The sequence below is a fragment of the Colias croceus genome, chromosome 20, assembly GCF_905220415.1.
Source record: "Colias croceus chromosome 20, ilColCroc2.1".
Taxonomy (NCBI): domain Eukaryota; kingdom Metazoa; phylum Arthropoda; class Insecta; order Lepidoptera; family Pieridae; genus Colias; species Colias croceus.
Genome location: NC_059556.1, coordinates 3,814,821 through 4,103,178, shown reverse-complemented (window position 1 = coordinate 4,103,178; position 288,358 = coordinate 3,814,821). Strand labels below are relative to the sequence as shown.

Below are 288,358 nucleotides of genomic sequence, written 5' to 3'. Positions count from 1 at the left end.
ACATAACATTATATTAACAGGATAGGTTTTATCCCGGAAATCTCGAAACGGGAACTATGCGGGTTTTTCTTTGAAATCGCAGGCGAAACCGCGGACGGAAAAATAACGCAACACACAAAAAGAAAACCCTTAATACACAAACAATTCCTCACACACCGAAATGATGAACGATTAACAAAATGGTGGATCCAGAGCTATTTAACCGAACGAAACAGTTAATTACAAGGTAGGTGTTATTCTATTCTCTATGGATAGTTCATTTGATGATCGGTTTGGTTTTGGTATCAATCGGCCATTCCCGCGGGCAAACAATAATATAAATTTGATTATGGAGCTCTTAGCGGGAGATAATTATACTGATAAAAAAGGCTAATGACGATCTTTCCTTTTTTGCGCTCATAATAGAGCTATGTAGGAAAGACAATGCAGGAATTTAGGTAAATAAGTATTGTATAAGAAGTACATACAGTACATACATACAGTATTATCAGTTGGTATGAAGATTGTTGTTTGTATTAAAATTAATTGATTGAATGCTGTTTAAAAAATATTTCATGATCTTGTTACAGAGCTTACTTATTCAAAATAATAAATCTAGAAAAAATGGTTTCAGGCAGATAAATATGTGTAATTTTCTAGTAAAACTATTATTTGATATTGAATACAATACAATGATGATGAAAAACAAATATTATGAGATAGGTACCTATAACAAGAATATTGTTTTTAATGGAACTGATAATAATCTTCATCTTCCCATATACTAGACTTCACAGTCGAAATTTCTAGAATTGTATTGGAAACTCAGACTTTCTTTTCGGTATTTTATTTTCCAGATCATTCGATCGAACACCAAACACTAATGCAGTTTCTAAACTCCTTCATTAAAAGTTGCTTACTTTAACTTTGCGATTCTGAAAACTGATCTTAAAGAAACAAAAAGTAGTAATTCGATGCTGCTCTAGTTTAAAATGTACGTAATTGATGGTTATTTATGGGCTTCCGGTTATTAGTAAATATTATTAATATACTATGGAGAAGGTCCGTATAAGGTCTATGAATTATACATATTATGTAAGTTATTTGTTCTTTGTTGTGTTGTAAACTTGTAAAAATAAATGATTTTGATTTTTTTTTTACTTAAGATAATAATCAACATTATCAATATCAATCTGCTTTATTTCGCAAAACTTTTACACCACTAGGTAGTAGGTATAAAGAAAATATGTTCGATGTAGTGTTACAAAAGATAATAGGATATAAACAAAACATACCTATAGAAATCGATCAAAAGAATAAAAAGGACAATATAGATATACAAGCAATAAAAATAAATTGCGGCAAATATATATTATCGCCGAAATCGCGTTACGTAGAACAGGGGGAAAATCGAGTAACAATTTGAACTCATAGAGATGCCTTTGTTAGTGTGAATCATATGAATTTTGTATGAAGTAGACGGAAAAAGCTTATATTTATAGATGATAGTAAATCAAACGTGATATAATGTAAAGAGAAGATATAGTAAAGCTATCGGCGGCGAATTTACGGCGTATGTGTGATGTTTTGCGAACTTCAGTGATTTCACTTCTTTCAACTTTGTAAGCGACTTTTCTTAAATATAAAACCCGAAATAAAAGTCAATTTTACGCTTTTCTATTTAGTATACGGGTACGTTTTTATTTGAATGGTTTTTGTGTTAGACAAGACGATAAATAATACTGTTATGACATTTTATCATGTCTTAAATTATGTACTTATTATTTTTAAAACGACTATCGATCAAAAAGTTATAAGATAGATAAAATTGTTATAATTCTTTAACAGATTGAATAAAACCAAACTAATTAATACTTTTAGGGCTGATTTTTCAATCCTTGGTTAAATGTTATTCATACTACCATTTCAAAAATGTATTCTAATTACCTGTATTTGACAGTTTATAGATGACATTTTAATATTATCGTGTAATACTTTATTGGAAGGATTTTTTATGTATTAAAATCAGCCCTTAAAGGCGCTTCAATTCTACCAGATAAATATAGTAACAACGAAAACAAACGAAAGATAATGTTTAAACACTTAATAATAAATTGGGCAGTAAAAGCGAAAGGAGTGAGCGAACAAAAGGATAATAATGTACATATTTAAAGGAATCTCAAATGAATGACCTTCATCAAGTAGAAGAGGGATGATTGTTTTTTCCTGAATTAATTTACTCTAAATTCATTAAAGCTAGTTTAGTTTGATATTGTTTTATTGTCCTGGAATAGTATTGTCTATTATTATAAATGGTAAAGGTTAAAGCTCTTTAACTAATTAATGTCTAATAAATGTCTATATCTCTGCGTGACTTTTAATTTTTTGTTCATTCGTATAAATAATTTAATAAATAGAACTTTACATTCAGTGATTTTACTTTTTTCAGTATCCCACGCAAGACTATGTAGCACTTTGAAATATTCAAAATGTAGCTATTTAAGCTATCATCCCGAAAATATTATCATCAAGTTTGATATATAATATACAAGGGGTCCGCCCCGGCTTCGCCTGTGGTACATATTTCGCAAAAGGTAGCCTATGTTCTTTCTCAGGGTCTAAAGATTGCCTGTGCAAAATTTCATCAAAATCGGTTGAGAGTAACTTTCGCATTTATAATATTAGGTAGGAATTTATTTTTTTAGATTTGGTCTTGAATATTACACGTATTGATAATTTTGCTTTATACCCACTCTTAAGCTTTTAGTATTTGATTTACCCACACATTAACATTGTAATTTCCCACAATACCAAAACATTTCTAGTGTTTCACATAAATCTCTTGTGTTTGGAGAAAACGTTACTGTCAGTCCTGCGCGTGATCTCTGGTAGGATTTCCGTTACATTGGTCTGGGAGACTATACAATAACGTACTTGTGTAGTTTTTCATATGTAGTGGACATTTTAAAAGTGATTGCTGTAAATAAGATGTGCAGATATTGATAACATAACGAAATTTATGTGTTAAGCTAATGTAGTTTTCTTTCAGTTTCAACTCATCACAGTCAGCGTGATCACGGGCAGATTGAAGACATGTTTGAAAGTTTGGCATTAAGTAATAGTATAGTTTTTACAAATTACTGGCTAGGATCATGGCAGAACAAAAGAATGACACATACAAAGGAATACTCTTAGATTACAAAATAAAAGACAGATGGAGCGTTGCCGAACTAAACCGAATAATTTATCGTCATTTTCAATAAAGCTATGTGTGCTGTCATTTCGCCGCTGCACTGTACGTACACGGTGCTTTTGTGTGCGTGTAATGTTGCCAGATATTGAAAAATTTCCCAAATTTTTCCCCGACTACGCAAAAAAGAGGGTTATGTTTTTCGAGTTTATGGATGTATGTATAATATTTCTTTGACACGCCCTGCAGTATAAACCGTTGGACCGATTTTGAGTTGTGAGGTTTCATTGCAATGATCTGAATTATTATGTTAGTGGCGGTAGTGACGTAGGCTATATACATAAATGAGAAGTCAAGTTTTAATTTTTATTTAAATTCTTTTATTACATAAAGTACCTGCCTACTAAAGTTATATATGGACAAAAAAATTGTATTCAATTTTTTATTAAATAAATTACATAAAAAAAGTTTCAATATTAACTATAATAATTATATTATTTTTTATTTTTCATAATGTATGAATACGAATAGCGGTAGTTTTTAGTCGAGAATACGGGACATTTTATTTTCATCATATCCATCATGGAGTTCACATAAATTAAATCGCTAGCGAAAACGACTATGACGTTTTTAAGCTTTATAAAAGTAACAAAATAATGTATTATGCTTATTAAAATAATCTAATAATTATCATGAACCTTTAGTGCACTATACCAATAAAAATGGCAAATTCATTTTCAAAATACTGGCAACATACGTTGAAGTTTTGTATTCCTTCATATCTGTAAAATTATTATTCGTATTAAAGAAATAAATCAGCCAAATAATCTACAGAAAACCTGTGAAACGATGTTTTATCTTTTTTTTTGTTTTCGGGAACAAATTTTACAGCGTTTTAGTATCACAAGACGGCATTTTTTTCACTAAAATTGCAAACCCTTTTTGACGTATTGCATGACACTATATGCGCTCTTGGCTATAGCACTGGTGCAGCGACGTATTTGTTTTTGATTTCGTATTTTCTTTGACAAGGGCGACGGGCGGTTGTCATGCTCCATCTGTACTTTATTTTGTAATCTAAGGGAATACTCTATCTTTCACGGCCCATTGAGATTAGCAACTATTATTAAAGAGTTAAGTCAATAACAAACAGACTCGTAAACATCAAATATATATGACATGAAGCGAAAATGCTGTAATACATTGTGAGTTGTGACCTGCCATTATATTCATATTATTTCACATCCACAACGCAAAACGTAACAATTAATCAAATTTAACCAATTTAACACTCCATTTAGCCATTAAACGAAAACGTTATCTCGTTTTTAGCGCCATAAGCCACATACAATTAATATTATTATATTCATACGGGTATTAAGCGGTCGGATGTGTACCGCGAGTGCTCTGTCTTTGTTGGCTAATTTTCTGTGTAATGTACTAACAAAAGCTTCACGTGGACGTGCCTTAATTTTGTGTAGGAAGGAAGTGGGCAAGGGTTATAATAAAAAAATACTTCATTTGTTTTTCATGAAATATATTTTGCTTGGTATGAGAGTACATGTTTTTTGAACTAATGGTCAATTAGAATAGCGAGAAAAAAAATATTGAAGTAGTACATAAAAGAACTTGCTGTTTCAGCTAAAGGTATAAAAAATATATTTAAACTACTCATACAAGTACTAAATATAGGTACTTATTATTATAATCAACCAATCTTTTAAATTACTTACCTTAAAGTACGATTACAGGTGCCTAATCTTGACTTAAAACTTAATGTTAGATTACAGGTAACTAACGCAGACTTAAAAATATCACTCTTCCCTACTTTTCATCAATTTTAATCTCTTTTTATTCACATAGCAGTGGACGAATTCAATAAATCACTTCAAGCAGTGGAAGCGGATTACCGTTTACATAAGACTGCTATAAAAATGCCAACCTCCATGAGATCGTCTGAATTTTCATAGCACGTGAAACCTGGCGCAGTCACGTCGGCGGCATGCCACTAGTATTACTGCGAATGGTCGACGGTTGTGAATAATTTTAAATACTACGTGGCATGATAGCTGAGATGGTTGGGTTTCTAAAGTGTTTGATTTGTAGGTAATCGCTTTGGTAATATAGAATGACTGTTTTCATTTCTTACAAGGTGAAAACTGTACTGTACGAAAAAATATAAACATCTAGGTGAACTATCAGTGTCATAATCTTAGCCAAGCGGGAGCGCGATAACGCAGACAGTCAAATTATTGATCAAATTTTCGTTTTAAATCCATAAAAATTGTGAATACCTAATGTGTTGCACTCCCATAAAACCGAACAAGAGAAAACAGGGCATTTAATATCTATTTCAATGAACCATTTATAGTATGATCAACCGTCTTTTCCAAACAGAAATTTTTATGACCCCCATAAAACTCAGGTGTTTCTAACCAAGTCAATGTTAAATATCCTATAAGGAGATAATATTTGGTAATAATTTATAGTGTCTAAAGCTCTTGGCTGAGATTGAGTTTCGCTCAATAACGAGGTTATACGACCTCTGCCTCCTAACTAACTTACTGCCTACTTAATTATTACATGACGTAATATGAGACTCGATTCTGCATACATAAGTACCTAATGTATGTAGAAACATTAACACAAAACATAGACTACAAATTCAACCATATAAAGGTAAAAATGCAAATTAATCAACGCGTCTAAGTAATTTAGCATGTTTTAAATATGAAATATTGAAAGACATTTAAAAAATATACTATGATAGCAAAGATAAAAAAGCTATAAGTTAATTTTATACATTACATATAAGAATAGAATGAGCGTGAATAAATATAGACACACTTAATTTTTAAAACAAAGCTTACTCCTTGTTGTATAAATGTAAATTTATTTATTTCTTTTATTTAAACAATATTTATGTAATAGCATAATATTGATTATATATATATATTAAAAGCTTTAAAATAAAGTACATAATATTACATATTATTTAAGATAGTATGAAAGAATATCAAACATTTTTACTTCCGACTCTAAGGGCCGATTTTATATATATCGGATAAAACTTACCCGTCCAATAAAGTATTACACGATAATATTAAAATGTCTCCTGTAAACTGTCAAATACTGGCAATTAGAATACATTTCATAAATGGTAGTTTAATACGTTATTCTAACAATAAGTTTTAACGAAGGATTGAAAAATAAGCCCTTAGAAGAATAAACATTGTTGTTCGTTGAACCTTTAATAATATTATGTAACCTAGTCTCGATATATGTATACAATAGTTAGCTTTATTAGTTTTTATCGGACGGGAAATTTTATTGAATGTCAAGTGAAGTGAATAAACAAGAATGTTCCGACCGTAAGCACATAGGAATGGACACCCGCTGTATTGTTATATTCAATGGTTTTTCCGGATTCAACTGGATTATATTTAATACTTATATTCCAGATCGTTTCCTTTGTGAGTGCGTATCGTAAATTATGTCTTTTCCAATTTCTAACCAATTCGCGATGGAGAATAATGATTGGGATAAAATCGTGGGAATTTATGAGGTTCGTTTTTTAATTTAGTACGTTTCTATCTGATTCTGGTGTATTCTTAATTAAATTATATTTTATTTGAATTGTAGAAATTACATTTGTTTATTTTATGTATAACGTGGTATAACTGTATCATGACATAAAACTATCGAAGTTCGTAATCATTATAAAACTTACATAATTTGGAATTTAGGGATTCATTTACTATAAAATCTTATATTATATTTGCAATAGTTGCAAGTATATTAAAGCATTTTAAATTGCAAATATATATTATATTTGCAACTTAAAATGCTTTAGTATCAGTAGTTTTTACGTATTACTTTAGCGCATCATAGACAAAATTAAGTCACTAAGTACTGATAGGAAGTAAGTTCATCAACATAGTACTGTTTGGAACAGTCAAACAATAATGGATCAATAGAGAAAATGAAAACTCCGCAGCTTTTAAAGTTATATAGCAATATGGATGGACCTAAAAGAAAATAGATTTGACTGCGAATGTGGGATAGTACATGAGTTATTAGCTCTTGTTGGTTCTGCAACGGACGGCCACTTGTCCCGTGATATATGGCCACCTGTGAACAAGAATAATTACGTTTTTGCCGCGATTCCCTAGTCCACTACTAAAGATGTCATTTTGCGTATATGGAGTGGATAAAGTTGTATATAAATCTCACTCATTTATAGTAGCTTTCTTATGTGAATATGATATAAATAATACAACAAAAAAATTACAATGGCTATTTAAAATGTACTAGAAAAATTAACTAATAAAAATATCCTCCTGAGAGAGGTCCACGCTGTTTAATATGTATAAAGTTATAAACTACATCCATGATCCAACTACGCAAAAGATTTCTAGATATATCCAAACGATTATAATACAGATAAAAACGATTGCAGCAAAACACTAAAATAATTTGTAATCAGTTTGATAATATACTGTTACATGTATCGTATTAAGATGGAAACTTAAACGCGACCTTTCTAAAAACTGGCTATCAATATCCAGTCTATCTTAGCCTAGTAGAAAAAAACTGATTCCAAAGTATAAAGGTGATTGTTTAACGCTTATACCATCTTATACTGGGTATAACAAACGGACGTTCTCACACAAATAGTAATCTTATACAGAATTCCATTAAATCTTCACCCTCTCGCGATACCTTAATAGAATTACATGCGAAATTTTACAAAGCATTTCGCATCAGTACCCTGCCTGTATCCTATAGAATACAGAAACAATGTAGGTCGGGCATAATCACATGTAAAGTGTAGTGCTACCTGAATAAAATATAACATAAATCTCTTTAATTAGCTTTAAGACGATATATCTTGGTACGGAATAATAATGTATGATGCACGTGGTTCCTCGGAAATTATACCACTTTCTATTTATAGAGGTGATTATGATAATGGTATGGAGATTTTTGTTTAATTAATGTTCCTTTTTATTACATGGCAATGATTAATAGAACTTATTATCTTTTAGAATATATGTGATGGAATATAAAGGAGCTTCTAGGTTTCACAATATCCGAGCAAATTTAACTGCACAAAGTATAATAAAGGCATACGTATCATATTATAAGAAATTTGAAAATATGTAATGAAAAGCTAACACATGATTAACTTGCGGTAATTAACGGACTTCGAACGGGTTCTCTTTTTTATTTTAGGGATAGACGCTTGTAATTACACGGTACCAGACTCGAAATCACGCGACTTCATCTTCCCTTCCAGCTTATAAGCTGTGGCTTTAAGAAATGGTATTGAAAATCAAAAAGATGGATGGATATTTTGTTTATCCATTAAATTTTATTTAATTTAACACCCACTCAACTGTTTTTTCATTTAATTATTAAAAAGCAGCATAAAATAAATATACAGCTTAAAAGTGCGTGACTAAAAATATGTAGCATGCATTTGCGAAAGCCTAGAGTCGTAGCATCGCTGGTTGCGGACTTATCATCATATTATTATAATGTTGCGGCGTTTGCTACGACGCTCTACGGTATCTCGTAGCTGCTACATCACGGCTACGATAATGTAGATGTGTGTAGGCTGTTAAACTTATAAATAACGTGGGGATTAGAGCTGTTATTTATTAAAATAGATAAAGCTTGGTTGTGATAAAGCAATCTGCGTCACGGAGCAACATTAGATGAATATTTAAAAGGACTACTACATAACTATAAATTAAGGTATTATATTAAATGTAAGAAGGAATCAAATTCAATATGCGCCTAACCGATAGATGAATTACGCTTTTTACGTGTGAGAGAAAGAAAGAGAGCAAAGTATGACTTAAAAAAAACGAAAAATAGACACAAATTCATTATACCATAATTATACTGATGTCAGAGTCAATTGAATCAGACGAATTCTGATATAATATTCAGTCTAGTTAATTTAATGAAGATCTATTTACGATAACTATATTAGCGCTATCCATATTTTAGTGCACTAACACATGAATAATAACGTTCGTTTAATCAACGTTTAATGATACACGGGTTTGATTGACGCACTTGTCAAACGCGTTATGAATTCCTAATTACACTTACAATGGAATGATGTGATAATTAAAATTAATTAATCCGAAAACGTATTAATGGAATTCTAGATCAGCTAATTAAATGAAAATCCTAAAAATAGGTTCGTGGAATGGAATATTAAAATCTGAATTAAGGACATTGACAGATATTATTATAAAGTTTGTGATATTTTTTTTCTTAACGCCAGAGGACTGATGAAAAGTTTTGACTGAAGTGAATTATTTTTTTGTGTGAAGTGAATTGTTCATTATATAAGTCCACTATGGATTTTTTAGGAATGATAAGTACTTTTTTAAGGCATTTGTTTGTGTTATAATATTTTACGATTGCATTAAAAATAAAAATTACTATAGGTAGTTGAATCTGATTTGAGATTAGTAATTTGTCTCCAAATAAAGTTTTATATTTAAAAATGTAGGTCGTGTAGGTATTCGGGCCTAAAGAAACTTACAAAGCGGTTTAAGATTAGCATCTATAAACGCTTTTTGTGTGTTGAAAAGCTTAGCAGCTTTGATAAGATAAAAAAAGCCTTGTATTTATGTAAAATAAAGTTACGAAATTCTCCGAAACATATTTCTATAAAAAATCTGATAAATATAGATAAAGTTATATGTAAATATTTTTTTGTGAACATTCTTTGTAATAAACAAATGTCATTCGAAAAAAATACATTGTATAATTATGACATCTACTAAACATTGGTGGGTGAACATTATAATATAAGTCTGAGGATTTAATAAACAAAAAAAAATAGGTAATATTCAAGTTTAAATTGCTTTCTCTTTATACATAGGTATTAATAATTTAAATGTGACATTTTATATATTCGTTCAATTTTAAAAAAGGGATGTGGAGTGACGAGCATCATATCTTAATTTAAGACACACCCACACTAAATATTGCATATATTCAAAACGATTTTCACCATTTCAGAATTACAACTCCATTAATAAACATTCTCTTACATGAAAATACGAAAGAAATATTCACACTCTGCAATAAAGTACTTTTATATACATATAGCTCTCTCGGCCGCAAGTTAAGCGAAAAATTCTCTTCAGCAAAATTAGGCAATCAGCGTCCTACAGAGCTTATTATTTCGGAAGTAAAGAGCAGAGTGCCACTCTCTGTGAAAGCGTTTGAGTGGTAATCGTGTTTAATAAAATTATTTATTATTTTTTCCTATTATTTTGGAAAGCATCATATATAGGATTTAAACGATGGGTTCTAGATTTTACCAGCGTGCTACTTTTTCTTTTTAATTTACACATCAAGGTAATCAAATTAGTAATTTATTAGAGAGTAAGCTGAAAGACAATTTTATTAATCATATTTATTTATTTCTTCTACTAATTTTATTTATTTATTTATTCATAACACTTTACTATGCCAGTTAATAATACAAATTATTTAAAACTAAAACTTATAGCTAAACTAACACAGAGGGCGGCCTTATCACTAAAGAGTGATCTCTTCCAGGCAGCAGCAGGCTAATAATTGATTGATTATCGAATATGTTTCTTACGATTACAGTAACAGTATGATTCTGTAATCTCCCATAATTATAAAATTTAACAATAAAATTTAACAACACTAGTAGAAACAATGATATTCATTGTATGTAAATCGTATGTAATAATAAGTCGGCAAATATATAAAATTTTTGAAGGTCAGATTACACAATAAAAATAAAATACCAATAGTGTAACTAAAAATCTATATTTAACGTGTGAATATTTGACTGGCCCGTCTACATAGTGGACGGTTTACGTTCTGAGCAAACTAGGTTTTATGGTCAGAGTGCTGGATGCCAAATTACCCTTTCTATGTGTACAAATTTACCGCACCAAATGTATGGCTGTTAGCTGATACGCGTATTTTATTGACTCACTAATAATAATCATTTGAAAAAGTCTGTTTTTGGGGCTTGTTTTTCATTTTTAAATGAAATTATGTAGAATGTATTGTTTGTTTTTATATGTTTTATACGTTATTACAATTCATGTACAAATGAAGTAATGTGGTAAAGATATAAGATACCTACAAGTACCTAAATACGTTTCTAATTATATCTATTTACTTATCCTACTAATTATATATGCGAAAGTTTGTGAGGATGGATGTATGGATGTTTGTTACTCTTTCAGTAGAAGATCCGAACATAAGCCGACCTTCACCGGCGTGATAATAGAATGAGACCAATTTTATAATAAATTTAGTCTATTAAAAAATGTATTAAAAATGGGTTTACTGGGAAAATCCTGGACAGGATATTTTTTTAATTAATATTAGAAAAAATGTACTTTAAATTAAATTATCAAACAATTGTTGTTAGCTATTGAGAGTTAACTCGGAATGGTTAGATTTTAATAAGATAATTTCTAGAAACAATATTAATTCATAACTCAAATAGATCTTTATAAATTAAGAGATTAATTCTAATATATTATTTTGTGTGAATAAAATAATTTGTAGAGTGTACTTTTTAAATACCCAAATAGCTAACCAATCTAACATTCAGGATTTTTTATATAACTTTTGGATGTTTGATATAACTAAATGTATTTAGAATTCAGTGTAAAAATTGTACCTCGAAAATATGTTGAATAAACAGAGCTAGTGAGTGATATATTAAATAAACAGCACTTGTCTGTGGTTTAGTGGTCAGGACACTAAAATTAAATTAAAAATACCGATGGTGTATTTCAAACCGATTCAACGTCATTAAATTAAATGCAACGTTATCACAAAGCGATAAACTTTAAAATCGCAATGCATAACCAAATCCATGTGTCACGGCGGGCTTTGTGACGTGTCACGCGACACGTCGTTATGTCGTGACGCGACACGCGGTGTGACTGACGTGACGTGCGATTACGTATCACGCAGTTAATGGGGTAATCATGCCCACTGTTATTCCTTATGCTTGAGAGACGTAATTTAAAATTAAAATACGTTTGCGTGATTGTTATAGGGTGTTATGTCCGCATTAGTGGATCCGTTTCGTAATGTGGTAAGCATGACTTGGTAGTTATGGTAAGTGACTTTAAAAATGTCAATTTAATAGTTGGATAAGTATTTTAAGTTTAATATTTTTTAACAAAAAATTAAACCGCCTTCTGTTTGTCAGAACTACACGAAATTTAAATGGGACCACATAGGAAGCGTTTGCTTTCTAATAAAGAAATAATAATTAAAATCGGTTCATTCCCTTATAAAATAAAAAATACAATTGAACCTCCTCATTTTTTAAGTCGGTTTAAAACAGTATTTTAATCGTCTATAAAATATTGGAACGATAGTGTGGTAGGTACCTCGTAACAACACAGTACACATGCCTCTTTAAACGATTTTCGATGAGGGTGTAAGTTGTAACAGCTTCCTTCATGTAATCTAATTTAGTGCTCTCATGTTAACGTACTAACGTTAATATATTCTATGTATTGACATAATTATGACATAACTATCATTTCATCACCAATCACCATACGCAAGCTTCGTTCATCAGTTGTTTACTGTTAACTCATGTCTTTTTTTGTAGAAATAGTTGTGAAATAAATGTGTTTTTATTGACTTTTATGCTGACCACAATGGTTCTATATTATAGGTCAATAAAAACTGGGTTATATTTTATCGTACAAAATTTATGATTATGTCGTTAGTTCAATTGAACTGTGGGGCGAATTTTCAAAGATCGTTACGTCACAAAACTACAATATTTCATAACGTATGACTGGACCACTATTGCTTTGCCAATTTCGGTTCCTAGTTCCGAGTCTCTTTCGATTTATAATGTCTTCTGAGAACTTTACTGTTGGATAAGCTAGTTGAAATAATTAATAATGAGGATTGTTTATGATAGGAACAGGATTAAATTATAGGTTGCATTATATTTTTTATGGTTTTTAAGGAACCATGTACTCATTGTTTTAAACGACAAATAAATGTTATTTAACCCTATCCGGATTGTAAATTTAAATACAAATATGTAGCACAGTTGGATTATAAATTCACTTCAAAGTTAATAAATCGGAAACCATTTATTTAATCCTATGTGTCCTGTGTAAGTATCTCTTTATTGTCTTTGTCTTTGAAATTATATAATTGCGTTCCAATGAAACAAAGCTTGCACATAATATAAATAAGAAGTAAATATTAAACTCGCGAAGTTTCCGTTTCAATTTCTCAGTCAAAAGGATTACTAATTCTTGATTCTTTGTGGATACAAAGGAAATAATTCATCAACCACGCGTAGTTTTCATAAGTTCTCTTTGATTAAACCGGTTCAAGTTAAACCAAACATTTACTTGTGAAAGAATTTCTAAGAGCTTATTAATCGGGAAGGTAGGAATCCTTTTCTTCACTTAATGAATTCGCGATTTGAAATTAAAATTCTTTGTTGGGAACCTTCACGGGTGAGCGACAATTGGGCGTGCTTTATTACAAGCAGTTGTCTATTTTTGTCTGCGCTATTAATATTTTCGATAGATAGAGCCTGTTCTTATTTCCTCGAAGGTTGAAAGGAGTTGGATGTAATTTGAGATTGTCCCAATTTTAGACACAATATTCTACTTCCATAGGTATATATGGCACAATTTCAGTTGAATTGAACTTCGGGAATTAGGTCAAATTCAACTTCTATAATATGATTACCGACAGAACTACTTTGCGATAAGTGAAACTAAATAAAATGTACTAGTCGATGAAATATGTATTGTTGGAAATAAATGGGAAAACAGGTAATGAAAAGGTTCGGAGATACGGGTTCAGGTCTATAAGTGCCTAGTTTAGGAACCAGTTTTATCTTTAGATTTGGGGTAGACAGATATACTGTACTGACACAATAAATATTATATTTATTATAATATTCGTAAAATTAAAATAAATATAATATTTATAACTACTGTAAGTAAGATTATGTATTGTTCATTTATTAGAAAGATAATGCAAAGATAAGAGATGATGTATTTGTAAAACGAAATATTTAATCCACAGTCTATTATTATTTAGCTATCATATTAATATTTGTACGAGGTCAACGTGAGCAATTAAAGATAACCCAAATAAATAATCTAGATAGAAAATCTAAAGAAACCCCCTCCAACCTTTTCACTTTACACTACGATTCCTCCACATTAAATAATGATTTACAAAAAGCAACCCAACCCCCACACAAACAGAACACTAAATCATTTGTCACGGATGTCTGTAATCCTGCAGCAAGATGAAATAACGGCCTTTCTATAAAAACGTTTGACAATATTAGCTGTGTACAGGACGGGGGCTTTGTGATTTGGACAGGCCGACATAAAGCGGAGCCTCCATTGTACTATACTTCATGAAACCCCGAAAAAACTCGATAAGATCCGCCGTACAAAAGAAATACAACCAGTATTGCCTTTTTTCGGTGTGTTACATGCTCGCTTTTGTTTTTATGTTTATTAAATAAATTTTTGTGTGCATTTATGAATGGCTATAAATAGTTGACAATGAATGGTTAATTAAGGTTTTCGTTGATAAAAATATTTTGGTCAAGATATAAATTGTTATGTATATTTTCATCCGAGTAGTTAGTAGGTACAAGTCGGAAGATATCACAAATCACAATGTAACTCATGAGAATATATCGTCGAAAAATTTGTGTAATTTTTTTATTAGACAAAAGTATTATAATAATCGTTGTGATTATTTTAACATGACATTAAAAATAAATAAAAAAAATTCCCGTACCGGGAATCGAACCCGAGCCTCCTGGGTGAAAGCCAGGTATCCTAGCCACTAGACCATACGGGAGATGACAGATAAAGCGAAATAGCATTTTGCACTTAAAAATGTTTCGATATGACAAGGACAGAGAAAGGAGATCGAAATTTAAAACTAATTAAACATCAGTGACGTCATTTACTTATTTATGGCCACAAGTTAGTAAATAAAAAAACGAATCACTTAAAGTCGTATGTGTCCAACACCATTTCTCTATAGAAACTCTTATCTACGTATTGTATTGTATTGTATTGTATTAGCCTGTTGTGTCCCAATGCTGAGCAAAGGCCTCCCCAAAGCGCTTCCATGAATCACGATCTTGTGCTATTGTAGACCAGTCTTTATTAAATTGGTCCAGTTCATCCCGCCATCTTTTCTTCGGCCTGCCGCGACGCCTTCTAGCTGTGTTTGGTCTCCACAAAGTCGTTATCTTGGCCCACAGTTCGTCCGGCATGCGACTAATATGCCCTGCCCAGCTCCATTTAAGCGAAGCAGCTTTTTGCGCTACATCGGCAATTTTAGTTTTGGAGCGTAGCTCGGTGTTTCGAACACGATCTGTTAATTTAACACCTAGTATGCTTCGCTCCATTGCCCTTTGACAGACCTTCAGTTTGTACTTTTGTTCATTTGTCAAGGACCAAGTTTGTGCACCATAAGTTAAAATTGGAAGAATACACATGTCCATAAGCTTCCTTTTGATGTTTAAAGGGAGATTACCTTTGAAGAAGTCTTTCATGGACCAAAAACTTCTCCAAGCATTTTCTGTTCGCCTTGAAATTTCGCGATCTTGTCTTGCCTGGAAGGAGATTACTTGTCCGAGATAAATGTATTCTTTGACATATTGAATATCTTCGCTATCGACTGTCATTTTGATGTTGGTAGAATTGGTCATAATTTTTGTCTTGGTCATATTCATTTTAAGTCCAACCTCAAGGCTAGCATTGCTTAGTTCTTGTAGCATTTCTTGTAGTTCGCGGGCCGAAGAAGCGAATAGGACGACGTCATCAGCAAAACGCAAGTTTGTTAATTTTGCTCCACCGATAACAATGCCCCGTTCAACCCAACCAGTCGTAAGTTTCCTAAATATATGTTCCAGAGTGCTATTGAATAATTTAGGAGATAATGGGTCACCCTGTTTAACTCCCTGTTTGATTTGAAATTTTGGACCAGTTTTCTGTAATTTTATTGACGCTGTACTTTTGTTATAAACATTTTTAAGTAGATTAATATATGTCGAATGTATTTTTTGACTTTCTAGTGCTTCAAATATTGATTTGTGTGAAATACTGTCGAACGCCTTGGAGTAATCTACAAAGGCCATGTATAGTGAGATATTGTTTTCCTGATATTTTTCTAAAATTTGATTGATTGTATGGAGGTGATCGGTGGTGGAGAGTCCTCCGCGAAATCCAGCTTGTTCGGGTGGTTGCTCGTCGTCGAGTTGCTTTGCAATACGGTTATGAATAATCTTAATGAACGCTTTATATAAATGAGACACTAGGCTTATTGGTCTATAGTTATTGATATCAGATTTATCGCCTTTTTTATGTAATAGAATAATGTTTGAATGGCAGAACTGTTCAGGGATATTACCGGTTTTTAAAATTGAATTAAATAAATTACAAATATGTGGCATTAAATTATGTTTGGCTATTTTTAAGACTTCTGTACTTATTCCATCTTCTCCTGGCACTCTATTATTTTTCATTGTTTGTAATACAGTATTAACTTCAAAGGCAGTGATTACTGGTATATCGTCGGAACAATTATAATTTATTGGTGATGAGATTTCTTCAAATGGGTTGCTGTTTTGGGAATATAAGGATTTGTAAAAATCCGTACATATGTCCATAATTGTATCTCTATTGCGTTGTTTAACTCCATTGTGGTCTTTTAAACATGTTATCCAATTTTTTGATTGTGATATTCCAAACTTAGCGGTTTTTAAAGATTGGGTGTTTTCAATAGCTGACATTATTAGACTGTTATTGTATCGTCTTATATCATTCCTAATACTTCGTTTCACTTTCTTATCTATTGTTTTAAATTCTGTACTATTCCTATTGTTACTTAATAAGATTCTGTCATTTAATAAATTTTTTGTGTCGTTTGATAATTTTCTTTTATTTAGAGGGACTTGTTTTATTGCTTTACATGTATTTTTTATACTATTTTCTATATTACTGTATTGTTCCTGAACATCTTCACTGGACATGTTTAGTGCATTGAAACTGTTTTCTAATTGTATGCAAAAGTCATTCTTGTTATTAATTAGAGTTTCCTTGTCTATTCTTTTGATTCTGTTGTTAAATGTTTTTTGTCGCTGAATTTTTGTATTAAATTTTAAAGATGCTCTAATGGGTCTGTGATCTGAGTTAAATTTTATTCTGTTTAAAGCTTGTATATTATTGACAATATTTTGTTCTGAAATCAATATATGGTCTATTTCGTTTTTAGTTTGTTCGTTAGGTGAGATCCAAGTCCATCTACGTGAAGCTTTTTTATAAAAGAAGCTATTGCTAATATAGAGATTTTGCGACCATGCAAACTGAATGAGGCGTGTCCCTCTTTCATTTCTGAACCCTAATCCGTGGGGTCCTAAGATGTGTGTATTATCAGTGGGTAGTCGTGTACCTAACTTAGCGTTAAAATCTCCTAGAACCACGTTCCATGTTGCCTTGTTATTATGCAGTGCTTGATTTAATAAGTCATAGAAGTCTTCTACATCATCGTCTGTATGACTGGATGTAGGAGCGTATACTTGTACTACAGTTAAGGAGTATTTATCCGTTACTTTAAATTTGAGGAGAGCAATTCTGTCTGAATATGATATGAATTCCAGTATATTGTTTTTCCACTTTTTGTTAACTAAAAATCCTACTCCATATGAGCTTGTGGATGTGCCATAATGATACAATACACTATTTTCCCTTTCATACGTGCCTTCTCCCTCTCTTCTTACCTCACATAATCCTACTATGTCCCATGTTATTTCCGATAAAGCATTTTCCAGTTCCAGAAGTCGTTCCTCTGTTCTTAATGTTCTTACATTATACGTTAAAATATTAAGGTTTGTATCGGTGTCCTTTATCCTAGCCTTAGTTGTATGACGATGTATCGATCCCGCCCGGAGATTCACCTGACCCCGAGCTCTGGAGCTTGTCTGCCTACCGTCATCGGCAGGGCTACCAGAGCCGCCGGGCACTAGGGGTATATTGTAATTGTTGCGATTCATGTTGCTTTTTGGGGGTTTGGACGTGTAACCCACCGTGCTCGTCCAATGCATGTTGGTGGGTGAACGGTGGACCGACTAACTTAGTCCAGGACTACCACCCTTAACATTACAAGAATGTTCTCGGCCACTAGTCTAAGTTGACATCCCGTTCTAATATCAACTGTTCCAATAAAGCCTGGTCTCAATATAAAACATATAGCACACCAGCCTCCTATTGGCTATTTCATACTCTTAAGAGTATGCGACAGTTTAGAGTCTTATCGAGGACTAGCTCGCTCGCTCTCTACAATCGCTAGACTCGCTACAATCTACGTAACATTTTGAATTTATTTAAGCGCTTTTTGACTAGCTCTACGCTGTGGCTTTACCACAAACAAGTAATAGAATTATTATATAGATAGACTAGCAGTGTCCCTTCCTCAATAAACGGGCTATCTAGCACCGAAATAATTTTTCAAATCGGACCAGTAGTTCCTGAGTTTAGCGCGTTCAAACAAACTCTTTAGCCTTACACTACTAAGTGTGGAAGTTTAGATAAAAATGCAATTCTACACTGCAAAAATAAATAGAAACTGCTTTAAAACGAGTTATATAAGCTTCCATTAGCAGTCTCGTCATTAAGAGGTTTGACAATAAGTTCGTAATTAAGTGAGAAGACTCCCCAAAGACCTATAGTCGAGTTTGTATCGCGCTACAATTTACAGGCTTCGATGTTGTAAATAGACCCACGTTTTACTATAACAGAATAATAAATTTTAAATACTTCTACTGTGTATAAAAGTGTATATTAGCTAATATTGTAATGAAGCGATTATATTGACTTCAACACAATCGCTTATATATATTATATAATATATAATGTGCTAAAGATATAGGTAATATGTTGTATAAGTATTTAATAGTGTATTGTTGTAAAATAGACTAGATGTCTTTTCCAGTACTTTTTGTTAAAAATCTTGTAATGGTAAACTAAAAGATGTATTTACACCATAAATATACCTACTTAACTTATTGCATAAATAATATATTGAAAAATTACTTCCAACGAACTTATAAATTACCTATACATATGATTGTAAGAAAAATATGTACAAAATTAAAAATATTGTCACGTTCAAATATCCCAGTATAAATTTGATATTTACGCAAAAGTCCACTTGTAGAATCGAACCTGTTCCCTTTTGTTATTATTAAAAGCCAACCACTGCGCCAATCCAGAAGTCATTTACCTCGTTGTCTTCTAATTTTTTTAATGTTTTGAGGGGGATTCAAGTTCCTTACTCTGTAAATGTAATAACTAAAAGCGTTAAATTCGTGCTCTTTGCTCGTTACTAATTATAGATTTCCTCCAATTCGTGTGATTAATTTACTCTTTAAACAATGATGTTTGTAATAAATAACAAACTTATGTGGGTATAAAAGTTGTGCATATAATTTCCACGACTGTTGTATTTTGAACGTTACATACATGGTATATTGTCTATCGTGTATATTTAGAGCAAGAAAATATGTAGGAAAACGAGCGTGTGAGCGTGAAACTTCTTTGGCAAGATTCAAAAATACCAAAATTGTCGCCTTACTCCATAACGTGACGATTTGCCATGACGCGACCTTGATTTAATCTCAACGCGCCTAAAGTCGTTTCACTTCAATAATATTAGATATTAATTTATTGCCCTACATTTACTTAAATTTACGAAGCAAAGAGATATAGTTCAGTAGACCAAACATATAAACCAAAGTGCTGTAAGTTGTAAGTTACGAATTTGAAGTTGATATCTAAGTACATTTCACAGTTAAACACTGCCTTTTTTAAAGCTAGCTCATCGTTAAATAAATTATATACAAGACGTTTAAAGAAATTTAGATTAAACGTAGCACTTGAGTAAATTGTAACTAGTTAATTGAGTTACGTTTTTATTTCCGATGAGCATTGCGGTCCGGGCCTTGTCCCTTGAACAATTTAATATAAAAACTGACGCTGACGATTTAATCTAACTGCGCTATGTTTTTACGACTCTTGAGAGTTTTATTTTCAAGAAGTTCTCGTTTAGCATGGATTGAATTAGCGCATTTTACTTGTTAGATCTTATCCTAGTTGCTTTCTTCGCTTTTAATCTACAAAGTGGATATGTACACAATTCTGGATAATATTATCGTTCCACTTTATATTACCACTTAAAATAGAGTTCACGATATGAGGTATTACAGATGACAAAGTTCTTTTAAAACAAACTTTTATATAATCATAATATTCTGCAAACTGAAGTCAAACTTATGTTCATTAAGGCTAGACAAAAGTGCAGGAAGGAAATAAAGACAATAGCATTTATTTCATGCGAAAAAAAGTATAAATAATAGGTGATAATCCTTTATTTAACGCGTCCGTTATTTCCGAAAATATCGGTTCGGGAATAAATACGAAGTCCGGTCGGTTTTTATATAAAAAGTAGGTAAGTATAACATGTAACTCGGTTAAAATTTGTAAAAGTACGTCATAAGCTACGCAAAAATTGTTGTGAAATAACTGCAAAACAGTTACATTCTTTTATTTCACTTTTCAAAGAGTTCTTAAAGGAGTTTTATAAACGTCTTATGTTTTAAAGTCCTCATTATTTATACAACAAAAAATAAAGAAAGAATAGGCTAAATAAAGAAATTTAAGCTTTGTTTAAATTTATGCTGAATGTGGAATGGAACGTGACATAATGATTTTGAAGAATTGAGGCTTAATACCTATGTTATTATACTTGCATAAATGGAAAAGGCTAAGGATAGAAAGAGTCTATTCGGATCGCTTTAAATATTTAATTTATCATATTTCTTCTTCTTCGTTTATGGCCCAACCAAAAGAGACTTCGCCAATGTCTATTTCAAAGTTCTAGTGTAAAAAATAAACTGTCCAAATCGTGCTGTCCTCACACTGCCAGGCAGTTCAGTCTGGATTCTAATTCCGCCTTTTAATTTAATTTTAACTTTCCCGAGCAGAATTGAAATTAGAAATTAAACCGCTTCTCCACATTAACAGAATTAAAATCTAAATTAGAAACCTCTGGCACGTCCACCTACAGTGACCAGAAGCTAACTTCGCAAATCTAAATTCTTCGGGTTCCTCGTATATGTATTACATTTGAAATATTAGTACAGGGCTTGGAAATTTGTAACTTACAAAGCGGTTAATATTTACCTGGCTTTCCTTTTTGGCCTGGCTGAGGATTATCTATATTTAGTTTTATCTAATATTCCATTTGTCTCTTGCGCTTGCTTTGAAGGATATTCAACTTTCAATACCTTTTAGAACTAGTCCTAGTTTTAACTGAATTTCACTTGACGAAAAGAGGAGATTATGTAAAAGTGTAAAATATTCACCCTTGATAATATAACATCAAACATTCCATTAAAAAATTATATTAAAAATAAAGTTAACAAAACCTATCATTCTAATAAATAGCCTTAATCTAATTGACTCATTACAACAACGACTTAGCAAGCTACCATTTATGTGGCTCTAGAAAAAAAGGTCAAAATACTGAATATATTGGTGTTTAGCTTGGAAATTAACATAATATGTGCAATTTGCATTTGCATCACTCTAAGTACTGGTTATATCATAAATAACAGCTAACAGTCTGGAAACAGTGGATTTGCGATAATAGAATTATGTTCTGGATCTGATATAGAATTCTTATTGACCATTTATAAAAACGGGGTGAGTTGAGTTTATTTCGAATTATAACTGCTGTTTGTAACTTTTATTGAAATGTATCGATTTTGTTGAGGGAAATAATTTTAATTTTAAAATTATGTACCTAACTTGGGTTAAAATTAGTTATGTATGTAATTATGTAACTTGTTGTGTCTGATTATTATTATGTGAATTGGGTAAGTGTGACTGTTTTGAGATCATATTATTTATTAAAGTGAAACTTTTATTACATCGTCTCAAACTTTTTGGTCTGTGTAGCGCATGTCGCGTGACGCACGATACGTACGATAATTATTATCGTACAAATACGATAATTTTTAGTTAAATATCTATAGTGTGAAAAAAAGTTTCACTTTTACCGTGGTTTCATAAAACCACACAACATTTTTTTTTCTATCTTATTTTTTATCTCCAAAATATTTACTAGGTATACATATTAGCATGAACTTCCGTCTACAAAACAACGAAAGAATCTCCTAAAGCAAGGCTATTAATTTAAATTGTATAAAGAAGTATAGAAAGAGCATTTGTACATAAATCGTTTCATTTAACTACGTCCGCCCATTTCCTTGCTACAGTTGAAGAATAAACAAGAATGTAGCGTTTTCATTAGAACAATAAAATATCAGTACATTCTCTGCTTTAAAACGAGAAGTTATATTAATTTACTATCTCGCTTGGGTTTTTATTAAAAATATATTAATAATTGTGCTTCTGAAATTCTAAATTGCTTCATGTAATGCGACGCTTAATATTAGAATTATGAAGAATGTTCTAGATAGGTATATTATTGTTGAAAGATAAAGTAGGTATGTATAATATATATCTATTTCTATGTTCCCAATTTAAAATTTTGATACAAAATAAGGTGTTGCACATTAATAGGTATAACTTTTTGCACACACTGCAGTGTTTCTTGAAGTTGATAGATTTTACTGGAAGATGTCAAGCACAATACAGCAAACATTTGGCGAGCTCCCACCGGCGAAGGTACCACACGCGCACAGAAGATCAGCTTCAAATTGTAGTATCCGAATGCTTACTGTGATTGTTGCTATGAGTTCCTTCCTGAGTTACCTTTCGCAGTCCTTTTCCCTGAAACGAAGGCAACGGATTTTCAAAGGCGCTACCTCTGCAAATGTTCATGGGCGGCAGTGATCGCTTACCATCGTCCATCAGGTGAACCATCAGCTCGGCTGCCCGCTCTTATATAAAAAGATAGTAAAAACCATTTGAAATTGCTATATAAGATGTATTCAATCTGTGTTATTATTAAATTAATTAGTTTAATTTAAGTTGTTATGAATATTAGAAGCTTGAAGTCTTTGATACATTCCTTTATTTATATTGTACTTTTATATTAATATGATGAATGTATTGAGCAAACATTCTCAGAAATAATATATTAAATGTAAAATCATTTGAAATATTCATACGAATGAGCTCTTATATAGGTAGGTATGATGTTCCTAGTTCCTAGAAATTTCGATTCATCACAGAGCCAAGTTTTCAAAAGCGAAATCGGTTCGATTTTATGCTCTGCTGATGGACGATATTTCCTCATAGGGTTGTGAAAAAGTGTAAATTTCTGAACTATCATTGCTGTTCTTCGTGTATTAAGCAAGTTGATTAAATATATATCTTACATTCTTTTATTACTTAATATTTTCAACATATAAAAGCGACTATGTCGCTCTACATTATATAGGCCTTATAGCTAAAAGTGATTTCTGCCCGCGTATTTGGCATTGAATTATAAGAAAATATTATAAAACTAGCTGCTGCGCGCGGTTTCACCCCCGTGGCTCCACCCCTGTTGGTCGTAGCGTGATGACACATAGCTTATAACCTTCCTCGATAAATAGGCTATATAACAGCGAAAGAATTTTTCAAATCGGACCAGTAGTTCCCGAGATTAGCGCGTTCAAACAAACAAACAAACATACAAACAAACTCTTCAGCTTTATAATATTAGTATAGATAAGATTGCTATTTAGACTTCTAATACTTAAAACATCCAAAAAGTAAGGAGTTTATCATTATTAATAGTAGGATAATTATAATCAGTACAACTGACATTATCATAATGAAGTAAAGGTATGTACTCGTACGCTAAAAAATAGATGTACTCTTTAATCAAATTTCGTTTCCACGAATCATTTTCAAAGTTATATTTGAAACTTAATTCTTACAAAAGGTGACATTTTTTGTTCAAGAATATCGAATTGGAACAGCCCAAAGGCATTTTAGAAGCGTTTTTAGTGTAGAAAATTCGTTTGATTGTTAAAGGGTAGAAAGCTCTTTGAGGATATGTTTCGGAGTAAACGTATGGCTAGAATCGATTCTACTGTACTCACATTGATGGTATAGAAATCTAGTTAGTCTGTGTATGACGGAATAATTAACATTTACATGTTAGTTGAATTATTTATTCTAATTTAATTAGATACAGCTTGGAAATGTGACTGAATGGTTTATTGAAGTATTTCCAGAAGTCGTTGAGAGACAGGTTAAAGAGTTTAACGAATCAATATTTGAAGAATGATTTAGAGAGCAGTTAAATAATTGTAATGTTATGTATTGGAGTTTATGGCATTAAGATAAATGAAGAAGTATAGTATAGACGGTTTGAAAACTAAATCACCTGACATTCAAATTTACCTTACCTTAAACATTACCTTACCCTACCGTCACCTGACAGTACATTGGGTAGGTACATATAACTCAAAGGATAGTTGATTGTCTAGCGATTTGATTACAGTAAAAACTGATTATCTATTTTAACGTGTACTGATATTCCGTTAACGTTAACAGTTTATCTGCCGCTTAGGTTGAAAAGCATAATATTTGCCATCAGTATGATACAGCTCAGACCGCTTAGGACCGGGGAAGGTGGAGAGTTCTCGTCTCAGAGGAAAAGACCCACTTCGGGGTTTCAGCGCCAGAGGAGTAAATAGTAAGTAAGAATAATAAACCTACATAAACAAAAGCTACTATAAAGAGAATATATTACATAATAAAATGTACAACTAGAACGCACACAATTACTTTTAAACACAATTTCCTTAGACTTGTCTTGTCCGTCCGTATTAACTTTGACTTCAGAGTTTAACAAAAACACGGCTTTTCTATCTAGATTAAGTTTGCTAATATTAAACACACCTAGTTATGGTGTGACCGCATTTTGCCTCTACAAATATTTTTCTTAGAAAGTTTTAAAATTTAGGTGTATCTATTCTTAAAACTTTACACAGCTTAACCTAAAGTTTATAGACTTTTAGCAAAATGTAACTTTCATTGCTAATTTAAGTTTTATATGTTTACTAATATTACCGTGTTTTGTACGTGTGATCGTTGGTATTATCTACTTATGTACTTATATCACCATTTGTCATATAAGTACATAAGTAGATAATACCAACGATCACACGTACAAAAACTATAAAAATAATAAATAAAATTCATACAAAACATCCCTCCCAATGTAGCGCTACCACTCGAATAGTTTCAATAGGGAGTAACATTCATCCCGGAACCTCGGAGTAAATTGAGTATAGTCTTGCATATTTATTGTGTACACGATTTATGCATAACAATTTTATTTATTTTCTCAATTCTCGCACTTTTCTCTTAAAAGCTGGCAGTATACTTATCTTGTGCTTTATTTGCTTGCTGGAAATCAGATGAAATCTTTTAGCGTATGGATTAGCTTCTTTCTATTTTTATACATAATCATGATGTCTTGTTGTATGTGTCTGTCTTGTTAAAATAAATGGTAAAATACAAATTTATGAGGATAATACAAGTAAACATACGAACTATTTTAAAACGTATATTTCAACTGCAGTCACTTATTAAACTTCTTAAAATGTCATAAATACTTCTTCATATATTGAATCTCTTGTATCATCCGATCCATCAACCAATGTTAACATTACCTTTGTCCAACTTCTACGTATTTTATTTATTAACATACTTAAACTCCTTATAGACTTATAATAATTTATATAACGATAATTACCAACAATACCCTTACGTATTCATTACGAAACCCAAAACTTTCTAACCACTTCAAAAACAGTTAAGTGTTGAACTGAAATAGTGTAGTAATTACATTTTACTCGTACCTATAACAAAAATTAAACCGGTTTGATAGTTCAGTCGCTGATTTTTGAGATAAAGGTCATCGAATAAATAGGGAAGATTTGGTTTGGTCCTTGAAATGATTTATTTGTTGTTGTTGAATTTATGTGTTAAGGAATAGAGTTAGAAGTTAGAATGAAGCGTATATGAAGTATATATATGTGAAATGTAGTGCTTACATTGTGATAATAGATACTCCAATAAAATTAATAAGGGCAAAGTCGTATCTGTAAGGCACGGTAGGTACTTCACTTTTATGTTTACATATCGGCCATAAACATTCATTTTCTTTGTTTACACGTAGCACGCTATGTACTCGGCTTCGGTGTTAACATATCAGCCATAAACTTGTATTCAGTTTGTTTAATTGTATACTAAAATAAATGGGATCAATATTGAGTAACCACATAATAATCAAGAACCAAGGACGCTCTATAATTAGGTATAAGAAATACTTCCACATCTGCAAACGTTATAAGGTCTAGTACGTTAAAATCCCAAGGGCTTGATATAATTTGAAACCTTTCCGCACTGGGAGCCAAAGACGTCTTCACAAATTAATTAGCTAAGTCTAATTTGGAAATCTTTCACGCTTGCAAAATGTCTATTGCGTGTTTCGCAACTTTACGACTGTTAATAATATTTTATTTTTAATTAAAGCATGGAACGGGACTTTATTGTTAGCGTTGACCTCTTAGTTGATTATAATTTTTAATGATCGTAAAACCCCTTTTTGTGTGGCGGAATAATGCATTTTATGACACAAGAAGTGAAGAATTATCCAAAAAATGCGGAAACGACGCCTATAAGTTTTATAAGCTACTAGCTGTACTCCGCGGTTTCACCCGTGTAGCCTATAGGCTATATGTAACCTTCCTCGATAAATGGGATTCAACACCGAAAGAATTTTTCAAATCAGACCTGTACTTCTTGAGATTAGTGCGTTAAAATAAACAAACAAACAAACTCTTCAGCTTTGTAATATTAGTATAGATTAAAACCGGTCATTAGTCTATTATTGAATAATACCACGATTATTTGCTGATAAAAAAATAATTTATGACTACATCGTTGCTGCACACAAATTTGTATTAAATTTAAGTATACTTATTTCTTGAATTTAACTGCAACATAGTAATAGAATATTAAACTATTATTATCCATACATTTCGTGTGAAAGTTTACCAATTTCATTGCGAGAGGATATTGTAGCAAACCAAGTGTAAAAATGGTAAAAGTTAGATAGTACTTTCAGTATTCACGAACATTTGAGTAAAAGTTATGTTGGATCGTCGTTGGACAGAAAGTCATGTTGAAGTAAATTAAAATTAATGAAGTCGTAGTTTAAAGTAATGTTCATAATACTGATTACTTTGAGAACATTCACAGAATATGTCTATGCTGTGTTCGGGAAGTGAAAGCAACAAAAGAAGAAATTGTTGTTCATTGTCTTAACTCTTAATAATGAAAGCAGCTAATGAATTTGCTGATTGCGATAAAAACACAATAACAAGAAAGAAGTTTCCTCTAATTCTACAGAGTATTTACGTTAATATTTTGAAGGAATTCCAAATACATTTGTTCAAAGTAAACATGAGACGCTAAAACGGGATAAGGCGCGGATAATTGGGGATCGAAAAATGTAAGCACTCAAAGCCTGTGTATGAAGACGATGAAAACGACTGATCTCGTAAGCGAGCCAAAATGTAAATGAAATCCCTTTTTACATCTTATGTTAGATATGTTTTAACAAGCAACGAAATGAATGTATGCCTTAATAAGATAAACATCATTATTTTTGTGGTTATCTACACTATTTTAACGCAAGCCTTTCTTATTGCGTATTCTTTATAGAGGTTTCTAAAGACGATTTTATCAAGTTGTGCTTCCAGATTTAGTTTTTTAACTATTAACATCAATAAAAAGGCAAATACATCTTCAACAGGAAAGTCTTAAAATAAAGAACACTATTTTAAGACGGACAAAAACAAAGAGACTGCATTCAACAACATTATTTCGACAAATATATTAAATTATCCAATGCAGCAATGGCCGAGAGAACAAACATGGCTCCAAACCAAACAATAATTCTCGAACCAAAAGTATCATTCAAAGTGAGATTGAATTGAATGACCATCTCAATCCCGGAGTGTAAGTTAGTCCGACAAAAGGTTTATCTTTTAAACTAGCCCAGCCAAACGTTATGGTAAACTATTCGGACCCAGAACAAACTTCCACAAACCTTGTTTAACCAGAAACATGAACGTTAAATAAAATTAGTTTATGAAAATACAAACAACTTTGTATTCATGGCCAGAAATATATTCGAGGCGTTTATGGTTGCGTATAAAATTCGCACAGTATCGTCTTAGTTCACACGATATTTTATATTTCCGTAAAATTTGAGTGGCCGAAATAAAGGCAGTATACATCTGGAGCGACACCTAAAAGCATAGGAAAATTGTATTTCACCTCTGATGGAACTGTCGGCTGTATTTTGTACCGATGCAACAATTTATGATTGTTGAAACGTAGATCTCGTTTCTGATGAAAGTGCTTGTTCCATTTTTCATTTGTACAGTAACTAGAATTTGATGCTTTGACGCGAAATATTTGCATGAGAGCTGAAAGCGATGTGCTAATAATAGATTTGCGAATAAATTAATTAATGCAGTGCATTGATATCGGTTGTGTCATAAGCCGTTTCAGTCGTCAATATGAATCTGGGAATTAATTATTTCACAAAATAGTAGTTATTTAGAAAATACATTGTATACATTGTAAAATGTATTTGATTCAATACCAAGAAATTTGTGGACATTTTTCAGGTTAAATCATTTTGTATTCGTATTATAAAGATTAGCTCACATTCCCAAATTTCCCGTAAATATTAATTACTATTTATATTTTTTCAGCCCAGTAATTCAAAATATTGCAACATGATTGGCCGCGTTTCCCGCCAAACTTCGCAATGTCCATATAACGCGACCGCGTAATTCGATTTGGCATCCATTCGGCCGCCGCATATTATAGTAAAAACACACCACATTTAGCCGACCTATGTTAGGCAAATTTCGGTAAAGCTGTTAAAGACCAACTAGGGCATTACGCGCCGTGTGTACGCGGCATTACAATTACTTGAACATTATGCAAATAATACGTTAACATGCGACATGTTATTTATGCGGAAATGGATTTTAGTGGAGCGTATTTGCTTTAATGGACTTTTTGGATACGTATTCAATTTGTTTTAAGCCGAGTGTACATGCTCAAGCATTAAACAGCGATGGTGAAAATCCCAATTTATTCACAGGAATATGAACGCTAACTACAAGTTTACACAAATAACACAATAATTAGGTATTACAAAATGTTATTTTATTTAATTATCCCGATAGGTACCACTTTTTCGTACTCTTTGCGTGTGATATTTTTCATTAACACAAAAAGTTAAAGGTCCCAAAATTTCGACTACAGAAACTTTTCGACTGTTCGACTTTTCCAGAAAATGCCTATTTGCGAGTGCTTTTATCTGCTTTGTTACAAAACATCTGGCAAATCTACATACGGTATTAAAACACGTAACTCTATTGCTATTTTAAGGTTATGACGGTCGCAATTTTCCGCTCGCTGTGTGACTTTATAATGAAACAAACAAAACTTCTTAATTCGCAAACAGCGATCATGTCCTCGCTTAGAATCCCTCAGACCGAACTTTGCCAATATCAACATAAATTTTGATTGGAGTTGTGAATTTGGGGAATTTTATGCGCGCCGTTCGTAAAATTAAAAAAGCGAGCTTTGGTAAATACGTATAAAACGGAATCGATGGGCTTTTTTTGAATTTTATGGCTTATTGGAATAAGTTTTTTACATAAACTACCGAATTTAGGTTTTCGCTGAAAAGCCTATCGATAGCCTAATTTTAATATTTATTAGTATTTAAACCAGGATTACCTCAAGTTCGATGACCCTTTAGAACCCTAAGGAGAATTTTCAACATCCGTCAACATCATACAAATATACTTACGTCGCATTTTTATTTTTTTTCTCTATAGATTTCGTATAAATATTTGTGAACAACAACTAAGCAGTTATAGCGCAATATTCGCAGAAAATCGATGGGGTTACGTTATTATCATGAAAAACGATATCAATTCAGGGAAATCATAACGGAGATGTCGATAATTCTCATAAATATTTACTGTTTATTCAGACTACAAGGACTACGCACGCCGACATTGACATAGACTATAATATTATATACGTGATACACACACACACACACACATATAATAGTCGATAGCTCTATAGTCTTAAGAAAGTATGAAAAACATAATCATGAGTAACATTGGCCCTTGTTATGCCCTTCTTATTCTTATTAGACTAATGATTAATTTCTAATATTTAAAGCATATTTTTACTTTTGTTTTTTACTTTTGTTACTACTTCTATTTATTATAGCCGTTGATTAGAGCTTTTGAAAGGTTTCTTATTTTAATTAAAATAGAAAAAAATTGTCTAGATTAATTAATTTTCTAGCTAACTACATAATTATCTTAATTGGAAAATTCGATAACGTAGCCCCAAGCGTAGCCCAAAAATATATGACGAGCCATAGAAAAAAAAAAAAAAAACAAACGTCAAACAAATATATTAATATTAGGTACCCATACGAAAGCCTTTATAGTATTCAATACAATAAAGTAACAATTTAAAAAAAATCTGAATTCCGCACGTAAATCACCAAGCTATTTTTCTCATTTCAAATTTAAACCAAACAAAAATGAACACAATAATTGACAAAGAAATGTATATTCTAATACACATGTGCCTTCAATTTCCTTGACGACTTCATATGGCCGACCTCGAGTGCTTCCCAAATAAGAGGGAGTGCATATAGCTGAGATTTTCAATAAACCAACGGCAATATTTCTGAAGGGGCCGACTAGTGCTCTAAGTCAAGTTTTATGAGCTATCGGACAAATACATCTTCGAATTTTATACGGACTCACAGACATGTTCGATTAATTTTATTAACGATTTGATTTGTTAAGGTGTGTAACGTGTGATTGATTTTAAATTTAGAGGTTATACAAAAAAGACATACCCTTTTCTGTAGGAAAATTTATGAGATGTCGAATTGAGATTGATTTTATTTCGGAGTAACATTTTATGTGTGCTTTTAACGTATGACGCTTATGATAATATTCACAGAACTACAGAAATCAGCACCAAGTGCTTTACACAACTTTTTTATTAACCTAAACGTAGTTTTGGTTAATAATTTATATGTATAATGCCATTAATAATTTATATGAACAATGCCAAAATTGTTACACTATGTTGGCACATAGTGTAACAATTTATTTGAGGAATACCTAAAAGCATGAATGTTTTCGAAGTCAATTCCACTGCTTCTAATTTCTATTAATTAAATATTTTCAAAACAATATATTTAAGAGAAAACAAAACAATTGACTATTCAAGCTAAAAATCAGAACATGTTATATTATATCTTCGAAATATTAAGATCTTAGGATGACATAAACAAGCTAAGTTTTGGGTTAGACGATATCGTATAGCCTCGAGGTGTACCTACACTATAATATTAAATACTATAATATAATATTACATAAGTAAGAGATAACGTATTATTTGATAAAATAAATATAAAAAATGCTCTATTATAAAAATAGAGCCAACATAAAGCAACGCTAAGCCTAATATTTACTTTTAAAACTTTAAATTGACGCAAACACAAAAGGTAGCTAGTTTAGGTTTGTAGTAGGTTTTCAAATAATTAATTAGAAAGAATGAAATAATTACATACTTTGCATGCCCCCATACATTTCTAATGAGACCAACGCGTTTGTAAAATCAGTCGTATTTAGCTACAGCCTGATAGCAGATCAGCAGATCAGCATTCGGTACCAAATAGGAACAATTTGGATAATAATTTTAATATTTTAGAATGTACATAATGTTTGCCTATTCAACGCGTTTTCCAACCCGACATAGAAAGCACCAAAGATGTAAATTCATTTTAATAACATGCCATTTCAAATATGCAGGACATTCAGGCGATATGAAAATATGAAAGAAGCAAGTCGTAAAATTCGAGTTGCTCAAGAAATCGCCTTGTAAAATAGAACATTCCGCTCCCTAACCAACAATACGTATTTGCATTGTAAATACCATGAGACGGTAAAAAGTTGATACTTCTGCGAATAAGTAACAAATACACAACGTAAAATTGTAACTAGTTTTATTCACATACTTACGTATTAGAAACACATAGAAATTAAACTTCTAAAATGTGGTTGCTCGTTAATAACTTTTATAATTGTAAAGCCGATGAAGAGTGGATAAATTTTCTACTACTAAAAATAGGTCGGAATTATGATTTATCTAGATTAGGTTTTGTCGTTAACTTCACTTGCGTGTCGTTATACAAAGCCTGCGATATAACTTACCGTCTGTTTATTCAGATGTTTTGTTTTTGTGATAAAATGTAGAGTAGTCCTTGTTAAATATTTCATCTAAGTAAATCTATATTAGTGTAGCGATTAACGATTTATACATGACAATATTGCACACAGATAGACTATAAAAATAGATTCAATTATTAATTTTGCTCTTGCTTAGCAGTATTACTTTTAATCTAAACAGATATTAGTTTAATAAAAATAGTCTAAGTCTAGAAACAAGATAGAAATGCCCTTGATTTACATAATTAAATAAGCCACGTGCCGTCAGAACGTATTAAAACATCCTAAAATATTACATTACCATGTTTAAGCCACTTTAACAATTTTCAAGTATTCTCCAAAGTTGCTAAAACTTTTATTACCGGCTTATTCTTTACGTTTTTCGCTCACCTAAACTAGACATAAAAATTGTAAAGGCATTTTCTGAATTGAATTTTTGGAAGTGAATTTTTAGGTAGTTTATGCCCCACGACTCGCTTGGGAGAATATTAAATGACGTGCCTATTGTAACACCGATCGTGTATTTTTGCCTTTAAAACGTGATTGGCTTAAATATTGCGGGATTTCAATGATGGAGCCTGAGCTTTGTGCCGTCGAGTGTTGCCTTAATTTGAATATACGTACTGTTTTTGTGCTCGTCTTTGTTACTTCTTCATCGATATTTGCATACTTTTTTACAATTCGAATCTGTAATGTTCATGAAAAATTATTTGGTTTTTGTCATGAATTTTTGATATGTTATCGTATGTTTTGATGTGTTAAATTTTAAATATAAATACGAGTAAACTAGTCGGATGGAGGGTTGCCAGTTCAAGTGCTGTGCTTGAAACTTAAAGTTACTCAAAGTTTAAATGCTTGGAGACCAAAGGTTTTTCATGCGTTCCATTTAACGGTGAAGAAATATGAGTTTTTTATATTAGTCATGTTTTAGTTCAGAAAATAGTGGAACATTTAGAACTTATTTAATTTCTATCCCATATTTAAGTTATTTATGAGAATTAAATTAAGTATTAATATCAATTTCATCGTCAATTTAATTTGAAAATAAAATTAACGTTGAAATTCATAATCATTCGTAGTCAAGCCCTACAACATATACAATATACATACATACAACAAGCTACATTGTACTAAAAATATGTCAATACAATATTCCCCTATACTAAGAGAATTTACTCATGTTAACATAAGCTGTATCTTCCTAGTTCCTGCACAATAACCTAATGCAGACCTAAGCCCTTTGTTTGTATTGTTACAGACCCTACGAGCTCGCTCTAGGTCCCTATGAATTCAGTTCATGTAAGTGTAGGAAATATAATTACTTTAAACAACATTTTCTCATATATATTAAAGGTTGAATTATTATACTAAATATAATATATTATATACTATTGCTTATAAACAAAATTATTATTTTAAGCAATAGTAATTATCATTTTAAATATTTGTAGATTACATTTATAATTGATTTAGTTATACCCACAAAACCCAAGTAGTTAGATTTCTGGCATTTGCATAAAAAAATGAATAAGGCATGATTAATTTAATCTGCTCTCTTCTGATTAGGTATCAGTGATACCTAATCAGAAGAGAACAGATTAATATCACAGATAATTTAATGCTATTAAGTAGTTACTAGTTATACATACGTACATTACAATTTACATGTCAATTACAACAATTCAAAGTTTCTTATAAATGAATTGGATTTATAGGTATAAACAATTCTTCATAACTTTTTTTACCTTTTACCTTTATTTATCTTACACATAATATAAGGGACTGTAACTTCGAGGTATGATAATTGCCCTTGATAATATCTGATCACGTGCTATCGGTCATAATATGACGACATAGGGGCACATACACGCCTCATTGAATAAAGGTTTAAGTTAATCATCAGTTTATCTTACCCTTTAGGGCCATTTGATACGAAATACGTGATGGAAATTAAATAGTCCAGACGCTGAGTTTTAATGAGCTATAAATGGTATTTTAATCACTGCTTCTCCTTGGATAAATGCGAAGTACATTTTATAAATTTCAAGTATACCTACTTACTTTATATTCTAAATGCGAAAGTAACTCCGTCTGTCTGTCTGTTCTACGCGCCTCAACCACTGAACCGATTTGTTTGAAATTTCGTACAGAAATAGGCTGAGGCGTGGATTTATATTTATCTATCCATCGATAACGGAAACTATGCGGGATTTTTTTTGACCATGCGGGCGAGGCTGAGGGTGGACAGTTAGCAATTATCAACAAAAACCTATAGGTACCAAAATATCACGGAAAAAGTAGTCACACTAATTGAAAAGCCTGCTTTTTTAAATATTACGGTTATCATATTAATTTGTTATCCAAAAAACCAAAGGTATGCATTTTCCAACCAAAACCGCAACACCAGCTAGTCTTATAAAATCTTAATCTCCTAAGTGACTTTCCACAGCTTTATTTCGCGTTTCCCTGTTACAGTAAAACAAATAGTCGAATTCCGTTAGTAAAGTTAATTTTTTAGCTGTAGGAAGTCTGCAACTGATCCATCATTCGTGTCACGGCTTATTTTGATGAATATTCAACATTCATTCGATCATTAATCCCAATTATTTGAACGACGAAAAACATTATGTGCTTTAGTTAGTAAGTAATTAGTTGAATTTTCTTATTTATTTATCAAATCTATAATATAAAAATGAATCGCAGTGTTGGTAAGCGTATAACTCAAGAACGGCTGAACCGATTTCGTTATTTATTTTTTTATAATATTCCTTGAAGTACAAGGATGGTTATTCAGAAGAGAATACGAATACGAAACGTTATATACCACGGGCGAAACCGGGGCTGACTGCTAGTTTTATATAACATCGTAATATTCTTCTTAAAATCATAATTGTTTAAAAAAAAATGTTTAGATAAGTAGACTTGTTGCTGAGATTAAATTGCTTCATTTGTGCTTTTTAGATTGAAGACTAGTTGGTACTCATTGTGTAATAATTGTCTGTAATTATTGAAATTATTAATTGTATGGCTTTAGAGGCTACCGACTCGTGAAATAGCTTTTCGTAATTATAAACAAACAAATTCTTCAGCTTTATAATATTAGTATAGATTCCAAATATAAAAGAACAGATAGCGTCATTAACAACAGAAGGTATTGGTGTCGCGTAAATATTAAAATGAATAAGCCATAAATAATTTTAATACCATAAAGATGAAACGGGTTCATAATTAATTCAATACTTCTTTGCATCTAAGGAAGTTTAAAAGAAAGGTTAACAAAGAGCCTACAGCTTATGTTTTAAATTAAGCAGTTAATGAATTATGCCCCCGGCTAGAGTATCGTTATTTTTAATTTATCCCTTTGGTGTTAAATTCTTATACTACGATTATCTAGCGGTTGTAAACAAGATTGTAGGTTGGGGACAGTAGGCTTTATTCCAGAAATATCGTCTAAATGTGGACTAGTAGCAAAAGGTAAGCTTTCTGTTGTTGTAATTGTAAACATAAACATAAAATACTATACATAGGAAACTTTGTGTGATTTCAGAAAAAAGTATTAAGTATGTCTTGATAGGTGTAGGTGACCTATTTAAAACATTTTATGTCATATAATATTTATATTTAACTTTCTAAATTTATATTTCTTATGTTTATAAAAATGCCTCATCATTTTTTTTAGCTTGGACCATAATTTAATGTTCGCTACATATTTGTTTATGATACTTCATTGTAAATCAGGAATTTAAAAGAAATGAACACATAAACTTGGAAAGTGTACATAGGTAATACATAGTGAATATAATCACTCTGAATACTGAACTATTCTAGTCGTAGAACTATAAGAGAACTTGACTTCAAGTAAGCTCGTTTAATAGGATAATTACCTTTTTTATGATACTTACGAATGAATCATTGACCTTTCATTGACATTGAGAAAAAAACAACTGCAAAGGTATGAAACTTCACAAGAAAACAAAACTAGGAAGTAAATATCAATTTGACAATGGTTAATTATATTTGATGGACACATCCGAAAATGAATTTCCTTTGTTCATAACGAAATTAATTTCATTCACAAAGACAGAAAATGGCCTTGTCAATTAAAAATTGTCTTTCATCCGGTTTAGTGATAGAAAAACGGTGAATTTATTATAACCGCGACATCGTGTATTAGATTCATAATTTATACCACCAGATTGAAACAGTAGGTATTTATTTGTAGGTATATATGCTTAAATGTCTAAAAAGTTATTAAGGTAATTTTAAAATTGTTACTGAGTATTGCAATAATCTATATTGGAAATTAAATAGTAATTAGTGTCTTCCTTTTTAACCGACTTCAAAAAAAGGAGGAGGTTATCAATTCGGCCGGCATGTTTTTTTTTATGTATGTACCTACACCGATTACTCCGAGGTTTCTGAACCGATTTACGTGATTCTTTTTTTTGTTCGATGCGGGATGGTCCGAATTGGTCGTGTCGAATTGGTCCCATCAAAATTTTATTCGGATAGGCCCAGTAGTTTTTATTTTATGAGCATTTTTGTCTGTATTTGTAAATGTTGCAAGTGCAAGTTGCAAGTTTGAAGTCCGTTATTTTTAACGTAGTTATCACTTGTTATTTGAATGTATTATTTACAAACTTAGTTGCAAGAGGCGTAATAATGGCGTATTTAACAAATAAACAATATATAATTATTATATTTTATATTATTGCCTCACTTGTAGTAACTGGCTTTATAGATGAATTTTAACTATTAAATAAAATAAGTATTCCGTTTAAACAATGTAGGAAACTTTAGTATTGATATTGAATAATCCTAAAATCCACTCGATTATTAAAAAATTTTCACGTATAATTTTTTTTCAGGTCAAGCCGGACGAAGCAATACTGGGCGGTTTATCTGTAAAAACGCAAGAGTCAAGCGATGAAATTAAAATTTACTAACTCGTACGACCATGTGTTAGCAAGCTTAAACTTCAAAATGAATTTTTAAAAGTTCACAATTTGCCCAAACAACGACAGCGTTGTAACATGTAACATGAACAATGAACATATTCACCACAAAACTAATTAATTATACGTAAATGAGGGGAATTTTGCACAATTTATCATATCAATGTTTTATATCGATGTTAGCGATTTAACTCCCGTGTATAAATATATTTGGGGATTTAATTTGTGGCCGTGATCAATATTTCATTATTCGCTCGGTTAGCTATTTATTTTGCTCCAACGATGCGTGTCATTTCGTTGAGTACTAACAAACATTGTGATTCCGATAATGTTTTCACAATGTCTCATTACATTTTTAATTTTTTATCTCATGGTTATTTCTTGCTGTCCATATTTGAATAGTTTGATAATTTTAATGATTAATTGTTAATGATATAATATTATTGTATCAAATAGATAGCGTAGGATGCAATAAGAGATGCTGCTAAATTCTCTATGACAATTTTGCGCTATTCAAATGTGTTTATATATATATATAAATCTCGTGTCACAATGTTTGTCCTCAATGGACTCCTAAACCACTTAACCGTTTATAATAAAATTCGCACACCATGTGCAGTCCGATCCAACTTGAGAGATAGGATAGTTTTTATGAAAAAAAAAACGTAAACATGTAGGTACCACGGGCGAAGTCGGGGCGAACCGCTAGTGATAATGTATAAATTCATTTTTATCTCACCACGACGAAGATGAATTAAATGTTATGATTTAAGCCTGTCTTTATTATTTACTATCGACCTCTCCAGTATCGTATAGAAATACAATGTTGGTTATTTAGTTTTTATTTAAAGGCTCACAGGTCGCTTAGGTATGCTACACTGCAAAGGAGTATTCCCTTAGGAAAAGATCTTAAATTCTTACAGGATAAACGGAACAATTGATCTATTTTTCGTCTTTATGTAGAGAATCCTCTATGTGGAGTAGAGACTGTAGAGATAGTTTCTATATTTTTTATTCTGTAGACAAAAATGTAGAAAATCAATACATATTTGAAATATTTAAAGGAATACTAAAATTACCTATGAATAAATATATATTATTTCTATATTCTATATTTCTATAGTAGCGCATAACCAAAAATGTTGTGTGGTTTTATGAAACCACGGTAAAAGTGAAACTTTTTTTCACACTATAGACATTTAACTAAAAATTATCGTATTTCTACGATAATTATCGTATGTATCGTGCGTCACGCGACATGCGCTACACAGACCAAAAAGTTTGAGACGATGTAATAAAAGTTTCACTTTAATAAAGAACTTACTTATTAAATCTTTCTATTCGATATTAAAAGATCAAATTACGATCTGTAATAGATATTATTTTAAGAGCATTTAATTACAAATATTGTTTCGGTTTTCACCCAAATGACTTATTAATTATAATAATTATAAATGATAACCAACATCAAAACACACAAGATAGTACACGCAGTTAATCACGGTTTATGTCACCCGTAGTTAGATTGATCGCTAGAACTGTTGATAACGCCAATCAGTCGGTTAAACAGCACTGGAAGCGGCTAATGTTGTGGTATCGGGTATGAATAGTTGGTATTCTGATTATTGTTTATACTGTGGAATATGTGTGGTTATGGCGGTTAGTTTAAGGATGGATTATTGCAATGGTAGAGATCGTTAGGCTTTGCTTTTTAATTTATTGCATGCCTTTTTCAAAAGTCTGAATGCTATGGCACGCGAAAGACGCGAAAAAAGAAAAAGCGGGATAAAGAATTTATTCTTAAACTAGATTCTAAAGAAATCAGATAGATATCATCACTACAGTCTACATAGTATAAAATAAAGTCGCTTTCTCTGTCCCTATGTCCCTTTGTATGCTTAAACCTTTAAAACTACGCAACGGATTTTGATGAGGTTTTTTTTTAATAGTTAGAGTGATTCAAGAGGAAGGTTTTAGACAAAGCGGGCGAATCCGCGGGCGGTAAGCTAGTATACTTATAACCTAAAACTTCTTAGTTTCACATGTTTAATCTATTTATGATTACTTTCAAATTTTTATCTATTATACAATATTTTATTACACCGTTAAAAGCTCTATCCACTATACATACAGCGGCTCAAATATCTCGCCTGCGGATTCTCCGCCCTTTGTGACAGTCAAAGCTAATTTGCTGCTCTCTTGTTCCCGATAATTAGACGGCCGGAGGAACACCCAGTACATTGTTTCATTAACAACGTAAACTTCTACGCTTTCGTGGCTTTGCAGTTTTACAATTAGGTCCCGTTTGAGATTTAAGATCGTTGTTAAGTCAATAAGAGCTTGGCCTTGGCCATATTATATTGCATATTAATATCGGGTTTATCATGTAATAAAATACAATCAACAAATATGATAGCAAAGCAAATAATCGCCAGAATTTCCAATAGGCGCGCCGAAAAATAAGTGCATAGATACGTCAAATTCGTCTGACGAGCCTTGGGCGAGCTACGTCCACTCCTACGAGCTGCTTTGCGCAGCAATTGCTTCGCAATGCTATTTATTCGCTTTTGGGGACCTGCCTATTGAGGAGTGTTAAAGCTTGATTAAAAATAAACTGATTATGCCTTTTAGAAATTAAAGATTTTTTAACGGATTCTAAACGCGGATTTTACACAACATCCATTTCTTGAAAAAACTTTCAAAATAAGTACTTAAGTCGAAATTGCCTTAAGCGAACCCCACGAAGCAATTCACTAAATTAAACCCGTTATACAAAGATTACCTCTCGTCAGGGCAATTTTTAGCGAGTTTATTTTATACAGTTTTTAAGGCTATTACGAGAAACACGGTTGGTGCTAATTACATAATAATTACAAGACGAAACACTGGCCGTAATCAGAGTGGAGACCGGGACACTAATTATTGTAAATTAAACCTTATTCTCCACTAACTCTTTGAAAAGAATTACAGTACACAACTGTACAAATCGGGTCGAATCAGTTGCGCTTTGACAATCGGGACGATCTGACGCACACTGACGTTTCTGCATCTGGTGGCTAGTCATGGAGGGTAGCGGGATCCGAGGCACGGTGCACCGCTGGCCGACCGCTGGTCAGTAGGGGGCCCAAGTAGCCTGCTAGCCACTCGCGAAAGGCTGCCCCGCCAACCAGCGAAAAATCCCAAGTTGCGCCATAGTGCCGGTCGGCGACCGGATGAGAGGGCCCTATGGACAACTTGGGGGGGGCTCGGGCGTCCCCGCAGTCTCCAGACTAGTCCCCAATAATGCGGCTGCTAAGTGTGTGTCTCTGGTCCTGATGTTACGCGCCTCGATTCACTGCCGTCTTCACACCTACTTCACTCTCCTCTAACAAAATCATGAAAGCAAGATACAGAAATAAGGTTGCACAGCGGCAGCACTCCCTCTCGCTAAAAGTGGACCTCACTAACATCAGAGGTCTCCACTCAAATCTCGCTGCAGTCCACTTCCACCTGGAGACTCATAAACCCTGTATCTTGTTCCTCACGGAGACTCAGATAATATGTCCGTCTGATCTGGCGTACCTTTCTTATCCCGGCTACACCCTGGAGCACAATTTTAAAGCTCGGTCAGGTGTGTGCGCGTACGTCCGAGACGACATCTGTTGTCGGCGTCTCCGGTATCTTGAAGACCCCCATTTTTCCGTACTATGGATGCTGGTGGACACAGGCCCTGAGAAGCTTCTCTATGCATGTGTCTACCGGGCGCACAGCGGAGACCAGGAGACGATCAGGCTCACAGAGTACCTAAGTGAGGCGGCGGACGCTGCTCAACACAAATACCCTTCCGCTCAGCTTGTGTTACTGGGGGATTTTAATGCCCACCACCAGGAGTGGCTATACCCATACCAGTGCACTGACCTCGCTGGGAGAGAGATGCGTAAACTCGCTATAGCATTGAATCTCACCCAGCTGGTTCAAGGAGCGACGCGGGTTCCTGATGTTGAGAGCCATACAGCCAATTGCTTGGACCTTCTGCTGACAACAGATCCAGACCGTTACTCGGTAGCGATTTCCTCGCCGCTTGGCAGCTCCGATCACTGTCTGGTGAAATCTGTATCTGTCTACTCGCCGCCCGATCCCAGTCCTAAGGGCTCTCGGCGCGTGTGGCAATACAAGTCAGCAGATTGGGATGAGATGCGTTCTTTTTTTGCGTCATATCCTTGGCGGCCTGTCTGCTTTTCTTCTGAAGACCCTTCGACCTGCGCGGATGCTGTGACTGATGTGTTGCGACAGGGAATGGAGTACTTTATTCCATTCTCGGACGTAGCCATGTCCGGCAAAGCTCAGCCCTGGTTCAGAGCCGATTGCAGACGCGCTGAAGCGCTAAAGCATGAGGCATACCTAGCTTGGGTTGACGCTCGACACCGCAAAGCGAAGGACGTATCAGAAAAGAAGAAAGCCTTTAACCGGGCCGCCAAGTCCTGCAAGAAGGCTCTACGGAAAGCTCGATTCGACCACGTTAGCCGTATAGGGAGCAAACTGGCTTCTTACCCCTCCGGTAGTAAAGCGTTTTGGTCCCTGGCAAAGTCGGTTGAATCGAATTTCTGCCGCCCCTCACTTCCTCCACTGCTGAAACCAGACGGGACACTGGCTCACACCGCCGTAGAGAAAGCGAACCTATTTGCTACTCTCTTTGCGGAAAATTCTCGTCTAGATTCCGCCAGCGCAAAACCTCCCAGTCTACCTGGATGCGAGGCGAATATGCCGGAAATTCGCATCCGTCAGACGGAGGTTCTCAAAACGCTGCGGAATCTTGATGTGAATAAAGCCAGTGGCCCTGATGGAATTCCAGCCATAGTTCTAAAAACCTGTGCGCCTGAACTTGCTCCTGTTTTGACACGCCTCTTTCGCCTTTCGATGACGACTGGAAAAGTACCGAAATCATGGAAACTTGCCAACGTGCAGCCTGTGCCCAAAAAAGGCAGTCGCGCCGACCCTTCCAACTACAGGCCAATTTCAGTCACGTCCATACTCTGTAAGACTATGGAACGTGTACTGAACAGCCGGCTCCTGGCACACCTAGAAGCGAACGACCTCCTCAGTGACCGACAGTATGGGTTCCGCCGAAACCGGTCTACTGGGGATCTTCTAGCGTACGCCACCTACATCTGGAGCGAGGCCATCGAGAATCATGGTGAAGCACTTGCTGTCTCCCTTGATATCTCGAAGGCCTTTGATAGGGTCTGGCATGATAGTCTTATTGGCAAGCTTTCATCCTACGGTCTGCCTGCTGGTCTCTGTGCCTGGATCTCAGATTTCCTGAGAGACCGGTCGCTTCGGGTAGTCGTCGACGGCTGCTCGTCCGACCAAATGGCTATTAATGCCGGGGTCCCTCAGGGATCAGTTCTCTCCGCAACACTCTTCCTGCTACATATCAACGATCTGCTGAAACCCGGTATCTATGGGTACGCAGACGATAGCACTGTTGTGGAGAGATATGTATCCAATGCGCGAACCAGTATGGCACAAATTCAGTCTCTACGAGAGGCGATGGTCGATCGCATGAACTTGTCCTTACAGGCGGTCTCCGATTGGGGCGATGCCAATCTGGTCAAGTTCAATGCGTCTAAGACCCAGGCGTGTCTATTCTCCGCTAAACGGAGTCCATTCCATCTGACTCCGACTTTCCAAGGTGTGTCCGTGCCGATAACTAACCACCTCGAGCTTCTTGGTATCACCTTAACGCCTACTCTGAACTTTGGTTCCTTCATAGAATCAAAAGCCCAAGTTGCCTCAAAAAAGCTTGGAATTCTGGCGAAGGTGAGACAGTATTTCAGCCCGGGACAGTTGCTCAATCTTTATCAGGCACAAGTCCGATCGTGTATGGAATACTGCTCTCACCTCTGGGATGGTTCCGCCAAGTACCAGCTGGAGGCGCTTGAGGCGATAGAGAGGCGTGCCAAGAGGCTCATTAACGACGATGATCTTGTAGGCAGAAAACTCCAGAGCCTCGGTCACCGCCGTAGAGTGGCTAGCTTATCGGTCTTCTATCGGATACACTTTGGTGAGTGCGCTGCGGAACTGCACGATCTTGTTCCGCCATCCCCGTTCTTCCATCGATCGTCGAGGCGCACAGATTCTAGGCATCGCCATATGGTGGACGTTCCATGTACCCGGACTAAGCGGTTCGATTCCACATTCTTTATCCGAACCGCAAGGGACTGGAACATGCTTCCTGAATCTGTGTTCCCCGACGAGTACAATATGGGGGTCTTCAAGCGTAGAGTGAACAGGTACCTTCTAGGGAAGCGCGTACCATCTTAGACCACATCTCAGCTTAACATCAGGCGAGATTGTGGTCAAGCTCTTCCCTATCGTCAATAAAAAAAAAAAAAAAAAAAAAAAAAAAAAATAAGTCTTGCTCGGTCGCTTTTCTAACGCGCAATTTGCGTTAGTACAAACATATAGCGAAAGGTGTATGTAATTACTTAGTGTTTAATCAAATAGTTGTGGTTCTATTTATTACTAGAACATATATTTGTATGTATTATTTATAGAATTAAACTCAATTTATAGTCAGGGCGGAATATTGACCCGGCTTAGACCGATTACCCTCAATCCCACTTCTAGTATGCAGTTTATAACTATTAATATGATAGGGAGCTAAGTTAAAAAAAGAAATCAGTAGGTACGGCTCTGTAAGATCTGAAGGTTGTATCTACAGGTATTGTAGCAGAATCATTGGTACTGCTTAAAGGTTGAAGTTGAATAATGTTATGAAATGTATAAATTATTTCTTATATTATAGTCTGTAACCTATTATAATATAGATTAATACAAACGCAAAAAATACAGCTACTAAAGTAGAAACAACCTTCAGAGCAATTAGTTGAGCCATAAATAATAATATTTTATAGGCTTATTCTTTAATTACTGCTAATAATAATTTATAGCAGTTTATGCTCTTGGATAATGAATTCATTATAACTTAGACTAATTAACAAATAAGATAATCGTCTTGCTAGAAATGTAACTCACATATATTATAAGGAGGTAAAGTTTGTGATTTTGTCACGTTTGGATAATCACAGATTCTACTGAATAGATTTTAAAAATCAATTTTATTAGCTAGCTACTCTATTATTCTGTGGTTTTATTCAAAAGTCACGTTATTTGTGAGTGCATATGCTGTATTTTGCCTGCATGCACTCTTTATAACATATTCATTTATTTAAAAGTCAGAAAAATAGAGAGCCTTTGCGCTAATCCATACACTATATTGTGACAAATTTCATACAGATCCGATCCACTTTTTTGCGCGAGACAGTGATAAACATTCATAAATACATTTTCTCTGTTTATAATTTATCAAGTATTAATAAACGATAGAATCTAAATATTGTTCCATATTAAACCTAGCAGCCAACTTGAAGATGTAATGAAGCCATTGTAATCCTTCGTGTAGTGGCACAATAATGTGGACGTGTGTGATTTATTGTTAATACGTTGTACAATGACGATCACAAACACATGCACACTTGACGTATGGCTGGAACCGGGGACGGTTAGTAGTCTGTGGTTATGATGTGGTTTGGGTAAAATAGAATGCTATATTCGATACTAGCTTACCTCCTGCGGCTTCGACCGCTTTGTCTAAAACCTAATAAATTATATACTAAAACGTTCCACTTAAAACACTCTATCTATGTAAGTAGTAGAGTCGGACAGGAAAGAGATTTCAATGCGGGTTTCTAATTGAAATTTTTGTGGTCAGGGTGATAAGCCTTAAATGTTGGATATATAGCTTCTGTGTTCATAGAAGCCTCATCGGGTCTGGTTGTCATCATATCTGTAAAAATAAAAATAAAAGTAACAATAATTTATAAATGAATATGAAAATACTTAGTTATTTATTAAATATTTTTTGGTTAAAAAACATTTTCATTAGTTACTAGTAAAGTTCCGTTTTATTTTAACAATTTTTTCGTTTTATAATACCCTGAATACGTACAAAAAAAATGTATCATTTTAATATAATATTTTCTCTAACTAGGCCTTGACCTTTAAATAAACTAATATTTTACTTCCAAACTTCTCAATTCTGCCATTATCTACACGTCCTTTACGGTCAGACATACAAACAACTAACTTCAAGATGTTTATTCCTTGTCAGCTTATATAAGTGTAGAACTAGAAGGAGTTAATTACGAACCCAAATGACCCTCGGTTTTGTAATGATGACATAATGGGTCTTAAACTTGCTTGGACTCGTCTTAATTACAATTAGGGACAAAAGCAAATTCATAATAAATCGTTTTTATTATATAGGTTTGATTTCTGTTGGTCTGCGATGATAGCTTTCCTCGATAAATGGGCTATCCAACGCCGTAATAATTTTTCAAATCGGACCAGTAGTTCCCGAGATTAGCGCGTTCAAACTCTTCACCTTTATAATAGGTATTAGTATAGATTTGCAATGTCTTGTATTTTGTTAGCTTATAGCTTTCTTTAGTTTACCGGGAAAACAACATGAATAGGAACTCTTTGAAACGTGTTTCTAATATTATTTTGCACACGTGTACCCTTTTGATAGAAAACATATTATATACTTTAACAATTTAAGAGCAAAATTGCTCAAAATAGGGAGAAATGGATTGAGGGAAGAGAGGCCTTTGCTCAGCAGTGGGACAGCCATGGCTCATAATAAATAAATAAATAAAACAATTTAAGAAATTGTATTTAATTAAAAATATTCATTTTAAACTTGCGACACAAGAAAATTTTTTGCTTGCTAAATTGTACACAAATGTTTTATTCGTGAACAAAATGTAACTAAAATAGACTGAATATAATGAATACCATTGGAATAAGGTATTACATAAACCTTTTATTTATAAGAGGTTTAAGCAATTAAAATTAATTTAGATCAGCAATAAAATTCCAATATTTCTTCAGAAATCCGGCCTATTCAAGCAAATGTAATCTATTGACTTGAGATCATACACTTATACAATAATCCTGGTTCGAGATGATGACTTACTACAGATTAGATAGTAATACTATCAAAGGCTAAGTTCTCATAGCCTAGCTCATTCATGGAGATTCAATAATCCTGACAGAATATTGCTACATAGCCTAATATTCTGTATCAGTATGATAGAACATTAATGAAGAATTCCTATTCCTATATATTCCTATATTTTTCGCATTGTGATTTCAATTTTACATAGAGCTTTCAACGTTTATTATTAGACATTAATTAATGTAATCAATCTCGGCATGACCATCAAAAGTTTTTTATTATCAAATATATATTATAAAGGCGAAAGTTTGTAAGTATGGATGTATGGATGTATGGATGTTTGTTACTCTTTCACGTAAAAACTACTGAACCGATTACAATGAAATTTAGCACACATATAGAGGGTAACTTGGATTAACACATAGGATAGTTTTTATCCCGGAAATCCCACGGGAACGGGAACTATGCGGGTTTTCCTTTGCAAACGCGGGCGAAGCCGCGGGCGGAAATCTAGTTTTTAATATGATAATTGAATTGTGAATTTAAAAATAGCTTCAATTAAGTCTGTCCCGTAAAAATTTAGCAAAATCAAGTCCGTAGGAGACGGTTATACTTATACACAAACGTACAAATAAAGCTCATAAATGGGTGTTAATAAACGTTTTCTACAACAGACATAATTATAGTTTAAGAAGAGCCAGATCGGGATTTATTTACAGAGACGAAATTTATGCACCACAAAATCGTAATTTTAGATCATAATTTCGTCGTCTACATGAGTGAAATGCTCCACTAAGCCTTTATAAAATGTTTGTTCGTGACCTTTAAAACGCAAAGTATGCAAATGAACCCTCGGCCGTGATGTGACCTACATTATATGAAGAACATATGGCAATCGTCCATTTTGTGCCATTGTTTCAATCTTGCAAACTTCAATGTTTTCGCGGGAAGAGGAAAAAATTTGCTGTAAGAAAAATGGCAACAACAGTTAGTAGTAATGGATTTAGGAAACGATTGAGGTGTTACAGATAATAAAGGTCGTTTAGTTTATCATATAGAGCTTCATCAAATGTACGTAGATATATCTTTGGGGTTTAATTATTGTATGATGGAATCTGGAAACCTCAGCAACTCATCAACCTCAATACCTTGAAAATTGTGTTGTGTTCTTATCATAATGTAAGTCTAAATATCCCCATTAACGATTAGTTCCTCATAACAGCACAAAAACAGCACAAAATTCACAGTTCTGCTGCGACTGCGGCGTAAATGATATCGTTCTATATAAAGAAAAAGCCATTAAAAGACTTTGTGTCCCGTAAATCTTCGTATGCACTTATAAATCCAAAGCAGTGTCACTATTGCTGTCCTGCGAACTGTTTCAATCTGAGACGTGACTTGGTGAACGGAAACTCTTTTCGCGTGTATGGTTTATAGTTTGTGCGATTTATTTTAATAATATTCTGTGTGATTTGTTTATGAACTAGCTTTTTGACCGCGGTACCGCGCGAAAAAAAGGAAATTCGACGTCATAAAATTGCTCCGTTGGGCCGTCAAAGAGAGACATACAAACAAAAATATTAGTAAGGATAGAAAATATTTAACTATATGCTTAAATAATAGTTTTAGGGATCAAAATCCCATTTGTCTCCTGTATATCTTGACACGAGGAAAACAGAAGCTAATTCTATATTATATATTTTGTATTTATCTTAAAATAGAAAATAATTGAATTTCTAAACTTAGTACGTAGCTAATGGAAGTCTAATATTCTTCGTAAGGCCTAAACAAAAAGTTTCTAACTCCTCTGTAGGTACATATCGATTGGAAAATCCCTTTTTGCGTTGCTAGGTATATTTTCTGCGTGTCTTTTACGTCCTAAACTCTAAAGTACCTAATGTTTTGTAAATAGCTCGGTTCTCAAACACTGTCTCAAAAATGCTTAACGTCCGCGTCTCTATAAATAACGTCGATACAAATACGTAGTACTTCTTCAGGCTAAAGAATAGCGTGTTCCAACCAGACCTTTAGTTAAAGAACTATTAAGAAAAAGCCAATAAGTCTTCCTATATGAAAAACTAAGCAATTCAGCAGCTCAAGGAAACTAAGCATTTTATCGTAAGGAACGAGCACGAAGCATTCGATTTACGAGGCCATGAATTCTGGCTCGTTTATCTTTTATCTTGCACCATCATTATTTATATTTATTCTCTGATGAACTTTTATGAATGATCCCGTTATGGCCGTTTTATTGATGCAATCAATGGAAGACAATAATTGATTAGTGTAACTTGGTAAGTGGAGTTGATTCTTATTATATATGGACATTATCAGTGCTGAGTTTATTGTTAATTATTATTTCCACGTAACATTAGCAGTGTTTTGTTTGATACTAGTTGTCCTGGCAAACGTTGTTCTGCCTTACTCATTAACTTAGGGGTATGAAAAATAGAAGATAGGCGATTCTCAAATTATCCCAATAGGCACACAAAATTTAATGTTCAATTTCATTGTGATTTGTGACACGAGAATTTGATATATTTAGAGAAAAGATACATAAGATTCTTCTTTCTTCTCTATTTAATTATGGAGTAAAATATAGTAATTTAAAAAGAGTAGGTATATACTCTTAAGTGTTAAAGAGGTAGAGTTGTATTTTACTGCATTTTAAATTTATTAAATATGCATAATGCATGTGTAATCTGACCCGCCTTACATTGGTTCGTTAATTAAATACAAAATTCCTGAGGACATAATTGTTCCGTTTGTTAATAGTCAAGTAATTAGCTTGTTAGAAAAGCTGCATTTTTTAAATATATTATAGTTAGCATTCTAGAATAAACGATAATATAATATAATTAAACTAAGTATATTATACGTTATTGCAAAATATTGTTTTAAAATATAACAGGAAAATGGTTATCTTATTATTTAATTCTAGTGTAGTTCTTCAAAATTAATATTATACTAAGAAAATTTTGGAAGCATTTTTGTCTCTCACTAATGTACATATACATATATGTAATATCACGTAACCGTAAAAATTATCAACAAGCAAATGAACTGGAATTAGATAAGGAAGAACATTTATATGTTTCAAATTGCAAACCTAATACTTCTTCAAAATTAATAAAAACCCGGCGTATATTGTTAAAGTACCACCATTATACATTTTCATAGCATACTAAAAAGTATCTAGAAGCTCATATCATAGAATTTTATTTTACATCACTATTAAATATTAAATATGATACATTTGCAAGTAAATGACCTAATGTTGATGCTCAGTAGCTAATAACCGTCCGTAAAGTTTATGTCCTAAACTCCAAGATAAGGATATTTACGACAATATTAAATGAATGTTGCTATGTGGGATGTACGCATAAATGTACGGTCAGCGTTATTTTTTAGTATTATTTACAGTGTACAAGAATGTATCTGTGTTAGATAATTGTGAATAAAAATATTATTATTAAATAAATAAATCTTATTTTTATGATACATATGTCCTGTTTGAATGCAAAGCTTATTTAATATAGCTTGTATAGGTACAATTAAGCGTAACTTCATCAGGCGATATATTTCGAGCAAATTAAAATAACTATTTTAATACCTAACTTTGAGGACGCCTGCCTGTCAATGTCAAATTAATTTGATTGTTTAGCTTTTTCAATGAATTTATTTGCTCTACCTAGCGTCATCCGGCACGAGGACTATACGGCAATACGAAGAAACAAGACCGACACTTTCTTTTTCAGCGTTGTAAATAAAATTCATTTAAAACCGCACAATAAGCCAAGTCAAGGAGGTCATATTGACGTAGATATGTCTGTATCACCGAAAAATAAACACATCTTGCCACAGTCCCCTGTCAATGTGTTTACAAAATAAAATCGAGTTAAATTGAAACGAGCAGACAATTGCGGGTTAGCCACAACGTAGGGGATGGGGTGTATTTGCATCACATGGATATTTAAAGGATATTAATTGTTAGGGCTCGTTAAATGTGTAATAACTTCGATTATAGATGTCGCATTAGGAAATCATATTGTGTGGAGCAAGACCGCAATATAATTCATTATTATGTAGGTACTCAATTAAATAGGTTTCTTGCTCGCCCAGGATGAATCAACATAAAAACTAGTAGGTATGTATTGTTTTTGAAGTGAAAACTTCTTTAGCGTTGAGCACTTTTTCTGTAATGGGTATAAAATCTTAAACTCGCGTCAGGACACGTGACCTGATCGAAAAAGCGTAAGACGAATACCATTCCAAAATATCAAACATGCTCAACGTTAATAATCAAGTTTTCACTTCTGCCGGCACTCCCGGAGTGCAACCCGTCTTTTTTTTTAACCTCTACTCTATGTTTATTATTAGTTATAATTTTATACAAGTAATGATTTCATTTATCTGTATACTTGGTCGCATTTAATACCACACCAATTATTCATTCAATAAATATAACATGTAATAGCCAATTCGGTATTTTGAAAAAATTACAAAAAAGTCAGTCAATGCGAGAGTTCCCCAAAACACACTCGCGTTAGATATCTGAAATACATAAAAGCTTCATACTTTCGTATTTTTATTTCAGTGGGGAGGTGAGTGGAAATTAAGTGCAAACTCCTCTAAGTGTTCAATTACGAAGCGAATTCATGACGGGCTATTTATTCTGCACTTAAGTTCAAGTTTATATCTAGTAATTTGTAGATATCAAGAACTCACAAACGCCAGTGGTATTGAAAATGAATTATAGAAATAATTTATGAGTAGGTATAAGGATTGAAAATGCCAGTTTTTAACATACTTGAACCTACCGACTCAAATTTTGTTAAATTGTTTAATTATCGTAATATGTATATGCCAATGTGAAATGTGTGCCGATGATAAAAATATAAAAAATATGTTAAAAAGTAAGGAAATATTTTTATAAAAAAGAGATGTTTATTGTGTCCTATTTTCAGGTTATGTTGAATAAAAACATGCGGCACTGAGACTAATGCATGCAACCTTTTAGCTCGAACATGGTGACTGCGAAATTTTATAAAATATAAGCGAATTCTTTCTCGCGGAATTAAATTATGATATGGGCTTAATGACGGTAGTAATGTTATTAAAGATAAAAAGACAGGGTAAAATAATAATGAGGGAAGGGAAAAAATTACTTTGTATTATTATGATAGAGGGAAAATAGATTTTTATAAAAAATATCTTGGATAATCCAGGAAATTATTTAGCTCATAACGAACCCACGTTTTTGAATAACACAAATTACCTAAGTTTTATCACAGCTACGATTATTTTATATATTTTTTATTTACTGATACCTTTATAAGGCTATACTTACTAATCTTCTGTTTGGGCTCTACTTACGCGTGACCAATAAATACATTTTAAAGGGTCAATATACTATGGATTAATAAATGCTTCAAAACAGATGTGAAATGCATCTGCCCCTTGCCCCATACTGCATAGGTACACGAGCCTTCACTTTACGTAATGTGTGCAAATTTGTTCAAATAAGAATTTATAGTGACCATGTGCGGAAATAGAGGGGATTCAAATTGTTTATAAGATAGGTACCTACGCTTCATAATTAGATATATTATGCCTTAGTTGTATTTTGAAATTATATTGTTGTTATTATTCTGTGTATAAAAGCAGCAGATATTGAAATAACCAACTACAGACTCACAGCATTGTCTTTGTACAGTCTTTGGTTTTTGAGTTGATTCGCAACAAATTAATCAACTTTTCTCCTTTCTTCGACCTTTTTTTTTTTTTTTATATAGTGGGGAAATCTTCCAAAGATACCCACTGCCCCCGGGGAAGGAGCCGTGGGTTATGTCGGATTCCTACCGACTAAAACCCCACTGTGTTCCGTCGAGCCGCTTTAATGATGGGGCCGCGGGTATTGGTTGGAATTCTTCCGCGACCCCCTCGGCGGCAGCCCATCTCTAGGCCAGGCGCGAGCCAAGAACAGGAAAGATGGTTTGCCTGCTCTTCCCTCCCGTTGGCGGCATGAGCGGAACACATCTCAAGCCGCCTCACCGAACCGGACGATGGATTACATTCCCCGTTCCACCGCCCGGCTCCTTTCTTCGACCTGCTACTATGTCATTGATATTCTAACGAAAGCTTTTTGTGAATTTTGACCTTAGAATTGTGACATATTCTTGAACTTAGTGAATTTTCTTAATACATTATCTATTAGATGGAAATGTGCCACGAGCAAAGTCGCATGCCATAACTAATATACCATATTCACACTAATGCTCATACCTATTTAAAATTTAAAACAGTTGCAACATTTGTAGCGTGTCTAAAATATGACAGTACGTACTTTGAGCCTAATGTAAAATATTAACATAGCTTTATAATTTTAATTCGCTATCCATTAAAATATTATGTACAAGTATAAATCTGGCTTTTAGAATTACAAACTTTCTACATATTGACAAAAAGTAAGCTGCAAAATTGTTCAATAATTAGGTAACTGCCTAAAGTTTTTATTTCGAATAATATTCGATTTTTGCACGTAACTAATATTTATAACATGAAAATTCTGCAGATATAAAAATTAAGCATTTTTATGTTGCTTTAAAACAATAACTAAGCATTATTAGTGAGGAGTTTACCTGAAAGTAAAGATATCGTAAAAATCTAGTCAAACGAAACTGTTAACGTTTACTTAGAACTATCTACATATTTTTTGTACCTATCTATACCTAGGTACAAGCTTTTTAAAATTTGTTAATTATTTTAAATTAAGAATGTACTGCGCATTATATCAGTAAGTAAATAAATAATTTTTGTCACAAACTAGAAAACGATTTTTCAATAAAGCCTCTAGCCTCATCTAGCATAATCGATATAAAAAAATCGATTTCTTAACCTGCCATCTATCGGCAAACCTCAGTACTAGATTGTCGTCTTATATACCTACTTGCATACAATTCCCTTACAGGAAGAGTACCTACCTACGTAAAAGGTTGACTTCGATGCACACTCTCGCGCATAATGGCGCCACTAGAAATTATTTGTGATTTGGATGCATTTGATTTTTAATTATATTAAATTTAAATAACCAATATTTGGAATATTAACCTCAGTAAAAGGCGTCAATAAGGTATATTTATAACGAATATCATTTAAAAAAATAACATTCTGCTTCTATGAATGCGATGCCAACAGCAGTACAGTAGAATAAAATATACCTATTTTCAAATAGGTAGGTACCTAAGCACCTAAATTTATACTTCTATGTAGATACCTACATTAAGTACCTACCTACCTATAAACAATAAAAATAAAATTTAAAGATTTATCAATGCAATTTTTTTAAGTTTTTCATTCATACTCATAATAATTTATTTACCTAGGTACCTATTTCACTTAGCATAATTAAAGTTTTTTACACATACTAGAGTCTAGAAATAATATGCTACGTAAGTATGTTTATCTATTCTAATTATTAAGTAATTAACTAATTATTAAGTACCACAATGGACGAATATTTAATCTAGGTACCTACCAAGGTACCAACCTAGGTACCTACCAATATTATTTTCTTCTAAGGTAGAATAACGACCGGCTTTATGATAAAGCAGGATAAAATATATACCTACTAAGCTACGGGAATAGCAATCCTGCTCCTGAGAGATCATGATTCCTTGTTTTTGCGCGAAAATAGCCGGTTTTTAAAAGTTTCACCGGTCACTAACACAGTCACTAACGCTCGACGTAGTAGCTTTAGTCAACGTTGCTGTCTAGTCGAGTGTGAATATAGACGCAAAAGGCGCATGCTCCGGAACCAATGCAACGCGAACGGCCCGCCTCGCGCCTCGCGCGGTTTCAACTTGTTGATTGTCCGCTCACTTCACGCCAGTCTAGTCTGCCGCGAACGATGCGCCGGGTGGTCGTGTCGCACGTCGCGCCCGTTACCGCTCTTAACTTCGAAATTGTTTTACGAAAGTATGTAAAGTTTTCAAATAAAAACTCGTGCAGGACTATTTCGACGATCGTGCCGTCTAGTGTATAAGTAACTTAGAACGACCTAAATAAGTAGTTTTAAGTTATTGAAACTTAATAGGCTTACTCGTTTTACCTGCATGCTTCGTCCCACGACTCGTGCGAAGCGGTTACCTTTATTGGATAAACGAACATTTTTCAAATGGATGTGCGTTTGAATTCTGTGATAGTGTGCGTGTTATGTGTAAATAAAGGACTTCGTGAGTGCGTGCTTAAAGTCTGTGGCCAGTTTTTTACTCTAGTGACGTGCTTAAAATTGTAATAAAGTTAGGAAAATGCCTGTACGCGGGGGAGAGAGGGGCTTGCTCGTCGCGCTCTTGGTGTCGGTTGCGGTGGCGTCGGCGCAGTATACGAAAGGTAAAAACGGCTTTCTTAGTTCTTACCTGTGTGTACGCAGCTAGGTTGCTCCGACCCTGCCATGCCTGTCGCCCCTTTGTTCTATAGCCTATTGTTCTTTTCTCTGAATATAAAATTTGAGCTACCTGTCACAGGTGGTGACGTCATTTTACGTCGAAATATTTTTACCATTCATTCGTTTTATATCGATTCATATCAGCGCGAGTAGTGAACCGTATTTCCTTCTCTTTCTTGATTACAACTTATTCTTAGCATATCGAGTATGTACTTATATTATGTACTTGATAAGAATAAAATTATATGGAATAAAATCACGTTGACTCATAATAACCACACCTATTGTAGACTCAACACGAATAGGTACCTATTACTGCATTGAGTACATATTCTATAATCTATTGTACCTTATTTGCTTATAATATGTTTATCAATAGTCAATACTTACATACCGTCGCCTTGTTAGTTGTTACATACCTACCTATGTCTTTACAATAGAGTCGGTAGTCATGATTATATTTATGAACTTTTATCATATTTTATTATAATATAGGTAGGTAGGTAGGTACCGTGCCTAAGGTGGCCTAAGTCATAGACAGTTCTAGGATAGGTTATTGATCGATTTAGGTATGAATTTTAAGTCACGGCAATAACATCAAATTATTTCTCTTTTATAGGTAATTAAATTTTATAATTAAATCTCTTGGTGTTCTGGAAATCGGTTTTAAACCACACTAACAATCGACAGACTTAACTTAGAAAAGCGTGGAATCCCTCATCTCGATAAAACGATTCGAAACGAGCAGGTACGTGAAATAATAACAGCACTAAATGAAGGAACGTGAGAATGCACGTATCATCGATGCATTATATTCTATTAGACAAAACAATAGAATACAATAGCCGTGGTGACAATAGCTAGTGAACAGATCCTAAGCATTGGTAGGTAGGTACCTCTGTTACAAAACAATGTAGGTACTAGGTAGGTAGGTATACCGCCCGAGTTGACATTACTAACAGAGAGAAAATACGCTTATAAACGTGTTGATTGTAGAATAACGCAAAGGTAGCATGTGTTTTTTCTATTTTTTTTTAGTTTTTATGTAGGTACGTAAAAGGTACCTAGGGTCATTGCGCCAGTTCGCGTCCACTTAGTGCAGTTGGAAAGTTTGACGGAGAAAATAAAAATGTTCCAGAACAAATTTCAACGCAAAATTTATGTAAGGTGTTCATTACATAGTCTATTTTAAGATTTACTTTCAATTGTATTGGAAATATCATGTGGTTTTTATTTATCTAGACAAATAGCAGAATTAGGCGTTTTACCTAGTTCGCGTCCAAAAATTCCAGTTTGCGTCCACCTGTGGACCAGTTCGCGTCCACCAGCTTAGAAAAGGAATTAAGAGTGTATTAGGTGATTTTTTATCAGATAAATGCAAATAAAAATTAGATTTTAATAAATTATTTATTTACGAATATAGTTATTTAATAAAAATCGGTCAAATGTGAGTGAGACTCGCACACCGAGGGTTCCGTATTAACCTGTTTTTTTCATATGTTTTAACTGCAAATGATTATTTTTTCAATGTTTCCCTTATTTGTGCTATAAGGCGTTGCTTCGTACCAAACTTCGAGTGTCTGTGTTCACGTAAAGTACCCTGTAGGTTTTGATTCCCTTGCGAATGTCGAAATTTGCGAAAATTTGCAGCATAAACGGCTGTATCTTTTGATTACTTTGGCTTATAAGTTTGATTTTTTCACTGCTTCAAGGGATCGTAGACTTGAGTATTCAATATAAATTTCAACTTTATACCTCCACGCGTTACTGAAAAAAAGGGTCTTGACAGAAAGACAGACCGGCAGACGGACATACAGACGGACGGATATCAAAGTGATCCTACAAGGATTCCGGTTTTTCCTTTTGAGGTTCGGAACCCTAAAATCAACATTCACTGTAAGGAAACTGAAAAAACTTATTTATATTTATCTTCTCATTATTATTAGAACTAAAAATTAACAAAAAACAAAGTAACGTTATGTAAATAAACGATCTTTCTTTCTTAAATAAATAATAATCAGTTCTATTAAGATTATCTACCTACCCTATTTTTTAGTTTCTATTAAATTTATTTTTTGTTTATACTATTATTTTCTTAACCACAGACTTATTGACTCTCATTCTCAAAGATACTAGTCTCATTCTTAGAATACCCATTTTAAAATGAAAAAATAGCATAAAAATTTGCTAATTTGAATGAAAATTTAAATTATCAACTTGTAATCTTAGTCAAAAATTTACAATCTATTTTAAATACATATTTTAACAAACAATTCATTGCTACGTAATGAAAAACAACGTGGACGCAATATGTTCTATTGTTATGCACTATAGGTACAGTTTGCGCCCACCGTGGACGCAAAATGGAAGTTGTACAAATTCGGTGTAGTAATTCGCGTCCACCTTATTTTAGCTATTAATTGTAAAAGATATAAGCTGATTTATAATCCATACTATTCCATGTTTTGTTAGCAAAGTAAAGAAACAGTTACATATTCAAAAATTCACATTTAACAATAAGATACTTACCGTCGAACGCGACGCTGCGCACTATTTTTTTTCTCAAAATCCCGCGCGTTTTAGCTCTTTCGTTTAATAGCCAAAATTAAATATTTTTTTTAAATAGGATAGGCGGTGCGCAGGCTTTTTTTGAATATGTGTGCATGTCTCATATACATTGAGGTATTATCGGAAATTTTTCTTAGTACAATTTTACTTTAAGTTTACTTATTTTCGTGAATTTTCTAAAAGATATCCGCAAAATGGACGCGAATAGGCAGGTGGACGCGAACAGGCGCAATGACCCTATGAATATTTTTTTTTCAAATTTGTTTACATAACATTAATACATTCATGTTTAGATACCTACAGGTATTTCGATTAATTGAGCAATCATCATTACTACCTAGAAAGATTATAAAAATTGCATTTTTTACGAAAAAATAATTGAATGTTTATCGGCTTTATCCTCACTTATTAGATATCTAAGTGCCTACGTACCTACCTACCTAGACTAACAAAAAATATATTTTCATGAGATTATATAATGTAAAAACTAAAAACATTATTCATCACTTTTCTTCATACCTACCTAGGTATTTCGCGCGCTATTTAACTCGGTTGCATAATGCATTAGACAATAATTCGTAAATTATAATATGAACTCGGTGTACCTATACGGTATACCTAATGTACACTTGTTTTAAACTTTGTCTGCCTTATTCACCTGGGTGCCAAACGAGTTTTCACTTGCCATTGAGACTGTAACACTTCAGCGTAAATTTCCAATGATCATTAGAAACTTATTTTTTTTTCATAAATCAAATCATTAAGAATCGTATAACAGGTCTAAAAAGGAACATCTAGCATCGAAGTTTATATCTTTGTAAAGTGTCTGAAAATAAAACCACAAACAATTATTCTAAAGTCTAATATACCTACCTAACATTATACTAATCGAAAGTAATGTTATAACTTATAAACCTACATCAAGATAATCACATGCTATTTTTTCCTTCTACGAACCGTGGCAAAAGGCCGTCAATGCTAATGTATGAAATTTAAGACTGGACGCGTAATGAATAGTAGGTATAACATCATTTTTTATTCATCAATCTATATCTATATATATACAAAACTCAAAGGTGACTGATATAGAGATCTATCAACGCACAGCCCAAACCACTGGACGTATCGGGCTGAAATTTGGCATGCAGGTAGATGTCATAACGTAGGCGTCCCCTAAGAAAGGATTTCCCGAAATTCTTGCGGGAACGGGGAAAAACGGGGATGCACGTACAAAGTCGTGGGCGGAAGATAGTATCATATAAATGTTTGAATTTCCTTTCAAATGTGTTTGGTCAGTAAACTACGACGGTTAAATACGCGGTTTTCGACAAGTTTTCGATATCTGAATAATTGTTTGAAAATTCTGTCATGAATAGGGAAGAGTTTTAGTCTAATTTAAAAACATGGTGAAAAGTTTCCAATGCAATGAGTTTTAACGCTCTTGTGCAAAGCTTGTGCAGAAAAATTCATTCTTTTAACAGGATGTGAACTGGGAGGTTATAAGTAACACCTTTGTAATTGTATATTTTTATTGAAAACTGCACAATTAGAAAAGATCGAAACGTTTTTCATGTTATCTTTAATTTGTAAAATTTTCAAAGTAACTACTGAAATGCTGTCACTTGTAATTCAAAAGTTCACTTTTTAAAGTCAAAGTTACGGCTAAGTGCTTGAGTGAAAACTATTAAATCGTTATTCTGTTCAGTCATTTTATATTAGAAACTAGGTAGGTAGGTATATTTATTATATTTACCCCCTATCTAAGTCGCAATAAGTAGCAAGCTTTCACTTAATATAATTCAAAGTTTTAACCATATTACAAAGACTTCGGATAAAGTCGTTTACCTCGGCGAAAGGTGATCGTGACCACGACACCCATTGTTACTTGCAATTGTTTAAACTTAACCGGTATTTATAAGCAAAAAAGGAACACAGAACAATGGTCCTTATTTACATCGGGATTGGAATTAGATTTGTTTCCAATGTGTCTGTCGCAAGTTTCGCTCTAGTCGACCGATTATGAAATAAACCATTCACATTAAAATTATTTCTGTGAAATTATCAAGTCATTCATTGACACAATATGATATAAATAAATGGCAATACCTGTGACGTCGTTTGTGCAACTCTGAATTTACTTTATAGTAAAATTTTCAACCAATTTTAACTAGATTATCTAATTCAGGTGTTTGGGCATAGATTAGACAAAGGCATGAATTAACAATAACACAACGTTATAATATTTTTATTCGCAAATACATTCACATTCATATATTATTAGTTAAATCTATTGTTAACGTATTAATTTATTATGTACCTAATATAACATTTCTATGTGTTATTGCTCTGCATGACAATGCCTTTTAAACTAGAAAAATATTTAAACAAATGACGAATCACTTAGCAATTATATTAGAAATAGTTTTATTTTTGTTAAAATGTACGTTTATGCACGTATAGTGGTGCATTAGATTGCAATATTATTCATAGGTCAAGGAAAAACGTGCAGTCTAGGCTTAGTGCACGTTCTAGTCGTTACCTACTTGATATAATTACTAGGCAATCTATAGATCTTGATTTTAATTGAAAATCTTTTATGCATCCATTCTATTGAATACACGTTCTCAACGGCTTTTTTATTAATTTTGTATGGAAAAAGAAAGACCTTCAAAACGTTTAATTGCGTAAAACACGAGTAAACCCAGACTGACAGACGCTAGTTGGTAGAATTAGATCACACATGCATTATAAAATGCAACTCCCACACAGTTGATTCATCCGATTCCTTGTAACTGAAGCATAGAAACTGCTTCATTAAGTATTAACATATATCAATATACCTATAGATAAATTTCAAAGCTATAATGCTGTTTTCAAAGTATATTTTCACTCCCATGGGACAATAAACCCTGTTACGTAGGCAATACGGAGAATGCAAAACAGATTAAATGTTTTGATCCCTATAGAAATAGACAACCTTTTAGTTTTTATTATAAAACTGCAAAGGATTTCTCGGAGTTTAAAAATAATTCTATAACAAACTTTGTTTGCTTTCATTTGTTCTGATTTCAAATGTTATGAGTTCTCTAATAAATTGAATGTTGTTTTAAATGCACAAATTCCTTTTGCAAATAAATCAAAACCAAAGAAAGAGAGAAAATTCATAGAATATCGTAAAATGTTTGCTTTTTAACAACCAAAGTTTATGGTCCTCATATTGTATTTCGACAGACTAATACATACCTAGGTAACATTTCTATACGTTATAACAGCTATTAAGTCTGTAAAAATATTGTACTGCAGTTCAATTCTATACGGTACAACAATAAAAATAAACAAAATACCAAGTAAATGTCAGCTAGTATTGGAAACTAAAGTTGCGATATAGGAATACATTATACAATAACAAACCCATTCGCCTTATTTATATGTTAATGTTCAATAATAAATTATATTAATGTCTATGCACATCGTACTCGCTTTTATTGTATTTTATATTGTCCGTTATGAATCTATTGTTCTAAATTTCCGTTTGGAAATTGGTTTAGGTAAATGAATGCAGCTTGATTTATTTATGTCAGAAGCTGTTTGCCGCAGCATATATTTTACTGTTATTTTGCTTCCTATAAAGGAGCCAATATTTTTCTAGAATAAATTATTAGACTGGACGTCTGGTGGATATATTATATATAGCTATGGTTAGTGGTTTAATAACCACAAACAACATAAGATGACAAAGTCTGAATAAATTCCCGCTCTTTTTATTTCGTGCACAAGAATGTCAACCAAAGCAAACACAATTCACAGCCAGTGAAAATAAATCCCCAATAAGTAGAACATCTGTTGGACAAAGAAAAGCGAAAACTAAATCTATTTGGAAGCCAGTAACGATCTATTAATTTTCTAGACTTCTGGCGTGAAGCGCGAAGCCAAATTCTTGGTGCACTGCGGCTTGGCGTGTCAATGCACTTGTGTTGAATTGAAAAGAATTGAATTGAAACTCATTTGGGTCAAAACTGATATTGCTGTTTATCTTGCGACACTTAACCTCGTGATTCGCGAAGAAATGTCTGATTAGAACGGTAGGTATGCGATCTTTGATCGGGCTATCTGTAAATACGTTAATGCGAACATTCCTCATACCAATCTGTAGGTATGTATCTGTGTTGTTTTAGCACAGTAGAGGATATTGAATGGGTGGGGTTATTAGTAAGTTATAGATGACCTACACGAATGAAAGCACTAGCCTATTATAATAAGAATAATATTTGGTCAAATAGAGTAAACCTGCTACTCTGATTCATATTTCAGCCAGATACAAAACCAGGCGTGCATCAAGGGTTTCATTAATTCAATGTAATGTATTTTTTAAGCTCAATAATTTTACTTCCTGAATTGAACTATTATCAAGGACGATTACACCCTTACACGAAGTATATAGCATTTCCTGTCCAAAAAATATTCAAATATGTTGTAAAAGTGGATGCTAAATTTAAACTAGGTTGGTTTTTGCCGACGAAACCGCTCGTCCGAGACCCTTATCATGTAACATGTAGGCGGGGTGTCATGGAACTTTTTGCCATGCAAACACAGCAAGTTGAGATTTTACGGAATATCTATTTATAGGACGGTATTATACCTAGATGGTTCTAGAATTTTCTTCAGATTGATAAAGTGGTTTTAGCTAAATAAACAATATTTAAAGCTTGCGAAATCCTGTTGTAAATGATTATTGACACATATACATACATATAAAATACGATACATTGTAAAACAAGAAAAGGTCGATTGAAAATGGACCAAAAAAATGTTCAAAAAGACCTCAGGAAGTAAATAATATAATAAAAGTCGTCTGATAAAATTATTCGTGTTGATACGTTTCGAACTAAAGTCCATTTAAAGCCTTTTAAAGATAAAGCTCATAAAACCTGATATTTCAATGTAACGGTTTGAAGTCGCAAAGTCTTGAAATGTTTAAAATATTGAAATTTTTTATCTGTTCAAGGATTTACAATTTGAGGATACATTCATATTACATTTCATCCAATATGAATCAGAAAATAATCAAGTGACACACAAACTTTAATTTAACCTTTTGAAGTGGGTATTAAGTATTAATAGCGTCTTTAAAAGGTGATTACACTGAAATTTTCAGGTTAACAACTTGTACGCGATGATATTTCTTTAATAACTAATATGTTAAATAAATAAATAAATCTTTATTTGCTCAAATGTGGTTCACAAGTTATTACTTTATGGAAAGTACAGCACATTCGCCAGTTATACTGGCATGCAAACATAATTTCACAGCTCCACATAATCAGAAAAAAATACAATTTTATTAAATAAACATTATTATAGTTAAGTTCAAATACTTATTTATTATTATACATGTCAATATTTATAATCCAAAAGGTCCCTTACATTATATAAATTTTTGCTTAATAACCACATATAAAGTTTTGTCTTAAACTATGCAATTAATAGTTAGTACATGTAAAAAGATAATCTAATGTAGGTTATAACAGGTAATGTAGATAATTCTGCGTAGGCGTACTTACATAGAAAACTAGTACAGTATAAATTATACTTAATTTAAACATAATAATAGGTATCAGTCATAATTGTCCATAATACTGCATATCATTTGCACAATTATCTACGCGAATAGCTTCTACTGGGAGTTCTCGGTAAACATTCTTGTCCATCACATATTCAATGTTTTTGTGTGTTTGTTTCTAATTCACGCTGGAATGGTTTGACCGATTTGGATGAAATTGCTTTTAAAATAGATTATCATTCATCAGGCGAAAACTGAAGGTGCATTTTATTCCGTTGTATTGAGCGTTTTATAATTTTAAATTTCTGTTGATAGAATATTTTCTAGCGTAATATTTTAAAGAGGACAGGTTTTGTATAGAAATGTATCTATAGAATTGAAAAAAATTTATCTGAAAGCTTATTCTTAGGTACCTACTGAGTTATTATTCCCCATTTAAGTTCGCGCGAGATTTTAAAATTCATGATAGTTATAAAATTATTTATAAGAAATATGCTATTAATATAGGTTTATAAATTAAATCTAGATAACTTGTTCGCCTGTTATCCAATGACTGAAGTTCCGCGTTCGAAGTTAGATCTTTTAATCGCTTCGGTCTTTAGAGACAGGCTTATATTTAAGTACTTTAGCTAATAACTAGCTGTTAATTATCCTTCTACTAGATGGATGAAATATGCACTGCTTTAAAATGGACGTTTCATGAAAATTAGTGTTCTTTCGTAAATATATTTGATTGTAGAATGCATATTAACCTAATCATACCAAAAATAACTAACATTTATGGTAAAAGAACAACTCGTTATTTAGTTCCTCAATTATTAAGTAATCTTGATTTGAACTTTAAAAAAACCATAAATAATAATAATGTTAAATCTAAATTAAAATTGCATTTTGTAAACAACCTGTATAATGTGGCATAATTATTGTATCTAACTTGTCGCGAGCACACGAGCACGCTGTGCATTGAATTTTGTCGTGGATGGATTGCTTTGCATGTCGGACAAATCTTCGTGGTTTTTGGCATGTTCAATTATAATGTATTTTTTGTTAATTGATAAATAAATTAAAAAAAAAAAAAAAAAAACTAAATTATTTTGTCATGAAAATTAAAAAAAAAGCATGATATTAAACATTTCGCTTTTTGTTTTATTATGATTGTGACATTTTTCTTTAAATATTAACCGCATATTTACTTAAGTTTAGTGTTTACTAAGAATTTCCTGGATTCTATTAAACGTTGATAAACTAGGTAATTCATAATTTATATTTTTTGGTTTTTATGGCATTCAAATGCTTTTTATAAATATAAATTTATAAAGAATAGAAAAAATTCGATCACGAGGCGGGACTCGAACCCGCATCCTTCGTGCCATTCCGGGGCGGATGCCTAACCAACTCAGCCACTCGTGACCCACCTGAGCAATCGAATTTATTCTATCCTTTCAGTTTTATGTGTCTTAATTCATAATTTTAAAACTCAATATTATGGTAAAGTCATCAATAAAGAAATGACATATTATTTCTTGATTAGGTAGGCGTAATTATTTATCACTAGGTATAAACAACTCACCCATATTAAAGACAATATTAATCAGAAAAATGTAAACATCCAACGTGTTATTATTAACAAGGTACACAATATAAGCCAATGTGCATATCGTAATACCAACACAAATGTACTGAGTGACTCATTTAATATGCATGTTAATGAGTGTCTAGTTTTATCAAGTAATTGTAGGAAATAGTTATAAAAATCTTGATACGTAGAAAAAGTAAAGTTAATTATTTTCAGTGTCCTTTTTAAAATTTGTTAACTATTTTGTTTGGGGTATAATAATTTGAATTGAAACGTGTAAGTAATTTAACGTTAAGTATAAAAATGAATCGATACACTATTTTACATTTTCGGCACAAATTTCACAACGTTCTGCACGTACAATTACTTTAGTCAAAATATACAAATGTTCAAATTTTTATATAAATTCAACAATCTCGCTTGCAATACTTGCAAATAAAGACGTTTGCACAACATCACGTAAAATATTGACCTAGGAATACAATGAAAAATATAAAAGCAGAATGTTCTTTCCAATATCCATTGTTGTTCGTTTCATTCAAATACTATCATGTTCAAACGTAAAACGAGCAACACCAATAATAGTTTCCTGTCTCACAACAAGTCATTCATTACCCTTAATTTATTCTTACACCTTACCACATTGTTAAATGTTTTTTTGCTCTTGTTCATTGTGCATTGCTGGGTTAGTTAATGAGGTTAAATGGCCGTGAATTGAGGCAGCGATGTAATTCGACGCCGGAGTTCGTTCGCCTGCGCTGCGCCAACGCATGGCTTCTGACCCGGGTGCCATTGTGGTGACGTCATAGTTACCGGACCGGTGACGTTGGCCTTAGAAAGCGAGTGCCTTGAGAGCCACAGTCGCTTTACCTGTCTTTTGATTTTGTGTTAGTCACTCGTGTGATTCACTACAGTTTTGATTGCCTTTGGATTGGTAATTGGAGGCGTTTGACGCCAAAGTCACGTTCCTCGGTTCGAAACATTATAACTTTGCTTTGTGAACATTTCGTACCACAATACCACCACCTACATACCTAGTACATTGTATCGTCTATCGTAACGTTTGAACAGATTAAAAGACTACGCATGCTGCTAATTTTACAATACTTAATATATATGCTTTTTAGTTTTTATGTAACACAACTGTATGGGGAATTGAATAAAGTTAGATTGTTATTTATAGCCCGAATTCACATAAATGACATCGAAGCCGGGGCGAATGTTTTCATACTTGAAAACTCTTTCATTTCAAAAACAATATTGCGCGGATTTCTACACAATTTCCTTTGTACTCCTTAATTACTCTATCATCACAATAATCTATTAACCGACGGAAATACAGTATAATGTAAACAACGTTAATATTAACACCATCATGCAATTGAAACTACACACGATAGGTGTAATGTCAATGCCACATGCATTGCGACAGTGCATTCCTTTCTCAGAACAAGCCTCTTGTTTCTGCAATCATTGAGAATAATTTTGCTATAAAACCCTTTGAAGGTGAACTGTGTGTTTTAATACGAGAAGTATAAACTGATAGAATGTGTGGGAAATAGTTTTAGACTATAACTACTTTATTGTTATTAATGACTTGTGACTAATGTTTTAATTGATACAGGTCTGTATTAAACTATTAAGATTCGTTTTACGTTCTTCGTTCTATATAGATCGATTTAATCGTTCGATGATATAGAAGTTCAACGTAATAGCAAATATAGCCTGAATATAATCTGTACTTTGGATTGTGGGTGTAACACGGTTTATGCAAACGAGCTATACCTCGACCCTCCAGCGGACAAATTGAGAAATATTTAATATTAAATTAAGGCATTGGAATTCAAAAACATGTTTCTTATTTTGTCATCTTAACAGACTCATTAGTGCTTTGTCATTTTTAATGAATATTGTTGACATTCTTTTAACAAAAATATTTTCAGAATTGTTTCTGGTCATTGGTTAATATAGTTGAAAATTTATAAAATACGATACAAGATCTAATTCTAAATACATAATGTTTATAATATTATGTGCATTTTGCACTCAACCTGGCAAAAGCCAATAAAATGTTGGAATATCAGTTTCAGGTATATAGGAATAGTAGCAAATAGCAATACGATGCCATTTTTATTGTTACGATTATGATCTCTGTATAATCCGGTGTGAAGATAGTTGATTGTCGGTTATCGCTGCTAACTTCAAGTCTTATATGACCCAAATGTTCTTGTTAGAGACGCGAATGACTATGTGGTTTAAATTCCTTCCATATGATTCAAATTATATATAGATAGGTGGGTGTTGTGAATTTATCTATAAATTTGCTTTGGCATTGTGATTGGTTTATGAACATGCTTGACAATAAAAATAGTCTAATTGCCATTTGTGCTTGCATAACTTGACTTGTTTACGTTTATTTAATTCAAAACATGTTTACACTAGTAATAACTTCTCATTAAACTAGTGATGTAGTTCAAGAACCCGAATAGAATTTGCAGGTCGATAACTACGTTGATACGGCTGGCGGCTATCGATAATGATAAGTTGATAACAGAACTAGCTCACGGGTTTTATATGCAGCTTAGGGCGTTTGCAAACCGCTACGTGTTCTATCTATACGGTGTAGGGATTTTTTTGTATGGTTAATGTGAGACGGTAATTTTGCTTGAATTTTGCATACTCCATTTTGCTTAAAGAGTAGGAGAACTTAATGCAGGCTGTACTGTTAATTGCCTTTTATCGTTTACCTAAGCAAAGAAGTTGAGTTGTGATTCAAATGAAAATCTTAAGTGCTTTAGAGTTTTTATTATTATTAGTTAATAAGTCAAACATTACGTTCGCAATCGTACCCATAACAACCAGTCATTATTATACGAATAAGAACCAATGACAATTGACACTACACCTACACAGTACACATAAATAGGCAAAGTTAACCCATTTCATTCCTAATACACGTCACCCTAACCGCTTTGCCGTGCCGTGTGAAGAGCCCTTAACGTGTTACACGATTACCGATCATTACAGACACGCAACTTACTGATTGCGAATTTGAATTCGGCCTGCTTTTAATTTTGCGGTCATTAATTACCAATGCTGTAATCAGCGAGCATGTACCCCAATAGAGGCGAAATGTCGGTCCATCCGCCTCCGAAACTGTTAAGTGATTTGTCACTTATAAATATTAGCGCTCGCTATCACTCAAACAGTACAAAACCAGTATTAGATCTGTGCGTACATCTCATTATATTAAGAAATAAAATTGCATTAAATAGTTTCATAATGGCGTGCTGTTCCATTCGGTGGTGTGGTAAAAATAGCAGAACATCAAATTATAAAACAGACGGAATAACCTTTCATCGGTAAGTTTTCAGTTTAAATGTACTATTTTATAAAATTTTCTTACGGCTCAAGTAAAACTGGACATGTGAAGTGACACCGGCGAACTATCGTCTATGCGTCTTGCTTGCACATTACACAATCCGTATTATGCCATCTCTTTCCTAGTCTTCGCTCTTATCACTAGTGTTGCATACAAAGAATCAAATGTATCGATATTGACGTGAGAGTAAGAATATTTAGAAATTTCTTTTTGACTTTTTAACAGATTTTAAAGAATATTAATGAAGGTACGGTGGACTAAAAAATTTTACCTCCTTAAGATGGAATGTCGCTTGCAGATTTATAAAGATTAGTTTCGTTTGTATTTTATGTAGCGTTGAATTTTTTTTTTCAAACTATGTTTTATAAGCTTGCCTTAACATTTCAGTTATTTGATGAAACAAAATAAAACTTGAAATTTAGTTTTACTTTAAATTGTGTTAATGCATGTAAACACTCATTTACAGTTTCGTATTGTTTTAGTTTTCCTAAGGAACCAGACCTAAAAGAAAAATGGATTGTTTCTACAAGAAGAGAAAACTGGTTTCCAACAGAATTTAGCGTCATTTGTTCCAGGCATTTCACAGAAGACTGTTTTCAAACTATGAAAAATCGCCGTCGTTTATTTAAAACTGCTATCCCTACACGAAACTTGCCTCTAGTGGTAAGACTATATCTGATCTATAGAGTTTTATCTCATTAATCTCTCTCATTATTTTTATTAACTGACATAATTTTCGCTCATCAGGGTAACGCAGCAGAATCTACTGAACGCGATCCAGAATATATAACGCCGTCATCAACATCATCTACATATCAATTAGAGCCGATGTCAGCTACACCAGTGACAAATAAACGAAAAGCTACCGATTCTGAAACCCCTCCACAGTGTCATTCACCGACCCGAAAACGTATTTGCCAAAGAATATTGGACACAACAACAATAAATTCTGAATGCGCTACAGTAAATTCAAGTCCGATATTGTCATCATTATTACAATGTGAACCGATATTAAATACACCAAGGGTTAATAAACAAAAAGTTCCTGACCCTGAAACTCCTTCACAGTTTCGTTCACCAACTAAAAAACGTCTTTGCCGACGTATTTTAGATTTAAAAAATCAAGTAACGCACAAAAATGCAACGATAAAGGTGTTACGGGACAAAGTGCGTTACTTTAAAAAGAGAGTAGAAACTTTGAAAGCCATAATAAATGAATTAGAGAAGAAATCTCTTATTAACGCAGAAGACGCGGATGTTTTAAAAAGAATTGGTGTGCTTAATAAAGAAATCGTAAAACGTCAGATTTTAAGAAGTAAAACGGGTAAAGTTGTAAGGAAGAAATATTCGCCTGAATTGCGAAGTTTCGCTCTCACGTTAAATTTTTATTCAACGAAGGCATATAAATATGTCAGAAATACATTCAGCACATGTTTACCGTCCTTACGAACTTTGACAAAATGGTATCAGACGGTAGATGGCAGGCCGGGATTTACGGAAGAAGCCTTTAACGCATTAAAAAGCAGAGCTGAAGTGTCTAAAGAAGAATTAATCTACACCCTCGTATTTGACGAAATGAAGATAAAGAGCAAGATAGAATACGAACCATCTACTCAACGTACATTCGGATACGTGGATTTCGGCACTCAACTGGAAACTGACTGCAATAATGAATGCACCGACGCTTTAGTGCTTCTTGTTGTTCCAATTAATGGCAGTTTCAAAGTTCCCATTGGTTATTTCTTAGTTGATAAAACCAGTGGAGACCAAAAAGCCAATATTGTAAACATAGCACTTGAACTATGCTATGAAAACAAAACAACAATAAAAGCATTGACATTCGATGGTTGTCCAGCAAACCTGGCAATGGCCAAGCATCTAGGGTGCAAGTTGCAAAAGGATCAATTGAAGACCCATTTTAAGCATCCTGTGACAGGGGCTAATGTTTACATCTTTTTAGACCCTGTCCATATGCTTAAGTTGCTCCGAAATACTTTTGAACAGTATCGAGAGTTCAAAGATGAAAACGGCAACTCCATACGCTGGGATTATGTTCAATTGTTGCAAGAGCTCCAAGATAAAGAGAATTTTCATCTTGCGAATAAGTTACGCGCTGATCACATATATTTAAAAAAAAATATTATGAAGGTGAAATTAGCAAGCCAGTTGTTTAGCCGCAGCGTAGCTACAGCACTAAATTTCTGCGAGGAGCAGTTAAAATTAGTCGACTTTAAAAATGTCGGTGCGACATCCAGAATGATCCAACTCATAAATGATCTATTCGACATTTTGGATTCCAGAGTTCACGGATACGGATTCAAGCGAGCTTTGAACTTGGATAACCACAAAAAAGCCTTTGAAAAATTAGAGGAGTGTAAAAAGTTTCTGATGAACGTCACCGCAAATATAAAACAAAGAAACCAGATTAAACGACTTAAATTAATAGATTCACCGCGGTTTACTGGATTTCTTGGTTTCTGTGTGGCAATTGAAAGCACTAAAGGTATGTTTGAAGAATTAATTTGTGATGCAACATCTCCTTTAAAATACTTACCAATGCATAAAATTTCCCAAGATCATATCGAGCTATTTTTTGCTACCATAAGATCACACGGCGGTTCAAATGATAACCCTACTCCTCGGTTATTCGAAACTATTTACAAGAAATGCTTGGTTCACACTGAATTGGTACAAACGTCCACTGGTAACTGCATACCGTTAGAAAAAATCCCAATTCTTAATTGCTCCTCGGCAATCGCAAGAATAAACTTGACAACTCCCGGATTAACCGAAGAGACCATTAATGATAATGATCAAGAAACTCAAGCAGACATTGAAATTGGAATGGAATCGGTCGAGCTTTCACAATTTTCCGAAAATGTTGTGGAATACATTGCAGGATATGTGTCGAGCTCACTGATAAAACGCATAAAATGTTGCACTTGCATAAAAGCGTTGGTGTCCTTATCAGAAAATAAAAGCAGTCTTATTTTTTACAGGGATAAAGGTGGTTTAATATACCCTTCGGCTAGTGTGCAAAAGATTTGTCGTCGTTCCGAGCAATTCATAAAAAAATATTTTATTATGAGTGAAAATAAACGAAAATGTTCAAGCAATTTTTTAGTACACAAGGCACTCAGTAGTTTCGTAGAAGAACAATTATTTCCGGAATATCAGCACCATCATTATTACGCAGACGAAACAAATCATATATCTGATTTGACTGAAAGTGTTTCGAAAAAATATATAGATACAAGGCTGGCTTTCCTTAGCAAAAGAAAATCATATGATGAGAAGCAAGCAGTCAGAAGAATTTATACGAAACTAATTCATTTCAAAAATCAGTAAATCAATGTGTAATAATTTTATTAAGTCATCATAATAACTTTGTGATACCTACTTACTACATACCTAAATGTAATTAGATAATAAGCGATTTTTTATTCCAATACAAGAAATAGTTTACCCAAATTTTTGTTTTTTTTTGTATCTCATATTTTTTGTATTTTTATAATTATTATAGATCATAGACATGCGCATCTAACTTCTTACTATGTAATATGTATTATAAATAAGAAAGTATTGATGTTTGTTTCTTTGCTTGTTTCACTTTCAAGCACGCTATTGAAGTTGCAGACAAATACTATTTTATAGGTAGAAAGGACACTGAAGTAACACAATGATTACTTTATAGTTTCCTATTAGAAAGCGCGATAAATGACTTAATTATAAACGGATGAAGTTACGGGTAACAGCTAGTATTTAATGTTAATAATTATAATTAAAATATACTTATTAAATATACTTATTTTCATAAGAAAACACGTAATTAATATTCACTATAACAACTATACTAATGCATTGGTTATCGATATCATGTTTGCGCACTACCCCATCTCTAGAGTGCTGTTTGACCTTGAGTCAGCCAATCAGCGCATAATGAACGTAGATGTCTGTTGGCCAGCTGTTGGCGAAATCATTTTCAAACAAAAGAAGTAACATTTCGCCTCTATTGGGGTACATGCTCGCTGGCTGTAATCGACTCCCATCTCGCCCTAGTCAATCTATTTTGCACCTTGTCATTTAGGCACATGATTCATTATCGAATATTCGGGTCTCATTTGAAACTGTGTTCAAAGCTTAACGTTCCCATATGCTTTTTCTATCGTATTTTTCTAAGTGAACTGAGTATCGGTGGAGGGTAATTCAATCATGCCAATATAGCAGTAGCGGCTGTCAAGTTAAGTAGGAGTCTAATGGAAATCTTGTGTAGGATGTATAGAACACTATTATAACGTTTCTGTGCTGTCGAGTGAAGCATTGTGATACGTATAGACGTAATGATCGCTTTGAATAAACGTTCAGAAGTATATTTCCTCTATAAAGTAGGAAGGTATGTGTTTTTCACAAACACCCAATTTAATTCAAAACAATAATAACATGGTCGATACAATAATAAGTAGGTATAGAATGTAAATGCATGTTATGAAAATGGATTATGTTATCAAAGTTGTGCCTACACTCAAACCAATTTTTTGACATGTCAAATAAAATTACAAGTTTGGCAAAGAAATAAATATAGCAAGGACATTTAATCAAGATTATTAACTAACAATGTTCACTATATTAATGTCAAATTAACTTGTCGTCATTTTGATGAATTCCAAATCGTGACTCGAAGTTAATTAACTATACAAGATCGTAAGCACGATATGGCAAAAACTGCTGAAAAATCGTATAAAATTGTAACCTTTGAATTGAGCGTTAAATTTTATCGTAAAAGAACCGTCTGGGATGGGACAAGGGATACGATTCTATCGATAAGTGCTCCTACCTGTAGAGTGCTGGTCGATTATCTTGGGTTGTTATAGGGCGTATCTGTAATATAATATATTATATGGTGCTTGTTATTGGGAACGGATTCCAATAGCTTCGTCCTACTTAGATTATTGCATGGCAATTATCCTGAAGCCAATAGGTCAAAGAAACGGTTCCCTTTCTCTGTACCTATAGAGTTAGTTTGTGAAGATTTTTTAAGATTGCAAATAAAACTCATAAAAGAAGAAAAGGATTTAAGTTTGTCTGTGCTTTGCATTTTCAAAATATAAATCACGTCTTGGACGCAAAGATTCCATTTATTAGGTTCTAGAAGAATAAAGCTTACAATAAACTAGTTTTTTGTTGAATTTATTTGCATCTGTGACATTATCTCCATGAACAGACTGCAGACCCTACATCATACACTTTAAAAAATTCGGACTTATTTCTAACTAAAGGGTTGCATATTGTTACAGTTTTCAGGTCGTTGACTTTAATATTAGTCTGGGATTTTCTCAAATACCTCAAAGGAGATTTCAAATATAAATTCTTTTAAACGCTCGCTTTGAGTTTTCTTAAGAAATTTCTTATGATAGGCACTGAGTAATTATTTTAAAGTGGAAGGTTTATAGTTTGTGGCCAACATAGCTTGAATAATAAACCAAACGACATGAAAATTCTACCGTTGACGAAGATGCTTCAACAGGAGCAATTTTCTTAAAACAAAAAAAATCGTTCATATTAAAATGCAATTTCAATTAAAATGTTCTGAATAAAATTCCATATAATATTGCTCTCCATAATTGTCTATGTTCTGATTCAACCGATATCGAACATGAAACAATTAATGCGATCCCAGAGAGTTTATTTTAAAACGGAGAACAATTCGCTTCGCGTAACTACGCCCCGGGGACACACACGACGATATCCCTTAATAGGAATCTATTGTGCTATCTGTGCCGTTTAATTACTAATATTGACCGGGAGTTTATTGCAATGAAGACTATGGAGATGGTCGGCCCAAAGGTTTTGAGAAGTTTTGTCTTTTGGATGAATAGTTCGTGGTTCGTGAGTTATCGATTGGATACTGGAAACTTTTATTAAAACAAGTAAATTCATTCATGTTAGCTTCTATTTTCGCTTAATAGTAATAAAGCTGGTAAAATCCATTATATTTGGATGCCTTTTTATTATGTATTATTTTGTCGAAGTATATTTTTACTCGGCTTCAGAGGAAGAAGATCGTCCTTGTACCTTTTTTGCCTCTATACATGGAAAAGTTTAGCAGATTTTTCTTAATTTACGACCCATTTTATCCCGCTGTGACAATGCCCCATGGTCCTTGAACTTCTAAACTTTAGACAACCGCGACATTATAACAAATTAAATTAAATGACTACGGGCTTTGAATTGCATTAGCCATTTTATACAATTTAGTGAGGGTACGAAAAACTGGATTAAGCCGTCGGTATCCGTTAATAGGAATCTATTGTACTCTGTGACATTTAATTACTTATATTACCCCAGAGTTACTTGCGTCTCTGCTAGTGACGGTTAAAATGATTGACCTTGATTTCGAGGATTGATTCAATTATTTACGAATGTAAGCCCGGATTTTGGAAATTTCGTACGCTTTATATTGGAACAGAGTAGACATATGACACTCGCGAACTTTCTTCCATATTGAATTGACCTAGATTGACAACGATTGGTTAAATGGGTTAAGGATTTCAGATTCTTAAAAAATGCTGGATTTTAGGACTTTGGTTGGATCGTATAATTTCGTGACCGTAATGTTGCTGTAAGTTACGTAGTTAGTTCGATATTTCTGAAAATACATTTTTTGTGCTGATCCTTTTCGGGTGTAGGTAATTAAATAATGTTTTAGTGTTTTTATTATTTTACTACTTTAAATGGAAAAACTTGATTTGATTGATTATAAAAACGGATTCAGTGGAAATTTTGAAGATATTTGTAAAAAGATTTAAATAAAAGAATGATATAGCATCCTTTTTCACTTGATTGACTCAAATCCCTATCTGTTAGAATCGTGGTTTTATTGCTTTTATAAATTGTGTATTTCAAATGCATTTAATACTTTTATTTTAATTATTATAAATTAAATGTAATTATATGACACATAAGAAGAACATATGAGTTTTCGCTTCCTAGAAGCAAATAAACGAGGTTGTAACTCACACAATAATAATATGATGAAGTTTCTATTTATTTTACTAGAAATTTATTGTTCCCAAGTGTACTTAAATATGTCAACATACGAACACAGTTTCTCTTCTTGCGACTAACTTTCGAGATTTTTCTTGTAAGATTAATCTTTTTCAGGCGATGCGAACTGGATGAAGTTGTGATACCTTTATTGTTGGTGTCTTAGGAGTTATTATATTCTTACTGTCCACACAAAAAAAAATCCACACAAATCGCCATACTCCATAGCAATAGGTACGTCTAAACCTTCGCGTAACATTAATCTTTGTACCTATTGTGAGATAATTTGTTGATTATTATGTAATTATCTGGCATTTTGTAGAAGCTTATTTATTGAAAAAATGTTATGTGTGAAAAGAGTGAAAAAATGATCCGTCTTTAATAATAACTAAAGTCTTTATAAAAACATCGATCGTCATTGTGTGTACCTACCATTCTTAATTACTGTACTTAATCGAATATGCCAGAACAAAACCAGAATGTCGTTGAACCTTCTCAAACGTGATCAATATTCAATGTCATGTTCTCTAAATAACATCGTCATAATTTATAGCACTTTAAGGGCTTGAACCCAAATAAATATTTACCTAATGGGACTGCTCTTAGCCTGTTTAATTTCTGTTTGTAGGGTCTGTCAATTTCAAGGCCCCTTACCTCTTAAATGGTACTCCAGGAACGGGAGTGGGAAATAAGGGAAAATTCATTCAGGAACTAAAGTTTTTTTCTTAATTACACTTTCTGTTAAATGTTGCCTTTCATGTTATAATTACGGATATCATTTATTGAGGATTCAGTCCAATTAGTTATCTGTCTTCAAAGTTCAAATTTTAATAAGTCGACATAAGTCGATGTTTAGTTTAATTATTTTTGTTATTGAACAGGTTTTCAGTGCAAATTCTATTTATATATTATAAGGGACGTTCTTGGCTTCAAGTTCAAAAGGTCATGACTCAGCTTATGTGTCAAACTCAAAGCTTATCATGTTAGGTCTTACAATTTATAGACATTAAATAGTTAGCTAAATAAATTCTGGCTAGTTATTTCGCTGTATAAAAACAGTCTTGAAAAGACATCAATTACATAGATTAGGTTATGTTTCGTTAAAGTCATAAATCATTATGAAGGCATTTAGAAGAGGCGTATTGCGTAGAAGTTACTACGTGTACTTTCTTATTTATTGTAAAACAATTAGTTATTATGTTGATTATTTAAAGATGAGTTGAAATATTTATTTACTGGCAAACATTACCTACCTATATAATATATACCTAATGCTTATGATTAAGATTTCGTCTCCTGTCCTATTTCTCATACCAATAAAATTACGAAGAAATAAATCATCTCAGAATTTCTCAAGAAAGCAGATCACAGATCCAACGCCTATAAGGTCGTCGTAAAATGAAGTGCATTTGTGTCAGCTGTCACTATTAGCAGTAACCAATGATTGCTTATTGTTGCCACCACAATAGCCAATCAGGGCTCATTCGGACGTTATTGGGAATGGATTACGTTAAATAGAACGGTTTATTGTCTGTGGAAAAGATGTAACTGTTCGTAACTGTGTAGTGTCGATGATGTTGAGCTATATAGTTGTTTCGGAATAGTGTTAACTTTGATATTCTATGATTTATCTTGGTTTTGAAAGGCATCTATGAAATAGGTAAATGTCACTTTATGATCTTCCATTTTTATTTATAGGCTTCTAAACTAAAATGTCAAAACACGTATTTTGGAAAGTAAATCTGGCAAAATTTTGCTCTAAAATGAATGTGGTTTTTCGTATGTAGAAACTTCTGATTTGATACATCGAACGAAACTGAACCAAGGGTACAATTTCACAGTTCACAGAACAGCCCTGAAAATCATTATCTTACATTCTAATGGTACATTAAACTTACAATTAGCTTTAATGATAATCTCTAAGTACAGTGACTTTCCAAATTTTAACCCATGCATTCCAACTTCCGAATGTCTTATTAAAATTTAATCAACTAGTTTGTAAGAGATGGAAGTTTAAATATCAAATTCTGCCTGCCTTGACCCAATTCCGCCTAAGTGGTGTCTTTAAAGCCAACTTCCCCATTTAATATACTTTGCACGACTGCACAAATTGATATTAAAATACTTAGGCGATTTCTGCTGAGCCCACGCGATGTAAATGTTGGACTTTTCTACTGATAAAGATATTGTTTTGGCGCCGTGTGTTACGCTTATCTATTGTTTTAGTTAGATAAAATATATTTGCTTAGTGATTATAAAATGTGTGAAGATATTTTTGATGCCGCAGATTAAGATTCTATAAATTAACATTATGCTTAATTGTATTTTTTTTTTGTTTCAGGTAAATATCAGGCTTAATCGTGCGTCAGATAGAGCAAAATTGCAGTTAAAATAATAACTGTGTGATAAGGGACCAATACCAATAGCTAAGTACCTAATTATCTTATAAAAATATTTTTTTCGGTATTTAATATTAACTGACGGTGAAAATATTCCATAACTGAACAATAATTACGAAGAAATCAACTGTGATTCTTACAAATATACCAAAACAAAAACAACGTCAACCGACAGTTTTACAATATCCATTCATATATGTACATAGACTTCAAACATCCATTTATTTCTTTATTGATAGTTGATACAGAATCATTCTTTGTACTAACAGTAAATACCAAAGCGTACATAGAATTTAGTAACAATATTATGTTGAATTTATATTTTTTGGTTTTATGGCATTCAAATGCTTTATAAATATAAATTTATAAAGAATATTTAGAAAAAATTCGATCTCGAGGCGGGACTCGAACCCGCATCCTTTCGCGCCATTCCGGGGCGGATGCCTGACCAACTCAGCCACTCGTGACCCGCCAGAGCAACCGAATTTATTCTATTCTTTCGGTTTTTTTATGTGTCTTAAGGGAAAATTCTTTATAAATTTATAACAATATTATGTTAACAATAATACAAACAAAACGGAGTTACATACTATGTGCATCCAAGTACCTGATACAGAGGTCTAGGACAGTATTTGTACTGCTAGCAAAAATGTCATCCATTGACCAGAGCTGAACAAATATTACGAGTAATTTAGAGCATCACTCATCTTTATTAGCCGTTCCTCAATTAGGAGGCAGATGGCAGGACTCATTTGGTTTTACTTTTTGTGACACGTGTTTTGACATGTGTCCTTAACGTGTGCTATGGATCATGGAATTGTGATTAATGACTGCACTAAATGTTATCTAATGAGATTTCAATACTTAAAAGAAAAAAGATCTGTTACTTGGGAATCATTTTCAAAATAGTTCAAAAGTCTCCTGCATTATCATCATATTTTAATTTATCAAATCTCTTTATTATTTGCAGTCCTCACTTATTCACTAATAACATTTAAATTATCCAGTATAAGCTAAATACGCTTACGAAGCACGATTAGAACGTAAGATGCAGTGAGTGTGTGCGAAGTAATTATTCTAATTTTCCATTAGAAGCCGGCTCATTGCTTTTATGTTTTAATACAAATTAATGATCTTCACTTTTTACTTGAGCTAAAAGCTTATTTTTATTAGAACTAAAAAAAAGCTCCGACCGCGTTGTGCCGGGATAAAAACTTTAAAACAATACAGCCTACGTCTCACATACCTAGAAGAAATTATATTAATTTTTCACTTTCTTTCTAATTAAATAATTTACAAACGAGGCTAAAAAGCTTTCGAGTCTATCTGTTCTAATCCTATAAAAACAAATATGGTTTTCTCTCTTTTTAATATTAGTAAGAATCCTTTCGTTCACTCACGACAGAGATTCAGTTGTCAATCCTGCGCCTGATGTCCCTTTTAGTGTCTTATTTCCGTTCCAGCAGACAATGAAATGGTGAATGAAGGCCACCTGATTATATATCTGTGCACGATAATATCTGCACAGTTGGTAATACCTTGGGGAAAGCTATTAATAATAAGCTCAAATTACTACCAAGTTGTCACATTATTGTTGAAATATGTATAAATAGGAGCAGTACCTACGATAATTAATCTAATAGGTATGCGCAATGGCTCATACATTTCATCGATTGCCACTTCCAGAACATTTATTGTAATACAAGTTAGCTTTATTATCTCAACATTTAACCGTATACAGTGTCTTTTTATCCACCTATATGTAGATATATATTTTGAGCTAAGACGTCAAAGCCTTAAATATATACCACACAACATTTTCCCATTAATAATATTAACCAGATTTATAGAACATTTTATGACATGAAGATGCAAATATAGTATGAAAATGTTAGCATAGTAGGTCCCGCAAGGTTAGAACCCCGCTGTGAGGCTGCGTCTGACAACAATTCAGGAACACTCTTCACGTTTCGCTATTCGTGTGTCGTTTATTATTTTTCTAAACGGCTGCCGTGGGAATAAATAATTCTATAATAGTTAGTTTAGCATTCCTGTAGTAAAAATTGAATTGTGATTTTTTTATTTATTTTGGTGTTTAAAGTAGGTTCTTACTGATTGAATTTTTGGCTAAAAATGTGGAGTGTGCATAGAATTATTTAATTGGAATGTTTTAGACAGCATTATTGATTTTACAATTTTTTTAGCGTAGTTAGTTAATGTGTAGTTACGTTCACCGTATTTGCTCAAACACAAACAACATTACAATACCGGTACAATTAGGACGGTATTCAAGAAATCCCAATCCATACTATTGGTAGCAGAAACTAAAGTCACTAAAAGTTTTGCATTCTGAGCGGATAAGTCAAAAGTTCCTGGAAGCTATTATTTAAATTGAAGAGTAAAGTTTCGCAATTTTCACTCCTTATTTGAGCGGAATTAGGGACGAGCGGGTGACTGCATAGAAACTGCAGATTATGTCCAGCGACGACATATATTAGTGAGCGAACCGCTTTGGGCTGAATACTAAAGACGTCCGACCATTTACGCGCGTATTTAAATGGACTGATGAAGCGTTTAAGCTATTGTTTGTGAGTGTTCAGTAGATATCCGTGCTGTATGTCATTTTGATTGTGAATCGAAAGTCAAGTGTTAGTGGATATTACTTTATTAATTTATTATAAACTACGAGTCATGTCTTTTTTACGTAATTTGATAACAAATTAACAAGCGTATCGTATCGTATCGTTATAAAATATTAACAGGTGCATTAAAATTAAATAATGTTAACTGAGTAAAAATATTCTACACTTTGAAGTAATCCATTATTAATTAAATAGTCCAACCAACCTAACCACTCGAGTGTGTAGAAATTCTCTCAAAACCTCTCCAAAGTTATTTGGTATCTTAACAAGTTTGAACGTCTGTAAACCAAAGATATTTTTAACCTTTAACATTCTTCCCTTTTGCTCTATTAAGGATTTGGCTGTTAATGTAACAAAGGAACTGAACTAACACTACTAATTGGATACTATGAAAAATGCTTACGACGCCTGCTTTGAACGGAGTTCCGAAAATATCGAAAAGTTTGGATTAATCAAGGTCTATTCTTCGATAAACGTTACTAACTGCAGTTTAGTTAGTATTCTTGAAATTTCTAGAACATTCTAGGTACACTGCGTTTGATGTCTACATTAGATGCTTTATTATAAGTTGGCGCTAGAAGTTATACTTTCATTGTTCTTATGGAAGACTACAAGTTGTACCTACGTTAGTTCTCCCAAGTGTTTACGCTTCAACGGTTTATTGTAACATGTGCTTTATATAGGAAAAACTAAAGAGATCAGTTTATAAGAACATGTTTTAATAGTATATTTTTTTAAGTAAAGTTTCGTGAACCGTATAATTTTATGGAATAGGTTCTAAATTATTAAAATTGTTCTATATGACATAGTTCACATATTCATAGTATGTTTGCCGTAATTCAATATTACTAATAACTGTATTTTGAAGGTTGGAAAAATAATACCTACACCCCTTATCCCCTCCGATTTTGCAAATTTCAATGACCTAATATCGAAAAATTCAAGTAAAAACCAACACTTTAAACAGATTGAAATCTTTTGTGCGTGAGATGTTAGTCTGACTAAAAAGTAATTTTAGCCGGGGGTTGTTATAGTCCGACCAATTACAAAAGAGGTCGGAACATCTGTCGATCGGTACAAAAAACCTGATCCGTAAAATTGGTGAGGTTTGCCCGCCGACCCATTTCGTTCCATCTCAGTTCCTGCGTAGGTATAAATTATTATTGAAAATAGTTTTAAAACTTTCGTTTCAAGCCATGTTGATCGTCGAAGAAGTATTCTTAATATTTTTTTTCTATGTAGTATGAGCTATAAATGATGTAGGCATTGTTACATAAATTACTAGCTGCTCCACGCGGTTTCACCCCCGTGGCTCCACTCCTGTTTGTCGTAGCGTGATGATATTATAGCCTATAGCCTTCCTCGATAAATTAGCTATCTAACACCGAAAGAATTTTTCAAATCGGACCAGTAGTTCCCGAGATTAGCGCGTTCAAACAAACAAACTCTTCAGCTTTATAATATTAGTATAGATATGTTTGTGAATGGTTCGTTACAGTAAAGTTATTCTTTATTATGGTGATAAAATAATAACTATTATTGTAACAAAATAAATGTATAACTAAGTATTAGTACTTATATGATTAGTGTACATCACTATTACACATAAGTGTGTCCAAAAGCCTCGATATGAACCGTGTCCGTGGGTAAATATTTGAGTAGCTGTTGCATAACATCGACCACACAATGTAGCATAATGATTATAATTTAGTAGACAATTTCTCTAATAACAAGAAAGTTGTCACGCAAATGTCACATCACGAATCTTAGATATAGATATATAATAGAGATACGGTTTCAATGTATGTTTGTAATGTATCTTTCCGCCTGGGTTGTCTAAAACTTAACATAATTTATACTTTGTATTTTTACCTCTTATCACTTATGGAACTGCATTTTATGATTTAGAATTTAGATTTTGAAATAAAGCACACAATTAATTAGACACACATTTATTTACAATTAAATTAAACATTTAAAACTTCTTCTTAAATCTAATGAACTTAACAAATTAAAACTACCTACTAACCCTTCATTTTGACACACTCTTAAAAACCGGCATCAAAATCCGTTGCGTTGTTTTAAAGATCTAAGCATAGGTACATAGAGACAGACACACATACAGACAGCGGCAAGGGACTTTGTTTTATACTACGTATACCTATGTATTAATTCCCAAGACTAAATGTTAAAAGCTCCGGAAATTTGTGATCCCATTAGAGGCAATATCAGCTTAAAATGCTGTTATGAATAATTTGAATTGCATAAATAACATTTGAATGTTGAATCGCGCTAATGTATTGTGACAGGATGTTTGCTTTTTGAGCAAGCACAAACGGATGTATAGATTTGGAGATGGTTTGTAAGTGTGATTAACGGTATTTTCTTAAATTGAGGAAATCGAGGTTTATTTTAATGTCTATATGCCTATTTAGTATATCAAAAGGAATAAATTAAATTTGCGTTGTTTTTAGTTTTAAAAATTAGTTATTTGTGAATTAGACCACTTAAGTAAAGGTGGGCTAAGGCTATAGTGTAAGATTCAAAATAGCCGTATATATAGAAACCGGTGGTAAATTATATTTTATTTACTACGAATATTTAAGTGGAATTAGTATAATTATCTTTATTGGTTTTAAAAAATACAATTCCATTAAAATTATACCTTTTTTTTATAGTGGGGAAATCTTCCAAAGATACCCACGGCCCCCGGGGAAGGAGCCGTGGGTTATGTCGGATTCTTACCGACTAAAACCCCACTGTGTTCCGTCGAGCCGCTTTAATGAGGGGGCCGCGGGTATTTGTTAGAATTCTTCCGCAACCCCCTCGGCATTAAAATTATACCTACCCACCTGATATAAGCTCGTATTATTTATTAATTTGTGTATGAAACTAGCAAAGTAACTCTATTACTTAAACACTTATTTTTCAACACAATAAAGAAAAATACTAAATAGGTTAAACAAAAAAAAAAAATACCTCTTCTTATTTCTCCTTTCACTCAAAGTGGACGTCATCTACTATTGGGACTTGGGAGTAACCCAAACTATAGTTTAAAGTGGTCTTATTACTAAAGTACTTTGTAAAACAATAATCCTTTGAATACAGTGAAAGCTTAATGGACACTATTGTTTTTACAATTTCTCAGCGCACCTCGAGAACTCCTTTATCGATACACAATAAGTACAAGTTTCGGAACACAAAGCTATAACAATAAGTTTTTATAAAGACTAAGAGGATATACTTGTTCTGTACGGGATTGTAGGTATTAGGGTTGCCACTTCACCAAATAATGTATGACATTTAGAGAATCATTTTTGCAGTGTGACCTATATTTTTATGTAAGGAGGATTCAGCTAAAATATCCAAACTATTATTATTAATCTTTTGTTTGTATTACACGGAAATCGAACCAAAAACGTCGCATTTGCAACGCTCACGCCCTGAAAAAACGTAACTAGGTAAAACACTGCGAACTCATAAAACCCGTGACAATAATGAGATAGACATGGTCTGAATAATTTGAAACAAGAAACAACCGTTTCTCATACGGACAGAAAAATATCAATGACAATGAGTCACATAACGGTATCTAAATAACAGTAGGTACCGAGTAAAGCACTCTGACACCATTAGGTAAATAATATTGATATGGGTATGTTTATTTCATATACGGATCGAATAGGGTTGTCACTTTTAATTTGTATCGATCATTATTAAATAATGGCCATTAGGCCATAATAAATTGAAAATGGAAAACGAACATTATACGACATTTAAGCTGTAGGTATGCGTGTAACATTGAAATTTTTGTTTTACTTTTAACGATTCGCATTTAAGTTTTTATAAACTAGTAGTTTCTGAAAGTACCAGTAAATCGTGAGAATATCACTCATAACTGAGCGAGTTATTTCCAAAACCGGTTATGAGGAAGTGGCGTGGTGCCCTCGTTAAAAACTAGCCGCTAGCAGCCGGACTCGCTTGCATTTCATGATACATAGGTACATGTGTCATCATGCTGTAATAAAATAGCCTTAACATTTCATTTAACTGTATTCAATGGTTGGTACTATAATAATTTACACTTCAGTACTAATAATATCATAGTATTTTTATTCTTCTTTATTTTTTCGTAGATAAAAGATAGCTTGTTGCATGCTTTAATTAATACATTTAACAAGACCCAACGGACCCGTGACAACAAACTAATTTACTATACAAAACTCAATTATTATAGTTGCATTATAAAATAGCTTTATCCACACAAGCTGAAGGCTCGTTGAAAATTTTCTACTGCACATCATTCTGTCGATTGTCCTCCACAAAGGAATTGAAGTAGTCAGCTAACAAAGGCTTGTTATCGATTGTCTCGATTATTCGTAAGGATATTTTTTTGTAAATATTGCCAAAGTAACGTTGCGTTGCTTACTTGTGATTACTTACTGTTGCTTGTACATTCTATTTTATTAATACATAGTTGCTTATGAGCATTTAATTCTATAGATAAGTGGTTTAAATTGATCGCTACGGCAGGATGATTTTATTGTGTAGGTACCTGAAGTTAATTGTATCTTTCTTTTGCATAAGTATAGTTAGAAAATAATAATTGTTTTAAAAATATTCAGAAGTTAGATTAAAGCTTTTTAATCTATAACTGTTAACTACATTATTTATCAGTATTTTTGTTGCAAGTTGTATCTTAAAAATGTAAGTGAACCAACATAATTATCTTGTATAATAAAATGATTAAACAAGATCTATATTTGCAACCACGCTAAATAAAAATAGTCGAGGTAATACGTTGAAGGTTTTGAAGTCATATAACTATTAAATACTTACCCTATTTCTAATGAAAAACTCTTTTCAATTGAAAATTATTGTGTGAACATAAATTATTTACTACCATTTGTTATGTTATTGTACATGTACGTATTATGATAGTACATACTAACTTTTACACCTGTAACTGCCTGTTTTATACTTTTATGTGGCTAAATATTTATGTATATAGGTAGGTAAAATATGTGCAAATTATCTCTGTTAAGTTCCAATTATAAACTGAAGATGTAGGAATATCAAAATGTCACTTACTTACTTACTAGAGTGGCGCAGGGACCCAAAGTGAGTCTTGGCCTCCGACAATAAGGGCTTTCATTTGACTCTATCCTGTGCCATCTCTTGCCAGTTAAATAAAATGTGCGGAGGGTTAACACCCCTCCTGCGTAAAAACCTATCACGTTACGAAACCGACAAGAAGAGAGAAACGATCTGATCAAAATTTAAAGTAGATAATTTACTACTACAACGTCTAGTACGTAAGTTGAAAACTAGTGTTGCCCAAATGCAAGAACAAGACGAGACTTAGCCAGTCTTGGTCTTGGTCTTGCGCCAATACACCTGGTCTTGGTCTTGGTCTTGGTCTTGCGCCAATACACCTGGTCTTGGTCTTGGTCTTGGTCTTGCGCTCCCAGTCTTGGTCTTGGTCTTGGTCTTGCAGCAAGAGTCTTGCAAGTCTTGCAAAAAGTTTACTTTAAATCTTAGAAAAACGTATTTCAATTGGAACATTGTGAGCTTGAATTAACATAGCCATGGTAAAGATCAAGCAGATTAATAAATAACTGAAGATTTGATAAGAAATTCGAAAATCAAAGTCCTAGCTGCAAGACGCAAGAGTCTTGCAGGCTAAGTCTTGTTCTTGCTCAAGTCTTGCACGGTCAGTCTTGGTCTTGGTCTTGCTAAAAATACGCGGTCTTGTTCTTGGTCTTGGTCTTGCAAAAACGCAAGACCAAGACCAAGACTGCAAGACCAAGACTGAATTTGGGCAACACTATTGAAAACTAACTTTCAATGTAAAACAAACAGCCAATGATCCCTGAAAACTAATAATTAATGGCCGTTAATTTGCGTCAGACACTTAGGTATTTAATGCACGTTTTAAATAAATCGACTTTATCTTAATTGGTGCCTAAGGCGGTAACTTTAAACTTAGGGTCAAAAACATTCGATACTAAATTAACTTTAATTGGAGAAAATGTTTTCAGCCGTCAAATTTATTAAAACAATGCAGACGTTGCGTTGTTATATATATTCGCGCCTAGTTTAATTTTTACTTCAATCATTTAAAATTTTTAATTGTTAACTAAAACAAAACTTAGTTTGATTTTAATCACAAAATATGTAATCTTGTATGAGTTAGTAAGAAAAAGGCTATTTTCCTTTAAAACAAAATTTTCATTATAATATTTAGTTTAAATATCTCACAATTTTTTAAGTTCATACGAACGCACATACCATAAAACTGCACTGAAATCTAAAAAGAAAGTTTGATTTAATTGCAACAATACCTACAAAATAAACATTGTGAAAACTGTTTGGCCAAGTTTTATAGAAGTTCTTTACATAGGTAATACATAGCTATACACAGTCTTCTAGGCATAGAATTAGGCCTTGGCTACCGTGACAGTGAGGTCTCACCGTCACATAATTTACGGTTATTGATTGTGTTTACGGCTAGTAAACAACTTTAGTGCGGCAAGCTTAGTGTATGATTGTTTTTGTCCATGTTACCACGGGATAGAAATTACTTCTACATGGTATATTCTGATGAAGAGCCACATTCCAGATGTTGAGTTTAATCGAACGACTGGCTATAATATATAACATTCGAACTTTCTGGACAGTCGGCGATGTATCAACATACGTTTCACACGTCATTATGTTCCCCAACCAAAACAATTTGGGGGTTTTCTTAGATGACTTATTATCTGAGGTACTCCATCGACCTATAGCAATCCGCAAGAAAAGGAGCCTCTATGTATTTTCTCAAAATGCCATAAAGAGAATCAATGTCAAATGCCATCCTTTCGTATGAGTCATCGTTTTATAGATAGAGTAGTGAATTGATTAATGAATCACATATTTATTGTTTTCTCATAGTCGATGACTAAGATAAAATTTTAAATCATGGTGCAATATATTTAAAATCACTATTCGATACAAAAAAGAAATTATTGCTATTAGCATATTAGGTACTGTCATACATTCACTTTTATCAATGTCGATTTATCGTACCGGGTGTGGCAAAGTAAACAGGCAAGTCGATAAAAGTGAAGCAAGCTTATCTTCAGTTTTTATGTTGTTCTCGACCACGTCAGCGAAGGGCTATGAATTACACTTACCGCTGTACTAGCTGGATTACCCGGTTTTGCTCGGGATTTTTGAATAATTTATTATGACGTAGTTTTATTTGAAGAGTTTTTGTATTTACTGTGATATACGTCGTTACTCCTAGTGCGAATAGTTCAATTGATAATTCATAAGCAATTTGGCTGTATGATAATCTTGTAGGCATATTTGTAGTAGGTAGATAAATAACTTTTTAGTTTTTATCTATTGTATCTATCCGATACTTTGATTATAATATAATTAAAGATAAGAATAGGAACTGCTGAAGTTTAGTTAAAATAAATATTAATGAAACTATATACAATGAATATTAATAGGATTTATGCAACAAGTGATAAAATAGAATTTGATTTAATACATGCACCTTTTTCCCTATCTATTTATCGCTTATCGAATATGGGAGTAGATAACGATATCAGATATTATACAAGTGAATGCACTAGTAGGTATTATTATTAGCTACACGTTCGTATCCGGTTTCGAAAAAGTCAGAAATTTCCAAAACAAAAAAAGAACAATAAAAGTATGGGAATACCTAAAATCATGTCAAACTTAAACTCAAACATTTATTTATTCAATAAGACGTCTTTTAGAAGCACTTTCGAATATTACATATTTTTAACATTTTCACCGATTCGGAAAGCAGTAGGTATGTATGGAGAAGAACGGGCAAAAACTCCATAGTTGCACTTTCATCATGTCAATATTACAATTTAATTTTACATAATATGTAACTTATACACACTACATAATATGCCAAAGAACTGTCGTGTATCAGTAGGTACATAAACATTTAAAACGTGCAATTAACTTGTAGTTTTCCGATTGCATCTTTTTATTATGTAAATTGCCAACATAAAATACTAAACAAATCGTAAAACCACAGCTCGCCTACAGCTTTTAAGCTTACTACCCTTAATTTACCATATTTACCCTTATTTGTCATACATTAGGTAGTATTGCAAACAAAAGTGTTGACAGCAATCCTAATCCAGCAAGATCCATCCCACACACGAATTGGCTACGATGCAGCCTTTTAGCCTCACAAGGAATGCACTATTGTTCGTTTTATCATGTTACTAGGGCTGTCACTTGTTAGTTATTGTGCAACTTGTGAACGAACGTTTTTAATATCAGTGAGTGATTTAAAGATCTCGTTGTTCTGTTCTTTATCTATAAGTATAATTGAGCGGTTTATGAAACGTTTTAGGGTTGTCACTTGTCAACAAACGTTTTTAATGCTCACATTTGGAATAGTCTGTTTGGGATAAATGACTTGGAAGCCCTAGACCATCAACTTTTTTAATGGGTTAGATGTCCTTCAAATGTAACCCTAGGTTAGATAATCGATTTGGATACAATGTTTTCAACTTTTCAATATTGAACATGTACTCATATTTTTGTATACCTACAAGGGGGCTAATTCTAATTTAACATCAAAGGAACCAACATAGTATTATGTAGATGATACATAAAACTTAAATAAGTTCTGACTAACAAATAATATGGCTACATAAATCCGTTGATGAACATCGATTTAAAACGATATCGTCTTGTCACAGTCCATTGACTTGGGTACCTATTTCACATTATCGACAGGGGTGTACTTTACTAGTATTTCTCATTACTTATGCTATAAAGGGGACAGTCTTTATTGTCCTTTCCACCGTAACTATTTAAGTATTTTAAAAATTATTTCCCGATTTAGCTACATTTTTGCCACGCAATAAAGGCTATATTTTTAACCCAAGCGAAGCCGGGGGCTGGGGCTAGTTCTACATAAAATGAAGATCATACCGTGATTTATACGCACTTGCGGTGGGAGCTGGCACGTAATTAAAGCGAGACAATTTATTCCCGTCACGTTCAACCCTAATGAGATAATAGTTTTAGAACGTCAAAGTGTAATTAAGCTTAGTTAAAACTAAATATATATTAAATGTACCCAATTTATAGCTTCTAAGAACATTCAACCCGTTGTTGAATTTCGTGACATCCATATTAATATAGTACATTATAATATCCATAGACTATTCATTAATATTTATGGTAAATAATAAAAAAGTCAATCAGAAATTTCCTCTGACGGCGGTGGCTATTTTATAAAACAAAAAGGAAAGATCCTCTAAATTATAGATCTAAAACAGAGCCTAGCGAAGTCTAGTTTCATATTCATTTTCACCGAGAGCACATAAACAACATCCTCTCCATTTATGTATTTGGTTTGTCTGAAGCTTACGCATTTAAAATGAAAAAATAAAATTTCAAGAGCGGAGGTCAGGAATTTATTTTATTTTCTTAGTTCCGTAGAATGATCCCTTTCTTCGGAGAACAATGGAGTTCTTTGCAAGTTTCATGTTTACAGCATTTAAAGCATTTTACGATTTCTTTATATTTCAAGGGCTTTTTGTCCATCTTGTGTTCTTTCAAATATGTCATTTTAGAAAATGTGGTAGTGTATTGAAATACTTCTTTATTTCACAAAGAATTGTGAAAGATGTGTTTAACATAAGGTAATTTAATGCAACGTCGCTGTAACGTGTACAAAGGCATTTTAATTTAAAACTTATACTTCATCAACATTCGTCATTTTGTTATGTTCATGTTGGAAATATTATTTGGTACGTAAACCTTTTCAATAAAATATGTTATTGAATCGAAAAGTATATTACAAAGGCTTCAATAAAGAACTCAATATAAATAATAGTACATATATTTCATCCAACTTGGTAACAACATACAATTTTTTATATAATATGAAACATACTCATCCTACTAATATTATAAATGCGAAAGTTTGTATGGATGTATGGATGTTTGTTACTCTTTCACGTAAAAACTACTGAACCGATTACAATGAAATTTTGCACACATATAGAGGGTAACTTGGATTAACACATAGGATAGATTTTTATCCCGGAAATCCCACGGGAACGGGAACTATGCGGGTTTTCCTTTGCAAACGCGGGCGAAACCGCGGGCGGAAATCTAGTACCTTATAAGTCGTAACTATTTCTGAAAAAGCCTGAGATTCCACAATTCCAAAGTTCTGAAGCGTTTGCCCTCTATAACCTACATAAATATATATAATCAGCGTGCCACTTACGCATAATACGTCCATAAAAATTGTGGAAAAGCTGAATACCAGAAATACGATAGCAAACCTTCAGTTACTTTTAGTTTCGGCCTCGATATAAAGAGCGCGAAAATATTTAGGCGCGACCCCATTAGGGGAAAGCTATACCATAATTTGTACTCTGTGGTTAAACAAGTGAAATTCGACTAGGGTATATTTAAACTAGCTTAGTGTGGTTTTTCTCGCGTTCGCTTTATGTGTTTGACACACTTTTTTAATTATGTAATTGCCTACCTGCGTACCTATTTCCCATTTGCTCCTGAAAAATTATATATTATTATATAGGTACCTTTGCGAGTAAAAGTACCTATCAGTTACCATCGATATTTCAGCTTACTTTTAATTTAATTTATCTTAGTTATAGTTTTGGCAGTGGCTGCTTGTCCCGGCTTCATCCGGGTTGATCTGAAATAAAAAAAGAAAGCTTATTTGACCCACAAAGTAACGATAAAATTTATCCTCTTTATAATGTTAATAGGTATATAGACTTACATTTAGGTTCTCGTATAACCACTTGACATTCAATCTGATCCTAAGATGTTTGATCTGAAGTAGGAGCACTGACCCTCATACAATATTCATCGTTCAATTAATTACCATAGTTCATAATAAATGTAGGAACTATATTAACACACACACACACATTTGATTACATATTTGTCTTCACATTTTATTATGTAGGTATATAATAATGCATGTAATGATATAGACTTCATATTGTGAAAGATTCATTAAAAAGGTAGCAAAAAACAAGGCCTTTGTGTTATGATAATTGATTTCTTTTTGCATAATTAACTTGCGCTAGTGTATGATGAAAACAGAACACTTCATTTTATGTATGTACCTACATGAATTTAATTCTAAATAACTTATTGAAAATATTTCGTTGCAAATCCGTTAAACAGATATTTAAATATTAAAAGTAGAAATACGTTTTATTCAGTTTAATCCATATTTACATATCATATTCTGTGTATAATAATTATTGCCAAACTAAAATATTAGATACAAAAGCAAATAATGAGCGTCGCGTGTTCCGCTAAACGAAACCAATTAGCCCCAAAGTACGAGAACACGCCATTAATATCCCGATACGGGTTTGTTTTGATGCTTTAATGCCAAACTTTTTATTCCTTATCAGCGATCTTCCCACCCTTTTACGGAATCATAATTCATAACCTTGAAATAGAAACCTTCTAGGTTTTGCTTACACAACTCCACAGACCACAGTCTTGAAGGTTATTACGTTATTATTTACCTACTAGCTTTCCGCGGCTTCGACCGCGTTGTCAAAGAAAAACCCGTATAGTTCCCGTTCCCGTGGGATTTCCGGGATAAAACCTATCCTATGTGTTAGTGCAAATAATCCTCTATATATGTGCCAAATTTCATTGTAATCGGTTCACTAGTGTTTGCGTGAAAGAGCAAACATACATACATATACCTATACTTACATCCATCGTCACAAACTTTCGCATTTACAATATTAGTAGGATTATCAGAAATATTGAATGAAGGGTTAGAAGAGAATAGTACTAATCCTGTCTTCTCAGTATTTACTTTTTCCTGTTTAGATGTATTATGGGTATAACTCCTATTTTCGACTGTGAATTGTTTCTATTTCATGCTCCAGTAATAGTTCAGGATACATCTCCCATTTTTGCAAGTGACTACTATCAAGCTGATTTTCCGTTTGTAGCTTTATTTTGATGAGACACCGAATAATTTCGTGTACGAAAATCTCCATTGTGGTAGCTAACAGAGATAACAAGGATAAAATTTTTTGATTTGTTAGCTAGTATCTAATCTGGGGTTCAGGCAATAATCACTTCATACAAAAAGTATTAATAATGATCAGCTTCTTTGATTAAACCCGATTAAGCACGGACGGGGCACGGCCCAGTCGCGACACGGTGTAGCGTAAATCAGCTTCTCAAACACCGATTTCCGAATGTTTTGTTTCCATTGCGTGCCCTATAAACGATTTGTTATCCAGCCGCAAGCATCGAGAAAACACGCCGTAAATATCGCGCTACGACTTAATTAGCTGTGTTACCAATACCATTAGCGGTCGATGACAGCTCTCAAATTGATGTTATATTCCGCTGGGCGAGGCTGGCATTAGTGTAATAGAAGAAAATGTTTATTAAGCACTTCCACCAAGGTTTGACGGTAATGTTTGTAAGACAATGCTATAATGAGGTATTTGCTTTGTCATAGATGCTATTACAAGTTCAGAGTTCTCTAGTCCAAAACTGTTTATTTTTGTTATCTCGTAATTTTGGTAATATTAAAGCGATTTCAGTTAGTAGGAGGAATAGGGCAAAAACAACTTATATAAAAATCTTAAAAGTAGAATTTCTTGCGACAAACTATTCTAGTATTCATGGCAATACGCATAAGAGACTGTCCATCTTCACAAGATCGGAAAGAGTAGTGCTAACAGCGAAAGTGTTAAAGAGATATTCATACCAATAACTGAAGACCCCGCTTTGTTTATTCACAAATGATACGTCAGTAACAGCCTGTGTTCGTCCACTGCTGGACGAAGGCCTCTTCCAATGCACGCCAAGCCTCCAAATGATACGTGTTTCTTGAAATTCTTTAACTTCATATTTATTCATATATTTATTCATACATTCTTCCAAGAGTGCTCAAACCTTATTGGTTTACAAGCCTTTGCCGGTTCAAAAGCTAGTTTATAACAAACGGAAATTGAAGCGTTTCAATATTCTAGCATACTTACTGTTTAAGACATTTTTACTTTACTCGAGACACCGGAACAATCCGATTTCCTTTATGACTTCAAATAAAACTTCGTATATTTCAGAAAATCGTTTAAAATATGCTTTGATCTTGTTTATATTGCGTGTTTGGTATTAATCTGCTTAGCAATTTCATTTTGAAATATTTATGGATGTTTTTTTTATAAAGCTGTGATTTGTAATGTGTTACTTCTAAGGGGCCATCCATAAAGTACGTCACACAAATTTCATGAGTTTTTGAGCACCCCCCCGTCCTTGTCACAGGTGGTCACATTTTTAAGACCCCCCACCCTCCCTAGTGTGACGTCACATGTTTTGCAATTTAACATCGAAAAATTATTAAATTAAAACAGCAGTTTCAAAATAGTTTTATTTCCATTTAAATTAAGTACTTTTTTATGAAATCAACACAATATCAAATATTTGAAACAATAACAAAAAAATAAACTAATGAATAAATATAAATTGTCAACAAAACAATTTAAACCGTATTGCCCTAAAGATAGAGTTGGACATATTTTTTAGTTTAATTTATATTTCAAATTACGCGATTAGTACCTCTAAATTTTGAAATGTGATGTCACGAAACTTAGGACCCCTCCCACCCCTTGTCACACCATGTCACACTTTGTCGACCTCCTCCCCCCCTCTTTACGTGTGACGTACTTTATGGATGGCCCCTAATGTTATGTGGATTTTTGGAAGCGTTGTGTTATCAATAATATTTATTTTAACTAATTCATAAAAGTACCTACTAAGAGTTTAAATCGAGAAACATCTAAATTTATAACTGCCAATAAACTCTGTGAAACTAAAATCAAAATTTATTTGAATCCAGATTAGTGAAAGTAGTAGGTAACATCAAAAGATATCTCTACAAAAGTAACCCTATTCCAACATTTCACTATGCTTATTAAACAAAAATCAGCCACCCAAAAGTAGAGCTGAACAGAAAAATTCGCAAAATAAATACAGAAGGAATATACCGTTTTTCCTTAAGGACGCTGTCACAAATCTGCGTTACTCAAATTTAGGTATCTAACGTCGCCACGTGGTTCGCGGGAACATCGCGCTCACGTAAACATAGCGCATTCCATTTTATAGACCATCTTCATACTTGATATTATTTTTTTTTATATTTTTATTGAAATTGATTCCAGAAGATTACTGGGAACTTTAAAAATTCATTTTGTTACTAATATTATTAGTACGTACGATCCTTATAAGTATTTTAGTGTATTCAACCAACTTAAAAAAGTGTGACTATTTTACAACAATTTGAATATGAATTGTATTATTGTATACAATATCGAAGCTTTTTAAGAAATGTATAAAATACTTTTTTAAGAATTATTATCATACATAATATTATATGTTACCGGCAATATATTAAACCCGGCATTGTAAGCAATTCTTAGTAAATGTATGTTATTCCGAGAAACAGTCGGAATGAAATAAATTAAATTCGTTACCACACATTCACATTACCTATATCTTTAAATATGAACTTTTCCTAAGTAGCAAACACATTTGCAAATGTGGGTGGTTTTTGGGGTAGCTATTAACCAATATGAGGTCAAAACTAAAATCCAAGATGGCACCGACGAAAATTTGAAATCTTTTCGTCATGGGTGTCATTTTCAAGGAGTTGGAGTAGCTATTAAATAAGTATTAATCAATATGAGGTCAAATCTAAAATCCAAAATGGCGCCGACGACAATTTGACATCATTTCGTCACGGGTGTCATTTTCATGGTTTTTGGGGTAGCTATTAACGAATATGAGGTTAAAACTAAAATCCAAGATGGCGCCGACAAAAATTTTATATATTTTCTTCATGGGTGTCATTTTCATGGTTATTGGGCTAGCTATTAACGAATATGAGGTCAAAACTAAAATCCAAGATGGCGCCGACGAAAATTTTACATCTTTTCGACATGGGTGTCATTTTCATGGTTTTTGAAGAAGAAGAAGAAGAAGAAGAAGAAAAGTTTATTCAACACCACACACATAATAAAAGGAAAAAAAAAACACAAAACAAAAGCAACAAATTAAAAAAGAAAAAAAAAATAGAACTTATTCCTAATCAGTGTGGTGCTAAAAAGGGTCGCTACTCAGCATGTGCTGCACTTGTTGTGAAGCGCTGATTTTCAGTAGCCCCTTGTTGGAGTGCCAGTCAATAGACTTGAATTATAAAATATACGTATTATTATTTCTCATGTATACTTAAATATAGTTAATATACAAATATATAATAATTAGTAGAATACACAACACAAGTACATATTAATAATAATAGTAATATAATATAAGCAAGACATAATAACATAATTTTACATATAGGTAATATAGATATGAAATACAATATAACACAATAAACAATAAACACAATCGTACCCTGTAATATCCTATGCGACTAAGGCTGGTTACGAAACTCGGTAACAAGCTGCTTTTTAAAGCCATGTTTAAAACTTGATAAGGTCCTCGAGTTTCGTAATGGAGGCGGTAAATTATTCCAGCACTTAGTCGCACTATATTTAAAACTACGTTTTTGGGGTAGCTATTAACCAATATGAGGTCAAAACTAAAATCGAAGATGGCGCCGACGAAAATTTTACATCATTTCGTCACGGGTGTCATTTTCATGGTTATTGGGGTAGCTATTAACGAATATGAGGTCAAAACTAAAATCCAAGATGGCGCCGACGAAAATTTTACATATTTTCGTCATGGGTGTCATTTTCATGGTTTTTGGGGTATCTATTAACCAATATGAGGTCAAAACTAAAATCCAAGATGGTGTCGACGAAACTTTACATCTTTTCGGCATGGGTGTCATTTTCAAGGTTTTTGAGACAGCTATTACCAAATCCCCAATGTAACCGTCGATAATTAGGTATATTTTTCTTACTCCTTTAAAGTAAACTTAAATAAAATAACAAAAACGTTAACAACCACAGTTTTGTAGAAAGTCTTAAAAAAAACAATTTTAAAGAACATTGAAATGCATATTTAGAAATTTAATATAAAACGCAACTCTGTGGCAATCATGTTAATATTCTGACAGATATTAGTAACTTTAAATATATTCTTTAAATATATTCGCTAAACTTTATTTAAAATAAAGTTTATCTAAAACATTTAAACGAAGAGAATAAAATAAAAAAGAACGTGTGTGCCGAGAAAACGTGTCAGGAGTGAAACTTCTTTGGCGAGATTCATAGATACCAAAATCGCCACCTTGCTCCATAACGCGACAGTATTACCATGACGCGATCTTGAAATTCAACGACCATCTTGGATTTTAGTTTTGACCTCATATTCGTTAATAGCTACCCCAAAAACCATGAAAATGACACCCATCACGAAAAATGTCAAATTTTCGTCAGCGCCATCTTGGATTATAGTTTTGACCTTATATTCGTTAATAGCTATCCCAAAAACCATGAAAATGACACCCATGATGAAAAGATGTCAAATTTTTCGTCGGCGCCATCTTGGATTATAGTTTTGACCTCATATTCGATAATAGCTACCCCAAAAACCATGAAAATGACACCCATGACGAAAAGATGTAAAATTTTCGTCGGCGCCATCTTGGATTTCAGTTTTGACCTCATATTGGTTAATAGCTACCCCAAAAACCATGAAAATGACACCCATGACGAAAAGATGTAAAATTTTTGTCGGCGCCATCTTGGATTATAGTTTTGACCTCATATTCGTTAATAGCTACCCCAAAAACCATGAAAATGACACCCATGACGAAAAGATGTAAAATTTTCGTCGGCGCCATCTTGGATTTCAGTTTTGACCTCATATTGGTTAATAGCTACCCCAAAAACCATGAAAATGACACCCATGACGAAAAGTTGTAAAATTTTTGTCGGCGCCATCTTGGATTATAGTTTTGACCTCATATTCGTTAATAGCTACCCCAAAAACCATGAAAATGACACCCATGACGAAAAGATGTAAAATTTTCGTCGGCGCCATCTTGGATTTCAGTTTTGACCTCATATTCGGTAATAGCTACCCCAAAAACTATGAAAATGACACCCATCACGAAAAAAAGCCAAATTTTCATCGACGCCATCTTGAATTGTTTTACCCCACCAATCTATTCAACAACCCATAAAAAAGAGGATCTCAGGCAAGGTAATTTTAAAAACATAATTTTAAATTACAAATAATTGGAATATGAAACTTATACAGTTTACTCATAAAAAGTATCAAATATTTCAAATCACGAAAAAGACAGTGCACGCACAATAATCTTTTTTATTTCGTTTTTATTTTTGGCACGAGGAGCGATACACCCGTCCTTCCAAGAGCGCTTCTGAGCGCGGTCTGACGAACCGCGAGAACAAAATGTATGAAGAAATCGACAAGTATTTTTAATTTAGCTCATTACTGAAATAAAATTTTGATTTAGATTCATAAAAATTACACCATATATAAAGGACTATATATCCCTCAATAAGATATAGTTAAGAAGATAGATTAGGCTCTTAATTTTCCTAAAATGGTACCGGTTTAGACCCCATTTTTTTGCATTTTATGCGTTTATTGTGATGGAAAAAACGTATTTCAGCGACAATTTTGTATGACGTCGTACAATTTTTATAAGATGAACGTAGAGCTGAATATATTATCTTTAAATTAAGATATTACTATGTTCTCACGTGTAATTGCTTTAAGTTAAAATGGTACCGAAAAACAGCGTGTTTTTGTAAAAATACGTTATAGCGTCCTTAACCGCTAAGCGCATAAGAATTGAATATTTTCCGCTTGATTTAAGGAACATTCAGAGTATGTAACTGATGGCATTGCTTGAATTTCTGTTATATTTGAGACTTTCTTGTGGAAAATTGTCCTAATCCTTTTAATACAAAGTTGATATAATTTGTGTGAAATTGACAAATTAGACGTTATCTCCCAATTAGATAGATGGCTTGCTGCCGTATAATTTTGTTATTATTAGCAAATATCACAGGGACATCAGTTATCTCATAATGTTATGTCAGCATATAGCGTGTCCCAGACAGACGCGGCCTGCGGTGGCGGTGGCGGTGGCGGTCAGTTGGATGACTTGAAAGTTCTAGGAACGACATAGACAGACGCGGCCTGGACGCGGTCACAGCGCGGCTTACCGCGGCCGCAAGCCCCGCCCTCTCCGCCACCGCTTCTGTGTGAATGAGCGCGCGGCCATGAGGCGGTCATTACGCGATCAGTTGTAAATTTTTGCAACAGGCCACGTGTACCGCGTGAAATTATGCCTATAAACACTGAGTTGTTTATTCAAACAGTGCAAAATTACCCAGTTTTGTATGATACATCACATAAAGACTTACTACTCTTACGTACTCTTAAGAAATAGCTCTGTATAATTGGCGCATGCTGTGTTAACCTCTAATTATTTGTTACTTTATCGCAAGAACTATATGTTATACAATAATTATATTAGAATCATTGTAAACAAATGTTGGTTGACCAAATAAATAAATACTAAAAAAACAACAGAATTAAAAACAAAATATTGGCAATAAAAGCAATAAAACTTCGTACGATTGGCCATTACTAATGTCCACTTGCAGGTGAGACTCGAGAGCTAATGTGCCACTGTAGGTTAGAATGACCGCCACCGCGGCCGCGGCAGTATATTGTTATCACGGTCAAGCAAGAAGGCAACAGCAGATCGCCACCGCAGGCCGCGTCTGTCTGGGACAGGCTTATATCAGTCAGAAGTAAAACCATCCTACCAATGAAATCGAAGATAAAACATGAAAAATATTCCCATGCACAACCCTAAAACGTAACGAGTAATTTATTCAGAGGCGCAACCCTAGCTATCAAAGAGTAAATCACCCACCGTAGACGGTCACCGCTGTAAATAAGCCAAAGTAAAACTTGAGTATGTGCGAGAAGTTTTAATGCGTTTCGAAATAAATCGACCTATTTGTCTTTACAAACTACGGAATGACCTGACCGTGTGGAAACACCAAACTTATAGCAATTCGATAGTAAATCTGTGATTTAAGTTTGCAACAATTTCTGTACCGGATTACTGCGCAGCTATAATTCTAAACCTAACTCGGGATAGAAGTTTGCTTTTTATGATTTAAAGTGGGTATAACTCAGCTGTTTTGCTTCGGTATTGGAAAGTTTTGAACATATTATCCTCAGTTTATGTTACTAGTGTTCTTTGACAATATAGTGTAGGCTAGAAAACTTGATGGTTGATACTGCCGTATTTTATTTACCTATCGCTTAGATGCATATATTAAAGATGAACACCTACATTTATTGATCACGAACATATCTATTAGAACCTAAGAAATTACCTGGCTTATGAATTTATTTCTGCTAAGACGCTTAGAGTCGAATTGTTAATATAGAATTGCATGTATGTAGAACTAACGCAGGATTGTCTGCTGATGAATCATTAATATATCTGAAAGTATTTATATTTTTACGTACTTAGGTACCTTTGCAGAACAATCATACCTAGTGAAATATCTTTGTTAAGAAAAGTGAATTTTCTGTTAATGCACAATAAAGTTTATATTTGCTTAAAACTCCCAGCAAAGGAAACAGAAACAAAATTTACCATCGTAAAGGTATCCACGTAAAATTGCACGATCCAAACAAACTCATACATCCCACTTTCAATATCAGAGCAAGAGAGCAAATGTCGTTTCTCCTTATTTAATCTATGATAAATAGTTTCACTTGCGCCGAAAAGTGCCAGTAATTTTTTTCCAAGGCACAGTTATTATCTTTACGAGGGGTTGAAAGCTTAGCGTTGCCTTTTTTATTGTCCTGTGTTAACGATTTCGACAAATAATTTCGAACTATTTCAGTTATGACGGTTCTACGTCATTTATTATTCAAGTGTGCGTTACTAATTTTAGGTTTTTTGTTAACAGTTTTAATGAATGTTCCTTTGAACTTTTTGTGTCGTGTATTAGAGTTATGGGTATTTTTACGTACGATAACAGTTTATTGCGGTTTTTATACGCGATTTAATCGTTATTATTTATTAGTTAAACTGCTACAACACACTAGGTTGGTATAAGGGAATTTAATTATTTAAATAATAGCTTTTTAATCTTTTAATTTTTAGATTTACAAGTTCAAGTGCCATAAACATTATGAAAACATTTCACTATAGAATTTCAACATCACGTACACTGAAAACGATTTTATTTACGTTTCACGAATATTACTAAACTATGTAAACTAGTCTCCAAGCTGAACTTATGAGAACGTGATGAACTGCCTCCAAAATAGCTCACAAGTCTAAAGGCAAAACCGTATCATAACAGAAATAACTCCGCACTCAAAAAATAAAAATAAACCCATAAACAAAGCTATGTTTATGGGTTTATTTTTATTTTTGGCTGTAAAATGATAATTTTTCATTTATCGAGAAGGCTTTGAATATAAAGTGATCAAAGTCAACATTGGAAATGGAATTTTGATAAATTATTATCAAGGGTATTGAACGATATCGGAGTGTAGGGATTCGTAAATATGAGTTGAAATTGACAGGTTAAGTTAAGGCGGGTCCTATAGGTTCAGAAGGTGACGCTAACCCATCTGGGTGGATGAAAGAAGTGAAACACGTGAAACCCAGTAAAGAAAAGCCTATTCTTCTGCTCTTGGACAACCACGACTCACATTTATCAATCGAGGTGCTGGATTATTTCAAAAACAATGGGATTACAGTTTTGTCATTCCCCCCTCATTGTAGCCACAAACTACAACCACTTGACAGAAGCGTTTACGGACCTCTCAAGAAATATTACAATAAAGCCAGCGACAACTGGCTAGCTACTCACCCTGGAAAAACCATCACAATTTACGATATTCCGGTATATTAAATAAAAAGTTTCTATCATTTAGTACATTTTAATGTTTTATTTTATACTAATCCTCTTTATTTACACTAATTACTGCCTAGGTCAACCTACCCCATGCCTATAGTCAACTTACCCCGGACATGGGGTAGGTTGACCAAGCGTCAGGGGTTTAGAAAATCGACTAAATAAATATTATAATGATAGATATATAGGTTATAGATTAGTATTTTAGGTACCTGAATAGTTCTTCTATCTGTATCAACTGCTATTTTTGTTATATACAGTTAAACATCAGAGATATACGAGCTTAAGTCAAAAGTTAGTCAACCATCCCCGGTCTCCCCTACAGGTAGCTTTGCGCTAGCTCTCTAGCTATTAGCTTTCCTCAAAAAATGGGCTATCTATCTAAATAATTTTTCTAATCGGACCAGGAGTTCCTGAAAATAGCGCATTTGAACAAACAATCAAACATTCAAACTCTTCAGCTTTATAATATTAGTATCTATAGATAGGAAATAAATAGGAAATAACAAAATATAAACAAGACTAACGTAATACAGTATAGGTAACTGAACTGTGAAAGCTTAGAGACAAAGCATACTATGCATACTACGTAAATCGTAATAAAACGTGCTCTAGTTAGAAGTCTTATAACTTTGTTTATTCGTAATAATGTAGAACATACGATATAAAAGCAAGTTTAGGGCTGAGCGAATTGTATATGTAAACTAATTTATATGAAAATTACATTTTATTTTGTTTGAGCAAGATTCGCATGTCAAATTAAACTGAAATTAATCACAACACAGAATGGCGATCGAAAACATTTCTCGCTATAATTATTTAGTAAAGCGGAAATGTATTATCAATATTTCGATAAAATATTCATATTGTAATATTCAATAGCTGCTAGGCAGGTATTGTTATAATAATGTCGCGGAAGAATTCCAACCAATACCCGCGGCCCCATCATTAAAGCGGCTCGACGGAACACAGTGGGGTTTTAGTCGGTAGGAATCCGACATAACCCACGGCTCCTTCCCCGGGGGCAGTGGGTATCTTTGGAAGATTTCTCCACTATTTAAAAAAAAAAAAAGGTATTGTTATAATGATAGTAGAGTTTTAGTTGAAGCATCTCAATCCTTTTAAGTATTCGTAATACGCGAATTAAACGTCGGTACATAATAATAGTTTCTGCTTGAAATGCAGTAGCTATAAGTACCTAGGACCGAGGGCGGTTCAAGGGGGTATTGAGCCGCCTATAACATCTTCCCGGTCCTGTGACTGTCCTGCCCACTCTGGGTAGTCAATAATGAGGCAGGGAAGCCACATAGTCTGGCATATACCTGCGGGAGCTCTGATGCGTTCTACAAGAGATCCCGGAGTCCCCGCTACCATGATATCAATACATCGATAAATGAAAAATTATCATTTTACAGCCAAAAATAAAAATAAACCCATAAACATAGCATCGAGAAGGCTTTGAATATAAAGTGATCAAAGTCAACATTGGAAATGGAATTTTGATAAATTATTATCAAGGGTATTGAACGATATCGGAGTGTAGGGATTCGTAAATATGAGGTGAAATTGACAGGTTAAGTGAGTTTTTAAGCTTATCGATTGATACACTTTATAAAGTTGTTAGATATGTAATAAAATATGCAAGTTAAATCTTTAAAAAAATACGTAAAAATTAAAGTAATATAGGTAAGTACTTATAGTTTTTTTTGGTAACGGGGAGGAAATCTTCAAAATATACTTTCTTAAGGGGGAAAAAGAGAGCATGTGGGATTCTTACACACTAAAACCTCCTCGACAAAGCATGGTAGCGGGGACTCCGGGATCTCTTGTAGAACGCATCAGAGCTCCCGCAGGTATATGCCAGACTATGTGGCTTCCCTGCCTCATTGACTACCCAGAGTGGGCAGGACAGTCACAGGACCGGGAAGATGTTATAGGCGGCTCAATACCCCCTTGAACCGCCCTCGGTCCTAGGTACTTATAGCTACTGCATTTCAAGCAGAAACTATTATTATGTAACGACGTTTAATTCGCGTATTACGAATACTTAAAAGGATTGAGATGCTTCAACTAAAACTCTACTATAATTATAACAATACCTGCCTAGCAGCTATTGAATATTACAATATGAATATTTTATCGAAATATTGAAAATACATTTCCGCTTTACTAAATAATTATAGCGAGAAATGTTTTCGATCGCCATTCTGTGTTGTGGTTAATTTCAGTTTAATTTGACATGCGAATCTTGCTCAAACAAAATAAAATGTAATTTTCATATAAATTAGTTTATATACAATTCGCTCAGACTTAAACTTGCTTTTATATCGTATGTTCTACATTATTACGAATAAAAGTTATAAGACTTCTAACTAGAGCACGTTTTATTAGGATAGGTATGCTTTGTCTCTAAGCTTACACAGTTCAGTTACCTATATGTATTACGTTAGTCTTGTTTATATTTTGTTATTTCCTATTTATTTACTATCTATACTAATATTATAAAGCTGAAGAGTTTGAATGTTTAATTGTTTGTTCAAACGCGCTAATCTCAGGAATTCCTGGTCCGATTTGAAAAATTCTTTCGGTGTTAGAAAGCCCATTTTTTGAGGAAAGCTAAAGGCAATTATACATCATTACGCTAAGATCAACAGGAGAAGAGCACTGCGGGTAAAACCACGGGGCACAGCCAGTAAAAGATAGTTCTGTAAGTTTTGTAAAATTGCTAGATCTTGAGTTACCACTTATTGGTATAAATTGTTAAACCAAACATCAAAAGTAAATTCTAATTGAATCAAAAAATAAACACTTTCATTAATTAATACATTAAATATATTTTCCTAAATACCTTTTCTTAGACGAATTTAATTACTCGAGTACGTGTTTCAATATAAATATCCTTTGACTGTTAATTACCTACGTGGGTGTTGGCTGTTAAGTTTTTTGACCCGAGACAGTCAAAAATAATTGTCTTAAGTCAATATAATTTGATGGCGATAAAACACGAGAACATGCGTTTGTAAGGGAGGAATTCCCTTTCAACTTATTTATAAAAAAATTAATGGCATTACACATTTTGATCTATAGTTTTTGTTAAAAGTGAACACTGTGAGGTATTTAGTTACCTTCTAAATTAATGTTTTAGTTATTAATTTTTTTTCGGTTTCTACTCAGATTATATCGTTGAAATTTTAAAATTCATTCAGTCACTATCGACTTAATTAATTTTAATTAAAAAATACCTACTGGTCACAATTTACAAAGTTACAAAAATATTTTTCAACCGAAAATTTCGTTCTTTCTTAACCTAAACACACAAATGCACAGCCTTACCCACACATACGTAACAATTTTTTATACCCAGCTTAACACGATCACTTCTAGATAATCGAGATGGACCCTTGTTTCGTAATATATAATCTTATTACATACATCGTTTACGCATTTTACGTGTGTGTATTATATTAGAATGTGATATTGTTTGCCTTGATCCTTTTTGAGTGATATAAATTTTGTCAAAAACATACATGGGTGTTTCTCTGCTATTTGGAAACTCATTAGTACAAGACTGTCCTAACCAAAATTTATCAAATGTTGAGAATGTTTGTTTGACAAAGCAAGGTAATAGTATATCAAAAATATATATTAAAGAAACACACACATTTTTTTCTTTGTTTTTGAGTTATGAGCGGTTTTGTGCAAAATCGTGACAGGGTAATGTTGTGACTAACCAGGGGAATGTTTTTATGAAAAAAAACTAATATTTTTGTATGTTTAAATAATCAAATCTTTATTTTTATTAGCACTTACAATGTGTAATTATTACTTAAATAATCAACGAGATCAAAACTTAATTCACTTACAAAATAGAGACATTTTTATAACATTTGTTATAAACTGAACAAAATCAACTTCTTACTTTAACAGTCTTTCTAAAATACTGATTGTTTGACATAAGTCAGCTCTTAGAATGTTATACCTGGCGCGGCCTAAGATGATCCCTATGACAGTTCGTCTTAGTGATTGCTCGTATGATGGATCGTGTCGATACTTTACTATTTTATAGGCAAAGGCGTGGTTTGCATTCAGCCACCTCGGTAAACATGTTTTTACAAATATTATAAAATGAATTTTTAACGTCTATTATGTAAACGAAACGGTAAGTACTTAAAACGAAAGTTTTCCAAAACATAAAAATACACCTTATCATTTTCTCGTAATTTTTAACCCATTTAACACAGTGTATAATATTATTTTATCATGAAAATGGAATCCCCCATTTAATTTTTCTAAAAAACTTATATTATCATAGGTAAGTAAATTAAAGCGAACGGTAATTATTAATTAAGTATGCTGCGATCTTCTGTTCCATTCAATAGTGAATGAACTATAGCTTAAGTATGGAAAAAATGTGAACTCGTTTCCATTATCGAAATTTGTTTATCGATACTTTCCGCACTAGTCGATAAATGCCAACGATGTAAGTTTTGAAGGACGTAAACGTAAAGTCAGATTGATATAATTTCTCGTAAATGATAAGAATTGTTATAATTCCAACGGAATATCATTGTAATAGGATAAAGCTACGTAAAAATTAATAAATGCCATTTTTAGACGCCTCCAATACGTTTCTAATTTAATGGTGACGCCATTACAAGTTTGTCTCTTGAGAATAACTGTCAGTGTCATAGGGATCATCTTAGGCCGCGCCGGGTATAATTAAAATAAAACAAAAATATTACCTCTGTTATCGAATTATCACAATAAACTTTTTTTGGCTTACAACTAAGAAACATTTATACTTTTCAGGTAACTTGAAATAATTATTATTGCTGGCACAGTATATCATTAAAAATTAATTTTATCTTTCAGGGAAGCATCTCTTATTTCTCAAAGACATGTACCGATTTTGGAAAACTATAAAATAATCTACTTCCTTTAACAGTCACGTTCGGATCAGGCAACTTTTCCAATATTTGGTCAAAACCGACATCAGACATATCATTCTCATCTATTCTAAACTTGTAGCCCTTGTTATCACAAATTTTCAGAAAAGTCACTGTTAGTTCGCCGTCCTCATCATCTACTTTATTAACAACCGCAGCATAACGATATTTCCTGTTCCCGACAATAAACTTAACTAAAACGTAGTCACCACTGTTATAATAAGTTTGCTGAAGGCCGCTTGTACTAGGCTCCGCAATATTATCAAGATCAGTCTTAGTATTTTCAATCGGTCTTAAAAGGACAGTCTCTGTAATGCAGTCATTATTCCGTGAGAATTGAGATAGCGGGATTTCGTCTTCGGAATCGGAGTTTGTGTAGAAATCCTCGACGTGAAGTTTTGCCACTTCGTAGTTCATAACACCTAGGTTAAAATGCTGGCATTCTTCTTCACAAGGGCAGCGTAAGCTCTTCATTATAAGTTTGGCAGTGCCTTGTGGCAATCCCAAATATCTTCCCCTTAATCTGATGTATTTTAAGGGTGCCATAAAAGCTTTTCAATTTTTTGGGGTCTTTCAGAATATCCATAGTCATTTTTTAACTGCATCATCGTTAACTGTAAATAGAGTGATTGAAGGACACCTTTGACGCACAGAGTCTATAAAAGATTCCAAACTATCGATATCTCCTCCTGCAGCAACGACAGCATCAGCAGATCTTTCCTCATATCCTTAACCAATTTTATGCTCCATTTTTCCTTCTTCTTTTGGTATTTCAGCCTTTCTTTTTCTTTCATTTCTTCTAGTTTTTGAGGGTCATTTTTAAGTCGTTGATATTTCAATCGTTCAGCTATTCATTTTTGTTCTAATATTTCTTCTCTTGTTTTGGGTGGCTTCTTTTTAGGTGGCATTTTGAGCTATAACCTACGAAAAAGAACGATAAATATATTATTTATTTATTTATTTGATACATATTATTAACACTGAGGAAGATTGATGCGCTATCCAGCAATGAAGTCTTTACAAAACTTAAAAAACATTCCCCTGAGGTAAGGAACACTCCCCTGTGCATATAAATGACAGGGGGATGTTGACCAGGGGAATGTTTTTTTAACTTGAAAACCAAATAACACAAAATCATTAAAACATATCACATTTATTACACAGATGTGCAGACATGATTGCCAGTAAAGTAATTTAAACAAATTATCTTAATTAAAACTCTTAAAATATGAAAACAAATGCTCACCAGTGGAGTGTTCGTACTAACGGCCACGACGCGTGGTTTACATCCAAACACAGTGGTGCTACTGACAAAATGGCCGCTGTCTATTTACATTGACAACCGAACGAACTTTACACCGTTTGCGTTCCATTTCACGGTTGAAATGTTTTGGACTAATAACCTAAGTGATTTTCGCGCCGTTTTCAAATGTTACCAGGGTAGTGTTTTAAAAATTTGAGGACAAACTTTGTAAAATTTTTTTTCAATATTTTTTTATTATAGACATGTAATTTGTAATTTAAAATATGCCACAGTCTTCTGCAATTACATATTATAATTATTTAGTAACGAATTCACAAGTATTAAATATATATAGGTATCAATACTTCTTATTCTGGAAAAGGGACATACCAGGGGAGTGGTTTTTGAGATGTATAACATTTTTTTTCTCGAAAATTATTATATTAAATTACAAAATGAGCAATTGTGAACCAAGAATACCACATTTATGTTCATATTAATCCTAAATAAATAGAAATGATAGAACTTATTCTAATAAAATTTGCTTGGGACAGTGATTTTCCATTTAGCAGAGAAATGCCCACATAACTAATTCAATTTTTTCCTCGTATTGTAATGCACGACGTTCAAGTTATGTTTATTTAAAGTACTGGATACCTACTATAATATATATTATAGGTATTAGCTACCCATAGATTAAATGTATCTGTTATCACTTATCAAGTGTAAGTCTTACCTTAAAAGTATTAAAGGAGTGTTCACAAAATTATTCAAATCTTACTCAGTTATATTCATTTAAGCATTTCGCGTGAAACCAATACAATGTAGTACGTATATGATTCATATTCTTTTAAAACTCTACCGAAAACTATTAATGCAATACTTCCAATACAAATTAAAAATATTCACGTACTCCATTAGTAACTAGCTCAATTTAGAATTGAGAACGATTAATCTCAACCGACCTACTTGAATGCAACATAAGTTCCTCTCTGTTCCTCTTATGGCAATTAGGTGAGTGGGAAAGAGATGGAGTGCCTGAGTCAGTGTGGTCAATGAATCACGTGACATCTTGCTCATAGTCTTGGCTCTTGGGCATTTGAGATAATCTTAATGATAGTTTAAAGGCTCAAGTTTATGGCAGAATGTTTGGGTTGGTTTTATCACTTGCTGGCGCTAGTAATAAAATATAAAACAAATTATTAACTATTTATTTACTTGTAAGTTGTAATCTTATTGTATGTATTGTAGAAATGTCTAATATAATTTGTAATTTTACTGCATTGAAGTGAAGCCTAGCTGTATTTTAATATCAAAATATTGTTTGACTTAGTAAACTCTGCGATATACCTAACATACATGAAACTTACTAACATATTTGTCGTGTGTTTAATGGACATGCAATTGGGGTTCTTAACTGTTTTTAGATTTTATGATATACCTAAGTGAAAATGTAAAGTGTGTGTATTACAATCGAAGTTATATATATCTATTTGGTAACAATTTTTATACATTCAAAATATCATGAAAAACTTGATTCGAATCTAAAGTTCAAAACGAGCATAAATAAATTCAATATTCATCCACAAACGAAAATCAATCTAAATACATCTGTTGCATTATAACGCTCTCGAACAAGACTGTCGATTGAAAACCTGCCAACAGCAGTTTACATTATTATGCTGACGGTATTATTATAATACGAACGAACACCAATTACAAGAATAAAGAACAGGCTTAAAACAATCCAGTTAGCTAACCGGGGCACAACTGAACCCGATAATTGAATTACCATCAACACCGCTTCGGTAACTATGCGTCTAAACGGATATATAGTTTTAACGTTTATCCTCACTGCATAAGGGCTATAATCGCTCGATAACATTTCTATTTTGGGCACACCAGTACGTTAATACACGACTTTGTTTAGTTTTCGTAAGCTTTGCGTAAGGAAGGGATTATTTTCCTTTTTCATTGTAAGTATGGTGCTCGTAAAAATTTGAAATAAATCGCTTCGTTTTATTATACGAGTTGTTTAGTGGCAGTTTTATTAGTGCATGCTAGATTATGTGAGATTAGGGTTAATTCTCTACGATGAACAATCACATTGTGGAAGTAGGTATTCTGTAAAGAATTTGTACCATTTTGATCGTATTGTCACGTTGTAGGATAAGTACGAAAGCGTGACACATGTAAAACTAACTCTTTGTCTTTATTATCGTCCGAAAATCGTTCCGGGTCAAACTTTTCTGATTCAGGGAAGTATTGAGGTTGTATTGCCCATGCTGAGATAGCAATCACTTCGATCTAAGGCAAAGTTATAGAAAAAACAATTTTAAAAATTTTCTACATGAATAGTATTATTGCTCTATAAATTGCTCTGTTAAAGTGAATATCCTACCTAACAAAATTAGCAGTTTCAAAGACACCCTGAGAGTACACGTAATGTTAATAACTAAAAATAGTCAGGAAATCACTTTATTTTGATATCACACAGTTCCTTTTAAATTACTCAAACCCATAAAACTGTAACAGTACAATCGAGTGTAAATTAAATTAAATTTCTGTTTTCATTACGCACCTAACCACATCTTCCTTTGTTTTCAGGTAAAACATTAATTTGACTACTGTTAACGACCGCAACTATAATTCATATCGGTATACGTATTAAATAGAGTTTATGTAACATGTTATAACAGCAATATAATGAACTTTTTTCGATTTATTTTTTATAAGAATCCCTCAGGAACACTCTGTTAAAAAAAGTGTTATGATATACAAGCATAGCTAACTAAATTGTAGATATTTGTTCAGAAATATAGCGGGAAATATTGCTTGGCTTTAAAATGTTTATTCATCTTAACAAGGCTTGCAACGAATATTTTGCGGATATCATTGTTTAATGAATATATTTATGTTAAAAATCTTGAAATTATTTATACTTCAGAGTTCAGGGCTAAGAGTGGCTAAGACCTAAAGGTAATTAAAGTAAAGAGCTATGCTTTCAAAGGTATTGTGAAAACACAGGTTGCTTTTTTAATCCCCACAATAGAACCGATACTAAATGAAAAATTAACTACTTATTAAAATTACTCGAAAACAATGAAATGCACATCCAATGTAAGCGACAAAGCTCTGAGAATTGTGGATCATACTAATGATTAATAAAGCCGGGTCAAGGGCGAGTGGATTGCGATTGGAACCTATAACAGTATTAATGAGTGAATTAAACGTAAAATGCATTCATAGTTATTGAATAAAAAGATTTCAAATGTGTTAATATTTATTTTTTATAGTCATGTTATGTTCACAATTACATGATAATTTGCAGTTAATTGAATGTGGCGTAATTTCATGTAGATGTTTCATCTGAAATATCACAAGTACATAATAACTTCAGTGCTGCCATGTGCTGTCACAAATATCGTTACCTTATTTTCCCACATTTGCTTTAAAAATTAATTAAATTAAACTTATCCTTAGTACCTGCCCTATCATAACTTACTAAGTAGGTTACTTAATAAACCTTTTAACTATAGAATATTCAAGACCTTTTGTTTATCAATTAAATATCAATAAAATTGTTTGCGTTTTTGCTATTTGCTGGTAGAAGAGACCCGCATATTAAACAATTTATTTCACTCGATTGTGCTAAAACTTTTTGGGTGTGTTTTTTATGATGCGGGTCTTAGTAGCAATTTAGGTAGCCTATGAACGAACCCTAATTTTAAACTATTGTCACAGAATTCTCAACAGTAGCTAATGCTATTGTTGTCTAATTAAGTATTACTTTATTCAAAGAATTAAATGCAAGTACCAAATTATAAAATTAAATTTATTGTGTTACAATTTCGCACGTGAATTCCACCTTTTGGTGAAATAAAATGTGAGTTCTTCTTACCTTTTAAAATAGTAGCATTTCTAACAATAACCTTTAAAGAATCCTTTCTCACCTTCAGGGTATTATATTCTAGTTACCAACAAAGCTTTGAAGGAGTATTTGAAGAAGTATTTCAATAGCACGATAAACATAAAAAAGTATCAAGTGTTTTTTAGAACTTACTAACTATTTACCTACTTGCCAATTAGATAAATGTCTTATCTAAACTTGTTTTTAATTAAACATTACATAATATTGGAATGGAGGGTCCTCAAATTTTATTGAATTGTATTCCGCTACTGTTTAAATCTTTCTAGCCTCATCATCATCATCATCATCAGCCCATATACGTTCCCACTGCTGGGACACGGGCCTCCTATGAGGGTACAGGCCATAATCCACCACGCTGGCCAAGTGCGTGTTGGCGGATGACACATGTCGTCGAACTTTTTAATTCTTCGACATGTCGGTTTCCTCACGATGTTTTCCTTCACCGTTCGAGCAGTGCGCAGATAAATGTTACAACATGCGCAGATAAATTGAAAAATCAATTTATTTCCTGCGCGCTCGCCTGGTCTCGAACCACGGACTTACTTACTTTCTAGCCTAGAAACAATTATTTGCAGTTTGTCATTACAGATAAGTAGAATAATACAAAATATTATAGGTACCAATAAAAAGTAAATGATTGCGAAAGAAGAAAACACTGGTTGGTAGCTTAAAAAATGCCTTATTTATAGAAAAAATAATGTCAACACGAAAATGGTCCCTTAACAGTATTTAGCAGCCCAATGTTAGTCTGCTCGGTTTGCCCCTTGTCAACCTCTACGAATATATTTTGTCATTGTCAACCGACTTCAAAAAGGAAGTTCTCAATTCGACTGTACCTATTGTTTTGGTGGTACCTCAGTACTTTCGACTGGGTGAACCGATTTTGATGATTATTTTTTAATTAGGAGAGTGCCTTCCGTTTGGTCCTATTTAAATTTTCTATAGTTCTGACAATTTGAAGACGGTTTAGTTATTTGTACAATAATAATTATTTTATATTTACATCAAGTAGATTTATATAAAAAGCTATTTCTTAAGACAATAAAAGTAATTGCAACAAGTAAGTAAGCAGATGAATAACCCCAAATAGCTGGCGCTAATACTCTATTTCCTGCAGCGTCATGCGATGCCTCATTGCTTAATAATTCGACATAATTGAACATCGTTTTCTCTTAAGCACACAAACCGATTGTATACTGTAAGTATTACTTTATAGTTTACTTAAAAATGCAAAAGTATAGAAAATGTTAAACATGTTTCGCAAGATTCAAAGATACCAAACTTGTCTTACTCCATGACGTGACGGTGTTGTAAATTTTACTCTCAACACGCATAAAAAAAATCACTTCATAAATCGACCGCGGGATTTGAACCGGATTTGGGGGGATGATTTGTTTTTTACTCAATGTTATATCGTTATTTTTAATATTTGAATTTAAAATAACATACATGAAATATCCACACAGCGCATTGCATGTAAAATCGTTTTTCCCACCACATTGATCGTTAATCAGAAATCAAAGCACACATTACAGTTACGCAAAATCAAACATCAAACGTAATCCTAATGAAATAAACAGCCAAAAATAATTTAACCGTATAAAGAGTTTTACTCGAAATATTTGTGAAAATGTTCCGTGTAAAGAGGAAAAAGGTAAAAGTCCAAGTTACGAAGTGAGTAAGCTGTAAGTGCATTTGTAGGGTTCATAAGTTTAAAACACTGATCGTTGGGCTTTGTGAGATTTATTTCGGGAACTATTGTTTGGTAAGATACTGTTGTGTTTTGTTGTTTTGGTTGTATGTGTGATAGTTATATTGTTCTAGCTATGCTATAATCCATTTTTATCTGGCTTTCTATGAGAATATTTATATAAAGTTCTTTGTATTTCAATTCATATCTATTCATATAATATAACAAACTATAGATAGTGAAGTGTGATAAGTCGTTATGATCACTTGCTGCTTGCTTGCTCTGCTGTAACGAAATTATTATATCACGTGCCTAAAACAGTACATACATTCCCAAAAAATTCTAAATGACCTCCAACAAAGTCCTAAACGCACCGAATGCTCTGTACTTAGCTTAATTATTGAATTAATTAACCACATTGGCCGTCAGTGGACCGGCTGCGTTCAATCATCGGCTTAAATGATGTCCAGCCGACTGGTTTTGGATATTCGTATGTACAGATATACATATAGATGAATAGACGTTTGAGGTTTAGACCAAGCATTAGTTTAATATGCTTGAAAGGTGAATTTAGGATTACATTTTGTTGAAATTCAAGGATTCAAGGTACAAATGTCATCGCTAGAATGTTTAATACTATTATTAGTATATAAATAACATGTGCCGTGGATTTTTTCTGAGATATATTACAGAGAAAAACGAAGCGTTACTTAAACTCAAGCTCAAACATTTATTTATTCAATTAGATTTCTACTAGAAGCACTTTTGAAACGTCATTACATATTTTAACATTTACCACCGATTCCGAAAACAGTATCTACGGAGAAGAACCGACATGAAAAGTACTATACATAAGTCATTACTATTTAAATTAACATTGTTTTTTTATGATAAGTATATTATTTCATACAATATAATAATAGTGGTCTAGTGGTGGTTTATATTATGGTCGATATCACTTTAAGAGACCTGTCTCCTGGAATAAAAAAAATAATGGGATAACTATTGATGATAACGGTGATAAATTTTGCAAAGAAAATAGAATTTCATTTTATATACATTCATTCATAAAATCTAATGTACCGGTCTCTATAGAAAATTTTATCCTTAATATTTCCATCTATCTTTATTACTTTAATAAGTTTCCTAGCAACCTTTTTATTCGCTGGAAAATTCTTAATATTTCTCGACAAATTGTTATGGAGTCGTTATTTACCTTCCTATAGGTTGATAAAGCTGAGCTGAAAGATGACTGACTACATAAAGATTAATGTATTAAAAATATTGACTGAAAGTAGTAAGGAGAAATAAAAATAGTTAAACATCAGAAACTATCTACAGATTTCTTAGCCTTCCTCTCGTTACTCAAATAAAAACTATTCATTGAAAACTGGACAATTACGTTAATATTATTCCATTTAAAGTTCCAAGCATAAAATAAGAGTTGCACTGACCCATATGAAGGTGTAACAGTTTGTAAATGCGAATATGGGCTGCGCAGGCGTCGGTCAGCCGGGGTCGATGACCCGATAGACGGGTTACTGAGCACCGTGTCCATGAACTCGCGGTACGATATTATGAGATAAAGGTATTCGTTATTCAAATGCATGCTTTGAGCTCCTTTTTTGTAATATGTTTTGTTATATAGTAGGTACTATATCGAACTTGGTGGTTGTTTTAATAATACGCTTATTGGATAACATAAATTATTTTCATACATCAAATGTTAGGTATACATTACATATTATGTTACCATTCCAGACCCTAATCCAAAGTTTCAAGTTAGGTACTTTAGATTAGGATTGTTCTTATCGAGTAAGAACTAAATAGACACGCATTAAACTTCTTTATAACCTTCAAGCTTTTTAATGCTTACCTAGATGAAGCTATTATATTTAACTATATAGGATTTACGTATTCAATAACTTTCCCGGATATGCAATGGAAACAGTCATGTCATGGTAGTCATGGTACTAACCATTTTTATACGCTTGCGTTATGTTTTTCTTAGATTTACAAAGCCAGTGCTTTACGAAATGTATATGATATAAAAATACACGTAAAATTTTATGTCGAGCACTGTATAAAATCGAATGGTAATGTTTTTTATACTAGGGTGTAGAATGTAGACGTGTTGTATTAATAAAAATATTTTATGTCAAAGAATAAAAGTAATTCGGAAAAAAGCGTTTATGGCGATCATATTTTTTATGTAGGTATTTTGTGTAAAAAGTTATCTATGTTGCAAGATCAATTTTTATATACGACACATTATGTTAATAAATAAAAAGGACGTAGTCTACGGCATGATAATTTTATTTAATGCCTTGTGTTTTCTTTTATGAATTTTATGAAGCAAATTTGGTACGATTGTACCTAGAAGTAATCTCTTAAAAAATTCGAAGTAAGAACCATAACTTCCTCCTTTACATCCCAAAACCACAACTCACACTTATATAACCATCTCTAACTATTTCTAAAGAGCCCGGAATTTTGCTATAAAAACACCTCCAGTTACGGGATCGCTTGATGACCCTTTTCAATCAAAGAAAGCAAGATAACAATCAGCCCACCCAGGAATTATGGGTTCACGTATGATAATAAAAGTTTACGACAGAACTAGCTTTTACGTGGTAAGTATTTGACTGTAAGTGGTTCGAGTAAGTCATTTTTACGCGTTATGTACTTGACTGTAAGTGGTTAAATAGCCGTGGGCATTCGCAGGAACCATCGTATGTGGTGTTTCCTTTTTAAGAATTGAGTCAATTTATGCTTCGTCAATTTGCAATGTTTCATCTAATTCGTAGTTACATTTGATCCCTCGCTTTTCTTCCTATTGGTTTTCAATTTTTTTAACCAAGCCTAAATTTCCTAAAATACTGAAGATTTGTATCTAATCGAAAATGAGTACGAAGACCTTTAGGTTCGACTTTTGAGTCTCATTAATAATTCACAAACATTTAAACACCAAGGTTATTGCTTCTTTTTAACATGATCACTCAATACTTTTTGATAAATATAACATTCTATCAGGACCGCCCAATAATTTCATGCTTTGGTATACAAATTATAGACTAAATGTTGTGTGTCGAATCTGTAATATTACAATATGAATTAAAGCGATACCTACATTCCAGGCTCCAGCATAGTTATCGTTAAAAGTTATATGAATGTTTCATTTTTTCTTCATAGTTACAACTAGAACTAATACATTGATGTAAGATGTTCAAGAAAGTCTTACTTATAGCAAAGATTATTTTGCTTGTTTCAAATCGAACAAATGACGAGTCTTCTCCTTAATAATATATTGTTTTTCTATTGACCAATAAACCTTCACACCTCTCTGTCTATGTCATACATTTCCATAAAACCAGTTCCACTCTACTACCTGACTGCAAACCCAGCAATGCACTTACTAACATTAAACCAGACCCCATTTTTATGTATGTTAATAGTGCAGTGTGTACACGGAACGTTACTCGCCTATTTGGCTATCAGCCCAACTTAATAGCTAAATCGATTCTTACCTCTTGTGGTACTCAGAGCTTTAACGGTATTCACAATAAAGCGAGGTTCAATATTTTTTAATACACGCTTCAGCTACATTGTATTGTATTGGAAAAGGAATCGAAAGTAAAGGAATTGAAAGCTGCTGGTATCAACGTTTTAATTAAGATTTTCTGGGTTAGGAGTAAACGAAAAGTTGATTAGACGGATGCTACATTTGTACGAATTGAAAGGGATTCAGGATTTGGAACATATGGCTGAGGCTGGTAAATAAATACTTGATAAAGAATTTATAACTCGTTACTATTTATGCCTATATTTAATTTTAAGTCTTCTGAAGATGACAAAGTAAATTGAATAAAATCTTAGAATTAAGCTAACATGCGACTCACACATTTAATTTTGATTACTTGCGACATTTATCCTAAGAAGGTACATAAAAATTTTGTGAGAAATAAACTCTCCATGTTATGATAGCTTATGAATGAAGCATGAAAATTATGAGCTATACGCTGATAAAAAATAACTCAGCCATCTCACTTTATTGGCGTTTATTATAGCTGTGTATCATCTTTATTGAAAGGCATTTTATTTGCTAGGACGTTGGTCGTTAAACAATTTATAATGTACGTTAACTGAAAATTCAAAGAAATTCATAAAAATATTAGTTACAGACGGTTACGAGTTCTGTTGTTAATGCTCCAGCTTGTAACCGTATATTGGAATGGATAATATTTTTTATTTTATCTGTTTTCATTGCTTGTATAACTTGGCAATTGTCTTCCTAGATACTTTATGGGTTAATGACAAGTTTTACTGCTTATAATTATTATCATCATGCGATTTTATCAGCAACGATGAACGTTTCGACTCTCATATTCCACTTTTAGAATCATTCTAAATGAAATAATCAGTCATTCATAAAATAGGTTTCAACGAATTGAATTGTGAAATTTTATGAATATTTAACGCTCGCTAATTATTTTCATTCTAACCCATTCCTTACGGCTTATAAAACTTATTAATAAATGAATTTAAACGGCCTTCTCGATTAATTGCTGACATTTTTGGCGAATTTCTCTGAAACCCTCGGGAACATTAATCTTATTCTTGGTGAATTTAGTGTCGCCGTGAAGAAATATTTACTGAAGAAATCGGAACAATTGTTTGCGAGGCAAACACTTGAGCGATATTGTGCTTTGTCTTTGATTTGACGCTCTGCTTATAATGTTGTGACGGCGCGTGTTTTTGACTTCGCTGCTATATTGGAATTTGCATTTTTTGTTCATGGGTAGTAAATAGGGCTTTGCTAAAACAAAGGAGGTTTTTGAATTTTTTTACGCGTCTGCAAATTATCGTTGTTTCATCTTTGTTTTGGTGTTAATTCAATTTAGGGGAAATTGTTTTTCGTGATTTGAAGTTTTGTTCGTTCTTGGTTTTTATAAAATAAACGAGAAACACGGACATATATTACAATCTGTAAATTGAATGAAAATTGCTTGCATTCAGTATATACCAATTATTTTTAAAACGCATGAAATTTTAATTTCATCTGACATAAAAATGCTAATAATTTTAACATACAAAAATATTGTTCGTTTATTTTTGCATTTAAATCCGAAATCCGATCATTTTCATAAAACAGCTTTTCAACATCTCTCGTAGAAATGTCCTCGAATTTATAATTATATTCCTTGCGTGGTTCTGCATATTGTAGTGTATTTAAAACCATTTTATCGTGACATGCGAGATATGTCATGTTTATTTTTTGATATTCAAGTTCATTATCTCTTATGACTATTTTTTTCTAGATAAAAATAGGTACTGAATAAAGTGAGTGATGTGACTCCAGATTTAATAATGTGCATCTTTTATTAACTTCTCTATGAATACTGGCAAAGCATACAGGAGACAGGACTATACCTAGTGCATGTGCATAGCGCAAACATAAAGACATTCTTAGTTCCATCTTTTGTAGGGATGGAAGATGTGGCGTGACTAGATAGGTATAGGTATACTATTCTTATATAATCGATCAATTTTAATTCGTAAATTTAAAAATCATCCATGAAAAAAGGGAGCTGAAAAGCTAAGGTAAAACAACTTTGGAGATAAAAACAACTCCAAATGCTCGCGACATTTTTGGAAACCTTGGTATAAAATTAAATCGATCTTCAAACGACAAATTGATATTTGATATAACCAATAATAGCATTTAATAAACGTCATAACCTGTGACTAGGCGAGTAAAATCATTAAACATGTTAATCGGTTTGTCTGTTTATTAACCGTTCCACAGAGAACGGATACGCGTGACCGCAAACACGTTAAGTTTAATTTAAAATGAGTTTGTTTTGTGATAGTAAATGCGTTTTATTATTGGTGATTAAGGTTCACTTACTCGTAATTTGGGGTGGGTTATTTTAAGTGGAAACACGGATAAGACAAGGATATGGTTGCACGTTTAAAAGAAATTCTTTATAAACAGCACATAAAAATGTTTGGACAACCGGCTAATTCATCAAGTTTTTTTGTTATTTACAGCATTAATACCCGAAGTAGTTATTTCGACAATTACCTAGTTATAAGATTCATTTAATTAGTTGGCACAATTTGTAGATTATTTTTCAGATTCTCCCGTACAAGTCTTATACAACTACTACTGTCGAAAGTTTCCCCTAAAAAATGGATTGTTGGCAGCAAACTGCCATAACGTTTCCTTTGTCATTTCATTATAAACAATATGATTTCCTCTTGGCAACTGCTGCGCTGGATTCATGAATCACCATATTAAAACAACCTTGGATTACTCATTTCCATTGCAGAGATGTTTTATAAAGTTCTTTGTCAGAAGTGTCACAGCGTGAAATAAAGCAAAAGGTCCCGAGCGTCTAATTTATGCGATGTGGAAGTCAACGCATTGGCTATTTGTCAGGACTTAGCTGGTAAATGTTGCTTTAACGGGCCTTGTTATTCACTCCTGGGGTATTTTTAATCTGTTATTATTGTGGATTAAGAGAAATGGGAGTCAGCGCTGACAAAATGCTAGATCGATGTTGCATCTAAATTAACCATAGTGATAAGTTTATTAGTATAGGTCTACCAGAATCTGATGGCATATTTATATTTAAGAAATAAAAGATTTTCATGTGGCAACTTATTTGACAACCATCAAATTGATTGTCAAATTATTTGTCTTTTTTGCAGTTGATGAATAATTTTTAGGATTTTGTCTAAAAAATCTTCGAAAATGTCGAAAAAGCCGCTGCGATCACAAGCAAGAGGTGTTGTTTATAATGTGTATAGAAAAACATTCGATGAAGAAGGGTCAAACACATCACAATTTTCAATTTTGAAGATTTTATTGGTAAATTGGTCTTACCCGTTTAGATACTTTAAAGTTTAAATTAAAAAATATTATATGTAGGTAACTATAATATTGTTTGTTGATTAGAATATAATTTTATGAAAACTTATTACAGGAGTTTCCATTACGGCTATTCGTCAAGTCCAAGCTGTCCAAGTCAATTTTATAATGGGTGTATCTGATAATACTTACGAAAATAAACATAGTTTTATTTTACTTTTATTTTATTTTATAAAAAATTTTAAGCAGTTTTGATCTACATTATATCATTATATCGATATTTTCACATGTGTAAATAATAATATGTATTACCTGTATAAAAGTAATATGTATAATTGTATAATATTATACATGTTAGAATGTACCTACATAATATTAAGTGGATATCTCGTTATTAAGTACAGTATTGTCCACTTATGTAATGTGTCTAATGATATTGAGGACAAAATAAAAAATAAGCAGTATCAAGATCGTTCAGTCCATTTTCCCTAGGGTTGCACACTCAAAATTTTGTTTTCCCTAATTGCCATCAGATTCTGGTTTACCTATACAGTAAGTTAGCTCGAAGTTTTGGAATACTGATCTGTGTATTTATCTTGCCAATTTTTTAAACATGGAGTTGATATGAAGTCCCAAATGTGTCATCTCTTAAAATATTCAAAGTGGAAAAGTTTAAATTTGTCTCATGATTGATGTCCATTAGAAAAATATTTTAGACATTTTAGTAAATTTTCCCTGTTTTGGATTTTGATATTCCTCAGACCGAAAGCGTCGTAAGTACCAGCGGCCTTAGACAAACGTACGTAACGCCATGGAATAGAAACTGCTAACGCTAATTATTGACATAAGATCATGACATTTTGGTAATGGTTCGATCACACTACCAACGACGCAGACGACCACGACCAAAGTTCCAATCTTGCCGAAATTTGTTCAAAATCAATATTAAAATCTCCCGTCATTCTGGTACTCAGGAATAAAAAAATTCGAGGTCAATTAATAAAAAGAAATAGGGTTTTTTGCGATTTTCGCCGAGACGGTAAGTTTATCATACAATCACCTGAACCAAAATTGTATATAATCTAATTATCTATAAAAAAAGGTTAAATACATTTTTTTCTAGGAGCCACCGTTTCTATGATAAACCTGTTTGTTTATCCATTGATCTCAAAATTTTTTTTTCCAAACACCAATACGACAGGAAATTCTTAAATTTCATTTTTAATTGTGTTTTGCACAATTTTATTTAATTGCGACTGGATGAAAATTTTGTTCGTGGTCGTCGTTGTCGTTGGTAGGGTGACCGAATCCTTATGCAAAACATCATACGCTTATGTCAATTTCTATCGATAGCGTATTCTATTCCTTGGCGTTTTGCCGTTTGGCTAAAGCCCCAGGACAACATGACATTGTAGCACGTACAATGACTAATGTTTTTGAAGCAGTGACTTGCTACTATTGTGCTGTTTCATCCAACTATAATGAACGTTTACAGGTAATTTATGATCCACACTTGGAGTTTGATAACAGACAATTTGAGCTATTGTTATGCCATTATGCGTTCCTGGTTATTGTTGATATATTTTTACTTTTAAGGACATGTTTTGTTTGTTACGAAACATTATTTAGCGACGTATAACAAAAATGTTATTGTTCGCTAAATAATTGGAAGTTGACTTGATTTTGTAGGTATAAGATTTTTAAAATGGATTGGATGTTGTCACGATTTTGTATAGCTACGCAATTAAAAATAAATAGAGACCCTTTGTCACCACACATTCAATTAACGCGCTCAACCTATAGATTGATAATGATTCCCTTAAATCCATTAAAGAAAATAGTTTATATCGAACTTAAATAGAAATGTAATAAAGGTATTTCCGCCCTAAATTCAAAACGAATCAAAGAAACGATAATAAAAGCGGGAGCGCAAGAATTTCTCCGGTCTTGAACATAAAGGCATAATGAAATTCATCCCCAAGTGTGTTGTGGGCTATTATTCAACCACGTACAATATGTAGTGTGTTACAAATGCTACTGGGCTATAGAGAAATGCTGCTGGAAGCGTCTGGAATGATTAACCTATAAATATAGGCAGCTATTTTGAAGCCAGGAATATTGTGAACATTGTTTCAAGATTTGTTACTTTTAGAGTGATGTACTTACTTTATTTTATGTGCCCCAAGCTAGGTATATGATGTTTGTAAATTGGAGATGAAGATTACCTAGTTGTTGTGGTTAATGTAGTAGGTATTTGTATAATAGAAAGTAGAAATTTGATGGTAATAATAGAAATATAAAAAATCTACATTTTACCTACCTTCTCGTACTTCTAATTCCATAACATAAAATAGTATTTCCCCTCATTGTTGCCGTTATGCGTTAAAATTCAAAGGCCGCTCCACGAGATCTAAATCTCGGTTCTAGAATGTTCTCGTGCCCCGCGATTTGTATAGAAATAATTCCGACGCTATATGACGGTGCCATACTTCTTGGCGGGTATAATTTGCTACGTTTTACTTACAATTACTCGCCTCCCTCATACATACACTGTATACGTTAGTCATAAAAGAAATTAAGTAAATAAAACATTGTTTAGTCTTACGCACGTTCCTTACATTGTGGTAAATTAAATTTTCGGTTAAATTCACTTTGTCAAGTGTTTCTTGTGTAAACTCTTGTGGTGAGAATTTATGTTGAAAAGATATAAGGTTATGCTTGTTATCTAGGTTTATTTAACGAAATTAAGGTACCTAATTTATGCATTACTAGTTGCCTTGGATGTACTCGATAAGAATCAGAATACAAATTATTATTTGTGTTAATCCAGCTCGTACTAGATTCCAGGTCACACCCGTTTAACAGTTTTAGTGATATTACTTACATAAAAAAACATAAACTCCACATTCCTATTTGCATTTTTACATATTTTTACACTAACAAGTGTACTGCAATCAAACATTGAGTAAAAAGTTGATGAAACAGCAAAGGCACAACATTTTTGACAACATCAACGTAAAATCACAGCGTAAAGCCGATATTGGATGGAATCGATAATAATTTATAATCTGCATATACAATATACACAAATATCAAACCCTGCAAGTGATGGCAACCTTCGTAATCAGATTCCTTCGACCTCCATCAGATATCCTTAACTTGTAAGTTTTGGAGAGCCCTTATCGCGCCACTCCAACTAATTTATGTAAGTAAGTCGATCGGTGGTTTTTGGAGACGAAAAAAAGCACTTCTTTATCTTATCGGATTATATACGGATAATGCTTTTTGCCTTGTAATGGTGGTGGCAAACGCGACCACGTGTTTCAGCACGAATGTTTTGGAATATTTTAGATATTGTTTTTGTAAGTAGTTTGCCGTTTTCTATAAAGATTTTATTTCGTTATCTGAATTGAAGTGGTCCAAATCACTTACGTTACGGGAACCATTGTTTTTAAGTGGTATTTACAGACAAACACACAAATAGACGAACGATATGAGGAGTGTATTTGGGATCAACATTAAATTGAAATTCATTAAATGTCCATGCATAAGATACAAACCACTGAACGATCGTTACTTAATAGATATTTGACTTCCTTACGATTTTATGGAGATATAGATAAGGAAAAATAAAAACTTAATCCCAGGTGCTTTCCTTGCGATATAAGAAGAAATTTAGAATGGATAAATATAGAAATACGATAAAAGATTAAAGGAAAGGATACAATTTGTTTATTTTCCTTATAATAAATTGGGAATAGGTACGTTCATTGCGAGGCAATTAAAACAGAAGTTAAAAATATAGTTGTTTATTCGGATCCAATATCAATTAATAATAAACAACGGATTAAAAATAATTTATACGTAGATTGACAAAATTTTAGATAGCATCAAGATTTATTATCTTAGTTCAAGTTATGCTCTAAATATTATATGAAACATCAGTTTAACATCCGTTACATTATATTATATTCTTTTGTAATTTTATCTGTCGCGTTAAATCAAAAATATCCTCACAAAGATATGTCAAAGTTCATTTCACATCGTTTTTTCTTTGAACGTGTAAAAACAAACATTTAATTTATAAGGTGTATTTATAAGTCTTGTGTCACGTAATCAGGGGTTACCATGTGATGTCTTATAGCAGTATTACATCCAGTGTGAGAATGTGATGGCGCTACACGATCTATATAGCGCTGTTTCTTTCTCACACTGGTTATAATACTGCTTTGAGACATGGTTCGGGGGCAGGTTTTATCAATAGACGAACATAATGGTACGACCTTTTCCAATTTATTATAATATGAAACGTAACCTTAACATGAGGCCTGTTAATGATTTATGAATGAGTTATGGAGGGAAGCTATCAATTTATAGGTTAGGTTTATTTTTATCTAATTATACTTATATATATTATAGGGCGAGATTGCTGTGAAGATGGATGGTTTTCTTTTCAGGAATAGCTATTAGCTCCATATAATATAACATAACCTGTGTAAATATAGGTATGGCATTGGCTTAGGTAATTTTATATGCATATTGGTTTTCCTGTTTCTTTTATGAGTGAAAGCTTTGTTGGCTTCACAGGAAATTGCAATAATGTAATACCGGTTAGTCTGAATCTAGGAATGAGATAATCTCTTTAAGAGGCCTACACCACCGAAACTAGCGCCACCGAACATTTTATTTTTTTACTCCTTAACCAGATCAAATTTAAAAAATCTAGCTCGGTACTTTGTTAGTATATTACTTGTAGTATTTTTGGTATTACTTTTCACTATTCTAACTGTTCATTATTCTAGAGAACTTTTGATTACCGCCAAAAGTGGCCACTTTTGGCGGTAATCAAAAGTTCTCCTAATTTACCGAATGCAAAATAATGAAAAGTAATACCAAAAATACTACAAGTAATATACTAGCAAAGTACCGAGCTAGATTTTTTAAATTTGATCTGGTTTAGGAGTAAAAAAATAAAATGTTGGGGGGGCGCTAGTTTCGGTGGTGTAGTCGCCTTAAAGTAAATTGCTCTTAATCCTCTGTAATCCAATAGTAAATTTAATAAGGTATTGTTTGTAAACACGCAAAATGTTACGCAAAATTCTACTACTTATTTATTATTTTTCGTAAAATTTAACCAAATCAAAAGCACATTCGTCTGCTGACTTCGATATCCACACATACATAATATAATATTGTTTTTTAGCTTTAAAATATTCTAGTCACCAATAGTTTCAAAGTAAATACTTCAATATTCGCGTCAGAATTAATTGAATTGTTGTAAAGTGAAGTTAGTTTGGCGAAGTTGGCAATTTCGACTATGCACGAACTTCGTGTTGGTTAAGCTTAGCCTGTGTTTAGGTTTAGTGGGGTATGAAGACGTGAGTGTATTGATAATATTGGTAAAAAGGTGATTGTGCATGTTTTTCTAAGTTACTATGAAAGTTGTTTGAGATTAGCATTTCAATCCGGTCTGCTGTTTCCACCGGATGAAAACATCCTATAGGTGTACCTACTTATACACTAATAGGTATTTTTCATTAGGCTTATAAATCTAAATTTACATACTAATCATTCGTACCGTTGCGTGGTAAGATGTTTCAACAACCTCAAATATTTGATGGACGTAGGATTGTCTTTTTATGTTCATAAATAAAACAGCTTATTCGTACCTAAATAACAATATATATATGCACGTAAATGTCATATAGCTATCGTTAACTTTTCTACAAAAAGATAAACCTATTTTTATTTATATCGTATCCACATTAAATAATCTGGAAAGACAAGATAAAATACGAGATAGAATGACTAAAAGGCGTTGAAATGTAAATCTTAGACGGAGTAATATGTAGCCGTAATACTTTAGTAAACTTCGCTTACAACTTCCAAACTTCAAGAGCTATAGACATTGTGAGAAGCTGACATAATATGTTGAAAGATCAGATTGGAGTTACTTTTTAAGGGACTGTATCGTTAATGTAATTGATACATTTCTTTATAGCTTTTTGTATAAAAATATATCTGAAACCAAATGGATTAATATGTACGTTCAAAGAAAAGTAACCACAAATATGTGTTTTTTGTACATCGATATCGTATTCGCGATTTATTTAGTATTATAGATGAGACTAAGGTCAAAATAACAATTTTAATTGGACTCTAATTAGTAGATAGTATTGCGAGTAACGTAGAAAAATAAATAAATAAAGTCCCAATACACATTTGACGCAGACAAAGTCGCTAACCTCAGCTAGTTCATTATTACGTAATTCATAAGTAGATAAAAATCTAGGAATCAAAAAAAAAATATGAACGCCTATATTTTAATGTGCATAGTGAAAATAATCTCACTATAGTAGAGCCATTTTAATAGGCAACATTTGACAGTTCAACAAAATTCAACAACGTAACCTAGTAACGTCGACATAGAATAACATGATATTTCGTTTTGTTAGAACTGCACATTTGCTTAACTTTTTTCAATTATGATTACATATTTATAATAATAATGACCGATACAAGTAATTTTAAGGTTTCATTTTACTGATAAACCATACTAAACATAATAAACAATTTCTGAATTGAAGAACTGACGTCGCTACAATTTTGTGTCATTATACCTTTTTTCTTTTTAAATACCAGAGACGTTACTCTAAAAATCGAAATCTGACATCTAGAATCGAATGCATTGATTACTTGTGAATAAAAATCATCATAAATTAATAAATTCGATTGACAAATGTTTCAAATCCGTATCGATTAATTCACTTTAATCGATGTTTTTAAGCAGGTTACCTCTCTTCGAAGATAAAATTGATAGACGTCAAATGTTGCCTATTAAATTGGCTCGACTATAAAATATTAATTATGTTTTCCTATTTTAAAGCTTTTAGCGTATTATGCGTTTCAGGCCTAAATATGGTCATATATATGCGTATCCATTTTATAAATATCGGTGTCTGAAAATAATAATACCTCCTGAATAAAATACGTCAAGTGCGGCTCTTAGCTGGCACTTTCTACTTCCTCCACTCTCATTAGCATTTCCATACATACTAGGATTAAGAAACTTGAAGCGAATTGATTTTTATAGAAATAAAAATATAAAAAAGAGCGTGTCTTCTTCTGCTATAGGATTCAAACATAAAATCGGCTTATTCCATGACGTGACGGTATGGCCATGATGCGATCTTGAAATAATACTTTCAACGAGCCTAAAGAAGTTTCACTTCAAAATAACAATTTTTTATACATTTAAAATTAGCTATTTTGTAAGATGACCATAAAACGTGAATAGTTTTGAGCCTTAATAATTAATTGAACCAAGGAGCTAATGATGCAATAAAGTATGGATAACTTGAAAATGGCACATAAAGAAAGACAAAGTGCTTTGTAGAAAATTGTGATAAAAGCTTTATTTATAATTCTATGTAAACAGTAGTATTCATTGTCTAGTTTGAGTATGGAGGACGTTTTAATTAAATGTCTCGAGAAGAATTACAAAGTCTTTTGTTGAAACGGTTTTGAAGAACCTTTGAGTATTATTTGATTAAGCACATATTAATTTGTACTCTTAAAAATATCCCGAAAATACGAACAGTAACGACATCTTACTTCAGTCTATTTTATTCTGTTAGTTCCTCCTCTGTATCCTAAAAGTCAGTAAATTATTCTTCGAGTGTTCTCAAATCGCTTTCATAAACCTTTACCTCACAAGTAATGTATCAACCGATACGGTATAAATACCGTGGATTTATTTAAAACGTTACCGTACGTACGTTACGTATATATTAATTTAATCAGACGTTTCAAACAGGATATAACGGTACATAAAAGGTATTACCTCCATCCCTTTCAACAACCTTGCGTAATTCTGTTCACGTCCGTGCAAAAATATTTAGCTGATTCCAAACGGAATTAAGCTTTGCAATCTGAATCGGTATTCGTCGCATACACTGCCAATAGCTAACTGCTCGATTGAATCGATAGCTTTCGCGAATCCGCGATTCATACGCAATTGGTGTAATGCTCCACATTGAAAGCGGGTCCCATTAGCAACTGTGCATTCAATACCCTCCCGATCCAACTGTGACTTTTCGTTTATAGTGTATCAAATGTGCAGGGTTTAACAAACGCTTTAGTGGTGAGAATGCTGCGTCAATCCTTCGCTTGTGCATCCGAACGACTAGTTTAATGGTATCTTCGAATGCACGAGTATATAGAATGCATGTACCAATTACGTTTGTGCGTGTAACATCGTCTCGGAAACGGTATCGAGTCGCTAGGAGAGGTTTCACATGATGATTTGCTTTTATCATTTAGATTCTGTTTGGAATACAACTTTACTCGCACTCTTTCTAATGTATCAATTGACCGTGGATCTTGATTTAATGAGCTTTCAAAATTAAGGGTTCTAAGAACCGAAGACTGTCTTTATCGGAATCTAATACTGATCTAATAACGAAAGAAAATCGTAAAGTAAAATGTAAATTTTGTGGAATTGAACGGTGATCGATTTACTCTTAAGCTAATACTTATTCGAGATATATATTTCAATATATTTCTTTTCCCGCAATCTGAGGCGAAGATAAGATATTCATCGTATCAGCACATAATGAATTAAATATCAGCCAGTGAGGTAATTCAACACGTGAGCAGACTGAAGATGGAATATGATGCGTTTCGTACTGCATATTGGTGGTACTGAGATGTCGTGGGATTTTATTCATAGAAATATGTATTGCATACGTTGTATTTAATGGAAATGATCCTTTATAAGTGATAGAAGGATACGTTAGCAGCTAATGATGATAATAGTAAAATATATTTTATGTGTATTACCATTATTAGGTTATTGTACTTAGGTGTACTTAATAATATTTAATGGTTAGTTGCAATAATACCATAATTGTTTAGAAGTTTAGTGTAGGTACGTAATTCTTTACTTAGTTTCATTATGGAATGCAATTGTTATATTATTCAAATTCAAATTACATTTGTTTGCAAGAATGTAGTTACAAAAAAAAATGTTATTACAATTATGTTAAGGCGCTAATACATTCTACCCATCTATTATAATGATTTTGTTATTAACACTTGAAAATATTAACGTTCTTTTGCATCTTCAATACGTTTTCTTTGAAACTTCTCAACCCGACCAATTTAAACAGTATCTTCATGTTTTATACACATTAATTCTGATTGGTGTAACCTCAAGCTTTTACCCATAACTGAGTTAGAATGCATGGCATCTAAGACGTTGGTTATTCTATCAAGAGCTTACTAATGAGTAGGAGATATTCCATCTCGGTATTGGGTAACGAGATTAAAGCTACAAAGGCAGGCTAGGTGAATACTAAGTCGTGTGAACTGGAGTTAACACCTTGTGTATATATAGGAGTGTGGGTTATGATATAGATACCTATGTTTTAAATTTGTATACCTAGGTATATAATAGAGTCGTCTTAGTTACACTGCTTATAAATTAAGAACTTTCACATTTCAAATTGAAAGATTTTCATGGATTTTGGATTGTTGGATTTAATCCGCTATAATAATATCTTAAATTAAATTACGTTTGAATAAGGCGTTCACCAAAGACATTTTTATACCTATGTTCTACAAGTGTAGATTTAAAAAAGGAAATTAAAATCGTTAATAAAATCCTGGAATATCTGATATTTCTTTTTTCTGTGTTAAATGAAAATCCATGAACAAAAAATGTTATAATTCTCGAAATGAAAATAAACGTGTGTTAATAGAAAAGGCTGTACATTTTTATTATCTCAGCAAAAGAGCGTAATTATAAAAAAAAAAAATTGAATTTAAAATGCATGGAAAACTCCAAAGAGATAAAGTTTCAAAAGCATTCTCAACGATGGTTCATGTAGTTTTGTGCAGTAACGAGTGTCGAATTTGCCAGCATTTTATTTTAAGCAATTCTTTAGATTCATTTTGGGCTTATTCAAATTGAATGCATAGATAGCTGAAAAAAAGATATTGGTAAATGCCATTGAATGTACGAAAACAACTGTTTGGGTGTAGGTATAGTTTGAATAAAATTTTTCGTTTCTTTTTGTATATTTGAGTGTCGACAATATCAGATTATTTTGTTTAAATGATCTAGATAATATTATGTTCTCTATAAAGGAACGACAAGTTTTTACTTTAGGTTATTTTGGATAGGAAATAGATAGGTTAACTAACAATACTTACTACGAATACAACGATGTCACACTTTCTTAAAGGAGAGAAATATGCAAAATTCTTTCAATTTGCTATTGCCCGTTTAACTGATACATTATTCTGATCACAACAATAATTATTTGTCAAATATTGAACTAAAATTGAAACCTCCAAACTATCAAAATTCAAAATCCATAAGCATTGCACACGTACCCAAGCACATCGTTAACAATAACCGCTTCCCAAACATTTCAATTACAAATGCGTGAATGCACAAGCGACAATGCTTACTAAAATTGTGCTAAAATTCCGCTGCGATATGGATCTCATGTGACGTTGTCATGCAAACCCCGCGTAATAAGCTTGTTCACAAATGATTGTAGCGGCGGACAAACAGCATGGTTTTAACTCTAATTGGGTATGGGCTTAACTAGCACTTACACTTTTATACATTGGGTGTATAAAACCCGGTTGAGGCGGTTATGTAACGCGTGATTTCATTTAGCTGTTTATCTATTAGCTCTTAGAATTAGTTATGTGAATAATGCGTTGATAAATCCGCTATTGACATGCCGCTCTCACACTTGAGGATCATCAAATCGCTATACGATTGATAGGCCTGAATAAATACTTGACGATTGTTCGAGGGTCTATTTTTAGACAGAACCAAACGTGCTGATTTTGTAATATTATGGATTTGTTTTCTGTGCTTGTTGCTGTTTTCTGGAATGGTAAACTGTATACAAATTGTTGACTAATCTTATATAAACTACGAATATAAGTCAACGTCTTTTTTATATAATGGCATGACCCATTTCGTAGAAATGTTTGCTTTCAACATTAAAAATATCATTAAATTTCTATCCGTACCTATTCTGAATGAGATCATTTACGTCCGTGACATTGTCCGTCTGGAACAGATGTTCTTTTAAAACATTTCTTTATTCGTAAGTCGTCTTATCTTTATGATTCACCGTCTACCGTTACTGCGAATGATAAGAGGTGTTTTCAGACGTTATTCCACTTATTTGCATGTTTAAAATTCATGCCTTTGTTCATCGTTATTGAAAATAAAGGCCTGTTAATTGGGAAACCGTAAAATATACAATTTTGATAGTTTTCTATGAATGTTTATTGGGGCTGAAATAAATTTTATGAAATTTATAATTAATAAGATAATATAAACTTTCGGTATGCTGAGAAAGAAATCTTAAAAATTAGACTACAACGCACTAGTAGTTAAAACTTAATAAAGGTTAAGTACGTGAACAACATGGAGCAGTACATATTTTTTCCAATCTTATAACAAAAGTTAAATTTCAATGTCAATGACACACTTACAAAACTGCACTCTATCCCGCCTTAATATAGATTCTAAAATCGCATCTCCATCCAAACACATGTAACCTATGGCAGGTGGTATATCAAAGTTTCCCGTTTCAATGCTTGCAATTAACATTTTGTCGCCGTCCACCGGAGACTGTCGGTTGTTAAACTGAACCCGATCCAGTGGTCCCTTGCTAAATTAGCCTCGGTTTTAGCTTCCGAACTCGAGACTGATTAACTTAGCGTATATATAAAGTTCTGCGAGAATGCTATTTTAATTCGAGTTTAATATCTATGAATGGTTTTGTAGGGCTGGTACGGGTTGGTTTTTGGTTCTCTCAGAGATCGCTTTAGTAGAGTTTCGGAGAGATCGTCTTTACATATCGCAAACTTACAGTGAACACTTTTACCAACCAGCCCCCCTAGCCAAGTAAGTGGCTTTCTGTTAGCGTAGCGTTCAATAGAATAGACTACGAATGTATGAGATTGACGTAAGCTGTAGATACGTTTATCTACAGCTTACGTCAATCTCATACATTTTTTTGGTCGCGCGGCATACGTACGTAGACCGCTAATTTTGCTGAGCTCCTGTCGACTGTCAACTGAGAGTACACGAAGGATGAAATAACTGTATAGCTATTAGATTTTTAGAAATTGGCAATTTTGTATCACTGGATTACACATGTAGACCACACGACTACTGTAGGGTTAAAATTGCATCCGTTTCTAAATAGGTATATACAACATGTAAATAAACACTATTAATTAGGTATTAGCGCAATAGTAATGGTCAAATTAAAACGTTCAAAGCTTTCATTAAATTCCCATAAAAATAAGAACAACCTGAACTGCCGCTAACCATTTTTGAGCCACACAAGTTATTCGTTTATATTTGCTTTATCTGTTACGCCGCCATTTGACTCACTTTAAATTCATGACACACTCGATGTTTTACGGCTACCCTACCGACCCTGCATGCACCTGTTCAGAATTTACAGTCCATTCAAAATCATTCTTCCGCTTATTTCAAACGCTATTTTATTCACTGCGTTATTAGTTTAAGCAGGGGATAGAATTGTCTTTGGATAGGGTTGTCAAACGTCGGTTTTGTATTTTTGTTTTTCGTGTTGTTTTCTGGATTGCGTAGGTTAGTTTTTTTATCATGTATGCGTGTGTGTGTGTGTGTGTGTGTATGTTTATTGTGCATTACTGTGTTTAAATACGGTAATTTTATGCAGTGGGATTATAGCCAACTTATATTTGTATTTCTTCATCTTCTATTTTATTATGCTTAAAAAATAATGAAGCTAAAAATCTCTTGTGACCTATTAAAAAAAAAACGAAAGTGTTAGAATTATATTTTAACAAGCACGTACACGTACGTACACGTACGATATTGAATATTCAATATGCATTATATTTCGACCCTTTCGCTTTCGCTCATAACAAAAATTGACAACCCTACAAAAAGAGGGTTGCCAGTTGGGGTTCCGCAAATGTGTCACAATTGTCGTATTTTGTTATAGTTTAATGAACCGTGATTGTGTTGAAGCACCCTCTAACCAATTTTCGATGGTGGATCAGTTAATTTAGGATGATTTTTAACTGGCATTTGGCCGTACTATGTTCATTGTTAACACATGTTAGTTAGGATGAATCTCTGCCAAAAGTTAAACCGGTTTAGCAGTTTTGGTCTATGTAAAATGCAGCTATAATAAGCTTGCTTATCAAGGGATTCTAGTTCTTGGAACCACGCTAATTAGTGTCATTATTGAGCAAATGAAATGAATGATTTTGATTTGAACGCTCGGGGTGGAAAACACTGCGTTATTAAAACGATAAATTGTGATTAAAAATTATTAATCTTGAAATGAATATAACTTTAAATAATTTTTTGTCTACTTCCAGGAATACTGTTATTTTAAGCTAATTGTTTGTATTTTTCAATTGAATGATTAATAACGTTTCGCAAAATATGAATTGAGAAACGTTAACGGGAAAATTATTTACCTTACAATATTATTTATTATAGCGATCAAGGTTTTCATAGAAATAAAGACTTGCTGTGTATTTTCAGAGCAATTATTTTACAATAATTTACTTATTAAACCATAATTACTTATAGGAAGCTATAATTTGTTCACTTGTCGTGTGTTATAAGGGAAAATATTATTCTTGAAAATATAATTACATATTTGGTACGTTTCTTTTAATAATGATGTGTTTCCTGTAATATTAAATCTATTTTAGAACCAAATAAGTACAATTAATATGACATATACTTTATTTAGTATTCAAACACAATGCACTAATTAACTATTGAGTAGTAGTGTGTAATCGAAGCCATATTTACAAATATTCCAGTTTTAGTATGCTTTCGTGTTATTTTAACCAAATACCTCGAAAATTACTCTTATTCGCAAGGTCAGCTAAATATAGGGATACAAACAACTTAAGGTTCTATTAAAATAAATTGCGAGTTCTAGAATTTTCTGTATCTACACTGTTAATGCGTACATTTCGCAGATTTAACTTTTATTATGTTTTATTACACGCTGTGTTTTTGTTCGCTGAACATGATACAGCGGGCAATAAATTCTTAATCTAGACTGGGATTTAAATCAACAATAATGGACCATTAAATTCTTTATATTCACGCAACGCGGTTAGTGTTGTGGAGATGTTTTGTAATAGGATAATTTTATTTGATTATGTTGATATCTTGTTAGAGAAAATGGTTTTTTTATTGTTTTTATAATGGATGGAATATACTGAAATACTTACCTTACATTACTTACTACCTCACTATAGAGTGGCGCAAGGACCCAAAATGAGCTTGGCCTCCGACAATAAGAGAATATTTAACTCTTTGACTATACTGAAATAAATGATGTCTAATAATAATCTCACTTTAATAAGAACAATCACCGAGCATTTTCATAGGGCTTACCTACCTACGCATCATCAGTTTTAATAAGTGCGTCACACAAATAAAGTTAAATTTGTGATTGTATTTTTTGCTTTACCGAACCTTTAACGTAGGCGTTAATATTATAGGTATCAAATAACTACGCAAGTACAATTCTTCGAGCAATAAAGAGAAACGAGTAACTCTATCCAGTTGGATTTCCGCCACGCGTGACAGTCCCGTCCGTTAGCTTTCTATCTGACTGTCCTACTGTTTATCAGGACAGACTGTATAAGTGAAGAAAAATTCTAATTCTGAGGAAGTTGCTTGTCTGTTATTGTGTAAATTATGTGACGATTTGTTGGTAGGGGAAATTTCTAGAAACGAAGTATTGAGCGTTAGAAAAGCTTGCTCGTATACATTAATATATATAATACTAGCGGTCCGCCCCGGCTTCGCCCGTGGTACATATTTCGCAATAAAAAGTAGCCTATGTCCTTTCTTGGTTATCAAAATATCTCCATACCAAACTTCATTCAAATTGGTTCAGTAGTTTTGGCGTGATTGAGTAACAGACAGACAGACAGACAGAGTTACTTTCGCATTTATAATATTAGTATGGATAATGCGTAGGTACATATTAAGTAATTTAGTTTTCTTAAAGATATGAAGTAGGTATAGTTCAACTTTCACTTTTGCTTTTTCTTTTTATTGGGTTCGAGATTGGAGACGATTATATATGTGCATATGCAATCCATGTAAAATGTTTATTCAATTCAAAAGCTTCACAAAACACCTAACTTTGATCTGTGTCTAGTCAGATGCAATAATAGTAGGTGTAAACCCATCCGAACATTTACACACGAAAGCGCTTGACACGTGTTCACACTATTTTGTTTGTCAGTAAAAACTGCATCACAGAGATGATCCAGATAGATGTTTGTAAAATATAACACGGAGTTCCATTGAACGCTCCGCTGACCCCTTTCGATAACGGCCAGTCAAATTTCCGAGCTAACGGACCAAACGCATTTTAATGGAAAATTGACAACACTAGCTTTATTTTTTGTACGAATTTAATATGGATAAGTGCGAGCGTGATTGACGTGGCTGGGCGTACATTCATAATGGCTTAACGAACTCCCGAAATGTAAGCGTGTTGGATATTAACTGTAGGTAATAACTGAAGAATATTATAAAGATTTTTAAAACGTTTATTATGATATTTTATGCAATATTTATAAGGCTGAAATATGGCCTTTAAAAGCGCTTCAAAAATGTAATATAACGTAAAAATTGGGTCCGGGAAGTAGCTTTCAAGTTGCGCTTTTCAAATTGGGTTCAAAGTATACGCTAGCAAATAAAATATCAAATATCCTCATCATAATAACGTTCATAACTGTTACCTTCCGAAGATAACAATATTGTATGTAAATCTATACTAATATTATAAAGCTGAAGAGTTTGTTTGATTGTTTGAACGCGCTAATCTCGGGAACTACTGGTTCGATTAAAAAAAAAATCTTTCGGTGTTAGAAAGCTCATTTATAGAGGAAGGTTATAGGCTATATATCATCACGCTACGACCAACAGGAGTGGAGCCACGTGGGTGAAACCGCGCGGAGCAGCTAGTACTAAGATATAGACTATACAGCTTGATGGAAACCCACGCCCACACATCCTCAGAAACCTGTCTTAATTATACAATTATACAAAACGGTTGAATTAATTAAGTACAAATACACGTGAATAATATTTTGCTACCTAAGTGTCCGTGTTAGAATGTGGGTATGTACGTTTGTTTACAGCTATTTTGCATATAGATTGTTCCGGCTCTCATGAATTCAAATAAGCTTGAATTACTGCGCGTATCAAATTTCAACTTTTCGCGGTAACTGTCGGCGTGCAAGTTTACATTTGGGAAGATGTTATGAAATTATGTAAGTTGAAGCTGAACTGTATCTAAATATGATTAGTAATTAAACTTAATAATAGAATGAATGAGTGCGTAAGAGCAATGTGTTTGAATAGGTATTCACATGAAATATTTTTGAATAGTGGTGTAAGAAAATTAAAAATGTAGGTATCTTTATTAAAGTTGGCATAATAATAAGACTATTAACCAATGCCCGTATTAAAATGAATGAATAGTCGTAAATACCACAATAAACCGTAAGGTCAAAATAATGTTATAATTTACCACATTAGGGTACTCGTTTAAGGGAATGGATATATATAGGTAAATTATTATAGCAATGAACTATATTTAATTAAATTAAATTTGATTGGAATTGTTTGATTTATTTAGTTACGTACGCTTTAACGCTCTACAAAAATTTTATGTTTACAGAAATAGAAATACGTAATAAACGAAACAATTAAACAAAAAATGGTATTCAAAGTACATACCATAGTTGTATATTTGAAACTGAATGAACAATTTATTGTATGCAGCAATTATTGTAATTTTTCGATGAACTATTTTTATAGCTTTTATTTAACATATTTCATTTAAAGTGGAGCTAGGTATTTCGTAATAAAAATCGTTATAAGCATATACTTCGATCTTATACCGGATTATGCTAAAACTTGGCAAACCTATGTGTTTTCGTGATGATATAGACCAGTTGATTAATATATTGAATAATCCGGAAATGAAAGATTGAGATGTAGTAACGATAAACCACGAAATTAATATTCAAGTAGGCATCTTCCATAGCGCACTGAATTCAGAAACCTTTTACGGAAAAGATCCGGCAAGAAATCCGTGTAGTGTCTGTTTAATTCAGTCTTTTTACACATTATTTCTTTTAGCAAAGGAAACGTCCGCGACACGAAAGCGTAGTTGCAAGAATCATATAATATTTTTCTAAAGAAAGAATGACAATTCCCGTAACTCAAGAACAAAATACTGAAGTAAATTTCCTGTTACTCTTTTCATGCCTGTTCTTCACATTGCCTCCTAAGCACATTATTATTGCCCTAAATTTCCTTGTATAATGTATCACACAATTTGGCAGGAGTTGGGAAAAGTTGGGAAGCTTTGATTGAAAGTTTACAAGAATTTAATGGGTGTGTAAAGTTTTGCAACTATCTTTCGAGCGAGTTTCAGATGCGACGCGACATGATTTTATACTAGACTTTTCTGATGGCTGTATTATGTACATCTGTTTATATTTTTACTAGCTTTCCACCCGCAGCTTCGCCCGCGCAGTCAAAGAAAAACCCGCATAGTTTCCGTTCCTGTGGGATTTCCGGGATAAAACCTAGCCTGTCTCGGGGTAAAAAGTAGCTTATGTCCTTTCTCGGGTATAAAAATATCTCTATACCAAATTTCATGCAAATTGCTTCAGTAGTTAAGGCGTGATTGTAACAGACATACAGATTTACTTTCGCATTTATAATATTAGTATATTTATTTATTGACTTACAATACTATATATACACTGATGGAAATTTATAAATGAGCATGCACTATAGAGATTTTTTGTTCATTTTTTATTTCAATAATTTATCAATAAGTTATGCTTAATTATTAAATTGTAAATTTTTTTTTCACTTTCACATTACCTTATAACAAACAAATAAATATAAAATAACGCACACATAGACCTATAAATCACATTAATTATTTCACTACACCAACAAACTAAGCTATTCACAAATTTGTGGTACCTACCCATAAAATGTAAATCAAACGCGACTCAACGTCGGAATTTCCATTCTGGGTCGACTCGGTGTAAATCATTGTAATTCCATTTTGCTCGGTTCCTTTTCACTCATTAGAAGGACTTGAGGATTTAATGCGTTGTGAGGTTCACTAACGATGTGCGAAAATGACGAGACCGCTTTTCGTACGTGCTCCGTTGGATCATTTTTGTGAATATTTACAAGGATTGTTCATTAGCTTTGCGCTTTGCTAATTTAGTACTTGAGTAAAAGCTTAGCCTTATCCTTTTTATTAAGAATATTATTCTAAATTTGACGTATATGCAATATCATCCAGATAAGTCCAGTCATTTGGATATAAATTTGTTAGCAGTCATCCTTTCTAATTTAGGTACGTACGTCTAATATTAGTAACTAATAAAAACATTCAAACACCTATTAGGATGGTTCTTAATAGAATCTCAGTAAATGTAGAAATGATTTTGATAATAAAACTAAAAACAACGTATTTCCTTGCAGTTTGATAAATAAAAGCGGAGATTCAGATTTGTGTTCACTTCTAACGATCTACGTTACATCTAGAATATCTCTGTTAGATTTAACGAGTTTTTGTTTACATCTTTTATAAACAAAATGTTATCAATTGTAAGGTAAATTAATGTTTTTATAAGGCATTATAATAAAGAAAAAAAGACGTGTGGCACTCGGGGACTGCCACGTTAAAGCTATTGCATAGCATGCCTTCAAGCCACACCTTCGTGCCCGTCGGAGTGGGGAGCGTGAGGTTTTTTCGTTACGTAATTTTTCGATTCGGTCCCCGCGCCCAAGGCCCACGATAGAAGCTATTCAATAGCTTAAAACTAAATACGTTAAATGGACTGTTATAGACCTAAATCACGCCTAAACTTAAATAAAAAATACAATAAAGAAATAGTGTGACTCGTGTCAAAACAGTTGCCAAGAACCCGACATAGCGTATATTTAATTTTTCTCTGCGTTTTGGCCAAATTTACTTCCGAATATGTTTCATGTGAAGCCATAGACATACATTATCTAGGGGAAATCTGTTTCATTTAAAGGAAATAACATTATGTTGTTTATGTGTTGCGTTTATACGATTTTCTGCTGTTTTTGTTTACATTACTCGGGCTTGCGTATGAATTAGTTAAAGATAGAATATTTAATAACTAGAAGATTAAGCACAAGTTTTATTTCTTTAGTCTTGTTTCTTCTGGAGTTTAGTCTAAGAATATTGATGATGAAAACATTCGATGTTCTTGCTTTTACCTAATTTTTTTTGTCATATATTTTGGGAGTATCAACTAAAATCCAATCCCTTCAATATAAACCTCGATTTATTTACAAGCACACTAAATGTAGATCTAATTTAGCTTGCGGGAAAGTTGCTTCATTTTATTGCCTGTCTCCATTGAATCGTTTAACGGCTACGCCTGTTCAATTAAAATCAAATTTACTCCCCTTGTTTGATAAGTGACAGGAAAGTCGCCAACTCTTGATTTATGTTTACCAGAAGATTTAGTACGTGTATTGCTATGGGTTGTTTGAACAGGAGAAAACATGAATTATGTGGTGTGTTTATTGATAAAGGTCATTGAACGATGGTTTAATAGCGCAAGGGAAAATTCAGTAAATTATATGTTTACTAATCTGGTATTTAAACATGGCAAATTATCATTTAATGAAATTTAATAACTCAGGCCCCGGAACCACAGACACAATAGAAAATCTTTTGTGTCTGGGACCGATCAGGCTGCTTGGGGCTCAATGAGTTAAGATATAATTATAACTATGTATAGTTACTATAACAGTTACTACTATACTATTGTATAGTATAGTAGTCTATAACAGTTTTTTTTCTAAGTAGGACAACTAAGTACATGTAATGTCATACCTTAGGCTAAACAAGAATTTCTCATTTGTAAATAAAACTTTCGTAATACTTCTTATCACAGTATCAAATTAACGTAATCACAATAAAATTAATCGAATTTTCTCATTTGCAGGTAAATACAAAAACAAAAATCGCTGGTGATTTCTATTAAGATATTCAAAATGGTAAGTGATTCTACACCGTACAATCATTTAGATTTAAATTAAGATTGCTACAAATTGATGGGAAACAGGAATATTAGTTTTTGATAGCGCTATAATGTGTGGTTTGTTTGTTGAAGTGTGGATTTATGTTCATATGTAAGGTATTGGGATTAATCTTGATTGAAGATAGAGAAGATTGAGATAAGGATAATTTATTTTTATTTGATTATGTTGATTTTTTATACTTAGCTATGTGAAAACTGAAAATGTAAGTACTTGTAAGTTGTAATGCCGCGAAGCTGCTTGACCCTTTTTGGCCAATTTAGATTCGAATAGTAACTTTTATTAATTTTGGACACACGTTTTGTAAATAAATAATTAATTAAAAAGACGTAGTACGTACGTAGAAGTATAACAATAAAGTTCTTCAGTAAAGTAACTAGCGTAAGTATATTTTTGTTTGTAGTTCTATATAAGTTTTTTAAATATAAAAAACATGTAAAAATGTTGCAAATTTAACGCTTTTTATACGTTAGAGCTGAAAAGTCCTCCGTAAACCCTTCTGGGTTTATTGCCGCTTAGTAAAGAGCTAAATGCTAAATGGAGCATGATGATATTTGACACATTATGCGTTTTAAAACTGATTTTAAATAAGGATTATGTATGGCATGTTAGTAGTTCTATTTTATTGGATTAGTGGTAATTATTTATTTAGTTAGACCTGTAGCGTAAAGTGCTTTAAGGATTAATAGATATTATAAAATCGAACGAATGTTATACCGAATTTTTAAAATCTTCAATCCTAATTATACTAAAAACATTAAAAATTTTATAGAAATTAGTAAAGTTACCACTTAAGCACCCGCCTTACTCGTTTCTTATTTCGTTTCACCCATGCATATTTACCTACTGAACATGCTCGCATCACATCAATATGCTATCGACTGAGTTCCGTCTACAAATATGTAACGAAAATCAAATACAACAAATTGAAATCTATCTGAGCTGTACAAACAGACCTACGTAGGTACATTGAGCAAATTTAAAAGTAAAATATTTATTGTCTACTCTATGATATTGTGAACTCTACGTCTTTATTTGATTCTGTTATTTTAGTTTATCTTTGTTATAGAACAGTGAATGATCCGTGGATTGCTGTTTTGCTATAGAGTTTTACCGTGTGTTTGAGGGCTCGATCTTTGGTACAAATGGCTGCCTCAGCAAACGTCGTTCTTCCATATGCCCCTTTTCCGTGTTTTCTATCCATATTAATCTACCTTGTGACTTAAGGAGCACTTAAAAATTGGCCGAATTGGTCGAGCCGTTCTCGAGTTTTACGCTTAGCAACACATTTGGCAATTCATTTTTATTATATGTATATAGATTATGCTCGTAAAAAAATCGATCATCGAAACAGATGTGAAATGCATCAACCCCTTATCCCAAAGGTCAATGTACCCTACATATTCTTTTTGTTTCAAAATATTTGGCAACAAAAAATGGTAAACATTTTTTAAATGTCCATTTAATTTAGGGAAAGAGGTCACGAGCAAGTGCTGTAGGGTATTGTTCGTAAAGTGTTGGAAATGTAGGGTTAAATGAATACAGCACGTTTTAAATCCAGTTTATGTTACACATACGATACGATTTTTTTTTGTTTGTACGAAAGGATCTATGAAACCAAACCTATTCTAATAGATAATAGGTAAGTTTATCATATTAATTATGAAACAATAAAATTTCCAAGTAGATATTACTAGATGTTACCAAAAACGACAGAAAGATCGCAATTCAAGTCACAGTTTAGTTATTCGCAATACTTACTTTAATTACATTTATCGTATTATTGTTATTGCCTTAATCCCGTACACTTGGTATCGGCACGTACGGAAGTACTTACCGGTTTTCCTGTTTCTTATTTGAAAGCATAACTTATGTTAAATGTCCATTATGTTTTGGTTTCTGTTCCGATATTGATCGTTACTATAAATTATTTATTAAGATTTTTTTTTATAAATAGTTTCCTGTCTCATACATTTTAGTGCTTCCGTTTGGAGGAAAATTCGTCAAGATCTTGCCAAATATCTCCATTTGAAACATAATTTTTTTATCCTAAATTCTATAGTATCTAAGTACCAATTATATCATGTTAATATGTATAACAATAGCTAAATAACAAACACAACAAATATTTACGCAAATTCTATTAAATAAAACCGTTAAAAAGCCGCATAAAAACTTGCACAAAATCAAAGGTCCACCCCTAATAAGGCTAAATTAGCAATCTTATTAAGCCCGGTTTACACTGTTAATCAGCCAAGTCCCAGTGGCCGTAAGTCGCGAGTACGAAGTACGAACGTGCCTCAGAACCTGCACACACGATTGTGAAGGATTTGCTTTACTCTGTGTATTTGTTGCAATCGAAACTAGGTTTTAGTGCTAATATGTTTAGTGATGAAATTACGTTGAATAGAATTTAAGGTTGCGAATTAGAGTAGTTTAGGAGTGTAGTGTGAAGTGTTGGAATTGTGTATGATTCGGACACTTATTTTCTATTTTAATTTTTATGATTAATTATAGTGACTCTATACATTAGAATTACCATTGTGTTCTATGTTATTGCGTTTGGAATCGATTGTTCATTAATTTCAAGTATTAATTTATCCTTTACAGTATAGGCATCCAAACTATTTAAATTGAGGGTAGGTGGCTACATCTATATTATATAAAAATGAATCGCAAAATGTGTTGGTAAGCGCATAACTCGAGAACGGCTGAACCGATTTCGATAATTATTTTTTTATTATATTCCTTGAAGTACGAGGATGGTTCTTATGGAGAGAAAACGTAAACATGTACCACGGGCGAAGCCGGGGCGGACCGCTAGTAAATGATAAAATATACCTTAATTAATATCATACCTATAAATTATATATAATATGACATACCATCATACGTAAATGAGTTCAATTCATGCCAAATACGCAAAAAATAAATAACATAATCGTCTTACATATTAAACAGCGCTGTCGCCACTCGCCAATACGAAGACTTGACAACTTTACCTCTAACGAAAGCTTTTCATACATTGAACATACATATTTTTAGATTATAAATTGCTCTCGTGTTATTTTATCCAGTGACTAAGCAAGTTCACTTTCAGTTAAACCGGTTCTAGGGTTTTGCATACGATTCGTTAGTTATATAATATATTACTGGAATACTTATAGTCGTAATAGTTACCCAATGCTGTTGTGAACGTGATTTATAGTTGAATTGTTGGTAACTTCAGTTGGATATAATCATTGCGAAATAGGATGTCTGAATAGAGTAGGTACTTGATATTATTAACGTTCTTTTGAAAGGATAATCTAAGCTTAAAATTAAGTATAAATCATTTAGGAGGGTGTAATTAAAATCTAAGAAAGTATGAACCACTACAGGTTTATTTTATCCGACAAACATATATTTAACGCAAGTTCATTTATTAATTCTAATAAATTAAATAGGTAGATATGAAGTAAATAATATGTAATTTGTAGTAAATAATATATAACATCTTATTTTGCATATATACATTTATATCAAATATCTCTATATTCAAAACATAAGTAACTATCGCAATAACTCATTCACAAGAAAACCTAGAAACTAAGTTTGGTTCAAAACTAAACCGCAAACAAATGTCATACACAATATTGTTGGGAATCACAAAAATCACATTTCCCAGCATCCATGCCAAGACGAATTTTCAATAAAAACTTTTGTAAAGTTCGCAAGTTTGTTTGGTCACACCGACTATATCGAGTTTGAGGTTTATCTTTTGATTTCAAATAATCTAATTTAAATATATGTACCCATAGATAATATGAGGATACAAGTAATCTGTTAATAGTTAATAATAATGAATAGGAATATTCATAATTCAAATTGGTTATTATGATACAATTATGTTTTGTATATACATATAAAGAAGGCTGAATGCCAGAAAAAAATGCAAATGTCTTTATATTATTCTCGTATTATTACATTCTTATAACGTTCGTACAAAACGTCCTTATGACTTCTTAATTTCATCAAAGGAAAGAAGAGAATAGCTAACCAAAAATAAAATTTACGTACACAACTTTTGCACAGTATTAAACAATTTTTGTGAGAGAATATCCGTGTACAAGTATTATGAAGTCTTCATAATAGGTACGTAGTTTAATTAGGTCTGTAATACTTGAAGCTTCTAAGAAGAATGGCTCTTGATAGGAGGTGAGTCACCTCTGGAGTTACGCAACCCTTCATAAAGATAAACTTGTACAAGTTACCTTATTATTAAATTTTATACACAGACCTTGTCATTACACCCGCTGTAAGGCAAAAATCTTAGTACCAAATTACTAGGCGCTTTTCGGGAATTAGGTTTCGTAACTCGACGCCTTTCCTGGCTTCGCTTTTGTTGACACAATATGAAAAGCAAATAATATGTTTTTGCAATAAGATCTTTTACACTTTATCGAGAATTAATTTTCGTCTTTCCTGTATCAATTCTGCTTTTGTACAAAGTTATAAGTAGATATCATAGGGGAAATTTATTTTCTTCCACGAAACATATTATCCATACCTACTAATATTATAAATGGGAAAGTAACTCTGTCTGTCTGTCTGTTACTCAATCACACCTAAACTACTTAACCAATTTGCATGAAATTTGGTATGGAGATATTTTAATACCCGAGAAAGGACATAGACTACCATTTATTGCGAAATATGTAACTACCACGGGCGAAGCCGGGGCGGGCCACTAGTTATTGATAAATTAACACCTACCGATTTGATGCCGCTATCACTACATAGTATAAAACAAAGTCGCTTTCTCTGTCCCTATGTCCCTTTGTATGCTTAAATCATTAAAACAACGCAACGGATTTTGATGCGGTTTTTTTAATAGATAGAGTGTTTCAAGAGGAAGGTTTTAGTATATAATTTATTAGGTTTTTGACAAAGCGGGCGAAGCCGCGGGCGGTAAGCTAGTAAAAAAATAATCATAAAATTATATGGATCATTTAATTCACTCCGAATATAAAGTAATCTTCTCATCATCTATATCTCGATAATTACATTAAGATAGTCTTTAAATTGATTATAGGTTTATAACAATGATGTCTTAGAAAGTAGAGCATGATTCGACAAATCTATGACCAGCTGTAGGTAGGTATTATCTATTTGGTAATCAATTAATAAGTTTTGTTTTAATATCGAAAGTAGTAAATATATCTTACTCCTTCGTTTGCGTAACATATTTTCATATGTAACAACTTTTTTCATATGCTATAATAATATTTTAAGATACACTTATGAAAACCGCATTCAAATCCACACAGAAGGTAGGTACTTTTTTTGGACAGAGAGAAAAACTCACTTTTTCTAGGTTTTATTGCAAAAATATATTTATTTTTGAACTTAATTTGATCAGTCACCCAACTTGGTTTCTTCAATAAGGGTACATAGGTTCTTATGTAACATAGTTCTATTACAAGGTTATGCATAGACAGATGAAAATATTAAGGCCCACTAAATGACGAGTCTTTGTCCAATACAGCGTTAATGTTCATCTTAATGACTCTCCACCAGGTCGTTGTCCTTGTGAACTATGGGTAATGATTTTTTCGTTCTTAATTGACATGTTTTTTGTATACGCTTGAAGCACTGTGACTAAACTCGTGAGATTGGAATACTTTAATAGCTTAGGTGATTTTTTTCCTGTTAGTGGACTATAAAGTGTTTTAAGTTAAAATTTTCACACAGTTTTATGTGGAATGGTTATTGTTGAAATTATAACTTAACTACTAGGCAGTAACCACTAAATGATTAAGGAAATAAAAAGTAAATAACAATCTTTTTAAGTTTTGACATCATTTTCTACTGAGAATTTAGTTAGAATATTTTAAACATATTAATGTTAAGTATCCTTAAAATGTATCTCGTATAAGTAATTAGTATAGGGTTGCCTAACCTAATCATAGGATACAGTGTTATTACGTCTAATACAATTCGTAATGTTATATTGGAATGGTTGAGAAATAAGTGAAACAATTATGGCTTATAAGTCTGGCAACATTCCATTTGCACAAAGCCAGCAAGGACTGCGCCTGCGTCTAAGATACACAGATAAGCTCCGAACATATCCGAAGACGCCCGAAGACACTCGACCGCGGGAAGGTCATTCAACGCTCATTATATCTGTCCCTTATCATCCTACGCGTCTCCCCTATTCCCTATCTCTTCCCTCATGAATATTTAACCCGCACTTATGCATGATTTACTATATTGTTGCATTATTAACTAGATCACGGAGTCAACGGAATAGATTGGCTTAATAGACCCATTTATCATAAAAATGTAATATATTGTTATCGAATAAATGAATATTACGTACTGGGTGAAATGAATTTATTGCTAGAAAGTAGAAGATATTATTTATTAATGCCCTTTGTTCGCTTTCAATGGAAAACGAACAAATCTCAGTTTGTTGGCTTTAATTTCGTATTTAGGTATATTGTGTGGAATGTGACTGAAGTTGTTATTATAAATACTGAGAAACGTTTTATTTTATTAAGGTGGTATTTTCCCAACGCATACTCTGTTTCCTATAATAATTGTGCTGAATACATATCTTATCTCTTTATCAGGTACTATTAAAAAGTAAAAAATAAACCTCTACAAACGTTGTTCGAATTACCTGAAAAAAGGTATCAAAGCTGACCAACTTTTTGATAAACTTTTAAAGTTAAAAAATCAAAAAGCGTCAGCTAAAAATCAACCAGCCGCGGCCTGACAACCTGTTCAAGGGTGACGGTTTTTTCGTTTAACTATTGTTTATTCCAAACCCGTAACGGTTAAAAAGAACGATAAAAAATGCAAACTCGTTAACGCGCTGATTAACCAGATTCTGTACGCCCTGCTAATTTTTGAGTCATTAACCTAAACCTTTAAAGTAAAGCAAATTGGGATCGAAGGTTTTGTAAGTAGGTATAATTTGTTGTTCGTGAGTAAACGAAACCGAAAACAAATAAAGATCAAATTTTTGCCACCAAGTTTCCTTTTTCTTAGTTTACAATGAAGTCGAGAAAATGATCATTGAGATCATAAGAAACATGAAATATTTATTTATTAATTAAAAAACAATCACTAATTGTTCTCTCGAGCCTCGATTTAACAAAATAAGAAAAAATGTACACTGAAACTCATATCATATCTGATATCTATTAATATCCCATTCAAACACGCTTTCAATAGCCGACTCAGTTACAGATCCTATCCTAACTGGAATGTAAAATTGTACCATAAAGCACGTCCCTAGATATCGTCAATCAATTACAGAATGTCACAATCATATATCATGCGCACGTCAGACCATAGATTAAGATTGAGAATAACCGTAGTCTAGTCATTATGAGATAGTTCTGATAAGTACAGCTAAATTGCTTTTGGATGCATAGTTTGTGCAAGTTGTTCACACGTGTGAGAGTAATTTATTTTGCTATATCTTCACCTGTCCTTTTATTGATAAGTTCACTGTTAGGGGCCATCCATAAAGTACGTCACACTAATTTCATGAGTTTTTGAGCACCCCCCCCGTCCTTGTCACAGGTGGTCACATTTCTAAGACCCCCCCCCCTCCCTAGTGTGACGTCACATGTTTCGCAATTTAACATCGAAAAATTATTAAATTAAAACAGCAGTTTCAAAATAGTTTGATTTCCATTTAAATAAAGTACTTTTTTTATTAAATCAACATAATTAGTCCATTGAAAAGTTACATTTGGGTTCGCATTTTTTAGAGGACGCAATTTTATTTTTTTGATGTGTAGGGGGGGTCAGTGTGAAGCTATCGCTAAGTTTGTGGGGTCGCCACCCTTGTTCCGCGGCCGCCATCTGGAAAATAGCGGTTGATATGGTTTTTACGATATATCTCTTAAACTATTTATCTGATAAAAATAACATTGTAAGCATTATTTGTTGCAAATTAAATTCTCTACAACTTTAGTCCAGTAATTTTTTATCGTAGAACTATAAATAAAAAAATTATAAGTAAGCGAAAATGTTCAGAAATTTATTGAATTAATTTATTGAAGAGATATATTTATATTTTTAGATAATTTTTTTTTATCATTTTAGGAAGAAATTATATCAGACAATTTTTGTAGATTGTTTTTCGAGGAACAGTTTTTATTTACAACATTTTTTAATTACGTCAGTAGCTAGGGTTTTACACATCCAAAAAATAAAATTGCGTCCTCTAAAAAACTTAAGATTTGGCCTAAAAAATGTAACATTTCAATGGACTTTTGAAACAGTAACAAAAAAATAAACTAATGAATAAAATATATAAATTGTCTGCAAAACAATTTAACTCGTATTGCCCTAAAGATAGAGTTGGACATATTTTTTAGATTAATTTATATTTCAAATTACGCGATTAGTACCTGTAGATTTTGAAATGTGATGTCACGAAACTTAGGACCCCTCCCACCCCTTGTCACACCATGTCACACTTTGTCGACCCCCTCCCCCCCTCTTTACGTGTGACGTACTTTATGGATGGCCCCTTATCAAGTTCAATAAATCAATTTAAATTGTTAACTAAATTGTGTCAGTGTTGATGTAAAATCTATAAAAGCTTCGTCTGGTGGTTCTGTTTTGTCAGTTTTAGATTGCTATTCTTTCTCAAATTAATGCGTTAACAAAAGGTTAAAACGTTAAGTAGTGCGTAGTTAAATCCCGCTTCCACTCTGATTAATACAGAATTAAACGCGTTAATAGCCACACTTTTATATTCCTTTGTTTACTGGACGTATTTTGGCGAGCAACGAGGCTGAGTCAATCAATTTTCTGGTTGCCTATAAATCATCTTAGCTGTCAGTCCTCGTTCGTGACGTGTCTAGCGAAAGAAGAATGTTCGGATTACTTACAGGCAATATTTTTTCGTTGCAGGTACGGATAACACATAGGCCCAGTATATTTGAAGATGTTTTTCAGACGATGTCAAATATATTGGATTAGGTCTCTATATTCTTCGGGCATTTATCTAAGGTTTGACATTTTATTTCTTCATAGAGATGTAAGGATAGACTTTCTGTATGCTGGATACAGTGATGATTTGTGGAGCTACCGGACAATCGCCAATCAATTACGTCATGCCAACATAAATCATTTTATGTTTCTCGAAGCGTCCTCAGCAATCAGAGGAGACCATTTGTTGTTGTGTTGTTTGTATGTTTATTATCTTGCGAGAATTTTCAATCGTTTATCATTGAGACAAATTGAAGGAGATATTTGATACTAATAGAAGAGCTGAATGACGTTAGATTTTTTACGTCCTTTTCAAAGTTCTTTGTTAATCTTTGAACACTATAATGTTCTACTTTTGTCTGGAAAACTATGTTATTTAGCCCAATTGAGCTTTGATTGATGCGATTTTCCTTTTTCCATGTTGACAATTTATCCCCTATGTCTTGTAAAAGTGGCGATTTTCCGCTTGATCTCTCCCCGGTCGTGTGGAATCTTCTGTCTAAAAGGATAATGAGACTGTTGAAATAGAGCACATGTAATATATAAATTATATATATCCGTTCAGGTAGGTAATCTCTGAAGAGTTTAATAGTGCGTTTATAAGATTGAAATTTAAGTTTAGCTATGGTGCATTATAGCAGGCCGCTGATATTAAAAAAAAAAAAAAAATATTAAAACATATTCGAACAAACAGCCTTACGTAAATATACTATATCATAGACTTGTTTGTATTGAAAAATAACAGCTTTATAATGACAATATAAAAAGGTGTTATACTGAAAAACCCTACGTCTCAAAAAGGATAATATTTTGGCGCTTCGCTTCATGCACTGGAAACTCAATTACTGATCGTTACTTTATTCAATTATACGTCCGCGTCTATCGCACCTACAGGATAATAGACGAAAATGCTATTAAAATATCGACTCCACCTGAACTTTGTACGGTTTTTACCGATATTATATATAAATGTAGATTGTAGAGTGTGGAGCTTTCGCTTTGTTGCCGCTTTCTGAGTTGTTACGTTGTATGATATGCAGTTATTTTACTATTGATGATTGTAATTATGGTAAGCATGTGTTTATGGCCTGCCTACCTCTATAGCGATGTCACAAAAATAAAGATAATACTAGGAAAAAGCAGATAATTGTGTCTTATAAATATAATAGTTTTGAGAGTTTTATCTTATAAGTTCGATTCAGGTGATACAACGTCGTGCTGTTTCCTTAATAGGAAAATAAACAATTAGTCATTAATATACCGACCACCTTCTTATACTTTATTCATTTCCACACGCATTATTAACATTAAATTTAATACCCCATTAAATATTAATGGTGTTGAAAACCCGTTCACGGTGATTACTTACTTATTAAGGGATCCCTTGCGTTATTTAAACCTCAAGAAGCCCTTAAGACAATGGCGTACATTGCGGCATTTCTTTCCTAAATAAAAGCGTTAATGTAAACCGTTCCTATTTAAGGAGCAATGTACGTCGTCCTAAGGTTTTGTGTTTTACGATTCGCGAGTATCGTGGTAGAGGTCCCCCTCTTTACGTCTTACGGTAAAGTTATTAGCTAAGTACGTTAATCGGCTTATTTCACGCGCTTCGAACATAATTCGGTTATGAATTCAAATTTTATAATTTACTTAATTTCACCCCTCAATAGCTTGTGTTGTATAATTTAAGTCAATAGGGACATTTAATAGCCGTTGCAAAAGAAATTTTATTCCAGAATCAATTTGGATTTTGTGCAAAATTCTATTCAGTAACAAATAAATAACAAATAGAATTCGTATTAAAAAAAAATAACCTGTATATTATTATCGCTTCCAGCAAAGAAAAGACATAGAACATGCAGCATATCATTTTGAAGCATCGTTTTTTTTATTATACAAACACGTAATCGATGGAAACTAATGCTCGATTTCTACAATAATTACATAATATAAAAATGCAACATATAAAAGTAACTTGGTGTAAGTACCTAAATACAAAGCACCAATACTCAGTTTTATCACGAAGCCCAATCTCAAAATACTGGATTCTCCAGGGATGTGAATTTCCAAATATCAGTAACCGGTGTTGATTCGTTCAATCGAAACATTTGTCATGTAACAATAAATCTTGCTAATACCTGCAAGTTCAAAATACGAATACAAATAGAATTGTTATTAATAGAACGCTATTTCTGATTGATATAGGAAATAAAGAATTATATAAATACTTTATTAAATACTACAAGTCAGAAAAAGACAGTGAAAAAGCCTAGTAAGAAACTAAAATGATGACAAGGTAAAAACTGCGGCTGTCCTTAATTTCCACAGGATATTTCCGATTCGATTTTCGGTTGTTTATTAAATAATATAATAAAATAGAAAAGGTTAACAGCCAATTTATAAACGAAATGTGACATCTATCAATCCACACTTGGCCACATGATGTATTATAAATATTTAGCACAGTATTTAGGATAGAAGAAGCATGTGCCTGTATTGATTTTGAGATTAGGGAATAAGTGGCCTTTACAAGGGAAATGTTATTTTATAATTATTATGATTGAGAATGTTCAATGTTGGAGTGAAATTTGTGAAGGTTTTCTCGAGAATATGGACGCACAAGATTAACCCTTAAATTGATTTCGTCCGTTTTAAAGGACATAGTATTTACACACATGCTGGCGCTGTTATGGCAGACCTAAGCTTCGCTAATCGGTATATTGGGAAGGGACTAGCTATGTCCTTTGCGTACATGCAGGTTTTTTTACCAAAGCCATGTACAGTCGCGAATGGTGACCATTTGAAAATTGCAAAAAACGGATCTCTTGACTCTTCTGATAAAATTGATAATAACTGTAAGTATTTTGGCTATTTTGCTTATAATGTTATATTATTAGTTAGAATACGATTGTAAGTATAGTATTTTGACATAATTTTTACATATTTTACAATATTTGGTATACAAATATTAGTTTATATACGATGTCCCATAAAACGGACGTTGACAACTTGGAGTATATACTAGGGTATTCTTCACGTGTCCTATGTAACGGACGTTGCCAATAAGGCCCTCCATTTTCAACGGAATCATTTTGATATATTTTTCTCTATTTTTATTATATTTTACAGGAGCATGACTTGGCAATCAATAAAAAATTCCCTCGCTACCTCTGGCGGAAGCTGAAGAGTCTGGTGTTGAGTTGAGATGTCGATTTCGAAGGAAATGTAGACCTACAGGAGTGATTTCACTATGATAATTATAGTGTCAATCATTTACCCCCAGCACCATACCTTCGGAATTATACGACATATTGATTTGAGACACAATGAAGACCCAAAAAGTCAGAAATTTTACCATCAACAAAATATTATTGTTGCAGAATTACAGCCATTACATGAGGTGCGAGATGAATCTTCCCTACTTCTCAGTAGTTCTTCAGCCACATCATCATTCAACAGTTTGAAAATTTAAATAATAATACCTTACAAATTAAAAAACTGGCAGAAAATGGATATAATATAATATGCCAAAGAATCAAAAAAAAGCGATTTTGTTCGTTTTGGTACTTCAGGCATGGTATACGACTTCTTTGCATACGATGAAGCAAACACATTTCAATCTGTACGATATAAGAAATGGGAAGAGGACTTTCTTGGTGTATTAGATAAGTTCTCAGGCTATGTAATACTATTTCTATTCCAATTCTTAGCATATTCTTACGCTGTGATTTTTAGTAGTGTCGTTTTTTAAAATCCATTATTTTTAACGATATCGTTAAAGTTTTAACCAACATTTTAATACAGATGTTTGAAAAGTATATTCTAGATCGTCCATAATTATAATTTGATAATAATTTTGAATTACAGAGCTGAAAAAGTACATTGTATTCATGTACCACGGTTGCAGGAATAATGTGCAATGTCCGTTATATGTAACGGTTCGAACATGTACATATAATTGGCAATGTCCGTATTATGTGACATAGTGAAAACAATAGAAAAAATTGAAATTTTTGTTTTTTTTTTTCATTTTCCTCTTTTCTATCCTAATTCCAATACATCCTCCAAATTTGGACATTATAAACACAAGTTATCTAGGGGTGACAATTTAAGGGTTAATCTCTATGCGTAGGTGTATGAAGCTAGTAAATAAGCCCATTTCACTTTGATGAACTGGGTAAGGTTATATAAAGAACTTTATTGTAACGTATTTCGAATTTAGATAAGGTTTGAGCCCAATTGCCTAATTCGATTCTGGAATAAGTTTCTTATCAAATTTCATGACTGTTTCAATACGAAGTATTAACGTGATTAATTAATGAATACTGAATAAATGTCTTGAAAATGTTCGTTTTATTTCAATAGGATTCATTTCATTGAGTTCATAAATATTTAATTAAGAACTTCTTTTACATTATGTAACACTTATCCTTGTTCCTTAATGTAATCTTAGCATGTCGACTTCATTATTATTATATCGCCTAAATGTGATTTCGTATCGAAAATAGAAATTTCTGCAAACACTTCCAATATTAGGCAAAGCTCTTGACTGCATTGATTTTAAGCGGATCAAATACAAAAATCGAATGTCAAATCTTATACGTTTTCTTATTGCATATCAGTGGAAATTATTGGTATATTCCAAGTGAAAATTGCCGTCAATAGTGGGTCTGCTATTACATCAAACTTACCGTGAGCCACATCGTTCAATTCTGTTTCAAGGCCTTCTGCGGCTGCTTCTATATTTATTGTATTTTTAGGCATTTAACTTCGTTCAGTGCATCTATATATTGAATCATAACATGCATGTTGTTCGACAGGTCCTCGATATTTCGACAGGTATGCATTTTTATGAATTTATTGTTTTGGATTGGAAGTTGCTTTTGATTTGGGTTTGCAGTGTATTTGATTTTATGGTATTGTTATTGTTATTTTTAACGATGATAATATTTTGAATCAACCAACATTTTGATGATTACCGTCATTAACTTTTTAAAAATAAATAAAAACTCATTAACCAATGTGTTAAATGGATTTTATTTGACTTTGCATATATCTATAAAATTATCATAAAAATCATGTATTACAAATTTAATAAAATAATAATTTCCTCAAAAAAAGTTTAAATACTACAACATTGGTAACCTTCAAAACATTAATAGACTGGTTTATACGAAAAATTGCGAACTGCTACAGGCCATCTGGCCGAGTGACCGGAGTAAGCATCCTCTTGAGGAAACAACTGTTTAAAAATGTAATCCGCTCAATGTATTGATGGATTACCTTTTTAAATAAAGAAAAACATTTTCCACTTGGAAATGAATAAAAGATTGATTTCAGAGGAGTCTCTTTTTCTTGTGTACATACGTTTTTGTGGAAAAAGACGTTTTAGTGAGAAAATTGATAATGCATACAATTCAATAGGTAAAGGATTTTTTTAACTATTTACACATTTAAAATAATCAAACACTAATTCACAGAATATATAAGTTTACTTTGGTTTTACACAGAAACGTATTTATCAATTTCATTTAAAATACATATAAAATGCATATCAAATACCTACTTCGAGCCTTTGAAGACGATAACACAGACTTAATAAAAAAAACAGCTATCAAGCGATTACGAGAATTACAAGCGAGCGAAGTTTCGGCGAAAAGCTAGTAAATAAATTATCGATTTTTCCTAGATATTACGCCATAAAATAAATTGTTAACGATAAAAGCCTTTTGCATTTCAATCTGCAACATGAGCATAATTGGATAAATTGATTTAAGCCGGTCAAGCAATTTTGACAGTACATTTATTGAAGTAGGTAGATTTCATAAAGTGCACTCAAAGATATTTATTTCCTATAATATAAATTTTATAATTATTACAATACTATCTATGAACATACGTAAATGTCTACGTTCGGGAAACGTGGATATAAGGTTGATATAGAAAATGCTAGAAAGTATTCGTAATCCAATCTTAAAAAGGGTGCTATTAGTGTATCATTACACCCTTTATGTCCCTGCAACATGTTGGCTTGAACATATGCCAGTTCTCTAGTTACTTAGCTTTTCTATTATTTGTAGACTGCTCGTTTTCTACCAGGCAGTCTACGAAGTCATTTGGGAGCAAACCAAATTGACAAGTTAAACGATCGAGATTTAGAGATTTATGAAAATTTTTGGTCAAAATTTAATTAATGTTAAAATAATTTCAGCATCAACAACTATCGAGTACGCAAAAACAATAACGTTTTTGCTACGTAAATGCTTTCCAGCACATCGTCAAATGCACAGCTTACAAAACATAGCTATAAAGTGCAGCATTAAGGTGACTAGTAGAGCAAAACGCGAGTTTGCTGCTAAATTATAATGCTTTAAAGTATATGATTAACTGCAGTAAAAAATCTCAGATAAATATATGATATTCTTCAGGAGATAAACTAGTTCGATAGTGTGTTGAAAACTCAATACAACTTATTTTACTCGATAGAAAAAAATCTCAAAGGTACCTCTAAAAAAATCTTTTGATGCTTAAAAACCATACTAAACTACATGCAATCATTCTGTTTTTTCGGCAAATAATTCTACAAGCAACATAATAATATAATACTGTGTTATTTTTTTAGTCCAATCAATAGATTTCGTGTAAATCGCAAATTCTTATTCCCAAACCAAAAACGTACGCATGTGTGCGTGAACGCCTGTGTACCGACACTACCGGCCGAGGCCCGTTCGTAATGATTCGCGTATGGCGTCGGGCTGCAGCTGTGGCGCGGCGTGTATGTGTGAGTGGAATGAAATGCTTGCTCAGGGCAGCGCCTTAATTTAAAAACATCCTTTGAATCAAGCTATTAGATTTGCATGCTAAATCGTTCCAGCTTCGTGTCGTTAGCGATGGCCACTGGCAATCAGGGCATGGCAAAAACAAAACATTAACCGTACTCTGTTAAAGAGATTCGTGCACTTACTGTATCTTTCTAGATTGTTCTAGAACATTGTTGCGTAAGATCTTTAAAAACGTATTACAAAATTGCCGAGGTACAAGACAAAGCTTTTGAGTGTCTAGACTTAGGAATAAGAGGTAAACCTTATTTTAGCAGGATTATTGTATAAAACAATTTACCTAGATATTTTTAGGGATAACAGTGTGTTCTCCATATGTAAAAGCTTGTCACATTACTTTATCTGTTTTCTTGGTAAATACAACAATAAGCCTTTCATGCATTCCATAGATTAACAATATTAATATGTATATTATTTTAAAATACAACCAATTATTTGTTCCAATATTACTTCTAATCGAACAATATCTACTGAGTTAAATGCTTAATACTATATTAAACTAGCTTCCGCCCACGACTTTGTACGTGCGTCCCCGTTTTTCCCCGTTCCCGCAAGAATTTCGGGAAATCCTTTCTTAGCGGATGCCTACGTCCTAACATCTACCTGCATGCCAAATTTCAGCCCGATACGTCCAGTGGTTTGGGCTGTGCGTTGATAGATCACTATATCAGTCACCTTTGAGTTTTATATATATATAGATTACCTACCATTATTATTCCACGATTAATCCAGAAAAAGTCTCGAGACAGAGAAGAATGTACACTAATCTCATCTTTAACGTGCGCCATGCATTTAAATTCCATCTAAGCCAAGTCCGTTAATTATTTGCGAGCTAAAATTGCACTACTTGTACAACAAGGCTACGCTAAAAGAAATGACAATGGCGTACAAAATTTTAATATGCACCTCATTTCCTGGGAGGTGGAGGGCTCTTTCTTCCCGCGTAAAAAATTCAGGCGGTAATTGTTATGCTTGACCGGCTTTGTAATGCGCTGCACATTTGTACATTGGTAGTTTGTGAGGAGGCTTCAGAACTAGTTCCTGGAGAACTCTGCTCGTACGTACGAGCAATGGTAGTTGGTAGTAAGAGTACTAGAATGTGTTGAAAATTTCATGACTACCAAATAGAATCGAGATTTGTGTCGATTTTGAAGTCTATGTTAAGATTAATGTTTAAATACGGAATTAAATTAGGCGAATAGGAGGCGAATAGGGGAATTTTCGGTAATACTCGTGGCAGTTTAAGATATGAGAGATACCTTAGACCTAATAGAACAAACTTGTAACTATTTAGCTCTATATGTAGTGACGCTCTATGATGTAAAACTTTTGAATCAAGTATAATAATTTTAAGATAAGTAGATAATATAATTTGGTCGAATATCCCGATCGTAGGTAGGTATTACGTTATTCCTTTTTTCGCTAGAGAAACATATTAGGTATATATGAATAGCAATCTTCCTCAAAAATAACTTTAAGTTATAGGGTATAACGTTATTTTGTAATTGTAAACATATACTTTACACACTATAATTCAATGATAAATTTATCCAGACTTAAAGTTATGGTACTGAATAAATCTGATAGTGTCAGTTACACGTTTTTCCACACAAAAATCTGTTGCAAAAGTATCGTAAATTATTTGTTTGAACTTTCCATTGATTGCAGTAGTGCTACAGTTTGGGAGTGTTAAATGAGCTAAAAAGTTCCGAACTATAGATTCTAATTGACAGGAGAAATCGACCTAGAAACTATTGTAGTGAAAAGTTATATGGCTTTTTTATCTTTCATTGTATGTTTTTTTATTTTGGGTAATTTAAAATGTTGCTTTAGCACTCATTATAAAATTGAATTGACAATTCTTCCCATATTTACATAGTTCCCTTAAAAATATGAATACAAGCGTTTCTTAAAACTTTTACCTACTTACGATAGATCGTTTAATCTCCTTATTTCCAGAATGTTACAGAATTAATTCTCAAAAAAGGAACTATATTGTTCCCTCAAAAACATGAACATAATTGTTTCTTAGAACTTTTACTGACCAAGATCGTTTAATCTCCCTATTTCCAGAATGTTCCAGAATTAATTTTAAAGACCCCAAGCTTTCTCACATACATCATTACATAGTTGATAGTTTTCATAGAACTTTAATTCCTTGGCGACCATCCAGTATCCAGTAACATTATAGAATTGAAGTCGTTAGTTATATTAGACTAAGAAATTATGAATTTTAGCGTGAAAAAGTTCGTTGAAATATGGTTTTGCGAAAACAATGCAACTTGGCCCATAAAGCATATATTTGAAGCGAAGATTTAAACACTGCTGTTATCGTTTTAATTTTTAAAGAATAAAAGGTCTTTTATCGCATCTGTGACTTAATATATGTGACTTTGCCACTTCCTTGTTTGTAGTTTCGTAATATGTACATGTATATTTATGCATATTTGCAACAATGGCATGATTTTATACGGATGTTTTATTACAAAGAAAATATAATCTCATTAGTTGTTCGTCGTTCATAGATATTATTTATTCATAGATGTCTGACATTTTCTTCGCAATAAAATGTTACTATAAATTATTTGAGATATTCGACAATAATTAAATATAATTTATTACATAACTTAATATCTATATTTCTTTGATTTTAGGTTTTCTAAGTTTCCACAATATATCTACTAAAAATCGTTTCATTTAGTATTGTAGCATTATCAATAGAATTGTCATCTCAATATTTGTTAAACGATTAGTATTTATTTATCATTAAAATAAAATGTTTGTCCATCCTGATAATCGTTTTTCTTACTTCATTAGAAACGTGGATTATCAAAAGCTCATTTTATTTTCTTTGTTCGCAGGTAAACATCTATCTCGGAGACGGGAATCTTAGAAGCCTGAATTATAATGTTGTTTATTTTGACCTCTCGATATATTTTGGAGGGAAAATAATTGAAACGTGAAGGTTTTGGGTTGGTTGAACTGACGTTCTAGTATCGGTAGGTAGAATCGGCTTTTGTTATTCCGTATATATACTTTCTAAGAAGTAGGTGTATTTTTTAGATTTTTTAAAGAATAGCAGATCATATATATCTGTTCACATAATTGAAATTTTATGTTAATGATTATAATGCAAAAAATAATACTAAAAGTTGGTATAATTCAGCCCATAAGAAGACGATTCAATTTTTTTAATGCATATACGTTCTAGGCTTATCACATAAGGTAATAAATCAAATATATTTTTGATAGTCCGAGGACTATCAAAAGTATATTTGAACATGTGTAGGTAACATACACAAGTGCCTATTTGTAATGAACTCAATGATACAAAAGTACAGAAAAAATCTAATAAACGACTTATAACATATTATTGTCAACAGTCTGTTGATTGCATTCAAAGGTTCCCGCCCCAAGCGGTGTTGCAAGAAAATGCAATTACGCATCAATGTTGCCAATTTCCGATCGCATTGTAAGCTTGGGGGCATTTAACGCCCCAAATTAGGGGCCTAGCTGACCCCATGTGGGGCGAAGTATTACGCACCCTAATAAAAGCTTAATCCTTTTGTCCCATAAATTCGGAATTAGGTTTTGTATAGGAAAGAAGTATTAGCCAAATCAAATCAACGTAAAATGGAACACTGATTTTTTTTTTAAATATATTGTGCAAAAATGATGTAGACATATCTTAATAAATGTGAGGTTAAAAATTATAACATAATATTGAGATAGCTCCAATAAATTAATAATATGTTGTTGAGAAAAGAATTGGTTTCGTTTTGTAGAATCAGTTTCCTACTATAAGTTTTAATTTTGAGCAGCAATGAACACCTTCGTCTATATTTTGACAAGCTCATCGACCTTATGATTAATTTTACAATAAACTCAAATATCACCACGAAATATAATATTGAAGATTTATAGTATTTTATTTTCAAAAACAGCCGTTGATTGTCAAACGCTATTTCATTGGGGCGAGCATACGCCATTAACACTTAACAGCGTCACGGTGTGATGCTAACTACTTATTACCTCCACCCCATGTATGAGATTTCCATTAATTTCTGAACAAAATTATTTACATGACAAACGTGCAATTTATGTCAGAACAAATGAAGCAATTTTGCGCAAATTACATATCGTATAGTAATTATGTTTTCAGGGCAATTGCTTTATTGAATAATTCGCAAATTGTTTATTTAATTTTGGATTTCTTAGATGATTTGATTTTAACACGCTATTATTAGCTTCACCTGTAAATAAAAAAATAGATAAACGTTTTGAAGCTTCGTTTAGTTGATAATATTGATTTCTTCGTTTAGATGCATAAACTTTGTACCTAGGTTTTAAAAAAATATTCTGCATTTAACTACATGCATTGCATTTCCTTTCTAAATATTTTTTAATCTATTGTTTTACCTATAAACTGAATGTACCTATTCTTAATAAACTATTGACAGCACTCAAGTTTATTCCATAGCTAAAACAAATATTTTCATTGAAATTTAATTTCCGGTCACTAACACGGATAAATATTTATCTAATAACCGTATGAAAGATAAGTGCAATAACAAACTGAACCAACATGAAATAGCCTGTAGGTAAGTGAGTGCCAAAAGGGAAATTTACCCAATACCGTTTAACCATAGTATAAAGAGAACAAGTAGGCCGACTCCCGGATTTAGGTGCGCATGGTACCTAAACTCGCGGAGCTCAGGGTTGTCACTTGTCACGTTAATATTTTAAATAATTGTATAAACAAACACCGTTCGCTCACAGTAATAGCGCGGCCATAACGAGAACGATCCGTGAGAAGGAACCGATCGTCGTTGTGTGCGTGCGTCCAGCTTGTGTACATACATGACGGGGGGCGTGGCCAAGCGCTCCGCGTACATACAAACGGCGCGATGTGCCTTTGTTCGAAGATGTTCTACTTGTTCTCTTTATACTATGGCTTAACACGCTACCGGCAACATTAATATTGGCTTATTAAGTGCTTTTCACACGGATTTACATTTCTGAAATTGCATAAAAATTACACCATGTTAGTATATGATATATGTGTGATGATATTTCTTTTGACACGCTACGAACGCAGGGAAGTAAGAGGTGTTTACTAAATGCATTGTTGTCACGAAGGTCATATTTTTCGCTTAACAATTGGTACATTCACACGCTTTTTCGAAGGAAAGTAGTCACTTGTGAATCATTAGTAAAAGGCATTGTATAAGCTTACAAAACTGCCCAATATTTTGTAATGTTTGAAGTCATAGTTATCTATTTATTATGTAGACAATACCTTTTACCTATATAAAATAAATTCGTTGAAAGATCAGCTGAACAGATTATTATGATATTAACTGGTTTCAAATACCTACGTTTAAGAATTTATTTTCCAAACGTATAAAACTCGCATAAAATTTATTATATATTTGTGGTATTTTCGTATGTCACATACGAACGTTCGAAAATACCAGATTTCCATCGATTTCAGTCAATTGAATTCGTCTTCACGAGGAATAAGATAATAACTGATAATATTTCCAAAAACAAAAAAAATAAATAAACTGAGACTATCCTGGCAAACAGCTTGTAGGTAAATCTTTTTTAAAACGTTACGCAATCTAGATAGCGCTTTCTTATCCCTTATTAAAACTGAACGCTGCGCACAAGTTCTTAAACAAACAAATTAATCTGCATATTCTTAAGATAATGCTAAGTTAGTCATAATCTTTTTGCTTGCCACCAGCTTAACTCTTGTTAGGACTGAAGGCATTATATGAAATTATTTTCCAGCTTCTAATATTTTTTATTTAAGCAGTGTTCGCGGAATCTCACGGAAAGAGGTTTGCGATTTTGATATTATGATGTATTTTAATCTTGTACGGTATATAATTTTTCAGTAATATCTATCTTTGAACCAACATCATAAAATCATATTATATTTTCATTTAGATTCCTAGAAAATATTTATTACATTTTACAAGTTATAGAAAAAATAAAAAACTAATTCCATTCACGGTTACATAGAAAATATCCGTTAAATTCCTAATATACATATTATAAAATGTAACCGCAAGTTAACTCACATGATGAATTGAGAACGTAATTATGTATGTCACAACGTCTAATTGTAAACAGTGATTAAGATCACATCGTGGGTGTTGCAAATACGAAGATCATTAACTGATTAGAAATGTAAATAATTAATACTGTATACACTTCTCTGCGCGACTGTAAATCTCATTATCTCGCTTATTAGCAAACCACGTGAGTATTCCACTTAAGTGTGAGTGGATTCGAATTAGGAATAGCGAATGGGTTTAATTTTGTTGGCTATTTCGGTAAGACTTTTCATTACGACTGTACTTATTGCTTGAGAAAATAGTGCTTGGATGAGAAAGATAATGGGTATGAGAAAATTGTATTGGAAAAATTGTTTAATCGACGTTACGTAATGATGATGTTTTATTTGAGAAATAGTGTGTTAATTTTTTGAGTTTCACACAATTTGTTATTTAAATATCTTATAATACCTACCTAATTAATCTTCATCATTTTTCGCCAATTAATTCGTTGATTATAAGCAGAGAACGTGTACGAAGACAGATAAAGGAAGCCGGTCTTTTAAGGTAGATACTTCCTACCGTGTCATGACAAATACGCAATAGATTTATTAAAAACAACCAAAGAGAGCATCCCATAGGAATGACCAGGTATCACTCATGCTATCAGAAAAATAACGAAGATTCGATATCAGGGCAGGTCGGGGTCGATGCTCCAATATGTCATCCCCGTGACATATGCCGTGTACGGAGGTGCATGATAAAAATTACGTAATACGTCACCCTGACGTATTATGGGGGCCAGGGGTCTGATTAATGGGCCAACCGCGATACCCCGAATTACACCCTCATATTTATTGCTTATCCGTTTCATTAACATTGCCGATTTTCGTGGTCAAGGCTCTAATAAGTTTTAGACGCGGTCAGTTACGCTGTCGTCTTAGCGTCGCGCAGCTACGCGAAACATCCCTTAACTTAAACCGCTCAAATTTTATTTTCTACTTCCCGATTAAAACGGATAAAGCTCTGAAAATAAATGAGCGAATTAAAGCTAGCACATTGAAATAGTTAATTTAAATTCAGTCGGTTACCGTACAAATGCTGAAACGTCCCCGGGGTTTCATAAAAGATTTCGAGTGACTTTCATTTCGAAATTGAATCCAAGTGTAATGTTGAAATAAAATTTAATATTTTAAAATATTTTAAAAAAGCATTTCGAGACTTGAGGTTTCCGTGCGCGTCCGCTAGATGGAGCAATCTCAGAAGTGGCGACGACGTGGTTTCACGGAATTTACTCCTTCGAGCGTTATGGAGCTACGTGATCGCAATCTCAAGCCGCGCCGGCAACTAACTGTGCCACTGTTATTGTTGAAATGTTGAAATTGATACATTGAAGTGAGCATCGAGCGCTTACAATGAAGCGTCGCTGCGAATAACAAATTAATTATAAAACTCCGAACGCCCTTTGAAGTGATTGTCGAAACGTTCTATTTTCTTGCTAATTGTAATTAAAATTTAATTTGTTGCCATATTGTTCGAGTGCTTAGGCAGTAGGTAAATTTAATTAGTGGATGTAACGATGAAACGTTTAGCAGAAATAATGTTTCCATTAGTCAACTGTCGAAGAAACACGTTTACGCAATAGTTTACGAACGTATCTTGTTTTAATATACCTACAACATTAAATTTCAGTTCGTATTAACAAATACCTTGTCTATAGTTTCGCAAGTCTACATCTTATAAAATTCTTATTAGCTTTATCTGAGGGTCCGATGACAGGAAGGGCGCAAGGAGGTATTTATTAACCTTACATAGTACATAACGCAGTGGCCACTATTTGATTAGGGCTTATCAGGGGACTTCCCCTTCATAGGGCCAAAATGTGTTGAGCAAACGTAATTTATCCAGGGGCTTCTGTAAGGAAAATTGGTGCCGTTTGTTAAAAAACAAATTTCACATTATTTATTACTATTTTCGCTCGCAACAAATGCTACGAATGATTCGCTGTAATTTTTATTAGATTTTCCTTTACTTCGTTTTTCGTTATATTTCGATCAAATTATACAAGAAGGGGACTTCTATATATTCTACGGTATTTTATGTAAAATATCTCAAAATGCTGATGCTGAAATAGTGAATGTTAATGAACAGATAGCATTATATACATTGTGTATTCTTTTAAATATTTAGAAAAATCATAAATCATAAATTTTATGGAATTTTAATAATTTTCAATTTATATAAGATTTAAGGTGTTCATTTTATTCCGCACTAGTGAACGAACAAGGACTTACCAAGAAAAAAGTTTTTACAAAGCGTTTATTCTATACAATTATTAAATTTTCTTTCGAAGAAATTTTTTTTTCGACTCATTCCATTTTCCTTAAATTATTAAAACTTGACGGTGTCACTTTAACACTTTCTCTAAAACTTGTGCTGTAACTTCCTTTGTTATCTATTAATTTTTTCAGCCTTGTAAGCTGAATGACTCTCTTATTCTTATTCATGGTATATTTTTTTCTAATTACAACATTCGACTTACAATCCGGTAGGTTCCTATACTTACAGCTATAAATGATAAAAATTATTTCTTACATTAAACTCTATCAAAATTATTTTTCTATTAGAAAAACAATAACAATAATTAAATAGCCAAACCCATAAAATAAATTCATAAGAAACAAATAATATCCCTACATCGAAAATTGCTGTCGATCGTGAGAGGCCAATATTGTGAAATCGAGGGTGATAAATAAAAATAAATACCTATAACCGCCCGTTATGAAAAATGTTATTACGGACCCCCTGCGATACGCATTTGTCGGTTTACCAAATATATTGCCGAGACCCCTACTGCCCCTTCTGCAAACAAAATAAAATAAACACTAGAAATTCATATTTCGATGTAATCTCATCTGGGATAATGGTACAACGTAATGGCTGGAGCGAAGGTATTAAGACTAGTTTTGTATAAATTTGATGCTTAGATATGGCTACCGTTCTGGGATTGGGTATTGTCCGTCAAGACCCTTTACTTTTGGTTTTAACCCATTGACCACCGAGCGCCCCGATCGGGGCACGACAACAATAGATTTCTATTGTGTCTGAGATTCTAGGGATTGATGGATTAATGACGACTTACGTTGTGAGTCTTATAAGGTCTTAAAATGTATATATTTTTCATGCTATCTCTGATTTCAAAGTAAAGTCATCAGGTGATCCGCTGTCCGCCTATCACAAATTAAAAAAAATGGTAGAGTACTAGTGTACACACGTAAGAAGTGAAACCTCTTTATGACCTTATTTTACAAAAAATAATTTGTTATATGCAACTTTACAGAAATACGTCGAATCACGCGTGGTAGGGATAAGTAAAAGATGGCGCGTAACGGAAAAATGTCACGCGTAACGAAAAAATGTTACACTAAATTTTTTTCCAACCCCGATAAAGAAGTTTCACTTCGAAATTTTTTTCTCTAATTTCAAAGGTTTTGTAAACTGTAAGCATATAGGTATGTAAATTATTCCAGGTAAAACAATCTATAACGTAAAAAAAATATTAATCCATCCATTTGAAAATCGTAAAGCATAAAACCAATCTTTGCAATCAGAGAAGTCATCGGAATCTATTCCGTGCAAACATTTCGAACAATGGTATCCCCTGAAAATTGAGGTCGAATTTTCTAGATACAACTGGACATAGTGACAGGTCCAATATAAATAAAAATAACGGGAACACAGCGGCAATAATTTAAAAGAATATATGAGTTCGCATAAATGTGACAGGATATATCAAAGGTTGTAATTGGAAGCCGTGTGATGTTGAATATATCCGGAGCCTGATTTACCTTTACTTTTAGGCTTAAATTTTCGTCGAGTTTTAAATTATTTTTATTTGTATTTATGCGAGGGCAATGGCCTCTTGTTGTTATTATGAAAAATGATGTAATGATCACATGATCACTTTTGTAATTTATTTCTTGTTTGTTTACGGACATGTATTTAACAATAAATATTAATTTCATTCCTTTCTCGTACATCTAATTGTTGTTAAAAATATACCTAGCACACTTTACTATATTAATAATTAATATTAAGTCACGATGTAGTTCTCTCTAATAAAAAAAACTATTTGTATCTCGACGAACATCTACTTGTAATTCTTGTAAAACATCTAGCGTTGCAAAATTAATACGAATGACGCAATAACTCATAAACCGATATCAATACAGATGCACTGGGAAATACTTATTTACCTAAGCTTAAAAATAAATATAAAACACGCGCCTTTATCTCAGCAGTCATTGAAAACCCTCCACCGTGTCGCAATGTAACCAAATCACACCAATTTGCATACGTCACAGGAATATTTTACGGGTAAATATTCGCACACATTTGCAGTCGTATCTTGTAGGCATGATGTGACATTTTGTCTTTATGGGTTTTCAATCGTGTTCGATTATTTTGACCGGGCTTCGCCCGTGGTGTTTTGTATAACTATCTTTAGTTAAAAATGTATAGAGAAGTTGACAAATATACCATCATGCATGCATAGCCCGTAATGGCTTAATACAAACAAAATTATTACAAATCAGAAATTCATCAACGTCCTATTTATGTTACTTACAAACTTTTAATAATAAAAATAAGTTCCAATGATTAGTCCCTTTTCGCTTAAGTCCTATTGGATCGGGCTTCAAATTCCCCTGAAAATAAAACGGTCCCAAACCTATAACACGGTTGTTAATTAATCGACTTAAATCTCTTTAAGTTGATTTATAAACGAGGGTTCGATATAGGTACATTGTTTCAATCCCTATTACATTATTTTTAATCAAATCCTAAGAGTAATGTTTATGAATAAAGACCATTTTGTAGTTATGTTTATCTTCGACGTCACAAAATTACATAAGCTACATTATTGAATTATGATTATCTTTACTTTCTTTCGATATCTTCCGCAGTTTTTCCCAAATCTGCTGCGTATTGGGAATTTAATCTAACACATTTGCAATTCAATGTTTTGCGAAGCAGTTTCGGCGGTTCAATAACACGAACACACACTCTATATTAATTTAATCAGCAAGTAATCAGATCTAATCCGATAAGTAAGGGACACGTCGTGTTTTTGTTAATTTCGTAAAGAGCCTAAGCTCTTGAGATTGATGATTGAATGCCGTGTCCTGGGAACAGTGTAAATTGCGTGATGCGGGAACGGCTTATTGTAATCCCTAGATGGGTTATATTTGTAGTTGTTGTCTAGTTCTTGTAATGCGTTTACGTGGTTCTTGTATTGACTTAAATTTCGTTAAGTTTTTCATGTAATTGTTCTGCATCTATAAAGGTACATATATATTAGGTATACTCCAATGGGAAAAGTATATGTCACGAATTTTGTAGGTATTTGATATTTCGGTGGTATTTATTTTGTTAATTTCGATATTTGGCTATTTTAAATACCTATTAAATAGGCTGCAAATGTGAAATTTTTATAAACTTGTGTATGTATGCTTAAGTAGCCTAGATCCTAGCAAAAATCTATCTACATGCAAAGTTCCTTGAAAACTGTTCTGAAGTTTTTGCGTGAAAGAATAACAAACATCTTCAAAACTTTCGGTTTTATTAAATTAGTTAGATTAAGTTTGAAGTGAAGATGATGAATTTTAATCCACTAAGTTTAAAGTATGTTTAAGACATATTAAAATAGGGAATATTTAGCATAAAATTCTTAAATATAGAGTATAACATTTCTATGGGTCGCAACTTCTGTAACAAGTTAATTAAAAAACTGAAACGTAAATATGAAATAAAACAGCTGTCTCTTAACAAAAATAATCCTAAAGCACTTTGGAACACAATAAAAAATATAACTTACATTAATAATAATAAATCTACTAACGATCACCTACTTAAAATTAAACCAACCCCAAATGAAGCAGTCGAATACATAAATGACTATTTTGCGACCATAGGAAAAAATCTAGCGAACAATATAATTAATAATGAGCCCCAGATTATGTTACACAACAATAGCCCCGTTCAAAATCGTCACTCGTCTTCCTTTGTACTGTTAGATACAAACCCAGCGGAAGTAGAGAGTATCATCTCGAGATTAAAGTCGGAGAGCGCACCTGGATGGGACAATATTCCAACAAAATTTCTAAAAATTTCTAAAAATATAATTTCACCTATAATTAGTCATCTCGCAAACCTTTGTTTTAAAACTGGCTCATTTCCCGACATGCTTAAAAGATCTTTAGTAACACCTATTTATAAGGGAGGTGCGAGAGACGATGTCAACAATTATAGGCCCATTTCTGTTTTATCTGCAATCTCAAAAGTAATTGAAAAATTAATTAACACTCGTCTAATAAATTATCTCACTAAATTCAAACTTTTATCACCTAGACAATTTGGTTTCAGGAAAGGGGTCTCAACCGAAAATGCCATTGATTCACTTACAACATTAGTCTCAAAACAACTTGATCGTGGTAAAAAGAGTTTATCTGTCTTTTTAGACCTTAAAAAGGCATTTGATACCGTCTCTTTACCCACCCTTATAACCAAACTTGAAAATATAGGTATCAGAGGGACTCCACTTAAACTTTTTAAGAGCTACCTACTAGGCCGTAGTCAAAGTGTTAAAATTGAAAATCTAACAAGTAATTATTCAGACATAACATTTGAAGTTCCACAAGGAAGCGTATTGGGTCCAACACTGTTTTTAATTTATATTGATAGTTTATTGAATCTAAATATTGAAAGAGGTCAAGTCTTCTCATATGCTGACGACACTGCTATAGTTTTTACAGGTTCATGTTGGGAGACTGTTTTTAATTTAGCTGAAAAAGGACTTTTGGTAGTAGCCAAATGGTTAAAAATAAATCTCTTAACATTGAATGTTAAAAAGACCAATTACGTATGTTTTTCATTAAATAAGAGAACTCAACCAAAAAGTAGCCTAACTTTAAAAATACACCAAGATTGTACAGGAAACTCAATGAGCTGCAGATGCGATACTCTTGAGCGATTACGTTCCGTTAAGTATCTGGGAGTCGTTATCGATGACAGGCTTTCGTGGCATGATCAAATTGATTTTGTTAACGGAAGGCTCCGCAAACTTATATGGGTTTTTAAATTACTGCGTGATGTGGCTACAGTAAAACTATTAAATCAAGTATATTTTGCTCTGGCTCAATCTATACTCAACTATTGTATTTCAATATGGGGCGGTGCCAATAAATCTAAAATAATATCTCTTGAGAGGGGCCAGCGATGCTTATTGAAGGTCATGTTCCACAAACCAACTAGATTTCCTACAGAAGATTTATATAAACATTGCGGTCTCTTGTCTGTTAGAAAATTATATATTTTAAACTCTGTCTTAAAAACTCACAAAAACCTGCTATTTAATCCTACGCTTGATTTTGGAAGAAGAAATGATATTATTAAAATTCCGCATACTAAAACATCCTTTGCTAAAACACAATTCGCTGCTCAATCTTCAAACTTGTATAATAAAATAAATAAAAAATTAAATGTAGGTAAATTGCTCAATAAAAACTGTAAAAAAGTATTAACGGAATGGTTGAAACCCTTAAGCTACTCAGATACCGAAGCTTTGCTCCAATATAAAAGATAAACGTGCTGTCAAACACACACACACACACACACACATACACACACACACACACACACACACACACATGCACACACACACTCATACAGATATTTTATTAAATTCTTTCTTTTCTTTTGTGTTTTTGCATTGAATTCATTCATATTGTTTTATTTCTGTTTCTGTGTCTAATAGTGTTAAGGAAGAGCGGAACCTCCTGACACAAGCATTTATTTGCTTACTAGGAGTGTTCCAATCACAAATAAGTTAAGGACCTATTGTAAAAGGAAGAAATAAATAATTTGAATTTGAATTTGAACAGTTTATGCGACCGCCTCTTTGGTACAGTGATTGACGCGTAAGCGTAGCACCGAGGGGTCCTGGGTTCGATTCCCGGTGGAGACGAAGAAAAAAAATGAATTTGTCTGGAAGGACACAGAAGGCAGATCACCTACTTGTCCCTAAAGAAAATCGATCAGTGAAACAGAATATGCATAATGCATCTGCCCCTTAGGCCATGAGGTATTTTATATTTTATCTATTTTTAATACTTGCAAAATCAGGTATTACTTCCAACACAATCACAGTTTGTTGAATAATGCAAAATGTTTTATTTAGATTATGTCTACGCCTGTTAATTTATAATAGCAATCGCGCACCCACCATCATAGATTATCATTTTTATTTTTATTTTATTATATCGGGTAGAATGTATTTTTTACACTTATCTAAAAATACTTTGTACAAAGGTGTGTCGGTCTCGAAAATAAATTGTTTTTAAAAGGAATATTGAGTTTCCCTAAAGAAATTCCAGTTCCCAAGCCTAAAGCGGGAACAATTTGGCGACCGTGACAGGACAAAAATACGGATAAGTTATCTACACACCTACGCAATCTTTTTGGGACTGATTCTGCCGAAAAGGATACCTAACCTGCTCGTCTGAACAACGCCACATCTAAAGTGTCGTGCCGGAGTGCAGCTCATAATTCATACCAAGTTAAGTGCAATCCTTAATTCCTTCCGTTCCTAACCATAAAACAATTTAAATTATAGCAATTGATTTATTACCTAACCTATTCTCACATCCTCACGCCATATTCCCTTACGTAAATCGTAATTAATTTGTTCAAAATTGAATTCATTTTTTGTTTACAACAATCTCGTATATTGTCGCCCCTTCTCGCTTATAAACTCGACTTCGCCGAATAATTTCAGGAGCCGTCTTCTCAGGCGACTAAATATCGCTCGCACGATCTTCTGCGCAGCAGCTGCGTGTGAGCAGCAGCCCGGCTACCAGCGGCAGGTTCCACCAGGCGAGGAGCGTGAGATAAGCATTTTATTTCTTCCATAATTTTATCAAGCTTGTTGACGTGCATTTAAATAATTAATTAATCGAAAAATAATTACATTATTTGAAAATAACTACATACTTCCTTTTCATAACAATATTCAATACAACTATTTTACAAAATGTCTACGGAATCTAATCCAAAGTTATTAATGCCCGGTTCCTATATTTGAAAAACGATCCGTTTTAGTTACGAATAGTAGTATAATTAACCAAGCGTAAGCGAAAATCGTTCCTATAAAAAACGTCTCGTCAAGCAACTTACCGACGGCTTCCTACTGACGGATGGGAGGGTTACTATTAACGAACGGTAAGCATATTGTATGGAAAAGACAGTTTATCGCGTTCCTATAAATATTTTTAATGTCATTATGCTGTCAAAGTTACTATTCGTATAGCATTTTGTTTACCCGTCGATTTCGGGCGGTTAAATTCTTACTATTTCATTGTTTCCGCTTCAATATCGAAATGTGGAGTTCAGATAGTGATAGAGAAGTGTTTAATATTATATCGAATTTCGGAAGAAGATAGTGGGCGTGAAAGAGTATATATTATAGAGAAGGAGTGGATTTTTTTGCGACCCTGGATTCTCACGAATTTCAATTGAGATTTCGACTTGATAAAGAATCTGTTGAACAATTACTTCTTGAAATTTATCCAGACGTACGAATAAAAGGAGCCAGGTTAGTTTAATGGAGGCATTAATATTATACCAAACACGTCTAACCTTATTACATACCTAATTTATGTTGTCATTTCAGGAATCATGGGGTATCTCCATAACATCAATTACTGTTGACGCTGAGGTTCTATGCTTTAGGCACAATATCGATATCAGTGGCAGACCTATTTGCCTTGGTCACGGCATCACGCGTGAACGGGTGGACCGATTTCGATAATTATTTTTTTATAATGTTCCTTGAAGTACGAGGATGGTTATTATGGAAAGAAAACATAAACATGTACCAAGGGCGAAGCCGGGGCGGACCACTAGTATATAATATATATGTCTATGTTTGCAATGTAGAAATCATTTTTTTAAACATTGTATTGTAAATAATAAAAAATAAATAAAAGTATATAATAAAATGGAATAAAAGTTTTATTTCTTTATTACAGTTTAATTTTACATAGTAATATGTAACTACATAATATATGCCAAAGAACTGTCCTGTGATTCTTACGCGACAACCCTCCATCGATTATCATCTTCTATATTATATTCCTTAACGCTGTAATAGGCTCTCTGAACTAAATACATTTTTTACATAAGATTTACATTTAGCACTAACAAATTCTTTTTCTACCGTGTGTCTAGATATATTGCTTAATAATATACAAAAATTAATTAGTTATTGTGTGTTCAGTATTTCAAGGGCGAAGCCGGGGCGGACCACTAGTATATATATATGTATGTCTATGTTTGCAATGTAGAAATCAATTTTTTAAACATTGTATTGTAAATAATAAAAAATAAATAAAAGTACATAATAAAATGGAATAAAAGTTTTATTTCTTTAATACAGTTTAATTTTACATAATAATATGTAACTATAATATATGCCAAAGAACTGTCCTGTGATTCTTACACGACAACCCTCCATCGATTATCATCTTCTATATTATATTCCTTAACGCTGTAATAGGCTCTCTGAACTAAATACATTTTTTACATAAGATTTACATTTAGCACTACCTAACAAATTCTTTTTCTACCGTATGTCTAGATATATTGCTTAATAATATACAAAAATTAATTAGTTATTGTGTGTTCAGTATTTCAATTATTTCTTCATAATATTTGTCCATCCAATTATTATGTTTGAATTTTTTGGCTGAAAATAAAAAGTTTTCCTGGTAGGTATTTGACCAATTTTTGCATTAAATGTGTTGGTCAACGAAGTCCAACATTCATCCTTTAATTTATTCGTAGAAGCATTAGTCTCCTTACTGGTTATAATAATTGAGCAATCTCGTCTTTACTCATAGCCTTCTTCGATTTCTGTAACAGACATATATGTTTGACTTTAAGAGTGTCCGAAGCAAAAAGTAAGCGGCAGACGATTTTAAAGAAGAAATATAAAGGCGTACTTACCGGCGTAATATCCATTTTTAATAAATATATAAACAGTCGTCGTTGTATTGTTATTCTTTAATTATAAAACTTGACAATGAATCATCAATCAACAATGAATGACAATAATTTGACAACTGACAAGCAATGCACGCGTGCGCGAGAAAAACGTTCCGTTTTTGCTTTCTGTGTAACGCATTAGGTTGTTTAGAAGGAAAATTATCACGCAGATGTCTACAAATATATAGTTCTTTAGTATTAGTTCTTTATTAATAAGAAACTTTATTCTTAAAGTTTATAATTCGGCTGTATATTTAACTTATTTTGTCCTGAATTTTGTGTTATTTTAATTTCAATTTGGCTTATAACGAAACGCACATCTGTGAGTGAAGAGGGCTCGGTATTTTTATGACCAACGGATGTCCGTCGATAGCACGTCAAGAAATAAAATTGTGGAACGGTATTAACGACTCGTAGTTAGTTCTAGAAAAACGGATAGTAGCTTTGATACTATGACGATCCGTTGAATATAGGAACCGGGCATAAGAGATTTATATTCAAAAAGGTCTGCTATTAAAGGCCAAATTACAAAATTTAAAAATTATTTGGACAGAATTAGCGAGTCCACTTCAATGGATGAAGTATTAATGGCTGAATTTAAATTGAAACTTAGCAAATTTGAAGCATTGTCAACAAAGTTTGATGTGTTGCAGACTGAGATTGAGGTTCTAAATTCTGAAAATCTTGATTCCGAGATTGATGAAAGAGACGACATTGAGAACGATTTCGTCCAAAGTATTGCTTCTGCTAAAATAATGATTAAAAAATATGATAATTTATTTAATGACAACGAAAATCGTAGGAAATCGATGGGCAATGAAGACTCTTTCCATCAAGACTCAAATATTAGATTACCACGAATCGAGATCTCAAAGTTTAATGGTTCATACTTCCGTTGACTAGAGTTCCGCGACACATTTTCAAATTTGGTTCATAAAAACAAAAATATTACTGATATACATAAATTTCATTATTTACTTTCTTACCTTGAGGGTGATGCGGCACGGATTGTCTCTAATCTCGAAGTGTCAACAGCAAACTACCAGGCAGCCTGGACGCTACTTTGCGACAGGTATAATAACAAAAGACTTCTTGTTGATCATCACTTAGATTCTTTACTTAACATTCAATCTTTAACTCGTGAGTCCGACAAGTCACTACGTTTTTTAGTCGATCATGTTACAAAAAATCTTCGCGCCTTGTCTAGCCTGGGTCAGCCTACTGACTATTGGGATGTACTTATAATATTTATTTTGTCTTCTAAATTGGACAAATGTACTCTTGTTAAATGGGAAGAGTATCGAAATACTATTGATGACATTCCAACTTTGCAACAATTTCAAAGATTTTTAATCAACCGTGCAGATGTGTTAGAATCTTTAAATCGTAATAAGGTTGGCACTTATAATGAATCACAAAATAATTCCAAATTACAATTCACGCCACGTCCCTCACAACTAAATTCACAAAAACATAATAAATCTGATAAAAATAAAAATACTAATTCATTTACTACATCTAATCAAAATGTTTATCTTTGCATAATTTGTAACGGAAATCACAGAATTTATGACTGTCCTACATTTAAGTCTAAAAACACACAAGATAGGCTGTTGTATGTAAATAAATATAAATTATGTCGAAATTGCCTCAGACAAGGGCATCCTGTCAGTAACTGCCGCATGGGTTCATGTCGACAATGCCAGCAAAAACACAACACTCTCCTCCATAGTTCTAATGATGACGTCACTGCCAACTTAAGCACAGATGAGCGCAAGTTGAACCAAACGAATCTGTAGCAGCCTTTTCTAGACAAATGTCCAATCATGTTCTCCTATCTACAGCATTGATAGAAGTTTTTAACCCTATTAATAAGCAGGTAGAAAAGGTTCGCGCTCTCTTGGATTGTGGCAGCCAGTCTTCATTTATCACTAAATCCCTGCAACGGAGAATGTCACTAAGAACTTGCCCATTGCAGGCAATAAATGTAATTGGGATTGGCAATAATTCTTCTAATACAGTGCACGAAAGCTGTCTCACTCAAATAAAATCTCTAAATAGCAACTACAGCGTTACTCTTTCATGTCTTGTTCTCAACGAATTGACGGGCCGCTTACCTAAGACCCCAGTTGATATTCAAGCTCTCAAAATACCTAATTCTCTTACTTTGGCGGACCCTGAGTTCTACAAGCCAGCTCCGATTGAAGTTTTGATTGGAGCAGATATCTTCTGGGACATTCTAAACAGCGAACAGCTTCCTTTAGGTCCTAATAATCCTAAATTGCAAAATTCTAAATTCGGCTGGATAATAGCTGGCCCAATCAACAATTATTTTAGTAAAGAAACTATTCACTGCAATCATTCCAGAATTGCAAACCCTACATCTAACGAAATTCACAAAATGCTCACAAAATTCTGGGAGCTTGAAGAGCTACCCCAAAAAACTGTTCGAAGTCAAAATGACATAGCATGCGAAAAACACTTTCTAAATACCACCACTCGCTTAGAAAGCGGCAGATTCTGTGTGAAGTTACCCCTAAAGGACTCACCTGACTGCCTCGGCGATTCATACTCTCAAGCTAAAAAACGATTCCTAAATCTTGAGAAAAGATTTAGACGAAATAAAGAACTAAAATCGAAATACGTTGAATTCATTCGTGAATACGCTGATTGGGCCATCTATCTGAATCACCTACTCCTATTCCGAATCCATCATATTTTTTGTGTCACCATGCTGTCATAAAGGAGAATAGTGAATCTACCAAACTCCGAGTAGTGTTCGATGGCTCAGCCCCCACAACCTCTGGCTTCTCTGTCAATGACATCCTCATGGTAGGCCCAAATATTCAAGACTCTCTTTTCTCCATTTTAGTCAGAGCTCGGCAACATAAATTCATTTTGACAGGTGATATCGCCAAAATGTATCGTCAGATTCAAATTGAAAGTTCAAATCAAAATTTGCAGCTCATATTATGGAGAGAAGATGAGTCTCAGCCTATCAAAACTCTGCGACTGAGTACTGTCACTTACGGTACCGCAAGTGCCAGTTACTTGAGCACGAGATGTCTTTGGCAGGTTGGACAGGAATGTGGGGACGAAATAATCAAAAATATCATTCAGCACGACTTTTATGTCGATGATCTAATCACCGGCTGTGATGATGAAGATCAACTTAAATACATTCAAAATTCAGTTTCAAACGCTCTAAATTCAGCTTGTTTTCCTCTACGAAAGTATAAAACTAATTCAAAAAACTTGTTTCAAAATTTACACGAAATTAATACAGAACATTTGACAATCAGTGAGTCGTCGAGCACTCTCGGACTTTGCTGGGATCCATCGAAGGATGCCTTTAGTTTTCCTATCGAAATTCCACTTCATAGCGACAAAATCACAAAGAGACTTATCCTCTCAAGTTCATTTCGAATCTTCGATCCTTTAGGTCTTTTGAGCCCGTGCATTATTCAACCAAAGATTTTGCATTAATCAATGTCCATACAGCCGTCGAATCTGAAATTAATTTTGATTTTAAAAAATATTCTAAATTTACAAAACTTCAAAGAACTTTTAGTTACATTTTACGATTTTTACACAATTCTAAAAAACAAAATAAAAATAATAAACTTACCGACATTTTATCAATTGACGAATTAAATAATTCCTTTAATTTTATTTGCATGCTTTCTCAAAAACAAACTTTTACTTCTGAATTTGATAAGTTGTCAAATAGTAAACCTTTAAGCCCAAAATCAAATATTTTATCGTTATCTCCATTTTTTGATCATCAGGCGAATCTTATAAGAGTCGGTGGCAGGCTCAGATCATCTGAATATAAATTTGAAAAGAAGCATCCCATTCTTCTAAATTCAACTCATCATGTGACGAAGCTTCTATTTGAACGCGAACACGTTCGATCTCTGCATGCAGGACCGCAACTTCTGTTGTCGATTATCCGCGAGTCTGTTTGGCCTGTCAATGGCAGAAAACTAGCTAGGCGCGTTGTCAAAAACTGCGTTACCTGCACACGTCTTCGTGGTCAGACCTATAATCCAAAAATGGCTGACTTACCTGCAAATCGCGTCAACGTTGACTTTCCCTTCAGGTCTGTTGGAGTGGACTATGCGGGCCCTTTCTTCATTATAAATCGTAAAGGACGCGGTGCTAGAGTAGTTAAGTGCTACTTATGTCTGTTTGTGTGTCTGCGCTTCAAATGCATTCACTTAGAGGTCGTATCTGATTTGACAAAGACGCTTATATTATGACACTTCGCAGATTTGTGGCACGCCGTGGAAAGCCAACCGAAATATTTTCCGACAACGGTAAAAATTTTTTGCTGCCGCGAAAGAATTAAATAGTTTTCTAAAGGCTAATCAAGAACCTCTATCTGAGTTTGCTGCTCAGGAGGGAATAAAATTGTCTTTTATCCCCGCTTACGCTCCTCACTTTGGTGGAATATGGGAGGCCGGGGTTAAGTCCGCTAAATATCATATAAAGCGAGTCATGGGCAATACCCATCTTACGTTTGAAGAGCTTTCGACATTGTTTGCTCAAGTTGAGGCTATTCTCAATAGCCGTCCTCTATGTCCCATGTCATCTTCCCCGAATGACTTCCTATCCTTGTCCCCAGGGCACTTTTTAATTGGAAGACCATTGAATGCACTACCGGCTCCTTCATTGGATAACGCTAAAGAGAGCTCCCTGGATAGATATGGCAGACTTGAACAAATCCGCCAACACTTCTGGAAGAGATGGCAGAAGGAGTATATCTCAGAAATGCAACTACGAACCAAATGGAAGGTTGACAAATCAAAAATAAACATCGGAGACCTCGTACTGCTTCAAGAGGATAATTCTCCACCACTTTGTTGGCGCATGGGGCGTATCGTTCGATTATTCCATGGAACAGACGGCGTTTGTCGAGTTGCGGACGTCGAAACTACAAGAGGCTGCGTTCGAAGACCTTTGGTTCGACTATGTCCTCTGCCCACTTCTGAAGACCTTCAAGCTTGAAAATCTACGCTTTTCACCGGGGGGAGGATTATGTCTACGCCTGTTAATTTATAATAGCAATCGCGCACCCACCATCATAGATTATCATTTTTATTTTTATTTTATTATATCGGGTAGAATGTATTTTTTACACTTATCTAAAAATACTTTGTACAAAGGTGTGTCGGTCTCGAAAATAAATTGTTTTTAAAAGGAATATTGAGTTTCCCTAAAGAAATTCCAGTTCCCAAGCCTAAAGCGGGAACAGAGTCGATCCTTCGGAGACTGAGCGAAGCCGCTCATGAATATTTTAGAGTCTCATTTATTTTTAAGCACTTTACGATTAGGTTCAACTACTAATTACTTTTAGGGAACATTCCGGTTTCTTGTTTCTTCAAATCTCCTTAATGTATAAACTGTTTTATTTATAAAACGAATTCTATCCCCTTAGAATGCCTTTTGTAAAATGGACGAAAATAATTATGTCGTAACATATGTAGATAACTACTTATCTTAATAGAAACGAACTGTAACTTAATAGTACAATTATTTGAATCTTTCTTTTTATAATAGACTTATAAGCAAGCACATAAATATTATCCGTATGTTTCAAGCAGTTAGTATAGCAACAAAACTTTGTTTAAAACTTATAATTTCTTAGCATACATAATGTTTGCTTTAGAAATATTCCGTTTTATAAGAAGTTTACCTACATTTTAAAGCACAAAGCTTGATTCATGCTTATATTCAAATAATTTAATAATCATCATTTTCTCTTCATCGATGCTATCTATACCTATGAGAATAGGCACTTACAAAAAAAAAATCTTACTTAGTGAGTGAGTTTAACATACTATATTTACAATCGACATTATTTACCGAGTTTTAATATTTGATTTAGATTTATACATAGAAGTGATGGTTTAGAATGGAGTGCATAATATAGTCTTATAAATATTTATAAATAACAGTATACCTACTTTAAATATTTATTGCTTAATTACGAGTGATTATCAAAACCAATTTGTCTTCAAGCAATCCAACACTCACTTACATAGAAAAAATATTGTCTTTTAAGAAAATATCATGGCTAATGCATCAACATGTCAATGTAAGACGCTTTCTATCCATATATTTATTTTATTAGTTCTGACATGTTTATTCTAGGGGTGTCACGGCTGAATGATAGTGGATGACATGGATGGGTAAATATGTATTGGAATATGTGTATTTAATATGTAAATTGTGCTAGATTATGACAGCCCTACAGAATTATGTATCGTAAATTATGTTCTAATCTGCATATTTCAGTGAAAATTGATGTTTCGTAATGAAGTTAGGTATTTTGTAATACGTTATTAAGGATTATGAAGAAGGGATATGTACTGTAAGCATAAGTATATAGTAGGTACGTTTTAACTTAAAAGTACCTCATCTTTATTAAATTTTGTTCTACATAATTAAAAACTGTATATTTATCTCTTAATCTTACGCTTGTTACGTCTAAATTTATTAAAAAATATTTATCGTCCTTCCAATATCTAATATTCATAAACTTTCTCGATTATTCAAATTCAAAATTGATATTAAAATTGGACCCCACAATTTTTATGTAGGAACATTAATTTACATGATGCATCTAAGTAATGCCACGTGCTATATTTATGAATATTAATAAACTAAATGCATTGTATATTTTTTGTGGTGACGCACAATTTGAGTACCTAATTTTAAAGGGGACGACTGCATCGCGTTTTATAAGCCGTTATTAGTTCTGGCTATTGAATTTAAATCATTAATTTTATTAAGGATAGCCCTTATAACTTCCTATTTCTATGCAGTTGCTGACCGTATCAAATTCTATAAAATAATTTGACATTGATTATTCCTTTTCACGTCAGTTTGATATAAAGAAATATGAGGGGTAATAAGTTTTAATTAAACATATGTTTTTTTTAATAAACTACTTCATTTTGTTTGGCTTTATGTGCTTATTTTTATGTTAAACGACGTTTACCCAATATCTGACTTCACTAAAAACAGTGCAACCATCCGTTTGCAGGTTAGCAAAATACGCCAAAATACCTGCATAAATCAATCAATTGCAAACGACCATCATTCATAGTTCAAAAATATGCCAACCGTAAAAGCACTTTTCATAGACCAATTTTTCCCGCATTAGCTGACCAATCCATCACCAACAAAATCAATTAAGACATGCATTATGTACAAAACAAATTGCATTCGCCACTAATAGCAATCCAGTTAAGTGCATCATTTGTACCGTGGCGTGTGACTGAAGCCATGTGCACTGTGCAGCCTTATTTACATTACCATAAGATCCATATTTCACGCCATTTACACTTAGTGACAGCCCTATATTGATAACAATAGGGTTGACTTTCGCCTAGTTCATTAGTGCTTCATATATTAGTAATCTATCATATGAGTGTCAGCGAAACAAAACTATTTACGAAATGGGAAGTGTTCCGGCAATTAATTATGGAATGTGTCTAAATAAATGAAGTAAGGTAATGGATGGCGGGAATGATTTGTGGAAAATGGTTTAGCTGATGAAGGTGACGTATCTACTGTTCATTTGGGGCTTGTTAGTTTGTGTCCGCACCTGGTTCTTGCGGAAATCTATGAGTTATATAGGCGAAAAGGGTTTTTGTTATAAAAACTTACAAACAGTAATGTTATAGATATTATAGACTAAGCGTGTAGAAATACCGGAATATTTATATATTTAACATTAATACGGTGTTCAAAATCTGCACACCAAATTTGAAACAAATCAACAAATCCATCGAGCCATTTTGGAGAGATTATGTTACAAACATCCAAAAGCCTAAATAATATTATCGGTATAGTAGAACATCTCAATAACAGAAAGCTCCCATTTCCTATTACTAGATATTGGAATGAAACCCGCATAAAATCAAGCAGTAATTAACTTTGCTTGTCACCAATATGTCGAGCTGGCCTGGATTGTTCTACATCTTTTTGTGGAGATAAATTACCCGCGGCGGAAAATTAAAATTTGCGTCTCGGCAACTGCAAGCGTAATATTACAAAGTTATTTTAACTAGAGTCTGTGATAATAATAGTGCTTGATTTGAAGGAATTGTATTGTTGGGAAGTTTTTGATGGTATATGCTACTGTTGTCTAATTGCAGAATATACCTGCCTAAACATTATTTAAACGGGTTTCTCTCGTATATTTTTGGCTTTACAGATTTGAAGTATGAGTATCGTGAAAGGTACCTCCTAGAAAGAACTAATTGGCATCATATACAAAGCAGTAATTCATTTTATTACAAGATAGTGTTTATTCGATGATTGAGTACAGCGCGACTTATAATCGCTTTTAATAAAGAGAATAAAAAAACAAGCTTTTTCCCCGAAAATGTTCAAAGAAAATTTAATAATTAACGTTTTGTAGTCGCTTTGATGAATTTCTTTGTGCTTTATCTTTTCCACTTTATATACTTGTACATAAACAAAATTATTTAAAATTTTAAAATATGAAGTTAACTCAATTATGAAATTTAAAAAGCGTAGTACCTACACCTATTTTAATTATGTTCAAATCTTGAAATTCTATTCTCATTTCTGGATTTCAATCAGGCTGAATATCGACGACATTTACAATACGGATGACCTGGACATCGAGTAGTAGGTATATGTTTAATTCGCAGTCTCAATCGCTATGGCTAAGCTATAAGCTTGGTATCCAAATAAAAAGCGTCGCTCGATATAAACCATCTTCATTTTAGTTAAAATCGTTGTATAAGGAGTATCTAAGTAAGATATAAGGCAAGATTATTTTCACATCAATCTCTCCGTGACATCTCCATATATTTCGATTTACAATACGAATACAATATTGTGAAATCGATTATGTAAATGGAAAGTTATTGCACAATTCGACCACACGCGTATCAAATCGCAGAATATTGTGTTTCGTTCTTGATAACCATTGTTTTTCTCAGAAGTCCTCTGGTACCGTTACAGTAACAGTACAAACTGGTAATACGATATCATTGCTAGTTACAACGTTCGCTATACATTGCTGAGTGGCTATGATTGCTTCCTTTTCTAGCAGTGTAGACGCAGAAATGGTAATGAAAATTTAGAGAATGCGGATTGTGGGATAGACAGTCATTAGATGATTCATGTGAGGATATGTGGAGCCTAACAAGCTATCTTTATATGCAGGAATTTATTAATTGACATAATATAGTCTTTAATAACTTGAGCTTAATAAATCATATTATTCGTACTCTATTACATTTTACCATAATTTTATCTAATACTATCATAATAAATATTTCTATGTTTTGCAAACAGGGTAACTTTGAAGATAGGAATGGTTGGGATTAACAATTTAACTTTTAATGACATAGATTTATTATTTTCCAAAGGCGTTGTCAAGCAAATAACACTTTAAAGTGATAACAATGTTCCACTACTCCTATTAATAACTTATCTTTTTTTAAATAATTTTATGATATCTCTTACGTAATACAGATTACTAAATAGTAACTACGTAAAACCCCTTTTTGAACAACTCTTCGTAAAAAAAAAATATACCGGCGGAATGGATATCCTCCTCCTTTTTTTGAAGTCGGTTAATTAAATAACCATTACTATATTTCATTATAAAATAAATCCAGCAAGAAATGCGCGAATTTCTTCCAACACGTGATAAACAATGGACGATGTCAACATCATTCGATAACAGCGGAGGTACGTGCAACGAGGCTATGTGTTATCGAATTCGTTATATCCTGCAGGAAACCAGCTAACGCGGGACTTGCAACTGACCCTGCGAATTCTTATAATTTATATGGTGTATCAAACTTTTGGGAGTGAATATTATGTTCTGAAAGACGTAGGTTAATGTCGTGTGTTGTAAAGGTACTGTACGTACTAGGGTTGATATTGTTAAACGTGTTTGTTTATATGGTATTTCTTCACACTGTAAACGAGTTCTTTTAAAACCGGTTCCATTGAAACACAAATTAAAATAATTAGTTACATTTATTCCCATGCAAAAAATCATACCTTACGTACCTTATAAACTCAATTTGTTGACATCACTTAACTAAAAATGTTCAGCTATGAATAGTCATAGAAAGAAATTGTTAATAAAGAATCACATTCTTCACCCGCCTATCAAAAGAAAGTTTTCCTTCCCATGAACCAGAAAACATACTCTCTCAAACATGAAGCTCAACCAAAATCCCCAAGTGTGTGTCCAAGTCCCTGGCCATAGCAACACACGTGAAACTAATCTCAAGCAGATTGTCTTCGAGATTACGACGTCCGACGAGACGTGATTCTCCTTACATTCGGATTATACTGTGGTACGTCTTGTCGGGATATGCACCTGCCTTTGTAGCTTCAGATTGATTACAATTTATAATCATCGCAGAAAGTTATTTGGTGACAGGCAACTATGGTAAAGAAACATCCGAAACAACATATGAAAAATTGTGAAGACATAATGATAGAAGAAATACTCGCCAATAAAAGGAAATAAAACAATCATATCGTGTATATTTGGCGCTGAAAAACGAACCAAGTAATTCTGTTCCGTATAGAAATAGAGATAATTCTTCTTAATAGCATTAAAGTATACAACATGTTAAATCAATATAGCTTTAAAACTGGCGTCCAATCCTAAAACTGCCCGTAAATAGTAATACAAAGCCCAAGGATAAGTAGTGCCGTGCTCAATTGAAACTTTAAACTTGGCTTAGCTGGTTTCATTGCCACTACTAGAGTTATATCTCCCGGGACGAAAATAAAATGTCACAACTTGCACTCGTCAAATGCGCTACATGAAAGGTGACCTTATTTGCGAAGAATGGAAGAATACTCTGCTAAATTTGAGACATTGTTCACTTCAACCTCCTAGGATCCCGTTTATGCCAACGAGAATTTTAATACTTTAAATCTAGGGTACCGGGCAACGCTCGAAAAACAGTTGCAACCGACACTTGCGAAAATTCGCTGAAATAAATTCAAAGTCAAAAGGCCTACGATTCTTAGATTGAATGATTTATTCGGTCCGTAGAACCGGCTCGTATTGGAAGGCGTATTTTTATTTGTCGTAAAGGAATTTATGAGTTCATCTCGTTTCTAGGAGTGAGTGTACCTGCCCGTCGCGGACTCCATCTATATTGGCTATAAACCCAATCTTTATATTGTGCCAACGTATTCCCTTTCACGCGTTGAGGTGTTTTCAATTTTGTCGTCAAATATAAGTGGGTGTTGGCGAAATTTAATACCGGTAAAGAGAGGTTGTTGACGTCTCAATAACGTTAGACGGTTAGAGGATAGTTGATGTGCGGTTTGTTAAATCTATATAATATGATGAATACTGAAAAATAATTGGGTTCATTTCTGATTGAGCTACCTATTTTTTTTTGCTATGAATCCAATTTCAATTGTTAATATCACTTTCTATTAAATTAAGATTTAAATTAAGCGTTTTTGTAAATTTATTATCAAACATGAGCTTTAATGTAATCGTGATCAATTCCTCGGAAACTAAACGGCCCTTTTACGATCATCTGTTATTTTTATGTCCTGCTGATCAAAGTGTACTTGGCTATGCGCAGGAATCGTGAATTATAGATTTGGGGACAAAAAGTTTGATTTACGAATACCTCTTAAGATTTATGCCACGCTCGTTTCACGAATTGAATATATAATGCCCATCTTAAAAGGCTTCGCTCTATCTTCACAGATGATCTCACGAGGGTCACGATTTGATGCAGCGTTCAAATGTGACCCCAATTTACCGGTAATACGTGTGCTTTTAGCATCCGTATTCACGTACGACTAATACAGTTATCATATTTTCTAAAGGACTGATTGGGCGAACCAACTTTGAATGTCATCAGTCTTTGAAATCGTTTTAATGGGTCCCGAAAGATGTGTAAGAACCGTTGTATTTATGCGGTTGTGCATTCTTTAGATTATGGCTTTACTTTCTTATTTCGATATTTATTTTGGTGGATGAACCTTTACTTTTGTCACTTTATCGAGTGCAAGCTGATTAACTAATCTATGCAGGTAGGTAGAATTATAAAATAAATAATATATGGAATATTCAGAGAATTAAAAAGGATTAGATTTATCTGGAACACTAAAATTTAAATCGAAAGTAAAGAAATATAAACGCAAGCAAATCCGCAGGAAGAAAATTAGTCGTCATACGCAGAATAACAATTCTGCATTTTACGTTTGCAGTTTAATTGATACGCGCATGATTGATACTGGAGTTATCCTTGACATAGTACGTTTTTATTAATCCAGAAATATCATAATATGTATTGCTATGACGTAATTCGAAAAAGGGATAGGTAGTTTTCCTGGAACCCATATATGTATTTGGAAATACAAATTATGCATTGACGGATAATATGTTTTGAAATTCAAAATGTCCAAATTAAAAAGAATACAATATATATTTTACAATGTGAAGTAAAATCAAGAACATGTTAATATCATGTCCTATCCAATTATTCTCATCTGAAAGTTTTTGTTGTATTTACGAGTCCTGACGTATTCCGCACCCCCTATAATATCATAGATGACGTCATAGTATAAGTTAACACAGTATTTTAGCATCTTCATACGCGTCATGAAATACAGAATGTAATACGTGATACTAATTCATCTTAATGACGGTGGCGCCGTGACACAGCCTCCTTTGTGAGATCGAAAATAATGGATTACTGTTAATGCTCATCTCTCGTGACGTCATACTTTGGTATCTAACTGGAGCTCGTTAACTAGTTGGAAAAAACAGATACATTTGAAGGTTTTGTCATTCGTAGTCAACTATGATTTTTTATCTGTTCGATGCTGGACATAGACCTCTTTTAAAGCACTCCACAATTTTTTTTTTGTAATACTTTTTATGTAGACATTTTTTGGATGAAGAAAAATATAAAAGAACAACTGAAAATAAAGGAAAATACAGACTTTATCATTGTGGTAACTTTTGACTTGATCACAAAAAATATTTATTTATTTTTGCTCTGGCACAAAGATTCGCTCACAAGGATTGAAAGCAAGTATCACATATTACTACATTCTTACAATACTCATATTAATACAATACAAGAGCTTTATATACAATAAATCTTATCATCTTATGAAATATCTAAAATTCTATACCAATAAAACGTTTCTTAATCAATAAAATAACATAAAGTTCAACGTATTTCATGTGTACAACATAAATTTATTATCGTTATCAATTATATTTGCATAACATATAAAGATAGGTTATTGATTCATTATCAGCGGGTCATTGACCTCGATGTTTAATTTGAGAGCGCTAGATAAATTTGTATTTGATTTTGATGCCCATATTTACTTGGGACGATTGTAAAACTTATATTGTTTCTTGGAAAATTTGTTACGTATAATTGGATACTATAGAATATTATAATAATAATAATAACTAACTGTTTATTTCGCAATGCACTTACTTATAATAAACTTCTGTTTTGAAAACCATTTTAAATAATATACGACCAGTAAAGCTTCGCAATAAGATTTATGCTATTCCAAACAGACAACCGACAAAACTATTATAACTAAAATAATATTATAAATGTTAAGAAATAACATATTCCGACATAAAACTAGCATCATTCCATTTAATTGAAATAAAACCAGACCATTGTATAATTACGCAAACAGACTTCTGTGGGGACTTATATAATTTTACAGTGCTATAAAATTTTAAAACGACTGGAGGGAACTAAAAAAGGTTTTATTTACGCCAACAAAAGAATAAAAGCATAAAAACGAGAAGGTGGCTATAAATTTCTTGTCATAAAGCTAGAAGTATATCGTATTATTCGTACCTATAGTGTTGATGTAAGGCTGGTGGGAAATTGTCGATCTTTATCGAGAATACTTCGAGAATATTCGATTCGTAACTAACATTTTTGCATAAACCATCCCGGACTCGTTTCGTTGATCTGTCAAAGGTTTTAGGATCAACAGAGATAGCAATTGGAAAAAAATAATTCAACCAGCCTCTGATGGAAACGATTGTTAGCTTCATATTTATTTCAGTTGAGTTATTTATTGATATTGTAATGAGATTATTTTTGTTTGTTTGTACTAAACAAACTGGTTTTAAAGCTAAATTATTTTTCAGTAATATAATCGTGTCATGCTGGTGGTATGCATGCGGATAGTGCCGAGGCTTTTAGTCAAAATCACTGTCAATTTGTTACAAATAATACATAAAGCTCTGTGTAGTGAACTGGTAAAATTTCATAACAGATTTATATAGATCAAACGGTTCAAGTGCACGTGGTAATCTGATCTATGTCCTGAATTCAATTCACGTTCCCCTTTAGGGTCCATCAACAGAAAACAGTTTGTACAAAATCAGAAAATTTCTTGTAGACTACGAGAAAATTTTTTATAGATTTGATCCATATCGTGTGTTATTGTTTGAAATGTTTTAAACGTTACTAAATCTGCAATGTAATTTTAGCGTTATTTTATAGACCTATTATTGCAAACATCGCATCTGTAAAAAACATTAATAGTTAACGATTTAAATGAGCTTATTTGTAAAATGATGATTGATTGATGATGATTTCAATATTAAAAATGAAAGAATAACCATTTCAGTCCGGTTTTTAAAACAATGTTTACCATTCAGTATCAATTCACACATACGTATCTATATTTACACTTGAATCATCGCGGTTCATCGCCTCGTAATCAACGGTAAAATGTTACTTGATAATATTTTATTTACGAAAGTATGTTTTTTTGTCTTTCTTTCACGTTGCAACTTGCAACAGAGGCATGATATGGTATGACATTTGTGTCTGCAGATAGGATGCTAGAGAGTGACACTAGATAGTGGCATAGACTGCTTTGTAATTTCCTTCACTACGTTGGTGAAGCCGCGGTAAAAGCTAGTATTCATACAGGCGATTGGGTTAACCTCTTTCCAGTCACATGACTGGCTCGCAGTGGACTATAAAGGCACGTTTCCGAAGAATGTGCATTGTGCCAAGACTCATTGGACAGCTCCGTTTGATCAATTTGCTGGGTCCATCCCGGTGACGCATCATCGCCTTTTCTAGAACTTTTCAGTGGAAATGTGTTACTATGTCTTTCGATAAATTAGGGTAAAATCGACGTTGAAGGTGTTGTACCAATATGTCATGCTAATGTGCAGCAAAGATGCAGTTTTATTACCTGACCTGTGTAATTATGTCAATAAAGAATTTTATTATTTATTTATTTATTATGTTATTTTTCCGTTTGTAGAACAGAACATCATACAGGAAATCATAATAGATTAAAGTTTGATATTAATATATTTAAACCCTTTTAATTATCGTTCTTATAGCTCTGAATAAATTCTCATGTTGCTAACATCCTAAGTAATTATCCAACACAAATATGAAACATTAACTCCGCTATTATTTCACAGCAAGCAGTTATTTAAAACTAGTTTAAACAAGGAAACGTTTGACGAATGTAACCTACTTTTAATCGTGTAATAATATTTACGTTTCTCATTTGCACCGCATTTGATACAGTTCCGAGAAATCGTGATTCATTCATCCGCCCCGAGAAATTTGGGCAGTCGTAAAAGTAGCCCAAATCATGGGGATTTTATCCGATTGCATCGTTAAAAACAGTTACTTGGTCCTTTGTGAATGAGCTTAAATTAATTTGCAATGCAAATCTACAGTTACTCACGTACCATGGATTTATTATTATATTACGTACTTAAAAGTTGGAGTTATAGTTCATGCTATATAATAATCAATTAGTTATACATGCCAATTGAAACCATAAAAGCCTATTTCTTTTCCAAAAAAGGAACCCTGTCGAACTACACCATTATTATGTCCTGGCAGTGTCACGTTTTCAATAATCCATTAGACATTTTAGACAAGGGTCCGAATTCCGTTGACCTCTAGTCCTTCGAGTCTGATGCATGACCGGGGCGGACCAGATGTTTCTTGTGCTGAGTCACCAACCAGTCCTATGAGCATGCGTATACTGTAGCTTTTAATTTCTCTGGTTTGGTCGTGATTTACTTAAATAAAGTTTTTTCGAAGTTGCTGGAATGTTCTGTAAAAAAGTATATTTTTTGTACCTATGCATAACAAGTCAATGCATTAAAAGTATTAAAAAACTAAGTAATAAAAATTACAGGTTTTCACTAATTTCTTATACTTGTTAATGATACGTTTTCATATCGTCGATATGTTATGAATTATTATTTATATTAACCGCATTCTGGATAAGCGTTTGAGAGGTCATAAATTCAAACGTCAGTATTGTCATAAAAATCCGTGTAAGTCATGTAATTTAATTAAGAACACTGGCCAATATTTTATCACGATAGTTACAAGGATAAACTTGAAGAAAAATAAATAAGAGTGGCAATATCTTACATCAGTATTAACATAACTGGGGTGAAACGCAGCATTCCCGAAGTTGGGCCTTGAATTTGAACTGGTTTGCACGGGTGTTTCGCAAATTCCAGCAAACCAGTTCGGGACGCTCAAATTCCTTATTGAAGTATGTTGATCTAGAAGTTTCTAGCGCTAGTACCATGGCTGACATGTCATTTCATAGTTTGATGGTATGTGAAGTCAATATTTAAGAACGTATATTACAGTATCGAATATATCATAGAAGACGTTACCAAATTCTACTTCAGTATCCAGTCAGCTTTCAATTCGCGATATTCAATCAAAAAGCCGTAACAAAAGAAACGTTCATATCGACGAAGAAACAATAAAACAGGACACTATATTTTAGCTTCTATTCCGCGTACCTATCCAACAAAATATCAGCCACAAACAAAAATAGCAATTCCAAATTTCACGTAGGCATACATCAGACATGCAAAAGGCACAAAAGCCGGGAGATAAAGTGGTCCACGGCAAAGCTATCCAAATCGATTGTACACACGATATTGGTCGAACACCTGACTATCGACAGGTGTGAGCCATCTGCCTTTATTTGGCTTCATTTTTTAGGCTCTTTCCTTTTTATGCGTCTGCTATTGGTCCTATGTGCAGATGGTGCATTCTTAATGCAATCTCGATCGCATTGATTTTATTATAATGCAGCTGATGTTTATTTATTCGTCTGGTCATGTATGAGAAAGTTTTACATTCGTCGTCCAAATATCGTACAGGAAAATCATATCTTTTAAATCTTTTGAAGTCTAATAATAATGGGTCATTTTGGCATATGATTAATATTTTAATTACTTCCTTGAATTATAACTATTTCCAGTATCTATTACAATTACTATCTACTACAGAGGGGAATAATAGTATTTTTTTACTTTGGAGTAGGTATTCTTTACACATTTACATGTGTGTACTTACTATTTAGCTATTTTGTAAAATATTTAACATCAGAGAGATGAAAGATTTATAACGACAAAGGCTCGAGAATTTCACATCACCCAAAATATGTGTATGGAATATTCTGACAAATTTTTAATTTTTCGCGCTCGAAGGACCAACCTAATGTTACAATATCTAATTTTCGTAACATAAAGGTCCCTGTCAAACATCAAAGTTCTTTGTGATAATAATGGGCGATATTAATTAAATTTATGCTAACGAGACAGTCGGATGTCCCAGTTTCCTGCTTGTCAATAATACTTGTACCATTTTGTAGATATAAAGCTTTCTGTATTTTCAAAGTGAAATTTTTCGTGCATAAATTTGTCTTTAAATAGGTGGGTAGCGTTAATGTGAGTGAAACAACATTTTAGCTCGAACTGCTTTTATAATAACTTATTTCACATGCGGAATTATCACTATTGTCAGAGCTATAAGCAGTCTTTTTGTTTTTGCTTTTGAGTTGAAGCATAGTTTAATACTGTTATTTTAAGTTATGAGACAATTTTATTTTTATTATGTTATTTTCATTGAATTATTCTTCACTCTCTATAATCACACAAATTTTGCTACCTACTATAATTTTAATATTATTTATGTCTCAACCATTCATATTTGATACAAAGTCAGTCATCTCGGGTCTAATATATAAATTCATTGTTACAGGTAAGCATGCGTCATCGATGAGACACTGCACAGGAATGCAGTTGTTATTACCGCCGGTCAAGGCAGTACTTCTCCTTTTATGTTGCCAATATTGACCTTATAGGTGGTATAATTTTAACTATAACAAATTTAGCTACTTAATTGTTAATTAGTATAGTGTAGTAGGTAGTAGTAGAAACAACGTTAACGATTAGAATAGGTTTTCTTGTGATATATCCCCGATAGGTATAAAAGGTCATAGAAAAGAAAGTCTGGAATTATTCACATCTTATAATATAAAAATGAATCACAAAATGTGTTGGTAAGCGCATAACTTGAGAACGGCTTAACCGATTTCGTTAATTCTTTTTTTATAATATTCCTTGAAGTTCGAGGATGGTTCTTATGTAGAGAAAACGTGAATATGTACCACGGGCGAAGCCGGGGCGGACCGCTAGTAATTTATAAAAATAAATCTCAAACAAGCTGTAGACCATCATATTGTAGTGAGGTTAACATTCCCGCTAGAGAAAAAAGTCACCTATCAGTTATGACTAATTGCATACCTCATCTTATTGTTCAACAAAGTATAATAAAATACATTTTTTGTATCAATAGCCACGTGCTAAACTATATTAGTATTGTTCAATAGTTGAATACTCCATGATAGCATTGGATGGTCCGATTTACTCTCAGATAGCCTTATTGTCGGACCATTGTCCATCTCCACTGACACGCTTCATCGGCTAAGAACAATACGACTTTAATATGTTAAAACATAACATATTTTAATACCTTTTGATGTTATTTAAATTTTCTCTGATTATTTTCGTGTCGTGTAACTATAAATGGAAGACACAGGCTCCTGAAAAACAGTTCTTACTATGTTAGGAGCCTGGGTCGCTCTAATTTGTAAAATGTTTTAAGTGAAATAAATGATTTATTTATTTATTTAATTATTTAAATTTATATTAAATTTATATTTAATTATACAATTTATATGAAAATTAGGGTATTTATGAAAAATTTAGATTTCATTAAGAAATACAAGAGAAATACTACCAAACTTCACTGCCAAACTGTGTATAAAAAATAAATTAAATATAAACAAGAACAAAAAGGAATAATATAAACGCGCTTAAAGAGTTCATCGTAAATATACAAATCATAAAGCAGAATAAAAGCTTTGATTTGGTACTATCAATAATACTGCATAACATTTTCTAACGGACTCCATCAAATTCATTAACTCTATAGATGGCATTAATCACTCAATAAACATTTTAAGATATTGCATAGCTTCTATCGCGGGCCTTGAGCGCGGGGACCGAATCGAGAAATTCCGTAACGAAAAAACCTCACGCTCCCCACTCCGACGGGCTTGGAGGTGTGGCTTGAAGGCATGCTATGCAATAGCTTTACCGCGGCAGTCCCCGAGTGCCACACGTCTTTTTTTAAATTAAAATTCTTTGAATCCCGTAAAATCAAACAGAATTCAATAATATTTGCGACATTGATGATATTAATAGCCTTGTTAGTCCGAATTCTATTTATCGGAACATAAAATAACAAAATACCAGAGAGTAAACCACATTTATACCGAACTCGTTCCATGTATTGAAATAAACATAATGCAAAATGAAAATAAATGAAAAAATATTAGTGTGCATGTCATCGCAAGGAAAAACGAAATACAACTTTTGATTGCTGAGTAAAAATATTCCGCAATTTCAGAAATGACATTTTGCACAGATATAAATTTTAACGTAGAATATTTAAAGAGTTTTTTTATTTATATTCCGTTGAAAATTTGTTGTGTTTTACTAAAATACTGTTAATTGAATATGACGGTTTATAAAGGCTAAATTTAATTATTTGAACTAGTTGTTCATTTTTAAGATTTGTAGTATGATTCTTGTTTTCAAAATAATTTTCCTTAACGAATCATATTATAACATTATAATCAAGTAGATATTATAATCTGCAAAAGTTAAAAGCACTCATTTGCTGCTTGTGCATGTTTCTGACATACATTATCTACGTTATTTATAATGTCGCAATGCACTCGTTTTATCAAAAAAAATCAACATAAATTGTTTATTAAATCGAGCATTATAAGACAGCTGCAAAATATTTCAAGACTCTAATGACATTTTTAATTGAAATTCAACCTTTGAATGGTTCACATAAACAAAATTTAAGTTAAATTATCAATAGGCGCTAATTATCCATTATTATTTGCATAGCATCTTAGTTCAGAGGTTTCAAATATCAAATGTAAACTACATTAAGCGCAAGACACTATCACAAACTATAACAACAACAAAAAAAGTAGTACTAGCATACCACCCTGAGGGACACCAAGCAATCCCATTACACGAGGATATGTATAAATCATCGGTCAAGATACGTTGCCAACGACCATACAGGAAACTACGAAACCGTTCAATTACCGATAGATCGAAGATAACAAAATCCCTACGTCTACATTGTTAAAGGCGTTACTAAAATCTTAAAGACACGTAGTGATGTGTTTTCGTCATCGGCCACTAATTAAATCTCAAACAACACCGGCGTAACCTGTTTAGTTAAATATAGAAGAATTGTGCATTCAAGTAGTTGCAGCGACATCTGGCAACCTCAAATTACGTTATTTATTGCCTCTTGAAGATCACCTTACAGTGATTATACCATGTGGGAGTAATTTGTATTATAGGTTTGGATTTCGGTTTAAATGTATTAAAATTATTTAGTAATAGCTGTTCCTTTTTTGTCTCCCTTGATCTCGTGTTTACCTTACTATTCACGTGTGGTGTGCCTACGTCGACCTACGTAATGGTGTGAAATTTCTCAATAAAAATCATTATTTTGCTTATTATAAATGTATTGATGATGGAAGTAAGAAAAATGGGATGATGATTATTATCAATATATTCGTTATTGTTTAAAACTTGGTGCAATTTTTTGTATGTACTATCATTTCATCATATAAATATAATAGATCATTTAATATAGTTTTGTGTGATATTTAAATATTAACCAATAAAGGCTCATTCATTACAACATATTAATGATCATAGTTCATTTCATTCAGTGAGTAAGAACTCAACATTGTTTAGTAATCGTAATTAAAATAATATGATAATGTTCATGAACCTTGAAACTTCAAATTTTCTGCAAACAACGTCAGGGTAAATACCAGTGAATATCCAAAAGCACATTTTCAACAAGACGATACAATTGAGCCTTTATACAAACAATTTGACGCTTAACACTCACATTAACGAATGTTTATTTTGTTAAGTGGAAGCTTAGGGATAATTATTGTTATTGTTCGCTCGAAACATGAACACGTGCCTGTAATATTCAAAATTAATATGTCGAGACCGATAAACTTGATGTGTTTTTATTTTCATTAGACGTTGTTAGTCAGATTGATGAATTGGATTTTGTGGCGTTAAATAGAAATGCTAGCACAAGGCTAGCACCATAAAATAATTATTTCCGTGCATTGATACCAGGGGAATTCGGTTTTAGTGATATTTAATTATAGAGATTGCTCAGTTTTATTTTGATTCATTGAATAACTTTGAGTGTCTTGTAATAAAGTTGCTTTTTAAAATTTGCGATGCTCTATTGTAAGATAAAGACTGTCTTACTTTTAAAATAAACAAGAATAGACTTTCTCCAGTCGCAACTAAGTTTATTTTTACCAAGCATGTTTATATACTGACCCCCATCTGGTATTAGCAGTGCATTTTACATCGTATCCGATGCCTGTTTCCAATAAAACAATGATTGACTCTATACTGCCAGAACGTGACCAGAATTTAGCATCCAATTTTATACGCGAGCGTAAAAACTCATGCATTCATAACCCTACTATATTCACACAGAATACCTTATAGCGGTACAATAAATTTTGTATACTGGTGATTTGATTTTGTACTGATATGAGTCTATTTTAGTCTGTGGTGTTTGTCGGGTACATTTCGAATGAGGGCTATGTTTACATACTCTTTCGTTACGTGCTAAATGTGGCGGTGATAAATTCCAGTTGACCGAATTTTATCCTTTTTTAAAATGCTTTTGTGATTTAAATTCTGCTGAATATTTTCACAGCAGCAATCGAAGTATGACAGTTCTAATTTCCGCCGCAATCATTTTATACAGAATTCTTTTGAAATTCACTTCTAAAATGAAATAACTTTTATAGATCTTTGTCAGACCGGAATATAAAGCTGAGTTTCGAATCATTCTACACAAATTTGTATTTGCCTATTCACATTCAAATCAAAATTTTATCAACCGCAGCCTGACGTTAATCCATCGATTTCTCTCGAATTCGATATCAAAGTCTCAAATACTCATAGTCTATTAATTAGTTAGTGTTTATAGTACGGGAGCTAGCAACGTTTAAAAAAAAGTCATTTTAGTATAGTTGGGTTTTTGATATACTGTTTCTCTTGCTATTTCGGTTAGAGTCCGGGCTGTCTGGCTGGCCGCAGTGGTTGCGTTTATTAGTGCGCATCTTATCTGCACAGGAAAATATCCTTAATTTAAAGTCATTTTTTAACGCGTAATTTTTAATCGTTTGCCTTTAGATAGATCCATCAGATATAATTTTTTTATTGCAAGACGTTTTTTTCGTTGTAAAATAGGTGCCATACGCAATTTTTATTTCAAAATAACTAAAATGTCATCGAAATAAGTGAAATTACATCAACATGATTCCGCTTAAAAGGTAAGTAATAACTTTATTATTTATATTATATTATCCTTTTTAGGGTTCCGTAGCCAAAATGGCAAAAACGGAACCCTTATAGTTTCGTCATGTCCGTCTGTCCGTCTGTCCGTCTGTCCGTCTGTCACAGCCGATTTACTCGGAAACTATAAGTACTACAGTGATGAAATTTGATGGGAATATGTGTTGTATGAACCGCTACAAAAATATGACACTAAATAGTAAAAAAAAGAATTGGGGGTGGGGCCCCCCATACATGTAACTGAGGGATGAAATTTTTTTTTTCGATGTACATACCCGTGTGGGGTATCAATGGAAAGGTCTTTTAAAATGATATAAAGTTTTCTAAAAAACATTTTTCTTAAAGTGAACGGTTTTTGAGATATCAGCTCTCAAAGTCGTAAAAAGTATGTCCCCCCCCCTCTATTTTTATAACTACGGGGTATAAAATTCTAAAAAAAATAGAGGTGATGCATGCTAATTAACTCTTTCAACGATTTTTGGTTTGATCAAAGTATCTCTTATAGTTTTTGAGATAGGTTGATTTAACTGTAATTTTGTATAAGTTTATTATATTTGCTGCTACGGAACCCTTTGTGCGCGAGCCCGACTCGCACTTGGCCGGTTTTTTAATACTTATATTGAATAATTAGTAAACTAATATTTTTAATAGATGGTTTCATATTTATTACACTTTTGGGTATAAATATGAATTTGATGATATTTGTATTTTCTAGTGTTTGATTTTACGCGAGTATTATACATTTTGAAATTAAAGACTTGAGAAAATAATACAATGGATAAATCGCGTTTAAAATCCGTTAAAAAGTCTTTAATTTCTTGATGATATTTGGTTTTTATCAAGTTTACATTAACGTCCTATTTGAGGTTCGTTGGGAAAAAGGAGGCGATATGGTAGATTGTTGCAAAAAAACGGTAAATAGTAAAATGAATATTATATATAGTATAAGTAACACAGTGATTACTTATCCTTCACTGGGACTCATGTTGATGGAATTTCACTTATTTCGATGATATTTTAATTATTTTGAAATAAAAATTGCGTCTGGCACCTATTTAACAACGAACAAAACGTCTTGCAATAAAAAATGTATGTCTAATGGATCTATCTAAAGGCAAACGATTAAAAATTACGCGTTAAAAAATGACTTTAAATTAAGGATATTTTCCTGTGCAGATAAGATGCGCACTAATAAACGCAACCACTGCGGCCAGCCAGACAGCCCGGACTGTAACCGAAATAGCAAGAGGAACAGCATATCAAAGAACCAACTATACTAAAATGCTCACTTGTCAACGTTGCTACCTCCTAGAATATTACGTGAGAACGATTTAACAGGTCTACTGGGGATCCATTAAGAGCAAGGATTATCCTAGCCCCTTGCGTGTTACTTATTAACAAGGGTGAACTTTGTGTTTACCTAATCCTGATTTATAATTATTGGCAAATTGCGTAATACAAGGTAACTATTGTTGGGAGTGTTAATGGAATTTTTGAAGAGATTATAATCGAGATTTGATCGGTAGACATAATCGTATTAAATTGAGGATAAAAATGAGAAAAATTATAGGCTTAAAACAAATCGTTTTATGATTCCTATCAAAATATAAGTTAAGGTTCATCAAAATTCAAAACTCCATGGTAGGTACGTACCTACGTGCTTTGCACGTGCAAGGCATGAATGAAGTATGACATAAGTTAGTCCAGAAATAAAATAAAAACCGTTCATTTAATGAAACATTAAAAGCTCACTTACACTACACCAAATTGGTCACAACTTATTGAAATATTTAACATTGTAACAAATTCAAATTACGTTTTCATTCCACATAGAGCGCTAATTAAACCAATTATTAACTTTCCGAGCTATCTAAATTTAAAATGTTATAACAAACTCTACCTTATATAGTTGCAATTACAGTTAATTAAGTATCACACATGTAGGATGCAGGTTCAGAAGCTTTAATTAAAACTACTGGGATAGCGTTTTCGTGTGTCCATTTTGTTTTCATTACCATTAAACAGTGTTCGATTTATCTTCGTTATTCCGTAATGGTCTGTGTTCGACTCATTATGGAGCTAATATTGAGTTGCAGTTGGAAAAATCTTAACGAAATAATGCTCTTTTAAAAACATTTTCTCTCTAATGTTTGTTGTTTCTTCTTTAGCAGAAGTAAGTTTGATTGTATAAGTATAATACGACTACCGACTACGTAGTACGTACTTATGGAAGGTTTGTATTTAAAATAAATCATTTTCTGTTAAGTGGCTTTCAAATTAGTTCGTTTCGACAAGAATGCCTACACTAGACACAAGGTACTTATAAGAAATATTTTTATTAGTTTTAAATTTATAATTATTAAATATTACTTTTCAGTTTTATTTATCAAATATTATCTTATTTTTGATTTAATGCAAGTATTTACTTTTATGTACCTACAGAAAAATATTGTAAGACTGTTGGATCAGCTCCTTACAATTAATTTTAAATTTGAAAACTTCATTACTATTCGTAGCTCATCCCACCCTATATTAAAAATACATCTCAATATAGGAGTGGGACGTTAATAAATATACAATAATCCTGCTATATTCAGAAAATTATCATAAAAGACGTCGAACACTTAAAATTCCGATTGTACTAAACGCCATTAGCTTAACACAAATCTCTGTCAAACTTATGTCAGTGGAATTTATGAAGTCATTTATTAATGGCCGTAAAGGTTCATAAATTATTCCTTATTAGCTGTTACGTTAGCTTTGGCTTGCTCCTTGAGCGATTTGTCGATGGGTTGTAAATTGTTGGGAGTTTTATTGCTACAAGGCAAATAAAAGTCGAGTTTACAAATGTATTGTCTGGTATGAGAAGGTTCTTAGACATTGGGTTATTTTATACTGCATATTCAACGTTTTTAGGTAGATCTGTGGTAAGATTGTATCGGCAATCAATTTTTTTTAAGAATTATGATAATTAGGTATATCCTGCCCGCGACCACATCTGAAATTTAGGTTATGTTTTATTATGAATTCAAGGCCCTCGTTCATTTATTTCGTTAAGCCAAATTGATACCCTTTTCAATTCTTTAAGACTTAGTCATCTTTCTTTTGACCCTTTTTATACCTTGATTTCATTAGGCACAGCGTTAATGCATTTACCACTTGCGAAAGATATGCTTTCCTTCAAGAAGTTTGATTTGTTTTTAGGCCCGTGATTTTTTCAGGAAGTTTCAAAAATTTTTTTTTGAAAAATGCGTGGCCGAACTCATGCGATATATCATTGCTCTGCGGAAGTTGGTAACTACATCTATGGCGAAAAGACGCGGGTTCGAATCCCACCTCATAATCTAATTTTCGATTCTTTATTTCATATATTAATAAGCATTTTAATGCTACAAATAAAAAAACAATTGTTATATAAACCAAATGTTGTCTTACATCTGAATCCTACCTGCGTTTAAGATACATTCCCAATGATGATTCACACAAACACACACTGATAATTTCAAAGTGATAATACATTGACACACACGCACATTCACACAAAACACTTTCCCTCGCAAACAGCGACCCGTGACCATCGGTGCGGTGAACTGGGACGTCCATGGGAACAAGGGAAGTGTGGTAACACTTAAATGATTACCTTTTTTATATTCACGGACTCAGGAATCGAAATTGTTTTATATTAACACACGCATTTTTATATCTTCAATTGGTATTTGTTTTCAAAATATCTCTTGGTATGAAATTATTTTCTATTGTTTGTTAGATATTATGAATAAATAATATTAGTGTAAACATAAGTTTCTACTGTTAGTTGCAATACTTTCTTTATGTTAACAACATAACTAACATCTCTATATAATTACCCATATAAATACGGGAAATAATATAGAGATGTTAAAGCCACGTACTCTAGTGGTTTTGATTGAAATCTCTTTAAATAAAACGTTATCACGTTTTATGTTGCAACCGTTCCTTATCTCAGACATAACAAACGCACGCAACTGTTACACAATTAAAATGCCTTATAAAACAATATTAACATTTACTTCGCTGTGGGTTGATAAATCTTTCCAAGTCTTTCCCCGACTGCGACAAATTAATTAGGCCTATGAAGAAACCGCTTTTACCAATCCTAAAACAATTTATCTTAAGGTACGCTATTTGAGCTTTTTGTACCCGATGATTGTCTCGCGAATTCTTTTTGTAAGATTTGTAAATAAAAGGAAAGATAAATATTTGTGTTTAGTAAAACATTTCTGAGATAAAGCTACAGCGACAGCTGTTTACAACTATTGAAACAGGGCAAAAAAGATATTTGAGCACCAAGGAATTAAAATCAATAATTAGTTTTATTCATAAACTATGTTATGAATTTAATATGTCACCGCCAAAGTTTTCGATAACAAAATATATGCCTGCTTAATCCTAAATAATCTCTGACAGGCCACTCTTCACTGTATTTTAAATATTCAATGTTATTCGTGGCTGTAAAAACAGTATGGAATTTCTGCATATTTAAATATGAAACGTTTGATGAAGTTCATAAGCTTTCAGCGGAATAAAATGGTAGATATCAATAATAACAATAATTAATCTCTTAAGTTTGGCGCCAATTCCTTTGATAAAATAGTAAACAGGCGATATTAAAAACGTAACTCATAGCGATTGTGAATAAACTAGTCACCTTTGCCGTAAAATTGACAAGAAATCCAATAAGGCACTACGCAACGTGACTCCAACTAGCGCGTAATATTATCACTACATGCGTTCATTAACCTGCTACATTTCGCCAAATCCACACATCTAAAATCAACCCTATTCTTTAACATTAGAGTCTATATTTCTTTGAATAAAGCTAGCCATAAAAACCTTTATTTCTCAAGGTAATTATCTCGCACGTTCCTACTTTAATCATACGTCTCGCGTGTAGAATGTTTTGTTTATTGCCGAAAGTTCTGAATGTCTTTAACGTGGACATTTTTAAGATGAGTGAAATTTTGATGACTTTTTTATAAGACATTCGCTTTTGCGATGATATCACTATCATATCATTATAGAGATTAAAGAATATGTCCACCTTCTCTTGATTCAGCCGCCTCTATTAATAATGTCTAAAGCACACACTACACAGCTTTACTGTTTTATAATATCCAGTAATTATCTTAACGTCATATAACTTAACACCTACAGTGTTATGACCAAAACAACAAAAGTTTAATGCGTTTACCATACGCTTCTCTAAAAATCGGTAACATAAAGTTAATGTTAAACCAAATTTAAACCTCAAAAAACGAAGCACCTAAGTCCTCAAGAAACGCTGTTAATCCAAGCTTTTTATTTAAACCGACGATAATTTCAAAGTGAGTAAATTCTAAATGAAAATTAGGTCTTGACCCCCTAAGAAATTGGTACAGTGTTCGGAGCACCTAGCTACTTTTGCTTCAATTAATTTAAGGCTTAATTAAAATACGCTGTATTAACAAGAGAAAGGGTAAATGAGACAACGTTTGTCTTTCTCTTAATCGGATGAGTTTGTGCTGAAAACTTTTTGCATACTAAATAAACACGACACAATACAATCTAGTTAGTGATGATGTAAATGTATGTTGATTCTTGCGCTTACTTTCGTTTTTCGTGCACTATAATTGTCTTTGTTCTTCATAGTGCTTATAATAATTTGTTTCTGGAAACTTCTTCGAATGAGTTAATTGGCCCGGTTTGGGTGTATAAAGTAAGGGTAATTTACATGTTCACAGCGATACGGTCTTTGTATTTGGTTAGTTTCTAAATTAAAATGTATGACTGCAATTTCTAGAAATTCATAATAATATGCATGCGTTTTGCAATTTTGCAATTTAACTAGTGTTTATTGCGAGCGTTTCTCCGGGTTTTACTTATATTCAGAGGATATTCATAGATAAGAAACTTTATTAAAATAATTATAATATCCACGCTAAGTGTTGCATTTTAGAAGCAAGTTAGTGAACTCTATGGAAAAAAACGGTAATATAATTTATGACATTTAATATACAGTTAACATGTATGATGTGAACATTTATTTTATTACCATCAAAAATAAAATAAATGTACCCTCTTAAGTCCTTCTCCTTGACCGCCTCCTTGGTACAGTGGTTGACGCGTGAGCGTAGAACCGAGGGGTCCTGGGTTTGATTCCCGGTGGAGACGAAGAAAAAAAAAAGGTCTCGGTCTGGTAGGACACAGAAGGCTGATCACCTACTTGTCCCTAAAGAAAAATCGATCAGTGAAACAGATGTATGCATAAAATGCATCTGCCCCTTACCCCTTCGGGGACATGGGACTTCACTTTCTTAAGTCCTACATTATCCAAATATGCCTCAAATCTTCATTATCCTACTCCTACATTACCAAAATGGTTGTCTACCAGGTAGACAACCATTTTCAAAATAGTTATATACCCATAATTGCATAAAAATTATTAAGCTTCAATTGAAAGATGAAAGTTCCATATCACCTCTGAATCCAGCAGTAGCTTCCTCTGAAGCTTACTGATCTCTATCAGTAGCAGATTGTAACAAATCTCATTTTCGTAGAGAATTTTGTAAGGAAATTGCATCCATTGAGCTGACCTTTTGACCGTGTGAAATATGTTTCTATGCACAATATCAAAGGAAATAAAGTCAAATCCTGCAAATCCAAGTGTTGTTATTCTACGTATGAGACATTTACTTAAATTTCCTTATTTTGATGCTTCTCTCTTGTATTGTATTCTTTTGCAATGTTTAAGTAATAAAACTGTTTTACCAGGCGTTAATTGTCCTAAAAAAAGACCTCCTTATTCTAAAACCAGTATTTTTTTATTAAGATAATTTTTACGAATCAATAAAGTGATTTTTTTTTTTCCAAGTTTCAAGATAGGTACCTTAACTTTCAAATACAAGGTGAATCGTCGAACACTTTTCCAGCATTATATTCTATTTAGGTAACTAGTCAATATGTCGTAATATTTAATAACAAAAAATGATAAACATGCAAACAACCAGAAATATGCTCTAAACAAAACGTTTTGCCTACACATCTTATTAAAAATATCTCATTATATACGCACCAAACAGTCCTGATGCAAAATCAATGATGGGATAGCAGTGGGCGTTATCTTTGTGATACGAGACGTCTTCAACTTTGCCCTTATCATGTTTAACATTACGGTACCTTTTTATAAGGGAAGTGCAAGTTAGATATCTATGTAAACCCTTTTGCATATCATATTATCATATCAACGATTATCTTCGCAGCACTTTACACTTTACAGCGAGCAAGCATGGTCATGGAAAAACTGTTCGATGCGATGTTCTAATAGAAAAAAATACTGTTTGAAGAATCGGAATAATGTAATGAATAAATTGCAAATCTGTTTTATCTATACTAATATTATAAAACTGAAGAATTTGTTTTTTGTTTGAACGCGCTTATCTCAGGAACTACTAGTCCGATTTGAAAAAAACTTTCGGTGTTAGCCCATTTATTGAGGAAGGCTATTACGCTAAGACCAACCGCGAAGGGCAGCTAGTATATTATAAATATAAAAGTCTTTGATTTCTCAATTCATTTGTACTATTTCCATCATCAAAAAAAATACTTAAGTACCACTGAAAATTAACGTAGGTACAATAAAAAAATACAAGTCCATTTCGCGTTAAACGCTCTAACCTCCCAAAATAAAGTCACAAAGTATTTTTATCAACAGTTTCGCTTTATTTTTCGACCGAAGTGTCAAGAGTGTTGACACAATAGATGAGTGCCTGTCGATTTCAAGCGACCCTTCATTAAAGTGGCCCTTTGATTGTACCGCCATTTTTACGTGTTAACGATTAATTTTTTGGTAAAATTTATATTTAATACAGAGGAAATGTTTCGTAAAACTGTAAAATATGAAATACATAAATATATTGGAAATAGCTCCAAATACTGAAAACTTCAATTGTACAAAGTGTATAATCCTTCCTAAGGTTGCCTATAGCCAATAATATGAAAACATTTTTAACCTACAGAACCCTTAAAACGAATTTGTTTAGCACGATTGTTATTATCATATTTATCTTAAACTAGCGGTCCGCCCCGGCTTCGCCCGTGGTACATATTTTGCAATAAAAAGTAGCCTATGTTCTTTCTCAGGGTCTAAAAATTGTCTGTGCCAAATTTCATCAAAATCGGTCCAGTAGTTTATGAGCCTATTCATTACAATCAAACAAACAAACAAACAAAGTTTTCCTCTTTATAATATAAGTGTAGATAGCAAAATATGAGTTAGCAGTAATAACTTTTTCTTTTCATATCACATTTAAAGAAACAAATACACGGTCTCAAACGTTCTCATAGGCCATCGACATCCACCCACACTTGAATATTCAAATTAGTCTACACCCAGCCCTTTCCGAAAGAAGCCTAACAAAAGAACTGGGGAAAAAGCTAGGTTTCGTAAACGCTTTGTCTGCCAATATCGGTTTTATTACACACACATATGACATACTTCTCGACGTTTGTATGGCCCGTAATTTGATATGGATCCGTGAAGTGGCCAGTGAAATTGACGTCGAATGTCTGTGCCTCTTTGTTGCTACAAATAAATGTGTTTGCGTTCCTGTATCAAGTTTTTCTAGATCTATACATACGTGAAGAGGTGATAAAGTATAATTCATAGCAAAAGTGTCAGAACTAAAACAAATTTAATTTGGACGACATGGAAGGCACAAGCTTTAAATTAAAAAAGACGTGTGGCACTCGGGGACTGCCGCGGTGAAGCTATTGCATGCCTATGCCTTCAAGCCACACCTCCGTGCCCGTCGGAGTTGGGAGCGTGAGGTTTTTCGTTACGGAATTTCTGGATTCGGTCCCCGCGCTCAAGGCCCGCGATAGAAGCTATGTTATAGCTTAAAAACAATTATCAAAATAGGTTCAACCAGACGAAACTTTTGAGGTAATAAACTCAAAAAATAATGACAATAATTAAGATATGCTTCACCTTTTTTGAAGTTGGATGAAAATAATGAAAAAGAAAACATTAAAACAATTACATAAGCTTAATATTTCACGCTATATGTCTTAACACACACGCTGAAAGCAAAACATTGACTTCGTAATTGTTCTCGGGGGTATAATATATTCGAGATTGAACTTTAAGTAACATTTAAGGAACTCTTTGCATTAATTACCAACGTAATTTCTTCTATAAGCATATTAATTCTTTCGATATTTACATTTTTCTTTAAACGTTAGAACGTATGTAAATATGTATTAATTTAATTATGAAATTACGACGGATCTTATCGATACTAGTATAGTATTATAATATTATCTGTGATAAAAGTATTAAAAACAATAAACAACCTTGCGTGCTCGGTATCTGGATACTGGCCAGTAAGAATTATTGTGAAAAAAAATTCTTCCACATTTTTTTATTTAATTTTATTCAGCGTTCCACGTTCAAATATAAAGACCGCGAAAAATGCCGCGAAAGAAAAATTCTGTAGTGTGCTTTTGTTTATTTTGATATTCGACGAAACATTAATAAATGTAATTTATATCTAATAAAAAGTAATGCAACATTTTTCGGAAAGATTTATTCGTTTTCGTTGCTGTAAATAAAAGTTTATTGTCAGGATTATCGAATAAATTTAAAAACACATTATGTTTTAGATTCGAGGAACAGAAATCGGATAACCGTTTCTTTGATTAAAAATCTATTAATATCGATAATGGAATACAAAATACAATAACGCAGCGGAACATGGAGGCCCTTTGTGTTTGAACTTTCAATTTAAGATTGTGGAGCAATGTAAGGCTTATAGATCAAAGCCGTTTTCTACCTTTGAGTGTGCTTACGCGTAACTATATTCTAATACATTAATGCAATATTATATTAAGTACTCAATTTTGCTCGTCAATTCTAATTTCTATTATATTACGCGTGTATTAAGATAATATTGGTTAATTGAGTTTTTTACGCCTCCCCTTTGTTATACGTGTGAAAATATCAAAAAAGGGATTTCTAAGTCAAAATGATGGCTATTAGTTCTTTTACAATTTAAAGAAATGAAACACGCGTCATCCCACATTTTGCGCAAGGTTCTATAGGCTAGTTAACCAATTGTATTTCCATTATATCACAATATTGTCTTAACAAGAAAATCCTACAATTATACACATTTACAAATTCGTCAAAAAGGCACCATTGCTCCAGATGTAAACATATCTCATATTTCATATATGACATTTATTATACAATGGATCGACGATAGATGAATTATTGTGCCTTCAGTAAACGAAGCAATAGGATCATTTGATTGCGTTGGAAACGGATATGGGACACCTATATCCAATATTCGGTTGTATTGTTTGGTGTGACGTCACAGAATGTCTCTTCTATTTTTGTGAAGAGATTGGCTGTTTATACACATAGTTATAAATAACAATCGATGAAAAAGTAGGTACTTACCTAGTTAGTTATATTTAATGATAAGTAAATTTGAATTCGTTTATTTGTATTAATTTATAGTATAAGAAGGAAATTAAATTTTAAGTCAGTCTTAATTAATATTTAACTTAACGGTATTTATAAGCTAATGTCCTGATAGAAATCTCACAATATCCAGACAAATGTAAACATTTCCTCAACCGTTTATATAATTTAACACATCATTAAAACTATTAATCAATTGTTTAAACTTTTTATATCAAAGCTATTGTATTTATTTGTTTGTCCCTGTTTTCGGCACGAGTCAAACTAGTGCAGTTCGCGAAAGTTATTTCGTTCCCTTATTCATGCATTTTAACACTGAAAAAAACTATCTGCTATATGAACGAAAACAAATAGAAATATACGCATTTTTTATGAATTATGGCAAATATTATGAACAAAACAACGAATTAGCTGTCTTTAAAAATATTTCGAAACAGTAAAGATTCTGACAAAATCGTAGGTTAGATAGCTACACATTATATAATAGATATGTAACATTTAACAAAATTTGCATAAGCTACATTCTTAGCTTAACTAAATTCACAAGCATAGAACACATTAAACGCTCTAAAATAATAACAGCATTACAAAGATAAAATGCCAAAAATTCATATCGCTATACGTATACCAATAAATACGGAGATATTCAGAACATTTGTACAGTGAAATTTCGCCAGTCGTTCCACTGTAAAGTCTATTACAATTCTAGCACGAATTAGGCTACACATTCTACACATACCTTGGCTCGTTAAATATTGTTATTGTTATCCCGTAAATTACATTTACGTTATCAAGAATAGAGTGCGAGGTACACGGGTTAATGTGGAATACCTTTATAGGTATAACTTCTAGCTGGCTTGTATAAATTAACTAATCTAATATATATAAATCTCGTGTCACAATGTTTGTCCTCAATGGACTCCTAAACCACTTAACCGATTATAATAAAATTCGCACACCATGTGCAGTTCGATCCAACTTGAGAGATAGGATAGTTTAAATCTCAAATCGTTTTAGAGAAAGCGGGTGAAGCCGCGGGCGGTAAGCTAGTAATTCATAAATCTTTGTGATAGTACCAAATTTTTTATGATAGGAAATTCTTAACAAACGTTTGTGTGAAATATACAAACACAAACTTTTCTAAATTGCCTTTTTCGTTTAAAAGTAAAAATAATTTTATAGTTTGAAACTAGCGCAAAAAAGTATTTAAACGTTTGAATATAAATTAAATAAGTATTCGACCCTTCTGTCCTATTAAACTTATCTAGTTAAGTGTAGCTTTTTGACTTGAGATAAATTGCGGAACGGAGTTAAAATTGCAGTGGCCTTGTTGTGGCCTGTTTGAGACTTGCTCGAACTCTATGAGATAAACAAGTTTCATCGGTTTCATTTATTTAATTTAATTTTATCATAAGTTGAATCGTTAGAACAGTCATATTGTAAGCTTTCTTCATGAAATGTTTGGTCGAAGAAAAGTTATGCTCCTGGTTGGTTTCAAAATTTAAAAAAAATACTCATATAAATTTTTTTTGTCTACAGTCAGAGACCATCCATCACACCACGTGACGAGGTTACGGCACTCGCGACATCTGGACGGGTACCTGCCATTGCACACGTCGGCCGTAAGTAACCCTGATTCAATCCATCAAAATCTAATTCATCATCAACATTTACCATACAATCCCTATTTCGATTAGCCCTCGAAGCTTTTTCCCTTTAGATTTCATCTTGATTTTGGCTTATTTTTAATCTATTCGTATAGTAATTGCATGGGTCGTATGTTCAATTACACGCATACTTAAATGATTTCATTATGCCTCACGGGGATTGATGTAAGTAATCTTCTTAACTGTAAGTTAAATCATATTCCATTTCTCTGTGCCTACAAATAACTCATAATTAATTTCCTCTTGATAAACCGAAGGAATATCGTAAGGTAAATTCTTGACACGTATAAATGTATTTATGGAAATAAGAACTTATATGTTGCATGCTATAGATGTGTAGATCAGTTTTATTTGAAAGTTACCTAGTTTTTGGTAGCTTTTGAGTTTCTGTTATATAGATTACTGTTTAATTTGAAAACGTGTAAAGAAATATAATAATACCATATTAATGACGGAGTTGCACACCCGACTGGGTTTTCAGTTTATTCCGGCGACATCGCCCAAGCTTGCTGTGAAGGACAACCACAAGCCGTTGTTCACGGAATGTTTAAACTACAAACCTACACTGAAGGAAGAGCAACCGCCTGGGACGTATGTCTTTACCGTGAGTATAAAATAATATGTTTTAAAAGTTGTCGTATTAAAAAATTAACGGACACTAATTTGAAGCTTAAATAATTGTGGACGTTTTAAAAGTAATAAACGAAGCATTTAATAAAATATATTTATTATTTTCTAGGTCCATGCAGATGATCGCGATCCCCCAGATATGGGTGGCACAGTGACATACAAATTCGTGTCAACACCAGGAGAAAAAGAAAGATTTCATGTCAACCCAAAAACTGGAGAAATCACCACTGCAGATGTCAGTATTTTTGTGACTCCCATTATTCCAATGAAAAAATATCCCTATTCATTAAAATGAATGTAGAATGAAAAATTAATCTCCATATAATTTGTCAGATTCTTTTGTCCCCATTGTTTTTGAATTGAACTATTTTCGTACATTTCATATTTGATTTCAATTTGTCGTTTCTTGAAATTTTGAAAGCCGCAGAGCTTGAGGGAGGAAAAAAGGTGGGTATTTTAAAATAAACATTTGCGCTGTTTAATTGACGCATATTCTTCAGATTTTTGATCATGACGAGCCGTCCCGCGAGAAAGAAGCCTACATTACAGTTCGAGCCAGTGACAATGGACATCCTCAGCTCGATGATGCTTGTACCATTAAAATCCTCATCGAAGACATCAATGATAACCAGCCAGTCTTCGACAAAGTCGTAAGTACCTTTGGTGTTGAATTATATCCTGTCAAAATTAAGGTAGGAATTATTAGGCAGACGTAACTGCTCGACGCACTGATCAATTGAATACAACTACTATAAATCACGAAATATTATCATCTTACTTGTTAATACTTACTATTATGTTGTGTCTTTTAGGATTTATATAAGCTAGATACTTAAGAGGTATGAAGTTGTGAATATTATGTGTACTTTGTGTTACTGTTACATTGCATCATTCGTTAACTGTGACTAACTCTGCATTCGTTCATTAGCCTCAAACCGTGGCGCAGACTTTATTAACACTTGCCTGTTTTTCGAAGGTCTTCCGTGGAGATGTTTGGAAGGTTTGTCTTAAGAACAATGAATTCCACAAAATGAGAGAAAGCGTTTCGCACAAAGACTGTTAAAACTTTTTACACTTGAATTTTAATTACTAACAATCGATTGTTACCATCGCTAACGTAGTTTGTGAAGTTTTTAGTATCGGTTTTAAAGTCATGATAACAATCGAGTTTATTTAAAAAAACATCTATTTCTACTTGCATGTTGCTGCATGTCTGATTTAGGATCGTAAGCCGCCACTCAAGGCGATATTGGTAATAATTTTATATGTGTGTTTATCCGATTCACCTTTTTTTGCACATTCGTAGTTGATGTGTTTTCTTTAGCTAGGCTGCTCTTTCCCCATAGTCGCATTTTATCACACTGCACGATTATTGATTATTTTCGGAAACTTTCTCTTAAGCTTGAGCATGCTTTGCGTAGGACATGTCAATGTTAATGAAGAGAAAGAACTAAGATATATATTAATTTTAGGCTAAAACACGTTGTGTGGACACGATTTAACAATGTTTTTTTATCTAACAGAGGACGTGAAGGAAGTTATGTAACAACATTTATCTGCTGAGTTTGAGAAAAGGTTCAATACTAATATTTTATATATTTTCCATACAGTCGTACTCAGAATCAGTACCACAAGATTTGCCAAGCGGCCGTGAGGTGATGAGGATATCGGCAACGGACATTGATGATGGAAACAATTCAATAGTGCAATACGATTTAGACTCAAATTCCCCTGACCAGGCGTATTTCTATATAGATCACGATAACGGTGTTATATTCCTGAACAAAACAATCGATGTAAGTGATGAATTAGTTATTTAATGATTTTTAGATTGTTCTATAAATTCCCCATCTATTTATTCCTAACTTTTGATACTACCCTATCAAATGTCACACTGCCCTTTTACCTAAGCATTATTTAAACACAAATATTAATATTGATATTACAAAATAGTAATATCGATTTAGACATGGTATTCAATTATTTTAATCGACTTCAACTATTTAATCGTTTATTTATTTAGATTCCGTGCTCTATTATTAGATAATAAATGTATCTGACCATTTTTAGAAACCACCCGGCTACAAATTCAAATTAAGCGCCATAGTAAAGGACATGGGAGCAGAACCGCAACAGAGTTCGATCACTTTAGACATCCAAGTCGTGGAGTCTAACAAGAAAAGCCCGTCTTTCATAGAAGTTCCTGATGAGCCGATAAGATTAAAAGAAAATTACGCAGACTTCAATACTCCGATAGCCACAGTGAGGGCGGTGTAAGTATTTGAATTCAATTTGCTCGGATTAAACTTGATATCTTTACCGAATCTTTTATTGTGTTTGAGTTTGATGTGCTTTCTTTGTAGACTTACTTTGTGGAGCAGTTCGTTTAATCTTTTATATTTGAACGAATATACAAATTATTATAATTCAAGCCTTCTTCAAGCTAGTTATTATTCTAATTGAATAGAATTTCCGTATAGATAAGTTTTTATTATGAGATATTTTTAACGATCGGTAACACTAAGGAATATACATATATCTCAGGTTCAGAATTATTCATTATTCTGGTTACGATTATATCTTTATTCTTTTTCATACAAATTCTCATAAGTATTTCTTACTAGCTGCGCTCCGCGGTTTTACCCGCGTGGCTCTGCTTCTGTTGGTCTTAGCGTGATGATATATAGCTTGTAGCCTTCCTTGATGAATGGGCTATCTAACACCGAAAGAAATATTTTTTTCAAATCGGACCAGTAGTTCCTGAGATTAGCGCGTTCGAACAAACAAACAAACTCTTCAGCATATTAGTATAGATTTTAACAACGATTGAAAACAATTTTCTAAATGTAGTGATATTTCCTATTCAGATCAAATATACCAGAAGAGAAGAAACTTCAATTCGAACTGGTGATGGGTCAAACGGAACAAACAAACAAATGGCACACATTCGTGCTGGAACCAGAAGCCGACTCAGCGTATATTAAACTTGGTAATCATTTGGATTACGAGAAAATAACAGATTACACGTTGACTGTAAGAATACAGGTAAGAAAATATCAACAATTCAATCTTTAAAAATATATTTTTGACTTAGACTTTTAAACACGTTAATTTTGTGGTCTTTTTTAATTATTAATATGTAATTGAACAGAAGAATATATTCATTCTGAACAACTACCACTAATGATGATTTATAAAATCGCATCACTATTGTAACGGGTAAATGTATCTCTTCTGATTTCATGCACTAATCAATTTATGCCTACGTAGTCCACATTTCAAATAAACCAATCTATTGCAGAACAATTACAAGCTAGCCGCAGAAACAATCATTCAAATAGAAGTAGAAGACGTCAACGACAACATTCCCATATTCAGTGAGATCAGATCTGGGAGTGTTCTAGAAAACGAACCCCCAGGAACACCAGTTATGCAAGTCCGAGCATTCGACGCTGACGGTACTTCAGCGAACAACCAAGTCTCTTACGAACTTGGCGACCCTTCTGACCCCTTCGCTATAGACAGCTTAACTGGCAACATAACCACCCTAAAAATGTTCGACAGAGAAGAAAGGAGTTTCTATAACATCAAAATAATTGCCACTGACAATTCAGAATCAGCTCTTATCCCGGGTAAACATAACGCCGGGCAGCAAGTGTTCCTTATAGAGATAGCTGATAAAAACGATAATCCACCGCATTTCACACAAGACACGTATGTTGCGGAGTCCATCGCTGAGAATGCTAACATTAATGAACTCGTCACGCAAGTTACTGCTTTGGATATTGATACGGGTAAGCTTTTTACATTACTCTTAAGTTGAGGAAAACGAAACGAAACACTTGTTTTAACAAATTGTACAAATTGCTTTTCCTGGATTTGCCTTTACATATTGAACTTCTATTTCAAAATGAAAAAAGAAAGAAAAACAATAGCTTACGTCACTTGTGAATGAGGTAGCTCTACTGATAAAAAGTTTTACTAAACCGTTTTTCCAGTTACTTAATTTATCCATTAGAGACAAAATAAATCAAATTTATATTATTTCGATAAATGGTCAAATTCATATAGTTTATACATATACATATGTATATTGATACCATATATAAATCAATTTATATAATACAACTTTACGGGCAAATAATATTCGAAATTTCTATGGCATTTTTTTGAAGTTTTTCGTTACATAATATTTTTTTTTATTATACTCACAGCATCCGTGGTAACCTACAGTATAGTAGCCGGTAACACGTACGATGCGTTTGTAATACGTAATTTCACTGGTGAAATTCGTGTTAACAACGAACTTGATTACGAAAATATAACCAGCTACAGCCTGGATGTGAGGGCCTTTGATGGTCTGTATGAAGATTATGCCAAAGTACTGATCAAAATCGAGAATTTGAACGATAACCCACCTGTTTTCTTGGCCAATTATACTAGGACAATAGAAGAAGAGAAATTGTATGAAGGCTGCATAGTTAAGGTACGTAAATTTTTTTTTGCCAATTATTATATAGATGAATGTTTTCGAGTAGGTGTATTTTGCTTTGTTATGTATATTTATTGTAATAAAAATACATAACAAAGTAGGTGTATTTTGCTTTGTTATGTATATTTATTGTAATAAAAATACATAACAAAGCAAAATACACCTACTCGAAAACATTCATCAAAGTTCACATGTGTTGCGTCGTATAATTGATATATATAACGATCATTACATTTTGTATAATATTTATTTCCTAACTAGCTTACCGCCCGCGGCTTCGCCCGCTTTCTCTAAAACGATTTGAGATTTAAACTATCCTATCTCTCAAGTTGGAACGAACTGCATATGGTGTGCGAATTTTATTATAATCGGTTAAGTGGTTTAGGAGTCCATTGAGGACAAACATTGTGACACGAGATTTATATATATTAAGATAATAATTTATAAAGCATTTTTTGTACTAAAAAGCTATTCTTAGATGGACCAATAACAGGAATTACATGGCTATTAATGAAACACAAAATTATTTGTTCACATATTTTGAAAGAAAAAAATATTTATTTATTTAAAGGTTTAAGGTTTAAAGACATTTATTCCCATTAAGACATTAAGTCACTTACATGAGAAACTTAAATTTAAAACATAGGTATTTATAAAAAATATCATTCGTTAGTTAATTAAAAATTTAGAGTAAGTTACATACTAAGTAAGTTACAAACATAAGTTTAGGTTAGGTACTCATTCATTGCATTCAAAGTTTGAGCGTGTGGTCTTCCAGGATGTGTTTCGCTAATTGTTTTTTGAATACAATGAATGAGTTTACACTTTTTAATTTGCTTGGCAATCCGTTATAGAAACGTGCTCCCTCGTATGTTGCCGTTCGCCTTCCATAATTCGTTCGGATCTTCGGGAGGGCAAGATAGCTAGCTCGTCTATTAGGATAGTGGCGATTTGATGTTGAGAATATTATATTTGTATTTATGTTTTTATGTAGCGCTTTGTGGATGAACATACACGTATTATAAAAGTATAATTGTTTTAAATTCATTATTTTAGTATCGTCGTAGATTTATTTATTGATTATTATATATTATGCATATCTAGATAAACTCGGCAATGCATGCCAGGATTTTACAACTTTGCAAATTTATCTATTATTTACTAATTACAATTTTAAACCATCACAGGTAGAAGCATACGACCCGGACCTCGACAGGAACGAGCCCCAAAACATAGTCTACTCTTTAGTCAAACACGAGCAAAAAGAATTCCTCCAAATAGACAATGATGGCTGCCTTCGGCTAACAAAACCGTTGGACAGAGATCAGCCTTCTGGCTTCACAAGATGGCAGATCCTCATCATGGCTGCTGACCATGGGGGCAGATTGGGGTCAGATAGCTTGAGGTCCACTACGGAGGTTATATTGGAGCTGACGGATATCAATGATAATGCACCGTTTTTGACTAATGTAAGTTTTTTATTTGATATAGATAATAGTGAACTTGTTTAAGGAAGAGTTTTGTATGTACTCACAAGAACTAAATTAAATTTTATTTTCAGAACTACTAGAATATGGTTAATTTGATTAGTTTGGTAGGAATAGTACATAATACGATTTTGTGTTCTAATTAGTAAACTTACCTAATGTAATGTAAATCAACATGTCGATCAGTTGCGTGGTTATCGAAAAAAGAAGTTGCCTAGAAGAACATCAATTAATGATTTTAGCGAAATAAAAAATGTTTATATTTGGAATTATAGTTAATTTATATAAAAGTCTAATGAGGTATCAAAATACAGAATACGCGTTATTCAAAATTAAAGCTGAAAATAGTTCTTTCTAGAATTTATTATCCAACCGTTTCTATAAAACTCCTACATCTAGCAAAATGCCGGTATTAAGTATTTACTAAGAATTCACGATTCCTTTCAATTATTTAGGCAGGAGAATAACTCAGCCTTGTAAAGGACCTGTGACACAATTCTTTTAGATCCCAAATTCAAAGCGATATTCAATACCCTGGAATTCTAAAACATCTCGAATTACACCGTTTTGTGAAGCTTTTAATTTTCTATACCATATTGAAATCATTGATGGTTTTAGTTGTCGACTTTTGTTACGACATTTATTCCGTACGCGTCGTTTCGCGTAGCGACATTTTAGTACGTTATGATTTTAACATAAGTAAGCATTTTTATAAGTTTTTTGTAAGTTCAGATGTTTAAAATTTTATGTAAAACGTACTATTTATATCCGACCATACCTTAATTATTCAATTATTTTTGCAAAAGAAATCATCACGATCAAATATTCCAACTGATATTTTTTATTTTTTTCCGAAGTAAAATATTTTCCATGTTAAATCTTAATATTCTTATCTTACGTCTTAATCGGCTTAATTGTTTTTCTATACAATTTATCCTTGTACTTTTACAATTTATTTTATATTATTACATAAAAAATATAAAATAAGAAAATAATTACAATTTTATACAAATGTTATGTTTTATCAAGTATGGTAGAAAAACGTAGCGGAAAGCCATAAAGATTATCAGAGCAGTGTTATCCATAATCTCGAAAGTCAATAGGCTTTTAAGAAATTAGTTATCGTTTATTCAGATTTATGCTGATTGCCAATCCGCTAAAAAACTCTTCGGTTGTTTTCCCGAACTTTGTTGTTGGGCGCGTCTTAATCTGGCTCTGGAAGTGATTTCGTTTACATTTGTTCTTGAATTATTTTCTAGAACTGTTTCTTAGGCTTCCTTTGGATTAGAAATATAAGTGTATTTGTAGTTGTATTATACAAAAAAGATTTAAAAGATAAAGACTGCGTCGAATTAATATCCACAGTACATATGTACCTACAGTACCTTCGTTATGTGAAAAACGTTTTCTTGTTAATTTTTCTAGTTTCTTAAATACTTATAATGTTTTATTCCTAATATTAACAAACCGTCTCGTCATTGTTACTAAATTTAAGCGATTTTTTTTAAATTTTAATCCAAAAAAGTCGAAACTAAATTGATTCCGTTTCAATCGTTAACACTAATTAGCGCAACGAAAACAGCTCGAAGCGAAATAACAAACGGATTCAATACTCCTTTAAATTTCCAATTTTTACCTCAGAACATGAGTTTCGTTCCCCGGGTATCCGGGCCGTTAATTTTCCATGCAAATCCCTCTATCTATGAAAGCTCAATTCGTTTTCCGATCCTTTAGACTTCAGGTATTTTCCATTTTCTCTGCTATCTTCGGATTTAAATAATACACGGAAGGTCCGGTGGCTTACCCGGTTGTGTTCTATTGTGATTGATAGATTAGGGTTAGTCTTCGGTGAACCTCGTGTTAACTGGATTAAGTGTTTGCATTATTTATTACGTATGTTTTCCCACTTTAGCATACATATGGAAATCGATTTTTTTATATATTATTGTGTTTTTTCCAGCTTTACTTATGTTATTGTCGTTTTTTTTTTGCGAGTCTATTTTTAATGGCAATAAATGTGTCGTCTGATTCGATTGAATGGGATTTATTCATTCGACTGAATTTAATAAAATAATTGATAGAATAATGTAGTACTTATTTAGAATGTTTTACGTGTACCTACACGAATATGAAACTCAATTACATTAAGTATTCAGAAGAAAATCAACCAAGTTTTTAGATGCACTTTATTTACCAATACGACACTACATTACAAATCAAAATGCACTCTATCCCCATACTAATAGAACACAATATCGCAGACACAACCAGTGATATGGTACGAGAACGAGCCCCCCGGACAAGTGGTGATCCTCACAGCGAAGGACTATGACTCGGCAGAAAACGGCCCACCGTTCACCTTCGCACTCAATGAGTCCGCCAGCTTCGATATACGCTCCAAGTTTCATATACAGGGTAATTATATAACTATGACTTAATCTGTACAAAATTATGTTATTAAAATGGTAAAATTGTAAAAAAAAAAACGAAATATGTCTTGTTTAAAATGTTGTAAAAAGAAAGTAATTGAATATTTTCGATTTTTCGGGGCACAATCTAAGAATGATCTTAAAATTATTTTATTTATTTATTAAGTTAAAACGTTGGTTAACACTAATACCTATAGACAACGGGAGGCGTAAGAGGTCATAATTCATAAAATATTACATATATAGATATATCTAATATCTACTAAAATGTAGGTATGTGATAAAGAAACTTTGCCGCCGCTCGTAGGTAGTGAAAATTAGTTTTCAACAATATGTTAATTTATTATATGAAAATATACAGTATAAACTATGATTAGAATACAAATAAAAGCAATCAGCACTGAATTCATTTCAATATATTTAATTTAGAACAAACATTGAAAAATCAATAGGTACAGGTTTTTCTTCTGAATAAAACTTGTTTACACGTTTCAATCTTATTCCAAACTAAATAAATTAGAGGGAACTCTCCTCCACTGAGGAAATTAGGAGAGGGGAGGCTCCAATTAAAAAATGGAGCGATATAAATATAATTAAATTGCTATGGGCTATGCATAATTTTTTGACCTTTGAGTCAACAATTAATAATAGTCTCATCGACAATAGAACTTCTTGTGAGCTCTTCTCTGTAGAAACTGCTGTCAGAATAACTGTACTTCTAGAAGATAAATAAATATCTAAATGTTTGAGTTTGACAAAAAAAAAAAAGAAAGTAAAGTTACAAATAAAGTTCCGTTGTCGAAGTCAAGTATTTCTTTCTATATGTGTTATTCTGATGATACCTATAGCTATATGACAATAAAGTTTCACCCAAATCAGTCCAGTAGTTTTTTCGTTACAGAGGCACACAGGCAAACACCCGGCATTCTTACTCACAAACTTTCGCTTTACATTAGTAGGATTCTACTACAAATAAGCACTTGAAAACATCCACATAATCGGGTCACGAATAACCAAAATAGAGCCCCATCATTAACATAGTTAAATCGCAATAAATGGCGTCCCAAGCTAAACTCCTAACTTTGTTCCTCGAGTGCCAATTCAATTTGAGCAATTTGCGCGTTGATAATTGTAAGCCGCGGCTAAGGAAATTGTGAAATAAACTCATTTTAACATTTTATTTTACTAAAGTGCCTATTTATTCCAGCCAGTTTCATTAGTTTTAATTATAAACTGTTTTTTAATCTGAGATAGTCTACCAACTTTCCTTTTTATAGCATTACACCTTTGATATAGTTTTAGAAATTTTGAACACAAACACGTAGGTATTACCTCTCAAATATACAGTAAGGATTGCAATAAATGTTTCTCTAGAAATAAAACACTACATGTCCCATACCTTAGCAAGAATTTTGAAATTGTAATTAACTAATTTCCTTTTTCAACAGGCAACATCCTCTCCACCCTAGTGTCGTTTGACAGAGAACAGCGGAAGGAATACAAAATTCCCGTAGCGATTACAGACTCTGGTACTCCAAGATTGACCGGAGTGTCCATACTCCATGTGGTTATAGGAGATAGGAATGACAACCCTATGTCCTCGGGAGAAAGCAGCATTTTCGTTTACAATTATAAGGTAACATTGGGAAAAATTAAATGAATAAGAAGTTTACTAAATTGTGGAAATTTAATCGTAATTCTAGTGTTGTTCGTCAGTCGTTATAAACGATGAAATTTTTGTAGTTATTTTAACTTAGAAGTCAATCGTGATTAATTACTTTTAGTGTTGGAACAATTTGAATTCGTTTGAGTAGTGTTGGATATCTTTAACGTGAGATTTTAACACTAGGATATTATTTTCACCATTTAATTTTTCAAAAATATATCTACTTATATGAGTTTAGCTATACACGCGAAGACAAAAGTAGGTACTGAGTCTAGAATCCCAAAGAGTTCAATTTCAGAACTAGCACCTGCTATGATGTAATTGAAATTCTTACAAGTAATTTTCTTAAATGAAACATAATCTCAAGGAAATAGATTTGCAATCAACCATCCAGTACAAGTTAAAGTCAGTAATATTAAATAAAAAATAAATAACACCTATATAGAAAACGAATTTGTTTTATATATATTTTAATGAAAAGTGTATCCCGAATTTGAAACTTAAAGTGTCTTACGTAAATTGAATTTAATAAAGAAGTACCGTTATCTCTATGAAGACTGATATTGTGCGCTTTATTTTCAATTAATTTGAAAGCGAGCTATCAAATATAAAGCTCTTCATTAAAATTAAGAATAATATTTTATGTAAACTCGAAGTAGAGGAAGATTTCTAGTCTGAAAGCGTGGCATAAATTCCTTAAATCTGCGCCGTAAATCCTTTAGATAAAGCCTGGAAATCATTGTTCCCGCTGAACGAAAACTGTAATTATCTAAATAGGAAATTTAATTGTATGTAGGTTTTACTAGCGTTCTTGCTAGCCTGTCCTTAAATGGTCCATATACCATATTTTTAGGATCTATGTTTCGCCTTCGCCTTAACTTGTTTTCTATAACAATTAATTTAGTACTTAAAATTATACGCTTTAAATACAAATAATTAGCCAAAGTGTATTTCAACTTCTAATAAATAAAAATAAACGTTACGTTTTTCGGTAAACTTATAAGATTCAATTCATTGAATTCAAGATAAGCTTTTGAAAAACAACTTTTAGGTATTTTTCAATAAATTAGATAGATACTATCTAATATCTATATACCGAATAAATAAACAATCAAATATATTGAAGTTACTTTATACCTTTGAGACATTTATATGTAATTAGATATAGGTATACATTAGATATATATAATAAGATAGATATATATAATAAGGTGTGTTTTCTCAACGCAAACAGACGGAAACTTACTTCAATGAGATATACAGCTGGCGGTATTATGTAAGTATTGGAATAATCTATCTCTTCCATCTTTCCTGTGTTGTTTTTTATTATTTTACTGTACTGGATGGTATGATTCCGATTTTACTCGTTTCTTTTCGTATCGATTTGTTATACTTTCTGTTGTTTTTTTATACTTTTGTTCAGTCTTTGTTTGGTAATTATTTTTAATTCTTTCGTACTCCCTTGCGATGAAGATAATAATCTTGAAGTTTCATGAGCTTTTCTAGTGTTTTGTGTCGTATGCACAATTCTTAGCGCAGAAAATTCACAGTAAACAAAACTTGAAATAATATATTAATGATAACTAGAGTTACTATTAATAATTTGCTTTATTACGTACTAGTGGTCCGCCCCGGCTTCGCCCGTGGTACATATTTCGCAATAAAAGGTAGCCTATGTCCTTTCTCGGGTATCAAAATATCTCCATACCAAATTTCATGCAAATTGGTTCAGTAGTTTAGGCGTGATTGAGTAACAGACAGACAGACAGAGTTACTTTCGCATTTATAATATTAGTAAGGATGAAATAATAATAAAATTTCAACATTATGAAACTCGTTAAAATGTATGTGTCAAAAGTATAAAATTTGCCCGACAGCCGCATAATATATCTGAAATATCCTTATTTTTAACCAATTTAAAATCTCGTGCCATCATCCGAACATATTCCTGTATCGAAATAGTTGACGTTTTATTTTCAGTCGACTCTATATCTAGAGGTAGAATTAATGGAATGTTTATAATAGACGGAAGATTTGTATAAATTTTGATAAAGGGCACAATGTCTTTAATACCTATTTAAAAATATACAGGTTGTAATTTTATAAAGTCACTTGCAGGGAAAGTCGTTTTAAATACTAGATAGAGAATAATTTTTAATAATTAATGGACAAATTTTCATTACTTAGTTTTATCTATCTTATTCCCTAACTAAAGAAAATATGATAAATTACTGTATATATTATTTTCCATTTGCCTCCTCTCTCATAAAAAAAAAACAAAAAAAAAATTTCAAATAAGCCTAAAATAATCAAACAATTCAGAATCAAGGTACTAGTACTTATTTTACCTATATTGTTTAATATTATGTTATCTTATTTTAGCGGGTCGGAGCCTGACCTTTCCGAACTCCCACTTACAGGTGAAACAATACATTAGAAGCACAATTTATAAGTTTAAATTCATGCTGAATTTTCAATTATATGTAGGTGGAGGCTCTGTCTAATCAAAGCAAAACATGACTCGACTGGATAAATTATTATTTTTAAGGCCGATTTTTCAATCCCTGGTTAAAATGTATCCGTCTAAAAAACTGTCAAATACGGACAATTAGAATACATTTTTGAAATGGTAGTTTAATACGTTATTTGACGAATAAGTTTTAACCAAGGATTGAAAAATCAGCCCTTAGTGTAAATTAATTTGACAAAGGGCACGTCATTCGTCAAGGGTTTGGTAAATCTATTGTCTATTATTTAGGTATCATCTTTCCTATTTTGTTTTGAATTCTTGGCTATAATAAATCTTGATTATTTCTAAACAAAATTATAATATTAAATAAACAAAGAAATTCAAGAATTCCTTAAAATTTTTCGTTTACGTCCAACAATAACGAGCGTGCTAAGTTACTTAGGAGAACATAAAAATAAAATTTACATTGAAGTGAGCGGAGTACGGAATGTTAGACGAAAATGTCTTCAAGTAGCGGCAACACATTTATTGCTGTTTACAAACCAACGTAAAATACTTTACGATTTTTCATTCGTCGCTATCATGATTTTATTGTGGGTACATTTTATGAATTATGGTAACATTTGGAATATGTATTTACGAAAGACGTATGTTTTGCTAGATGATCTCATACTTTTCTTCGTGTTATTTGTAAACTTTCTTTCTAAACTGATCACTTCATTATTTCTTTTTTATTCGATAAAATAACTTTTAAGTAAAACTCTACTTGCAAATGTGTAGATTTCTTATTCATCATAACAATTTCCTCAATTCATAAAAAATAATATTTTATTGATGGAAATTATATGCTATTTGTACTTTGTTGTCAACTATACCTAGCGTTTATTATCAACTTTATTCGACGGAAGTTTTTATTAAACTCCGTACGGAAGGTCATTTACAGTATTCACTATAAAATTTTTCAATGAATAATTAACTCAGCTATTATCCAATAAAGTTAATATATACCGCGATAATACCAGTGTTTTATAATAATATATGGCTATTAAATGTTAATTTCGCCTTAATGAAAGCGGGTTTAGTTGTGTGTGCGTAAAGAGGGATTACCGAGGAGGCACTTTTTACTGCCTCCCTCCCGTTCCTCTAAGTTACGATGCTTGTTTTATTCTTGACTACCTTCAGTGCTTTCACTTGCCGAAAGGTTTTTCTTTTATTAAATTTTCTTATGTACGCACCTTTCTTTTATATGAAGATAATTTTTATTTTTCTCTGACCCTTGCGTGTTAGCCACAAAAATACGCAATTGCAACCTTTGTGTTGTTTTTAAACGCTTACAAAGTTATATTTATCGCTCCATTTATATGAAGTTTTATTCACAGTAAGCAAAATCCATATTTCTCTTTGTAATACTTTCGTAACACAGTATCTCTTCACTTCTAAAATTTAATGTATGTTCAAATCTCATTCCATCTCCACTAAATACCCATCTCTGAAGTACGATTTATTCAATAAAGTTTATTTAAAATTGGCGTCATCAAATCACCTCAAAACACAGCAGCCAACAAACAGCAAACAGTATCGAAGAGCAGTAGTTTAATTCTCAGGTCGCTAACCAAGTTTATTAGACGACTTGGCCGCAGCACCGTATTCTCTAAGTTATAACGAACTGGTTGAAACTGACCGATTTATTTAGAGGTTTACAGAAACCAGGTACATTTGTCTGTTAGTTAGTATTGATGGTCTGTGCATCTCTTGATTATGACTCGCAAAGTTAATAGTAAATAATAGTAGTACTTATTCATATTGATCAATATTTAGGATTTTTTATTGCAAATTTAGAATATGAAGAATCGTTTTTTGTGAAAATAAGTAAGTAGAAATAAATACAAGGACAAAAGTTAATATTTTCAAAATCTTACATAGGTTTCTATTTATAAAAAATTGTGTTATATTTTCAAATTACATCGGAATATTTTATGACATATGAATCATTTCCCTGTTAAGGCCATTCGATTGGGAGAGCGAATCACCATAGAAAATAATTACTTCATTATTTTCTTCGTATTGCTCCCTTTGGACTCAGCGGTTACCGGTTCCAATTAAGTAATAAAAAACGTTATTTTGCACTTTTTTATGTCACAGTTATTCCACGTGTAAATGTAACGAAACATTTTTACTGGATAAAATGTAGGTTCCACGAATTCAAGGCTGCATACGTGAATTTAATGAAGAAGTTTATGCAGGTCAACACATTTTTTAACCTACAATATTTATTTGTTAAATTCTCTGCTCCAGTGCCCTGGTTAATTTCTTTATTTTCACAAAATTTTTGAAACTGTACCTTCTATAGTTATAGGCCGAGAGATGGACAACATTTCTGTTTTATTATTAAGAAGAAAATTAAAAGGATAAAACGATAAATCCAACAATCATTAAATGAATTGGAAAATTAAAGCGTTCCATTTACCGAGCAAAATTATGTAGGTCCGTATTATTCCTCGTTAAAACCTTTTAAAGAGATTAACGGTATTTTAATAAGGGCTTAATGTATGAGCGGATACTTTTGGTCGTTTTTGAATTGTGAAAAGATTTTCCTCAAAATAGAAATTTAATCACTTTGAAGGGGTTATTTTTATTTGTTTCTACGTAATTGTTTCAGTTTGTGTTTATTTTTCAGCTTTTATTGTTTCTATTTTCTGATTTTGTAGCTCTTCTATTTATGTAATTATTGTTAAGTGGTACAAAACTGATGAAGTATAGAATTTAATGTTTTGTTGTAAACAAGTTGAAATTTTTTAAGACTAATATTAATTTAAAATAAACTCTTATCTCATTATTAACTTTGGATTGTCACATTTATCGATATTTAATTTGTAATACCATGATAGTCTGATCGGTCTCATTCCTAAACGAGTCTCTCTTTTATATTCAACTGATATCTAAAGTTAAAAAAAAAAGAAATGCTCAAGTCATAGAATAAAAGTAGTTGGTACTTTTTTGCGATTTTAAACATATTATCTTAATTTACCAGGGAGAAGCGCCAGACACAGAAATAGGAAGAGTATTCGTGAACGACCCAGATGACTGGGACCTGCCAGACAAGCGGTTCATGTGGCTGCCATCGTATGAACAACGGAGTCCATACTTCGACGTGCATAGCAACACTGGCATGATCACCATGAAGGAGGGAACGCCTAATGGGACTTATTTGCTGCATTTTAACGTGAGTACAGCTGCATATATCTTAAATTTAATTATTAATTTTTAAGTATTTAAAACGATTTTTTTACTTTATTTGTGCCAGTGTATTGTATATTTTACAACAAACAAGAAAATAATCTACATTAATAACCATTTAATTAATGAAGTAATTTTATCAACAAAATAAAGATATTTTAAATTAAATTGCACCAATTAACTGGATCATAAATGTTTTTTTACTTTATTTTCGTTTTAATCAAACAGCATATTGAATTATAATTTCCGATCTATCAAATATTTGTATAGAAATTATCGAAAACTTTTTTATTATATTTCATTTATTAAAGTGCATAAAAATGTCCGTCCAGATATCGAATATTTTGATACAATCTATCCAATTATTTTCATGTTTATCAATCGTTAGTAATAATTCATTTGTTATTTTCTACCGCATCGCTGTATTTTTTAGTTATTATTGCCCCGTTTTAAAATTACACAGCAATGTATAGGCTAGTCGTTTTTCGTTGTAGTTCTTTTTTTTGGGAACACAAAAGTTTTAGAGCGTACAAATATAGTTATCATAATGGTTTAGTTTGAAACAGTTAAGTATATTAGTTGAAAAGTTAAACCCCGACCAGTAATAGCTGTGAATATTTCATCAGCTCTCAGTCGTGGTACGTTTCTCTTGGATTTAGTGGCCGGGAAGTTAATAATTAAATGCTAAGTATTTGCGGTGACCTGAAATTCCGCTCCTTACGTTCCACGCTTAACGACTCTATTGATTTTGCGAACACATTCGCGTTTAGATTTCTATGGAAAATGTGCATTTATTAACGCTTTTTTCGAGGGCTCCAGGTCGCCGATTTTAATGGAAAGCGTATTTATGTCGCGAGTTTTTCATGCACACGTAAACCGTTTACAGTTCTGAGTTCGCGTTAAAGGATTTGCATGTTTCCAATAAATTGTCTTTGAAAACTGTTCTACGCAATAAAAGTAGATATATAATCACTTCCGAGTATTTTAAATCTCGAGAAACTGTTAAGCGCTATAGAAGTTTAGATTCCTCTTTATGCAACATCAGCACAATGCATCAAAATTCAATTTTCTCACAATAACAGCAGTTTCCATTAAACTCTTAGCATATTCAAACAAATCTTGTATATAACAGTCTGAATAGGTCTCGTTGTAAACAGTGCTGGCTCTTGGGAAAAATGCTCCGATGCAGATTGTAATATAATATTCTAAGCGTATAAATATCATGCTTCTTGCCCTCTGGGTAAAAACGCGTGTTTCTATTTATTTTAACGTTGTTCAGTATAATAGAACTATGTACTCGTCGTTGACTATGTTATTTTAAGTTTCGAACAACGAAAAAGTCAACTCAATTAAAAATATTCTAACAAAATACCAGAAAAATATACATAGATAGCATGAAAATACAAAGAGAAATATGAATGGAATAACGAAGTTTTTGTGACCTTTCCTATAGCTACGGAATCCGAAAAACTAAATAAATGTTGCATATGTACAATGTTATTTTCTGAACATGAATGATTTAGATCTTGCGTTTCCTTTGCGTGCATACGAAGTAGTGATTTGGTTTGGAATTTTTGCTTCACCTAATGGATCTCTATGTTTAAATTCTTTAAATTGGTGGAATTTTAGGATATATCCTGATAGAAACCGTTTAACATATAACATATAATTGAGTAATGCTCTTGGAGTAAAATTGTTTAAATTAATATTAGAATTACAAAAATGATGTAAGGTGATTTTAGGTTAACTTTTCACGTCATTTTATTCAACATGTTTTTTGTTACATCTAAGTCACATGTAAAGCTAAAAAATTCGCAATTCTTCACCACGCTCTTACGTACTTTTACCAGTCAAAACTAAGACTAACTACATACATTTTATTTACCATAAAATTACTAAAACTAGTACTACATTCCAAAACATTTTTCTCATAAAGGTGACAGAAGAGAATGAGCCCCTTGTACCGTTCCACTGGGTGGAGGCGACAGTCAATGTGACCATCAAGGAGATTCCCGAAGAAGCTGTGGATAAATCGGGTTCTATCCGGTTCGTTAATATCACTGCTGAAGAATTCATTGTTCCGGAGGCTGATGTAAGTACCTACCTATTATATATGTGTTAATAATTGAAAACTTTTATAAAAATGGTGTTGTGAGATAGCATGGGTGATTAAGTCAAGATGAAAGTTGAAGATTAAAATGTGAATGTATTTCAAAGGGTTAATCGACATAGTTTGTTCAAACTTAGGTAAAATTAAATAATTATCTTTTGTAGGATTCAGTCAGTAGTTAAGCAGTTAATGCAATAAGCTTTATCCTTTATTTTTTTAATAATTCAAAACAAAGATAATTCGAACAAACATGTAAATGAAAATCTTGACCCCCTAAAAATTCCGTAAATATTCCACGCTAAATAAGCCAAATTCTAATACACTACACTGGAATACACATGATCATATTATAGATATATGAGATATTCTGCTGTTATTCTGACCAATCGTCATAACTCTAATGTCTTATACATGTCCTCGCGACGTTCTCTTGACAATATCATTGCTTTCGAATAGCTACTAAATTCATTGTATTTCTATCTCGATGAATTACCCTATTTGTACTCTTTAGAATGGTAATAATTATAGACCGTGTTGTATGAAACAAAGTGTCATTTTGTTAAGCGTTAATATTTGTGTTTAACGGAGTAATTTTAGACTTACTTTCGGGACTCAGGTTGCATTTAAAATCAGAGGTTCATATTAAAATTATATTCATAATATTTACTTTATTTGCTTTAACCTTTTTTTATTTATTTTGACCTAAAATGAACTACAAAGCAGGATGATACAAAGTGTACTATTCTACATCATTTCATCTTTAATCAAATGTCCTTTAAGCAGAAGATAGTAAAACTGAACTTTAAGCCGTATTATCCTTAACATGCAACAGAATAAGGCACATAACCGCTTAAAGTCTTACCACTATAGTTGGGTACTTAGTAGTTATAACCTATTATGAAGTGACGCGGCCCCTTAGTGCCTTCACGTCAATGGCTCAAGATTAATATTTTAATGATTAATAACATTGTAGAATTGAGATTTCTGAAGGCGAATTGTATATTAAGTGCTGTGTGCTTAAAGACAATACATTGTTATTTAATATGGAGTGCGGTGTTCTACCGTATTCATGTATTCTATAGAGCATAAACATAATAAGTTGAATCTTTACGTACAACTATGTATGCTTTTAAACGTTTTATTTGAATTTAAAATGCAATTTAGAAGCAATCAATGTACTAGTCAATAAAAAATTTGTCGAGTTGCGTGTTTTTTGAGGTTTATATAGATTTCGCTAACATTTCTCTCGTCGACTTTTTATTTACCTCCACTGGGATTGAACCCACCTCTCACGTAACGTTTGATGCAACTGGCAAAAACGTGTAAATGTTTCATTTTAATATTCTATTATTTCTAACGGCATAAAAATTTGTAGAGATAATTTAAGCTATTAACACTAGGTATAATATATAGAAAATAACCTAAAAAATCGTATTTAATCTGACAATGTTACCTGTACATTTCTTAAAACAATACAAAACACCCTACAGAAACGAAGAGACAATTCAAACCGTTTACACAAAACAATATTTGCTATGACAACGATATTCATTCTCCATAAACAGTTAACTATCTTGCAAACTCTCGGTACAGATCCAAATGAGACAATTTAACTCACAGTACCTACATTTGAACGTCTTATGTCAGGGTCGACTGAAACTTCCAGAAGTTGGCAAATCTCCATAAACGTAAATACGACTTAAGTGACCGTTTAGTGTGTATAATGGCTTACACACGATAGAGACCACATTGTCACTGTAGCTATGAGTTTTAGGAAATAATACGATTCCTGTTTAAAATGAGATAACTTATGTATCTACGATATTGTTCTAGGATTTCCTAAAGAAAGCATAAGCTTAGTATTCGTGTACGGTATTGCTGTTTTTAATTTTTGGTTTTATTGTTGACGATATAATTTTGCTATGGCCCTTGTTTAATTCATTATTCATTTAATAGACTACAATTTACGCTGACTCACAGTAGAGGACACCTGCTACTTCAATCATATCACAAAACACTAAACATATCCTTTAAATACTATAAACCACCATCACAATAAACGACACCATAAACACAATAACAGCGTATTAAGAAATGCACAAAGTTCTCCCGCTCTGCCGCCTTACTTCCCGTTTCTGTTGTTGCCAGTAATTTTTGCTCAACGCTCCTCATGTGACATGTCCGGCCCAATTCTAGTTAAGCTCCGTGTCAGAGATACGTTTTCCGCTTTTCAGGGAACTTGTATATTCGGTACAGATAGCCTCGTGGTTTCGGACACATTCCTCTGTGAACACGTTGAAATTGTACTGTTTATATTTTAGTGTTGATGGTTCTAAATGATACGTATTCGCTTACGAAACTATACACACCGGAGTATTGAATGTAGCAAATTTACTCAAAAATAACTTTAAGAAACCAGCGTTTAATATTTATCACATAAGTTAACTCAATGATATTATTGCTGCGAAAAGATGCTGCCTGCGAAGAGCAGTGTGTTAGCTGTGAAATACAGTCAATCGCAGCTTCAGTTAATATCCTAATTTAGTACTTAGGGCATTAGATTGTATTTTATCATGTTGCCAATTTAAAATAGATATGATGCGATCCAACTTCCACAAGTTATCCCCATAAATCTCTTCAACTTATAATTATTGTTGTTTATTTCCCAGGGTTTAAGTAAAAAGGACAAGCTGCATCGTCGCCTTGCGCAACTGTTCAACAAATCTATGGACAATGTCGATGTATTCACTGTGTTCAGTAAACTAACGGTGAAAGATGAATTCCTGGACGTCCGGTACTCCGCGCATGGCTCTCCGTACTTCGAACCTGAGAAACTGGACAGTATGGTCATTGGGATTCAGGAAAAGGTGATTATTGTTTGTACTGTTTAATAATTGGTTGATAAACTAGGGAAAGTTGTGTTTATTCTGAATATACAGGGTGTCCCAAAAAGTAGTGATGAACGGAAGCTGGGAGGTAGAGGACCTCGAGGGCTATCCGAATCACCCCCATGTATGTTATGCGATTTTTCGTATTTTCGGAGTTATGACGTTTTTTTCAATTTAATAAGGCCCGTAAAAAAAATAAAATCACATAAAAAAGGTTCTCGTTTGGCTTTTAAAAACTTGCTCTATCTATCACGTAGCTACCCTGAAAATTTCATTTTATTATTCAGAAGGCTTCAATCGAAAAATTGAAATCTAAATGTGGTAAGTGCAAAAATTGAATTAACACGGTGATAAACAAAAACAAATTTAAACCAATAAAAAGGTGTTTAATAACCAGAAATTTTTAAAATAACCCCGCTGTTGCTCAATGTAAGTGTGACATCACCAAAAAAGTTGTCTTTTAAATGACGTCACCATGAGTTAAAATATCATCGTACTCGGCGATAGGTGAAAAATTGAAAAAAACGTCATATCTCCGAAAATACGAAAAATCGCATAACATACATGGGGGTGATTCGGATAGCTCTCTAGGTCCTCTACCTCCCAGCTTCCGTTCATCACTACTTTTTGGGACACCCTGTATATCTGCTCAGCATACTGTTTAACCGATGCGTCTTATAGATTTAAGAGTATCTTTTTATGTTATAAAATAATTCGTCAGTTTAACATAGGTTAAGTTTGCACAAACGTAGCGGGTTTTAACGTACTTATTAAGAGATAATTATGTTAAAATGAAGAAATATTTCGAGTAAGTTGCACGAAAAGAAATTCTCCATTATATCTACTTGAATATTCTTAAGGCCGTGTACGCGGTCCGTGCGCTGTTTGGCTCAAATATGTGATTTTTCAAACCAGATTGTCCATCAACCACTTATCTTACAAACATATGAATTACTAATAATTTTAGGAAATTTTATTGTCTATATAGTTAGTTAAGAGTTTTTTTCAATTAATACAGTATTTGTGAATACCATCAAGATAACTGAGCCGATGATTGCTTGATTTCGCTTTTAGTGTCAATTTCGAAGCTAAAAATATCTGAAATCGCTGACAGATCTAACACACAATTTTTTTTAACTAACTGCAAAAATCCTTATTAAAATAGTTAGTTAAAAGATTTTTTTATTTTGGACTCCTAACTTACGAAATTAAAATCCGAACAATGTGAATTTTTTTAGAAATTATAGTCGACAAAATGATTATTTTCACCAAGATATTTGACTTAGTTTAATATAATTTTTACATATTGCAATAAAAGAACATCTTACTTATAAGATAAAATTTAAAAAATCAACTAAGGTACCTCTATTATTTTTCTACAATTTTTTTTAAAGTACTATAAAACACTGCGCGCGACCCGATTAAAATCAGTCGGCAGCGAGCCTTTCCAGAGAGAGGACATGTTGCTCGGCGCTCTCCTGTGGACTTATGCTGTTCATAGTAAAAGGATAGCGCAAGCCGCGATCTATCGTAATAGATCGCGGAGATTTTGACTTGCGTTAAATTGAATAAGCCCTCTTAACTTTATTTACCTGTCTTGAAACTGCCATTACGTCCAGAAAATTCAGCAAAGTAAACTATTTTTCGCTAAACTTTTATCAGCTTCGACAATATGAAGCTCTAATTACGTTCTCACGTTTAAAGTTGTTTAAAGTTTGCTCCAGGGAGTATTGTGGAAGGAAAGAGAAAAATATTTTCCCAAAGCCTGCTACGTAACATTTGTAATGACCTCGTTAGTGACATAACGAGAATCGAAGCGCTGTGCAGTCAGCTTCAGGATGCGATTTTTGCTATGAAAATAGTTTTGTTGTATTTATTGAATTGAACTTACAGGGAATTGTGTTGTGTGACGGTTCTTCGGAACTCGGAACTTGGTGATTTTGGCGGAATACAATATAACTATTTTCTCTTGTGCGGAACTTAATTTATGTTTAGGACAAAGTTGAATTTGAGGTTGTTTAACATGAACAAATATTATAAGCTATCTCAAGCATGTAACAAACTGTATTTCTTTGTATGTATAATAAAGAATTCATTCATTCATAAAATGTGCGAAAAAATAATTATTTATTATGTCATATGGGATTTGTAATTTACAGAACAAATTTTACTACCACTACTACTAGTTAAAATATCTCAACATTGATAATAATCAACAAAGCTTGAACAAAATTTCTATTCATTATCTCTTTTTAGTTGGAAGAAGAGCTCGGAGCTAAAATCTACATGGTCCGAATCGACGAGTGTCTCATAGAGAAGGAGCAATGCGAGGATTCCTGTCGCAATGTGCTGATGAAGAACAACGTTCCCCTCTCAGTGTACACGAACACCACCAGCTTTGTTGGAGTCAGTGCCAGAGTGGAGTCGGAGTGTACTTGTGATGTGGAAGAACCGCTTGTTTGTTTGAATGGAGGTGAGTGAACAGTATTTCTGGAAAAAAATGGTTATAGATTAGAAATTGTAGTGTCTCTTTGTGGTTTCAGAATGATAGAATTTTTATGAAGTGTACTATAGTGTAAAAAAAAAGTATTATCATGTATGTCTGTTCCGGCTAATTTCGTCGGTGACTGAATCCTGTTATGTATTCGATTTTTTAGGCAGAACATTTATTAAAAGACATTAATGCTCTGTTTCGAAAAAGAATAACGATTGCTCACGAAGTCTCCATTAACGTTTACTCAATGTGTTACATACAAAAAAGTAATATTCCACTTCTAGATGTTCTGAATTTAGGTATCCAATATTTCTTATATGAACCAGGTACCCCATTCGCGGACAAATGCGAGTGCCCAGAAGGCTGGAACGGGCCTCACTGTGAGCAGACCTCCATAGCTTTCCACGGGAACGGCTGGGCCATGTACCCCCCTCCCCCCGCCTGCCAGGAGGGGCACGTGACCCTTACTGTGACGTCACACTCCAGTAACAGTCTGATTTTCTATCTGGGACCACTGAGATATAACCCCTTACTTGATGTACAAGGTTAGTTTTAGAAGGAATTTTAAAATATTTTTTTTTTTGGAATAAAGGTAAACTTTCATGAATCTTCATAAAAAAACCATGGCAGAATTGTCGAGAAAAAGATGTAAATATTCTGATAATTTCACCATAAAGCAAGTGCTTTCGCGATAAATAAATTGCTTTATATTTTATATCTTGAAGTTTCGAATGGCTTTAGAGATTTATGCTAAGAAAATAGGAAAAATGCAGTTACAAAACTATGAAAACAGTTTGAAATATGTTAACTGCCGCAAAGATATTTACTGGCAACAGATAATACAGATTTATACAGCTATTGTTGAAAACATCTGTAGAAAGTTAAACAAATATGCCAAACCGTAAACAACGTATGAACATTGGCTTTAGTTTTGTCTGGCACCGCTCGTAGCGGACTACTTCGTAGCGGATGAGTTCGTAGCGGACTCGTTCGTAGCAAATATTTCTTTAGGCGGTGCCAAATTGCCAATCTAGTGAAGTGAGGTACTTAACACGATCGGATCTAATTTGTGTCGATTGCAACCAGCGCAAATAAAGTAGTTCTTGGATGCTAGATTTCTACTAAGCTACGTTCCGCTACGTCGTAGAGCGGTTCTCAATTGAAGATATTGTCATTTTGCTTAGCTTTAACATTCGTAAATTTAATTCGACAAGCGTAGTACAATTGTTACTTTTAATTGGATTTTTTTTAACTTTTATGAACTTAAACGAATGAAATATAAACAACACCCTTATCGTCTAAAAAATGGCGTGCACGCTTTTAGACTTAATAAATGTAAAATGTGCGATAACCTATCTAGGTATATTCTTGACGATAACAGAATTGTCGCGTGATTTCAAACATAAATAACAAATGTGACAACGTGTGAAAATTTGAAAGCTTCAGTCAATTGAAAAAATAATGTTACACTGCAATATGTTATAATGCCTATAACTTCCTTGAAAAGTAATTATACATAGTGGCTTTCTGTGTTATAACTTTTTTTTATTGTTCTACGTGACGTGATAAAGTTTATGACGTCACGTGCACCATGGAACGTTCTGGAGTTTTCGCAATGTACTTGAATAATATGTTTACGTAAACAAAATAATTCAATTAGAATAAAATATAAATTCGATGTATATTAATTTTAATAATACCATATTTATAATAAGTTATGGAAGACCAAAAAAAACCTATTACTAAGTCTCAATACAACAGATAATTCAGAAAACCTAGTTCACTCAGTCGACATAACCATCTTTAATACCGTGCAGCTTTGTCCGAAAATTTTACATTTAACATTAATTACAAAGTTTAATCTCCGCTAAAGTTCGCAACACAAAATTCGGCTATTGGCAACCCAGTTAGCCCAACACAGTATTAACTAAAGTGACTAAAACCAACTTAACAATGTTGCTAACAATGAATATGTACGATTGTTACGACTTGAGCGACTACGGCTCTACGGCTCTTTAATACTAGAATTACTATTACACTGTAATAAAAACTTGTCACGTAAAACTCTGATTTTAGTACATGTTATTTCATTTTGGTTGCCATTTTTAGCGCTAACATCGATACAAATTTTCTCATTCAAACGAATTTCTTTGAACTATTTGCGTGTAAAAATAAAACAAAATTAGAAGTTCCAAAGTTTATCATGTCTCTTGCAAACTTTTAATTTGTGAATTACAAAGTTAAATATACACAAATGTATCTGACAGGAAGACATCTATTTCAGGAACGCACTGATCTAATTTTATGCTCAACTTAATTAACATTTGTGTGTTTGGTATCTTTTTAATTCTTTGAAATTTTAAATCTCCTCTACAGGCAACAAGCACAACTTATATTATACAAATTAGATTTCCACCCGCGGCTTCGTCCGCTTTGTTACACCCAATAAACTATTTACTAAAACCTTCCTCTTGATTCACTCTTCTTTTCAAAACTGCATCAAAATCCGTTATTTAGTTTTATAGATGCCAACTATGCATACATACAGACGAAGCAACTTTGCTTTACATTATATATATTTATCATCTCATTATTTGCATTACATAAGAAAGTTTAAACGAATGGCCATAAAAACGTAATAAACCTCGGACACACTTCTTACGTAGACTCCGTTGCTAGTCGCATGGAGTAATGATTTTTTAATGATTCCGTAATGACTGACAGTCAGGTTATGATTTACGAGCAATCGCGTGATATTCCCTAGTAAATACATTATCACGTCTGTTATTTACGACGTTAAGTAATATCAAATTCTCGACCTTTATCATTACAAGGCATTGTATTTGTATCCGACATCTACGTGCGCTATACAAGGCGCGCACGCAATCTATGATTATTAAACGTTTTAATACAAAAATCAATTTATTATCGTTTGTTCCATGGTTGAATCATTGCTTTTTAATAAAACTATGTCTTGAACTACTACATAATAGAAATTTTCCCTTTTAAAGCTGGCTAAATTAAAAACTGATAAGGGCTAGTATTTTTTTCGATATGTTTTATTTCGGCCGCGGCATCATTTATACATAAAATAATTGCTTCCATATCTTGCTATCAAGTATACAATAATAATCATCTATTTATATAAAATTACCTTACATAATGATATGAGGTTCTATTGTTATTATGAATTCCATATCATTCAATAAATAATAATTAATGTCAATATAATGAGTAGGTAATATAAATTACAAATTATCAATGCTTCATATTTATTTAAATATATAACTAATGTTTGTATGTATACTTTTACTTTATACTTGGTGGAAAGATAAAATCGGCAAACAATTAATTCCCCGCGCCGGGAAAACATTTTCTTAACCGTCTTGACACATTGAAATTTAATTATTTAAGGAACTTTGTTTGGGTGCTTTAATTATCACAAATTTGCTACGTTTTCGTGTTATTTTACCTTAGTGTTTATATTAGAATAATGACGAATACTCTTAAGTATTAATTAGTATATTTAAATGTTGAATATATTCTTCAATTTATCGTTGAAATCTATTAGGAAACGTTCAATTAAAAAATACTCATTTTATACCATAAAATTTAATCGTACAATGTGTTGGTAAGCGAATAAAACGAGAACGACTTTACCCATTTCATTAATTATATTTTTATAATATTCCACGAGAGAAAACGTGAACATGTACCACGGGCGAAGCCGGGGCGGACCGCTAGTATAATATAAAATAGCGCTTTGAATTACGGATTCAATCGTTCATTTACAATAAACAAAATGTATAGATGGATCAAAAGTTGTCAATTATGGATTCATTCGAATATAATAGACCGGGAGATACTGACACAAAATTTCGAGTCATTTGTAACAGGATGGCGGTTCTACAGGGGTCTTAGTACGCAATGACAAAAAGAAAAACGATGGTGTGAACGCTGGTACCGGCGGCTTAGTCGCGTGGGCGTTAGTGGAACTCGTCGGAAAATAGCGAAACCTGTAGAACCGCCATCCTGTTAAAAATGACTCGAAATTTTGTGTCAGTATCTCCCGGTCTATAATAGTCATGTTCATAAAAAATCCTTAAACATGCGTACCCCGCTTGGATTTTAACCCAATATTGAGGTTATTCGCACACTGTGAACATAAAAGCACTTGTCTAGTGTTATAAGCTTGCAGCTAATTGGAACACCATTAACTTCATAACATCCCGCAAAGTGTCGCTACCATAATGTAATTGCATGCGTTTGTATACATCAAGTTTTGTAGTGTCTGGTTTACGTGTTGGTGTTTGGAAGTTTGATAATATTATAAATAAATAGGTTATCATTTCATATGTGTGTTATTTACTACTACTAGAAAAATAAGAGAAGAAAATATCATGTTGGTAATTCTTCTAAAAGAAGTCTAATTGAATTAATAAATGTATGTAAATGTTCCGTCGTTCAGTTGGGATTCTGAATGTTCAATTTGTAGCTACATTTTTCATTGTTGGTCTAGATTTAGGATATAGGATATTTATAGCGAATTATCTTTTTATTCTAAGATTGATTATTTATTTATTACAAGCTTCCGCCCACGACTTTGTACGTGCATCCCCGTTTTTCCCCGTTCCCACAAGAATTTCGGGAAATCCTTTCTTAGGGGACGCCTACGTTATGACATCTACCTGCATGCCAAATTTCAGCCCGATACGTCCAGTGGTTTGGGCTGTGCGTTGATAGATCACTATATCAGTCACCTTTGAGTTTTATATATGTTACAGTCAAAACCCTGAACCAGTCAATAACGTTATTGACCGGTAAAATCAGTTAATAAGGATATTGACTAAGGGCGTCGGTTAATATCCTTATTAACTGATTTTATCTGATTAAACCAGTTAATAACGTTATTGACTAAGGGCATCGGTCAATATCCTTATTAACTGATTTTAAGTCGAGACATCTAGTCAATATAGGTTTTAACCGACGTGCCCAGTCAAAACTCATAAAAAGTTAAGGACGTTAGTGAAATTATACTAGAAAATCATTTAAAAAGGTTCATAAAACGTTTTAAAGTGCAATATTAAAGAGTTTTATGTTTTATTAATTAATTCGGGGTATTGTTTGTAAACTGCAACCGCGCGAGAATACGTACCCCAAAATATTTTTGAAGATGGCAATTGTGTTTTAATAACAACTAGGTTTCCGCCCGCAGCTTCGCCCGCGCAGTCAAAGAAAAACCGCATAGTTCCCGTTCCCGTGGGATTTCCGGGATTGCGTTAGTTTCTGATTTGATGGAGTGACCTGCAGGTGTAGGTACTTCGAAGACTGCTACTGGATCTAATAGACGAGTAGAGCTAGGAATGCCGAGTTTGGGCTCGTTTTGTTAGTTATGTTGAGACCTTACCTCCGGACTTGATGGAGTGACCTGCAGGTGTACTTCGAAGACTACTACTGGAACTAATAGACGAGTAGAGCTAGGTGTGCCGAGTTTGGGCACGTTTTGTTAGTTATGTCGAGACCTTACCTCCGGACTTGATGGAATGACCTGCAGGTGTACTTCGAAGATTGCTACTGGAACTAATAGACGAGTAGAGCAAGGTGTGCCGAGTTTGGGCTCGTTTTGTTAGTTACGTTGAGACCTTACCTCCGGACTTGATGGAATGACCTGCAGGTGTACTTCGAAGATTGCTACTGGAACTAATAGACGAGTAGAGCAAGGTGTGCAGTTTGGGCTCGTTTTGTTAGTTACGTTGAGACCTTACCTCCGGACTTGATGGAGTGACCTGCAGGTGTACTTCGAAGACTGCTACTGGAACTATTATACGAGTAAAGCTAGGTGTGCCGAGTTTGGGCTCGTTTTGTTAGTTATGTTGAGACCTTACCTCCGGACTTGATGGAGTGACCAGCAGGTATTATTTATTATTATTATTATATTATAACTCTATTCTCTATTCGTCTAGCAGTCTTCGAAGTACACCTGCAGGTCACTCCATCAAATCAGAAACTAACGCAATCCCGGAAATCCCACGGGAACGGGAACTATGCGGTTTTCTTTGACTGCGCGGGCGAAGCTGCGGGCGGAAACCTAGTTGTTATTAAAAGACAATTGCCATCTTCAAAAATATTTTGGGGCACGTATTCTCGCGCGGTTGCAGTTTACAAACAATACCCCGAATTAATTAATAAAACATAAAACTCTTAAATATTGCACTTTAAAAAGTTTTATGAACCTTTTTAAATGATTTTCTAGTATAATTTCACTAACGTCCTTAACTTTTTATGAGTTTTGACTGGGCACGTCGGTTAAAACCTATATTGACTAGATGTCTCGACTTAAAATCAGTTAATAAAGATATTGACCGATGCCCTTAGTCAATAACGTTATTAACTGGTTTAATCAGATAAAATCAGTTAATAAGGATATTAACCGACGCCCTTAGTCAATATCCTTATTAACTGATTTTACCGGTCAATAACGTTATTGACTGGTTCAGGGTTTTGACTGTAACATATATATAGATTCTACCTCGTTGGATTTGTTGCAGTAAGCTACGTTATTAAATATTATATACTATATACGCATTTATATTTCAAATAATAAGCTAACCACTAAGTTATGTTTATGTATAAAATTTGCCTTTACGTGGAGCTAATGACACAACAAAAATAAATACAGACACTTTGAATATTAACATACCCAGGGAATAGCAAACAATATCTTGTTACTCTATGTTTTATTCAAATTACTAGCAAAATATTTAAAAGCAAACATGAGTCTGTAAAGCTAGTTTCAGGAACTACTATTTGAAATGCTGCCTGTATAAATTTGTAAGTTTTACCATCGCATTTGTTATGCAAACAAGCCAATGTATCTTTTTTGGTCAAAATCTTTTTCTGCCATATGTTTATGTTATTCGTTGTCCAATCCATGAATATTAAAGCGTAGGTTTTGCAGTCCCTTATCTAGGGGATACACAGGTTATAAATATAGATAAAGTTAGTTTTAGTTTATGCTAAAGATATTTCTAAAGAGTAGCGTTTTGTTACGGCTTCGTAAAGAAGTAGATTAAAATATGTCGATCTATTTTACACCTATTATTTATCATATTCGATAAGTGAATCAGGATGATGGTCCTCATTTAGACATTTGGGTTTTTTGATTGAATATATGCATGAAAACCAAATTATTCAAAAACTTTATGGGGAAATTCGCGTAAAAATTAATACTACAGGTTTTATCAGAGCTTGTAAAAGCATCGAGAAAAACTCGCTTGCATTACTAAAGATAAAAATTCATGTGGAACCTTTATTCACACATTTTTAATTATCGGTAAATGTAAAATGGCACCCGGGGACTACCGCGGCAAATCTTTTGAATGCCTTCAAGCTACACCTCCGTGCCCGTCGGAGTGGGGAGCGTGAGGTTTTTCGTTACGCAATTTCTGGATTCGGTCCCCGCGCTCAAGGCCCGCGATAACTAGAAGCTATGCAATAGCTTAAAAAATATTGTAATTGTAATTCTTTGTTCCAGATTTCATGTCTCTAGAATTGGTTGATGGATATCCCGTTTTGCTGATCAACTATGGCTCAGGAACAACCAAGTTAAACAATAGCGTCGTGTTTGTTGCTGACGGGAAACCACATCTCATAGAAATTGATCTGATGAAGAGTTCCATAGAAATGTTCGTGGATAGATGTAAACTGTCCACTTGTATGAGCCTAGGTGCACCCACTGGGCCGAGGGAAATTTTAAATGGTGAGTTTTGAGAATTATAGCAAAAAATGGATATAATTTTGTGGAAGTTTAACAAAAATGTACGTATAAATTTATAAAAATGGATATGGTTTAGTGGAATTTTAATGAATTTGAACTTGGAGAATATTTTGTGGTCGGTGTGCAATAATATTTTGTGTGGGATTTACCGGAAATATAACAAGCGAATACCATTATGAAACTCATATTTTTAGTTGACGAATTTTATCAAGCACATTCCATATATTTTATTGAAAATAGTTTAAATGTAGTTTTAACCTAAACAATGTTTTGTGAAACATTTCAATCCCAGAAATGTGTTTTATAATTTCTGTTCTCGAAAAGCACGTTGTTAACGTGCTTTCACCCAAAAATGATATAAATCGTACATAATATTTCTCATATTTATATTACTTTTCAATTCTTTTTAATACTATACCAAAACTTTTATTTTTCCAAATATGTGTACTTATTATCTTCATCTAGGTATAATCAATACTATTTGCAAGTATCATAACCTAAGTGTATCATATCTTCATCTACGTATAATATTAAATATTAATTTCATACACCGATTTATTATTGTATTATATCCTTTTTTTATAGTGGAGAATGCATTTAGGCATACCCAGAGCGCTCGGGGAAAGGGCCCTGGGTTATGTCGTATAATATCCTAACCTAGTCATATACAAACAAATATTTTCATGTATCTAAATCTTCAAAATATTACAGTAAACGCGCCCCTACAACTGGGTGGTGTGAGTGTGGACCTGGACGAACTGGCCCATTCCTTTGGATGGAAACACGTCCCCACCAGCCAACATTTCATGGGCTGCATCAGTAACTTTACGTATAACGATTATGTGAGTATTTCTAATATTATCTAGGATTTTTTTGGTATCTTCAAAAATTCTTCAATTTGCTCAGTCTTTAAAATTCGATTACTAATTTCAAGAACACTAATTGACAAGTTATTTTTGCGACTAGATATTATTTTTGTTAACTATAAAAATCTTGACGATGTCCCCCAACTTTCAATGTCTCTTATTTCAAGAACAGTTTTTTGTGCAGAGCAAAATTTTCAATTTTATTATTTGCAAAATAAAGACTTAATTTGTAAAGTATATAATCTAAACACATAAATAATTAATTTGTAATTTAATAATGCTTTCCTACTGTTACAACTTATAATATATGCATTGTTGGATAAAAAAATAGTTAAGTTTCATCGAAATATTATATTCGCAAAAAAAGTTTATATTTTCACAATAATCAGATAGTTAATAAATAGAAATCTAATCTTATTCCTCCCAAAAAAAAAATAGGGAAACTTGATAACTCTTTAATATTAATGAATAAATCGAAAAATCTACTAAAGAAATAAGGCTTCAAATATAAGATTACGTGCCTTTCTAATTTTAATCACGTCTCGTCTTTTGGAGTCATATAATAATAAAATTATAATAGTACTAGCTTTCCACCCGCGGCATCACCCGCAGTCAAAGAAAAACCCGCATAGTTCCCGTTCCCGTGGGATTTCCGGGGTAAAACCTATCCTATGTCCTTTCTCGGGTATTAAAATATATACCAAATTTTATGCAAATTGGTTCAGTAGTTAAGGCGTGATTGAGTAACAGACAGACAGACAGAGTTACTTTCGCATTTATAATATTAGTATGGATGGAGTCTCATATATAGTTTATTTAATATTTATTTCTATATTCGTTGATAGTTTTGGTAAAAAAGTGAGTTTATATCTATTCACTAACTCCTTTCAAAGTGTAACTGCGTCGTATTAGATTTCCATGGACACTAACGAAAAGCCTTGTTCTACAAAATGTATATTAATGTGTTACTATTGATACCATTATACAGTGTTTTTACGTATAACTGACAAAAAAATACCTAAAAATACATGAAAGAAGACTTATTCCATAAGAAAAGATATGGGTTTAGGTGCAATGTTTTTATTGATAAATAAATATTTTTGTACAGATGTACAACCTGGGCAGGCCATCGGTAGAACAAAACGCGGACCCGGGTTGTCAGAAGAGCGTCTTCACGGCGGTCACCTTTGGGATCGACACTAACTTCCTCGTGGCTATACTTGTGTGCATCGCTATATTAGTCAGTAAGTAAATTGGCTGATTTTTCCTTATTGAGTTAAGCGTGATTTTCGTATTAAGATATGAAATGAGCATCCTAATTTATTTTATTTGGATGTGTCCCTTTATTATTTGTAAAGTTAATTGAAAGATTTTTTTTATCAATTGTCTTCTAGAATGGAGATATTTAATTTTTTGGTACTTTGGCTACATTTGAATCACAGAGTTAAATTTTTTGAACAAATATTGAAAACGCCTATTATAATTATGACTTCATTCTTGTTACTACTACGTGATACTTATTCTAGTATGAACGTGATATCTTCACAGAATTGAGTCTTCAGAAATAATTTTAACTATCTTTTTGATACTAATCCTATTTGAATTTCCCCCAAACTAACTTTACCCCTTTCTTCCAGTACTCCTCCTAGCGGTAGTAGTCCACAGACGTCGGGCAGATGCCTGGGCAGAAAAGGAACTAGATGACATCAGAGAGAACATCATCGCATACGAAGATGAAGGTGGTGGTGAGGGTGATGCTGGTTACGACCTGCACGTACTGCGGCAGATGTATGATGGACCACCCCCAGAGACTGATGTCGCGTTTTTACAAGCGCCTGGTGAGTTCTCGAACATTCTAGAAAACGATTGTATTACATATCAATTGGGGTCAGATGTATGACAGGCATGTTCTTACGCCTGCAGTCAGCGCCTGCTAAATTCTCGAATATTCTAGAATAGTGTAGTATATGACATGCATGTGCTGCGGCAGATGTATGACGGACCACCCCCAGAGACAGATGTCGCGTTTTTAGAAGCGCCTGGTGAGTTCTCCAGCGTTCTAGAATGTTCTAGAAGGTTCTAAAACGTGATTGCGATATGATCTGCATATGCTGCAGTAGATTTATTACGGGCCGCCAGACACTGATGTCGCGTTCTTGCAAGAGTGTCTTGTCGAACGTTCTAGAACATTCTAGAATACGCAGATTGGTTTATGTGATGTGTAGTGATTCTAATTTAGACCATAGTTAAGTGTTTCTATAGCAACTTTGGAAGTCTTGCACTCCGGTTTTCCAGAGTACCTACTATATAATATTGCACAATTTACCCTTCTTAACGCTATTAAAAATGGAAAATTTGATACTTCCACGGTATTTTGTATCTGGCAAAATAATCCAGAATTTGAAAACAATTTACTTAACATATTTTCTGTTCCCAGGTGTAGTAGGCGCAGCTCCAGATATATCCGGGTTCCTAGACGACAAGAAGTCAGTACTGGACCGCGACCCGGAGATCACGCCGTACGACGACGTACGACACTATGCGTATGAAGGCGATGGGAATACTAGTGGATCCCTGTCTTCGCTTGCTAGCTGTGAGTATATTTAAGGACTAGCTGCTCCGCGCGGTTTCACCCCCATGGCTCCACTCCTGATGGTCGTAGCGTGATGATATATAGCCTATAACCTTCCTCGATAAATGGGCTATCTAACACCGAAATAATTTTTCACATCGAATCAGTAGTTCCCGAGATTAGCGCGTTCAAACAAACAAACAAACTCTTCAGCTTTAATATTAGTATAGATAGAATATAATATAGGTGTTTGTTAAAATATACCGGTAAAAAAGTGGAAATTTTTTATGGGTAGGACCGAATATAGCGGCATTAATGAAAAGGAACATAAGGTGTAAAATTTGTGGCTACTGAATATTTACAAATAGCTCTGATAACAACTAGGTACTGTATTAATGCTTCAAGCTAATTGATTTATTTTTGTAACCGAACTAAATAACTAAACTATTTTGTGTGCCGTTATTAGTTTTGATATATTCGGCATTGATCTCCAATAAAAACGTCAATTGAATATATGCCAGTTAAAACAATTTTAATATGCAACATGTTAACTTGATATATATTATATGTATTGGGAGAAAAAATTCATGCTCATTCCAAACTTACTTTTAACATACCAAAGTCCCCTTTACCCCACACAAGCTAACGCAGCCTCAATGCTGTAGGTGTCACTTACTTTGGCCCACCGCCCGGTGCACTGTGCACACTGCACACGCCAAAATCGATTTATATAAGTGTTTTAACAGTGTTGGCACGACTCAGACTTATTTCACACACTCGGCAGCCGAGGTTTTGGGGAATTAAACAGTGTGCTAATTAACTTTGGGAATTAAGCTTAAATATACGCCGCAAAAAGTCGGAATTAATGTCTAGATTTTTTCCTAAGCTTAGTAAAAACTTGACTAAATTTAGGAAAATGTTTAGATTTAGAGTCCCTGACCTAAAATGATATTTAAATGGAGAACAAATCGAGAAAAACATATCGAGCGAAGCCAAATTGAAACAGCGAGTATTTGAAAACTCGGAGTGACTTTTAAACTTTTTATTAACTACTTCTCAATCATTACTGTAATTGCCGCCATGTTTCAACTGCGTTCGTATCGCTACGATTTAATGAGCCGCATGACGCGCAATACGTAACGAATAATTGAGTTTATTTCCCCTGTTTAAAATACATTTTGATGGTGGCCGCGTAACGTTCACGGATGATCAATGTAAATACAGCATCCCTTTGTGGAAATACGTCAATCTTATTTACGTTGAAATATAGACATGTTCATATTTGAGCTGTTTGAAATCGCATGCACGATTGTAGCACTTGATTAGCTGGCGTATCATAAATTTATGGTAGTGATAATATCGTGCTATTTGCAGAAACTTGGAGGTTATAATTTATGACTTTAATCAAGTAATTGTATGAGGTAGTTGTTATGAATTAGTCAATTAGATAAACATTTTTGATGCTATTTTTATAATATACTAGCGGTCCGCCCCGGCTTCGCCCGTGGTACATATTTACGTTTTCTCTCCATAAGAACCATCCACGTACTTCAAGAAATATAATAAAAAAGAATTATCGAAATCGGTTCAGCCGTTCTCGAGTTATGCGCTTACCAACACATTTTACGATTCATTTTTATATTACAGATTTATATAGAGACTTTAAATACAATTAAAGTTTCGTCTCATATGTAGGAGTATCGTTCTATAGCTTACACTCCTACGCAAGCTCTTATCTGAACGAAGTTAACGTAACATTTATTATATTGACTTATAATGAAGAGTAATTACACGTTACAAACAAAATATAATGCGTAATTTCTTGGTTCAATGTTTGGTTTATAATTAGAGTATGTATTTTTATTTATTACTAGGTTTCCGCCCGCGGCTTCGCCCGCGCAGTCAAATAAAAACCCGCATAGTTCCCGTTCCCGTGGGATTTCCGGGATTGCGTTATTTTCCCGGGATAAAAAGTAGCCTATGTCCTTTCTCGGGTATCAAAATATCTGCATACCAAATTTCATAAAAATTGGTTCAGTAGTTTAGGCGTGATTGAGTAACAGACAGACAGACAGAGCTACTTTCGCATTTATAATATTAGTATGGATTTTTTCTTATTTTCTTGTACATATAGGGCTTTTACTAAAATATCCTTTATCCACAGGCACGGATGACGAAGACCTAAAATTCAACTACCTATCAACATTCGGGCCTCGTTTCCGCAAACTGGCCGACATGTACGGCGACTCGGACGACGAGCGGCCGCACGAGGAGTCCTGGTGCTAGCAGCGCGCCTGGCTCGTGTAGCCACAATACGTCACATTCCTGTAGACAACACACTTTGTGACATGCGAAACCGTGCGAAACTGTGCGAAACCGTGTGAAACCGTGTGAAACCGTGCGAAACCGTGTGAAACCGTGCGAAACAATGTGACATTTGGTGAAACCGTGTGATGTTATGCGAAACCTTGTGACACTGACTGTAACGCGTTAGATCGTGCCTATGCCGTGTATGTGACCCCACCGGATTAAGTGTGATATCGTCACATGCTGTTCGCCTTACGGAGGGCAGGTGGAAAAATGCTGCATAAATCAATAACATGCGGGTTTTATTTAGACGGAACAATGTAAACAAGCTTACTGTACGTTTTAAGGATAGTGCAAATTTTATTAAAATATATCGTAGTGTATTTTCAGCGTGTCTATCCACACCCTTCGTCAGTCGCTTATAAGAAATTGCAGATAAATTTAAACAATCGCCGGTACCTATTCCTAGTGAATATATTTTATTGGACGCGGCATTTTATGTGGCATTTTTCAAAAGCAAACGTTAATATGTTTTAAGAAATGACTGATTTGTATCGTTGTTTAGGCATCGTTGTAGATACGCCTAAATTATTTCTTGTATGTAATTTTTATATATAAAAAATAAGGACATAACTTCTAACTACGCTAACGTTAAGGATACTGTATGTACTGCAATTTTTTGTATGGTTGTAAATTATTCGGAAAATCGTAGTTTCTCGTAGAGTATTATTGTTTAGCAGCATTTATGACAGATAGCGATATGGATTTATTATTAAGTGCCATTTTTTTCGATTATATGTATTGTTTCGTAAAATTTCCTATCACCTTTGATTCATTTTAGAGAAATTATTGCCAAAAATTGGTTAAAATCCCGCCCATTTCGTGGTTTATTTGTTTAAACTTTAGTTTTAAGTTTTTTTTTTACTTTTTTATGTTAATGACTTTGTCAAGCGTTGTTTATACAATTGATTTGTAACGATATCGTCCAATTATTGATATGGTGCATTTGAAATAAAAGTTTTAAATTGAAATTTTAGTTTATGTTACGGACCTTCACGATTAGTGTTCATATTTCGAAACACAAAATTATGAAACAACACAATATAGATTTAGTATTCCACATTAGGACTAATTGTAAATATGTATATTGCATTCTTGTTCTTACTTATGTATAAGTAATTTTTATATGACTAATGTAAGGCGATTGTACAAGGTGTCTTATTATTATGCATATCAACGAATTGTATGAACTAACCGTAGTCTTATATCCCTACATTATAAACATCTCTTGGTGTCTATGATATCCATTACCATAAATATACGTGACATTTTAACATTGTGTTATTCATCCTTACCTTTAACACATATAAATAAAACACATTTCATGCGCGTATTATTTTTTTTTTTATTAGACAAAGCTTGCTTGACGAAACTGCTAATAGTCGAATCATTTTCTACATTTATTCAACTTAAGCCCGACTTTAATCTTAATACAAGACGTTGGTACAGAAAAAATAGTTCCTTCGTTAAATAGAAAAAATCATCCGAGTCGAGGCAAACCTACTTCTTATAGACTTTTACTCGCTGGCAGCTGTATTTACGCCTCTAATTAAACATTTGGGTCATAGCTTTGCGCCATTAATCTTTTTGATTTATTATGTCCACAAAGACTCGTATGGGCTCTAACAGCCATAAGTATTATTAAGCACTACTTAACACGTCCATGAGCTTCATTTATTTTAAATCCCATCTAGGTGTTCACTAATCAAACATTTTCCAGTGATTGTTTCCAATATTTATCTAGAAAATGTTGTAGCGTTTATGTTTATTATGACTTGTTGTTCGCAATATGATTTACGACGTTTTATATTTTTTAGCGAATTTGGCGCCTAATTTGACATTGACAGCTTGAAATGTCATAGACATTATTTTTACACTGTAGTAAAAACGATCTCGTATGTCAACTTACGTACCATAAATTATTATATTTTAATTTTTTACTTAGTTCTTAGGCAGCTTCTTTTGTATTTTTTATTAGTATCCAATATTTTGCGTACAAATAGTTTAAGTATCAAATTTTAAAACGAGAGCCGTTTGTAGTTTAAGTAAGTATAAGTATAGTGTTTCTAATTTCTACATTCCATAAAGAGCAAATTCATTACTGTTGATGTATTTTACTAATATTAATATCGGATCAATTATTCGTACTTAGAAGCCGATGGTATGTGTACAATTACACAATCGTTATTGTGATGAAAACCACTGCCATGAGAATTTTTAGAATAAATTGTAATACTTTATGATCTCTTATAATGTTTAATTATGTCAAAAAGTATTATTTTAAAACTAACGGCCTCACTTTTTGATAATTTTTATGATAAAGGGCCTATAATTTAAAATTTATGTTAATTTCAAAATAATTTCGTCGTCCACTTGAACTAAATAAATCACAAATATGAGATCATAGAGTATAAACGTAATGATTTAAGTGAAGTACCTAAGTGTGTTTGTATTTTAAGTATATGCGATTGCGTGTTGATGTATTGTCTATGAAACATTTACAATAAGTATATTATGCAGTAATTTGTACATAATTATTGCGAATGTAGATAGAATCAATTGTTTTTGGTTACACGGATGTATTTATAAGCTTTATACTTGTAAGTAGCAACATTGCCTTTACCGATTGCAGTTTTGTATAATAATAGTTTTTTAGATGATTTTTGCGAAGTTCCAAGCATTTGATAGTCATAAATATTCACTCCGTAAATCTTGCTTTGTGCGCGACGAGCCGAGAGGTCGGGACTCGAGATGTTAGCGTGATTCTTTGTGAGATTGTTATGAAAATTAGACTTTTAAAGCGGAGTTTTTGAATTGGTTAGGTTTTTCCACGTATTATTTTTACTAAAATTTAACACTGCAATAATTTTTGTTAACGTAGATAGGTAGATAATATTTATACTACATTATCTATGAATAAAAAATGGTAGGTACGAGTCGTACGACTCTCATAATCTGTGTAATCAAAAGCAAAACGAACAGATGGGATCGAATGTGTGTAAAAGCAAGCCTGTAAAAGAAAGAAGTATTTAATGCGTAGGTTTAAACAGAAAGATGAGTCCGACTGAAGATTGTCATATTAATTACCTATATAAATTAGCGTAAGGACCTATAATTTTTAAATTGTTTATATAGAAATAAAAATATTCAATTCAGCATTGGAATAAAGTGATGAAATTGAAGTTTGTTTTTATTTACCGCCTACCTCGGATAAACAGCTAAACCACAGAGCTAAACTGTTCTCATTATAGAAACAACGCAAGCGACGGAGCGCGGGCAATTATTTTATCTGTGACTAAAATATGAAAATTAACTTTATATTTGAGCAACAATAGTGTAGTTTGGTCTCGAATGACGGTAGCACAATGCAATAGCGTAAATGGGTAAACCGCACAACAAAACTGAAATTTGAGTAAACTAAGTAGTTTGGAAGCAACGACCCTAAAGTTTATGGCATTACAGCCAGCGGCCAGCGTTGAAATATTGTCAGTTTAGTCTGTTAAAACAATATTATAAGCATTTGATTTGAAACGGGTTGTTGGAAATTCTAAAATCGTTTATTTTGACCTCGGTTGCTATAAATTTTAGTAAAATGGCTTAATTAATTGATATCTATTTCTAGTAATACGTGAATATCATTTCAATGTAAATTGTTTGTAGATTTTAATGCTAATAATTTAACGAGTTTAATTATAAATGAACGATATCCATCACCCATTAACAATTAAATTGATTTTTATTCATAATAATTATTTTGTCAAAACTTTACATTGATTTATGTTGTATTAGAATCGCGCTATGAAGAATGGAAAATAAATTTTAAGCAATGTTTTAATTTTATCGGAATTGCACCCGTTGCTGTACTCTGCAGAAATTACTGAACAGATTTTATTGCAATGCCGCTAAAAACACACTCATATAAGGTAAACACTATAATATGGTAACAATTAACTTTTATTGGAATTTAATAGGTAAATTTGTCTCAATCACTCAACCCTATATAGTTCTACTGTAGGTCACTACTCACTATATTCTGTATCCTCAAAAACAACTTGACCTACCTTACATAAGAAAGCACATCATTAACCTTAACCTTGTCGCGTATGCTCAACGGCACTTTTGTACTGACCAACAGAAACATCCCGGGTTCAATCTTCGATAGAGACTGACAATAAAATGTTGATCACGCAGAAAAGGATCCTGCACAGAAAATCTAGGACATTTAAATGTATTGGAGAGGGTAGTGGCATAGGCAAAAAGAAGAAGCAGTAAGGAAAATCTCTCAGTCAGACGTGAGACATCTACCCCTCAAGGACACACAAATCTGGTACAATATTCAGGGTGACTGACCAATGGGGTCGACACATATTGTTGTCCAATAACAGAATAACTAAACGCATAACTCATTGTTTATGTGGCAATAAAACACTGCGTCTAGACTGGCTTATTTAGGTTTCAATTCTAATGTTAATCCCTGTCGTCTTGGCAGCATTTACGTATAAATCTTCTCTCCGCAAGCAAAAACTAGCTAAGGGAATTTTAATAAATATCTTCTCTATTAGAAGAATAGGTCTTTTGTATAAATTCACATAAATTGTTCATGAAATAATTTAAAAGAAGCTATGTAAGCAACTCTATAATCTACTCTATTTAAATACTTTATTACAATACTAAAAGCTGAATAAACTAAACAAATCTAAAATTTATCTATTTGAGATTATGCATGTGAGCAATGTGTTTGTCTCTCTTACATTCAATAACTGGACACGCTTAAATTAGACATCGATCCAATTAAATTCAGTCTAGAATAACATTGCACTCTACACTAAAACAAAGCAACATTCTGTCACTAGCTTTACCCACTATAACTAAAATATCTACCTGCAGTAATATTATAAAGAGGTAATGTAGGTTTGTGGGCTGTGGCGTAGGGACCTCTAGATATACTCTCTCTCTCTCCTCTTTTAAAATTATTTTACCACTAGAAATCCACGTACCTAATCTGGGAGTGTCATAGTTCATTTATAAATTCAAATTCAAATTATATTTATTTGCAAGAATGTATCTAGTTACAAATTATAGATGTTTTAATTACAATATTATGTGGCTAATACATTCTAGCCATCGATTGGGTGTGCAAATATTAAAATAAATATGAATAGAAAAGAACGTACGTAGGCGACTCTACAATTATAGTTGAGCAAAATTAAGTACTACATTACATTTACATATTATATAGATAGATATTATTTTGTTTGGATCCGGGTCATCTCAAGAGGAGCCAGGACGAGAGAGTGGTAGATACATTATATTCTCGATCGACGTTTAAGCTGCGAACATCGGCGGTACCCAATAATTTTCCTACCCTCATCCCTTTTAAAAAGTAATCTTCCCACGCGCCATCGCCGCGTGAATAATTCACTTTCATAGACATCAATCGTTGGATGCCTGGACATGTGTTACAGGCCAACATCCGAACGGGGGAATTCTCAGTATTTTGCCTTTAAGCAAAAATTTAACTGAAAGAATAAGTTAGATTCTGTGAGGTTAGGAAGAGAAGTAATTTTTAACTTAATTTACTAATTTTAACTAGGTTAGTTCAAACTTGTTTAGGAATTTTAAGCAAACCAAATACTTACCTACAGACTTAATGTTTTTTGCTACATTCAAGAACCGAAATTAAGAGAACTTTGATTGCCGAGCAGATAATTTATTTATTTTCACCCAGATGTTTATAAGATACCGTTTTGAAATAAAATATGAGGCTTAGAAGCAGCAGCTTGACATAAATTCTATTCAATTTCTTAGCTAAATACCAAGGTGCATAAGAACTGTCTTTAAAACTTGCCCAGTTGTTTATTATCAAGGGGCGCTATTTCGCGCAATGATCTGTGAAAATTGCCGTACTCGACTCTGTGGATTTGGTCAAAATTGGATCGGCGCCAGCAGCCTTATTCCGTGAAAAATGATTTTTTTGTGATTCACTCCCTTGGCATTGCGAGGCTTGTAAGGTTTTAAAATCCATTAGCCTTCCGGAATTAGGCACCTCGTGCGGCTATGGTAATTGGTTTCCCAGATTATAATGAGTTCCATTTTTTTTAAAAGACAGATATTATTCAAATTCGTTTTATGTTACGTATAGTTGTAGGTAAAAGTAGATTTACTTTTGTTGTAAGGAGAAGAATTATTTAAAAAACTATTTTTAATAAGTAGCATTCTAACTGTTAGTGCCTAGTTACCTATTTTGAATATAATGGATTTAAATTATTAATTAGCTCTATTCGAATCGGGACTTACAGTAAAAGTAAAGTATCGATATATTTCGCAACATGTATAGGTTACCTACCTATTACCTACCTATCTTATTGCAAAAAAATATTTTTTAATTCATAATTAAAGCTATTGGAGCAATTGAATAAAATTTGAATTGAAGTAATATCTAGGTACTAAAATTTGTATTCAAGGGAAAGTAGGTAGGTAGCAATTATAAATTATTTGATAACAATTAGTTTTTTCAATACTTATTAAGAGTGACTTCATCCATCATTTAGTTTGTTATTGTTTTTTTCGGATTACCAAAAAAGATCAAGACCGCCATTGCGCCTTCTCTCGTTATTTTCGAAAACATTCCCTGTACCTATATACATTATTCGACTTATAAATAAAAAATCATAATTCTTCTAATAAGCCTTATATAAATAAACGAAAACTTGCTAACAAGTAACAACCTTGAACCTTATAATATCTGTCTGTCAAAATTAGAGCAATAATTTCCATTTTTCCACCAAAAAAATAGCACATTTTGTTTCTTACCTACCTAACTACTACTTATATGATTAAAAAACCCTAACCGCACTAATTCATACCGCGGCATTTAATTAGAATTGCCATTTCTTTAGAATATTCCAGCAAAAAAACATTCTACCAACATTTCAGCATGTGATTATAAAAGTATGTGGTGTTTATGCAAAGCACGCAATTAAAAAACTCACAAGTTATAGTTCGCGTGTTCGTAAGCTTAATAGTGATTAATGCTATGCCACCTCGAACAATTGCTTCTTAGAATAACGCATTCAGTTCAAGAAAATTAGATGTGATTGTTGAAATTAAAGCGCCGTTGGCAGAATCGATAAGAAAACTAATCAAAGCCCTTAACTTCGACGCGGATTAACTGACAAGTTTATCATCATTTGTGACCTATCAATCTTTAGCCTTAGTCTCGGCTTGGAAGTAATCACCATATTTTAATTGTCTGTCAACAGATAAAATTAAATATTGAATAGAAAATATAAACACGAATCGAGTAAAATAAGTAGGTACACTTCAAAAATATGTACCTAAGTAGATTTGGCAAATCATTATCTAATATTAAAATACTCATAATTATATCCCGAAATTCCCGAAATCAAGAGATAGCAAAATAACGAAAGCAACTTGCAACTTGGCGAAAGAACTTCGAAATGATCAAACTCAGTACATTCCTTGTTACCCGCACATATAGACCCTGAAAATATATTATTTGAGCGTCATAGCTCATATTCAAAGCAAAGTTTGACGTATCTCGTTGTGACGCCAAGCAAAACATTTTAACGAGGGGTCTAGGATTAACAGTACGGTTGTAGATATAACAAGTTTTTGTTTGATTATTCCGCTGGCTTTCGACACGGTCCTTTTCAACCTTTTGATTGAACGAGTGCTTTGTTATAAAATATTAGCCTTTCTTTGTGACAGGGTTTTGTGATATTGTAGTGATTTTCGGTATAATTTATGCAGGCGCGGTAAGGACTTATTGACCTTCCAAAATTTGTAAGATAACTTATAGTATAACTATGGAAATTCAAGTAAATGTTCGAGAAACTGATTTAAAATTAATGTTAAGCTTTAATTTTCTTCAGTTAGCGTGAATAAATTAAGGAATAATAAAAATTATGACTTAAATACTCGTACCCACCTAAAAGAACGCATTTTCATACAAAGGCATTATTTTAAACTAGTAATCGCCTCAGCCGACCGTGAATTAGTTCCTAAGCCGATTTAGCTAATCCTTTAATCATAAAAATAAAACAATGTTCTTATAGAATAAAAACTAAACTATAAAAGAGTTCTATTGAATTTAAGCGGCTTACAAAGAGAACGGGCCGAATATTCCCAATTTTTGAGGCAATATTTTCTGTACGCAGTGGTGCAATATTTTTGCCAGTCAATCTCTGATTTGGTATTCGATAGGTATCGTCAAAAGGTATTTACGCTTTGTAAAAGACAAATAAATATATTTTTTAATAATTTCGGGCATAACAGTACATAAGTGCACTGTTCTTAAATAGGTACCTATACATACTGCAAACGCTCAAACTATAGCCTTTTTTAAATTTCACCAGTATCACCAAACAATTTTTAAGTACTTGATGATACGATATTTTCATTCAAATTCCTTTATTACAAACTTATTTATTACTACGTAGGTGTAAGCCAAAGGTCACATTAAAAAAAAACACAATTGTGTCATATTTTACTTATTAAATAGAAGTTTTAGTAAAAACACATTTAGACGTTGAATAAGGTTATTTATTACTTGGGATCTATAATATATACTATAACTGGTTATTTATTACTAGGGATCTATAAATATATACTAAAGTCGTGCCCATCATAACAAAAATAATAACTAATTAAAACATTACCTTATTACAGGAGATCTAATCTTGGCTCAATCTTGCTGTATATCGGAAGCGGTGCACAGGCCTTTAGAATCTAGATTATAAAAGTTTTAAATTCATATTCTATTGTTAAACATCAGCGAACCTATATGCTATCTGTACGTAAATGAAACACTCGTCGAGGCAAGCTTTTAGCAGAATAAATTCAATTATAATATTTCGTTGTTGACGTCAACAAAATTAGTAAAACAAACGGAAAATAATCCGTTTAAAATCAGTTAACAATTTGTTATGGTCAGATAAATGAATATAATAAATACTAATATTTGAATAGTTTTTTATTTATAGATTTTTTTAACAATATTTGAACTACTCTACACATCAACTTGATTGACAAATTCCATCTAACTTTAGGTAAATATAAAATATCCTGTTTCCTTATATTATATTCATAAATATAAATAACGAAACATTTAATTATTTTACGATCTCATATCTCGAACTTACATGAAATCAAAAAGTAAGAAATCGACTGAATTTTAATTACAGATTATAAAAACAAAGCGCCTGCTACAAAAGTATAAATAATAAGGAAACATTATTTGCCAAGTGAAGTTCTTAAGGGATTAAACTTTTAATTAGGAGATTTCCCGTTCTATAATCATCGTCCTTTGTCGGCGCTCGGATGTAGGTACTTAAGATGAGACTCAGCCAATTTCAAGTATTTTGGAACAATTTAATATCTTCATAAAAATTTAATTAAAAAGACTCCGTCTTTGTTATTTGTGCTTTGAAATACGAAAAGGACATACGACTCGCTATCTAATTATTATATTTATAAAAAATTTGAAGCGTCAACTTGTAATTTCTCGTTGTAATATATTTTAACGCGACACTTCAAAAGCTTCTGCTTAAAGCTGAAATACGAATAAATGGTTGAATAAATGATTTTTTATTCATTGCCCAAGCATAAATATTATGATGTAGGTACTGCAAAGTGAGAAATTTCGCTTAGGATGGTCACTTTATCAAATTTTGTACATGAATCTGAATAACATATTTAAATGATTTCTCAGTTTTGTGGTCAAAATAATCTCTATTAAAAAGCTATAAGAATTATCCAGTTCTAACACCACCACCTAAAACTTAGAAACTATTTAAGTATTTAGTAATCTGTGATGTAAATCTTTATTTGATCAAAAAGTCCTTTAAAAACAAAACGTCCAAATATGTAAATCCTATAGCCGTGTCACAGCTGTTAAGACGTTCAATTGTTCCACCATTCTAGCTAAACATATGTTTATTTCACTGAATATTTATGAAAATCGTGTTGACGCGGGTCCGATTTGGCTGAACGGTGAATTTTTAGTTCTGGACCGAATCGGCGATTCATTTGGATTCCATTTGTGAATAGCATTTGGCTATTATACGATTAGTTTATTTTTGTATTCACATATGTGGGTTTTTTATAGGAAATGGGAAAGATCTTAGGTTGAATTAAAGCTATTGATTGATAAACTAAGGGCTTATAAATTGAGTGATTATGAATTATTTTGTATTATTGTTTTTTATTTACTCTGCAAGAACATATAGGTAATGATACTCTACTATGATGGTACTCGATAATTTCCTTGAAGACGAAATATGGATGGGTACAATTTATAAAACAGGAACATATCCCAGACGTAATAATTCTGTTATTAAAAATTAATCGTGTAATATCGAACGTTGACATAACCCACGATTACGCAAGGCTAGCATCAATGCAAACAAATCCATATCTATAAACATCAATTTGTCTGCGGCTCGCATTACCGTAACCCTAAATCAGTATTTTAGGCTGAAAGTCGATTATATGCTAACGGCTATTTGAGCATAAATTCAAGGCATAAAATATCATTATCTAGACGGCCGTAGTTAAGATTATTTGCATATGCGTAAACTAGAATATGGCCCAAGGGAGCCTCGCATCGGAGTGCTTAGGCAATTTTGGGAACAAATTTTCGTCGAACGGTTTGCGATATTTATTGTTTACGTGATGTGATCGCTTGAATTTCTTACCGGCTGATGTTTTGGAACTGACATAACATTTTGATGGGTTAGTAGTTATAGCTTCATCATGATTGATTTATTTGAATTTTATATAAGAACTCAGTTGTTTACAGCTTAAAATTCAATAATTGTAAGCTCCCATACTTGCAGGTTGCAGTAGCTATCTGTTGTGTTTTGTAACAGTAAATATTCTGTTTTTTTCATACACTAAAATATCTGAGAGGAAAAAATATAGCACGATCATATTTTATCCCACAACCGTTGCAAAATAAGTGTATATTAAATGCCAAGATGCTAATAAAATCTACCTTTCACAAGGCAGTCCTAAAAATTCTCTCTCAAATAAATTTTACCCGTAAACCATAAAAAATGCAGAGTCTCATAAGCATTTTTCACATAATCTTAGGGATATGAGGGCTCGTATCGTTTGATCCGGAACCCGAATAAGTTTACAAATGTTTCCCTCACACAGTCGCTAAAAGGTCCTCGTTTGTTAGGCTGCGTTCACTATATTATGCACCTCAAACTTTTATTAATCCAATCAGTCACTACATGAATAAACACCTCAAACTTGTTTATACATATACAACGACTTTGTGTTTGAGGTGCTTTGATATCATCAACTAATTTCATAGATATTAGCTACCAGTTTCTTCAAATAACTCATTTTTCATATTTTTTTTAACCTTCTAGGATTACAAAAAGCAGTTGTTTGAAAATATTAAATAGTTCTGACTTATTGCTTCAAAGACGAATTGAATTGGTCGCCATTTACTTGGACAATAATTAATATTTATTACATAGATTGTGTTTTTTTTTCCTTATCATACTTTAGTTACCGTGTACACAGCCTTATAGGTTTCTGTGATTGACCCTCATTACCTAGCGGAGTGCTTTTATTTCGGATCTAATTCAATTTGAAATAAACGCCTTTATGTTATTTGATGACACTTTAATTTATTGTAACGTAGGTCTATTATACTCAATTTTCTTGCCACTCTGTATAGGATTTAACCCATTTCAAAATTTCTGAGAACTTGTTAGATCCATTATGGTATGTATGGTTCACGTTTAGATTTGGGTTAGTTTTTTATTGAAATTAAACTCTAAACCCAAACTAAGTAGGTATTATTTATTTCAAATCATTTCAAAATTTAATTAAAAACTGAAGCTTTTTAGTAAGTACCTACTTACAACGATAATTTTGTCATAAAATAAGACGTACAATTTTAAACTTTTCAAGTTAAGAGTCATATCAGTTATTTTTCATTGGCATGTTCTTGTAAGTTCCTTTCTTTAGATGTCATAGAATAGCATCATGGTGTGTTCTATTCAGAAGATGGTTTATTTCTCAATACAACAAATCACTTCTTACTTCTCGATAAGCTTTATTCAATATAAATCAGTTTACCTTCTATCTGAGATATTTCATTAATTACATCTGACCACAAAGACGATCCAAACATCTGCCTGTTGTTTTGTATACAGTTACAGTTAGTGTTGCCTTGCAAGTCACTTTGGTAACTGAAGACACAAGCCAGATAGTTGATTAGTTTGTATATTCAGAAGAGAATAGTCTGCAGAATTATTACCTTGTAACCTGAGTGACTGCGTAGCTTATGAGCGGGGTTACATGGTGCTGATTTTCCAAATATTTTACTCTAGTTATGAAGAATACTTTGACTTTTATTGTTATATCAAATAATGTAGCGGACGATGTATTTATAACAATTTAATCTTAATTAAGTGTCGTTTAAATTTCAGCGATGGAATGTTTCTTGTTATCTAAGAGTCGGGTATCGCATAGAAAAGAAAAAACGACGTGTGGCACTCGGGGACTGCCGCGGTAAAGCTATTGTATGCTATGCCTTCAAGCCACATCTCCGCCCGTCGGAGTGGGGAGCGTGAGGTTTTTTCGTTCCGGAATTTCTCGATTCGGTCCCCGCGCTCAAGGCCCGCGATAGAAGCTATGCAAATACAGCACTCTATCTACAGCAGCACTATAAGTATTCGGAAAGGGAACTGCAGAAGTTCAACAATTTCCGCGAGTATTTTACCCACTTTCAGCAGATATGAGTCAGCGGAATGTAATACCACGCTTATCTTCTAATTTACGTCCAAAACAGTTTGGCGGACACAAATATACTCCGATCGTTGTAACAAAGACCAATTCCATTTCTTTGCGCTCTTTACGAAATGAACAATGCCAAAACTACCACGATAAAAAACTGTCGCGATATTGAATTACCATAATATATCTATGATGATATTTTTTCTTTTACGTCTATGTATTGGAGAATATTCTGCCGTGTTCCAATATCGTTTTCTACGTAGCAGTAATCATATATTTGACCTTTTTGATAAAAAGTATATAGGTGGTGGTATACTTTGTGGTAGTTCCATTTATTGGGCGAATTGGCAATAATATTTTTTTTCTGTATTATATTTCAATTACATAGTTTCAGTTCGTACCTTGTACGGCGTACCCATATCAATAGGGAGGTATTAATTTGTCAAAATAAATTTTATTAGACCAAAATTTGTATGTTTACAGTCATTATATTAGATATTACAGAAATTACAACACTGAACAGATTTTTTTGTTAAAATGTGCGACATTATTTTTTTAGTACGTACATTCTTACATAATTATTTATCAATGCCTACAAAAGTAAATACGATCAAGTTATGTTAACTAAAGATCGTGATAATAATTGTCTTCCTAAAACATAATTGAGCAGTTTATAAAGTGTTATGTTATTTAAAACAATTTTGACGACAATTTGAGTTAAAATCAAGTCGTTGGTAACCTTTCTTCGCTTTACGCTCGAGGAAACCCAATTACCCCAGTTATTAAATAAATTCTTACTATCCTGATTAAATCGGCAATCCTTTGAAATGAAGTAAAAATACGGTAAGTGAAACCACGACAACAAACTCACGTCTGAAAGGTATTTAATTAATGGAGCCCACAGTGAAATGAAATTCTTTCTTTTCAAATGAAAAGTATAAGAGAAAAAGTAAGAAAAAGATAATAGTTTGTTCAGTGGAGATGCGGATATCCGAGACTTGAGTTATCTACAATTTTCTTTGGTTATCTTTAAACTATTGAAGTATTCCTGTTAATTGCGTTGATTCGGATTTATGGTGCATCCTGTTGTTTGCTAGGATTCGAAGTATTATTTTGTTTTTCTGCCAGGAGTATTCTATAAATATAATATATTTACTGTGCCTACAAATATTTAAAAAGAAAAGAGAGAAAAACTTGCATAGTTACCGTTCCCGTGGGATTTCCGGGATAAAACCTATCCTATGTGTTAATCCAAGTTACTAAATTTCATTGTAATCGGTTCAGTAGTATTTGCGAGAAAGAGTCACAAACTCACACACACCCTCACAAACTTTCGCATTTATAATATTAGTAGGATAGGATTATATTATAGTAGAATAAAAACAAAAAAATTCCTACTACAAGTTTTTACCATAAATTGCTTTATTCCATGTCCTAGTGTCATTCTCACGACTAAAACAAATCTATTGTAACCACTCACTTAAAAACACTTATATTATAATATGATAATAAAATAATTCCCTAAAATTACATTTGGTACTCTTGGTTTAATGCTCTAAGGTCAACATAGCGACAGTTGCGGAAAATTGGCATTGCAAACATAATATAAACGATTCTGTACTAAAAAGAAGTTATTTGCCACACGTGACTTTTCTGTAGGAATTAGGAAAAATATGCTCACGAAGATAGGATTTTTTGATTAGGGGACTTTTATTAAAAATAAGTAAGAATATAAATAGTAATCTTTTTTGCTAAATAGTTTCTTTATTAGAAATCTCTGGATGCTCGTTCTTTAGGTATTTGTTAAAATATCGCTTAGCTACAAATACAACAAAAGGTATACCGTATATATAATATTATGCAGATAATAAGTAGGTATACAAGTATACAAATAGGTACTACAAACCAACTTAATTTTATGAATATGTATTAAATAAGGCGTAATGTTTGGGGCGGCCCAAATAAAAAAATAATAACGCAAACAGCTATACGATACCTTGGTCCTTGATACTTTTCAAAACCCCTCAGTGAATACTTACATCTATGCATTTTCTCGTGTTAAAGTATCAGGTAAATATTTACTTAAAAACTACAGAATATTCAACACGAAATGCATCTGATGTTTACTTCCGAGTTATAAGTTTCATGGAGATTAGTGAGGAAACTTTGGAATTTGCCACTTTAACACATTGAGTGGCGAATGCCAAGGATTTTTCAAATCTTCTCCGTCGTATTTATAGACAGCGCTTTAGTTTTAAATTTAGTAATATTTATTTATTTATAAGTAAATCATTATTTTATGATTAGGTACATTGTTAGATACAAACATATTTGTTTGTATTGTATAAATCTCTTGCAGTGATAAGTTTTTAAAATGCAAATTTATTGCAAATACTATACAGGACCAATGTATAAAATTTGATAGGTAATAATATTATATAAACTATAAAGAATAACATACGCATAAATAAGCTACTTTCACTCAACCATAAGTAGGCTACTTTTACTCACCACGCGATTATATATTAATTTATGAAATTATAGGAGCTCTATACAGGGTTACTTGTAAAACACCAGCAACCTCGCAGGACAAGATAGCTAACATCATTAGTAACAACATTTGTTCTACGACTTTTGATAATTTGTTAGATTTTATTTTCATACAAAAATAAATATTCATTTCATTTTCCATCTGAATATTATAAACTCTACGCGCATCATTAAAAATACGTAAACAAGAAGCGAACGAGAGGGGGAAGGGGGCGTCGCGTCGTCCTTTCGATGAATAGAAAACATAGACTTACAAATGTTAGGAGAGTACAATAAAAGCTTAAAAAATCATTTAAAAATAATTTATTGCGTTATGCCAAAAGTCGTAGAACAAATGTTGTTACTTATGATGTTAGCTATCTTGTCCTGCGAGGTTGCTGGTGTTTTACAAGTAACCCGTATAAATGGTTTAACCAGTTTATTCTTCCGAATTATCATCCTCATAACCAGACTAGATACATACTCGCATAAACGAGTGACAAAACTATTTTTTTCTAGTAAAATATATTCTTCAACGTCAAGACTATAACTACAAAGTTTTCTATCAGATCCCCGAGTGTCCATTAATAACACATGGCGCTGAGCTGATATTAAACTTCAGTTCAAGTGAAAAATGAAGCAAGAAGACTACATGCTGTGATTTAGACATATCTTCGTTTACTGGGGGTAATTCACGCGAAACAAGGCTGTATCACACTGAGAAGTGCGCTATTTTATATATTTTGTGTTAATCTGTGTTTTTTTTTGTAATGTAGTTTAGAAATAGGTTTTAATCTGTGTTTGTGCCTTTTTTGTCATTGTAGTTTCATCAGTACATAATTATATATTTTAAATGTTTCTTACCTACTTATGACACATTTTCGGTTATGTACTAGCTACTTACAATTACATAATTATTTCTATTCGATATCAAAATAATTACTTTCATTAATCAATGGTCTATAATTATTTTCTTTGTAGATAGATATCAGTTGCGAGAGAACTAAAGCTATACAAATTGTAGACGCACCTTTATGTAAAAAAAGTCTGACTGAAAGACTGCTAAAGTTGTGATTGTCACAGCAAAATAAATTAAACCATAATAGTATTCAATTTAACACGTTGCACGCTTTACGACCCACCGGTGAGCCCAGCTTACTTTTCCATTCGAGCCAAGCCGTAATCAGATAATCGGTAATTTTCATCAACTTAAAATTTTAATCCCAATGTTCATAAAATTAAGTAATTCGTATGATAAATCAAAACTAGCGACTTTTACCGTCTAGTTTTTAAGATATTGTAAAAGGCTCACGGGTGAGTCCCGTGGCCTCATGCAAAGGATTTTGTATTTTCCGTTGGCGGGGGGCCGCGGGGTCACCGCACGGCCCACGGAGCCGCACGCTACGTCGAGTAGTGAGGATCGGTTACGCTTTTTTCTTCAAAACCGGCCAAGTGCGAGTCGGACTCGCGCATCGAGGGTTCCGTAAAATTTAAGGTTTTCGGAATTTTTCCTTTATGTGTGCTATAAAACGTTGCTTCATGCCAAATTTCAAGATTCTAGGTCGACTGGAAGTACCCTTTAGGTTTTGATTCCCTTGCGAGTACTTGCGAGTTTCAAAATATGCAGCTTAAATTGCTGTTTCTTTTGATTGCGTTGACATAGAAGTTTGATTTTGTTACAGCTTAAAGGTATTATAGACCTGAGTATTTGGTATGAATTTCAATTTAATACCTCTACGCGTTTATGAGGAAATGGGTAGTAAGTTTAAAATTATTAAAAAAATATATTATGTGATGTAACTAAAAATTTATGGTTTTCGTAATTTTTCCTTTATCTATGCTATAAGACGCTGCTTCGTACCAAATTTCAAGATTCTAAGTTCACGGGAAGCACCCTGTAGGTTTTGATTCCCTTGCAAGCGTCGAAAATTTGCGGCATAAACGGCTGTATCTTTTGATTGCGTTGGCTTAGAAGTTTGATTTTTTCACAGCTTCAAGTCCCTTGTGACTTGAGTAGACCTGAGTAATTGATATAAATTTCAGCTTCATACCTCCACGCGTTCCTGAGAAAAAGGGTCTTGACAGACGGACGGACAGACAACAAAGTGATCCTATAAGGGTTCCGTTTTTTCCTTTTGAGGTACGGAATCCTAAAAATGGATGATTTTGATGATTTTGAACTAACTCAAGAGGAGCTAACGCAGTTAGAAAGCATCGCAAACAACAACAACCCTAGCATTCTTACAAAAACCCGGATAAAACTAGTAAGTTTCCATCGGATTTGAAAACCACGCAGTCCGTACCGGCTACTGGGCCTCGCGACTCACTTCCATACGCGTTTTGTTTCATAGCTGCAGTCTGTGGCTTGTGGGAAGCGTTTACGTTGGACCTGTCACGCGGCTCACGGGTGACCACCATGGCTCGAATGGTCCGGTATGATAAGGCTCACCGATGAGCCTTGTGGCCTGAATGGAAATACTCGATTTTTCTTAAAGCGTTTAACGTGTTAAGGTAGGTTTCAACCGTGCAGGTGGAATATCTAAAGACCAGTCGTTTAGTGAAGACGCAAGGTTCCGACTCCTTCGCACTAATTTGCATTCTTGCAAAGATTGAAATGTAGATACTGCGTTGAATTAATATAAACCTAGCTAGAGTATATACTTATACATGTATGAGATAGATATGTCTAAAGTTAAATATAGTTTAGCTTCGTAAATTGCTTTGTCTATGGTTACATTACGGAGTTCGAATAGCATAAATTATTATTTAGTGCACTGTGCAGGGATATTTTTAAATAAGTAAAAAATATCTACTTATTTTTTTTCATACCAATTTAATTAAATATTCAAATTAGGGAGGTACACGCTGTACTTTATGATTATACTCTTAATAAAAAAATATTGTTAACGTATAATGTTTTTTTGGGTAATCAATAATCACTTAGCACAATAAAGGTAAATAATATTATGTTGCGACAAGGATACGACTAACCTTCATAAAACCAAATTCCATACAAAAAAAAAAATACTGTAAATATTAATATTTCAAGAAACTTCATAACTTTTAGTCTTTGCCCCACGTCGGTGTACTTAATTAAAAGCTCACGAATAAGTGGCCACTTAATTGTATTAAATCGAGCGATACTGTAGACTGTAGAGGGTGTCCTAAATCATTGTTCTTGTACGTGGGTAGTTGGAAATGACCAATGGGTAATAAAATGTAAGTTACGAGCTTAATATTTGATATTATAGCTTATATTATGTGTGATGACTTAATTAGTGTGAGATAGTATTAATAATTTAATATGGAACTTGGATGAGTGTAATAACATATTAGGTAAGTGAGGGTAGGCTTTGAAGTGTTATTTCATTCATGCTTCAGAGACAGATATTATTGCAACAGATAACTAAACAGTTACTACGTTAGTAGTATTTGTTTGCATTTTCGTTTGTTTCTTCTTGTCCTTATAAGTAATGCAATTTAAATTTAATTTAAATTTAGGGGAAATTTTGTGCTTTACTAGAAACGTAATTCATGATCATAATGTAGTAATCTATCGCTTATAAAAAATAAAACACGCATAACTAAAACTACATTCAAAATAAGGCTCCATTGACAATGCCGGAATATGACGAGAATTAAATGAATATTCTTTTAAATATCGTGTTGTTTTACACAACAGAATCCGAATTTAAATATAAAGCGAGGCAAGATGTCGCAGCCTGTAATCAACAGGCTTCATAGCTTGGGTTACAAATTAATAGCCACGTTGTTACTTTGATACAAACCGATTTTAAATCTCCATTAATCCATGAATAACTAACTTTACGGAAAATAAAGGGACATTGATGTCCTGTTAAGCGATTCATTGATTGACTTAACTTCTTTAAAGATTTGAATTATGAATTAAAGATGAAACAATATGAATTTTACCTACCATTATTCTCGTTATGTAATAATTAATTATATAAAATACGATGATTATTTGAAATACTGACGGTTAAATTACCTATAAATTAACAGATTTTCTAAATTAGTGAATGTCTGTATCACACTATGTTAATTATAATATTTTCTCTCTGTATTAACTATTATAATATTTTTTTTTTGTTATATTAATTGACAGATAAGGTAGCACATGCCCCTTGACAAAGATATTTTCTAAGTTGAATCGCAACTTGAAGATTCATGATTAATTCTTAACCACTATACAAGAACACTTTATTCATTCCCCGATCGCATATTATTCCAAAATTGGCCCATAAAGCTCATATAAAGTGCCCCACGTGTCACCAAGGAAATGTTTTAAGTAATCTGCCTCATGTCGCATTTTCGAAACGTTAGCAGTATAAAATATCTTTGAAATAAATTTACCAAATATTTTATCATGAACCGTCTTGACCTTATTGAAAACTGACGTATTTTAAGAGCTTTTCACCGATTCCCTTTACAGCGTAGCGGGCACCTACAAATTGCCTCGCTATTTCACACAAACAGCAAACATAATCCGCAACTAGTATTTATTCTTAGCCTCTATATTTAATGCCTTGCTCGGAAAATATCTAGAGATTTTCCTCAGATGATTTCCTGTTTACGACGTAGGATTTAAAAGGCGAGGGCTACATTTTTAAAATAATAAAGATTCGCGAGAAAATAAATGTCTCTCGGATTACGGGATTTGGTTGTCTTCATAACGCTATGATCCTTGTGGGGGCAGATAATAAATGATATCTGGGGTCACAGATGTGGATCTTGATTAAGGTTTTTAAAAATTAAAGTAAAGTTGATTAAACGTTTGGAACAGCAAATGACATGAACCAAACTTTATTACTCGTAGCTTATTAAATTTGAAAAATTTACGACTCTATGTACCTATAATGCCTCCTTGGTACAGTGGTTGACGCGTGAGCGCAGAACAGAGGGCTGCTGGGTTAAGAAAAAAATGTCTCGGTCTGGCAGGACACAGAAGGCTGATCACCTACTTTTCCCTGAATAAAATCGATCAGTGAAACAGATGTACAATGCATCTGCCCCTTACCCCCCCTAGAGGACTTTAGGTACACGACTCTATGGAAAAATCGACTATGCAGACTCGATGGCGATGCCTCGTTAATGCAGCGTGGCGTCCTAAATCTTGACCACGAAGACAATTCACTATCGTGAGTGTAAGAACTCCACAATATTTTTTCACCTTCTCCGTTTGACTTTTTCAGACTACAATAAATCTTGTTCTTTTAACAAAATTATACATTTATGAAGTCCGTCTATTAAATAGTTAGAATAAGTCAGATATAGATGTATCCAATCTCCATAGATTAAAACGTGGATGCATTACAATAAAACTCTATACCGCTCTATCACTCTTTATTTTGTCTAATATTAATCTCTCGATACCAATTAATATAGGGAATTCGAAATGGCGATAATCCGTACCGAAAAAATAAAATTCAAGTAAGTTATTTTATTAAATAATTAAATACTTAACTTACTTGAAATTTTCGTAATCTTTTGTTACAATTTAGATTTTGTTTTAATCTTGTGTTAGTTTTAATTTGGAGTAGCCAAATTTTTTCTCAAGTGTGTTTAATATCAAGTTTAAAGTTCAATATTAGAATATATTTTGGAAATTTTACAAATCTGACCGCACACAAACTGTGTTAAAATGCACAGTAAAATTAATAAAGAGCATCACAGGTATTACTGTTCACCACAACCTGCTAAGGACTTTGGAAACTCTCCAAATACAATAATGATCAAAATAACACCACTCATACATTTTACAGCGAACGATTTTCGTATCTATTGCTTTCACTTTACTGAACAATTTCCAATGAAGCTTTTATTATTTCAGCCTCACAGTCGTGATCTGTTATTATAGTATTAAACAGATTATGCCGGTGAAATGTATTAACAAGGTGTTTTAGGTTTTAAAAATAATCTTGGAATGGAAAAATGTAATTACATTTTTTTTGCAAAAGTCGAGGTTTAATGTTCCAATTTAATTTCATAAAAAAAGTTGATTTCTTTGACAAGTTATTACAATTTTTATGCAGTTTACTTGTTTTCATTTTTAAATCTAAAGAGAATAAATTAAATAAGAAACTTTATTATAAGTAAGTGTCCATTTATTTGAGATTACAAATCTTCGTTTTAACAATTAAAAACTAAAAATACTTAAAATATACCATACTAATCCGTTTCGACTATAAATATAATATAATTTACTTACAAGAAAATTTCAACACAATTTCCAAATTTTCATGTCAAGACGGTATATAATAAAAAAAATAAAAAGAATAGGAATCAAAATTTAAATTCGTAAAATACACCCATAGACTAAAATTATGTAGTAGCAACATTTGTATTGTCTTTGCCCTGTTCTACTGTCACTATGGCTTCTTTCTTTTCTTCTATCTGTGGTTTCCCTCCATTAATTAGACACTCGACGTAAGATGGCGGCTGATCCATGATAAGCTGCGCTCTTTCGATCATCAATTGTTTTATATACTTGTGGATTATAAACAGGAATATAGTTGCAACGCCTGTGGAATAAGTTGATGTTTTTATAAATTTTGTAGCTGGGCCAATTAATAAATTGAGTGTTTTAAAACAAATTGGATTATGTCAGCGGTTTATCTGTTTTGAATACTTAATTTTTTTTTGCATAAAAATTATAATCAGTTGTAACCTATAAGATAATGCATAAAAAAAAATATTTAATTTAATAGCATTCAAATTCTTTTTAAATGAGATTTTTAAAAGAATATATAAAGATTTTTTGTACGCAAGAAATTAATTAATTTATTCTAGAAGACTTTTTATTGATGAAGTGAAGTTAAATAACTTACAAACATCCATCAGTTTGATGAACCAGTAGCCTTCCACAGTGAAGTCATCGCGGTCGGGTTGGTACGCTATGTATAGCATTTGTAGAACCAACTTCAGGACGGATAGACCGTAGAACATTCGCATGGGTTCTGGATCTTTCTGTGAATTTTTATTGATTTTTTTAAATTGTTATTTTCATGTTTAAAACACAGGTCAATAATAAAAAGACTAATTTCAGAATAGGCTAATAGTAATTAATGCTAAAATTGTTACTGTAGATATTTTTTCATAAAATTTTGTCAAATTAGAATCACAGGCAGAAAAGTGTTTGTGACCGATCGCATCTGAAACTGCTAGACCGATTCTTATTAAACTTTTCGTGAATATTTGATTTGTCTGACATTATGTAAGTATTTATAGTGTCTTGGCAGAACAACGTTCATATTGTATTATGAATAGAATATTAGCATACCTTATGCACAGCAGCAACGAATGACAGAACGAATCTGAACCATATTGCGTTGATCAAAAAGTTCAAAATATCAATGAGATAGACATGCAGCATCCCAGGGTAGCACCGGGGTTGTCCAGGCATCGGAAAGTAGTCAATATTAGGGTCACTGTATGAACGCAGTATTAGCGGGAAGGGATAGAAACCATGAGTTCCTAGATTGAGCACCAGAAGCACTGGTTCAAGCCATGGCCAGTCTGTTAGACGGAGCTAAAAAAACAATTGAAGACTTGTTACATTAAGTTACATGTATAACTAGCTTTCCACCCGCGGCTTCTCCCGCGCAGTCAAAGAAAAACCCGCATAGTTCCCGTTTCCGGGGGATTTCTGGGATAAAAAGCCTATGTCCTTTCTCGGGTATCAAAATACCTCTATACCAAATTTCATGCAAATTGGTTCAGTAGTTAAGGCGTGATTGAGTAACAGACAGACAGACAGAGTTACTTTCGCATTTATAATATTAGTATGGATTTAAATATTTATTTTGCTATGAATTAACTTGGTCCACGAAGTGTATTGTGTTTTTACGAGAACTGATAATATTTTTACAGAAAAATAAATTTCTCTAATTTATTTTTGACATATGCGTTTTAATTTCCTCAAATATATCATAGATTATTTTGCAACAATACATCTTAGATTACAACAATACATTTTAAAGATTGTTCGAACCTATAATATTTTAAAATTTAAGAGCAAACAAATAATAAACTTAACATAAGCGTGTAATCGGCCCACTTTAATCTAAAATAAGAAAAAGTCCATTCGTACAACGAATTGTAAAACTGAACCATTAAAACGACCATGTTTTCATTTGTAAACTTACACTATCTTTGTCAACGTCGCATTGGAAACCCTTGGTAACAATGGCGACTACGAGGAGGTGACATCCGATGTCCACGATGCTTGCGATCTGTAAAATATTGTCGATTAGCATTGGGAAATATTTCTATTCTGATTACTATGTAATTATTAGATTTGTTAGTCTTTTGACTACTTAGATTTGTTGTAACTAGATGTTTCCATCAACTTAAACAAACATTTATTAATTCAATTAGACTTCTAGAAGCACTTTTGAATCGTCATTAGGAGCATAGTTTTAACATCTACCACCAATTCGGAATGCTGTTACTACGGGGAAAAACCGGCAAGAAACTCACTATCAATAATTTTACATATTTTGCCAAAGAATTCATATAATTATATATGATAGGAACATCTAGCGGAGTACTGTGGATGTTCTCTGCCTGATTGCTGTAAGTCATTGGTTTTAACGGTAGACGAGTAGAAAAAACAAGTATTTCTATAGAATATTTTTTATTCTAGTTCTTAAACTACAGCACTGCCAAGTAACATGAAAAACCGTTCAGTTTTATGTGAAATACTAAGAAATGGCCGCTCTTCCATGCTCAGAAAGATTCACGTTTAATACGATTAGGATAAAATAAGTTAATGAGTCTACGTTGTTAAAGGACATAATATCGATGCTTTACAGCCAATAAAGGATAACCGCCACCTATAAAATTGTTCATGAGAGTGGTTTAAAGTGAAAAATATAAAAAAAAAATTCATAAAAAAAATTGTATAGACCCCAAAAAGCTGGAGATGTATACAATATAGCATTGAATTTAGTACTTATTAAATGACGTTTTTATTTTTCCATTATATAGCGCAAAATACAATTTACTGTCGCTTATCCTCAAATGGTTTTTATTTTGTAAACAGGAAAAAGGGCATAAGTGTAAATACTTGAATTTTTTGCTTGAGCATAAATGACGTAATTCTAATTTAAATGTTATATACATCGAAGAAAAATGTCACAAGCAAAAGTTTTAGGGAAAAAATATAGATAAATACTGCCTAAGGAGCTACCGAATAAAAATTAACAGTATGCAAAACTGTATAAAGTTAAATTTTTTAACGGAAATATTTTGCATAAGATACTGAAACTTGCTTTGCCCCAAATTTTGCTTTAGGGATGTAAATAATTAGAAGACATCAATATTTATCAAATCAGTCTTTATTTGACGTATTAATAGCACATAACATAAGCATCACAAAATCAAAAACAAAATAAAAAAGCATCTCCGACGAATGGCTCTTACATAGCCGAGCTCAAATTAACTTAAAAATAACAAAGGTATTTTTTTTTTTATGTCAGAGCAAGCAAAGGAGCAGGTGGGCCACCTGATGTTAAGTGGTCACCACCGCCCATAAACACTTGTAACACAATGAGTGTTACAGGTGCTTTGCCGGCCTTTAATGTACAAATAAGCTCTTTTCTTGAAGGCCCCAATGTCGTAGTTGTTCGGGAACACCGCATAGGTGGCAGATCGTTCCACAGTTTCACCGTACGCGGAAGGAAGTTACGGGTAAAGCGGACAGTGGTGGAGCGCCAACCATCCAGATGGTGCGGATGGAACTGGTTTTTACGGCGTGTGGTCCGGTGGTGGAACTGTGCGGCTGGTATAAGGTGGAACAATTCCTCAGAGCACTCCCCGTAGTAGATTCTGTACAGTATACAGAGAGACGCAACGTCTCTCCGCACTGACAGTGGATCGAGCCTATTGGAAAGCCTGCGGTCATCGACAATTCGAGCTGCTCGACGTTGGATGCGGTCAAGTGGAAGGAGTTGATACTGTGGGGCTCCGGCCCAGAGATGAGAACAGTACTCCATATGCGGTCGCACCTGAGCCTTGTACAGCTGAAGTCGGTGGGCCGGCTTGAAGTACTGTCTCGATCTACTGAGCACACCAAGTTTTTTCGAGGCTAATTTAGCTTTCGCTTCCAAATGACTGCGGAATTGAACGTCACTCGAGATTTCAACTCCGAGGATTCCGATTTTCGGCGATATACTAAGGGGAGTACTCTTAAACCGAGGTTCTACGACAAATGGGGTCTTTTTAGCGGTAAACGCGCAAACCTGTGTCTTTAGGGGATTGAACTCGACAAGATTAAGTTCGCCCCACTCCGAGACTTCTTGGAGAGAAGACTCGACTTCAGACACAAGTTTGTTTCGACTCACATTGAGGCTTTCCTTTGAGGTGTTTGCACGGCCGGGATAAAGAGCATACCCCGTACTGTCGTCTGCATAGCAATGAATGTTACTGATTTGTAACAAATCATTGATATGCAGAAGGAACAGTGTAGGAGATAGCACGCAGCCTTGTGGGACACCAGCGTTCACATGAAGAGGCTTAGAGCAAGAACCGTCGATAACGACCTTAATGCTCCTCTCTTCCAGGAAGCTGGCAACCCAATCGCATAACCTTGCAGGAAGTCCGAAAGATGGTAATTTCGCTAGAAGTGCCTTGATCGAAGGCTTTCGCTACATCCAAACTTACAGCCAATGCCTCCCCTTTACTCTCAACCGCCTTCGCCCATCTGTGAGTGAGGTACACCAAAAGATCACCAGTCGAGCAACCACTACGGAAACCGTATTGCCAGTCGCTTAACAACTGGTTCTCCTCCAGATACCTCATGAGCTGGCAGTTAATAATGGATTCCATTATTTTGGAGAGTAAAGAAGTGATGGCGATCGGTCTGTAGTTAGACGGATTTGAGCGATCGTCTTTTTTAGGGATTGGGTGGACAAGAGCAGTCTTCCACGAATTCGGGACAATGCCTTTGGCGTAAGAGAGCCGAAAAAGACGCGTTACAACCGGTGCCAACTCAGGAGCACATGTCCTAAGCACAATAGGGGAGACTCCATCCAGCCCAGTCGACTTATGGATGTCAAGGGAAAAGAGAGCGTTTCGAACGGCACGTTGTGTGAAGCGTATATCCGCCATTGAATGGTTGCACCGCGGGATGGTCGGCGGTGTCATTCCCCTGTCATCAAGAGTCGAGTTCCTAGCAAAGAGAGCGCCCAAGAGTTCGGCTTTCTCTTTAGCGGAATGGGCCAGAGAGTCTTCGTCCTTGTGCAAAGGTGGAAAGGATGAACGACAAAAGTTACCTTGGATGGCCTTGGCGAGGGACCAAAACGCCCTTGTTCCCGAAGGAAGTCGCGCTAGTCTATCGCCAAGTGCACTAATATAACTAGATTTTTTAAATAGAATTCAACGTTTTGTAATTTTTATGTATATTTAATTTTGTTCTGTGTAGGTATTTCTCATAGAAAACATTACAAAAATAAAAAAAAATAGAACTGCAACTTTAACAAACAAAGTTTTCTTAACATTAATTAAGATTAATGAAATCAGTCTTCTCATCGCGAAGCCGCTTGGGCTCGTAGGTTTGGGGAAACGATACCGATAACCACCATTCCAAACTGTTTTTAGACAGATAAACGACAAATAGGATGAAAACAAATTAGCATAAACGTATTTTTCATTTCTGCTATTTTATCCTAAGCGTCAAAATTTCTTCTGTTTCGGGGGGGAAAAAAAAGTATAAGCGACAAACTATTATTAAATATTTATAGGGACAAATGTAGTATCCGCCATTTAAGTGTTTAAAGACTAACCGGAAAAAAACTGCTAAACACCAAATTAAGTCTCAAAAATGTTGCCTTTCTATATCAAACGACAATTTTGTTTTTTGAAGGCACGAGCGTAAAGTACTAAATGAAATTTAACAAAAAATTACAGCGAAGCAAATTATCTTATACGCATATTTTTTTTATACTTGCCTTCAGGCAAAATGGCTTAACGTTAAAATATTAAAAATTTACAGGAAGCCCAAAAAGTATAAAGGTTGTTTGTATTGAAATATTTTTGATTAACTACCAAAATGCATTCCACACAAAAAAATCTGTCGTTTAAGACGAAGAAATTTGGCCTTAGTCTTTGATTTTACTACCGCCTAACCGACTTAAAGTTTAACCTAGAGATGTGTGAACTAGACCAAACGACGCAGAAAAAAAAGAGCAATTCAGCGGTATATATAAGTCCGTTCTCCAAAAAATGGCGCTTATCCCTTTTTGGCTGTAAGTCATCGATATGCATACTATGCGAAGATAAAACTTCAACAAATTTGTTTTGACGCGTATATAAATTCCATAATTTAGCTTAAAAAATAGCCTTTTTAAGAGTTCAAAATCCTTTTATTTTAAACTTCAAAGTCTGAAGTCTTCTAAGTTCTAGCAACCATTATTAATAAAATGTGAAGTTTTCCTTGTATGATTCATGTCTACTATTTTAATGGAATGCAATGAGCTATTATGAAGTCAATGCACTTATTGAATTGCATATAACATATTATCACATTAAAATTGCTAGGCTTTATTTTGCTAGTCTATCTTCTATATATATATATATTATATATCCTACCTAAAAATGAAACCCGTTTCGCGTTGTCACGGCATCACGCGTGAACGGGTGGACCGATTTCGATAATTCATTTTTTATTATGTTCCTTGAAGTACGAGGATGGTTCTTATGTAGAGAAAACGTAAACATGTACCGCGGGCGAAGCCGGGGCGGCCCGCTAGTATTTAATAATATTTATATGTATGGAGATTAATAAAAAAAATTCCGTATGATAGGTTATACGAGTAAATGGTAGGAGGAGTAAAATGGTAAAAAAATAAAATTTTTCGTATTTTAAAGTGAAACTTTTATTACATCGTCTCAAACTTTTTGGTCTGTGTAGACTGTAGCGCATGTCGCGTGACGTACGATAATTATCGTAAGTTTCACTTTTACCGTGGTTTCATAAAAACACACAACATTTTTTTCATAGTAGGTACAAAAATACGTAGCATGTTTCATAAAAATCTTTTCAACCAAGTTACCTAATTCTGTTTCTCTATACATATGTAATCATCGACTGTTGAACAAACAACTCAGAAAAAAATTAATGAATTATCACTGTAACTTCATAACAAACTTTTCATAAAACTCTCTAGCGATTATAATTTCAAATCCAACTCTTAATCCTGCATATTTTGTCACGAAAATACTTACAATTGCACCCATATCGTACGAATGAGGAAGATAAAAAAAATCTGTTGTCTTTTTCCATGCATGCGGGCTTACCAGTTAATTGCAAACGTTTGTTACAAGAGATTTTCGTATGCTAGATATGAAAAACTGTTTCCAGCTGTATTTTATGTGTTTTTGGTAAGTTTGTAAGACTTGTTTATTAGCTAAAGCCTTGAATGAAGAGAAGTTACTTTTATAGAAATTTCAGAAGATTATTGCAGATTATTATATACCTAGGTTATTTCGTAAATAAATGTACAGTTATAGAATATATAGGGCCGATTCATTTAATATTTATGTCACCTTTTCTATAAAAAAGTTGTATGCATTTATTGAATATATATGCAAAATATTTTAATTTATTAGTATAATTTTACATGCAACTTGATGTTAACCTTATAACCTATTAACTAATAATTAATTATTATTATCGGATATGTAAATGTTATCAGTGCATTTGAACTCTCTTATCTTGTGAAGAATTCCCTTCCTTCCCGAACAAATCTGTTTAGTAGGTAACAAACAGATTTGTTTTCAATAATTTATATAAACATGCATCATATTATTATGTTAAGGAAAGAATAGCGTTTTTATGAACTTACGTAAAAGCTCTCCAGTAAGTTTTGGACTCACTTTTTCCTTAAACGACGAAGGATTTTATCGCTATGTGAAACAGGTTTAAACCTTATACGTATTGCGTATTCATTAATTCATCGTAAAAGGTCAAACTCTTCAATATATTTTATATACAAACTGACACCCGAGAATTTATACCGTTAAAGCTCCTTAGAGCTTTAATTCATATAATATGTAACTCACATAACACAAATCCACTTTGGGTCAGATAATTTTATAATTCTATCTCATGTGTTATAAACATATTATTTTCTAGCAAAACAATTTGCCAATCCAAAAATAAGGGGTCAATCTATAGGGCCTTTAATATTTTTATAGTAATATAGTATCAATTATAATTTTGTATACGAATACTCGCTTCAATATTATTGACTTGTATGGATGACGTCACAGAGATACAATGTTTATGAGTCACGAGTTATTCAATAAACGTCACTATTTACTTTGTAGTTTCATTGACCTTCAGCAGTTTTGGCGGGGATTAACCCTGTAGGATTAATATTTGATGTTCCTTGCCGATTCTTCTCAGTGACAATCAATTCAGAAGATAATCTAAAACGTGCTGTTAATCATTTTTAAATAATTTGAGTAGGTTTGTTATTAACAAAAATTGCTTATCAATGTTGTGTACATATGTAATTACTAATTAGAGAGTACTACCTACCTACTATTATATAGTATTATATTATCTGTGGCACCAGGCACTATATTGCTGTATTAAAAAATAAAATGGGCTGTTAATAATGATAAATAATAAATAGGTATGTTACTTACCAAATTCATATATCCAATAATAAAGCATTTTATTCGAAGGCTGCTTCCACAACACCAGTCTCGCCTAGCTACCTGCATTTCGTCTGAAAGTATAACAAAAAAATAACATTATTAGCGTTAGCTACAATTAAGTATTCTGTTGTATTATCATACCATAAGTTAAAATGCTTTTAAAAGGAGACTCGTAGGTATGTCAATTTAAAAATAGGCGAACAGGAAAAACGGTCCAAAAGTTTTTAATAAAACATTTCAGATAATAATAATATTGGACTTGTTTATAATATCTATTTAATGAAACTAAATATTATTTAATAGGTAATCGGGCTGCTGATAATGTTTACATTATATTATGTACGTACATATTAATTATCGAATAGGTACATAAATTCATATTCTCAAGTAAATTCAGTCCTTGTAATTAATTTGATACCTAATATATATTATCAACATTATGTATCACAGAACATAATATATTTTATGTACCTATTCTCGAAGTTATCAGTGTAACGATGATGCGAACAATTCAGCCGATTAAATTCTATGGTGTTCTGAGACCTCGTTATTTTATACCTACGTATAAATGTATAACAACTTTATATGACTAGTTACACAATTAAAATACAACTTTATTACCATACAAAAGGGTTTATTATCAAATGTAAATGCGTTGTTACTTCGCGATAGATGCATTAATTGAAATTTTCTGCGGTTGTAATTATTTGAAAGTTGAAACCATTTTAAATTGATAGCTAGTGTAATCATTTGTTGTTATTTTCATTATTTTGTGAATCTATACTGTGTCTATACTATATATTTCTGTCTATTTCTGACATTTTTTGTATACCGAAACGTGAATGGGCGGTTAGGTACTAAGTTTTTGAAACCGCTTAGTATTATTTACAAACTCTGCAATAATAATGAGTGTGCTTATACTGTTTAATTAATAATTAATTATATCGATAGTGAAACTAATTATTTGTTGTTATTATTTAAAATAATTTTATATCACATTTTATTAGACTGAAATTCAAAATGGTCTGAAATCTGAGTAATGTTTTTATGCAGGTAGGTAGGTACTTAATTATTGCAAACAACAACTCAGAATTTGTAAATGTAAGTCAAATAGGTATGTAGGTATAACAAATTAAGAAACAATCAATTTAAAATCGAAGAATTAAAAAAACATAACCTACTTACCTACCTATTAGGATGAATAATAAATTATTATCGAAGAGGAAAGCTTGTTTACATTTTGTTTGTAATTTTAATTTCCTAAACAGTATGTACCACAGATCACAGAAACTCTATTTTCATTAGAAGAAAACACCGCACCATAGACATGCAACGTGTAACAATTACAAGGCTATTTGAGTTTTGCGAGCAAAAAACTAAAAACAGAACTTTAGTTTTGTAAGTAGGACATAGGTATGATTCATCGATTCTTATTTTCATTAAGAAATTCGCGTCCACATACGATTATCAAATTACTGATCCACAATGATCCCGAAATTACTTGAATCTTTTTAAAAGTTTGTAACACATCTTATTCCTGTATTTAGGAAATTGAATATAATTACTAAATACAGGAATATTTGTAACAACTTAACTATAAAATAATAGGAAAAATACGTATAGATACCTATACAGATTAAGTACCTACCTATCTACACATTCCAAGGTTTCATTTCTAATGTCTATACAACAAACGCAGGAAATCGTCATGTTTATTTATCAATCAAATTATGGGTGGCTCGGCTGTTATCACATACTCGATATAGTTCTGTGTACCTACCTACCTATACTAAAACAAAATAATATGTCAATGCGCATTTAAATTCACATCAAACGATTGCATGAGGAAAGTCTATAATTGAACAATTTATTATTTTTCTATTTTTCCTTCTGCATGATCTAATAACGTGCTCTACGCGTAATTTTTTTGCAATGCATTTTTTGTATACGTTTAATTAATACAGAAATAAAAATAAAACCTACCATTATACCTACTTACCTACTAGGTACATAGGTGAGGGACAAGTCTTAAAATTGAGCACCTTTTGTAGTAGGCATTAAAGTGTTATGAAATACAGGTAAAAATAATGTTGGAATCGTGCAAAACATTTCTATAAAGAGGTAGTCCCAGTTTCAAGTAATTATTTTATATGATACCTATTTAGGTTAAAAAGTTGCAATTTGCAATACACGTAGGTATAATACATAGTAGTTGCAAATTGCAATGACCGTGTTAGAATTAACGATCGCGCCAGAAATAATGACCTAACAATTACTATACCGCTTTCTAGACTTATTAATGCATCAATTTTAAAATAATATAAACTTAAATATGGTTTCAAATTACCACAAAGTACGTAGCATAGGTATTAACTCTTCCAAACGGAAATAATTTCTCTATACATTATAACATAACAACCACGGCACACTAATCGTAAAATGTATTTATCGAATCATTGATTGGAACCGCTAAAGTTTAGTAAAACACCTGAAGAATGATTACTAACGTATTCAAGAACAATTATATAAACACTTACCGGCTATTATAAGACAAATCCAGTTAAATTAAGGTTAAGAAACACAAAATATCACGAGAGAATTTCACCACAACACCAATGAATCACAATAATCAAACACGACTGCAGTACAGTGAATGCGCACACGCAGGCGTCTCGTAGTAACGTGCCGCGTGCATGTGTGCGTACGCCACAGAGCAGAACACCAGTAGAACAAACTTAAACAATTAGTTGTGTTGTTTCACGCGAAATTTGTCATGGTATTAAAAGCGTCACTTGTAATTATTAAAGTACGTGATCAGACAAAAACGTGAACAGCCTGAAATTTATGCTAATTTGCGTAAATATTTTGCTTTTGACTCATATTTAAAAGACGAAATGTTGTAGTTTATTAATTTAAAAGGAGGTAGAAATTACTATTTAACTTTCGTACACTACAATTTACTTGTATGGGTAGATGTGTAAATAATAAATTAATCGATCTTAAAATGTAGCATAAAGGACAACGTTAGAGATAATAATAACAAAATATATTAATGACAATTAGTAGGTACTAACTATTAGCTATAATATGCTAATAATTATTATTAATTAACTTATTATTGCATTAGTTAATTATAATTGAAATTGCAGTAAAACGACTTCGTTAACTGAAATACCTAGGCTGTGGCACATGCATTAATTACCTACTATATTTGTGAATGTGTGCGTTACATATTCTTGGATTATCCACAAGTCAAGGCGATTGATATAAGGAAAGTCAATCATTCATATTGTTTTAACTACATTCCTGCGTTTCCTTTATTAGTGTGATTCATAGCCTTTTAAAATGGCGCAATGGAAGTCGTAAAATGTAAAATACCCACGTATTTCATCTAACGCCATCTATTGGTGATTGTAGATCATTAAATAATATGTGTATGTTTGTAAACAAAATGTAACAAGTACGCAATATAGTACCTATACATACGTACCTACTAATAGTTTTTACAGTAATAATCCTCGATAATTCTGCTATCTAACACGGAAAGAATTTTTCAAATCGGACCAGGGGCCTTAGACCAGCGAGCATGTCCTTAGACAAAGTAACAATTACAAAACGATAACGAAGTTAGAAATCGCAAAAATGTATGGGATTGACATTAGATAGACCACGTGATCTAACGCGGCGTATGTCAATCCCATACATTTTTGCGATTTCTAACTTCGTTATCGTTTTGTAATTGTTACTTTGTCTAAGGCCCCTGTAGTTCCTGAGATTAGCGCGTTCAAACAAACAAACAAACTAACTCTTCAGCTTTATAATTTTTGTATAGATTTTGAGTCACATACAGATACATATTTGATATTACTATAACATAATAGGTATGTACTTATAGGTAAAAATAAAGCTATTATAAAACTGCCCGATATAAAAATGTATTTTATTATTGATTGCATTACCTACGGCTTCAAGACACGTGGTTCTTCCCACATAAATAATAACATAATATTGCCCTATAACCTCCCCTATCTTCCAATGATTTTCCCAGAGAGCCCCCGACAAACAAAAAGACGTGGGTACAAATTTTTTTTTAGTTGGTATGCATGGATATAATAATATGTAATTTGAGTATCTTGGCGCCTACAATCTGGATTTTAAATTAAGGTAAACGCAGGTATTAACGACCCCTCTAAGGCAATTTCAAAATCAACCATATTTTTTAAGTATACTGGTTCTTCTAAAGATTTATAATTTCATTTTATATGCTAGTGTTATGTATAAAAAATGTATTTATTGAAGCAAATACATTCTAATAAAGGATTATCTTGTAAAAAATAATTTACAATGTGACTTAGTCGATTGTTGCTATTACCGACCCATAAAAACGGCTGTGAAGCTATTAACGATTTTTATGCAGCTATTCCCGATCGTATGTGAGAGGAAGCCTTTTTCCAGCAATGGAATGTATAGAAGCTAGTGATGATGATGATTACCGATCTTAATAAAATGAAATAAAAATGCAAATATATTCGTATTTTTTAATTGTAGTTATTTTTAATAAAACAAATGAGTACTTTTTAGTAATAAACTAAATAATTATAAACTTTTAAATTAATCAACATAATACTATTAATGTATGTACAATATATATTAAATTAAGGATTTCAAACTCTAGGATATTTCGTTATGCTATTTGATTGATTGCTTCGGCGAGTTGTGTTTTACTGAATACTTTTCGCCGCTTTCGTGGCTCCATATTTCTGGAAAAAATATACCTAATTATATGTTTTATGTTAATTTAACCTAAAAATCTAAAAATATAATTTTTTTTAATTTTTTAAATTTAACCTAAAAATATAATTTTTAATAGGCACCTATAATTATGTCATAAAAGTAATAAAAATATATTTGCACGCTCAATTACGAGCAGAATGTTTAAGGATCAATATTATCTGTATATACAAACATCTTTATTCTACATTCTGCAAATAAAGCAATTTGAATTTGAATTTGTAGATGAGAAACTAAACAATCTATATTCGATCGGTAATAGCTTCCTATAGTTGCTATTGCCGACCCACATGGGTCGGTATTAAAGTATGTAAGTATAAACCTAATTATTGTATTACCGACCCATAAAAAAATGGTTATTTTAATTCATTTGATCATCAGACTATAAAATAGATTATAATTGATTAATGTCATACAAAATATGAACAAATGCATATTGTTTAAACAAAAAAAAACAATGATTTACTTCTGTAACTATTCGATAGGGATCCTCGAAAATATCATAACTTTGTATAAATTGACAACGCTAAAAGACACAACACTAGACAAAAAAGTTTAGTCGCTAATAGATTTTTATGAAGACTCATAGCTTAGATTTAAACTGGTCCATAAAACCACTTGTGTTAGTGTGATATAATAACATAAAAGAAAATAAAACAAAAAGTTACGTTGCTGCCATTGCCGACTTACGGGTCGTTGATACCTGCCGCGGCTTAAACTGGTGAAGCTAACACCGTCCCATTTTAATTTTAAGTTTTATCGTTTCAAATTACTTTTTATTAATAAAATGTTGTAAGAAATGAAAAGTTGACACTTAAATGCATTGACATTTATTAATATAAATTAAAGTATAGATGTCATTTGTTTGTAAATGTCTTAAAAAGATACTCACAGTACTTACCCGAAGGAACAACGGAACAGTACGACACGTCCTGCTTCCACGCTACCCCGCAGCAACTTACGCATTTTAACTCTTTTTTGCTCAGTTACTCACTCTAACGTTAAAGTATACGATGCTCAAGTAATACATTCGTGTATAACTTTGCCTACCTATAGCTAGAATAGTTCTGGAAACGTTTAAATTTCGAATTACTTTTATAGGTCGGTAATACCTTCAGATTTTCGGTGGGTCGTTGATAGCTGCGTTTACCCTACCTAGTGCACAACCTAGTCTCTACCATGATGTAAAAAGTATAAAACTATGTCCATTATATCAACAAATAAATGACCAAAAAACAGATTTTCTCACTTTTTACCAACTTCAAAAAAAGGAGGAGGTTCTCAATTCGGCCAGTATATTTTTTATTTTTTTTTAAGTTCTTATTTTACTGTAAGTAATTGTATGTATTAGAGTAGGTACGGTCTACCAAAATATTATGTTATACAAATAAGTTGTTTCTTAAACTTTTTCACATAATATAAGTATTATGATTTATTATTTTCCGTTTTCCTCAAGGCTTTTAACAGCGATATTCTCATGATTAAGTCAAGACCGCGATTTGAAATTTAAATATAATGTATCATACATATTTTATGATCCATGTTTTTTGTATTCGTAGACCGTACAAATTATTGTAAACTCAACCAGTAAAAGAAAGCTCTTAATATATTGTGAATAAATGTTACTAAAAAGATGAATAATTAAAAACACGAAGGATGTTTGGTACAATTTAATAAAAATTAATAATAATATTATGTATTGTATTGTCTGTATAATGTCTATACAGCACGAGGCACTATTCAAGGGGAACCCGCATAAAATGTATTCTAGATCATATTCTGCTATTGAAATAAATAACGTATGTTGAATTCAAACAAATACATGTACAAGAAGAATGCCTAAATATATTAAATTACGTATATCTTGTAAACTCAAATTGCTATAAGACGGTATTTGTACACACACAAACATAAATCGTAAACTTTGCCGTGTTGTATTTTCAGGCGTATTTTATTTATTCGGGTGCAATGATCGATATTTCACATAAAAATTTAGAAGGGCTATGATAAAACAGCTGTATCAAATAATTACAATTAGTCAGGCTATTACAATACAATTGATACCAATTAAAAACATATTATGTAGGTATGTTGAATTTAACAAGCTAAACAGCAAAATCCCCAGTTCATTTGACAGAATTGTAAACGAGTTTATTTCGCATGATCCATTGGGAGCTAATTCAAAATTAAATATATCGGTGTATAATTTTCACTATTACAATAGAAATTGATGATAACCACCCAATTGTCATATTCAAATACGCCAAATCAAATCAAATAGGAAAATGTAATGTGAAATCAACGCGCTTGATGTTTAGTTTACCAATAGTTAATTTGTATGATAATTTTGATAGGTTTTAGAAATCTCATGTTTTATCTGGATTAGAAATTGATTATTTTTAGTTATCTAATATTATAAAGCTGAAGAGTTTGTTTGTTTGAACGGTCAAAATTGAAAAATTCTTTCTGTGTTAGATATTTATCCAGGAAAGCTAAATTATCATCACGATAAGAAGAACAGGAGCACAGCAACGCGGGTGAAACCGCGGGGCACAGCTAGTTTTCAATATAACTGAAGAGAAAATGCTTTAGGTATATTATTTTATTATTTAGTCTTTTTTTATAGTCAAAAGAAAGTTGACTTGAAGGGTTTTAGATTTCTGTCCCTTTATTGCTGTCCCGATTAATACAATTAATCGAGAGACAGCAATTGAAAAACTGTAACTTCCAACTTCTGGACATGTGTTATTTAGTTTAAATATCAGTAAAAATTATGAAATACATTCAAAACAGTGTCACAACAGTATTAATTAATAGGCTATCAGTGACTCTATCAACAATTTCTGGAACTCTCCCTAATTCTTCTAATATATTCAAACTTTTTAAACAGATTGCACAGACTACACTCCGATAGTAAAACAATAAATTCAAACTTATCCGAATGATTTCCTTAATTAGCCACAAAGAAATCACATCTTCAATTACATTAAGCAGTCACTACCGGGTTGGACCACGTACACCCAAATGCCTTTGCAGTATCGTATATCAGGGTGGCCCTTTATATGTAACGCACGTTACCTATATACTAATGTATGTCACTGACTACTACACTAATGACTCTGGGATGCATTGAAAAGTAATGATGTTTAAGGAGATATTAGAATTAAAACTGTATTAGATACTTTTTATTAATTCTAGATACATAGCTATGATGATTTGAAAGGATAACCGGGAAATAGGTTATAGTTTTGAAGGAAACTTCTTCTTCTTCTTTTTATCAAATGGCAACTCCCGATCCCAGTGAGGACGGATTCTTCTTTAGGCGCGTTGAGCGTAAAACTTCAAGGTCACGCCATGGCTATACCCTGTGGCTATACCATTACATCAAGCAGTACCTAAGGCGACGATTTTGGTATTTTTGAATCTTGCCAATGAAGTTTCAGTTCAGACACGTGTGATCGGCACATACGCTCTTTGTTTTCATTATTTATTATGTAAACGTAGATAATATAATATATAAGGATTTATTATAATAATTGTATATTATTTCCTATATAACCCTATAAAAAACTATTTCCCAATAATACCGGCCATGGTATTCATCAACGTCACGATAAACATCACTCTATTGATGGACGGTCCCTTTTCAAGAGTAAACTTATACCAAATTTAGTAAGGAAATCGTTCTAAATAGACCCTTATATTATATGGGTAGTAGATACATTTATAATTCAGTAAATATATGGAATTTCCAGGTAATCTCTATTTGTAATGTTTATTTTTCTAAGAATAAACTATGGACGGTAGGTATAGGACGGTACATGACATACCTACATTTAAAACAAGATAATATGAGGTCTGAAATGTACAACACACACGAGTCAGTGAAGGCATTTTTTGAGGCATGCTTAAAAATAATATCATTTTGTTACGATTCTAATAAGTACTTTGAAAGTACTAAAATTTAAAACATGACGTGTATACCTAATGGAGAATGGGAAATACTAAGCCGATGTTGAAACCAACACTTACTATTAATCTCGTAGTTAGGAAATTCATATATAATTTTTTTTTATTCTCGCTCTAGTACCTGTAGGAAAATCCTTGAAGAAGGATAAATTAACCAATAAATAACCTTTTCAAGTATTAAAAGTGGTAATAATCGTCAGACCCTCTAAGAGGCAGAGAGAAAAAAGGCAATTTAAATATTAACCGAATTTCCATTGCACTACAACACGAGCCTTTCCTTATATAATATTCTTAAATGATATATGATTTGTAAACGCTTGAAACCCTACTGATATGGAAATCTTTTATAAAACCAATGAGCCATAAAGGTTTTTCGTTAGCATGCCAATACATTGAGGACAAGGGTGACCCAGGCCGGTGCTTTGCGGGTTTAATAGTAATATTTATAGGTGTTTAATAGTATTTTAACCGACCTCAAAAATTGATTCCAAATTCGAAAGTGTATGGCAATATTTTTGAACTGAGTTTAGAGGTGGTTAAATAGATTCCAACTTCTAATGTTTTTTGTAACATTTTTGAAATCAGTTTACGTTCGCGTGGTTAAATCATTAGTGACTATAGTTACCTGAAAGAACGTAACTTTCAGTGGAGAGCCTGGTAACAACGGACATGAGAGATAAGTATAATATTTATTTGTATTTAAACATTTATAATAGAATAAAAAGAAAATTAATTGACTTCGAAACATTTTAAACACGAAATTATTAGATATGAAAAAGGGTTCTTTCATTAAATACATGAAGTATATTATAATAAACTACTATAATATAGAAAATAAACACTGTTAATTTCTATTCATAAGAAACCATATATGCATCAAACATAATACTAAAATAGTAGGTCATAATATATTCTGTGTAATGGATAGCATTTCATTTACAGCCTACGTCGTGAATATTGTTATTAATAATAATCATCTCTATATTTAGCGACAATTTTATATCCGTCATTGGTCTGTTAATTAAGTATGCGAAAGTAATATGAGCTCTTTTTTACATCACACGATAAAAAAAATGCTGTTGCACGCAGAAAGCTCTGGTCCTGATTTTGCAATTTATGTTAGCAAATGTTTACTTGAATTAAAATTTGTTTTGAACATTTCATAAATTGGTATTTGAATCATTGTTTAGTTTGGGATGATGTGAAAGCGTAAGTGTGATTTATTTTATTTGTTTATTGTGAATATTTTGCAGTTTTTCTGACTGTTCTTATGGAAATTAAGCTCATGTTTTAACTGACAGTAAATAGTATCAATAAAAACTGATTTACGTACACATTTACGTGTTAATTTTTCAATCATGGTTTTGATGTACTATGTAGATCATAGTAATAGTAATTGGTACCTACTATGTCTAATAGCGTTCACCTTTAAATGTATCGTATTTTGAATAAACGACTCAAGTTATCCATACGATTTTTATCGTTTCGTCCCCGTATCGTCGCATATAAACGTCACGCACAAATGAAACGCGTGACCATCCATTTGCCAGGTGGCTTCGTGCAATAATTTATTAAAGAAGCCGCCGATGCGAGTAAAGATGGCAGTCGATCGATATTATACTAGCACCTGTTATATGACGTCATTGCCATGCATTATGCACTGGAAAATTGAAAGAAATTGTCCGGTAATTTGCAGTGAAAATATTCAATAGGATTTTCTATTTTTAAATAATGATGTATGGTTGAACATATTAATCCAATTTTACAGCAAATAAAAATATATGCAACTCTACCCCTGACTAGGTGGGTCCGTGGGTTACGCCCCCGGTGTGTTTTGCCCCCGTGGTGGAAGCCCCCGATTTTAAATTAAGTTATTATAGTTGATTTCGCCGAAATAAAAATATTTTTTACTAGATACAGACGATGAAAAAAGTGTTTCGGAACCAAATACGTAGACAAACTTACTAAATAAGTATTCTATAAAAATAATCCTAATTTTAAACTGTAATTTTTAATTTCGTATCTGTGATTTTGCATGTTATTGTTGCTTTATTTTAATGTTTGGTTTTATTTGTTATCAAAGTTGTATTTACGTAGATACCTATTATTATTTATTAGACATTTAATTTAATTTTTATTACATATTAAGTACCTACGTATTACCTATTATTACCCATTAGTACCTATTATTAGATAAGCAAACGTTTGTTACACCGACATTGTTAATAAAGATTTATAATAATAAACTATGATTTTGATTTTAATAATGAACCATGACTTAGACATTTTTTATAATAGGTTACACTTTGCTATCTGACTGTACTTTTGATAAAAATATTTAACTAATAAATATTATAGTACTAAAACGAAATCGGGGGCTTCCACCACGAGGGCAAAACACACTGGGGGCGTAACCTACGGACCCGACTAGGTAACCCTGGTGTAATTTTATGTATTTATTAAATATCCCTGTTAAATTAAACTACTTAATAAGAAGAGTTTAATAAAAATGCATGCAATTCAAACAAGATTTAATAATAAAAACGGTTAAATTAAATTTAAGGGAGTATAAACAGTTTAAAATTAAATAAGACGCATTTTATTATCTGCCTTTATTACGCCCGGGTTTTGTTTAAGCATTATAAGGCGGTGTATACCCGAACGCACAAGTATGCGTTCCTATTAATTTAGAATTTTACTACAATATTTTTTGAGCGGTAGCACCGTAGTTAACCACAATTCTTAGGCTGGTTGCAGAGCTAGACCGACCGTCAGTGCGTACGTCAGTCGCGCTTGTCATATGTATGGAAATTCATAAAACCTTTCATAGCTAGACCGACCATACGCACGCGTATTGTCATGCGCATTAGTGTAAAGTCATACAATTGTTGATGCGTATCGTCAGGAGTCAGGACCGACGGTACGCACTGACGGTCGGTCTAGCTCTGCAACCGGCGTTAACCTATTATCATGGTTCTGTTTGTTGCATGAAATGATGCGGTAAAATAATAAAAACACTGCTATTAAGTTACAAACATTTAAATTAAACTTCACAGGTAACAATTTCTTCAAAACACTGATACAAATTTATCAGTGGCTGTATAAGTAGATATAATACTTAGTGTGTGTGTATTATAGACAAAAAAAAACGTGTAAAAGTAAAGGCGAAATTTTACTATTTTTGTCTATCAATTTGTGTGGTACAATGCATTATTAAATACATAAATAAAAAAATAAAAAAATAAGTATTTAGGCTAATAGTATTACTTTTCTGGTAAGTACGATATCTACATAAATAAAATATATTGAAATAAGTTTTAAATGGCTACTATTAAAGGTACATTGAAACGCCAACATCCGCAGTCAGGAAGCGGCTGCAGGCGCTTGATCCTGCGGTCTTGTCGGATTTCCCTCCCCGACTATGAATCTTTGCATACTACCATTTAAACACCTGCACAGTTAGACTTTTTGATGTTATTCAATATATTTTTTATTCAATATAGGTGAAAATATGACTATATTTCATAGTGTCAGGTAGGAGATACATTTTTTTTATTGTGTGATAGGGAAGCGCTTGACCACGATCTCGCCTGATGGTAAGCTGAGATGTGGCCTATGATGGAGCGCGCTTCCCTAGAAGGTACCCGTTCACTCTTCGCTTGAAGACCCCCATATTGTACATAAGTAGGTACTTAGAAATTAAATATTTTAACGGATTTTAAACGCGATTTGTTTATCATACATATACTATCTACATATACATATATTTTCTCGCCGTTTTGCAGTGACTGTGGTATCGGGGAGACTGGATAATAATATAAGGAATAAATCGCGTTTAAAATCCGTTAAAATCTTTAATTTATAAATGTATAATACTTGCGTAAAATCAAACACTAGGAAATACTTAATAAGAAATTATTTAGTAGTAATGCTCTGGTACTGTTAAATAGTAATAAAACAACAATTTTAAACAGTTTGCATTCAGCAGATGTCAGGCGTATGTATTTGAAGTTGCTGCCAAATTTCAGTTAAAGCTTTTACGGAA

The 288,358-nt window shown here is 32.8% G+C and overlaps 3 protein-coding genes and 1 non-coding gene across 5 annotated transcripts; 2 read left to right on the top strand and 2 right to left on the bottom strand.

The window, feature by feature from the left end:
- Positions 1-15,004: 15,004 nt before the first annotated feature.
- On the bottom strand, positions 15,005-15,076 carry Trnae-uuc. Its single transcript has one exon. It is a non-coding gene; the product is annotated as a tRNA-Glu (tRNA).
- Positions 15,077-54,484: 39,408 nt separating this feature from the next.
- LOC123700945 (DE-cadherin) lies at positions 54,485-248,741 on the top strand. Of its 2 annotated transcripts, XM_045648326.1 has the most exons (24): positions 54,485-54,968; positions 207,947-208,029; positions 208,556-208,678; positions 208,814-208,939; positions 209,205-209,354; positions 210,315-210,500; positions 210,775-210,977; positions 211,572-211,749; positions 212,006-212,498; positions 212,919-213,190; positions 214,384-214,665; positions 216,945-217,098; positions 218,561-218,748; positions 224,280-224,471; positions 226,422-226,577; positions 229,265-229,462; positions 231,740-231,956; positions 232,304-232,522; positions 239,512-239,736; positions 240,466-240,596; positions 241,729-241,864; positions 242,258-242,458; positions 243,058-243,213; positions 245,357-248,741. In XM_045648326.1, exons 1-24 carry the CDS (start codon positions 54,887-54,889, stop codon positions 245,476-245,478), a joined length of 4,473 nt encoding a protein of 1,490 aa, XP_045504282.1. In that variant the 5' UTR covers positions 54,485-54,886; the 3' UTR covers positions 245,479-248,741. The 2 variants fall into 2 exon arrangements, with proteins under 2 accessions (XP_045504282.1, XP_045504283.1); XM_045648327.1 differs by lacking the exons at positions 54,485-54,968; positions 207,947-208,029; positions 208,556-208,678; positions 208,814-208,939; positions 209,205-209,354 and adding an exon at positions 209,491-209,704.
- Positions 177,470-178,269, top strand: LOC123700946. Its single transcript, XM_045648328.1, has one exon. The coding sequence runs from the start codon at positions 177,564-177,566 to the stop codon at positions 178,071-178,073; it is 510 nt and encodes a 169-aa protein (XP_045504284.1). The 5' UTR covers positions 177,470-177,563; the 3' UTR covers positions 178,074-178,269.
- Positions 248,742-266,982: 18,241 nt separating the features above from the next.
- Positions 266,983-278,229, bottom strand: LOC123700860. The gene is made up of 6 exons (XM_045648211.1): positions 278,091-278,229; positions 275,542-275,624; positions 269,034-269,120; positions 268,169-268,417; positions 267,717-267,855; positions 266,983-267,410 (listed from the first exon to the last, which is right to left on the bottom strand). The coding sequence occupies exons 2-6, from the start codon at positions 275,617-275,619 to the stop codon at positions 267,211-267,213; spliced, it is 753 nt and encodes a 250-aa protein (XP_045504167.1). The 5' UTR covers positions 275,620-275,624; positions 278,091-278,229; the 3' UTR covers positions 266,983-267,210.
- Between the last annotated feature and the right edge of the window lie 10,129 nt (positions 278,230-288,358).

Bases quoted from the DNA above. Each gene is read 5' to 3' on its own strand.
- LOC123700945 (XM_045648326.1), top strand. From the start codon at position 54,887: ATGCCTGTACGCGGGGGAGAGAGGGGCTTGCTCGTCGCGCTCTTGGTG. The intron at 208,030-208,555 runs GTAAGTAACCCT...CTGGGTTTTCAG, and splicing joins TGCCATTGCACACGTCGGCC to TTTATTCCGGCGACATCGCC. The intron at 240,597-241,728 runs GTGAGTATTTCT...ATTTTTGTACAG, and splicing joins ACTTTACGTATAACGATTAT to ATGTACAACCTGGGCAGGCC.
- LOC123700946 (XM_045648328.1), top strand. From the start codon at position 177,564: ATGGGCAATACCCATCTTACGTTTGAAGAGCTTTCGACATTGTTTGCT.
- LOC123700860 (XM_045648211.1), bottom strand. From the start codon at position 275,619: ATGCAGGTAGCTAGGCGAGACTGGTGTTGTGGAAGCAGCCTTCGAATA. The intron at 269,121-275,541 runs GTAAGTAACATA...AATATTTTACAG, and splicing joins TTATTGGATATATGAATTTG to ATCGCAAGCATCGTGGACAT. The intron at 268,418-269,033 runs GTAAGTTTACAA...TTGTTTTTTTAG, and splicing joins GCGACGTTGACAAAGATAGT to CTCCGTCTAACAGACTGGCC.